The sequence below is a fragment of the Kogia breviceps genome, chromosome 10 (genome assembly GCF_026419965.1).
Source record: "Kogia breviceps isolate mKogBre1 chromosome 10, mKogBre1 haplotype 1, whole genome shotgun sequence".
Taxonomy (NCBI): Eukaryota; Metazoa; Chordata; class Mammalia; order Artiodactyla; family Physeteridae; genus Kogia; species Kogia breviceps.
The window spans coordinates 76,141,156-76,416,567 of NC_081319.1; the positions used below are offsets into that span (position 1 = coordinate 76,141,156).

The window sequence follows — 275,412 nt, forward strand, 5'->3', positions numbered from 1 at the left end:
TCGAAGCCACACCCCCTGCACTGGAAAGTGAAGTCTTAACCACTGGACCGCCAAGGAAGTCCCTATAAGGTTTTTCTATTCCCTAGAGAGACAAGAAAATAGTTTTTAAATGTTTGATTATATTTCCTAGTCCTAAACCTGAAATTGCCCAGTTCTACATCTTTAAAACAGCTTTCAAGGGCTTCCCTGGTGGCGCAGTGGTTGAGAATCCGCCTGCCGATGCAAGGGACACGGGTTCGTGCCCTGGTCCGGGAAGATCCCACATGCTGCGGAGCAACTAAGCCCGTGAGCTATGGCCGCTAGGCCTGCGTGTCCGGAGCCTGTGCTCCGCAACAGGAGAGGCCACAACAGTGAGAGGCCCGCATACCAAAAAAAAAAAAAAAAAAAACAGCTTTCAAGAGTGTACTAGTGGAACTTCCCTGGTGGTCCAGTAGCTAAGACTCCATGCTCCCAATGCAGGGGGCCCGGGTTCGATCCCTGGTTGGGAAAATATATCCCACATGCTGCAACTAAGAGTTCACATGCTAGTTCACATGCCACAGCTAGAGATCCTGCATGCGGCAACGAAGATCCTGTGTGCCACAACTAAGACCTGGCACAGCCAGATAAATAAATATTAAAAACAAAAAAAGACGGACTTCCCTGGTGGTGCAGTAGTTAAGAATCTGCCTGCCAATGCAGGGGACACAGGTTTGAGCCCTGGTCCGGGAAGTTCCCACATGCCGCAGAGCAACTAAGCCCGTGCACCACAACTACTGAGACTGCACTCTAGAACCCCTGCTCTGCAACAAGAGAAGCCACCGCAATGAGAAGTCCGAGCACCGCAATGAAGGTAGTCCTCACTCACTGCAACTAGAGGAAGCCTGCGTGCAGCAATGAAGACCCAACACAGCCAAAAAAAAAAGAAAAAGAAAGAATGTACTAGGTACCTGAATTCACAAGGATGAAGTTCCCATTTGATAGTTCTAAATTATTATGTGGCTATGTCCCTTGCCTCTCAGAGGAACCAAGGACTGGGAGGATGGTGGGGTGAGTCCAAAGAGGATATGCCTCCTTTACACAGTAGCAGGCAAGCTCCAGGCCTCAGGGCTATCGTGCTCCTTGAGGTCTTGGGAATGGGTAAATACATCTGGTATCCTGCCTGGGTCAGCATCCATACAGACACAAATATCCATGCACAAATAAACGTGCTTTCCTCCTAGGATTTTCCCCCCAGCAAATAATGGTTGGCATGCTGTCCACTCTGCATTACCTTGAAATCGTCATTTGTCATTGAATGCCAAATATTACTTCTGTAAGATAGCCAGGAGCCTAGATTTGTTGCCTTTACTTCCATACCTCTTGCTCACTCTTCAACCTGCTATAACATTCCTTCCATTCTTCTGAAACTTTCCTGCAAAGATCATCTGTAACCTCTTAACTGCAGAATATTGGTGAGGTTGTTTGATCTTTTTTTTTTTTTGACAAAAAAATGTATTTGTTTATTTGAAATTTAAATTTCACTGGTTTTCCTATATTTTATCTGGCTTCCATGCCAGGAGCATCCTATTTTACAATGAAATCATGCCTAAAAGGAAGACAATCAGCAGCAGCCTAAGTTTCATGATGAAGTACTTAAAACCACTACAACATGCATTGTCGAAAGAAGAACACAAACAAAAACTTATTTTAAAAAACATAGGCTATACTAAAGTAGAAAACAAAATCCAAAGGGAAAGATAAGTCGTCACTCAAAGATCCTTTTAATACACGTGGATGGAACCCCATTGGGTTCCAGTATCCTCCTAAGTTCTTCACATGTCATCCATCCTTTGTATCACGGAGGTGACAAATCATCCTGAATTCCCTTCTTAGAGCAGAAGGGACTTGGACCTGAGTGTGGGGTCCTGGGAAACTCATTTGGAATGTGTTTTCTGGTGGCGTTTGAAAGTCCCCAGCTGACAGAAGGCACTGTGACACTAGGGACACAAGTAGGGTTTGAGCACAGAGTGAGTGTGTCAGTGAATGTTGAGGTTCCCGCTGTGGCTAAAGACTTTGTCACAGTGCTCACATCGGAAAGGTTTCTCCTTGGTGTGGATCCTCTTGTGAGCATGCCGCATGGAGTCGTGGGTGAACTCCTTGGGGCAGAGATCACAGCAGTATGGCTTCTCTCCTGTGTGGATTCGCTGGTAAACCTGCAGGTCCGAAGGCTGCACAAACCCTTTGGAACAGATATTTCATTTAAACGGTGTCTCTCCCATGTGTGTCCTCTCGTGAAGGGTAAGCTGAGATGGATAAGGAAATCTCTTCTTGCATACCATATTCATAGGGTGCCCATCCCCAGGCTTCTTTTCCCTCGGGAAGACTGGTTGGTCCCACTGTGCTAGGTGAATCAACAGAATGGGACCCAAGTTGTCCTGAGAATTCTCCTTTGTCCAGAGATGTGGCTTCTTCCTGATGCACTTCTTGGGAAGTGGGACTGTTGGCCTGTTTCCATTTGAAACATCTTACACTCCTCGGAGAACCTCTTCTGTATCCACTCTTAGTGGAAACTTCTCCCTCAGGACCCTTGAGAATTTCAGGCTCTTGAGATGCTGTTTGATCTTGATCTTACTCAACCTTTCTCTGGAATCTGACACTATTGACCAATTCTTATACTTCCTTTGCCATTATGACAACAATTTACCTCCTACATCTCTGATGGCTTCCAGAATTCATCCTCAACTCCTCCCTTTCCCTTACCATCCTCCCCACAATCCTGTGAATCAATAAATCCTGAACAACCACAGGCTTATTCTTAAGCCTTCTCCAGTAGTCAACCTGCTACTGGAGTTGACTTTCTGAAACATATTCCTCCAGCCACCTCTAGGTTTGTGTAATTTATTACATTGTATCTTTTAAAAAATAAATTTGTTTTATTTATTTTTGTTTGTGTTGGGTCTTTGTTGCTGCTGGCGGGCTTTCGGAGAGCAGGGGCTACTCTTCGTTGCAGTGCGCGGGCTTCTCATTGCTGTGGCTTCTCTTGCTGCAGAGCATGGGCTCTAGAGCGGAGCCTCAGTAGTTGTGGCCCATGGGTTTAGCTGCTCCGCGGCACGTGGAATCTAACTGGACCAGAGCTCTAACCCGTGTCCCCTGCATTGGCAGGTGGATTCTTAACCACTGCGCCACCAGGGAAGCCCTACTACATTGTTTCTTTTTTTTTTTGGCGGTACGCGGGCCTCTCACTGCTGTGGCCTCTCGCGTTGCGGAGCACAGGCTCCGGACGCGCAGGCTCATTGGTCATAGCTCAAGGGCCCAGCCGCTCCGCGGCATGTGGGACCTTCCCGGACCGGGCACGAACCCGTGTCCCCTACATCGGCAGGCTGACTCTCAACCACTGTGCCACCAGGGAAACCCTACTACATTGTTTCTTTTCTTTTTTTAAAAAACATCTTTATTAGAGTATAATTGCTTTACAATGGTGTGTTAGTTTCTGCTTTACAACAACTTGAATCAGTTATACATATACATATGTTCCCATATCTCTTCCCTCTTGCGTCTCCCTCCCTCCCACCCTCCTACATTGTTTCTTAATCATCTATTTATACACGGCTGTTAACTTCACCAGACTCTGAACTCGAGGGCATGAACTGATCTTATCCATTAGGACACTGGCTTTGGCAGGGTGGGGAGTAAGGGATGTATTTCTGAGACACTCAAAAATGAGGTAGCATTTCCACTGCGTTCCCAAGTGCTCAGGTCTAGCCGGTTCGCCAACCCTAGGGCATATGCAGTAGGAACGGGGATCCTCTTCCCAAAGTTGCAACAAACCCTAGATTCTCATCTCATTTCACCCCGGTTCCGCCTGCCAGGCTTCCCCTTTAATCTTCCTCAAGCCTTGTCTTGGAAAGGATGCCCTCGAGGGCTCCTGACAGCTCTCTCCACCAATTTTGCGTAGGCAATTAGTGTTACGTTACCCTGACGAAGAAAGGCACCCTTCATTTTAGGGCTTCTTTCCTTCAATTCGGACTGGGCGGAGTCGCAGTGGGGAAAGAGTGAGAACCACTTTAGAACTGAACGGGCCGCGAAGAACGGCCGAGGCTGAGGCTCACCAGATGCCGAAGTGCAGCACTGGGTGCAAAGCCCGGGCATCCCCTGACCCGCGCCTCTCACGCTAAGCTCGACCCCCTTTAGGGCGGGACCTCCCACTTCAGCCAATTCTGGGAGCCGAACCCTGGCGGTTTGTACTCTTCCTTTCCAATGAGAAAAAAAGGAAGCCGCTTGGTTCCAATGACCAATCGGAGAAGGCGGCGCCTGGTTGTCAGGCAGGTTTGTAAGAGTTCGGGCCAATTGGAGGCACAGACACCGCTCGACCCGGGCGCAGCGCGCAGGCGGTGGCGAAGAGAAGCCGAGCGGGCCGAGTGCGGCCGAGCAAAGCCGGAGCCGGAGCGGGGCCGCAAGAGCCGGACCGGGTCCGGACGGGCCGAGATGCCCTATAAACTGAAGAAGGAGAAGGTGAGCGTGGCCCTTGTCCCCGCGCCTCCGCCTCGGGGCCTGCGCGGAGCTCTGGGAGGGGCCCGAGCCAGGCCCGGGACAGCCCCAGACTGACCCTCCCGTCCGGCCCCCGCAGGACTCCCGGGGCCGGCCCTCCGCCCCGGCTGCTGGTCGCACCCCCAGCCTGTGCCGCAGCTGAGAAAGCTCCTTTCCTTATCCGGGGTAGAGTCCCCCAACATGCACCTCCCTCCACTGACCCCCGGCCCAGGGTAACCTCCTCCTTCCAGATCCTGCCCCACTCCCAGGTTACTGCCCTGCCTTTTCTGCCCCCATCCCCTCCCCATCCCATCCCCCACCCGTTTGCCGTTTGGGACAGCCGCTTATCTGAGACTGCACCTCCCTCCAGAACTAAGCCCCCTCTCCAACCCCGCACAGCCCCTTCTCTTCCCTCCTCTTCCCACCCGCCTGGGCCTGGGCCTGGGCCTGCCTTCTCCACCGTCCCCTACAGCCCCTTCTCCCTCCCTGCCAGGCTCCTTGACCTAGAACGGCTCTGCTCCTCTCTCCTCCACCGAATCTGGCCTAGGCCCCTCCCTCTAGTTCTTCCTTCACACACAAACTTGTAAACCAGGACTGAGCCCTTCCTTCTGCCGATGGAACCTCAGAACGTCAGGGTGTCTGAGTGCATTCATTGCAATCCCTAGTGATACAGATGAGGAGACTGAGGCCCCGACAGGGGGACAGGGGAAGGGACTTGGCCAAGGTCACACAACCTGCTGGAGGCCCAGCTGTAATATCAGGTCTCCTGACTTAAAGGCCTCCTCTGTTCCAAAGCCCCTCTAACAGGCATCAACTCACTCCCAGCTTCATCCTCAACCAGTCACCTTTCCTAATCCGGGCAGGCTACTCCCCTTATTCCTAATTGAAGATATAACCTTTGCATTTTTCCTTTTTTGTACCAGTGCTGGGTTTCTGTCTTTCCTGGGCCACACTGTCCTCAAATTGGGAATCAGCCCTCACTATCAGATTAGCTATCCTTCTTACTCCACAGGGCAGCCACCCCTGGACACCCTTGCCTTTGTCTTGGTGTCTTGACACAGGCCGTTTCTTGATGCTGCCTTTTTTCACCTTCCTCTTCTACCTCCGAACTGCCTTCCCCTCTTCTTCATCCTTGTCTTTCCCTACCCTCTGTTTACTGCTGTTGCTGATGTCTGACTCAGAGGTGTGGTTCCTTTGAGGTACAGACTCACACAGAGGATGCTAGGATACCAGTTCCAGCCTCCCCCAGCTTCTTCTTTCCCGGGGCTGGTCCTTCATGGTGAGTGCTAGCTCTGTCCTGGTGTTCTGCTCACCCACTTTATGACCCCAGAGGTGTCTTGCTTTCATTTGCCCTCTGATTGGCTGGGTTGCTGGGCTGCCATCTCTGACCTTATCAGTTAAACTCCCTATCCTGAGGCTGTTGGAGATTTGCCAGGCAGCTCTAATTCTGGATTGTCCCCATAACCTCTCAGGGCCTGAGATTCTGAGTGTTGAGTTGGTGATGGTATAGCAGGCATTGAACCTCCTTGGGTGCTGAGCTGGGCAGGTTTGGGTGCCCCACCCAGGCCCTGTGTCCTTGGGGAGCAGGCATGCTGAGGTGGTTTGGACAGCTTAGCTGTAGGTGATGCACACAAAAGTCAGCCACACCAGGGGCTGAAGGGCTCCTACAAGGAGTGTGGAGAGCAATGCAATTCAGGGGAAGCTGGTGAGGTCCTCACTGATCTGTAGTTGTTAGTCTGATGGAACAGATACTGTCCCATCCACAGAAAGCCTTAATCTACTAGAGGATTGAGAAGAAGAAGAAAAATTCTTAAGACTTGCTAGGACCACAGGTGTTAAGTGTTTGGTTGGGAAAGAGTATGGGAAGGATTGGTGTGCATGGGGCCAGGCATCTCTGATCCCCTTTAAGGTTTAACTTTCCACTTTTGATTTCTAGTTGCATTTGGCCTCCTTCAGTGGTTGACAAGTCCTGACGATGTCACTGGGGTTTGCCTAAAAGAGGTGGGGGCAGAGAGGAGGGGGGGATGGAGGGTCTGTATTGCTCATCCATCACCTCTCCCCTTTCTCCTTCATCTCTGCTGGTCCCATGCCTGGCCTAACCTCATGGCCTCCTCCCTGAAGCCCATCCTGAACCCTTAGTTGGGGGTGAGCTCTCCCTCCTCCCCTGGATTTGCAGAGTACTCAGTAGGTCACTTATGGCCCTTTTGTGTTCCCTTAGACTGGAATTAATTGTAGATAAGTCTTTTCTTCCCCCTTGAGGTAATAACTAAGTTACATTTTGGTTTGGCATCTCCTTGTACACAGTAGGTGCTCAATGGATGAGTGCTGAGTCAATCCGTGGGGAGATTTGCATCCTTCCTCTTCCCTCATGTTCTGATCTAGGACTTCTCTCTTTTAGGTTCCTGGGTGGTGGCGTGCCTCTGCTCCCTCCCACTTTTTTTGTTCATAATAATAGTAATAACATTGACTAACATGTCATTTTTCATGTGCCAGACACTGTGCTAAAGGGAATTAGGGATACTTCCCTGGCAGTCCAGTCGTCCTGTGCTTCCACTGCAGGGGGCAGGGTTTGATCCCTGGTCGGGGAACTAAGATTCCGCATGCTGTGCGGCACAGACAAAAGAGAAAAAAATAAAAATTAAAAAATTAAAAAAGAAATGAAAGGAATTAGGTACTTTGATTGTCAGCACTTAATAGGTGAGGAAACAGGCTCAGCGAGGCTAGTTAACTTGCCCATGATTGTATAGCCAGTAAGAGCTGGGCCTGGAACACAGGGCTGGCTCTAAACCACATTGCCATGCAGGACTGGACAGCTGGGCTAGGCTGAAGTGTGTGCATTTCACCTGCTCTGCGGGAGCCAGAGAGCAAGGGTGGTGGCCTGGTTCCCATGCCCACCCCCCAACACCACCCCCCAGGCAGCCGGGATCTTTCTTCCGCACATTGCCTGAGAGATATGTCTGAGTGCTGCAGGGTGGGTGGAGGGGTACAAAAAGGAACAAGGAGCTCACGATCAAGGAGAGAGGTGAGACGTGGGTGCAGATGTGCCAGCTTTGTCCAAGAGGCCCACGTCTGGGGTGTGTGCAGACGGTCACCTCAGTGTTGCGTCCTGCCTGCACCCCCCTCATCCTTTTCCTCTCCACCCCACACTCTGCACCACTCGCTGGCCCCTCGGCAAGGGGTGAGTGTGCCCCGCGTGGTCAGTGGGCACTGGGAGGGCGCCTAGCACCCAGAGCACAGGGTTCCTTCCCACTGCTCTGACTGCCTGGAGCTGCTCCACACCTGGGAACGGCTTCCTGCCTCCCCACCTCCACGAAGCCTTCCCCCCCACCTCCACGAAGCCTTCCCCCTGCTCCAGCCTACGAGGAGCTCTCTTCTCCCTGAAATCCTTTTGCCCCCGTGGGCACAATCACTGGATTTAACACTTCTCACTGAAGGGGCTCAGGTGCTATCAAGTCGCAGAATCCCAGAGCTAGAAGTGATTTCCAAGGTCCTCCAATCCGATCTGCATTTAAGGCTCGGGACCCTTTTGCATCATGCCTTGGAGGAGGCATGAATGCACCTCTCCTTGAATGCTCTTGGGTTGGGGAGATTACAGCCTCACTAGGCAGCTGGTTTCTGTGCAGCTGCTCCAGGAGAAAAGTCTTCCTTGTTTGGAGCCTCAGCCTGTCTTCCTGCCACTTCTGCCCGTGGCTCTTGGGCCTCTGGATCCACATAGAACAAGTTGCATCTTTAGTCCACATGGCAGCCCTTCATTTATTCGTAAAGATCCCTCTTGCTCCCCCACCCGCCATGACTCCTCCCTTCCATTGTTAACTATCCCAGTTCCTGCAGCTGTTGCTCTCAGGACCTGCTTTTGAATCTACTCCCTGTATGGGTTGTATTTTCCCCGAAGAAAACCTAGCATTTGTCTTTGTCCCTCCCAAAGTGTGATGCCCTCGACTGAACCAGATCCTCCAGAATGGCCCCATCAGTGCCAAGGATGGGGCGCTTCCACGTCCCCTGGTGCCAGGCACTCTGCACAGGTCTGTTAACTGGATGGCAGGTCACATGAGCTGCCGTGACAGCCACAGCACATGGATGATTTGTGTTGCGCTTGCAGTCAGACCTAAATCCCCAAGTCTTTTTCACGTTTTCCTCATCCTCTCCCTGGGCAGTTGCTTTTTTTTGGCCCAAAGCATAGGAAGAGGTGCTGGGCAGGCCAGGGCTCTGAGCCAGCAGCTAGGTTCCCAAGGGAGACTTCGGGACTAGTGCTCATTCTTTATAGCAATTCTGGGCCTTATCCCCATCCCTGTCCTTGTGCTTGTCTACCGAGCCGTTCTTGGGACGATTCCTATACCTGTTAGCATCCCTGGGCCCCACTGATTATGCTAGTAGCAGTTTCTAGTCTGGGTGCTGTTTCTGATATCCAAAAAAGGCTTCCAGGTCTTTCCAGATGGCCTCGGGAGGAGAGTGGTGATTCCCTTCCCTGCAGCATGAGTGCCTCAGGCCCCCTCTGCCCGCTTTAGTCAGAAGCCAGTCTGAGCCGCTTCTTCCATGTTGCTTTTTCTTGAGCCTCATCACCCTGGTTCTTACTTGACAGAGGCCCTAACTCATATAACAGCCTTGTGAGGTGAAGGAGCATGGTCGTGCTGAATTATTGTGTGTGAGAGTTGTCTTCCTAACCAGATTCTGAACTCGTTGGGTGCCTTTGAGGGACTGAATCTCCCTTTGTGTACCCCAGCCTGCCACCCCACTGCCCCGGGTTTAAGGTAGGTGCTCAGTGGTGCTGATTGACAGTGGTGCTGATTGACTGATTGATTCAACTGGACAGAGGAGAATTACAACAGAGACCTGAGGGATGAGGATGAGGCCTCTCCCTTCCTTGGCATCTGTTAACTCTACCCCCGTCTTCTCCCTTCAGGAGCCCCCCAAGCTTGCCAAAGGCGCGGCCAAGCCCAGCAGCTCAAGCAAGGATGGTGGAGGCGAGAGCTCTGAGGAGGTAATGAACGTGGGCACAGCCCTAGTTATGGTGCAGGCACCAGTTCCATCTGCTTGATGGCTGGTGGGGTGAGGGATCTCAGGGGGCCGGAGGTTATTGGGAAAGAAGGGAAGGAGACTTTCATAGCCAGGGAGGGGCCTGGACAGCCCATCCAGACTGCCCTCAGGCAGGCTTTCCCTTTGGCGGCTATGGACCAAATAAGCCCTCCAGTTTTTCCGATTCTGCAGGGATTCCTGTGGAAGTCAGTTCTCTGTCTACCAAAGTGTTGAGAATTCCTTTTCTCTTAGGGCAAAAAGCTAGGGGTACTGAGTCCTGGGGAGGAGGGAAAAGTACATGGGTGCACATGGGTGCTCAGTGGGGTGACTTCAGTGTAGCTCTGGGTGGGGCCGGGGTGGGGAGTGGCTGATGTCCCTGAGTCGGGCAGGGCTGGACCCACCTCTCTTGGTCCCGATCTGATGGGAGTTGCTGAAGGACAGGCATGAGCAGAGGTCAGTGCAGCTTGGCAATCTAGGGCTGTAAAGCAATAAATGGCAAGCAGAGAGCACACAGGAGGGTGGAGGGACTTAAGGAAGTCCAGAGTGTGTCCATGGACGTTTGGGAGTGTGCTCAGTGGGATGCTTGGATGCTGAACGGTCCTGGGAGCACGCTGAGCAGGCGCCTGTGTTACCCGGAAGCTGGTGATCCTTGGTTTCTGTGCTTCCTCCCTCCTGTGCTAAACTGTTCAGAGCGATGGAGGCGAACAGGAAATGGAGCTGTCTAATTCTGGGCAGGTCTTGTGGCTTGGGGGCGGGTCATGGAGAGGAGATCGATGAAAAAGTGTTTGGTTAGGGGCTTCCCTGGTGGCGCAGTGGTTGAGAGTCCGCCCACCGATGCGGGGGACGCGGGTTCGTGCCCCGGTCTGGGAAGATACCACGTGCCGCGGAGCGGATGGGCCCCTGAGCCGTGGCCGCTGGGCCTGCGCGTCCGGAGCCTGTGCTCCGCAACGGGAGAGGCCACAACAGTGAGAGGCCCGCGTACCACAAAAAAAAAAAAAAAAAAAAAAAAAGTGTTTGGTTGGGGTTAACTCTGGATTTGGATTTTTCTGGATACTTCTGGTTTCGATCACCTCCAAAGAGAGCCAAGCACTTTTCACACCTGCAACCATCATTTTACTCTCACTTGAGTGATGGGAGGAAGCAGGGTAGGTTTTCTCCATCTTACAGACATGCGAGTTGAGGACCACAGAAGAGAAATTCCTCCTTCCTCTGCACATACACTGGCATCTGAACATGTCTCTAGGCCAGTCCTTGTCACTCAATGCTGGCACTGTTGGTTCCCGGATGTGTTTCTCCCCACCAGACTGTGAACTCTGAGGGAAGGAGCTTGCTTCTTCCCCACACCTGTGTGTTGACACCCTTGGTGCACAGGAGGTCACCAGGAGATGCTTCTGGAGGGCACACCCTCTGGGCTCAGTCTCCCCTTCAGGAGCCGTGACATGTGTGGGACCCACAGGGAAGGTGGTCGGGAGCCCACAACTGATACTCAAAGCAGCAAGAGACTTAGAAACAGGATTTAAAGGGACAGAAAGGAATAGCTTGGGGGGCCACTCCTGCCTTCTGCCTGACTCTCTCCTGCTCACTCAGTTACTAGACAGATTGGCTGTCATTTCTTGGAAGCAGCCCTCCTTGACCACCTGCCCCCATCCCCATGCCCAGGACGCGGTCAGGGCCCCTGGTACTCAGCATCACCACGGCAGTGCTTAACCACAGCTGTAATGAAACAATTCCTTGGGAATTCATTGTGTGTCAGTTGTCTCCTGTGTTAACACTTAGCTCCTGAGAGGCTCTTGCTCACACCGAAGGGCTTGGCCACCGGAAGCACCAGCATGTGAATGCATTAGTGAATGGATGAGCAAACAAACCAACTTCAAATTAGACCTGGAAGGAACCCTCTCCTTTCATAGGTAGGAAAACGAAGGCTCAAGCAGCTTAAGAAATAAGCTGAGACCAGCTGCTGTGATTTCTCCACCGCCCTCTGGAAAAGGAGAGTGTCACATTCACCTTGGGCTCTGTTTTATGAAATGCCGCTCAGGGCTCACCTGTCTGAGGCAGCTGCAGGAATTCTGCTCCATGATTTTGCAGAAATGCACCCAAGTGGCCCCAGACAGTGGGACATGGAATAGTTGGGGTCCAGGCTGTGAGGCCCAGATCATCAAAAGCTGTTTGTCACAGTCCTTCTCTTGCCCTTTTTCTTTCTTTCTTTTTTTTTGATGTGGACCATTTTTAAAGTCTTTATTGAATTTGTTACAATATTGCTTCTGTTTTATGTTTTTTTGGTTTTTTTTTTTTGGCTGCGAAGCATGTGGGAATCTTAGCTCCCAACCAGGGATCGAACTCGCACCCCCTGCATTGGAAGGCAAAGTCTTAACCACTGGACCGCCAAGGAAATCCCTCCCTTGCCCTTTTTCTAGTCCAGAATTTTGGGTTCTTACAGCCAAACTTACCCCATGTCAAGCATTTGCCAGTCTTTCCAACTGATCTTAGTAATTTATAGCAGCCAGCATTTATTTTATTGAGCAGTTACTTGTGTATTAGTTTCCTAGGACAACCATAACCAATTACCATGACTTGGGTGGCTTAAAATACCAGAAATTTATTCTCTCATAGCTGTGGAGGTCAGAAGTCTGAAATCAAGGTGTCAGCAGGCCATGTTCCTCTGAGGTTCTAGGGAAGAATCTCTTCCACGCCTCTCTCCCGGCTTCGGTGGCTTTCTGTGATCTGCTTCTTGGCTTGTAGAAGCATCGTTCCAATCTCTGCCTCCGTCTTCACTCAGTGTTCTCCCCTGTGCCTCTGTCTCTGTGTCCAAATTTCCCTCTTCTTATAAGAACACCAGTCATGTTGGATTTAGGGCCCACCCTAATCCAGTATGACCTCATTTTAACTTGATTACATCTGCAAAGACCCTGTTTCCAAATACGATCACATTCATAGATGTTGGGTTGATGTGAATTTTGGAGGGACACTGTCCAACCCAGTACACTTTGTCCCAAGCACTGTGCTAAGTACTTCGCATGCATTTAATCTTATAATCTTCTCATTTAATCTCTACATCAGTCCCTGAGGTCATCTTTTATCATCATCAGCCCCATTTTACAGAGGAAACTGAGGCTTCGTGATGTTAAGTAGCTTTTACTCGGCAGTAAAACAGCAGAGCTGGAATTCAGCCCAGGTCTGTGGCCAGTCCTCTCGTGTTCTTAATGGCTGGTTCTAAGATTCTAGAAGAGTCTTAGAATGGAAAGGAGCCTTGAGAGATTAGGTCAGACTCTGCTGCAAGGCAGGGGTCTTTCCTGGCCTGTCTTTGGAAAAAGCATTTCAGTGCTGTGGGCTTTTCTATGTGCTGTGCCCTGTCCTGAGTTCTGGGAGCAGGGACAGAGGGAGGAAGAAACGACCCTGGTCTCCCCCACTTCAGTCTGACATCACTGTAGCCAGAGTTGTTACCCTAAAAACATTTTTGGTCCTATTAGTCCTTTACTTAAAAGCCCCTGTTGGCATCTCATTGCTTACAAATTCAAATACGCAGCCTCAGGCCTCCTGGGCTGGCCCCGCCCTGTTCTTCCAGCCCCTCTGGACTTTCCATCTTCCAGCCAGACAAGCCTTTTGTGGCTCAGGGCTCTTATTGGTGTCATCCCATTGACCTGGACTGCTTTATCTCTCTCCATTCTTTGCCTAAACCCGTGTTTATCCTTTAAGAGCCAAACCAAAAGTCACCTCTTCAGGGAGGGCTTCCCTAATTCTTCAGACAGAGTTTGTCAGTCAGCCCTCTGAGTTCCTGAATCCTTTGCAGCGCTCTGGTTTTGCATTGCCCTGTACTAATGGCCGCTTTCGTGTCTGTCTTGCCCACTGGACTGTGAGCTCTTTGAGGGCAAAGGCCATGTCTTATTCACCTTTTAATCTCTAGTGTGTAGCATGATGTTTATTGAATAAATGAATTAAGAATGGGTATGGGGTTGGCCAAAAAGTTCGTTTGGGTTTTTTGTAAGCTGTCACGAAAAACCCAGACAAACTCTGGCCAACCCAACAGCGCTCTAGGTGTCAATACAGGAGAGAATGCCTCTCTGATTTTCAGGGTTTGAAACTAAAATGATCTTCACTCAGCTAGTTAATTCATTATGCAAAAGCTATAACATTAATCTTTGCATTTTTCACTGATAATTTTATCTTTCATCTTTCTACTACAGTACCTTCTATAGTGCTTAAATTATATTTCTACGTCCTACTTTATGTTTAAATATATGGGTTTAATGGTTACCGGTGTCTGTGTTAGGGTCAGGTTGGAGTGGAATTGGTTCAGAGTGGGCAAGTATAGTTGCAGTCTCCTGAGTGTGAGGGTGGTGTATAAATTCAAAGCCCCACTGGAGGGGCTTCCCTGGTGGCGCAGTGGTTGAGAATCCGCCGGCCAGTGCAGGGCACACGGGTTCGAGCCCTGGTCCGGGAAGATCCCACATGTGGCGGAGCAACTAAGCCCGTGCGCCACAATTACAGAGCTTGCGCTCTAGAGCCCACGGGCCACAACGAAGAGTAGCCCCCACTCACTGCAACTAGAGAAAAGCCTGCATGCAGCAGCTAAGACCCAATGCAGCCAAAAATAAATAAATAAATTTATATTTTTAAAAAAAGCCCCACTGGGTTGCAGGAGGCCTGAATCTAAGAGGGCTTCTTGGAGTTTGGATACTGTTGCAAGTTTAGAAGTGGGAGGAGACGGTTGTTCAGGCCGAGGAGACAGCCACTGTGGAGTCTCAGAAGTGGGAGCAGGCAGGTCACCAGCTTGCCTTTGGCCCGTGTCCACCCGTGCTCTGATGGCTGCAGGATGTTCTCCTGGGGATGCAGCTGCCTCTCATCTCCAGCCCAGGTCAATAAAGGAGAAGCTGGAAGCTAGAGCTTTTAGGAGAAAGGGTTGAACGTGAAGTGAGTTGCTGGCACACACCTATACTCCCTTCTGACAAGTATGTTTCCAGGGCTTTGCTGGCCGGCCCAGCTGTCTCTCAGCTGCTCCTTGTATCTGGGGCCTGGGAGCCAATGGTCCTTATAAAACCAGGGTGGCCCAGTGGGCTGGGGGCGGGGCAGCCTAAGCCAGCTCAGCTGCTCTCCGGCCACCCCAGCCTTCAATAATGCCATCCTGAAGGGGAAGGGACCTTAGGCATCAACTCATTGGGTGGCTTTTTAAACTATGCTTTTCAGCTATGCAATCTCTGTTTTCTTAAAACCTTACTTGGAGAGTGTTTGGACTACTGATCTAGTCCAACCCTCTGCTCGTTAGCAGAGAAAATTGAGGTCTTGCTTTTCCCTTTTTGGGAAGAAGGCCTCCTTTCTCTGGATGTCCCCTCAGTGCGAGGTTCATGGAGATGCAGGGTTCCTGCATCTCATCTGAGAGGATGGAGAGAGACATATTCTTCCTGAGTCTTGTTCCTCAGTTGCCTCTGAGTCCCTCAGCCTAGTATCTCTGATGTTTCTCCTTCCCACTCTGCTCCCACCACTGTGCAGGGCTTTGTTCTGAAGCTCCCCAGTCAGGACAGGAGGGACCTATGGAGATGGGCCTGGGCTTGGCGTCCTCTGCCCGCCCCCCCCCCCAACCCAGTCAATCAAATAACCAGTCATTCGCTGAATGCCTGTTAGGTGCCAGTGCCAGTGCTGAGGAGACCCAGAGGGGCACAAACCTGGGTCCTGGCTTTAAAGGGACTCGCTTTCTAGTGGGGAGGTGACACATGAGCAAAGTGATCAAGAGGTGTCACTGGGGATGATCCCAGAGCCAATGGAACAGACAAGCAGTATCAGAAGGTTGAGGCTGGGGGGTAGACATGCAAGTCCTGGAGTGATTGGAGAAGGCTTTTTGGAAGAATGTGGGTCTTGAAAGATGCAATGCCTTCTTGGGTTCTCCCATTTTATTTTATTATTTTTTTGGCCACGCCACTTGGCTCGCGAGATCTTAGTTCCCCACCCAGGGATTGAACCCGGGCCCACAGCGGTGAAAGCACGGAGTCCTAACCACTGGACTGCCAGGGAATTCCCTGGGTTCCCCCATTTTAAAACAAGAAGGATAATGAACTCTAAGGAACATTTGAGGTGTGCTAGTTTCAGGAATTTCCAGGCTGTATTCCTAAAATCCAGGGATGGGAAATAATAATAATAAGAAGAACAATAGTAGAAGATACTGCTTATAAGACACTTCTGTGTGCCATATACTGTTCATTTAAATCCTTATTACAACCCTGTGAGGTAGTACTATTGCCATCCCCACTTTACAAATGAGGCACAGAGAGGCTATAATGACCTCCTGGAGGTTACTCAGCTAATAAATGGCAGAGCCAGTAGTCAAACCCAGGCAGTCAGGCTCAAGTCTGTGCCCTTGACTCTTAAGCTCCACAGACAAGGATTGGGTTGTTCCTGCGACAGGGAAATGGGGAGAGTCTGATGCACACCAGGCCCTGGCCCCCTGGCCTTTTGCCTCTCTCCTTCATCCGCTACCAAGGTGTGATCCATCCTCCGTATACAGGAAGAGAGACCCCAGACTTCAGGGTGCCTTGCACTGTCTAACCAAACAAATCACACTGGTTGAGTATAGTCATGGCAAGGGAGGTGTGTGATGACTGCTCTTGCCCCACTTCTTTGCATTCCCCTAGTCAAATTGGTGTCTGGGGCTCATTTCAGGAGGAGGAGAGGGCCAGATGGCCAAAGCGGTAATGAGCTACACTGGACCCAAGGCCTGCCCTGGGCTGGATCCAGCGCTCCTCTCCTGCCTCTGACCCCCAGATAGGTCACAAGCTTGACATAATTGTTTCTATAAAAAATTCAAGAGCATACAAAGCATAACATTTGTCTTCCTCCTTGCCCCTTATCCCAGAGAGTTTCATATTCTCCCATTCTTATTTTATGAAGTAAGAGTTTATGGAGGGGGCTGGAGAGGAGGCGGGGATGGCAGGTGTGAGCACAGGAGGACAGTTTTCCTGTGGTGTGGGGACCCAGCTGGACGTGACCTCACTCCTCTGGTCCTGCTGCAGTCTCTTCTCTGGTTGGGGGGAAGGGCTGTCCTGTGGCTCAGCCTCTCCCTTCTCCCAGCAGGGGGTTACCTGGACAGTACCTGTGAGTGGACAGCCCTGCAAACACCTGTTTGTGTGCTTCTGAAAATGGGCTTCGTGGGGCTCTGACACCCGTGTCTGGGAGGAAGTAAAGAAATAACTTTTGGAAATTAGCTGTATTTCTCCATTATATTGTCCTGTTTTTTTTTTTTTTTTTTTTTTTTTTTGGCTGTGCTGCATGGCTTGCAGGATCTTAGTTCTCTGACCAGGGATTGAACCCAGGCCCTGTGCAGTGGAAGCACAGAGTCCTAACCACGGGACTGCCAGGGCATTCCCTATTTCTCTATTATAAAAGCAGTGTCAGCTTGTAAAAAATTTAGGAAAATAGGAAAAAGTCATGTCTCATTCTGTCATTACAGGAGATAGTCATGAACACAATGTACTTGTTCTTTTTCTTAACTGGATTTTGGGTTCTGTTTTAATGTGGGTGAGCTCATTTTGTATATACAGGTTTGTATTATCCTTATTTAACTTAGCATATAGGAAGCAATTTTCTCTCATTCCATAGTTTTAGGCTTTTTGTTTTGTTTTTAATTTTTATCAGCGTGGTAATAGGTGCATTGTTCAGAAGGTCAGATAATACTCTCAGGCTTGTAATGAGCAGGGCAGCTCCTGTCACCGGCCCCTCTTCTCCTGTTGTTTCGTGGCAACCACATTCAACTCCTAACTCTTTCCTTGAAGATTGACTTTTATACCTCCAAATAAGATCCTTTTACTGCTTTTTTTTTCCCCTTTAATTTGTGAGCTTTAGATATCTCTTGAGTTCCTAATGTGGAAAATTAAGGCCCCAGTGTCTTAAACCTCTGTGCAGACTTTTCCCCTCCTCTCAGAATACTTATCACCCGTTTTGGGTAAATTACTATGACTGTGTAAACATTTTTCCCAGCTGAACCACGTATGATTACATTTAGTACATAGTTTTCATAAACATAATTTTAACTCCATGATTTCCATGTATTTATATTTTTGCCATTATAAATAAGACCATAAAAAGTGTTTTTGCATAAAGCCTTTTTTTATATTTAGGATTTTGCTTAATCTATATTTCTAGTAGTTAAACTGCTGAGATAAGGGAAGGAGTTTCTTTAACTGAAGACTGTCACACGTTCAGTAAATGATAAAATAATCTTCGGTGTACTGGTCGATGCATTTTTACATATGTTTATGCTGTGAACCACCTCCCAGACCCAGTCAAGATACGGAATGTTTCCATTAGAAGGGTCCTCGTGCCCCTTCTCAGTCACCACCCACATCTCCCCAACCCACACCGCTGCCACCCCCTCGCCGGCAGGAGAGCCACTTGTCTGACTTCTGTCACTGTCAGTCCATCAATTAGCTTTGCCTGTTCAGGAACGGGAGTGAGTGTTTTGAAGGCTCTTGATGCACAGGCAGCAGGCATCACTTTGGGAGACACGCCTTCTAGACCGCTCCCTTCCAGGGCCACATCCCGAAGTTATGTCCGACCCTGGTCTTGGCTCCTTCAGGGCAGGAGGCAGCTGCTTGCTGCCCAGGCCCACAGAGGCATAAACGGACCCGGGGCTGGGCGGTGGGCCAGGCCTGGGGTGGGAAGTGTAGCTTGGCGAGTGCACTCCAGTGACTTGCTCGTTTGATCAGGCCCAGCCCCAGCCCCAGCCGCAGCCTCCACCGCAGCCTCCACCGCAGCCGCCATCATCCAACAAGCGTCCCAGCAACAGCACGCCACCCCCCACACAGCTCAGCAAAATCAAGTACTCAGGGGGGCCCCAGATTGTCAAGAAGGAGCGACGGCAAAGCTCCTCCCGCTTCAACCTCAGCAAGAACCGGGAGCTGCAGAAGCTTCCTGCCCTGAAAGGTACTTGGGAAAGGTCAAGGGGGCTGGGGCATCAGACCTAGGGTACAGTGGGTGTTGGTGGAATGGAGGTTTGGGGGTGTTTGGGGGAGGGTGGAAGCTCTAGAGAATGTGAGGGGGATTTGCGCTGGGGCTGGGGGTGGGCGTCAGGGGAGCAGGATGGTGGCAGGAAGGGATCGGGGAATGCCCTGCGAGGTGAGCCAGGGCATAGCAGTGAAGGACCACAGAGGAGACCTGACCATGGCCCATCTGCCCCTAGACTCACCAACCCAGGAGCGGGAGGAGCTGTTTATCCAGAAGCTACGCCAGTGCTGCGTCCTCTTTGACTTTGTGTCAGACCCACTCAGTGACCTCAAATTCAAGGAGGTGAAGCGGGCGGGGCTCAACGAAATGGTGGAGTACATCACCCACAGCCGTGATGTTGTCACCGAGGCCATTTACCCTGAGGCCGTCACTATGGTAGGCACAGGGAAAGGGGAAAGCGGGCAGGGACGGGGGCCCCACAAAAACCCAGACCTGCCCAGAGAAGTCTCACCTGGGCCCTCCCTACCCCTCAGTTTTCAGTGAACCTCTTCCGGACGCTGCCACCTTCATCAAATCCCACTGGGGCCGAGTTTGACCCCGAGGAAGATGAGCCCACCCTGGAGGCCGCCTGGCCGCATCTCCAGGTACCAGAGCAAAGGGGGCAGGGGCCTGGCTGTGGGCAGTGGGGCACTCTGAGCCCTGCAGCAAGGGGGCTCTCCCAGTCCTTGGGGAATGCCTCTAAGTGATGCTCCTTTCCCCCCGCAGCTCGTGTACGAGTTTTTCTTACGTTTCCTTGAGTCTCCCGATTTCCAGCCAAACATAGCCAAGAAGTACATTGACCAGAAGTTTGTCCTTGCTGTGAGTTCCAGCCTTCCCCTCCTTCCAGTCCATGAACTCTAGCCCCACGTCCCCTGACTCCATTCCAAGCTGTTCTTTTTGCTTCTGCTGAATATAGGTACTGTATTGGGTTTCAGCTGTGTCTGGTGCAAATTGACCATGGGGGTTAAACAAACCTACTCTGTCCATAAGAAGCTTCCAGCATAATGGAAGGAAACAAAAAAGTAACACTGTTACCCTCCCTCCCCACCCCCTCACCCCAATGGGGAATGCAGCATGTATTCCCAGACATCACCTGGGGTAGAGCAGTACAATAGAATCACTCTTCCCAGAGACTCGTCTCCACGCACCCTCTTCAGAGGGCTTCCTCTGGCCAGGAGCCAAGTCACCCCAGCCCTGGCCTTCCCCAGCTCCTGCCTCACTGCCGCCTCTCCTCCCGCTTGCTCCCAGCTCCTGGACCTGTTTGACAGTGAGGACCCTCGAGAGCGGGACTTCCTCAAGACCATCTTGCATCGCATCTATGGCAAGTTTTTGGGGCTCCGGGCTTATATCCGTAGGCAGATCAACCACATCTTCTACAGGTGAGGCCAGGAGCCTGGGCTCAGGAGCAAAGCAAGCCCCTCACTAAGGTGGGGTGGGAGAAGGGTGGTAGACGGGACTTCACAGAATGCTGGAGGGGCATCAGGGGTTATCAAGAGAGTCTTTGTTCTTCCCTCAGGTTCATCTATGAGACAGAGCATCACAATGGGATTGCCGAGCTCCTGGAGATCCTGGGCAGGTGAGAGGTGGGGGAGGGGCACACGTGCCTAGAAAAGGTCGGGAGGATTGGTGCATTGAGCTTGGACCTGGCCCTTTGGTCCTGACAACCCTCCCTTAACTCCCAGCATCATCAATGGCTTTGCCTTGCCCCTGAAAGAAGAGCACAAGATGTTCCTCATCCGTGTCCTGCTTCCCCTTCACAAGGTCAAGTCTCTGAGTGTCTACCACCCTCAGGTGAGCTGCCTTCCTCCTGATGATCCCTGGCCCTGGCTGCAGAGAAGAGAGGGAAGGGGAAGCATTCCAGCCGTGATGGGGTGGAATTCCTCTCTACGCCTCCCCTTCTGTTCTGGGGTCTGGTTTCTGTCACCGACCTCTCTGCGACCTTCTGAGCCCTGCACCTCACCTCCTTTCTTTCTCAACCTTCTGCAGCTGGCGTACTGCGTGGTACAGTTCCTGGAGAAGGAAAGCAGCCTCACTGAGCCGGTAACTCCCCTGCCGGGCCCCAGGGTCCGCCTCTCCGTCAGCAGCACTTGCCAGTTGGTACCTATCGAGCAGTGCCGTAAGCACTCGGGGGGATGTAACCCGACGGGTGACATGGTTTCCTCTCTAAAGGAGAAGTAAAACCTTTGTACACCTAGGAAGCATCCAAGCCAGAGAAACATGAGCACTTACTTAGCTGAGGCCACCCAAGCTGTGCCTACCAGGGTTGGGGGGAAAGGGCAGGATGGCTTCCTGGAGACCGACAGGGGTTGAGTGAGAATTTTATTCCTGTGTCCTCCTCTTCTCGCAGGTGATCGTGGGCCTTCTCAAGTTCTGGCCCAAGACCCACAGCCCCAAGGAGGTGATGTTCCTGAATGAGCTAGAGGAGATTCTGGATGTCATTGAACCTTCAGAGTTCAGCAAAGTGATGGAACCACTCTTCCGCCAGCTTGCCAAGTGTGTCTCCAGCCCCCATTTCCAGGTGAGACCCAGACCCAGAACATCCCAGCCCCTGCCTCCCAGAAAACTGAGGGGGTTCTTCAGCATAGTGAGCCATATCCCCACTGAGTGTCGCCTGTCTCCACCAGGTGGCAGAGCGTGCCCTCTATTACTGGAACAATGAGTACATCATGAGCCTGATAAGTGACAATGCTGCCCGAGTCCTTCCCATCATGTTCCCTGCACTCTACAGGAACTCCAAGAGTCACTGGAACAAGTAGGGAACTGGGGTGGCACTGGGCACTGAGGATGTGGTTTTGGAATGTGGGAGGGTGTGGATGGACTCGAGCCAGTGGTCTCATCTGGTCCCTCAGCAAGCCGGGCTGGTGCCCACTGCATATTAATAGGGCCTTGAGGGACTGACCGGGGAGAAAAGATACCCATGTGAGATCTGTGCTACCCAGCAGCGGAGCAGTGGCCTCTGTCGCATCTCTTCTTGAGGTCAGATATTCTGCAGCTTTGGAGATGTAATTCCATGTTGTGAGAAGCTGATGTGATCCTCTTAGTGTGTATTAAATCCCAGCATTGTAAAAAGGCTTTCCTGCTTAAAGCAAGTGTGCTGGGAGGCCATTAGTGTGGGCTAGAAGAGTAGGAAGTAGTGGGGAAAAGGGAGCTCTTGGAACACAGGGTGCGGGAAGGATGGACAGGCAGACTCATATTTGTAAAGGGTTTGAACTGCCAATCTCAAGTCACATGATTTGGCCAGAGCGATGAGCTTACACTGTACAGAGGCTGGTGGGATGGGAGTAGTACATGAGAAAGCTCTTAGCAGAGACACCTTGTGGGAGAGAGCAAATTGAGGTCCCGGCATTGAGGGCAGGCTCTGGCCTCTTATACCTCGTCTTTCTTCCTGGTGGCAGGACAATCCACGGCCTGATCTACAATGCCCTGAAGCTGTTTATGGAGATGAATCAGAAGCTGTTTGACGACTGTACACAACAATACAAGGCAGAGAAGCAGAAGTGAGTCTCTCTCTCCTTGGGGGTGTTTCTCTTCCACACCAGCCCCCTGTGCTTCTCTCCCAAGCCCACCCCAATCCTGTCTTTGCTCCCTCAGGGGCCGGTTCCGAATGAAGGAGAGAGAAGAGATGTGGCAAAGGATTGAGGAGCTGGCTCGCCTTAACCCCCAGGTGAGGCGCTTCTGCCTTTGCCCTGAACTGAGGGGTCCAGCCTGGGTGGGGGGAAGGTTTGTCTGAGGAGGGGCAGGAAGCAAACAGGGTCCCCAGACTTCCCAAGTGGCTCTTGCCACTTGTCTGCCTCCTTTCCCCTCAGTATCCCATGTTCCGAGCGCCTCCACCACTGCCTCCCGTGTACTCGATGGAGACGGAGACCCCCACAGCAGAGGACATCCAGCTTCTGAAGAGGACGGTGGAGACAGAGGCTGTGCAGGTGGGAGGGCACGGGGAGCAGAAAGACAAGACAGCCCTGGGAGGGAGAGGAGACAGGAGCTGCAGAGCCAAGGAATCAGGGCAGGAAACAGTGGGATTTCTCGGGACTTGGTCACCATTCCTCACCTTCTGCACATCCCCACACAGATGCTAAAGGACATCAAGAAGGAGAAAGTGCTGCTTCGGCGGAAGTCAGAGCTGCCTCAGGACGTGTACACCATCAAGGCACTGGAGGCGCACAAGCGGGCGGAAGAGTTTCTAACTGCCAGCCAGGAGGCGCTCTGACCTCCTCATCCTCCCACCACAGGGCCACAGCCCACCCAGCCCTGGGACACTGCCCCAGCCCTCCACCTTCTGCTCTCCACTGGCTGACTTGGGGCAAGGCAGGGCCTCTCCGCTCTAGGGAGGGGGATGAGGCACTTGAAGTGGGGACACCCCCAGAGTGGTCCCTCTTCTCCCCCCAAATGTGTTCATGCCTCCCTGCGGCTAGTACAGACAGGCTGAGCACTCAGACAATTTGGGGATGCCTGGCCCCCTCCTTCTCCGTATCCCACAGCTACCTGAGGCTGCTCTGAGAAATACACACGGGAATAATATGCTCCTCTTCTCTCCCCTTCAGCCCCATTTGAACTCCAGGTGTCTCCTCCTTGTCTCCCTTCCCTGCAGGCATACAGGGAGCAGCAGGAGATGATTCTCACCAAAGTAATGTCAAACCCCATTGGCCCCTGGAGTGAATTAGCTGGAGGGGAGCCAACCCCCAACAGCACAAATAGGCCCTCAGCCCCAATAGTGTGCAGGCTGATGGGGTTGCATTATTTCCTCTTACCCCTGCCTGATCAAGACAACATGGGAGAGCAAAAGGAGAAAAGCATAGGCTTTGGACAGTAGGTGATGAATATAGGGCCCAGATGGACCAAGAGAAGGGGATGAACAAACACCCTACCCTGTGCCCCCTCTTTGGTGAGCAGCAGCCCTGGGATCACTGACATGGAAGGGACCATCCTGGGGCTGACTGCTTTCCTGTGCTGTTGGTTGGTCCCCAAAGCTAGGAACAAGGAAGCAGGGGGCAGTGCCCTAAGCATGGCTCCCCCCAACACCTATTTATTTCCCTGTTTGTGCTGATGCTGGGCAGGCTCTCACTTGTCCCTTTCAGGAACCTTGGAGGGGCTCGGGACTCGGGGGGGCCAGACCCGGGTTCCAGGGGCACAGGCAGTGCAGCTTTTGGCTGTGTACATAGGGTGCTTTATTCCCCACAGAGTGATACATGCTAAGGTGGGTTGGGCTTGGACCATTGTCCCCATATGTACAGAACTGAATAAAGTGGGTCTCTGAGAAGAAGTCTGATTTGCCTTGACGTGGAAGGGAGATGGGGAGGATGGAGATGGACATTACAACCAGGATGTTTTCAGTCCTGTGCTGGTTCTGGCCTGGAATGCAGGGAGATAAGGCACCTCTCAGGGTGATCACTTCCAGGAAGGGGCAGCCTGCCGGGCTTGGAGGGCCTTCTGTACCACATCTTCCCACTGGGCATCTGATATCTCCCGAGCCCAGGCAGGAACCCCTGGCGCAGGCAGGCTTACACCAGCCATCGTCCTTTTCACCAGCTCCACATGTTCTGAAATCACAGGCAGACCAGTTAGGGGGTAGAAACAATAAGACTAGCTCCCCTCCCCGTTCGTTGAATTAACCCAGAGCTTTTGGGCTAGAGAGGTCACTGAATCTGTCCTGTTATTCCTAGGCAAGCCTGCCCATCCCCCCCAGCCTAGAAGAATAGCATTTCACCTGGATTCTGAAGTCTGCAAAATCTTGGACTACAAACTTGTTTTAGGAACAGGGTGTTCCTCTGACTTCCCTCTACTGGCACTAACCAGTTCCCTTCCTCCATTATTATTCCAGAATAAAAGAATGATCTCTTTTACCTGGGTCCATGGGAATAGAGCTGTGGTTGCTCGATGCTGTAGCTCCCTCCTCATCTTCATCCTCGCTTTCTAATGGTGGGTCTGGCAAATGAAGCCCCAGGGCCTGCAGAGCCAGAGACGACAGTTCAGGGCCAGTCCTTCAAGGACTCCAGCTTCACCTGCTCAGGAACAATGCCTCCTCCACCATACCTGGATCCGATCCTGGATATCAGCAACTACATCTTCTCCATCCCCCACTGGTGCCAGCTCCACCTCCTCTTGTTCAGGATCTTGGTTCAGGGGCTGGTAGGAGTAGCCAGCTGGTCCTGCCTCCGTTTCCTCTTGCTCTTCCTCTGGTTCCTCACTGCTCCAATCCCCAGTGCCTTCTGTAGGGCCCTGGTGTGGCCCGAGTTCCTCAGTCTGATTGGGGAAGATACGTTCAGGACCCATGGTGTCTCCCCCTAGAACTACTGCTGCCATCGGGCAGGGGCTGCAAGAACAGGGCGGCAGGAGAATAGTGATCGGATAAAATTAAGTCCACCTTCAGCCTCTCGTCCAGCTCCTTGTGGTCTCCTCCTACGTCACGAAACATTTAAACGCCCCAAGTTTCCCGCCCCATTCCCCACCATCCAGCCTCTCCTGGGCCCTTCATCTCTTAAGCCGACTTATCTCCAACGGAGGCCCACCCGCCTTACTCCGCCAATTCTTAACAGCCCAGCCAGAGGCCATGCCACCGCCCAAAAGACACCCCTTCGAGAACGCCCCTCCCCCCCAGTCCACTTAGGAACTCCGGGTCGCCAAATAAGCTCCCCTAGACAAGGCGTACCCGCCCCCTTCTCTCCTCTCCAAGGGGTTCCCCTCTGTACCGCCTGACGAACGCCCTTCGGGTCCCAGAGGCTTCCTTCAAATGGCCCCAGGTGCGGCGTCCCCAGCCGCCCCACCGATTCTCGGCGCTGGCGTTTCCGCGCGCCTTACCCGCTCACAGCCCGCTGCCAAACTCGCACCTTCACTTCCGGCGCGGCAGGACGTGCCGGGGTGCCTAGTCCTCCAACCCTGCCGCGCGCTCATGATTGACGCGAGCGAGGACGAAGAGCCCGCCCCTTGCCCCGCCTCCACCGTCTTCTTCCCGGACAACCAAGGACTACATTACCCAGTAACTCCCGCGATTTTTGACACGTATCTGCACATGCCCAGAATCTCCAGGCTCCTGCCCCCCCTCTTCAGCCCCTGACGTCCCTCCGGAACCCCGTGAACTACAAGTCCCGGTAGGTTTCGAGCACTTAGCTCTGACTGCTTGTGCGCAGACGGTTGCCCGCCGGAAGGACAGAGCCTGGTTGTGTTTATCTCGTTGGGGACCGAGTCGTCGGTTGGCGTGTAAGGCGTTCTAGGCTGCAGGCAGCGCGAGGACCCGCGGCCCCGCCCCGGCCCGGCCTGGCAGGTAGCCCGGGGTGGGTTGAGGGACAAAGAGAATTATAGGGGCTGGGGACGCCCATGCTTAGCGCTGGAGTCGTGGGGGAGGGGCCTGAGAGTGAAGAGGTGGGGGTGGGGAGGGAGCTAGGGGGATGATGGGAAAGGAAAGTGTTAATGGGGAAAGAAGGGCTCCGGGAGGATGGAGAGGAAACCAGTGGGATAGACCTGGTAGCCGGAGGAGGCACTAAAGGAAATTGGAAAGAAGATCGGGTTATGGGGAGAACAGGGAAGCTGAGGATAATGGAAAAAAAGGGCGGGGGTGTCTGGAGTTGTGCGGGAGGGGAGGTTGGGATGACTGGGAGACGACAGGGGTAGCGTTATATACAGGGAGGAATATCTCTGGCGGAAAGGGGTCAATGGATATTAGCTTTTTTCCCCTTAGTGGAAGAGGGAAAATGGAGGGCTGTCGGGGTGGAGCTTGGAGTTGTGGGAGAAGGAAGAAGGAGAAAACGGCAAAGATCTCAGGAGATCAAGAAGGGCCAGAAACGGGGAGTGAAAATTGCAAGAGAATAGGAAGTGGGGTAGGTACATGAGGGGAATTGAAGCTTGAGAATGCGGCAGTGATGGAGGATGGGAGAGACCCAGGGATAAGAGGAGCCTCTGAGACCCTGGGGGCTTGTTCTCCACGAGCTTGAGGTTTTTTGTTTTTTTTTTTGGAGGAGAAGCTGAGGCTTTTTTCTCCACCTTTGGATGGAATTGCTTCTCTCTTGTCCTCTGAATTTTTTGCCTTACCTTGATATAGCTGAAGTGGGGAGTGGAAGCTATGAGGGAAGATGGACTCCGGTTCTTAAGCTCTTCAACCTCCTTCCTATCTGTCCTTAAAAGCCCAGATCCAAGAGCTTTTGGATTGAGGACAGTAATGAAGTGAGAGTGGTTTCCTGAGGGGCTATTTCAGGTTTGGCAGAGTGGCTATTTAAAGCATGGGGTTGGGGGTTGAGGGAGGTTGAGCAGGGGCAGGAGGGCTGGAAGCCAGCTGAAACCTGTGTGTCTTTCTTGCGAGGGGCCTCCCTTACTTGAGCTTTTTCTTTGCCTGAGATTCTGCCTGGCTCTTCCCTCCCAGGGCTTCTTTTTTTTTCCCATTCTGCCAGGGCTTCTTGAACAGGGAGCAGATGATCTACCCAAACCCAGCAGGTGCCTGCCAGAGCAGGCAATGCCAGCTGCAGGATTTGCCTGACAGAGCCTTCAGATGTACCCATTATCACTAGGTTAGCGGGTTGTCTTTAAGAGACCATGATCTCTCATGCCTGGGTCTTTTTCTTGTCCTGCCCAAGGGCATTTTGCTTTCCTTTCCCTTTCCAGTGCACACCCCCACCCCTGTCCCCTTTCAGAACCCAAGTGGGAGAAGAGCTGCTGGAAATAGCTTGTTCTCTACCACAATGGCTAGGTTGGGCAAATGGCAAGAGGAGAAAACCCTACCCCCTCAATCCCCAGCACACACATACCTTTCTGGCTTAAGTTCTTGGCAGCATGCCAGGCATAGCTGTCAAAGGAACTCCTCATGCCTGTGAGGGGCCCTGGGTAACCCCGATGCAACAGCTCTGCTTGACAAGACCCCCCTATGAGGGGCTAATCATCCATGGAGGTCCCTGTCCGGGATCAATCCCACCCCATCTTGGATAGAGGAACTGTTCCATTCTAAAAGCCTAAAAGCTTTTCTGCTTGGAGGCACTCATGCCAGCTTTCAGTGGACTGTCTGGGGTTGGCTGGGCTATTAATAGTTCTGAGTATTTTGAGATCCCTCTCCCCACCTCAAAGAGCACGGAGATTCTTAGAGAGGTGGCAGTAGGCAGAGCAGAGCCAGAAAGACAGGAGAACTCACTGACCTTTGAAGGGGGCTTGGAGCTTGGGTCAGGCCAGTGACAGGGTGCAGCCGCCGTGAGTAGGGGACGACCACGTTGAACCCTTGATCAGCAGTCTGAGCTGGCAGTCAGGTCAGAGTGGCCCCACCCTTTGCTGTTGGAGAACACAGGGCCAGAGCTAGCTTCAGCCCTGACCTCAGCAGCTCCCCTGGAGCAGAGCCAGCCACCTGAGCTGTGGAGGGGTGGTGTGGGAGGGCCACCAGAGTGACACTTAGAGGCAAGGCTAGTCCTGGGCAGAGTCACGGTGAGCCAGGCAAAGGCTTTGCCTGAGGAGTCCGTGGCCCTAACTTGTGTGCAGGTAGCAGAGGCAGCAGGCCGTGCCGGGGGGGCATGTTGCTGTAACCAGTGGCCCAGGGGATGTTACGGTGGACGGTGCACCTGGAGGGCGGGCCCCGCAGGGTGAACCATGCTGCAGTGGCTGTTGGGCACCGGGTGTACTCCTTCGGGGGTTACTGCTCTGGTGAAGACTATGAGACGCTGCGTCAGATTGATGTGCATATTTTCAACGCAGGTAAGCTAACTCGGGCACCATCCCTGGGTGCCCACATCAGGGAGGGCAGTGGGTGGCTGATTGAGGTTTGATGGTGGCCCCCATGGCCAGAGGGGGTGGGGGAAACTAACATGTGGTTTGGGAAAATGTGGACGGCCTGAAGAGAGGTTCCCAGGGCTGAGCAGAGCTGTGCCCACAGTGTCCTTGCGTTGGACAAAGCTGCCCCCAGTGAGGCCCGCCACCCGCGGGCAGGCTCCTGTGGTACCCTACATGCGGTATGGACACTCCACCGTCCTCATCGATGACACAGTCTTCCTTTGGGGCGGGCGGAATGACACCGAAGGGGCCTGCAATGTGCTCTATGCCTTTGACGTCAGTGAGTATGAGTCTCTGGAGGCTGTGTTCTGCCAAATGGTGCCTCGCAGGGCCGGGGAAGGTGTGGGCTGAGGGGGGCTGGGAATAAGGCGTCCCAGAGTCGAGGAGGGAGCGCCAGCTTGCTTACTGGGCCCACCCTCTCCCCTTCTTCAGATACTCACAAATGGTCCACACCCCGAGTGGCAGGAACAGTTCCTGGGGCCCGGGATGGGCATTCAGCTTGTGTCCTGGGCAAGACCATGTACATTTTCGGGGGCTACGAGCAGCTGGTAGGTTTGCGAAGAAACTAGAGGTTTCCCTAGGGTGGGAATGAGAAGGAGGAAGGGGAATTGAAAGTAGTGGAATGGGAGGCTTTGGTTTGCTTGCAGGTTCTGAGGTGGGAAGGACGGAGGGTCGGAGAGTGACCCCTGCTCCTCTCTTTTATTCCTTCCTTCACTTCCTTTCTCTTCCTTGTCAGGCGGACTGCTTTTCCAATGACATTCACAAGCTGGATACCAGCACCATGACATGGACCCTGATCTGTACAAAGGTTGGCCCTTCTTCCTCTCTCCCAGATCCCCACCCTCAATTTAAAGAACCATTGGGAGCTCAAACAGTGAAAGCTGACCCCTCCACCTCCCATCTCTGCTCCTGCCCAGGGCAACCCTGCACGCTGGAGGGACTTCCACTCGGCCACAATGCTGGGCAGTCACATGTATGTCTTTGGGGGCCGTGCAGACCGTTTTGGGCCATTCCATTCCAACAATGAGATTTACTGCAACCGCATCCGTGTCTTTGACACGAGGACTGAGGCCTGGCTGGACTGTCCACCCACCCCAGTGCTGCCCGAGGGGCGCCGGAGCCACTCAGCCTGTGAGTGTCCGTTAGGTCCCTGCCGAGTCCCGGTCCCCCCATTGCCACTACATTCTTGACATTCCTCTCTCCTTCCAGTTGGCTACAATGGGGAGCTGTACATTTTTGGTGGCTATAATGCAAGGCTGAACCGGCACTTCCATGACCTCTGGAAGTTTAACCCTGGTAAAGAGCACTGCCTTTAAGGGAGGAACAGGGAGCAATTGAGGGGGCGTGGAAAGAAAAGAATAATCCTGAGTGGGTGAGGGGCAGGGGTGGAGAGGATCTGGGCTAGACAGGTGTTGAACCTCCATTTAAACTTCTCTTTAGTGTCGTTTACCTGGAAAAAGATTGAACCGAAGGGGAAGGGGCCATGTCCCCGCCGGCGCCAGTGCTGCTGTATTGTTGGTGACAAGATTGTCCTCTTTGGGGGTACCAGGTTAGGAGGAGAGAGGGGAGGGCTCCAGGAAGGGCCTAAGCCTGTGACTAATATGGGAGACATTTAAGCAAGAGGGTCTCGTGGGTAGTCTTCACTCTTCCCTTCATCTCTCTTTTGATCCCTATAGTCCGTCTCCTGAGGAAGGCCTGGGAGATGAATTTGACCTCATAGATCATTCTGACTTACACATTTTGGACTTTAGTAAGTACACGTATTCCCTAAGTGCTTTTGCCATCAGGGTCCCTGTCTTTGGGTGGTGATATCCAGGACTGGACCCTTTCCTCGGCTTTGACCATCTCCCTCTCCCCCACTCCTCCTTTAAAGGCCCTAGTCTGAAGACTCTGTGCAAACTGGCTGTGATTCAGTATAACCTGGACCAGTCCTGTTTGCCCCATGACATCAGGTACAGTGAATGGTTGGAAAGGAGGGACTGGTTGAGGGTGAGTGGGCAGCACAGGCATGACCTGATGGGCTTGGTCTCAGTGTGCAGGAGAGAGAAGACTTCGTTCTGTAATGTGCTTGTGGAGAGGGAGCTAGAAGGAAATATAGAACTGTCAGCTGGGTAAGTTTTATGGAAAAAATGTCCAGTTTTCAAACCAAGCTCAGAGGCATCACTTCTTAATTCCTGAGCTTCTACAGTTATTTTTGTTAATATGCTGAGAAAGTTTGATTAAATCTTAGAACCTAGCTGCAGAGAAAAAACAAGTTTAGGAGCCTCTGGGTCACATTAATTCCAGAATTAAGGCAGGTCCTTCCTAGCTCCTTCCCTTTGAATTCCATTCTTAGGTCTGAATCAAGCACTGAAAGTTATCTTGTGTATAATTGTGCCCTTCTGGGTCATTCTGCGACACTTTCCTCTCCTTGATTCAGTTCAGCTTAATTCTTACTTGCTGAGGGTCTGTATGTTCAGTATTTGGTGATAGAGTATACAAGACTGAACAGATGGACCCCAGGGTGGCCCAAGATGAACACATGTGCAAGTGCCTAGTACCAAGTAGAGTAGAGCCTTGGCATAAGGAGGTACTTTGTAGAGTGACAGTTGTCAAAATAATTTTAATATGGTGGGATGGCTGGGGAAGGCCTCAGGGAGGATAGGAGAGCTGAATCAGGGCCTTAAAAGGATGGGAGCTGAGAGCAAAAACCGACATTCCTGGTGGGGGGAGGGGCATCCTGGTTGGATCTGAGCAGAGGAGGAAAGGTAGGTTGGGAAGTTTATTGAGATGTATACACAGATGTTTTTCTCCAGGTGTTGGGCACTAGAATATCAATATGTAAACATAAACAGGAAGTCCACATGAGCTCGCACGTGGACTAGTGGGTGGTAGTGGATTTGGTGGTGGGTGGAGACCTGATTGTTAACCCTCATAGGGCTGTAAGGAAGAGGTGGCGGTGGGTGGTTGAGCTTTAGGAAGTTGAAGGCACTGGTGTGTTCATTGCTTTGTTTGAGCAATTCTGGACTTGGGGGCGGAGGCTCCCCCTTCTGTCCTTTCTGCCTGTCATTTTTGGCCTTCCAGGTGGGAGCTGAATGCCATGACCACCAACAGCAATATCAGTCGCCCCATTGTCTCCTCCCATGGGTAGGAGGACGTTTCTGCCGCCTCCCTTCCTGAGCCTGCTGGTGTCTTCACTGCCCTTGCCCATCTCTCCCCCGCCTGCCCCTTTGGACCCTGGACTTGGTATACCTCCACATGGAGTTGTTGGACTAGAGGTGTTTTCTGTGCTGTGAACTTAGTGGGGAGCTGCAGGGGGGAGGGCTAGGTCCCTTCCTCCTTGGGCCGAGGGCCCCTTCCCCTTGGTGCTCTGTCCCATTCACCTCCCTCCAACTGCTCCTGGGCCTCTGCTCTGCCCCAGGTCAGCCATGCTCTACTGGGAAGCGAAGGGAATGGGGAGGAGGGAGAAGCAAGCAGTGTCAGCCTCAGGAGCTTCCCCTCCCCACCCCTCTTTCCACCTCTTCCCACTGCTTGAGCCCTGAGCATTGATTGGGAGCTGAGAGGAGTTGTAGCTGTTGGCATGAAATCTCCTTCTCCCTGACCTGGGGAGGGGAGGACCAGCAGATAATCCTACCCTTCCTTGAGCTGTTGCTGTATCCTGACGCTCTCAGCCAGCTCAGATTTTATAAAAATGAATTGAAAGTCTCCAAACGTGTGATCTCTTTTGTGTGGAATAGGCAAGGGACGTCAGGAGTTTGCAGTGGGGCCAGGGTGCTGAGGTTCTGGCTTCTCAACCAAGAAGCATTAGGAAACCAAATACCACCACGGCCTGGCCGGAGTTTCTCTTCGGCGCCGAGTGCAGCGCCAAGCGACAAAAGGGAGGGGGCAACGTTATTTACAGTGGGCACCCTTTTCCGCCCAGGGTGGGCTCCCCAGCCGCCCACCAGCGGCCCGCCCGGCGGTGGGCGGGATCCGCTCCATTGTCACCAAGCCTCGCGGACTCGGCCTGCCTGAGATGCCGGAAGGGGCGGGGCGGTGGCCGCCGGAGCGGAAGTAGCGCCATTAGTCTTCGGCGCGCCGAGCAAGCAGATGCGGAGTGCAAACTCCCGGGAATGGGCGGCTTACGGGTCTCCTCGCGGGGCGCGGGACGACGGGGGCCTGGGGCCCGAGGACCTGCAGAAGGGTGAGGGGACGGCGCCGGGCCGAGAGGCAGCCGCGGAGGTGGGGTGAGGGGCTAGTGGCGCGGCGTGTGGTGCGGGCTCGGAACCTGGAGACTCCGTGACCGTGAGACGAAGTTCTCTGAAAGATGCAAACACCGGGAGCGCCCCCCAACGCACTGGAAAGTGGGGAGTGAGAGAGGATGATTCCTGGATTAGGACATCCTGAGCAGTTTTTTAAAGGGCGAAGAGGGTTTTTCGCAGGGAGGAAACGTTATGTTCAAAAGCAGAGTCAGGAAAGGGGATGGATTGTCGAGGAAGGCTTAGTAGGTGAGGATTCTTAAACAAATTTTGCCAACATTATTGAGCATCTGTTGTGTGCAGGCACAGTTCTAGACGCTGGAGATACAGTAGTAAATAAAGCAGCACAACACTGTCCTCATGAAGCTTACCTTTTAGGGGTTAAAAAAACAAGCAAATTAATGAAAGACAATAAAACACGGAATTTCAGATTTTTAAAGGATAAATTTTTTGAAAAAGGTGATAAGAGCTTTGAAGAGAAAGCAGGGGAGGAGTTACCGTTTTAAGTAATCACAGAAGGCCTCACTGGGTAAGGTGACATTTGAGAAACCGTTTGAAGGAGGTGAGGGAGCAAGCAGTACAGCTGGAGGAAGTGTTCCAAGCAAAGTCAGGTGCAAAGGAACTGAGGTGGGAAGCATACCTTCCTGCTTAGGAACTGCTTGGAGGCTAGTTGACTGGAGAGGAGTAGGAAGGAGGAGATGGTAGGAGATGAGATTAGAGCCAAAACCCGGGCTCTAGGTCACATGGGGTCTTCAGGCTATTACAAAGCCTAGAGCTTTTCCTCTGAGCAAGATGGAAGCCATTGGGGAGTTTTGAGTTCTGAAGTGACATGATGTGTAGGATATGTATGTGGAAATGAGGTGGGAGTGATAAGATCAGATTTACCTTTTGCCTTTATTTTGGAAAGAAAGTTATTAAAGAACTTAAAGTGAAAACTTCAGGTCTGAAGTAGTTTCCTTTTTTAAAAAAATTTTTATTGGAGTATGGTTGATTTACAATGTGTTAGTTTCAGTTGTACAGCAAAGTGAATCAGTTATACATATACATATATCCACTCTTATTTTTTAATTTTATATTATTTTTGGCTGTGTTGGGTCTTCGTTGCAGTACGTGGGCTTTTCTCTAGTTGCGGTGAGTGGGGGCTACTCTTCGTTGCGGTGCGCGGGCTTCTCATTGTGGTGGCTTCTCTTGTTGCGGAGCACGGGCTCCAGGCGCGGGCTTCAGTAGTTATGGCACACGGCCTTAGTTGCTCCGCAGCCTGTGGGATCTTCCCAGACCAGGATCAAACCCGTGTTCCCTGCATTGGCAGGCGGATTCTTTTTTTTTTTTTTTTTTTTTTGCGGTACGCGGGCGTCTCACTGTTGTGGCCTCTCCCGTTGCGGAGCACAGGCTCCGGATGTACAGGCTGAGCGGCCATGGCTCACGGGCCTAGCTGCTCCGCGGCATGTGGGATCCTCCCGGACCAGGGCACAAACCTGTGTCCCCTGCATAGGCAGGCAGACTCTCAAGCAACTGCGCCACCAGGGAAGCCCCAAGACAGGTGGATTCTTAACCACTGTACCACCAGGGAAGTCCTATCCGCTCTTTTTTAGATTCTTTTCCCATATAGGTCATTATAGAGTATTGAGTAGAGTTCCCTGTGCTACAGTAGGTCCTTATTAGTTATCTGTTTTATATATATCAATAGTAGTGTTTATATGTCAATCCCAATCTCCCAATTTACCCCCTACCCAGGTTTTGCTTTTTAGATGCCTCTCCCAGGCTGAAGGGGGGAGCATTGCTTTGAGAGGAGTGAGACTAGAGGTTGGGAGAGCAGTGAGGAGGCTAGAGTACTGATTGAGGTGAGAAGTGCCGAGCGTATCCTGAACCAGAATAATGGCTTTGGTAGCTGAGCAAGGGAGACAGAGGTCCTTATGGGGAAACCTGTGAAGGAGTGATTTAAAAGAGCCTTACAGGATTTCCCTGGTGGCACAGTGGTTAAGAATCTGCCTGGCAATGCAGGGGACATGGGTTTGAGCCCTGGTCCGGGAAGATCCCACATGCCGCAGAGAAACTAAGCTCGCGAGCCACAACTACTGAAGCCTGTGCGCCTAGAGCCCGTGCTCCACAACAAGAGAAGCCACCACAATGAGAAGCCCACACACACACTACAACGAAGCGTATTCCCCACTCGCCACAACTAGAGAAAGCCTTCACGGAGCAATGAAGACCCAATGCAGCCACAAATAAATAAATAATAAATAAATAAATTTATTTTTTTTTTAAAAAAGAGGCTTACATATACACCTCCTTTAGCAAGGTGAGGCCCCAGGTACCTGGAACTGATGGGGAGTTAGGTGTCAGTGTAGTGCCATTACAACCTGTGCTGCTCAGGACCTGCAGTGATTGGTCTGAAGGGGATGTTGGAAAGGATCAGTTACCTAAGGAATGAAGATGGGATGGTGTCTTTGCAGCAGTGGCAGATGCTGAGCTGAGTTGTGGTTCCCTCCCACCCCCACCTACCTTTCACAGGCACATCTCACATGTCATTTGAGGAGCTGTTAGAATTGCAGAGCCAAGTGGGGACTAAGACGTACAAACAATTGGTAACTAGAAACAGCACTAAGAAGCAAAGTTCCAGACCACCTGTCCAAAAAGCATGTGTTGCAGATAAACACAGGTGAGGAGCAAGGCCTGCCCCAGGAGTTGGAGGATAGCTGGGACCTTGAGTAGGTGTCTGCTTTCTTGGGTGGCAGGTGGGAGGCCTTTGACAAGACTGGAGTTCCCCTGACCTGTTTAATTTCTCCATAGGCCTCTGGAAATGTCAGCCAAGGTCCGGGTGCCATTTTTGCGTCAAGTTGTTCCCATCAGTAAGAAGGTGAGGAGGCAGTAAGCTCTTTCTCAGTGAAAGGAGACTGAACAGTTCTTTTATATTCTCTCTGTTCGCTCCAAAGGTAGCCCGGGACCCCCGCTTTGACGATCTGTCAGGGGAATATAATCCTGAGGTGTTTGATAAAACGTATCGATTCCTAAATGACATCCGAGCCAGAGAGAAAGATGTGAGTAACATGAGATTGGTCTGTGGGGATTCCGAGTGGTGAGACTAGAGCACAGGTCAGAGAGTCGGGCAGAGGGGAGCAGGGCGCGTCAATTTACTAGCTGTGTGATCATTGACAATTTACTTAATCTCTTTTTGCTTCAGTTTCCTTATCACAGAAAGATAATAATTCCTACCTCACAGTGTTTATGTGAGTTAACATATGCAAACCTCTTAGAATAATGCTTGGCACAGAGTTTCACCTAACATTTACAGAATGCTAACTGTCATACTTATTTTCCAATGTGGAGCTTGTGAAAAAGCAGCTGAAGAAGCGCCGTTCAGGGGAGGAGCGTGAGAAACTGCAGCAGCTGCTTCAGCAAATGGTGAGTAAGTCAGAATATGGGGGAGGGAGGTGAGAGCAGGTCGAGGCAGGAGGTGATTCACAGTCCCTGCTATTCACCTGTCTCACCGATCTCATCTTTGCTCCTCAGGAGCAGCAAGAAATGGCACAGCAGGAACGGAAGCGGCAGCAGGAGTTGCACCTGGCCCTGAAGCAGGAACGGCGGGCTCAGGCCCAGCAGGGCCATCGGCCATACTTCCTGAAGAAATGTGAGTGGGGCACAGCTATGACAGGCTAGTTAAAGGAACAGGGGTTAGGTGGCTATAGAGGCAGGACACTGTGTTGGGGGTCCATGAGCTCCCTAAGGGAGGCATGAAGGCTGGATCCCATGGTAAGTTGGGAGGAAAGTAGAAATAGTAGGGAGTTGTTGTTTGTAACCATTCTTGTATCCCTAATGACTATGGGTAGGGAGTGTCGTTTTTATCTCTGTCCCATCCCCACATATGTGGGTAGGGCACAGAGAAGGAGCTTATAGTTGGTTGAATTGAGAAAGAGTAGAATCATAGAAGTCATCTTGCTTACACACACCGGTGAACTCCAGATGAGTCACATATCCCTGCATACTGGTTGAGAATTACTGACCTGGGGAAAGGGAAAGAGGCGGGCTTCCTCCTTTGCTTACCGGCTTTCTTTCTCCTTGTCCTCTAGCTGAGCAGCGCCAGTTGGTCCTAGCTGAGAAGTTCAAGGAGCTGAAACGAAGCAAGAAGCTAGAGAGCTTCTTGAGTCGAAAGAGGCGCCGAAATGCAGGCAAGGACAGAAGACATCTCCCTTTGAGCAAAGAGTAGTAAGGAGCTGTCCTCAGCTCTGCCACTGCCCCAGTGAGAAATGCATCTGTGGGGACACATTTGGGCTTGGCCCGTTCTGGTCTTTCCCATTTAAGGGCAAGGGTCACAGCTGCCTGGGAACCCAGCTCGCTCAGAGATGACTCGAGGGCTCTTGGATTGCCTGAGGGCTGGACAAGAAGAGCAGCGCAGCCTTCTGCCATTCCATACTTCTTCTGCTTGGATCTGGGTCATCATGTCCTCAAGTCCTTCCCATTCTTGCCTTAGGGTAATGATTCTGGTATAGAAGGAAAAGGACTGGTGAGGGACCTTGAGGCCAGTTGAAGGCCATAGAGTCTGTGAGTGGCTCCCGGGACTGGGACTTTATGTAGGAGCCAGTTCATAAACACTCATGTCACTCATCTTTTTATTCTGCTTCTTTTGTGGGTGGCCTAGAATTACCATTCCAGGGGCCACGTGTTGGGTGGGCAATATATCTAATGCTCCTACAAAGTGGGAAGTCAGATCAGAGACCCTTCCTATTTAAACTGAACAGATGACACGATCATTCAAAGAGGGAACCAATCCCACAACTCATCTACTTAGCTTTGGTCTTGGATGCAAGGGGAGGTAGAAGGTGGGGACAAAAATATGATAATACGTAAGCACAGCTGGCTCTCGGTACTGTTTGGGTGGAGAATTCATATTGCCCATGTGGACTGGAAAAAATCCTCAAGCTGACAATTCAGTTTAAAGTGATTTCAGGTTGATAGTGCCTTCAGGCGCCTGGCAGAAGCAAATGCATTCCTCTCTTGAGGATTGTACTTTAAACCCAGGCCTCAAGGAATTCCTTCAGATAAAATTTCAAGGAATCTACGCTTACAGTGAAAACAAAGCAAACAAGGAAAAAAAAAAAAAAATCCATAAGCAAGAGTCATTAGGAACAACAGGCAAGAGAATCAGACCAGCAAAGACTGAGATGTTAGAAGTATAAAATACAAAATATAAAATGTCTTACTTATGTTTAAAGAAAAGCTATGGCTGATGAAAAGAATATCAAAAAGGACCAGATTGATTAACAAAAATTTTTAATGAAAAATATACTATTTGAAATTAGAAACTTTATGGTTAAGCTGCAGATAAGACACACCTAGAAGGAGAATGAACTGGAAGTAGATGTGAAGAAGTTACACAGATGGAGCCCAGGGATAGAGAGAAATGGAAACTGAGGAAAAGAGGTTAAACAACACGGAGGATAGAGTGAGGAGATGTGAGACAAATCAGAGTTCCAGAAGGAGAGAGTATGGTAAAGGGGATGAGAATTATAATTGATAATTTATAAACCCTAAGGATCAGGAACACCAGTTAATCACAGACACTGGGGTTGGGGACCTAGATAAATCACAAAAACTACAGAACATTAGATTAACATCTAAAAAGCAGCTATAGGGAATTCCCTGGCAGTCCAATGTTTAGGACCCAGCCTCCACTGCAGGGGGCCCCCTGGTCGGGGAACTAAAATCCTGTGTGCCGTGTGGCGCAGCCAAAAAAATAATAATTTAAAAAATAAAACGCTGTAAAGGAAAGGAAGAGGTAGAATTAGAAGCTAAGACATCTGTTATTGCTTGATGCTTCTGGGATGGGGGAAAAGATGTAGTTCTGATGACAGAAATGCATAAAATGTGCTTCTCCCAATGATTGTAAGATGAGGGCTCTAGCTACCAGTATAGTTCGCCTGTCCCACGGGGAGTGAGGGAGCCAGTGCTACAGGGTCCCCAGTGTCATGTGTGTCAATCCTAGTTTAAAGCCAAAAGACCGATTCTGGCTGATAAAAGCAGAAATAGACTATTGAACTACTGGGCTCATAGAAACACTAAGAAGGCTGGAGAAAAGCTCCAAAAAAGGAGTGGGGGATAAAGTCAGAGCAGTTAAAAGCACTGTAAGTCCTACCTGGGAACCAGTGTTGACGTGAGGATGTCAGTGCTGACACCAGAGGTGCTCCACTTCCCCCTGCTCTGCTCTAGACTGAGGCATTCCTGGCAGAGGCATCGAGTCACCTGGCTGCAAAGGCGATGCTGGGAAAGCCAAATGTCTGGTCTTTCATATGGTGGGAGGTGGGCTCTACCTTCTCCCTAGGTTTGTGGTAGGGAGTTTCTAAGCACAAGAAGGGGGTTCAGGTGAGGGGCAGTCAAGAAACCATAATGTATGTCCACCACACGGCTGTATTGGTCCCCAAGCCTCCAAACTGCTACTTTTCCCCTTCAACGGGGAGCCAGAGATGGAGAGCTCTGAGCTTCAGCTGTGGGTTGGTCTGGTTGGTTTTGGTTTTTATTTACAGCTTTGTTGAGATATCATTCACATACCATACAATGTATCCATTTAAAGTGTACAATTCAGTGGTTTTTCATATATTCACAGAATTGTGTGACCATCACAATTTTGTAACATTTGTGACACCCCAAAAAGAAACCCCGTACCTTCTAACAGTCACTTCTCACTTCTTACCAGTTCCCCCAACTCTAGGCAACCACTAAACCACATTCCGTCTCTAGATTTGCCGATTTGGGGGCATTTCATATAAATGGGATCATTATGTCCTTGGTGTGCAGACCAGCTAAAGGGATATAAGGAATTGAGGCTGTGAGGATGGTCTCACAAGGAGATCAGGGAAGCAAACTTTCATCCCCTGAGTCAGCCAGGAAGTGTTTGCCCTGTGGAGATGGAAAGTTCTGAGGGCAGGGAAGGAGGCTCAGATCTTTACTGGTGCTGGTGAGAGAAGGGCAATCAGGACTGCTCACCTGGGTGGCTGGATTTGGGTACCAGATCAGGCAGATCAAAGTGGGGTTAGACTGTGTGTGGAGGACAGTGGGCAATGTAGGAGCTGGACTGCAGATGGAAATGTGCAGGGTTTGGGCGTCATGGCTGGTGTACTCTTCCTTTAAGGACTGTTGGAGGTTTGTCCATTGCAGATGAGCAGGTGGGTACCCTGTGGGAGACTTCGGGGCAGAGTGACTGGGTGGGACGAATAAGGGGTTGAGCGCCGTGGATGAGACTAGTGGCCTGGAGCTCAGCCCACACCAGAGCCCATGGGGGCAGCAGCAGCGCAGGAGGTGGCAGTGGGAAAGTCCCGTCTGGTCCCCGCATGTGGTGCATGCTGGCCTGGCTACTAGAGCCCGGGGGCTCTCTGGGTTTCTGTGGGAAAGGATAGGCTCATAAAGAGCATGAGAACCCAGAGGCAAAAGGCGCTGGCCCTGCACCGCTGGCTCAAAAAGGAGGACATGGCCTGGGCCCATGAAAGAGAGACAGGCCATGATCTCTGGCACAAAGGTGGAAGAGCAACCAAGTGACAAAGTGCAGCAACTCCCTAGCAGTGTGCCCACTGCTGCCCCAGCCTGCTCTGCCTGTCTGTATGCTGCCTCAGAATAGCACGGACCAACAGGACGGTTCTGCTGTGAGAACCACCAACGGCACCACAGGGCCACCACACTGCAAAGCAAGCAGGGGCCCTGTGTGTCCACACTTTGCTTTGTTGCCTCATCCTGGGCATCCTGACTCCCAAGCCCTGGCTGATTCTTCCCTTACGGACTCTATTCTAAATGTCAGTCCTGGGAGGCACCCAGTTCCCTCCGGCCAATGTGCCCTCTCCCACCACCTGACTCTTTCGTAGCTTTCTCCTAGTCACCTAGTCATGGATTCAGGACACCTGGGTCACTCCTTCCCTCCTGCGCTAAGGGCCCTGCCCAGACACAGAGCTCCACCCCCTGGCACCGGGTCCCCTAGCCCGACCTGCCCTGCCTCAGTGTGGGTGGGGCCAGGGGGGCCAATCAGCAGCACAGAGCAACAGGCCTGCCTCTGGAGCTAGCTGGGGTCCAGCTCTGGCGACAGTGTGCAGCTCTGCACAGCCAGAGGGTGGGGGCAGAGGCAGGGGAGTAGAGAGGGGCAAAGAGGAAGAGGCCGTGGGAGCTGCAGATCCTTCTAGGTCAGCTTCTAACCCAGACCCAAGAGCGTCCGTGGGGAACACATTAAGGTTCTGGGTGCCTGTAGTGGCCGCAAGGGTCCTTTACCTCACCGTCCCCTTGTCAGCCTTACCTCGGGACGGCGCTGTGCACCACACTGCTGAGCGTGGTGGCCAGAAGAGGGACTTGGTGGCAAAGCCTTCACCGTGTCAAAGGCTCCCACACGTCAGAGTCCCACAGTGACTGTCCAATTCCACAGTCCACAAACAAGTGAAATGGAGCCCTGCTGGATGATCTGCCGAAGTTGCAAGCCATCCAGCGCATGGCAAGATGGGCTTGAATCGCCACCCTGCCAAGGTGAAAGCACTTCTGACCACATACCCTCTGAGAAGACCCATCCCCGGAGTCCACTTAATCCCCCGGCCAGGAGGGGGATGCTCAGTCACACCCGACTCCCTCTCCCCCTCTGCCCAGCCTGCCAACCTCACCCGGAGACTCCTGGCACAGCACAAGACTGCCTCAGAGCGGAGGGCTCATCTCCCCTTTCAGCCAGGAAAGCCCCTGTCCCTGTCAGCTCCCTAGCAGTCACCACACAGGCCAAGTAATCAAACTGCTGCATTTTATTCTGTAGAAAGCGCAGCCCTACATAACCCTGAGCCCATCTCCAGGGCTACCGGAAGGTAGAGAAGCTCTGGGTGCTCGTGCAGGAGGCATAGGGCACGCCCCGGGAGCGAATCTGCAGGGTGTGGAAGGTGAGGGGTGGGTTTGGGCCCGAGGAGCCGGGGTTCAGGGACTCGGTGTGAGGCTCCATCACAGTCACGGGGACTGCATAGGACAGCATCTGGGGTCGGTCATCCTGGCGTCTCACTGTGCCCTTGCCCAGGAGGTGCAAGACACAAGAGAGGACATCAGCACTGCTGCAGGTGGACCCCCTGCCAAGGCTGCTGACCAAGCCCCTAGGAGGACACGGGCCCTTCTGCCAAGCCTCCAGCACCTGGTATGGAGCGGGGAGGGGAAACGATACGTCAGAGATGCCCAGCTTACCGCACCTCTAGCTCCCAGCCCTAGGACAGCGAGGCCATGAGGGGTACCCCAACCCCACTCCTCACCCTCTACAGGCTCTACAGTGAGCCAGAGACTTCAAATGTGGATCCATCTCCTCCTGTGGACTGCTCCCTGCCCCCGGCAAAGCCCCCTCATCCAACGCCCACCCCCGCCTACCCGGCAGACAAGCTGGTCAATGTGCAGGCCCTCGTCCCCGTGGGCCTTGAGGATTCGGACAATGAGGCAGCTGAGAAGGTTCCGTCTCTTCTCCAAGTTCCGGCCCTCTTCGTCCTCAGCTTTCAGGTATGTCTGAGCTGGGATGAGCCACACGTTGCCCCTCCGAGGCCTGGGTTCCTCGCTACTATCTCGAATCTTGAGCACCCCTGAAATAAGTGCTGGTCACTTGGTGGGAGGGCCCTCGAGGAGGCTGGCCCCAGCCCAGGGCAGAGGCCCCGGGGCCCTAAGTACAGACCTCCTGGGGCATCCTTTGTCTCGTGAAGATCCAGGGGGCCCCTTGAAGAGGTAAGAGGCCCAACTGCCTGATTCAGCATGTCTGGAGAAAGCCCTGAGAGCGCCAGTAGACTCTCCACGGAGACCGCCTTAGGAAGAGGAGGGAAGTGTCAGGGCCTCCGCAGGAGGTGGAGCAGAGAGGGTGGAGGAAAGGAAAATGAGGGACAGGTGGGAGAGAGCAGGGAGGCGTGAGGGGCTGGGCCACCTTCAGCTCATTGAGATGCAGGAGCAGCCACATCTGCACGGTGGACACATGCAGCGTCTGGTCCCCAAACTGCAGTTCAGCCCGGCCCAGCCATGTCCACTGCAGTCGCCTCTGTGGAGTCTGCTCTAGGGCAGGGTAGCTCTGACCTGAGTGTCAGGGAGGAGGAGGGAGTCAGGGGGGCTGGTGAGGATGCACCATCGGTGGAGCTTTGTCCCCGTTAATCTCTGCAGAGTCTGGGGCCCAGTGTTTCTGGACACTGTGGTTCCTGGTCTGAGCTTCCAGAGCTCGGCCCTCTCTGTGTCTGCCTCCTGGGTAAGGGGAGCCCACCCTGTGCCAGGCAGGCTGTGATCAGTGCCTTTGAGGAGTTCCCCAATTTTTAAGGGAGACAAAACCACTAAATGAGGAAGGACTGGGGCTCTTATCAAACTGGAAATGTCTCCCCCAGTAGTGTAGGAGCTCCCTGAGGGCAGGGTCTAAGTCCCAGCCCCGCTCCTTTGTCACTGCCCAGCCCAGGATCAGCCCCCACTGGGGACCTTAGGTTATGACGACTGACCAGGAATGAGACACCCACCACTCTCTGGTGGTCTCAGGTGCCTCCTGCCTCCATCCTCCCCAACACCCACAAAGGGAGTCCTGGGTCTTATTTTAAAGACAGAAAAGAAAACAGGCTGGGGATCTGGTGCCTGTAGCCCCATCCCAAACCTCAGCTCCTGCCCTTTTCCTCAAATCTACCCCGTGAAGGCTGCCAGCTCCAGGGGCCACCCCCAAGCCCAGGTTCTTTCCCGGTGTCCCAGCCCCCAGTTCTCTCGGCCAGCTGCTCACTCTTGTTGTAGAAGTTGGAGTATCGGTTCAAGGTGCCCCTCAGGTAGGCAGGCAGGCAGGTTCTGGGGTTGAGCGTGTGGCAGATGGAGGCAGTGGGCCAGCAGCGTGGTGACAGGACGAGCACAGACACTTCTGGCATCGCCCCTTCATAGTAAAGGTCCTCGTTCTCATCCTCTTCCGCCGCCGCCTCCTCTCCCGCTCCGCCAGCCGCCGATGCTGCCCCAGCTTCCAGCTCAGCTTCCTCTCCGGTTCCTCTCTCGTGCCCCCTGCCACTGGCCTCGTGGCTCACCTGAAGACGACGGAACACAGGGCGCCCCAAAGCCAGCGGCTCGTCTGGTCTGCCCCGTGCCTCTCTCTGTGCCTCCCACCCTCCCACTTGCTGCTTCCCTTCCCCAGCGCCCACCTGTATTTTCTTCTCTGTGTCCTCCAGCTTCAGGAGTTCCTGATCAAGCCGCTGGAGCTGGTACACGTGGAACTGGCGCTGCAGCTCCTCCGAGGTGCTCAGGCTCAGCAACATCTGCTGGGGGAGGCGGTTGGGGAAGCAGGGGCCGATCTGCTCCAGCACGGCCCCCTCCAGCCAGCTCGAGCCCACGCTCAGGAGACGGTCTGCCATGTAGTGCCTGCAGCGTGCACAGCCCAGGCCGAGCCTCAGTGTGGGGGCTCGTCATGGCCCCCCTGCTCCGGGACTCCAGCCTGCCGGGACCCCGGCCTCCCAGCCCCGAGGGCTGGCCCTGCCCGTCATCCTGCCTCCCCCCACCTCCCACTCCCTTGGTCCACACTCACTGGTAGTAATGCTCGAAAGTGGTGGCTATCTCCAGGCCAGAGAAGATCAGGACGGTTTCCAGGCATCGCTGCAGTTGGGCCAGCATCTCCATCCCCCGGGCCCCACCGATCCGGCTGCCCTGGATCCGCTGGTCGATGTGCCGTGCAAACTGCTCGCTTACCTGGGCAGTGGGGAGAGCACAGGAAAACTATGAAGGAGAGAATGGAGGAGGTGAGTGGGAACAGTGGGAGGGTCTGAGGAAGGAGATATGAATGGCCAGGTTCATCAACTGGTCAGCGATTTTATAAAACTCTTATAAAATCATTAACAACTGTGTACATTAACAATACTAAAATGATGAAAACTGTTTTTTTCACATTTAGCATGTCTAAAATCAAACTAACAAAGTAACTCAATGCAAAGAGACACAAGCACACCTCAGAGATATGGCGGGTTTGCCACCACAATAAAGCCAGTCACGCAAATTTTCTGGTTTCCCAGCGCATACAAAAGGATGTTTACATTATACCATAGTGTATTAAGTGTGCAATAGCATTATGCCTAAAAAACAGTGTACATACCTTAATTAAACAATACTTTATTGCTAAGAAATGCTGACCATCACCTGACAACACAGGGTTGCCACAAACCTTCAATTTGCAAAAAAATGCATTATTTGCAAAGCACAATAAAGCGAAGAGCAGTAAGAGGGGGTATTTCCTGTAAGTTATGTGCACAAAGATGGTCACATCATGTTGTTACAGCCATGCTTCTGGCCCCCACTTGGCTGTTCTCTACTTACCAGGGCACTCTCCTTAACTGTGCATCTTCTCTAGGAGACTGTAAACTTTGAGGGAAGGGATTTCGTCTATCTTCAGCTCTTACCTCAGTGCCTGACACATTTTAAGTGCCTATTAAATATTTGTGGAATGACAGGAATGGTGGAGTAAATTATAGTATCGATACATCTATTGGATGGAATTTATACAAAAATTTGAAGACAAACAGCAGCACTGAAAATGGCTTTTCATGTAAGGGTCAAAAGAAAACAGGATAAAGCATTTTGGCTACTTGTGAGTAAACTATGTGAAATCAAGCACACAAGTAGAAGAAAGTATGCCGAGATGTATCAGGATGGTACAAAGCAGGTCATTTCTTCCTTTTATCTTCCTTTTTTTTTGGGGGGGTGGGGGGGTTGTGGGCACGGCTTATGGGATCTTAGTTCCCCGACCAGGGATGGAACCTGGGCCCACAGCAGTGAAAGCACAGAGTCCTAACCACTGGACCACCAGGGTACTCCTGTTTTTTTGAATTTTTGATAACATGGTTCTATATTAGTATTGTACATGCTCCTTGTTGACTGGGAATGGAAGGGTGGGCCATTCTGAGGAGGGCAAGGGAGAGTTTAGGGGGAGAGGCCCCAGGGGAGGGGAGGATGTGAGGCTTACGTGGGCAGCTCTGAGGAAAGGGAGCTTCAGCAGGGCACCAGCACAGCCGTTCTGCAGCGCCAGCAAGAAGGCTGCCCGTGGCCCAAACAGCTCGGAGCTTGACTTCTGCAGATTACTAAAGTGTTCGCAGTAGCGGGGCACAAAGTCATCATCCCGCCAGTGTGAGGTCAGAAAACTGTTGACCTGGAGGGTGGGAAGGGGCGGCAGTGTGAAGGGCAACCCAACAAACCAAGGGCACAGTGCCGCCCTCCCTCCCCGCGCCCCCTCCACCGCTCCTGCCCACCTGCTCCTCCACCACTGCCCGCCAGCAGCGGGTCAGGTTTCTCATGATGCTGCTAGGAAGCCCCCGGGTGGCCAGGGAGCTCCAGTCATGGCTTCTGTTTCTGCCCTCTGTGGAGACAGGGGAAGGGGCAGAGGCAAGGCAGTGGCAGCCCTCAGCTCCTGGGTCCCCATTCGAGGTTGAGCCTGGGGTTCTTCCCTGACATTCTGCCACCCAAAATGATGCTCCCAGGTGGGGGTGACACAAACCAGAAGATGAACAGGCTGAGCAGGCAGGGAGGGGAGGGTGAGGAGGGACAGATGCCTGTAGTATGTGAGTTGGGGGAGGGAAGGCCCCCAACCGAGCTCCCGCCCGAGCCCCCAGCACTCACTGGGCCGAGGAGCGGCCACCACTGGAGGCATTGCCTCGCAGGGCTCCACGTGCACCAGCAGGTGGGTGAGGCGGCGCACCCGTGAGGAGAAAGCTGCTGCGCGGCTCTGCGGGTTGTGGGCAGCTTCCCGACACTCCAGGTACTGGTCCAGCAACCAGCCCAGGGGGCTGACACCATCCTCATCTGGAGGCGGGGGAACAACAAGCCAAGGCAGGGCATGTCTCCAGGGCAGTGGGGAAGCTGGGCTGGACAGGAGTGCCAAGAAAGAGCAGCAGGACAGAACGATATGGCAAGGGAGGTAGCAACGTCCCTTCTGACCACGTGATGTCAGCTGGCAGCCCCTGGGCTGTGAAAAGGGGGGCTTGGGGGTACTGAGTGAACACAGGTATCCAAAGGGCCAAGAGCATAACCTGGCTCTAGGCCAGGGCAAGAAGGGGCTGATGAGCAGGACCAAGCAATGGGATAGTAAAGGGGCCAGGGGCAGGGACAGTTACCGGGGGAGGTAATGTTCTGCACCAGAGGGCTGACCAGGGCCTCCCAGCAGGTCTTGCCCAGTGCTCGGGCAGCTTCACTGTCTGGGAGGAAGCGATCGGCAAAATTCTGCTCCTGACGTAGAGCCCCGTTGAGTCTGGGGAGAAGAGTGGGGAGGAAGGTGTTGGGGGCTGGAGGCCTAAGTGACTCCCGTGTCCACCAGCCTAAGATCGCCAGCTACCCCTCTCATGCACACAGGTACACACGCACTCACACACACCTAGAGCTCAGGTGCAGGAGGCTCCTGCGGTCCTCCGCGATGTCCTGGCTCCAAGCCTGAGCCCTGACCATGTAGAAGAGGCGTGTGTGGCGACACAGCTGCTCCCGGAACACCGGCCAGAACGTGGGCTTGGGGCCCAGGACCTCTAATCCCCGAATGCGCGTGTCAATGCCGCCCTGCAACGTGCAAAGGACCATTTCCAGCGGCCCCATACCCTCCTCAGGAGGGCCTGGAGAGGTGGCCCAAGATCTGCAACAGTTACAGGCTGCAGAGCCTTGTGCCCACGGCTGCCTCCCTCCCCCGGCCCCACCTGCTGGCAGCGCTTTATGCGGATCTGGATGACTGGCCAGGAGCGGTTCAGGTTCTCCAGGAGGACCACCCGGCTGGCAGAGGGCATCACGTTCACCTGGTGGCAAGGGGGCGGCAGGCAGAGAGCGCTGTCACGCGTGTGGATGGGAGTGCTGAGAGAACCCCAGTCTGCTCCCATTGCCTGCTGTGTCCCTCCCTCCCCCAGCCCTGGGGTGGGCGGGGTCCTGACCAAGGGGTCCTAATGCCACCCTCACTGCTCAGGGCCTGACGCTGTCACAAGGGCACAGGGATGGACTTCATCTACTATGGGGCTCAAAGCAGGGAGGAATGTAGGCATTTAGGGGTCTGGGCAGGAGAGTGGATCCCTTGAGGGGTGGGCTAATGGCACAGGGGTCCCTACCGAGTTGAGTTCCGTGTTAAGGGAGGTGGCGCTGTCGCCCCCGAACACCACCACCCTGGCCGGCATGTAGCTCGAGTCCTCACCAGCCACCAGCAGAGCCAGCTGCCTGGGAGCGGGGCAGAGGGACCAGTCGGAACCGGATCCAGTCGTGTCCTCACAGACACAGCCGAGGGAGTTCTGGTCACTTTCAGGGGGCTGTGGGTGCTTCCCCAAGACAAACGGCAGGGAAGTCACGGGACAGCGTGGGCGTGTGTCTAGGCACAGGCATGGAGCGCGTTACCTGACGAGGACCCCCTGGTGCATGTGTAGGGTGATGTAGTGGGAGCCGGCGCTGCCGCTGGACTCCCAGTAGGTCTTGGGGTTGCGGTCCGTCAGCTTGCTGGCCCGGTGCGGGTTGGAGGACACCTCCACCTTCTCCCAGCACTTGTCCTCCTTCACCTCCACGCTGGAGCCTGCGGGCAAAGCGGGAAGGGGTGGCGGTCACAGCCCTGGCAGGTGTGGAGGGAAAACACACGGAGGTGTGGGGACACGGGGTGACGGGGGGATAGGCACGAACCCTGGCACAGGTATCTGAGGAACACGTCAAAGAAGGGGATGTTGATGGGGCGGTGCGTTCGTCTGTGGTCTTCGATCTGGCCCAGCACCATCTGCAGCCCGGACATCAGAGAGAAGGGGTGCGGGGAGGGGGCAGGGACATGGAAACACATGTGGAGGAAAAACCCCAGCAGCAGCGGGACTAACTCTGTAACACTGGCAGAGCAGGGCCAGCTGGGAAAGCGGGGCCAGGAACAAACACCCCCGGGTTCACTAGATCCACCTGCCTTCCAACTTCAGGAACACACCCCCTTCCCCTGCCACTGCTTGGGTTTCATACTCTCACCCAGCTGTGAACCCACAGGCTTCCTCCTGACCTGGATACAGCCTCCCAGGATGTTGGTGGTGAGTTTCCGGTAGAGGTGGGCATGCTTCTCACACTTGAACACCATGTCCCGCAGCTCCTGAGCCAGCTCCAGCTTTCCCAGGTGCTTTTCCAGGGCTTTGGAGATGGCATCTCGGGCTCCCAGCTGATTCAGCACCACGGCATAGTCCCTGCTCACCGAGGCCAGGTGGTGCAGGAAGAGGATCAGCTCCTGGAGCACCTGGGAAGGAGGCAGGGGGAGGTGAATAAAGGGGACAGATCACAAGCGTCTTCAGCAGTACTGACTACACACCTACTGTGTGCTGGGTGCCAGGGCTACTGCAGTTAACAGAGTGAGGAAGTAAAAAGACAAGGATGAGGAGACATGAGAGCTCGGTGGAATTAGAGAACCAAACAAACTGCAATGGAAAAGCCAAGAGGTGCCCTGGACCCTGGGGTTCTTGACTACTGATTACACTGGCAATAGGTGCAGGGGGCATCCCCGGTTGTTTCTTTTGAGGCCCAGCTGTCCTAAGAACCAGCTGTGGGGCTGTGTTATGAGATGCTCAGCCCCCAAGCACAGACACCTGACAGCAAAGAGGGGGCCGAGAGGGACCAGATGTATGTGTGGACACTCAGTAAGCCCACCACAGAGCTAAAATCTGGGTAGCTGCCAAAGGTGTGTGCTGCAGACACCCGCTGCCTCCATGACCCTAGTTCTCTGACTGCTTCCCAAGCCTTCTGTACCCAGGAGCGCTCTGTGGCAGGGGACTCTGGGATGTGATGGTCCCCTCTGTCTCCTTCACCCCCCTTTCCTTCATAGGCCCAGCCAAACAGAAGCCACTGAGGCTCTTAATGTAATATAGATATCATCCTTTATGTAACAAAGAAGATGGCAAATAAGATCACACATTTGGGTTATACTTGCATAATGAAATACAAAAAAGATACATAAGCTAGTACAAATGATTACCAATAAGGGGCATGTGGGTGGCATTGGGAGGACAGGGACTCAGGTGGAAGTGAGAATTTTGTTTCTACCTTGTTATATTGTTTTGATTTGTGAACTGTGTGAACATACGACCTATTTTTAAAAATACAATTCAATTTTAAAAACGAAACCCAAACCAAGAGCACAAAGGATCCATGGTGCCCTCTCGAGCCCCGCCCAGGGCATCTGCCTTGCCAGAAGCTGCCTGGCGTCCTCCCCCTCTCAGCATCTCCCCAGGGCAGGGCAAGGGTACCTCTCGGTCAGTGTCTGGGGACCGCAGGCAGGCCATGCAGGCGTCCATGGCCTCATGCCAGGGGAGCAGCAATGCCTCAGGAAAGTCCACCAGCCGCGTCAGGATTCTGGGGAGCAGGGGGCAGAAGGAGAGAGATGTGCAGCCAGCCTCAGAGACCCCTCTGCCCAGCCCCGCCCCTCACCACCCCCTCACCTCAGAACAGCCAGGTGCAGGGCCTTGTTGGCCACGGGAGTGTCGAGGCTCCGCATCAGCGCGAGGAAGGGCTGGGGCTGCCGCTGCAGTTGCAGCAGGAGTGGCTTGACCTCGCTCTCCCGGGGCCCCTCTGAGCTGAAAGCTTGCTCCAGATCCAGGAAGATTTTGCCAGCCAGACCGTAACCCTCCACCAGATGCTGCAGGGGAGTGTTGGGGCACTGAGTCAGGGCTTCTTTTGCTACAGGAAAGGGTAAGTCACAAGAGTTGGCCATTGTTAGTGACGTGAAGGATTATAAAAGGAGAGACATTTGCAACTCTCAACTCTTGCTTCCTCATTTCTCCTAAAAATATTTTTAATTTTTTTCCCCCTAAACGCTAGGTTTTGGGGATCTCATAGCATCTCTTAATGTCCTTTTAAGACAGCTTCATGACTAACTTTTTATTTTGTATTCTTAAAATAGCAAAGAAGCTTCCTATCTGCAAATAGCAGAGCACTTCCCTACATCTGGAAGCATGCAATAATCTGTTTCTCTCTACAATAAAAAAATTCAATGTGAGGGCTTGGCTTTCAAGGCTTCATATTTCTTGCAGTGTTCTAACTTGACACTCTCCTTCATACTGTGGAGGGAGGACAATGTCTGCTTCTCCATTCACTGCTTATCTCGAAATTTCAGATTCTTCCTAAAGTGCCATCTCTTCCAGAGAGGATTGCACAAAATCCAGCACAGACATCTCTCCTGGGCTAATGCCCTCCCAGAGGCCAGTGTGCAGAGCTGCTGTCTGTTTGGCACCTCACCTTCCACTCTGGCTGCGTCCGCTGATTCCTGAGGCTGGGCCTGGGCTTCCAGCAGGGATGGGTAGGCCAGCTGCCCTGCCAGGGCCTCAGGCCCATATTTCCTGTAGACATGGCAGTTGAGCAGGTCCCTGAGAGCACTGTCATCGAGTCGCTGTGGCAGAGCCAGCAGCAGGTCCTGGGCCAACTCCATGGGCATGGCCAGCTCAGCCAGGATCTCGTCATCCAGAATCTGTCATCGGGGAGAAGCTCTCACTTCAGGCAGCTCTGCCGGCACAGAGGCTCCAGAGGCACTTGCCAGGGGAAAGGAGTTCCGCATACGCCTTCTCTATCCCAAATCTCTCATGGGGGCTCCTCCCAAACAGCTCGCCAACATCTCCAAACACACTAGACCCCTCCCCTGCAGCCCTTATGCTATCACCCTCCACTTCCCATCCCGAGCCTTCCAAATGCTCTGTCACAGTCCAGCCCTCCAACCTCTGTGTGTCTCTGGGCGGCTCTACCTCCCCATCCAGGTTCTCCTGGAGGATCTGGAGAACCTCCTGATGGTCGGGTCCATCCAGCTTCTTGATGAAGAAGAGGAGCTCCCACCACTCGGCCTGGCTCAGGTGCTCACTCTCCTCAGCGTCCTCATCCTCAGGCAGCACGCAGGGCACGGCGTAGAGCTCTGCCATGGGCTTCCACCGCCAGGAGGGCAGGGCTATGGAAATGAGAGGGGCACAGGGACGCCACTGCCCGCCCAGCCAGACCACCGCTCCTCTGCACAGAGTTGATCCCTGCTTCCCCTCTGGGCTCACCTACACCCACAGCTCCACTGACCGCTGCCCCCTGGTACTCATCAGCCTCAACCACGTCTTCGATGTCTTCTTCAAAGCCCAGAATCTCCAGCATGTGCCAGTGTACCCAATAGGTGCGGCCTGTTGACTCCCACAACACCTGGGGGATATGGGAAAAAAGAGAGGAAAGGGGAAGAGAGCTCACCTAATGACCGGCTGTGGCCCGATGATGATGACACACAGCCCTCACAGCCCTTAGGGTGACCACCTGGCCAGGTTTGGAAAAACCTCTAAAGAGCAAAACCTATGGTATGTGGAGAACACGTACACGCACGCAAAGGATGCCTTTCCCAAATGGGAACAGGCTCTCTCCCTTCACCTATCCTTGGTGGCTTATACCCCACACTTCCTCCTGGACTTAACCATACTGTCTTCCTGAACTTGACCTTTGGGATGGTCTTGCTGTATCAGTCTTCTTCCTGGGAGTGAGTCCTCCTGACCTCAGAGTCTCCTAAGGGCAGATTTTCTCAGCCCTCCAAATGGCTCCCCTCTCAATTGCTGACCCCCTTTTACCATACCCAGCTTACTGAGGGTTTTCGCTTTGAGTGGCCTGCCAGAGGCCCCAGCTCGAAGCCCCAGCTATGCCCCACCCAAGACAGACCCCCAACGGTGGCCCGCCACCGCGCTCTTGCTCACCTGCACAGGGGGCACGCCATTGTTGCTCTGCCGGAACTCGCCCTCGTCCCCGGCACTGATCTCCTCGTAATCGTCCAGCATCCGCACTCGCATGCCCGGCTGCAGCGCGTCCCGCACGTACAAAGCATAGGTATTGCCACTTGCGAACTCAGAGCGAGGGCGAAACCGCCTTGACCTCCTAAGGGAGGGCAGGGCCTGGGCGGGTGGGTGCCCTGGGCCTGCATCTGCCAGCTGGGGCTGAAAGATGGAACAGGAGGGCCGTGCCGAGGGACCCTGTCTACTCGAGGCCCAGTCCCAGCGCATGGCCTGTACCAGCTCCGAGATCAGGGTGCCCATGGCCATGCTGAACTCCAGCTCCAGCCGACCCCTCTCCCCACTCAACTCCTCGGGAGTGGCGCTCTGGGCTCCTGGTTCCACAGCACTGTCATTCAACTGATCCAGAAGGGAGGTGACGTGCAAATAGCGCTTCACCAGGGAGAAGAGCAGCCTTCCTGGGACCTGTAGGACACAATATTTGGCCTATGTCCTCCTTGCTCCAGCTTTAGTGCCTCTCTCCACACTGTCCTCTGTGGACAGGTGCAAAGGCCTGATCCCCAGATTTTGTCCACAGCTCCCTCCCAACACTCCCCACAGAATACCTGTGGCAGCTGAATGCCCTCGAAAGACATGGGATGTTCAGAGAGCGTGGCCTGTGCAAACAGTGCCAGCAGAGCACAGCGGCTATCAAAATCCAGGTGTTTCTCAATGGCCTCCTGCTGGCTCAGTGACAGAAGAATCTGGGTCCGGGTCCCTGTAACCCACACCCCAATCAGTAATGGCTCCCTAACCTTGCCCTTCCCAGGCATCTCTCTTAGATGCTCTACTCTCTCACTCCTTTCGCTGCCACACACTAAGATTGACATGATTTGCTGATTTGCTTTAAAAGCCAAAACTTACTATCTTATCGTATCCTATTACTCTCTCACATGCAATAGTCTAATAGTCTAAACTCTTCCTCTGCGTAGAAAGACAGTTAATAGGAAGTTCTTGAGGATTCAGTCTCCCCTTTCTGCCGAGATGCCCACACTCACCTTCCCACCTCCTTTTCTTCCAGTCCTAAGACAAGGGCAACAGAATCATTTACGTACTGATGAGATCAGAAGCTTCTGTCACAGGGACCTGTGAGACGCTAAGCTGACCCAGTCCCGCTCCTGCTCCCCTTTCCCCCCACCACTGCCCCTCACCAGCATCATGGGAAGCCAGGGCTTGTATCATCCGGCCTGCGCTCCAGCGAATTTGATAATCGGGACTACTGAGCATGTGCATGAGCAAGTCCAGGACCCTTGGGTCTTTGAAGACCCCCGTGAGGGGCTCAATGCTGGCGTAGGCGCTGAGCACATGGACAGTGTGAAGCAGAGGGGCGGGAGGAATGGTGCCCTCACACTCCTCCAGCTGCCGAAGGGCCCTCTGAATCAGAGACTTCACATCGGTTTCCATCTCCCCCAGCACAGATTTGTCCAGGGCTCCAGCCTCCCCTGCTGTCTCCTGGGAGGGCCCAATGACCTGGCCATCTTCACCCAGCATCTTGTGGCAGTTGGCATAGATCTCGTCATTAGACATCCATAGCAGGATGTGCTCAGCCTTGCAGTCCACTTGGTTAGAACCGCCTTCCCCGTCATCCCCACGCCGGAGGATGAGCCAGCGGATCTGGTACTCAGGATGCCCGTCATGGCCCACTCGCTGGCGTATCAGCTCATCAGGATAGGCATGCAAGCCGGGCCCCAGCGGCACCCTGAATTCCCTGTAGCGGAGTTCCCCCACCATCCTGGCACCTGGCAACACAAGGAAAAGAAAATAGGCAAGCTAGAGTGAGAGGGGAGGTCAGAAAATCAAGGACACCCAGAAGTTGGGACAGCAAATGTGGCAACAGCTGTCGGGCTGGGTGGGGTGAAGCAGGGCCCAGGAGTTGCCTGCTGCAGGCTGGGTGGGGCCAGGCCTAAGCAGAGGAACACTGGGGTGTTTGTTCTGAAAGAACTCAAAATTTGGGGGCTAAAAGGAGGGTCCAAGGCCCTGCATGCAGCATGGAGCGAGTTGGTTTGGAGCAGAGGAAAGGGGACGGTGGAGGCAGAGCAGCCTTAGAATTAAAGTGAATCCCAGGGCCCTGGGACAGGCGGCAGCAGACCTGAGAAGGGGGTATACGAAGCCCAGAGGAGTGTGTTTTGGGGAGTTGGGTATCGAGACCCCGAGTGAGTATGGGAAGGGGTGCTAGCTCCAATGACTGAAGCATCGGAGAGTGAGTCTGCAGGGGCCAAAGACCCAGAGACCTGGTGGTGGAGTGAGGGCGCACGGCGCGACGGGCTGGGAGAAAGGGCTGGTAGGCTGGAGGCGCCCAAGATTGGAGGCGCTTAAGCAGCAAGGCCAGTGGGGGCGACGTGAGGCCCCGAACAGGGTGCACAGGAGACCCGATGGGTGAGGGGCGCGAGGCTTGTGGGACCGGGGTCGAAGACCGGAGAAACCAGGGGCGCGCGGCAAGGTGCGGGGGAGGGGGCTAGGCCGGATAAACAAGAATCCCGAGGCGCGGCGGAATCGGGGGCGCGAGGCCCGGTGGGCGAGTGGGCGGAGGAAAACCCGGGCTCGGGGCGGGGGGCCGCGGCGGGGCTGTGGCCACCTCAGAAGTCGACGGGGGTCCCGGCGTGAGGCCTGTCCTTCGCCGAGCTAAGGACGCAGCGCAGACTATGGCGACGGCGCTGGCGGAGATTTGGGCCCCGCCTGGGCCCCCCGAAGGGGTCGAGGCGGAGAGGCGGGAGGGGGCGTGTTTCCGCAGGACAGGCGGCCGTAGGGGGCGTGGCGCGCGGGATCGAACGCCCTGGGGGCGTGGCGCTGTCAGTTCCCGGCCTGCGCGCAGGTCTGCGGCCTCCGGAGCCTGGCAGGGCGGAGCCTGTCCCCGACCAGCGGCGCCGCCCGCCTAGCTCTGGGGGCCCGTCGCCCGACCGCCCGGAGCCGCCGCTCATTTCCGCCAGGCCCAGCGGAAAGCTAGGGGCCCTGGAAGAGCGCCGGGGCGGAGCCGCCGGTGCCACCTCGGCGACGCGCGGCACCTCTTCCTCCGCCCTTTCCTCTTCCTCTTCGTCCCCCTCCTCCTGTCACCGGAAGCGCTTTCCCCGCTTCCCAAAGTCAGAATTGGAAAAGACTTCGGAGGTCATTTATTCCCCCCTCCTCCATTATATGTAAAGGCACGGAGCAAAGCGGAGGGGGGGGGCGGCTGGAAATGAGAGGGGAACTGCCCGTTTTTGCCCCATACTTTTCTTTCCTTTCTCCTCCCGCCAACAGTTGTTTGCTTCTGTCCCCGCGCCCCCCCCCCGCATCCAGTATGTACCTCTTCCCTCCCAAAAAATCCAGAAACAGATAAAAATGGGGGCCATTTTATTAGAATCCAGGGATATCAGCTTTGGGCAGCAGCTGAGGGCAGCTTCACGTAACTCTTCATGGGGGGCAGTGGCCGGATCTTTCGGCCAGCCCAGCCCCCCTTGCGGTGCCATCGCCCACTGTTGGGCCTCTTTCCCAGCCAGCGGTTCCGCCCGGCCTTGCCGATGACCCGTTTGTTATGATCAACGTTGGATACTCGGCCCACTGTTGCTATGCACGTTTCCAGCACCTGACAGAGAAAGCAGATGGAGGGGAATGCACCATAGGGGGAAAGAGCCTGACATTGTTGAGAGCATGGACTCTTGGGAGACTTCTTACACTCAAGGAGAGAAGGGAGAGGAGGGGGGAAAGCACAACATAATTGAACCTGAGTGCAGGTCCTACAGTAGTTGAAAACAAAAAAGGCACTGTTCCCTACTCAATCATGGTGCCAGCCTGACAAGGTATGGCTAGTCACACGGCAAAAAAGGACAGACCCAGCTCGAGGCAGTTCTCAACATAAAACACCTGGGAGCTATCCTGGACAGGTTAGGTACATTCCAAAAATTCCTCCCTCGCTGATCCCTCGCACCTGCACCCCACACACCTGCATCTGCCTCTTAGAGGGCAGCTGGATGATGGCTGTCCCATTCACCTTCCGTAGCAGCACACCACAGGTCCCTGGGAAAGGGAGAAACAGCTTTGCGACCCTCCACAGAGCAGGAGGTGGGGGGCAGATTTCCAAGGGGCCACACCCCACACACTTTGAGGAGGAGAAACACTGAAGCAGGATGCATATAAGGTTTTAGGTCAAAACACAAGCACCTCTTCAGCCTTGTTTTTCCTTCTTTTTCTCTGACAGTGGACCAGATGTGGGCCCATGGGTTCATTGCAACCTCAGGTACCCCTTGGCCTTCCAAACTGTAAGATCCCAAGCAGCTCCTTTCTTCATACCTGCAGCTCGGATATACTGGGCCCCCCGGCCTGGCTCACTCTCCACATTGTTGATGAGGGTCCCCACTGGCAAGGCCCCAAGAGGGTGTGCATCCCCTTCCCGGGCAGCAACTAAAAGACAGAATTTCATCAGCACCAGAACCCTTGCAGCCTCCCAGCCCATACACATCTGGCGGCCATCTTTCACCTGCCATTCGGCCTATGTGGTCAGAGTTCAGAATTGTATCTCCAGCTTGCATGTTTTCTGTGGCAATGATCCAGCGTTTCCGGTTGCCCCCCGCAACCAGAGCTATGTCTGCTGACCTGTTCAGAGTGAGGCACAGGTAAGCAGACCATCTAGGCAGCCTCACATCTCCTGAAAAGCCACAGAGCAGTCATTCAGCCACACCACCACCTCACATCCCAAACTTGCCTACAGGGATCATAGCGGACAGTGATGACCTTCTCCTCAAAGGGTCCTGGCTTGGATTCCTGCTCGGGCCGGAACCGCAGAAAGTCAATCATTCGATAACGTTGCTTGTGGCCCCCACCAATACCGTGCACTTGGATTCGGCCTGTGGTCAGGACAGTGCAGGGACATGACCCCGGTCAGAAGAGTCAGTTCCCAGCATTGGGAACAGACCCATCCTAGGCAGAGAACAGCGCTCCCCAACGTTATGACCCAAACAGAAAATGATACAAATTTGCACAGCACAATGGAGTGAGGGTGAACACCTACATGGAGCTTGGTAAAAACATAATTATGATATTGAAATTGTATAAAACATCCAGATAAAATCTCTACAAATTACTGAATTCAGTAAGTTTACTGAGAGCCATGTAACTCGTGTTCAATTTCAACTATTGTCAATTTTTGAAGAGTGTGAAATGTCATATAACTTCCTGAGTATGTCCAGTTTTCTTCAACTGCCTAGATTATCTTTAGGAGCATAGACCACTTGTTTGTTGCTTTGTATTCTACTCTCTCACTCTTACACACATACTACATGCAGAAGGAGTCCAATAAATGCTTTTTAATTTCTCTGCCTGTATCAAAATACAGGCCTAGGATCCTACCATGTTTTTGCCCTTTACTGCTGAAATCTTCTTGTCCTTGCTCCCACCTGTGTGGTTTCGGCCCCCAGACTTCCTCATCTTCACTGGCATAACGGTATACTTGGTACGACTCTTCCAGGACACAAACTTAGCACTAAGGGCCACAGAGGTAAGGACTGGGCGGCAGGGAAGCAACATCGAGGGAGAGGGCAGCGGAAGGAGGACATTGTTTGTCACCTAGAGAGAAACAGAAATCTCTTTCACTTAAAAGCTAATTGAAGGAAAAGCTTCAGAGAACCAAGGGAGAGAGCACAAAGTTTAGCTTGTAGCCTCCTTCCTCCTGGAAGTCCCAGACCAGCTATCCAAAAACTCCACCCATCACAGCTTGCACAAATACCAGTTCGGAATGTTTATCTAGGTGTATGTGTGTTGATTACCTCTTCTCATCTGATCCTCTCACCTCTGAAGTATTTCTTCAATGGAATGTTCTCCCCTTCTTCCAAATTTGGCTCAAACTCTCCTTCTCCAAGAAACTTTTCCTTCCCTAAACAACTCTCTTCTCCAGGGCTGGTAACTTCCATACACCCATGTACCACCATTGGCATCAATGCCTTCTGCCCATTTTGCTGCATGTTTCTGAGAGTTTTTCAGATATGAACGGAGGGGAGAGATCATTTATGTCTTGTTCCCTGCTGAATTCCCAGCCCTTCACAAAGTAGGCTGGTTTGGTTTTGAATTTTAAGTATGCATCTGCCAAACTCTACCATAAGTCTGAAAGGTCCAGGGGAGGTAAGACTTAACTTTTCTTTTCTGTAACTCACCAGTCGCCCACTAGGAACCTTGAGATATCTTCATGTTAGGCTCCTATTCTGGGTATCTTGCCCTGAATTCTCTAATCTCGGTAGTAACTCATCCTTAATGGTTATAATAATGGTTAAGAGCCCAGGCTTTGAAGCCAGATTACCTAGCTCCAATGGTTGGTGTATGACCTTCGACTACTTATGTTTTCTCATATGTAAAATGGGAATATAATAACTATAAAGTGATTGAAAGCAATTAATTTATTTAGAACGTCTATTACTTATGCTTGGCTTATAAGAGACAATAAATGTTAGTTATTACTGAAACATGTACATTTGTCTGTAAAGCACTTTCACCTCCAGTATCTTGTCTGAGGAATACAGGGACCCTGTGAGATAGCAACACTTACAGAGGAGAAAGCTGAGGCTGAGAGTGACTTATCCAAGGTCACAGGCCGGCGTGACTCCTAACCAGACTCGCATCCCCCACCTCGCTTCTCCTGGAGCCCCCTCTCCGGCTGCCCGAACGGAAACAGCCACATTCCCGGGTAAGGTGGATTACCTGGGCGGCCAGGAACAGGCTTGGGCCGGGGAAGGCGGCAATCCGGGGCGTCAGGCTCAGAGAGCCAAGAGCGCGGGTCAGTGCCCTCAGGGCCATGAGTTGGGCCAGGCTCGGCTGGGCTCAGCACGCCACCATTACCTTTAGGCAGGCCGCCTGGTGCTACTGGATGACGCTAACAGGTCCCAGTTCCGTCGCTCCTTCATGACGTAAAAAGAGGCGGTCAGAGAACCCGAGACAAAGCTGGACACACACCTCTTATGCTCCCTGCTCGTGGTAGAGCCAATCCCCGGGTGGCTCTTAGGTCGCGTGACTGTGGAACAGGCCCCGCCCCTTGGAGCCGTCAAAACAATTGCCTCGAGCGGCAGCCATGATGGATTTAAAGGCGCAGTACCGGCAAGAGCGGCAGCCAGACCGACGGACTGAGGGTGAGTCTTTGAGGGTACCTCTGGGGCTGAGAGTTGAAGTCCCGCTACCTCTTTCCTGCACACCCAGACAAATGAACAAATGAGCCCCTCCGACCGAACTTACACAACTCCAGTCAGCCTTAAAAACTCCGCCCCCCCCGCGATTCTTCCCGCCCCTCTGCGTCCAGACAGAGGGACTGACGGCCTGCCCCGCCCCCTGCGCTACAGACTGACTCAGTGACCTCCGGATTGTCAGGCCCGGGTCCGAGTCACGCCGTCCACCCGCACCACCTCCCGTCACCCCTGCCCATCTCACTCTATCCCCACCCTGGGCCTCAGGGCAGGTCGACAACCTGGGACACTTCACCGCATTCCCAGGCCCGGGAGACCAGCTCCCAGCGCCGCGTTTCCCTGTGATCCCGCAGCCGCTCAGCAGACTTGCCATTCTTCCCTGCATCATCGGGCGTCTGGGAGGTACCCTAAGGTGACTCCTCTCAGAGCCTGTTAGTATGTGATCATGATAGACACAAAACCATAGAAATGACTGGGCTAGGAGTGACCAGGTCTTCCTCCTCACCCTTTCCCAGACACACCCCTTGCCGCAGGTCTCAGATCAAATCTCACTCCCTTCTTGGGAGAAAATAGCTCTCCAGGCTCGGGGTGGGAGGTTGGCTTGGGGAAGGAGGAGGGACATTGGTCGTCTTTGAAGACCTGTAGGCAGGGGAGGGAGGGCGTTTGTCCTGGGTGGGGCTCCATGCCAGGTCCTCTGGGTGGCTGTGAAGTGGTGAGAGAAGGGGTGGGAACTCTGGGCTTCTGGACTTTGGGCAGGGCAGATCCTTCTGAGTTCCTGGCTGTTTGAACAGAGTTTCTTCTGAGCTCCTGCCTGAACACCACAACCAAGGGCTATATACAGGTAAGAAAACTTCAAAGATGAGAAACAAGGCCCTTTTGAGGAAGTAGGAAGACAGCCTGAGACCTGGGGTTTCAGGCTAGTGGGGAAAGAGGCAGAGCTGACCAGGTTTGGAGATGCTGGCCTTAGCCCCGTGGGTGACGCAACCTGAAGACTTTGAGTCTCTAGGCCCTTCTCATCTGGGTCTTGTGATGAAGGCTCCTCTCTTTTTCTTCTCCCTCTCTTTCTTGGTTTAACTTTGAAACCTATTCCTTCCCCTATTTTGAAAACTGCACTATTTTCTGCATACCTCTGGTCTGCTTTAACTCCATTCCCTTTGTAGCTCTCTCGGACACCCTCTGTGTTCCCTATAGTGCTATCTTTCCGCTCCTGATTCCTTTTCCTAACCCAAGCTCTCTCTCCAGCTCCTTTTCTATTGTGTTCCTTAGTTCTAAATCCCTCTGCTACTTCTCAGCACCTTTGTTCTTTCTACCGTTTTTCGTTCAAGTCAATTTGTCTCCCTCTCTCTTTCCCACGACCTTAGCTTTGTGTCTAGTGTCATCACAGGCTGCCTCCCCACTGGTCACTCTCTCTCTCCAGTTAAACCACAGGGTCCCCCCCTACTGGTTCTCGTCCCTTCATTTGGATCTCTCCCACCCAAGGCACTCAGCCACTCTTTCCAATCTTTACCCCGCCTGAGCTCTGTTGTTTTTCTGTAGCCCAGGCAAGGTCCCCCAGCCAGGATGTCGGGCCTGGTATTGGGACAGCGGGATGAGCCTGCAGGGCACCGGCTCAGCCAGGAGGAGATCCTGGGGAGCACTCGTCTGGTGAGCCAAGGGTTGGAGGCCCTCCACAGTGAACACCAGGCTGTGCTGCAAAGCCTCTCCCAAACCATCGAGTGTCTGCAGCAGGGAGGCCATGAAGAAGGGCTGGTTCATGAGAAGGCCCGGCAGCTGCGCCGTTCCATGGAAAACATCGAGCTGGGGCTGAGTGAGGCCCAGGTGAGGGGGAGGAGATGGTGCCAAGTGGCCCAGGGTAGATGGAGGAGCAGTTGTCTGATTAGGGCTTTGAGGTCACTCGGGATCCCCTTGTCCTAATTGCTTGCATTCATTCACCCAGTAAATATGTATTAAGCTTCTACCATGTGCTAGGCACTACTCTCCTGGACACTAGAGACACATTACTGAACAAGAACAGCCATAAACCTTTGCCCTCTTGGAGCTTACGTTCTAGCTGGGGGAGGCAGACAATACACGAATAAATAAGTGATTCAGTATGCCACAATGATAACTGTTAAGGATAAAAGGATAAAAATAAAGCAAGGAAGGGGACTGGGGCATATGGGGAGAGGATACAGTTTGAGATAGGGTGGTCAATAAAAGCCTCGTTGAAAAGGCGCCATTTGAGCAAAGATTTGAAGATGATGGAATGAGTCACACAGTAAACAGGGGAAGAGCATCCTAAACAGAGTGGACAGCAAGTGCAAAGGCCCCGACCTGGAGCCTTCCCGATGAGTTCACTGAGGGGCCAGTGTGGCTGCAGGACAGTGAATGAGGGCAAGCAAAATAGAAAATGAAGTTGGAGAGGTGGTGGAGGCAGGGTACAGATCCTGTGGAACTGTAGGCCATTGTAAGGACTTGGCTTCTACTTTGAGTGAGATAGAAGCTATTGGAATGTTTTGAGTAGAGAAGTGATATGGTTTAACCTTTTAAAAGGATCATTTGGCTGCAGGGTTGAGACCAGACTCTAGGGGAACAAGGGCAGAAACAGGGAGGCCAGTGAGGAGGCAATTCTCATAATCCAGGTGGGACTTGATGGTGGCCTGGCCCAGGGCGGTAGCTCTGGAGGTGGTGAGAGATTGGATTCAGGGTATGTTTTGAAGGTAGAGTCATCACTACCCAACCCTTCCTCCTGGCCCCTGCCAGTCTTGGCGGCTTCTCTCCCGCCTATCCCTCAACACTCCTATCCAGAGCCCGGCACTCACAGGATTGCCCACCTAGGTGATGCTGGCTTTGGCCAACCACCTGAGCACAGTGGAGTCGGAGAAACAGAAGCTGCGGGCTCAGGTCCGGCGGCTGTGCCAGGAGAACCAGTGGCTCCGGGACGAGCTAGCAGGCACCCAGCAGCGGCTGCAGCGCAGCGAACAGGCCGTGGCTCAGCTGGAGGAGGAAAAGAAGCACCTAGAGTTCCTGGGACAGCTGCGTCAGTATGACGAGGATGGGCACACCGCGGTGAGCATGTGCAGGCGAGGCTGGCTGGGGGGTGGACAGCTGGGAGTCACCACAGATATGGGGGCAATTGTTTCATCATCCACAAGGGCCAGCAGCCCTGCCCAGCCGGCCCCCACCTGGCAGATTTCAGGTCCTGACACCAACTCCAGAAGACAGCAAGGGAGAAACAAGAGTCACTCATTCAGTCAACATTTGATCAAATGACTACTGTATGTCAGGCGCAATGCACTCTGCTGGGGATGCAAAGTAAACAAGGCAGAGTTCCTGCTCTGACAATAATAGGTTTTTCTGGGGGGGACAGATAGGCATTTGGACAATTCCAGTTCAGAATCCTGAGCTCTGCAATTAGGGAAAGCACAGCCCAGTTGAGCAAGTCCTAAAATTTGCTCTCAAAATGTGTGGAATTTAACCCTCACTCAACAGGCATTTATACATCTCTGCGCCTTAGGCAATGCAAGAAGATGTGTGGCAGGTAGATGTAAAGAACTACAAAAGAGAGTTTCTGCCTTCTTGAGCTTATAGTGTAGCTGTAGGAACAAGGCTTACATGTGAGAACACGTATGTGACAACACAAACAGCAAGTGCCCAGTGCTGGAGGAGTGGTTCAGGCGGTGTGGGAGGGATCCCAGGGAGATAGGTTCCCGGGGGCTGGAATGGTCTGAAAGATCCACAGAGGAGGCAGGGAACAGGGATGGGCAAGATTTAGGTTGGAGCTTTAAAATTTTATTTTATTTATTTTTTAATTTGGTTTAGGAATTGGGATGGATTTTGGTCGTCTGTGAGGGAGAGGGAGGAGCTTTCTAGACTGGGGTGTGTGTGTGTGTGTGTGTGTGTGTGTGTGTGTGTGTGTGTGTGAGATAGATTCATAGATAAGGCACCAGGGCTGGAAAGGTGGTCTGACCCAGGGAAGGTGGGATGATTTGTTTGGGACACACTGGTGAATCTGGGCAGGGGATTTGAAAGTGTTTGTACAAGGCTGCAGTGCCTGGTGGGGTGAAGCATTTTTGCCTGGTGTGAAAGTAGGTTATTCAGTGAGGATTGGGCACTACATACAGCGTGAGTGGTGGCAGATGAAGGGTGTCAGGCTGAGCTAGACACTTTGGGTACGTGTCAATAAGATAGGACACACCCCTGCCCTCAGGAGAGACAGGACAGACATGTAATCAGTGTAAACACACAGGGATCAACACGGGACTATAATTACAAGAGTTGAGGGGGAGAGAGGTGGAGGATGAGGGTGCTTAGGAAGGAAGGAAGCTCTCTGGATGTGAAGGAAGGGAAAGTCATGAGATTTTGGCTGAAGCATCTCTTGTTTTTGTTTTGTTGCTGTTATTTTTTGTCTTTTGGGCCGTGCCGTGCGGCATGCGGCATCTTAGTTCTCGGACCAGGGATCGAACCCGTGCCCCCTGCAGTGGAAGCACGGCGTCTTAAACACTGGACTGCCAGGGAAGTCCCCATCTCTCATTTTTTATGAACAAGAGAGGCCTAAGCTTGGTGGGACAGATGCTGGCCTTCCTAGGGGCAGGGACATGAACAAGGGACTTGTCCTAGGCCCCACCTGTCAATGATTTCATGGTTTAGAGGGGGCTTGAAGAGGCTACTGAGGCTATCTTGGCCCAGACAATGCTGCTTCTTCCCTTCCAGGAGGAGAAGGAAGGTGATGCCTCCAAGGATTCCCTGGATGACCTCTTCCCCAATGAGGAGGAAGAGGACCCCAGCAATGGCTGTGAGTCTGCCTCTGGAGTTGGAGGGTGAAGGGGGGGCATCAGGAGGCTGGTCGCAGCTGTGACCCACCCTGAACACAGGATTCTCACCAGCCAGGAATAGGTTTTCCACTTCCTCTGGAGATGGGCCAGGGACCAGTACTTTGATTTCCTCAGCTTCCCCCTTATTCATCAACATGTATTAAGCACTTAGCCCGTGTCAGGCACTGTGCTGGGCACCAGGGAGACGACACAGGTCTCGCCAGTAAGGAGCTCACAGTCGAGTGGAAGAGTGACCCTGGAGGGGAAGAGCATGAGCTCCTCAAGGGAAAGGACCAGGTGTTTCTTATCTTTGTATCCCTGGCACAGCCTGTGCCTCATGCTTATTGAGTAGTTTGTTGAATGAATGACTGACTGGGTGAACAAATGGGATTGTGATGGGCACGGGGCAAGGGAATGGGCAAAAGAGTAGCAGTTGAGGCAGGTCTATGCAGGGAGCCTGGTGGGGGGGGTAGGCACAGGCATGGAACAAGTCTTGGAGTGGGGTGGGGAGGGCAGACAGCAAAGGGAGAGGCAGCGTCATCTGAGGCAGTCTCCTGTCTTTTTCTGCAATGGTGTAGTGTCCCGTGGCCCTGGTGCCCAGCACAGTGGCTATGAGATCCCAGCGAGGTTGCGGACGCTGCACAACTTGGTGATCCAGTATGCAGCCCAGGGTCGCTATGAGGTAGCTGTGCCACTCTGCAAGCAGGCACTGGAGGACCTGGAGCGCACGTCTGGCCGCGGCCACCCCGACGTGGCCACTATGCTCAACATCCTGGCTCTGGTGTATCGGTGAGTACGGCCTCCTCCTCCCACGAACCTGCCTCCACGTTCTCGCCTTGATCCGCCTTTGGCTCTCGTTCTTCCTCTCCACAGGGAACCTCTTCTCCCTCCCACCTGGGGGCTTTCTTCTATACCAGACTTATTCTTTCATACCTGAGCCCTTGACCTCAGAGAATACTCATCCCTCAGGTTTTTTGCTTCTCTTGTCTCTCCTCTGGGGAGGGTCTCCTTCTCTGTTTCTGTCTCTTGCATCTTATGCCTTATGGCCTTCTCTGGGCATGGCAACTCTCAGCGTGTGTCAGTGAACCCCTCTCACTGCTCCCACCAGGCTTCCTGTCTCCTCATGGGGGGGGGGGCAATCCCTAAATGTACCTCAGTTGTCCCAAAGGGAAGGAAGTAAGGAGATGGCTTAGGGCCGGAGTTCGGGCTAACCCCTTGCCACTTTTGTCCTCTTACAGGGACCAGAATAAGTATAAGGAAGCTGCCCTCCTGCTGAATGATGCCCTCAGCATCCGGGAGAGCACCTTGGGCCGGGACCACCCTGCTGTCAGTATTCCTTGCCCTCCTTCCGCTGTGCTCTCTCAGCTTGTTCATCTGCTTCCCCCAGCACACTCCCTGGGGGTTCTCAGGAGGGAGGCATGAAGACTTATTTCTCCCAGGCACTGTCTGCTGATCCTAGTGGTTCTCAACTCTCTGAGACCCAATGACTCCTTCTTATAATGAATATTTTCCTAAAACTTAACTCGTAGATAATGTAACCAACCTACCCGTATAATTTCCTCAAAAGTTGAATGATACCCAATATAAAAGAGAAACAAGGAAAGTAATTTATGATAAAATAATACGTATAATACATTACAGAAAAATGAAAATGCAAAACAATAACAGTTGTGTTGAGTACAACAATGCTAGAAGACATAATATAGTAGTCTGATATATAATGACTGAATAACTTTAGATTTAGAAGTAAAACCAGTAAGTCATTCTACATAAAAGTACATATTAGAAAAATGACAGAGCAGAAGAATTGGCACATGCAAGATTAAAATCCAGTGTTAGAATAAGTAATAATGGACCAGATTTATTTGTCTGTGATAAGAGAGAGAGAGAGATAACCTTAAGTAGGGATAGCATGCCAAGACAAATGCTAGACTTGTCAAAGTGGAGACAATGAGAAATAAGATATTTTTGAAAATAAGCTGACTGTGGAAAAAGAATTCCCTGTGTTATTATGACACATGATAGGCAGGGATGATGTATCTCAGAAAACATAACTCCTGTCTTGATATCCCACCAAGCATCAAAGCTTATATTCAGCGTTTGAAAGTCTGGCAGGACATTCAAAAGATGCCTGAGCTGACTTTGGGAAAAGAATTCCCTGTGTTATGACACGTGATAGGCAGGGATGATGTATCTCAGAAAACATAACTCCTGTCTTGATATCCCACCAAGCATCAAAGCTTATATTCAGTGTTTGAAAGTCTGGCAGGACATTGAAAAGTTGCCTGAGCTGTCCCACACAGGCAGTACATCTGTAGCATCCTTGCCTCCCCAAAGGGCCCCAATATTTATGGCAACCAAAAAAAACCCCTGCCTCCAGAAATGTCTAAAAATCTATTTAGAGGGTGATACCACCCCCATGGAGAACCTCAGAGCCACGGGGGTCAGTACTTTCCCCTCTGCCGCCTCTGGTTCGGGTGGCAGAGTCCATTTGTCTGGGCGTTGTGCAGCGTGGGGCCCTGCTGTTCAAGGACCTTTGCAGCACCAGTTCCTGATGGGGCCAGGCCTGTCTTCCTAGGTGGCTGCCACACTCAATAATCTGGCTGTGCTCTATGGCAAGAGGGGCAAATACAAGGAGGCGGAGCCGCTGTGCCAGCGGGCCCTGGAGATTCGAGAAAAGGTGACTGTGCCCTCTGCCTGTCCTTCCCTGTTGCGGTGACCCCTCCTCCACCATCTCTCTTCTGATATACCCTTGCCCCTCACTTCTTTTCGTCTCACCCCCCCCATCTCTGCCTTATTCCCTGTTCCATCATTCCGTTCCCCCTGCTCCCTGCATGGGCACGTGCACGCGCACACACGTGCACACGCACACACACACACACACAAGCACACACATAATCACAGCCATCTGTCTGTCCTTTGTACTCCTCCAGGTCCTGGGCACCAACCACCCAGATGTGGCAAAGCAGCTGAACAACCTGGCCCTGTTGTGCCAAAACCAGGGCAAGTATGAGGCTGTGGAGCGCTATTACCGGCGGGCGCTGGCCATCTATGAGGGGCAGCTGGGGCCGGACAACCCTAATGTAGCCCGGACCAAGAACAACCTGGTGAGGGCAAAGGTGGTGGGAGGTGGGGAGGGGAAGCACCATAGTCTGGTACACGGACCTCATCGCCTTTGTGCCCAGCTCTGGGGCTGCCGTTGGGGCTGAGGGGTCTGCTTCCTTCCCGTGGGAAGGCAGAAGTTCCATAGGCTCTTGGGAGTGGAGTGGACCGGGAACACCCTGGACCCTGCAGCTAGACAAAGAGGTGTGAGGTGGATCTCTGGGGAAAGTCATAAAGAGACCAAGAAGTGGAAATCCCAGGCCTGGCGGAGACCTTATCTCTACCTCTTGCTCCTGTGTTTTTGCCTTCCTGCCCCCAGGCTTCCTGTTACCTGAAACAAGGGAAGTATGCTGAGGCTGAGACACTCTACAAAGAGATCCTGACCCGTGCTCATGTGCAGGAGTTCGGGTCTGTGGATGGTGAGTGGTGAGGGCCTGGGCAGGGAGCTGCAGGGAGGAAAGGAAATGCAGACCAAAGGTTGGGAGGTTGACCACAGTGGTTCCCAAGGGGGAGCCAGACCCCTTTAGTCCAGCCCTGTCGGCCTCTGGGTCCTGGCCCCCCCTGTACTGTCCAGCTCCATTCTCTAACCTTGCCACCCCATCCCATGTATCACCCCCAGACGACCACAAGCCCATCTGGATGCATGCAGAGGAGCGGGAGGAAATGAGCAAAGTGAGTGGGGGGCCCAGCCTGGGGAGCCCGAGGCTACCAGGGCTTCTGACTTACTCCTGCCCCAGCCCAGCTCCTCATTCCCCATCCAAGCACCAGCCCCAGGTGCATGGTGCCTTCCCCAGCCCAGCCTGCACCCCAGCCCTGCGCCAGCTTGTACCCCAGCGTCTCAGTACTCTCATCTCTGGCCTCACCTCCCCCTTTGTCCTCCTGCAGAGCCGGCACCGTGAGGGCAGCACGCCCTACGCCGAGTATGGAGGCTGGTACAAGGCCTGCAAAGTGAGCAGGTGAGCTGCGGGTGAGCAGCCGGCTTGGCCTCCGATGCCCTCCATCCAAGCCTGGCTTCCGGCTTCCTGGACCTTCCCCTTCTTCCCTTGGACCTTCCCTCGGCCTTAGCTCTGCTCCCTCTCTCTCCTGCTTGTTTTCTGAGTCCATCTTCTTTTCCTTCCCTGGTCTCCCCTGTCACAGCCCCACAGTAAACACGACCCTGAGAAACCTCGGAGCTCTGTACAGGCGCCAGGGAAAGCTGGAGGCAGCTGAGACCCTGGAGGAATGTGCCCTGCGTTCCCGGAAACAGGTCAGAGACCAAGAGGGGAAGGAGGTTTGCAAGGTAGGGCCCTGGGGACAGGATGGAGGACCACTGAGGCTGCTTGTGACTCTCTGAAGGGTAAGAGGAGAGGCTGAGGAGGAAGACAGGAGAGGCAGGTAAGACTCTTTTGTGACTGTGGTTGTTTTTTAAGTGTGTTCTTACCCCCTACCTGCCCTTTGTGGTCAGGACTCCAAGTTCAGGGTTCACTTCACTAAATGGAACTGTTATGGGAAGACCTGCCTTTTGATAACGTGAAGAATCTTCTGAGGCGGGGCACGGGCAGTGTGGCTGAGAGGGTTGTGGTTGAGGGGAGCCCTGAACCGGAGTTTCTCAAATTGAGGGTCTTGACTCAGTGGGTCCTGAAATCAATTCAGTGTGGGCCTCGGCTAAAGATCGATGTGTATCTTTATGTAGGAACGCATTGCAAATAGAAAAGGTGAGTGTTTCCTTTCCAGTATGTGTGTACTGGGAAGTCTCAAAGAAAAATGTTTTCTTTGTTGCGGCTGATGGTGAGAAAAAGTTTGGAAGCCCCATCCTGAGGAGTTCAGAAGTGGGAAGTCCCAGCTCCTTCCTTTTCCTTCCAGGGCACTGACCCTATCAGCCAGACCAAGGTGGCTGAGCTGCTTGGGGAGGGTGACAGTGGAAGGACCTCCCAGGAGGGCCTTGGGGGCAGTGTGAAATTCGAGGGAGGTGAAGATGCCTCAGTGGCTGTGGAGTGGTCGGGGGTAAGTCTGATCGTCGCCCCTTGATCTCTCCTGCCTCTCCTGCTGGTGGTGGTGAGAGGCTCTGAGCGTGTAGGATGCGTGCAGGATGTGCGTGTCGGAGGGGACGTTGTCCCCATCCCGGTTCAGTTAGCCCATCCCTCTCAGGGGTCTCTCTGCAAGCCCGCTGTTGACCAGGCTCTTGTTTTCAGTCGCTGGGCTTTTGGGGGGAGGGGGAGGTGTGCAGAATAAATGGCAGGAGTTGACTCAGAGGCCAGTCTGCCTGAGATCCCCTTAGCTTCTGTTCCCCATCCCTCTCTGCCAGGATGGCAGTGGGGCCCTGCAGAGGAGCGGCTCTCTGGGCAAGATCCGAGATGTGCTTCGTAGAAGCAGCGAACTCCTGGTGAGGAAGCTCCAGGGGACCGAGCCCCGGCCCTCCAGGTACACACTAAGACTGAGATATGGCAGAGTAGGCAGGTGAGCCCTGGCCTCCAACTCCGCTTGGCCCCTCATCTCTGGAGGAGAAGAATCTTGGAGAGAAACGTGGAGGAGGTCACTGGGGTGGCCGTGGAGAGAGAGTGTGGGAAAAATGGGTGCCCCAGTGCAGGGACAACAGTACCTGAGCAGATGCTGGTGACTGATGAAGACAAGAGAGTGCGTGTATGTGTGCAGGGGGTGGGGTCAGATGGTGGGGAGACAATTATCTTGAGTGTGCGTGGTGGTGCCCAAGAGTCCCAAGCGTTAGGGCCACCCATGGGAAGAGAAGAGGCCTCGATTCTTTCTTTTCCATTTTAGCGGCAACATGAAGCGGGCGGCCTCCTTGAACTATCTGAACCAACCCAGTGCAGCACCCCTCCAGGTGAGAGCAGTGCTCGTGAGTGTATTGGTGGGTGAGGAAGAAAGGATAAGCCCAGTGGGGAGAGGGGGAGAGTCATCTGGGATGAAGGCTTTGCCAGGGAATTGGAGGTGGGCAGACAGGAATCAAGCAGCTTGTTGGGGGTGGTGACCGCCAAGGGACAGTTTCGGGCCAGAGATAGTAGCAAATAAATTAATCAGGAGGGGAACAGGAATGAATGTTCTCTAAATGGGTACTTTGGAATTATGAATAATTCAGGAATGATTTGGGGATACTAATTGCTCTGCCCCTATAGCCACCATACTCCTCACCTTGGGGACTCAGCAGTAGATGAGAAGGGAAAAAGAAAAAAAAAAGCATTAACTCATCTCCATTTGAGAAAACAGCAATGACTTTTTTTTTTTTTTTGGAGAACTGTTCTCTGCTTTATTTCATTAGTGATGTCAGTGAGAAATTTTGCAAAGGCTGTATTGATGAGAATTAGTCTCTATAAGGTTACCCCGAAGCACTTTTACATCATGATATTGTAGAGATCGTATAAAGACTGTACAAGTTATATAACAAGAAGTGAGTGTCTGTTAAAGAAGTAGCAATGACATTTTAATGGGAAACGACCACCTGTATCAACACATTCAGAGTATATGCCAATATTCATGTGGTTCTTCCAGGTATTTTCTCCACCAGATTGTGGCCTTCTGGGAAATCATAGCAAAGACTAAACAAAGCCCAGAGCTTGGGGTTGAGGTTACAGGCTCCATCCTAGGTCCAGAGAGAGACTGCAGCTGTGAGATGAATAAGACTCCAGGGGACAGTCTTTGGGAGGCTGAGGTCCCTGGGCTGATGGCATGCTATTGTCTATTTCAGGTCTCCCGAGGCCTCAGTGCCAGCAGTATGGACCTCTCTTCAAGCAGCTGACATTCAACCCACTCCCCCCCCAGGTCTGCTGGGTCCCCCACACAGCCCTCACAGCATTCCCTATTGCTCCTGGCTCTTCCAGCCCCAAGGTGGGACAGTGAAGGGGGAGCCGTTAACCAGAAGATTGCTGCTGCCCTTAGGGTCTCAGCTCCCTCCTCAGGAATCCCCCTCAGGAAGGACCCTCAGGACATCCTCTCCCCACCCTGTGGTCCTCTAGAGTAGCTAGCTCTACTACTAGGGGACCCAGAGTGGGTAAGGAGCAGGTATGCACCTCAGAGATGCTGCCTGCTGCTGGCTTTTCTGTCAGAGGGTTTGGGTCTGGCCAGCCAACCTGCCTTGCCCTGGCCTCTCTTGTTCCCTCTGCTGCCTCACTTCAGGTCCATGTATTTCACTTTATCTAAATAAAAGAATCAGGTAACCATGCAGCCACTTGAGTCCTAACTGAAGAGGGTAGGAAGCAAGGGTGGTGTTGGGGCCGCTCACAGAAGGGTGAGGGGCAGTGACGGATGGGGCAATAGGAGGAATGTTGCTTCTTGGATCTCCTCTCTTCCTTCCCCTGTTCATATCCTCTCCAGCAGGGCCTGCAGGAAGGCGTCTGGGGGATGGGGGGAGGCCCACAACCCAAGGAGAAGGTGCTGTGGACTGCGTTGTCAGGGACATGTGGCGGCCATGTGGCAGGACCCTGGAGTCCTGGCGCCACTGCTCCTGGCCTGTGAGGCCCTCTGTGGTGGCCCCTCCTCCTCCCAGCTGCTTGGGGGAAGGGAGGTCTAAGCAGGCCTGGGGGGCCCTCTGGAGCCAGAGGGGGATGAGGCACTTACTATCCATACCCTCTCGGCATATCCTGGAGGCCCAGCAGCAGCTGGGGCCCATCTTCCAAAGCTTGACTCCTCCTGACCCGCCTCCTACACCCCTTGCTGCTTTCACAACAAAGAAAGAATGTGGGGGTGGTGGCGCTGGGGGTGGGGGGCGCCTGGAACAAGGGCTGTACTGGGCCTCCCCACAGCTGGAGACTTGGCCATGCCCTGACACAGCCCAGACTGCCTGGAGATGGACTTGGGATGAATTTGTCAGTTTAACAGCCTTCAGCCTGGTGTTCAGAGAGCCCAGTCTCTCTCTATCTTTGGGTTCAGATTGGTCCAGAGCCAAACCAGACCCTAGCCATGCACTGGTCCTCCTCTTCTCCAGGCTACTTCTCTCCTGGGGCTCCACAGTATCTCCAGTTTACCTTGCTTGAGGACACCAAGGACACCCTTCTGTTCTGGATCTCCCTCCGGATTTCAGGTTGCTGAGAAGTGAGGCAGAGCCCACCCTTTCCCCTCCCACCCGGAGAATTTGGGGGAACTGTTGTTGGTCACAGCCCTCAGGAAAGCCCAGAAACCACGATCTTCCCCAGGAGCCACGGAATCACAAAAGTCACTTTAGGTCCCCTGAGTCCCTGCACACTAGGTGGTAGGCACAGCATCCGCTCCCCTATCTCGCTCAGGTCCCCACACTCCCCCGGGGCCTCCTTCTCTCTGTCCCCCATCCGTCTCCAGACCCCTCCCCCAACTAGGAGCTCCTCCCCACAACGGCGGGGAGGGGGGCGTCGAGGGGGCGTCGCGGGGCGGGGCTTGGCGGCGGCGGCGGCGGTGGCGCGCGACGGCTCGGAGGTACCGGGCGCGCGCGGCTCCTGCTCGGGACGCCTCGGGCTCTGACTCCGGCTGCGGCTGCTGCAGCGGCACCCGCGCTCCGGTGCGCTCGGCCTCCTGGGCCCGCCGGGGAGCGCTGACCGCGAGCCCGCCGTGCGCCCGCCGCCCCCTTCCCCGGGCCCGCCGGGATGGGAGCCGCGCGCGGAACCCCGAGCAGCCCTCGCCGGCTGCCTCTGCTCAGCGTCCTGCTGCTGCCGCTGCTGGGCGGTGAGTCCCGGCGAGCTGGGGGAGCGCGGGAGCCCCTAGGACCAAAGGGGGCGCCGTGGAGGTGGGCTTGGACAACTGGAGCGGGGCAGACACCCGAGCGTAGGGCAGGGGCTCGCTGGGCGGGGGACGAGGTCCCGGCGGCCGGGAGATGGCGAAGCCCCCGCTTACTCGGCCGGGCCCCTCTCGCCCCCGCGCCCGCGAGGACGCGTTTCCAGCCTCCCCGGAGTTTTCCCGGCCCGAGCCGAGAGTTTGCTCGGGAACTGCCGGGAGTTGCCGGCTCCCGGGCTCCAGTGGGGCGTTTCTTTGCGGGGGAGAAACGGCGCCCCCCCCGACTTAGGGGTTGCAGCGCGGTGGCTGAGGGTGGGGGAGATGGAGTCCCCCCGGCAGGCTCAGCCTAGGTGAGGGAGGCCGGCCTGTGGCCGAATGTGGGACCGACCGGCGCGCGGGGCGCGGAGCTTTGTTACCTATGCCGGCCCGACGCTCCCGGCTTCCCTCCTCCAAGTTCCTGGGCCAGGCTGGGACCCAGACGGCCCTGCTGGTGAGGGCGGAAGAAGGGAAAGAAGAGTGAGGGTCCGTCCCATCTCTTCCAGCTCCCAGCCCGAGCCCTGAGCCCACTCCCTCCCAGGGTCAGATCTGGGAGCTGAGAGTCCCAGGCTGTCTCGGTGACTCATGTGTGAAGGCCGCTGCCAAAATCGGGCATGGCCGGCCTGCAAAGGTGCGGACGGGGTTGGTTCTGCTCCTTCCTGGATTTCCATCCTCTCTCTCCCCAGCAAGGAAAGAAAATCTCTCTTTCGACGGGCAGAAAGGCAAAAAGAGTTAATTCTGTCTTCTTGGAGGGCCTCAGCATTTTGATGAGGGTGTGGCCCCTATCTCTAGGGCAGACTGGACCCGAACCCTCCCCTCGCTTTATTTCGTGGCTTGATTACACCTGAGAGTCACCACCGAGGTGTTGAAGTGCTTTAGAGGAAAGCGCCAAGCTACCCGCACACCCCAAACACTCTGGACTGGAAGTATGCCCCTCGCACCCCGTGCCCCCTTCCAAAACCCACGATCTTTGGTGATGATCCTGGCAGCAGCCCTCTCTGGGGGAACTCTGCCCAAGAGATCTGGTCCGAGCTTATCACTTTCCTCCTCTTTTGAAGAGTGCCCATGGGGAGGGTGGGGGTAGAGAATTGCCTTTTCTGACATCTCCCTGGCTTGCCAGCTGTTGAGGGCTTTGGTGCTGATGGAGTGGAACATCTCCCACACCCCTAGTTGTAAAAGGAGAGGTAATTGTAACCCAGGACCGAGAGGTAAGAACAAGTTCCCGGGACTCGGAGGAGGTGTTTCTGGAGCTGTGTGTTCCTTCTGATGTGTGGGGTGGCAATGCTCACGGCAGAACCCACATCTGCTCCCGGAGGAAGTATGGAAGTTTTTTGCACAGCCAGCATAGGGGGCCCAGCCATATGGGCCGGTAGGCCAAGCCCACAGGCTTCCTAGGTCTGCAGGCTGTTTGGGTTTTGGTGTGTGGGGTGGCAGATATGGCTGCCTTCACTGCTGATGTTTAGAGTTCTGGGGAAGATTCTGGTGGAGACGGGGGCTCTTGTTCAACAAATGCTAAATTCCTAAATTCCTTCCATGGGAAGACGACTCTGATGTTAAGCGATGTTAATCCGGTGACTGGTGTTTAGCGAAGGGGTGGGTTCTGGTGGGGGGAGTTAGGGCAGGCTGAGGGCTGGGGACTGGAGGTCTGGAATCTCCTCTGGGGGTGGGGAGATGTCTTGTGCTCAACAAAGGAACATTTTAATGAGAGCCTTAAATAAGTTCCATCAAATGTGTCTTAGTGTGGAACCTGCCCATGCGCTGTAAACAGTTTCAGTCGAGGCTGAGGCGCCTGCTGTGTCTTCTGGTGAAATCCGGGGGCTCAACCCACCCCTGGATGGCATGACTTCAGGGGGCAATGATTTTTCAATAGATGGCAGTAGATTTTTCCGTCTCATTGTGTGATTAGCTGGATTTGTAGTGAGACCCCACTGCTAATAAGGCAGGAGTAGGGGACCTAGGCTGGCTAGGTTTGTGGATTAGGCCATTTTGAAGTTTGGGTAATTATGCTGTAAATGGCTGAGGAACTTTCCGAACTTTGAGATCCCCGTTGTGATAAACATGGTGGAGGAGGAGGAGAGGGCTTGACGTTTGAAACCTGGGATTCTTCGCCTCACCGCTGGCATGGTTGGTTGGGGTCACTACCCACCCCTCTTCCCACCCCATCTCTGGGTTCTTTCCTCCAGGATCTTGTTTCTTTGGGGAAATTGAATTATCACGTCCTGAGATGGCTTCTAAAGCCTGTAATTCAGCCCTTTTATCAGTGATGGGCTTTCTCAGATGTTGGGAAGTATGGCGGGAGGGCTAGAGTAATTTCTGCTCAACTCTTGCCAAAGGATCTAGTCAGACTCCTGGCGTTCAGAGCAGGGCTGAGTGGTGGAGAGAGCCCAGGCCATCGGAATGAAGTGTTTGCGAAAACAGCAACTCAAGGTTCTTTGACAGGCCCTGTGGCCCTGGCAGATTTCTTCACCTCACAGTTTGCCTCCCTTGTAAAGGGACTTACTTCCTGGAGTTGTGCTGAGGATTAAATGTAATGAAGTATATAAAGGGCCCCTTTCTTGTTCTTCCCTCTCTGGTGGTGTGCTGCCAGCATACCTTTCCAGCTTTACAGTCACCCCCAACAATTAACATGTTCCACTCCCTGGAACCCTCCATTCCAGCCCAACTAGTCTCTTTCCCATCCCCTAAAACATACAAGGTTTTGCAGACCTTTCTTTTCTCTCTGGCCGGGTCTCCTGGTATGTGCTGCCTTCCCCATCTCTTTTGCCCAGCCCCGCCTCCACTTCCTTCCTGAAGCTGTCCCATCTCTCCTACCAGAAGGTGGATACCTGGAGAACCTCTGGACTCTTAGGCCATCTTCCCTATTTTTGCCCCACTTGGGTTTTAACTTACTGAAGGGATTTAACTTACTGTAGAATTCATTATGGTGGTATCTTATTTATAGTGGATCCTTATCTAGGTTCATTAAAAAGTGAATGAAGCATTTGGGTACAGGTCAGATGACCAATGGCAAAGGTAAACAGCCCCTTTGCCTGCTAGGCAGTGGGGGGGTCTTTTGTGCCCTTTCCCACTTCTCTGGGTTGGGGTTGCCTGTCCCCTCTCCTTGTACCTGTTCTACTGTGACCCAGTCAAGGGACCACATCTTCTTTCCCTGTCTCTGGGCTGTCTGTTCTCTGTGGCGGTTTTCTGAGTTTTGATGTGGCAGGGCTTCTGGCTTTCTCTAAGAGTGCTGGGCATGGGCATCCACCTCTGCATATGGAGCTGACCTGCCTGGAAAGGCCACAGCTTAACCACCATGAGCTATATAGGGGCCTAGATTATCTACAACTTTGCCACTCAGAACAAGGGCCGGGGACTTCCCTGGTGGCGCAGTGGTTAAGAATCCGCCTGCCAATGCAGGAGACACAGGTTTGAGCCCTGCTCCGGGAAGATCCCATACGCCGCGGAGCAACTAAGCCCGTGTGCCACAACTACTGAGCCTGTGCTCTAGAGCCCGCAGCCACAACTACTGAGCCTGCGTGCTTAGAGCCCGTGCTCTGCGACAAGAGAAACCACTGCAATGAGAAGCCCGCACACTGCGACGAAGAGGAGCTGCCCGCTCACCGCAACTAGAGAAAGCCTGCACAGCAACGAAGACCCAATGCAGCCAAAAATAAATATAAAATAAATAAATAAATTTATTAAACAACAACAACAACAAAAAAAAAACCAAGGGCCAAAGACCAGCATCATCAGCATTCCCTGAGAGCATGAATCAGAATTCCAGACTGCATTTAAACAAGCTCCCAGGTGACTGCACCCAAGGTTCCAGAAGTCCTGCTCTAAGCATCCTTCCTTATATAGAAACTCGAGGTACAGAGCTTTCCCGTTGCAACAGTACGAATCAGGAGCCCTAGATCTTGCATAGTATTTGAAGACTTGGCTTAAATAACTTTTAGTTCACGGGAACACGCTCTGGTGTGATATTTATACACTTAAAAATGACCTCACTTTGGGTTGAATGTGAATTAGATTTTGTCAGGAAACTTGTCCATTAAAGGTGTGACTCCAGAGGATTTGCAACACTAAGGGTGGAGCTCTGTTCCTCTGGGAGCCTTAGCTTTTCCTAGAGGAGCGTGTGTCTCAATTTATAAAGAGAGCCAGTGGAGAAATTGGATTTGTTAGGAAGAAGTTTGGTCTGTGGATGACTTTTCAGGAATACGTTGGGTTCATAAATGGAGGCAATGTCTCCACTGGGCTGCAACAGTTGTAGTTGTTAAAGTTTTGGAGGATTTCGTATTTTGGAGTGGGGCGGGTTTGGGTGAGTTGTGTGTGTTTAAGCCAGTACAGCTTCTGTGAGACTCATCTGGGAGGGAGGGTGGCCAGTTCAGACTCTAATATTTGAGCCAAGAGCAGTGTGGGACCAGGGATTCAGTCTTTGGTGTGTTCCTGATGGAGGAAAGGGTCATTAAACCGGGCTGGGTATCCTTGGCCTGCATCCCTTAGCCTCTCTTGGCTCTCCCTAACCTCAGTACATGCCTCTCTGCTCTGTTGCCCGGCAGAGCCACGTGGTGCGACCACGGTTGCTGGCATGGGCTCTGGCCTTGCCCGCAGGCTGCCGGCCTGCCTCTCTCCTTGAGTCCTGCTCTGCCCCCCACCCCCCAGCCATCTGGTCCTTTGTCCCGAGGGTATGGGGGTTCTCCCCTGTGGCTGGGGTAGAATCCCGCCTTGGGGTTCTTGGCGTTCACTGCTCAGTGCACATTCAGCCCCGCCAAGCCCCCTGGTGCCTTGGTGGAGCTGGCGCAGGAGCTGCTACAACTAATCAGTGGTTTGAGGAAGCCCTCTGTAGTCTGTCACTTTTTCCATCCTCTTTTCTTCTCTGAGTTCAGGCCACTTCCCTCCCAGTAATGCTACACAGCAGCAGTGGAGCAGGGAGGAAGCTGTGCTGGAAGGGCTGACCTATGCGGGTGTCTTCCCCCTCTCGCAGCTTGGTTTGGGGTCCCGGAGCTCTTGTGTCCCTGTGTGCATTAACTCTTGAGTGAATGCACAGGTGAGTGGAATGCAATCTACCGGCTGTCCTGCAGATCCTACATTCCCTGCCAGAAACTTAGACCCTGATGTGCAGCACGTGAACTGGCTGGCTTAGGTGTGTATGTAACTTCTGATAAATGGGTCCTGAGTCTTTGGGGTAGGGTTTGTGAGTCACACGTTAAGAAGACGTGGATTTGTGTTTCTCAGATACGTGGTCCAGAGACCATTGGGGAATATAGTGGGAGGGCAGGTAGCCAGAGGTACTGGTTAAAATTTGAGTCGCCTGAGCCTTAACTGCAGGCTTGCCCATCAGAATTGTTGGGGGAGGAGCCAGAACATGTAGTTTATTTTCCTATTTGTTAGATTACATTGTATTGTTTGAATAGCCAATCCTGTCACATAGTTCAAGTCTCAAAAGGAAACTGCATTTTAAAAGAGCTTCCCAGGAGATTCCTATCTACTCTCAAGTTTGAGAACCACTGTGTAGCCATAAGGAGAATTTGTCTGTCTAAAGTGGCGGTGTGGTGATGAGAAAGAGGTATTAATGCTGAGGGGTTTAGGATGGGCTCAATTCAAAGCTTTTGGGTGTCTTCTTTGGGTGAAGCTGTTTCAGGTGGCGCAGGAGGCAGGGAGACAAGATGATGAGAATCAGATGAAGTATAATGGGAGGCAACACTTGGTAAAGTGCTGAATAGATGGAATAACATTCCAGAATGTGTAGGAAGGTGAGTCCATGATGCAGGAGCAACTGGGGGCAGTGGGAGGGCTTCAGAGAGGAGAAAGGATTGACTTTGCTAGTAGCTGTAGTCTGTGGTGACTGATCAGAATGATGGAAAGGCATTGGATCAAGAGTCTGAAAACTTGGGTGGTTCTCTGCTGATACCACACATGATGAAGAGAAGTGACATCTGTTGGCTCACTGCTCCTGGTCACATGACCCTGAACTGGTTAATTAACCTTTCCGAGCCTCAGTTTCCTCATCTGCAAAATGCAAATGATGCTGACCCCTGCCTTGCCCGCCTCCGGGAAGTTAGGGTGTAGCAGTCGCAGCTGTGAAGGTGGTTGACCCGGGGAAGCACCCCCTCTGGCCAGCCCTGCTGTCTCTTCCCAGAGACGGTCCTGACCTTCTGTCTCTCTTTAAGGTGTCAGCCTTTCGTTCCAGTCCCGTCTCTCTAGAATGGTCTGCGAGGGCTCAACCTGGTCACTCTTGACCGATAGCTTTAGAAAAGTTTTTCTCATTCTAAAGCACAGATTTTCTAAACGGGTCTCAGTATTCCAACAGCAGCTCGGAAATGTGGGCACAGCCACTTCGTGTTTCCTGGTAGGAACTCTTCCTCCCTGTATCCTGGTGGCAGATTCTCCCCAGGGTGATGAATGCTGGTTCAGGGCCACCTCCCTTGGCCTGCTGAGGTTCTTCCAGGGAGTGAGTAGGAAAGTGTGCTTCTTGCAGCTGAGGCGGACTTTTATAATACCCAAGGGAGGGTGTTTATCATCACAGGATGGCTGTGGGGGTCTCCCCCATCAGTTACTCTGTATAACTTGCAAGAACTCCTCCTATGAGAACCATGGGGAGGTTCCTGAGGTGCGGTGTGGTCTCCCTATGAGGGGGTTACAGTGGCCAGAGTGGGCGCTGGCATGCACCACTTCTCCTCCAGGAGACACACTGACTCTTTTGTCCCCTTCTTGGGTTGGTGGTGGTGGTGGTGGTGGTAGTGGGGCAACGAGGAGAATGCTTGTCTGCTCTTGGGACTTCTGGGATGTCCTAGCAGCTAGCTCATAAGGTGCCTTTGTGCAAATTAGAAATAGGCACCCTTCCTCCAAGTGACTGCAGCCCTGCACCAGGACACAGGGCTTTGGCTAGTAGAGCACAGGCAGTATTTCAGTTATTACCCCCTTGGCCGGGCATTTGAGCAGTGCACAACCTGTACAGTCGTACATGGCTGTGCCATTGGAATGAGAGCCTTGCACCTAGTTGCTCTTTGCTTCCCAGTTGGTAGGCCAAGATGATTTTGGCAACCTCTATTCTAATAATATGTTTCATAGGAGCCCTTTTCACTACTGTTCTCCTGCCTCCCGTGGTGGGGGCGTGGGGCACTACTGCTCATAACATACACTAGGAGAAGCCTGGGAGGCTGGGCCCCCAGTGCTGTACCCATTCCACTGTATATATCTGTGGCTGCTGAGGTCTCGGCCTGTTTTGGGGCTCCTTTCTCCGCCAGAGGATTTTGCTGCCTTGCAGATTCAGGCTTCTAGCCTGATGTGATCACTGATGTAGAAGGCTGGCTGTCTTCAGGGAAGAAATGCTGCTCAGAGTTTATTTCCCATTTCATTAAGGAGCTTCCTGCTTACCTCTCTCCTGTGTCCTCTCTCTCTTGGGACCCCGGGGCCTCCCACAGCCCCAGGTAAAGTGTGTGGGCATTCCTGATTCAGAGGAATTCATGCAGTAGAAGTGGTGTCACTTCAGTGGAAAGGATGGGTCCTAGGTCCTGCTGGACTTTAGTTCTGGGTACCCTACGTGTGTTCCTCCCTCTTAGCCTGAGGAGACATTGTGAGGAGCACCAGGTTGGGACTTGGGAGGTGTGGCCCCTGCTTCCACATTTGCCCCAGATTGCTCGTGTGACCTTGGGCAAATCCCACCTACCTCTCGGGCCTCAACTTGAGAAGCCCTTGGAGGACCTTGCCTGTGGTGACCGTTGAGGCCAGCGCAGCCTTACCATCCACAACCCCGAGCTGTGCTTCTGCCACACCTTGTAAGGCTGTCCTCCTCGCCCTCAGTGTTGGGAGAGCACTTGCATCTGAGGACTGCGTTTTATTCTGGAGTGTCTAGTGCACGGGCACAGATGTGTCTGGACTAGATCAGCTGGAATTAGGGTGTCATTCCCTGGGTGCCAAAGGGAATGAAAGGTTTGGAGAGTTTGGGGAGGGAGTTCTTATGAGACATAAAAAAAACAGGAGAGTTTTTATCTGAGTATGGGAAAGCAACAATCTTTACCTGGTTCGTTTCAGTCTCAGTATTTGAGGAACCAGTGTCCGGGTGGGGAACCCCTTTTCTTCTTTTGCACAGAAGGGAGGACAACTGGAGGGAGGCTTGGAGTTGGGAAGAGGGGTTAGGTGTGCTTTGGGAGAGCCTCCTCCGTGATAACCGACAGCTGTACTCAGCTCTGCAGTTTACAGAATGCTTTCACTCGCACTGACTTTCCATCCTATCAAGAAGCCACGGAGGCAGGATGAGGGTGGTTGGGTTTTGTTTGTTTGTTTGTTTCTGGAGGAGTGGGGGTGGGAGGCATTTGACAGGTAAAAAAACTGAGGCTCAAAATACGATCCGCTCAGGACTGCAGAGCTGGTAAGTAATAGAGTTGTTTCCGTGCTCTCATATGTCCTTGTATGTATGTCATCATGAAATGTTGCACACACGCCTTGGAACCAGGTAAATATTGGGGAGTGGATTTTGCAGCCGAGATAACTCTCTGGGTGGGCTTAGAGGCAATGCTGCTAGAGTCAGAGGGAGCGTGTCCATAACTTAAACCTGGAGAGCTCTTTTGGAACACAGCATTCAGGATTGCTCATTTCTCTCTCCCCGCCCTTTTTGGTTACAACAGTCAGGTTAAAGTTTTCAGTGGCCCATTCAGAGGTTTGTATACGTCTGAAAGTTTTTAGTGTTATGATCAGACTGTATGTAATCGAGAAGTCCAGAACACTGTGCCTGCATCCCCAAGACGTGAGCTTTTCTCATGAACCCATGAGTCCCGAGTCTCTTCCGCCTGGTGCTTCTGGAAGGTCATGGGCAGTTACAGGCCCCGGCTTGCAGGTGTGCTGCCACATTCCAGACCGGTGTGCCTGCTGAGAGTTGCATACTGGGTTATGCTGCGGTGGAGACCACGTAGGTGGTAACAGAATCATCTCTGCTCTCAGTTTACCGCCTCTAACGTCTTTTGTACAGATAGATGTGCCCGTGCCCTGGCACATAGTAGGGGCATGATGGATGTAGGTTTCCTTGCATTTCTGACTTTGGAGGCAAGTCTTAATTCTCAAGAGGTTTCGGAAGAGGTTGAATAATGACCTCGACATCCTGAGAGACGTAAGTTCTTTGGTGCCAGGTGTATCTCCCTTTGGCTCAGCCATTGACCGCGCTTGGCAGTCCTGCTAAGTTTGTTCTTCCGCTTCTGCAGTTCTCAGGTTGCAACACGGGAACTCACGCTCTATCGTGGAGGGTGCAAAGCGACACTTCAGTGTTCTGATTCTTTTGTAGCTCATCTGTTAAAAAAACCACAAAGATGAGCTGTTTCCCAGCTGGGAGAAGAAAGAGTAGGCTCCTTCAGGCTGGCAGTTCCATTGAGAGGTGGTGTGCTAGGATGGCATTTGTGATCCCAAGTTCACTTCCAGCCACCTGAATAACAAAACAAATCACAGACAAAGAAAACGGTTGTCTTACTGTCTTGGGGGGCGGGGCGGGGAAAGGAAATGCTGTTGGTCTTGGAGCTGCAGCTACAAAGAGCAAATCATTCTGTTTGGTTAATTTAGCAGATTAAACCAATTGTTAAACTGACCAATTTAAAAAATGCCCAACTTGCCAGCAGTTTTGCAGCCTGTGATCTGGGCTCCTCCTCTACCCTAGGGGTTCGGGCCTCCTGCAGGAGGAGCTTGGAGGGGAGGGGGGAATGCTGTGCCTTGGAACAGCCCTGGGGGCCTGGAGGAGGATCTCTGTCTTTTCTTTACCCCCCCCAAAAAAAAACCCCTCCTTAAAACAAAAGGCTTTTATCTAGTAAACACCCAGCATGGCACCCAGCCCAATGCAGTGTCCTGAGTTGCTTGGTGCCGCAAGGGGGATGGGTGGGGAGTTTGCCTCTTTATTTCTGTGTAAGAGGTTGGGGTGTTGTCAGCTGCTTCCCAGCCTCGGTGCCTTCCCTTACTCTCTTTGCCTTTGTTTCGAGGGCCTTTTGAAGATGGTCCGAGAGGTCTGCTGAGCTGGCCTGCTCTGTCTCCGGTGAGTCTCTACTTGAGCCTCCCCATGAGACTTACTTTCCCAGGCCCCCCGAATCCGCCACTGGTGACCCAGAAATGGGGCAGGAGAGCCTGGGCCCAACCGGGCCTGGGCTTGGGTGGCACCTCCCTCGGTCCCTTTCCCACCCGGCCGGGATCAAAGCAGCCTCCTCAGGGAGCAGGGAAATGCCTCTCCCAATAGCCCCACCAGTGAGTAAACAGCCAGGGCCTCTTGCAGCTTTTGAAGCGCAGTGCTTCGGCCCAGAGGAATGCAGAACATTTCATTTTAGGAGTGGACTTAGGTTTCCAGCGCTCTTGGTATTTGCAAATTTGAAACAAATGCCCTCATTTAGCAGCAGGCAGGCTGGGCAGTAAACGGGGGCTGTTTAAGGGCGTTTATGACGGTCACAGGTATTTGTGGGAAGAGGAACCCCAGCAGGTTTGGGAGAGGACAGAGGGTTTATGGTTAGGTGGGTTGTACAAAGGCCCCAGCCAGGTCTCCGGTGGAGGGTTGTTGTTAGGTGGGCTTTGCCATAAAAAGCATTGCTGCCTCCTGTCCCCCAGGAAGTATCTCCTTCTGGCAGACAAAGGGGTTTGGGATGGTGTTTAACCCACAGGGTTGATGCTCAGGGCCTTGCCCCTCTCACTTGGCTGCCAAAGTATCAGATTTCCAATGAACCCTTCCTTCTCCCACTCCCAGAGCTTGAAAGGCTCATTAAATGTGCTTTATGTATAACAAGTTGGCTGAGAGCTTCCAGCCAGTTTTGTGAGGAAGGAGCTAGGGAAACCTGTTTTTCTTTTGTTGTTTTGGGGAGTAGGATCTGTGAAGGTGCAATTGCAAAAAGACCCTAATTTCAGGAATCAGCAAGGAAGTGTTGTTTGCCCTTGAAGGGGCGCGGCAGCTTAACCAAGGCTGGTCTGTCTGAGGCCTGGCTGCCCTGCGCTGGCCCCCATGCCCCCCCAACCCCGGAAATTCAGAAATCTGTTCAGGAACTGAGTTCTGGCTTTGCAGCTTGCTCCCCGAGAGACCTTAGTTCACTTCGCCTCTCTGAGCCTCAGTTTCTTCTTTCGTAAGATGGGGATGGTAATACCCATCCCATTAGACGTCTCGTGAGAATTAAATGAGCTAGTACTGTATTTCACGAACTCTAAGATGCTCTCTCTCCCTTTCCCCAGTTTCACTTCTTTGGTTGTGAGATAATTATGTAATGTTGTGTCTTAGTTTAACTGGTACCATTTCCTTTTGGTGGAACATAAATAATGGTGCATCTTAAAATCAGTGACAGCTTTGAAATTCAGTGTATGCAAAGGACTTTGTCCTATTGTGAATACTTGATAAAAAGGTGGTTAGAATGTGATTTAGTTACAGACCTGTTTTTGCTTCCTATCTATTAGTAACTTCCAATAGAAACTGTCTTCCTTTTAGTCTGGCACATAAATAACAAAGGATGTTCAAGGCAGAAGGCCTCATGCTAGGTAATGTGGGAGGGGAGGTCGGGGAACTTCTAAATCCTTAAAAAGCAAGTGATATCCAGAAGAGGAGGTAGCTGTCCTTAAGAAGGCAAACAGTCTCTTGTGGAAAGAAAATACCTCTCTTATGGTGGAGTCTCCGGGTATTTATTTATTTATTTAGCCACACCACCTGGCATACGAGATCCCAGTTCCCCAACCAGGGATGGAACCTGGGCCCCCGTGGGGAATTCCCCTAGAGTCTCCATTTAAAAAGGCTAAGTTGAGGGACTTCCCTGGTGGTCCAGTGGGTAAGACTCCGTGCTCCCAGTGCAGGGGGCCCGGGTTCCATCCCTGGTTGAGGAATAGATCCCGCATGCATGCTGCCTGCTGCAGCTAAGACCCAGCACAGCCAAATAAATAAATAAATAAAATATTTAAAAAAAAATACAAAGGCTGAGCGGGGAATTCCCTGGCGGTCCAGTGGTTAGGACTTGCTGCTTTTACTGCTGGCGCCAGGGTTTGATCCCTGGTCAGGGAACTAAGATTCCCACAAGCCATGCGGCCAAAAACAAAGACATAAAAAGGCTGAGCTATTCCAGGGGGAGACTGGAGACTCACTCCAGGAATGGATTGTCTGGTAGGCAAACTGAGACAGAACCAGAAGAGGGTAATGAACAAGGCAAGGACACAGAGAAGCACCAAAGAGGGGGGACACAGTAAATGCCAGGTGCTCAGAGGATGAAGACCTGAGGGGGGCATGCGGGAGACCCACAGGGGGTGGTAGCATGGGCTTCCGCTCATAGCAGCAACTAGCAGCACAGTTGCGTGGGGTTGATCTAAGCTTTGTGGAGACAGCTGGTGCTAATCATTCTGCTTGGTGCTACCTGAGCATTGGCTGGGTGGTACTGTTCCCCCTCAGGACACAAGTGGCCCAAAGGCTGGGGAGTTCTTAATTTGCTTGAGTTTTGGTTCATCTGATGGTGGAATGGATTGGCTGTCAGGTTGGGATTTGGATGGCACATGAAAAGACAAAAATATGGCCCTTTTGTATGTGTTAGTGGATATCGAGAGCAAAGCTTTTCTTCTTTTTTAGTAGATTGCTGTGTAGATATGTGTTTTAGGCACCTCACCTTACAGGAGTTTCAGAATGCATTCTTTCTGTGTGGTTGCCCAAAACTTTAACCCTTGGTAGGTGTGCCCAGCTAGGAAAGGGGCTGATTAAGGGCTCGCCTGGAGGGCAAGAACTCAGAAGTCCCAGGGTCTAGACACCCAGCCCCTCCACAGAGTCAGTGCTCATCTTTACTTCCTTTGGGAATGTTTTGAAGGAGAATAAAGTGTTGCAGATGACGTGCCTTCAACAATCAGGAAGAAGGGCATTGAGGTTAAGAAAATTCCAGTGCTCTTTTCAGGGAGTTTCTGATGATATAAAAATGTATTTTGATAAAACTCTGAAACTTCTGGGGAAGCTGATCTTCCCATCGTCTGTCCTGGGAGGCAGGGGGTTCTTTTCAAACCAGGTCAACAAATTATTTGAAGCCCTTTTTTTTTTTTTTTTTTTTTTTTAATTTATTTATTTACTTTTGGCTGTGTTGGGTCTTCGTTTCTGTGCGAGGGCTTTCTCCAGTTGCGGCGAGCGGGGGCCGCTCTTCATCGCGGTGCGCGGGCCTCTCCCTTTGTGGAGCACAGGCCCCAGATGCGCAGGCTCAGTAGTTGTGGCTCACGGGCTTAGTTGCTCCGCGGCATGTGGGATCTTCCCAGACCAGGGCTCGAACCCATGTCCCCTGCATTGGCAGGCAGATTCTTAACCACTGCGCCACCAGGGAAGCCCTGAAGCCCTTTTTGTATCTCAAGCACCCAGAGCACTACCCGCGGGCCCTCCATTGTCCTAAGTGTAACTAGTCCAGTTTGAGAAGCCTTGAGAGGACTTGCCTGGACCTCCGTGGGGCTCTTGCCAGCTGCTGGTCTTGAGGGTGACGGCTGTGGCAGCTGAATTAACAGCCATCTGTTCTGGGCCAGGCCGCTGCGTCAGCCTTGGGGAGAGGTGTTGATCAGGCTGATGGGGCAACAAATCCCCCTGAGCCCCAGGTTGAAAGTACATTAGTTAAACGTTGCTCTTAGACTCCTGACAAATTGCTTTCAGTTTTTGCTGCCAAAAGAGAAACTCTGAAAACAGGGTGCAAATTGGGTTATTGACACTGTCTCTGTTTTTGTTGCTTCCATGAGGTTGGTGGAGGAGGGCGCCCGCCAGTCCAGGGGAGCTTTTCAGGTTCCTCTGGTACCTGACATCAGGTGAAGAGGACGAGGGGGTGGGCATGTGGGGTGAAGTGCCCTTGAATGCAGGAAGTGTGGTGACTGGACAGGCCTTTGAGGTGCCTGGGACCAGCCTCTTTCATTAGATCAAAGAAATACCTTTTGTTTTTCTGCTCACACTTTCCTCTGCCCTGGAGCCAGAGTCGTAAAGAGGTGGAGTTGTGAGGGTCTGCACCTGGTAGTTGGGGTGGTAGGTGGCGGCGGGGTGGGGGGAGGTGTCTTCCTTCCCGCTGTGCGCTTCCTGCATCCTGCTCCCACTGTCCTGGTGTGCGGGGGTCTGCCTGGGCTAGCCTGGGCACGCCTGGGCACCGCGGGTTCTGCTGGGCTGCCCTCCCGGTAGGGCCCCGCCTGAGCTGGGCTATAAGCTGGAGAAACCAGGCGCACAGAGATGGATTTCACTGCAGGCTAAGTGTTTTGTTGCTGAATCATTTGCATTCATTAAAAGTGGTGAAGGGTGAGTGATATTTAAGGCAACACCATGGGTTTGCTGGAGGCTGCTGCCTTAGAGCCTCATTAAGAACTCTTGGGGCCGGGGAAAGGATGGGCGTAGCTCATTCAAAGCTTACTTAACTTCTGACTGCCTTGGGTATAGGCCAGCTGCTAAAATATGAAAAGTGTCTGCCCAGAAGCCCCCAGAGCTTGGCCAGACTGCCCTGGCCAAAGAAAACTTACACTTACAATTCATTATTTAGCCTCCTCCTGCGAGTTTCCGCGTGTCTCTTCCTCCCCTGGGACCTTGCTGAGTTGGGGGCACAAGTGGTGGCAGGAAGGCTCCTACATATTTTAAGGGGAAGCTTAGCCTAAAGCAAGTGCTGTCTACATTCACACACACACCCCCCGCCCCCGTTCCCTACTGATGGACTTTAGGCTGTCTCTGAGGGTTTGCTTTTGTAAACAATGCCACCACAAATATCCCTGTATCTATCTGTACCCTTGTGCTTGTGTACCTGAAGGGTAAATTCCCAGAAGTGGAGCTGCTCTAGCAAAGGATAGGAATATATCACAACTGGGTACAACATTCTGTATTTATGTTATTTCTCTGGGGAGGGTGTTTATAGCTTTCATCAAATTTCTGAATCCCTGCTGCACAGTGGGCCTGTGAAAATCACACGGGTTAAAGTGTGAAAACTAGTAAGCATGATTCAAATGTGAGACATTGCTGGGGTGACTGGAGAATTTATCATCCAACCTGGGGCATTGTTAATAATTATGCCAAGATAACCAGCATAAGCCAGGGTTGTTCCAGGTAACTTGGGAGGATGGTAGCCCAGTGCCCACCAAGATCTTTTCCCCTGATCTCTGGGACCATGTATGTTCTCTCTTCTACACCATGGAGCTCTGAATTACCTGCTTCATTCTCTTTTCCATTCTAGCAGCTGTGTTCTTTTTGTTGCTCCCAACTTGATGATGAGCTTGGTAGGGTGGGTCCAGTTCCTGACCTTTTCCCAGATGCTCAGTGGTTGTTCAAGTTGTTCTTGGATTCCCAAGACCAGAATTTGAGTCCTGGAAGCACTGTAACTTCTGAATTCCATTTTTCTTCTTTTCTTTTTAAAAAAAATACTTATGTATTTATTTGGTTGTACCGGGTCTTAGTTGCAGCAGGCAGGCTCCTTAGTTGCGGCATGCATGTGGGATCTAGTTCCCTGACCAGGGATCGAACCCAGGGCCCCTGCATTGGGAGCGTGGAGTCTTAGCCACTGTGCCACCAGGGAAGTCCCTGAATTCCATTTCTTAATCTGCAGAATGACAATGATAATATCCACCTCATAGAGCTATGGTGAGGGTCTAATGAAGGAACATTTGTGCAGGGGTGTTGCGGCGTGGCCTTTGTGGGAGGCAGGCTTCAGGGACACGCATATTGACACGTGCTGTCACTCCTTATTGACATAGACTTGGGAGCCCTTGAACATCGCTGGCTCTAGATTTGTGTTTTCCACTTCTCCAGTTATTACCATCCCTTTAATTGCTCTCGTATCTGTTCCCTCCCCTTTTATCCTATTGTCTGTGGCTTTGCCATTTCTCCCTTGGAATACTGCTGGAAAAAAGAAGTGAATTTTTGAAGGCAGCATCTTTTTTTCCCTCTCAAAAATGTCAAGAAGACATGTACTTCATGAAACCTAAGATAAAAACATCCGGTGAGTCGCAACAGACTGAGATAAAAAAGAAGCTGACCGAGAAGGGTGAAGAAGTAGTAAGAGGACTGGCTGAAATAGTGCAGGAGTATGAGGAGACAAAAAATGCAATAGCAGAATTCAGTTTCCAGTATTCACTTTAAGGAGCTGAATCAGCACTGCAGTTAATCTAATCAATGTCATGCAGTTGAGGAGCTCTCAGAATCCAGAGGAAAATGTACAGTGAGATGAAAATGATGAAAAAATGTGATAATTAGAGAAATAGATTCAAGATTTTAAAAAGGAATAAACAAAGGATATACAAGTAGAATTAAAAAGCAGATCCTAAGAGGCAAATAAAACAACAATACATATAACAAAGGAAGAATTGTAGTATTAAACTAGATAAAAGCAGAGATAAATATAGCAGTTAGTGTGATAAACGTCAGGGGAATATGTCTACCACAGAGGTAAGACAAAATTAAGATTGAGTTAGAAAAGTTTCATGTTCTTTACATGAGACAAACCTAAAATACAGAGTTCATTTTATTCTTTTTTTAACTTTAGACCAATAGCTTAATTTATTTCACTTCTTATTTAGGAAAGAATTTTAAGCTTATTAATTTTCTTCTGAGTATAGCTTTGAAATTAATAAATTTGAAATGAAAAAATATAGAATTGGTAAGTTCCACTGCTTCAAAAAAAAACAAAAGAAACAAAACTTTGGCAAATGCAGTCAAGAAAAGGAGAGAAATGGTCAGTAAGCAAAGCAAGAAAGGAAAAAGAAGCTTTAACCTCATTCCTGGCCTCACAACAATTTCTTGAGGCCAATTTCAACATACTAGGTACCTGGTAGATTCTGGGGACTTAGAGCAGGTAATGAGATGGAGCTTACCATTTAGTGGGGAGGGCTTATGAAAATGTGTGCTAATAATTACAGTTGTGGTAATTGCCACGGAAAAGATTTTGTAAGTTACAGAGGGTTACCATGTTCAGTGCTGTGCTGAGAAATCGATGCTAGGAGAGTATAAATTATTGAAATGTAATGAGCCATTAGGATGACTAACTAGACCAGTAACTATTAAAAACAATTGAAAGATAGTGAGAAAACAAACAAAACACCCCCCACCAAACTGTTGTATCAGAGGGCCTTGAGGGGAAATTTTGAAAAATGTAGAAAATAGGGCCTTGTAGTGCTTTATAGGCAGTCACAGAGCCAAGAAACAGATGGATGGCCACCCCGTGCATGTCACAAAGTTGATATGACCTTGATCCCAAATGCTGACTGACGTTGCGGAAGAGGAAAATACACTACTTAGAAATATTGGTATGAAAGTCTAAAGAAAATACTGGCAAATACTATGTTAAAGATAATGTACCATAGGGCTTCCCTGGTGGCGCAGTGATTGAGAGTCCGCCTGCCGATGCAGGGGACACGGGTTCGTGCCCCGGTCCGGGAAGATCCCACATGCCGCGGAGCTGCTGGGCCGGTGAGCCATGGCCCCTGAGCCTGCGCGTCCGGAGCCTGTGCTCTGCAACGGGAGAGGCCACGACAGTGAGAGGCCCACATACCGCAAAGAAAAGAAAAAAAAAAAAAGAATTGGAGAAAAATAAAGCTAATGAAAATGTACATAATTTAAAAAAAAAAAAGAAAATACAATGGAAAGGTTTATCGCATTCACAAAATCAACAACAATAAGAAAACCCATAAAATACGCAGGCGTAAAGCAATAGAATGGAAACTGTACGTTGAAGGAGTCAGTAAATAACACCCTTATTTCCTCTGAATTTTAAACCGGTGGATGCAGGGAGGAAAGGAAGACAGACAGGAATTAGACAGATGGAAATTAGTGTATCACCTTTATTACAGATAAAGGCTAGGTTGAGGAACAAGGTTGTAATCATCCCTGAATTGTGTGTGTGTGTGTGTGTGTGTGTGTGTGTGTGTGTGTAGGGTGTGTGTGTAGGGTGTGTGTGTGTGTGTGTGTGTCTGCAGGGGGTATATTCCCCCTGAATTAGGGTGTGTGTCTGTGTCTGCAGGGGGTATATTCCCCCTCCCCCAAGTGGGCAGGAGAGGAAGGCTCAGAGCCAAACATACTCAGTGAGACATCATGCCTCCCTGGAACTTCTGGGAGGAGGTGGAATGAGACTCCAATGGTACCCCCTCCACTGAAATGGGGAAGAGTTATTCCTCCTTAAAACTTCCTTTGCTCTCTGAGCTCACTGGGGCTTAATTGTTGAAGGTCCTGGACTTCTAGGGGGTGTGGGTGCCTGGGGTGTGGCTCTTCCTTTCAAGGAAAGGGCACAGCTGTTAGCTATTCCTGCTTCCACCTTCACTAACCACACTGCTCCTTTGTGGGTGCTTCCAGGACACCTGGAGAACAGAGTAGATTTCCTCCTAAAAGGCTCTCAAAGCAAAACAGGACAGTATTTATAAGATTTTTAAATAATTTTTATTTATTTATTTTTATTTTTGGCCGTGTTGGGTCTTCGTTTCTGTGCGAGGGCTTTCTCTAGTTGCGGCAAGTGGGGGCCGCTCTTCATTGCGGTGCGCGGGCCTCTTAGTGTCGTGGCCTCTCGTTGCAAAACACAGGCTCCAGACGCGCAGGCTCAGTAGTTGCGGCACATGGGCTCAGTTGCTCCGCGGCATGTGGGATCCTCCCAGACCAGGGCACGAACCCGTGTCCCCTGCATTGGCAGGCAGACTCTCAACCACTGTGCCACCAGGGAAGCCCCTAAAACAGGACAGTATTTAAATGAATTCCAAGACAGCTTTGCACCCAAGGGTGAAAATTCACTTCCTATCTATTTCCAAGCCCAAGTCATGTGCAAACACATTTTCTTCTGAGTAGTTAAGTAACATTTGAGAACAGGAACCCTCACTGCCCTGTTCACTGCTGTATTCCCAACACTTAGAACAATGCCTGGCACTTTGTAGGCATTCAGTAACTTAATGACCATTCTCAGGGGGGAAAAGTGTGACATGTAATGCAGAAAAGGCCTTATATTAGTGATCTTATTGATTACAAGTTAATAAGAAAAAGATAACAGTAAAAATAAACAAGGAAAAAGGTAGACAAGGAAGTTGAATAGAAAATTCAGCTAACCAGTGAACATACAAAAGATGGCTTTATGTTGTTAAGAACAGGCTAAATGTCTTAAATGAGTTGCTGAATAAAACAAAGTATTATTTTACGTCTCTCAAATTGGCAAAGGTTAATAAGTATCAGTGTTGGTAAGGAAGCATAAATTGGTACAGCCTTTTATTTATTTATTTATTTTTCTGTGCTAGGCGGGCCTCTCACTGTTGTGGCCTCTCCCGTTGCGGAGCACAGGCTCCGGACGCGCAGGCTCAGCGGCCGTGGCTCACGGGCCCAGCCGCTCCGCGGCATGTGGGATCTTCCTGGACTGGGGCATAAACCCGTGTCCCCTGCATCGGCAGGCGGACTCTCAACCACTGCGCCACCAGGGAGGCCCGGTACAGCCTTTTTAAAGAGCAATTTGTCAGGGCTTCCCTGGTATAGACCAGGTATGACATTATCCCATAATCATGCCTTCTGTGAATGTACCGTGACAAAGAGCTTCTTCAATCCATTTTCTAACCTAACAGCCACCTCCTTGGAAACAGGGACTCACTGTATTGGTGATTTTTTTTTTGTCCGGGGACAGCCTAAGCAGGGTAAACTTGGATTTCACCTCCTTTGCCTGCTCCACCCCTCACAAGCCAGTGTCCTAGTGGCCTTTTGCTGTGTTCCCCCTCATCATCCCTTAAACTCTGAGCATCCGGAATCACCCTGAGTTCACGTTTTGTTTTTGTGCTTCTTTTTCTATTTTCCAAGCCCTGTTCCTTTTTAAAATTTATTTAATTTTTTTTATTTTTTGGCCACGCTGTGTGGCATGTGGGATATTAGTTCCTTGACCAGGGATTGAACCCGTGCTGCCTGCATTGTAATTGCAGAATCTTAACCACTGGACCGCCAAGGAAGTCCCCAAGCCCCGTTCCTTCTTAAAATCTTGTTTTGAAGAGCCTTCTTCCAGGATGCTTCTCTGCCCCCTTATACCCTCACTCTGAGTTAAAAGCCTGCCTTGTGCACTCACCCATCGTACACCCACCCATCATGCTGTGTGATAATGTGGTAAAGCCTAGTGATTATGATAGGTTTTCCTTTGGAGCCAGATGACCGGAGATATGAGTCCTGCATTTGTCACTTATTAGCTGTGTTACCTTGAGCCAGTGACTTTACCTTTCTGTGCCTCAGTTTCCTCATCTGCATAACAGGGGTCATAGTACCTACCTCACTGGGTGGTTGTAAGCACTAACAATGGGGTTAAAGCTCTCGCAATAGTGGCTGGCACGCAGTAAGCGGTCAGTAAAGCCTTCGCTATTGTAATTAATATGTTTACTTGTCTGACTCCCCCACTAAACAGAGATACTTAAAGGCAGTAGTTGTATTTTTCTCTCTCCATCCCCAGTGTCTTGCAGAGTACTTGGCACATGGTAGGCATTAAATAACTGTTTGTTGAATTAATAATGATAATTAATGTAATTGCCGACCAAGATCCCATATTGGGCTCAACTCTGTTTGGATCCACATCATGCAGGGGCCACTGAACTCACCACAGATCAGCTGGTATTTCCCAAGCTCCTCCAATGGGCAAGGCGTCCACAGTGGAGGGGATGGAAGAGTGGACATCCAGCCCCTGACCTCAGGGAGCTGAGAATCTGGTGGAGAAGATGGTGAAAGCACATGAAACGTTAACAACAATATTAGGTCTTAACCGTTTGTGGGAGCAACAGAAGAATGCATTCACAGTTAACTATTTCAGCCCTTGTTTTCCAGATTCCTTCTAGAGAGCTTCTTTTTTAAAAAATAAATTTATTTATTTATTTTTGGCTATCTTGGGTCTTCGTTGCTGTGGGGGGGCTTTCTCCAGTTGGGGCGAGTGGGGGCTACTCTTCGTTGTGGTGTGTGGTCTTCTTATTGCAGTGGCGTCCCTTGTTGCGGAGCGTGGGCTCTAGCCACGTGGGCTTCAGTAGTTGTGGCACATGGGCTCGGTAGTTGTGGTGCACGGGCTTAGTTGCTCCGTGACGTGGGATCTTCCCGGAGCAGGGCTTGAACCCTTGTCCCCTGCATTAGCAGGCGGATTCTTAGCCACTGCGCCACCAGGGAAGTCCCATTGAGAGCTTCTTTTTAATAATGAAACATAGATCTGGAGGCTTCGTCAGGGTCAGATTTGACTTTTTTTTTTGTTTTTCCAGGTATATTTTATCATAGGTAGGCACATAACATCTGGTTGTCTCTCTGGAATTAGCAGCCGTCAATAATCATTGCTAGATCCAGTATTTCATTAGGGGCTATAAAATGGTGATATTCTGTTTATCAGCTGGAGACGTCTATAAGGATATACCGCCCCTTATTAACCGTTTGGTTACCCTGAGGTGTAGCTGTTCACGGAAGGGAAAGTAAATGCTTCTTGACCAGTTTTTAAAATAATGAGCCTCTCGCCAGGTGTCCTCGAGTGAGTGACATCGTCTTTAAACCTTGCGTGGCAATCCCTGATGCACCGCCGTGATGCCCAGGGAAGACAGGGCAACCTGGAAGTCCAACTACTTCCTTAAGATCATCCAACTTCTGAATGATTATCTGAAATGCTTCATTGTGGGAGCAGACAAGGTGGGCTCCAAGCAGATGCAGCAGATCCGCATGTCCCTCCATGGGAAGGCTGTGGTGCTGAAGGGCAAGAACACCATGATGCACAAGGTGATCCGAGGGCATCTGGGAAACAACCCAGCTTTGGAGAAACCGCTGCCTCACATCCGGGGGAACGTGGGCTTTGTGTTCACCAAGGAAGACCTCACTGAGATCAGAGACATGCTGCTGGCCAATGACGTGCCAGCTGCTGCCCTGCAAAGTCACTCTGCTGGTCCAGAACACTGGTCTGGGCCCTGAAAAGACCTCCTTCTTCCATACTTTAGGCGATACACTAAAATCTCCAGGGGCACCATCGAAATACTGAGTGATGTGCAGCTGATTAAGACTGGAGACAAATTGGGAGCCAGTGAAGCCACGTTGCTGAACATCTCCCCCTTCTCCTTTGGGCTGGTCATCCAGCAGGTGTTTGACAATGGCAGCATCTGTAACCTTGAAGTGCTTGACATCACAGAGGAAACTCTGCATTCTCGCTTCCTGGAGGGTGTCTGCAATGTTGCCAGCGTATGTCTGCAGATTGGTTACCCAACTGTTGCATCTGTACCCCATTCTATCATCAGTGGGTACAAGTGGGTCCTGGCTTTGTCTGTGGAGACTGATTACACCTTCCCACTTGCTGAAAAGGTCAAGGCCTTCTTGGCTGATCCATCTGCATTTGTGGCTGCTGCCACCACTGTTGTTCCTGCTGCTGCAGCCCCAGCCAAGGTTGAAGCAAAGGAAGAGTCGGAGGAGTCGGACGAGTATATGGGATTTGGTCTCTTTGACTAATCGCCAAAAAGCAGCCAACTCAGCAGGCTTTATTTGTGAAACAAGGAAATAAAGGCTTACGTCACTTACCAAAAAATAAAATAAAATAATGAGTTGGTTTTCTAGCATCCTTCAGAGGTGACCAATGGGACTTCCCTGGTGGCGCAGTGGTTGAGAGTCCGCCTGCCGATGCAGGGGACACGGGTTCGTGCCTCGGGCTGGGACGATCCCATGTGCCGCGGAGCGGCTGGGCCCGTGAGCCGTGGCTGCTGAGCCTGCACGTCCAGAGCCTGTGCTCCGCAACGGGAGAGGCCACAACAGTGAGAGGCCCGCGTACTGCAAAAAAAAAAAAAAAAAAAAAAAAAAGGTGACCAATGGAGGACTTTGGGCTCTTTTTTTTTTAAATTTTAAAAACATTTTTTTAATTTTTAATTTTTAAAATCTTATGATTTGGCATTACTGGTGTCTTTTTAAAAATTTTTTATTGGAGTATAGTTGATTTACAATGTTGTGTTAGTTTTAGGAGTACAGCGAAGTGAATCAGTTATACATATATCCACTCTTTTTTTGGATTCTTTTCCCATGTAGGCTATTATGCAGTACTGAGTAGACTTCTCTGTGCTATACAATAGGTTCTCATTAGTTATCTGTTTTATATGTAATAGTGTGTATATGTCAATCCCAATCTCCCAGTTTATCCCTCCCCTCTGGACCCTTTTTTTTTAAACATCATTGTGAACTCACAGATTTTAAACTTACCAGTGTGTTAAGGCCATGTGGTTCGTACCCTTACGAAGCTTAAAAGGTCCCTTCTTGGCCTCGCGGGAGCCTCTGCAAGCTGGCCCTGAACCTTTTGATGCGGCCCTGCTTGTCTTTGCTCATTTCCTTGTATGATGAAATGTTCCAGGTTCATCCGGCACATTTCCTGCCCAGACCTGGAATCAGGTACTTCTCCAAGGAAGAAGGGCATGAATTTTTTAGGATATTGGTATAATATTACCAAACCACTTTCCAGAAGGACATTATTATCATTTACACTCCCATCTGCAAGGCATGAGGACCATTTTCTCCATATACTCAACCAGTGTTGAGTGATATTTTAAAAACTTGGCATTCATTTGATAGGGCAAAATGATTTGCATTTCTTATTTGCATTTATGTTCCAGTTTGCATTCATTAGGTTACTGGTACATTGGAATGTTTTCTCTTTTTTTTTGCGGTACGCGGGCCTCTCACTGTTGTGGCCTCTCCCGTTGCGGAGCACAGGCTCCGGACGCGCGGGCTCAGCGGCCATGGCTCACGGGCCTAGCCGCTCCGCGGCACGTGGGATCTTCCCGGACCGGGGCACGAACCCGTGTCCCCTGTATCGGCCGAGGCGGACTCTCAACCACTGCGCTACCAGGGAAGCCCGGAATGTTTTCTTATATTTATTAATCATTTATATTTGTTTTGAGAAGACATGCTGTTTTGACCATGTTACTATTAGAATTTTAGTAGTTATTATGAATGGTTAGTAACTGTGTATCAAGGCCAGCAGCCCTTTTTCTGTCAATTGCTAGAAACCATTTTCCTAATTGGTTGTTTGCCATTGAGAGTTGTTTACAACTTCTATTTTATGTAGTCAGATATTTTCCTTTATAAAGGAAAGAATTTTCCAGTCCTCTCTCATTGGGGACTTACGGGATCAGAAAGCTGAACCCTAAGAGTTATCTCCAGGCATGAGTTGGCACCCAAACGTTCACTGTGCTGTCCTCACCTAACTACCGTTGGGTCCCTTGAGGCCAGAGGCCTGCCTCATTCCAACATGGTCTGGATCCATTTTCACCCAGACAGACTCGCTCTGACTCTTCTTCATATTGAAGGTCGGGGAGTGACTGAAATGATGAGCAACTGCTGATCTGGGCACTGCCTGGAGGTTCCCGGGGCAGTGGGCCAGAGAGCGCAGAGGTCCCAGCAGTCAGCTGCTTCCCTGTGGAGCCCCACTTAAGTGACCCGCCGGCTCCAAGGCTCCGTGGGGCAGCTGTGGGACAAAGTTTTGGACCCCAGGGTCTGCTCAGAACCTGTACACCCACACGGCAGAGATTGAGTGGATGGCGAGTCAGACAGGGCAGTCGGCAGCTCCAAATGGTCTGCGTGAGAGAGGGATCCCGACCAAGGCCTACGCTGGGTAAGAGGCGGTTTTCATGGGATGGAGGCCCTTAAAAGATTAAAAAGAAAAAATCTCGAACATAATAATGACAAGCAAGAATGGCTAAGAGCCCAAACTATATGATACTTAATACGTGCCAGGCATTGTTCCAAACACGCTACATTGGTTAACATGTGAATTTACTTTTCGCAAGCCTAGGAGGTAGATACTGTTATTAGCACCATTTTATAGCTACAGAAACGGAGACACCGAGAGGATAAACAGCTTGCCCAAGGTCATATGCTCGGTAAGTGGGAGAGGAGAATTGAAGTGCAGACAGTCTGACTCCAGACTCTGAGCTCTTGTCACATCTCCGTCCTGCCTGTACACTGTGAGCCAGGGCCTTAAAGTGGTGCAGCTCTTCAGACTTCCCAGGGGGCATTTCGTCCCTGCAGGATAAGGAGCAGCTGGCTTTACAGATGGGGAAACTGAGGCCTGAAGGACAGAGTGATTTGCCCAGAGCCATCTGTGCAAGTCAGATGCAGGTCTTTCTGTAGGTGACACTCATTTGGTATCAAAGTCAAACTCTTTGAACCTCCTAGGAACAGAATTGCTCTTAGACAGGTACAGACAGTGGTTGCCTTTTCCCTTTGAGAGGGCTGACCCCTCCGGGGTCTGGTGAACAGTGGGGGTCTTACTTAGGACTTTCCTGGGCTCCTCAGGGCTGTGGAGGCGGGCCTGCTCTCGGGATCTCATGGTCTGAGCCCAGGCTGGCTGTTTCTGGAAGTTGACTTCTTTGCCCTTGTGTGAGGAGCCACAGAGTGTGTTCCAAGAGCACCAGGACTGCTGGGTCAGGGGTTCTGGAAAAGTTGGGTAGAAAGTGCCCTGCTGTCTTCTTGCTCCTGGCCTAATGGCTCAGACCATTTTTAGATGTCAGGAAGTGTAACAATATGGTACATTTATCTTGGTGAATAATGGATGAGCCCAGGGAAGGTACTGTATTTTTCCTGGTGAATTATTTACCAGGAGCCTCTAATTTGAGGCTCTCCACTATGAGTGGTCTGACTCAGGTGTATCTAGAGTCCCTCCTGACTCCCCTCACTCCCCCGGTCTCCCAGCTACAGGTTTGCTGTAACCTTCCATGTCTAGTGTTATACTGGGCAGCCCCATGGCCTGTAGCCAGGGACTCTCTGAGTTTGGAGTCCCTGTGGCCCCTGGGTTGGGTGGCAGGAGGGAGTGGGGAGGACCCTCCCTACTAGAGATGTAGGGAAAGCCCTGTGGGGGGTTTACTTGGCAGGGGCAGGGGCGGGGGAAGCAGGGGTCAATGTGGGGCTGGGGGCTACTCTACAGTCATGGGGAGCATTTTGTGTGCTTATGTGTGTGTGTGCACATATGTGTGCTCTGGGTCTTTGTTTTTCTTGTCCCTTTCTCTGGGTCTCTCTAGGACTGTATGTTACTCTCTTGTCTCTCAGTTTGTCCGTGTCTCTCTGTTGATCTGGGTCTCTCTGTCCCCATCCCTACCCCCTCCCTCCCTCCCTTCCCCCGCCCACACCATCAATCTCCCTCCAGCCCCCTTTTTCTCATCTTCCTGTCTCCCTCTGTCTTTCTCCATCAGTGTCTGCTTCTCTCTCTCTCTCTTTCTCTCTGCGTGACTTTAGAGGCCTGTAAGAGGCACCTCCTGGGATGGAGGGACAGCCAGTTCCAGACTTAAGTGAAGCCAGATCTTGGTACCTTCCAGACCCTGACTTCAAGATCGACAGAGTAGGCATAAAATAAACTTTAGGTCTTTGTCATTTTTTTTGCTATTCAGTTATTGCATCAGCCACTCTTAGGGGCTTTTTTTTTCGTTAGCTATTTGTGTGTGCTTTATGTTTTATAACACCACCCCACCCCCTGGCCCCCAAAAGTCAGTTATCCCTAGGCTTTAAGCATCTGGTAATATGTTGCAAGTTTTTGGTGCTTTTAAAAATAACTTACAAGGAATTGTTTCTGTCTGTTATTCATCAGATTGTATTTTTTTCATCTGTTGTTACTGATTTGGAGATTGAAATACATATTTTGCCATCTTTAGCCAGAATGCTTTTTCAGAACAGCTGATTTTTCAAAAACAACTCTTTTTTGGTTATTTTCTTTTAAAAAATAAAGGAGCAAATCATCAGTGATGCAGTTAAGAAATAAAAGAGTAAAATTGGTTTTGTCTTACTAGAGAGTTTGTATTTTAAGCTGTAAAGTGAAGTTTATAAGGAGTCTAGGAAATGTCTGATGCTTTGACTCTAATTAAGCAGCTGGCCTGCCTTCCCTTCCCCCTCTCTGTCCCCCGACTACGCCCTCCCCCAACTGGGCAAGCATCAGTTACATCTGAGTGATGTTGGAGCAGTGACCATGGCCACAATAGTCGATCCCCACCTCCAGATAGCTTCCCTCTCCGATATTTTTCCAGCCACATGTGGTAGCAGAGGTGGCTGAGGGGAGGGCCTTTGATGGCAGCAGCAGGTCTACCTTCAGAAGAAAGCAGTGGGTACTGTACAAAATCCTGCCCCCCACACCCAGCCCCAGCAGCCTAGAGGCGAGGAGGGCACCCTTGCCTCTTGAAGACACTGGCTCTTCCAAACCGCCTCCTTCAGTCCGGATTCTTCTGTTTGTGTTTCAGATTGAGGTTTAAAGCCTGGAGCAACCCTTTCCCAGGAGAGAAGGGTTGGCTTCCAGAAGCAGCTGTTGGTCAGACAGGTGGAGAAGGAAAGAAAGGAAGGCTGGGAGAGGGGCACTTGGGAGGATGGTGTCCGGCTCTGACTCCTGGGCCCTGCCTTGTGCCCTGGCCCCGAGGGGATGGCCAGGCTGCCGAGGGCCGCGTTCATCTCCTGCACATGTGTTCGGCATCTCTGCGTGTCATCGGGTGTGTGGTACATGCAGCCCATTGCTGCAGGCCCTGGGTGGCTCGTGCTTTCCACATCACACATAGCAAAGCGATGTCCTCACATTCCCCGCTCTTGTCTGCTCCAGGAAGTGGTTTGCAGAGCACTTCTAAATATAAAAGTATGAGACTGCCTCTTTCTCTTATGCCTTTGGAACCAGCTGAGGGCCAACCTCTTTAGTCACTTTTGGGGTTTGGTGGGAGGAGGAAGGGGCACGGGAGAAGCTGGGGGGGGGGTGTGCCCGCATGCGTGTTTCCCGAGGCTCTGCTGATACCCATGTGCGTGGGGGGCACAGCGTGAGGCTAGGTGCAGTGCTGGAGGCCCGGGCAGGGTGCTGGGGCAGACAGAGAGGAGGGTGCAGGCTCAAAGACTGATTTTCAAACTCTGGGCAGCTATGTTCAGCCACTTAACTTGTTTTCAAAAATCCATTTTCTTCTTGCTCCCCCAGACCCAACAGTATGTTCTTCTACTGGGAAAAACAGCAGGATGTAGGTGACGACCACAGGGAAGGCACTTCAAAACATAGTGCTAAATGGAATAAAGTGAGAGGCATAATGAGTGATAATGCAAGACCATCTACATGGGTTAAAAGTAGCCGCACGCGAAACAACAATCACATTTGACCAGAGCACATACAAAGAGAGGATCTACCGTAAACAGGACAATGGATAAAAGGGAATAAAGTGAAAGAAATGAAGAGCAGCCAGCATGGCAGCGTGGAAACAACACAGATGTGGGAGCCAGACAGACCCAGGGGCAGTTCCCGACCCTGCCATTGTTGGGATAGCCTTGACCCCAGTTTCCTCCTCTGTGAAATGCGGCTGGTCTGTGTGGAGGGTTCTTTGGATGAGAAATAACGCGTCCACGTAATAAGGGCCAGCAAGAAGCAGACGGTCAGAGTAGCTAAGGCAGCGCTGACTGATGGAACTTTTTGTGGGGACAGAACTGTTCTACATCGGCGCTGTTCAGTACGGTGGCCGCTAGCCACATGCGGCTCCCGAGCACTAAAAATATGGCTAGTGGAACAGAGGCAATGAGTTTTCAGTTTTGTTTCATTTTAATTAAGTTCCATTTGAATAGCTCCATGTGGCTAGTGGCTGCCATATTGGACAGAACAGGCCGAAGGGATATTTTACCGTCTTTAGGAGCCAGGGAGGAGTTTCCCTCATTGAGTGGAGTTGAGGCCACTCGACCTAAAGGGCAGGGCATCATGTTATCCCTGCATGGGGAGTTTAGGGTGTGTGCCTCAGCGATGAGTAAAAAGAGCTCAGAAAACGGTGTCTCCCAGAGTTTTCTGAGCCTGTCTTGAAAATTAATAGATGAAGTCAGGTCCAACCAGTCCCCAGACTGTCATTTAGTTTGCCCTCTGCTTGCACAAGAAAGACCGTGGGAAGCTCACCCCCAGGCTCACCCTGGCACTGTTCTTGCTGTGGCGTCCCTGGGCCACTCGCCACTGCACCTGGGAGGAAGACCTGGTTGGGGCCTGGGTCTGGGCCCCCCTAATGAATGGCTGTGGAACCTGCAGCGAGTCCCTTTCCATCTTCTCTGGATGATGAGGGGCGGACTCTTTGACCCCTCTGGGGTCCCTGAGCACACCAGCTGAGCATCCCCAAAAGTCTTTCTGGGCCTGAGCTCCTGGCTCGTTTCCCAGTCTTGTGGTCCAGCATCCCCGTCGCCTTCCCCGCGGTGTAGATTATTTCTGCAGGTCCACTCACTGGCGTCTTCAGGAGACAGCTGGCTGCTGCCTCTCTCTCTCCTTGGATGTTGAGAATGGACATAGAAGGTGCCCATTCAAGCTCACCTTGAGCTTGCAGTCTAGCTTGGAAGATATGGCTCTTGGTCACAGCACAGGCGGGCATATCAGGGGTGTCACGGGCAGTGAGCTGTCAGTGCAAGTGTGTGGCCGAGGCAGAGGCGGGATCTCCTGGGGAGGCAGGATGCAAGTTGAGCCACAGGAATGGGAGTCAGCTCATCAGCAGTGATGCTGGGTCCCCGTGTGCAACTCCCAGCTGCCTCTAACTGCACACCTGCCATCTACAGCATCACTTTTAATCCCTCCCGGGCGGGGCCGGCCCTACATGTGGTGCGTGGGCTTTAGGGGCCGGCTGTGCAGCTGGAGGCTGGGGGGCAGGAAGGGGACTCTGGGGAGTGAGCCCTTTGTTTCTGTAACTGCCTCTCAGGCTCAGTGCCAGCGAATCCAGGACTAGGTCTTGGTGACTGTCCAGTCACATCCTTTCAGTTCTCTAATTTTACATATAATAAAACTACCTGGTGGCGGGCGGTGGTCGGTCAGGGTCACCCTACTTGTGAGGGATTGTATCAGGACTAGAACCCAGGTCTCTCTACCCCGTGTTCCTTCTGCCTGGTCACACCACCTCACTCTGGCTGAGCTTTTAATTTATGGCCGCTTCCTTGGAGACATCGCAGCCATCTGAGGGTTACTAAGGGCGAGGGGTGTGTCCTAGGTATGGCCCTCTGAGCCCCAGCAGAAGACAGGCTGGTGCGAGGATCAGGTGGTGTGGCTGCTGGCTGAGGAGCTTCTTGGTTTTTTTTTTTTTTTTTTTTTTTTGCGGTATGCGGGCCTCTCACTGTTGTGGCCTCTCCCGTTGTGGAGCACAGGCTCCGGACGCGCAGGCCTAGCGGCCATGGCTCACGGGCTTAGTTGCTCCGCGGCATGTGGGATCTTCCCGGACCAGGGCACGAACCCGTGTCTCCTGCATTGGCAGGCGGATTCTCAACCACTGCGCCACCAGGGAAGCCCTGAGGAGCTTCTTAAAGCACATCTCCCAACCGGTGTATCTGCCCCTCTGGGCTCGGATGCCGCAGGATACTGGACGCGAGGACCCGCTTCTGCCATCAGAGGTTGATCTTCGCCCTCCAGGGCCTCCCAGGAGTGGGCAGGGCAGGGCTGAATTGTGGTTTTCATCTAAGGTAGAAGAGCTGGCCCGCTAGGTTGTTTCTGTGCTAATCCCTGGTGATTTTGTTCTGTTTCTCTAATACGGATGTGGGAGTCTCTCCAGATATTTACAGTTAAACCCCAGGACAGGAAAACTCAGCTGGGTCCCTGGCTCTGCTCCCTCCCGCATGGCTCCAAGTGAGGGCTGTGATGGCTTGTGGAGGGCCGTGGGGCTGCTGTCAGCGAACCTGGGGCCTTCTGTAGGCACTCGGGAGATGGGGCCGAGGCGGGGGTGGGGGGCAGCTAGAACTTTGTGCTCTGCCTCTGGGTCTCTGAGTCAGCTGTGGTGGCTTTTCAGCAACCCTCTGAACCCTGATTTTCTGGGGCTTATCATCATACAGGGTTGTTGGTGCTAAAACCACATGTGGTATATTGGTGGTGGACTGGTGGTGGTGGAGGGGGACATTCCAGATCTCCAGATTCACAAACCCCACTGCAGCATTTTGTGTTCCTGCAGGCCCAGGTGAACTGGGGAGATGACTGGGCTTGCTGTTCACGCAAACGACTTGTTCTTACAGAGACTGAGATTTGTTCCTCAAAAAAAATGACGCATGCCTATGAACCGTGGACTCTTGGAGCGTCCCAGGGCAGCTGAAAGTGCACCAGTTAGACCCCGAAGGCCAAAGTCCTGTGGTGCATTGGCCCCTTGGGGAGGAGAAGTGGGGCAGGGACCCTGGTACCCCTGGGGCCTCTCATTTGGTGTCCTTAGAGTTTCCACATGGAGGGAACCAGTGAGCAGGGCCATCCTCATGTGGGTGAGGAGGCCTGGGGCTGCTCTCTTTCCTGGAACAGAGCATTTGTGCCTCTCGGGTTGAGGGCTGTCTCTCCCGGCCTGTGTCCTGATGCTGTCGCCCCAGATGGGGCACAGGAAGTTGGCAAACCTCTCCCTCAGGGGACCATATGGCCAATAGGAGCTGCCTTGGCCTGTGCTCTCGAGGTCATCCGTGGGGCAGGATGTCCCCACAGGGACGTGGGTCCTGGAACCAGTGACTGAGTCTTGGGTATGGAGGAGTCAGCTTCCTGCCTGTGGCTGGTTGGCCTCGTGCGTGAGAAAGGTCACAGTCGCTCGTAATTACGCAATCCATGCAGGATGCCCATGCCAGGGCCACCCAGGGTCATCTTGGTACCTCTGCCTGGTCCCAAGGCAGCTGTCCGAAGGATGGAATTTCTGTAGTAGGAGGGAGAGAAGGTAGATGGAATCAACTGGTCAGGTTTGGCAGGTTCTGGGACCTGTACTGATTCGGGGGTTGTCTTTCCAAGACCAAGAGGACTGGTCTCTGGGAGACAGGTAGTTGAGTGGCCCAGATGGTTACTTGGACCGAAGTAGCTGAAATGATCAAAGCAGAAAAACTTCCTGCTGCTCTCCATAAAATCATGTTTACACATGTGTGTGTGCACATGCACACGTATATACACGTGGGTCGACTGGGCCTGGAGCCCAGAGAGCATCAAGGAAAGGCGGGCACCAGACCAGACGCTTGCTGGGGAGTGGGGAGCGGGAGTTGGGCCGCTGCCCACACAGCCCTTTCGCGGGGCTGGGGCCAGGGCGCAGGCAGAGTGAGTGTCTACATGTAGATGGCCGTTGAGGAGCCAAGGAAATGGCTTGGAAAATGTCCTTATTGGGTATTTGCAGCACCAGCTCTCTTGGGGTCGTGCCTGATGTAGGTAGATGACTCTGCCTGCTGGTCATGGTGCCAGTGCTTCTTGAGCCCACCATGCCCTCTGTGTGCTCCGGGCTGTGCTATGGGCTTTGCATTTATGAACCCACTTAGCCTCACACAGCCCCTGAGTGGTGGGCTTGGGGTCCTCATTTCATGTCAAGGGAGAGGCCAGTGGAGGTGGCATTGCTAGGGAGCGGCAGGGCCACTGGCTGCTGCTATGCTGAGCAGCTTCCTTGAGGGGCATGTGGGCCAGGTGTTCCGTGCGGGCCTGGGTGTAGCAGGTGTGATGCACGGAGGACCGGACTCTGAAAGGGGGGCGGCTTTGGGAAGCCCAGGACCGGTGTGCTTCCAGAGCAGGCCTTCCCTGGACCACAGCCCTGGGGGCATCCTCAAGTCAGGTGGTGCAGGGACAGGGATGTGCTGGGGACTGTGCCACCTCGAGGCAGGTACCATCTCTATCCCCAGAGCCTTCCTCCTTCTCCATCATTCAGCCGAAGCTTCTGAAGAGTCCCTCACTTCCCAGCCCCGCCCCGTCTGGAGTCTGGCATATCTGCCAGGGGCTCCTCGGTCTGCCCATTTCCCCTCAAACAAAACAACAGACCAGCCTCTCCTGCAGACCATGCAGACGGCCAGACTGGGCACAGTAAACGTGGGTGCCATAGCACTGGGCCAGGCTCCTGCGTGAGAAGCCTGGTGGCCAGGGGTGTGGGCTCAGAGCAGGGGCCGGGGTCTTAGAGGAGGCCTGGTGGCTGCCCTCCCTGCCTTCTGTAACATCTAAAGTCTGCCCCAGCCAAGCACTAACCAGGACCTGCTGTGAGCTGACGTCAGGACAGAGGGCCCCGCGGGGCCGGCTTTGATGTTTCCCAGGCCCTCTCTTGGGGGTGCGGAGGGGGCTCTGAGTGGCAGTCTGGGAATGCAGTGTCTCACCACAGATCCTGCAGCTCCAGCCCCGGGACAGGACAGGATGCTGGAGGCTGAGCTGGGGTCCCTCTGAGTCATGCCATCTCTTCTCCCAGCTCAGGTTTCTGTGGCAAGTGGTCTGTGGTTCCTGCAACCCCACAGCCCCGTTTCCTCCATCCTACCCCCCACCTGATTACCCCTTCCCATCTGGGGTCTGAGATCGTGCTGGGCCTTGCATGGAGGGAGCTTTCTAATATCCCTAAAACTCGAGTCCTTGGGCCGGATGGGTGATAGAGGTAAGGACCACGGTAGCCGCCTGCCGAGCGAGCTCATCCAAGGCACTTCGCATGTGTTACTGCGTTTTCGAGTCACAACAGCCTCGTGGGAGAGGCAGAGGAAGCTGGGGCACGGTCTGTGTTCCTTACCCAAGGTCAGGCACACCGAGTGTGATGGGCAGGATGAAGTTGGACTTGACTGCAAACGCTTAACTGACGCTCCTGTGTGTGGAGGAGACTCCTGGCCCCCACTGTGTCTGGAGAAGCTGAGCTGGGAAGTGGGGAGTCATCTACACTTTGAGGCGGATGATCTCTCTCTGGGCTTTGATGAGCATCTTTCGTTCTGGGTCGAGAGTCCCAAGATTTGGGTGAGTCACGTTTGCAGAGGCCCGCTGAGGCCTCGGTGCGAGGCTGCCCATCTGTGTCAGGAGTGGGGGTCGGGAAGTGTTCCGGTCGCCCCTGTGTCCGCCAGCTCTTGCCCCACACTTCCTCTGAGGTCACCTCAGTTCAGCTAGTGTTCGCTGAGTGCCTTTGTGAGCCTGGCGTTGTCTGCAGGAGGTGTGTCTATGTCTCTACCTGGCTGCGGGGAGTGAGACCCATTCTGAGATCAGACACCTCCAGGATTGCTTTTGAGTTCCTGGGCGGGGCTGGGAAGAGCGTGGGGTATGGAGTTGGCTTCTTTGGGTCATGGTCCTGCCCCTGCCACAAATTAGCTGTTTGTTCTCGGGCAAATCCCTTCATCTCTCTGGACCTCAGTTGACCCACCCATCTGTACTACACAGGGGTTGTACCACGTTGCTCAGCGGGGGCAGGACCACACTCCTGTGCAGAGATTGGAAGTGAGCGGGGGGTGTTTGGGTTGTTAGGGTGACTGGGTGCAGATTTGCTAACTTGCACAGTGGGTGGGGTAGCCCATCGAGGTGGAGAATTGTCCCATCCAGAGAGCCAGCAGGAGCCCAATGATAAGTAATGCGGGAGCTCCCAGCCCCTTTCGGCTCTGTGTGCCTTGCGGGCCGGCCCCTCCGGAATGCTGGGAAGCGGACCAACATCGGGTCAGCCCTTCCTCTGGACCCAGCCCTGGGGGATCCTGAACTTGTCTTGAAACTGACTTTATGAGGAGACAGGTTCTTGTGCCCTAAAGAAACAAACCCCCTCCCCCCACTCCGCCCAGGGACTTGGAAGGGTGCTCTTTGGGCCAAGATCAGTCTCCAGTGGTTTGGGATGGGATGGGCAGGACCCCATTAGCCTCTTCCTTCCTGCCCTTGCTGGGCCCAGTTTGGCCAGAGACAGAGCCTGCTTCTTCACGTAGCAGCCCCAGGTGGCCTGTTCCTTCTTCCTGGAGGGGCAGCACATCCTCCTCTGTGCCATCACCGGCACCCCCCCCGCCCACCAAAACTCCCCAGGTGGCTGGTGTCCCGGGCTCCGCAGCTCCGGGCCTCTGCAGGGCGCCCACGTGGACCAGGAACAAAGCCCAGTGTATAATTCCTGCTTGGTAACTATGCCACCTGCCCGGCCCTGCCCTCCGCCTCCCCAGCCCATCTGCCACTCTGCACAGGCTCTTCACTCTCCCCTTTGTGTGGCTACAGTTCCACCTTTGACTCAGGGCCCCTTCCTCCAAGGGTGCCCCCCTGACCCCCGCCAGAGCTGAACTGTAGCCATGCAGGAGGGGGAGTGGCTTCAGGTGAAAACCTGGGACCACTTAGCTCACCTCTCACCTAGCACAGAAGAGCCAGCCTTGGCCACAGACAGATCCTGAAGGATGGAGAGAGGGACGTGGGGGTGGCCCTGGCATGTCTTTGGGAATAATGCCAGTTCAAGAGAATATTGGCTTCTCCTGTGATGGGATGGGTTCTCCCAAAGACGCCCCTGGGGAATGCTGGGCTGCAGAGCAGTCTGTGGATGGGATTCAAAGCCGCCCCCCTGACCTGTGGCCACCTCTGATGCTGGACGCTCAGCGGGTATGTGAGTGCCAGTAATCCTTCCAAGAAGCTCTTTGGATCATGATTTAACTTTGCTCAGTGTCCTGCATTCTGAAGATGGTGGGAGGGTTGCTTGCTAATGTTCCCCACTCCTTGGTCTGGCATTTCCTATGCTCTGGTCCCGCAGCTCCAAGGCCCTCTTCCTCTAGGGAGTGTCCCATGTGGCATTAATCCCCTCCTTCCCCTAGCCCTTGGGGCTCCCTCCCTCTTCGGTGTTCTAGAGACACCGACTGCCCACATCGTTCATTTGGCACGAACTTTGCCTTATCCTGTGTCCGCCTCCAGACTAGCGTCCCGGAGGGTACCGCATCTTTGTATCCTGCGGAGCGCCCAGCACCGTGTAAACGTTCCTCGGTGGACACTTGGCAATTGTGGTCTCATGATCCTTCTCGCTTGCACTTATTGGACGTCTCCTGTGCACAGGACAGTGGGTGACCTGTGTTAGAACAGTGGCTGCAGCTCCCCCTGACCCTGCCTCTCCCGTGTTCCCCATCTGCAGGTGCCCAGGCAACCATTGTCTTCATCAAGGAGCCATCCTCCCAGGATGCGCTGCAGGGGCGCCGGGCACTGCTCCGCTGTGAGGTCGAGGCCCCAGGCCCAGTGCACGTGTACTGGCTGCTGGATGGGGCCCCTGTCCAGGACACCGAGCGGCGCTTCGCCCAGGGCAGCAGCCTGAGCTTCGCAGCTGTGGACCGGCTGCAGGACTCGGGAGCCTTCCAGTGCGTGGCTCGGGATGATGCCACCGGAGAGGAGGCCCGCAGTGCCAATGCCTCCTTCAACATCAAATGTGAGATCCGGGGGCTGTGCCTGCCCCCTCCCTCTAGACTCTCAACTCCTGAGCCCTGCGGGACTCCTCCTTGGCCTCAGCTTCTCCCATTTCCAGTTGAATGGGGCAGGGAGAATGCAGTTGGGGTCAGCTCTCTGCTTGTGTGGATAAGAGGAAGTTAAAAAGTTTTAATTTTTCCAGAATTTATTTGTTTTCCCCTTCAAGTCTTGAACCCATTGATCTGCCAGATACTTTTGCAAATGGCAGGAGCAGTGAGGCAGTGTGCCCCAGTGTCTCTTGGCTCCAGAGCCTCCAGGTTCCATCGTTTCCTGCTTGTCCTCCTTCTCCTCTGCTTTCTCACCCTTGCTCTGCCCCGCCCCTCCCTCTGCAACCATGGCCTCTGCTCCAGGGATTGAGTCCGGTCCTGTGGTCCTGAAGCATCCAGCCTCGGAAGCCGAGATCCAGCCGCAGACCCAGGTCATGTTGCGTTGTCACGTTGATGGGCACCCTCGGTAAGGAGACGCTGAGGGTGGGGAGGGAAAGGGTTCTTCTGGACTGACAGAGCTGCCTCCTCAGACGGTGGATTCTGCCACCGCCCCTGCCCCGTGTTGCTCCACACTGGGCCCTGGTCACCAGAGAAGGGGCTGCACTGTGCTGTGGAGCGATCCCGGATTCTGGGAGCTGGGAAATCTAGAATCTCAGCCAGATTCTGCCCCAGAACTGTGTGCCTTTGTGCAAGTCACGGTCCCTCTCCAGGCCTCAGTTTCCCCATTTGTAAATTGAGGGGTCTAGCCCTGACCCTCTGATTCTGGCTCTCCCTACCGGCCACCTGAGAACCCCCTGCCCCCCTGCTGCTGACCCCCTCGGCCCCTCAGGCCCACCTACCAGTGGTTCCAAGATGGGAGCGCCCTGTCTGATGGTCAGAGCAACCACACGGTCAGCATTAAGGAGAAGAACCTGACCCTCCGGCCAGCCGGCCCTGAGCACAGTGGCATCTACTCCTGCTGTGCCCACAATGCCTTTGGCCAGGCCTGCAGCAGCCAGAACTTCACCTTGAGCATTGCTGGTGAGCCTGGGGCGGGGATGGAGAAGGTGAGTTGCGGTTGGGGGAGGGGCCTCCCCACCTTGCCTGCTCATGTGTCTGTGCCTCCCTCACCCCAGATGAGAGCTTTCCCAGGGTGGTACTGGCTCCCCAGGACGTGGTAGTGGCAAGGAATGAGGAGGCCATGTTCCACTGTCAGTTCTCAGCCCACCCGCCCCCGAGCCTGCAGTGGGTCTTCGAGGATGAGACTCCCATCACTAACCGCAGCCGGTAAGGCATCTGGCAGCAGCTCTCCAGTATGGTGATAAAAGTTGTGTATGGTTTTCTAAAAGGGAATGAAGTTCTTATTACAGATATCATAGATCTATACATGTACTACTTCGACTTTCCAGCAGATGGCAGTAGAATGTCTTCCTGTTACGAAATGAGTCCAACAAAGGGAAGGGTCTCCAGGAAGGGCATCTTTTTCCAGTTCCCACAGACACACTGTGAGCCAGCGATGGCTCTGCTACTTTCTCCCCTCCCCTTCTGCCCACATGGGTCTTCTAGGATGGGGGGGTAGAGACCAAGGATGGAGGGACACAGGGGACCTGGGGGATCACAGTCTGCACAGGGAGGTCCCAGAGGGCAAGGATACCTTACTTACACACATGCACGCACACACACTTTTTTTGGAAGAAGCAAACATTACCAGAAGGTGCTGAGAGGTGTCAGGCCCTCTATAGGGACTTCTGTCCTCATCCAGGCCCTATGAGAGCAGAGACCACACCACCTGTGTGGTGCCAGGTGTGGCCATGGTCCTTTGGAGGTGTGGCTCCCTAGGCTGTGGGCTGGGATCCCGCCTGGCTGCAGCCCTGAGGACATCATCAGTAGTCCATCTGGTGCGTCTGAGGGACTTCTGGTGCTGGAGCTGCTGCTTTACCAGCAGGTGTATCTTGATTCAGCGGGAAGGTGGCCCCTCTGTCTCCACATTGATTGCTTGCTGCCTCCCACTTGCACTGCTGCTCTCCTGGCTGCCCCAAAGCTGTGTCTCTTGTAATTAGAATACACACCTCCACATACACACGAACAAGCGCGTGCACACACAGGCACACAGGCACACACCAGCGTGGCGTGTTGGCTTCCTTCTCTCTGCCCTGTTCCTGGTTGATTCCTTCCTGCATATCTGACCTGTGCAGGACGGGGTTCCACTGGCTGCTCTCCAGAAGGAGGCCTGTGGGCCACTCCTTTCAAAGAGCACTCTCTCCCCTCCACAGCCCCCCGCACGTCCGCAGAGCCACGGTGTTTGCCAACGGGTCCCTGCTGCTGACCCAGGTCCGGCCGCGCAACGCAGGGGTCTACCGCTGCGTGGGCCAGGGCCAGAGGGGCCCTCCTGTCATCCTAGAGGCCACTCTCCACCTGGCAGGTGGGTCCCTGGGTCTGGGATGCCGAGGTGGGAGCCGCCTTCAACGTTGTGGGCGTGTAGAGATTTAGGTTCTTGTTTCCACTCAGAGCAGCTTGGAGAGCAGAGGGAGAAAGAGGAGATGCCGAAGGTCACGGGGAGGGCTCGTGCTGGAAAGGGCAAGGCTTGCTGCGGGAGAACATCAGGTGCCCTGGGCCCCACAGTAACCAGGCTGTTTGCTCCCATCCCTGCAGAGATTGAAGATATGCCACCATTTGAGCCACGGGTGTTCACGGTTGGCAGCGAGGAGCGTGTGGCCTGCCCGCCCCCGCAGGGTCTGCCGGAGCCCAGTGTGTGGTGGGAGCACGCGGGAGCCCGTCTGCCTGCCCATGGCAGAGTCTACCAGCAGGGCCCTGAGCTGGTGTTTGCCAGCACTGCCGAGAGCGATGCTGGTGTCTATACCTGCCACGCGGCCAACCTGGCTGGTTGGCGGAGACAGGATGTCAACATCACCGTGGCCAGTGAGCACCATTGCCCTGAAGGGCGGGGCGAGGAGGGGAGCTCAGGTCCCAGGAGGTCTTGGGCTCTGGGCGTGATGGATAGAGGCTTCCCTGGTGTTCACCTGAGGCCCCGCCTCAGCTCTGAGCCCTGCCGGCTTGGGAACCAGTCAGCCGCTGGGAGGTGATATTGGAGTGGACAGTGGCGAGCCAGACACAGAGGTTGCGGTGCCAGAAAAGTGGTCCTCTGGCTGCAGAGGACAAAGCAACGGAGTGGGAGTCTTGAGACCCAGGTCCCACTCTGTCCCCAGTGCATGGAATGACCATGGGTAGAAAGTCACCTGCCTTGCCAGGGGTCAGTTTCCTCATCCCATAAAATAGGGCTTAATAACTCACTACCTTCCCTACTAGATGGCCAGAAAGATCAGTGAAGTAGATAAAAAAGATTTTTCCTTTTCTTTTTGCGGAAGATGATGTGTCAAGAGTTATAGGTAGTAATTATTTTATTTGTTGTTATACTTTCCAAATTTCTACAGTGAACATATGACTTGTGAAATAAATGATAAAGACCTATATACCCTTGCTACAGGCATAGAGATTTACTTATTTACACCATGCCTGTGTCAAATGTTTGTGATAATTTAAAAGGACATCCGAGACAAATTCACACACACACACATACCATTTTGCAACCTGCTTCTTCCATTTAACCTCTACATCTTTCCAAGTAGGTAAACTGCAAAAATTCAAAAAGATTTCAAACATGAAAAGAGCTTTGTACACTTGTAAGTTATGATGGTATTATTCCCATTAAGGTACTAAAACCTAGGAGACATGCACTTTCGTGCTCAGGTACCTGGTTCAGGTGGGAAGCTGCAGCACCCAGGTAACGTGCGCTCAGGACACTTCCACAGCGACATGCAGACAAATGCAGGCAGCCATGATCAGCCTTTCTCCAGTTGGGGTCTGTTGTTCCTATTTCATTGGGGATGCTTTTATTTTTTTATTATTATTTTTTAATTTTGCATTTTATTTATTTATTTTTGGCTGCGTTGGATCTTTGTTACTTCGTTACTGTGTGCGGGCTTTCTCTAGCTGCAGAGAGCAGGGGCTACTCTTCATTGTGGTGTGCAGGCTTCTCATTGTGGTGACTTCTCTTGTTGCAGAGCACGGGCTCTAGGCATGCAGGCTTCAGTAGTGTGGCATGTGGGCTCAGTAGCTGTGGCTCATGGGCTCTAGAGCACAGGCTCTGTAGTTGTGGCGCACGGGCTTAGCTGTTCTGCGGCATGTGGGATCTTCCCAGTCCAGGATCGAACCCCTGTCCCCTGCATTGGTAGGCAGATTCTTAACCACTGCGCCACCAGGCAAGTCCCGGGGATGCTTTTAAAAATGCAGAATCTGGGACCACACTCCACATCTCCTGCCCCCAGCCTCTCTGGGGGTGGGCCCAGACAAAGAGTGTTCAGCAGATGTTCCAAGTGAGGCATATGCGTGCTGGAGGTGGGAGTGCTGGCTTTGATCAGTCTTTTGACAGGCACCAACAGTGCCCTGTGCCTGCACTGCCCCCTGAGAAGAAGACCTGTGGAGTTAGAGAGAGTGCATGACGCACGCAGGGCTGGACTGGTGCGAAGGGGTAGTGGGTACAGTCTGGAGGAGAGAGGACTCCATCCCTGCATTCCATCAACAGATTTATCGAGCGCCTTCTTTGTGCTAGGCACTGCTCCCAGTACTGGGAATGCAGCAATGAACAAAGCAGACAAAAATCCTTCCCCTTATGGAGTTTGTAGTCTAATAGGAGCAACAAAGCAAGCAAGGAAAACGAATGAACAAATATATGATTTTAGGTGGCAGCAGAGCCATGAAGAAAATTAAAATAGGGTAAGTGACAGAGAGATGGCATGAGGGCCAGGGGGAGTTTAGAGAAGACTTCTTTAGAAGGTGGTGTTTGAGCTGATGCGTAAATTAAAGAGGGAACCACGTGGACGGGCCCTGAGCAAGAAATGGGCTTGTAAATTGAAGGGACAGCAGTAGCCTGTGTGGCTTGTGTTGAATAAGTGATGGTGAGTGTGGTTGAGGTTGTCTGAGAGGCAGAGATTAGATCATATGAAGCTTTGTAAGATCATGGAAAGGAATTTGGTTGGTAATACAAGTGTACCAGTTATCTACTGCTGTGTAACAAACCAGTCCAAAACTTGAAACAATAGCCACTGATTCGCTCACGATTGATTCTGTGGGTATGGTTCAGCTCCATGTGCTGTTGGCGACAGCTGATATGTCAGCTGGTGGCTGGCTGTTCCCTGATGTCCTCCCTCAGGTGCCTCTTTCAGTCTGGCAGTTGAGGGGAGGACATTGACCAGGGTGCCTTGGTTCCCTTCCGCACAGCCACTCCCAACAGACTAGCTCAGGCTTCTCGCCTGGAGGCTGGGTTCCAAGAGTGCAAAAGTGGATGCTGCAAGCCTTCTCAAGGCATTAGCTTAGACATTGTCCACTATATTCTATTGGACAGGACAAGTCACAGGCCACCCAGATTCCAGGCAGTAGAGAAATAGACCCTGCCTCTTGATGGGAAAGTGGCAACGTCACATTACAAAGAGAAGCAAGAGATGGGAGGACTGTTTAAAGCCATCTTTGCAGAGTCTGCCCCACCAAGTCAGAGGATGAGAAGTGCTTGCAGGGATTGAGTGTGAGAGTGAAATTTTCAAAAGATGACTCTGGCTATCCTGAGAAGACTAGACTGTTAGGGGCAAGAGTCTAAACAGGAAACCAGTTAATAGATGACTGTAATCATCTAGGGGAGGTATTTAAGGGGCTTGAACAGAGGTGGTAGCGGTGGAGGTGGGAGGTGGTGAAATTTAGGATACATTTTAGAGCTGAGGTAGATGAGGTTTGTATAGAATGAATGGGATGGTGGGGGGAGCCGTAGAGGGAAAAGTCAATTAAGTTTTTGGCTTATACAGTTGGCTGGATAGTGGTGCTGTTTACTGAGATAGAGAAAACTGTGATGAGCAGGTTTGGGGAGAAATTGAGCACTCTCTTTTGCACGTATAAAGCCTGAAGTGCCTATTAGATATCCAATTGGAAATGCCGGTAGGATTTTCAGGTCTGAAGTTCATTGGGGGGAGGTTAGGAGTCAGGCTGTGTATTTGGGACTCATCCACTTGGATAGTACTGAAGGCCGTGGACTGGATGAGATCATTCAGGGGATGAGCATGGCTAAAACGGAACAGAGATGCAGGGACCGAGCCTTGGAATGTTATGGTGTAATAAAGAAAGCAAGGATTTTGGAGTCCTGCAGACCAGAGTTTTCAATCCTCTCTCTATCATGGATTAATAAATCACCATTACTTCTTTGAACCTCTGTTGTCTTATCTATAAAATGGGTATAAAAATAAATACCTTGGGGGTATATTGTGATCATTAACTAGGATAATATTCAAAAGGTGCCGGCACATGGGCCTTCACTAAGGGGTAATGGCTGCAGTTATCACCGGAGCAGACAAGGGTTTCTAAACTCAGGGCCGGTGTTGGGGGGGAGGGTATTAGAATTTCTTGGGATTGGAACTGTTGGTTTTGTAGATGTGTTGGTCAACCTTCTGTTTCCTCCCTGTCCCTCTAAGCTGTGCCCACGTGGCTGGAGAAGCCCCAAGACAGCCAGCTGGAGGAGGGCAAGCCAGGCTATTTGCATTGCCTGACCCAGGCCACACCCAAACCCACAGTCTCCTGGTATAGAAACCAGATGCTCATCTTGGAGGTGAGAACGGGGCTTGCTGCTGGCGGGGGCGGGGACACAGAGTCCTCTGTGCTCACCTCCAAGGCCCGCCTCCCCCCACCCCGAGGCTGCCCCCAGGGAGATGATGGTGGGGGGCAGGCCGAGACCTGCTCTCAGGCACGTCTCCTGTGCTGCAGGACTCGCGGTTCGAGGTCTTCAAGAACGGGACCTTGCGCATCAACAGCGTGGAGGTGTACGACGGGACGTGGTACCGCTGCGTGAGCAGCACCCCGGCTGGCAGCATCGAGGCCCAGGCCCGTGTCCAAGTGCTGGGTGAGCTGGCGCCTGGCCTCCTGGGCAGGAGAGGACCAGGGAGGGAGCAGCAGGGTCCAGAATCTAAAGGCCTGCCTCCTCAATTCCTCCCCTTTTCTGCTACTGAAACAGAAAAGCTCAAGTTCACACCACCGCCCCGGCCGCAGCAGTGCATGGAGTTTGACAAGGAGGCCACGGTTCCCTGCTCAGCCACAGGCCGAGAGAAGCCCACTATTAAGTGGGTCCGGGCAGGTGGGTACTGTGTGAGCATGGGGTGGGGGCAGCAGGCAGTCCACTGGTCAGATGTATGCCTGTCTGAGGACCAGCTGAGTGCCCGAAACTTTGGGATAGACAAGAAATGTAGGGGCCGATTTATGGTCCAGTTAGAAAAAAAAAAGCCAGACACAAAAGAGGTCAGGTTATATAGCATTAGACAACATGTAAGACGACTTAAGGCAACAAATGATTGGATTGGTCCAGACAGGGCCGTAAAGTCCTTCTCCCCCACCCCACCCCCCTTTTTTTTTTTGCGCGGTACGCGGGCGTCTCACTGTTGTGGCCTCTCCAGTTGCGGAGCACAGGCTCCGGACGCGCAGGCTCAGCGGCCATGGCTCACGGGCCCAGCCGCTCCGCGGCATGTGGGATCCTCCCGGACCGGGGCACGAACCCGCGTCCCCTGCATTGGCAGGCGGACTCTCAATCACTGCACCACCAGGGAAGCCCTCTTTCCCCCTTTACAAAATAGTCATTCTTTCCAATGTAAAAGTAATCCTCTAGAAAATTTTGGCAGAAAATAATGCATAATCCCCCCATCAGTCATCTTTGGGTGTGTACCTTTTTCTGTGTACATCTTTTTGTTTTTACATAGCAGTTTTACTGTACATATAATTTTCACTTATTATACTTCCATGAGTAAGTCTTGCTTACTATAGAAATGGAAGATGCAAATAACTGTATGTAATTTTATCTTTTTTTACTTAACATTATCAAGCATTTCCCCATGATTTTGTACATAAACATTGGTTTTGATGATTGCAATAATATTCCAATGATTGGATTCACTGTAATTTACTTAAATATCCCCTAAATGTTGGACATTTGGGTTGTTAACCACCCTCCCTTCCTCCCTCCCTTTCCCTCTCTCTCGTCTTTTTATTGCTGCAGTAAACATCTTGAGGCAGAGTTTTTTTTGGACTTGGGTTTATTTCCTTTGGGAAAGATTCCCAGAAATGGAATAATTATGTATAAAAGGGTATGCACATTTTTACAACCCTTGATGCGAATGGCCAAATAGTTTTTTAAAAGTTTTTACATTCGCATTAACAGTGAGAGAGAGTGGGGTTGTAGATTCTGAGTAGCAAGTGGACTGTCTCTGCTCAATTGTCTGGGGGAGCTCTCTTTGGGGGGTGGGACGATGGCAAAGAGCAGGAATGGGTTCTAGGAGTGGAGAGTGACAGGCAGTGAGGGTGAGAGCAAGGCAAATTCCAAGCCCAACCAGAAGGCCAGTTTGGTGGAAGTGGAACATTACACAGGGCAGTAGAAGGACGTGAGACTGAAAAATTAGAAAAGGAGTCAGTAATAGGGACTCCCAATGCCTGGCTCAGGCGTTTGGATCCTGTCTGTGAAAAGCCAGGAGCGATGGGGTGTTTTTCAGTAGAGGTGAGTGACTGAGGGCATTGCTGGCCACCCGTGGGACTCCGGTCCATCCCGTCATTCCCCAATGTTGCCCCTGTAGATGGGAGCAGCCTTCCAGAGTGGGTGACAGACAACGCCGGGACCTTGCACTTCTCCAGGGTGACCCGCGATGATGCTGGCAACTACACTTGCATAGCCTCCAATGGGCTGCAGGGCCAGATCCGCGCCCACGTCCAGCTCACTGTGGCAGGTGCGACCGTGCAGAGTGCTGGGGCTGGGGCTGGCGGGCCCTGTGGGGCAGCTGCCTGCACCCCGCCAGCCCCTTTGCTCAGTGCTCCCTGCCCCTCACCGGGCTCTTCCCATCCAGTGTTCATCACCTTCAAGGTGGAGCCGGAGCGCACGACCGTGTACCAGGGCCACACGGCCCTGCTGCGGTGCGAGGCCCAGGGGGACCCCAAGCCACTCATTCAGTGGAAGGGCAAAGACCGTATCCTGGACCCGACCAAGCTGGGACCCCGGTAGGCTGTCTCCTTCCCACACCCACCCTGCCTCTCCTGCAGCCCAGTCTCCCTGGAGCTGGCCTGGTGGGCAATGCTGTGACTTCTCTCCTGGCAGGATGCACATCTTCCAGAACGGCTCCCTGGTGATCCACGATGTTGCCCCCGAGGACTCGGGCCGCTATACCTGCATCGCGGGCAACAGCTGCAACATCAAGCACACGGAGGCCCCCCTCTATGTCGTGGGTATGGGACCCGGAGGGGTGTCCTGCACAGGAAGTGGGGGCGCCTCACTTCTTTCTCATCCTTGTACTCGTCAGCCCCTGTACACAGAAGGCACGAAACCATTTTTGTGATGGGCAAGGGCATTCAGCTGTGTCCCCTCCACCAGGCCACCTCACAGTCAGTCTCAGGTTCCTTGCCTGGACCTGGGCTCTCCCTTAAACATTCCACAGCTAGTGGGTGTGTGCCTGTTCCGGAGGAGTCAGGGGGATGGTGCCCTTGTCCTAAAATGCTTCCTCCCAGGTCTCCCTATAGGTCCCTGGGTGGGTGGGGAGGGGATCAGGCCAGGATGCAGCAGCACAAGTTTCTTTTACTGTGGAGGCCCAGAGAGGATGATGTGTCAGGTGAAACACCCGGTCTAGGGTCAGGGACTTGGGGTTTGGGTCTGGCCTCTCTTGCTAACCACTTCTGTGCGCTTGCAGGTGTTATTTCCTCCCCAGGGGCTTTTTTCTCTGTTTGTAAGGTGGGAGTGGTTTAAGTGAGAGGTTTCAAACTTTTTTTGGTTTAGCAGCAGAATTGGTTTTCTAGGCAAAGTTTTATGTGGAACTTTAAATGGGTGAGGTGAAGTGACAGCCTCCTTGGTTGAAGCCACTGGGTGTGTGTGAGAGTTGGGGGATCCTGCATGGCCTCCTGCTTGGGCCTCTCTCCCTCCTGGTGCCTCTTTCTCCATGGGACCTGAGGCCACTGAAAGCCCCTAGACTAGAAGATCCCTTCTGCAAATACATTTCTCTTTTTTTAAATTTTTTTTTTTTTTTTTTTTTATGGCCGTGCCGCACATGAAATATCTTAGTTCCCTGACCAGGGATTGAACCCATGTCCCCTGCAGTGGAAGCACAGAGCCCTAACCACTGGACCGCCAGGGAAGTCCCCACCAATACATTTCTTGAAGAACCACTCTGTGCTGGGTGATGGCTGGGATTCTAAACCAAAAGTTCCCAGATGCAGCTCTTCAGAGCCTGACTCATGATGTCAAGTCACTAAGGAAGCTTGTTAACAAACAGTGTGGGGTTGTGGTGGGGCTGACAGGTGTGCTTCTTAGTTGTGTCCCTGGCCTCGTGTCCAGATGCAGAGCCAGCTTGGGAATCACTGTCCTCAACTCCTGCAGAACTCCCTCTGGCCTTGGTGGGGCCCTGAGGACCTGGCCCTTGTTGACGCCATTGCTGGTGGTGACCCTCCCTGGGTCGCTCTGGCTTGGTCAGGCCAAGTGTCTGGGAGGTTGTCTTATGTGTGCAGTAGGGAGTGGCCAGTAGAGAAGTAGGGCTGGGCTTGCTTCAGCGGCCCCTGCTCACACCTATCTTTATGTCTCTCAGACAAGCCGGTGCTGGAGGAGTCGGAGGGCCTGGGCAGCCCTCCACCTTACAAGATGATCCAGACTATTGGGCTGTCGGTGGGCGCCGCCGTGGCCTACATCATTGCCGTGCTGGGCCTCATGTTCTACTGCAAGAAGCGCTGCAAGGCCAAGCGGCTTCAGAAGCAGCCGGAGGGCGAGGAGCCAGAGATGGAGTGCCTCAATGGTGAGGGGCCCTGGAGGAGGGAGGCCCAGGAAGAGGGAGGCGGTACTGTGCGCAGGTGCTGAGCGCCCCCCCGTGGCCACGGAGGACAGCGCTGTGGCGCTGGACGGACAGCTGGAGCCAGAGCAGAGCCGCACCACCCCCCGCCATCCCCTTCCCCTCCCCACCACCGCCGCCACCCCCCCTGCCCCAATCCCAGCTGGAAGCCTGGAGTTGGCCTGTTCCCTGGGCCTTGGCTTCTGCGCAACCTGGCTTACATTTTGCTCATTGGAGCCTCTTGGGCCAGCCTCCTACGTTTCCCTGCCTTCTCCCTGCAGTTCGAAACCACAGACATAATTTAAGTATATGTGTTCATGTTTCTTTGCACACCTTGTCTCCCCCCATTAGTCTTTGAGTTTCCCCAGGGACGATCTGTCTGCCTGTTTCCCTCCTCCTGCCATTCTCTCCTACGACTGGGAGCCCCCTGGGGACATTGCTGGGTCTCCCCTCTCAGTTTAGGAGTTCAGGAGCAGGGCCTGGGTTTCCCTTGTTTTGATTTTCCCTTTGTGCCTGTAGGAGACCCTATGAAAGCAAAAACCCTTGTGTCACCATGCTGTCCAGGGACCAGTGACTCAGATGAGACTTGTGCAGTTTGTTCCATTTCAAAAGTTGTAATTGGCTGTGTCAATAAGTGGTCATACCCTAAGGGGGGATGCCTGTCTCCCTCGCCCCAGCCCCATCAGTTCATCGTTTGGATTGTGTGTGGATTTTGTGTGGGACCCTAGGATTGGACCCCTTTGGTGGAAGTGGGAGATTGTGGAAAAGAACTGCAGTCCCCATGGTGGCCAGAGTGTCAGGTGTTATCCTGACACCCTCCCTAACCCCTTCTTCCCAGGTGGGCCTCTGCAGAACGGACAGCCCTCAGCAGAGATCCAAGAGGAAGTGGCCTTGACCAGCTTGGGCTCCGGCTCTGCGACCACCAACAAACGCCACAGCACAAGTGACAAGATGCACTTCCCTCGGGCCAGCCTGCAGCCCATCACCACACTGGGTGTGTTGCCTTGGCCATCATCACCCCTGCTTAACTACAGGCTCTGGTCTGTCTTGGGGCTGTGCTAGGGCTGGTGGCTCTGGAGTCCCAGAGGCCCAGAACATCAGAAGTGGAGGGAGCTTTGGGGAGGCCCGGTCCAGTGTGTCCCCCACCTGTTGTCCACACCCCACCTCCACAGATTTTGTCATTCCTGTGTATTATTCACTTGATGTTTTCTTTAGATTGACTCTCCCTCACCTTTAGAAAAAATCTAACTAAAGTTAGCTTTGTTTTAGGAAGACCTGTGAGAAGTTACGGATCTGTGCTAGTTAAATGGTTTCTGAGCATAGGTTAGAATGTAGAACTAAGATCTGTTTATGGTGAACGACCTAAAATTCTCATACAGACCACCCTCTGAAAATACTATTAATCTGACCCCTTTATTTCACTGTTAGCGACTGCCAAGCCCAGGGCAGAAGGGGAAGTGGTTTGCTCAGGGTCACCCACACAGCTGGGGCCACCGCCCGGTCCAGGTGGGTGGAGCAGAGAGACTCCCTGCTGTGTGACACGGGCCAGGTGCCTCCCAAGTCAGGGGCTTTCTCTGCTCGGAGGGAAGGCTGCTGGCCGACTCAGACGTGTACCCGCAGGGAAGAGCGAGTTTGGGGAGGTGTTCCTGGCAAAGGCGCAGGGCTTGGAGGAGGGGGTGCCAGAGACCCTGGTGCTTGTGAAGAGCCTGCAGAGCCGGGACGAACAGCAGCAGCTGGACTTCCGGAGGGAGTTCGAGATGTTCGGGAAGCTGAACCACGCCAACGTGGTGAGGCTGCTGGGGCTGTGCCGGGAGGCCGAGCCCCACTACATGGTGCTGGAGTATGTGGACCTGGTATGCTGCTGGCCGGGGCCCTGCTTGTCTCGGGCTGGGCAGTGGTCTGACCTGGGGGGGGTGGGGGGCCCCGTGGGAACCTGCTTTCACCACCTTGGGATGCTCAGCCGCCTGTCCCCCCAGCTCTCCGACACCCACCTTTCGTTGACCCGCACCCCGTCTGCCAGCCCCAGGCTGTGGTGGGGCCCAGGTTCTCCCGGCTTCTCCCTCTGCCTGCTGCCTGAATGCGTTCCAGGTCCTCTTCTCTGACTCTTGTTTTCTTTGGTTTGTCTTCTTTTTTTTTTTTTTTTCCCTCCCCAGGGCTTGTCAGCCCTTGAGAATAAACATGTCAGAAACTGGCTTTCCTTCTTTCCCTGCAGCCCGTACCCCTTGAGGGACAGTGTTAACCCAGCCACTAGCCTTCTCTTTCCACTCTGCTTGTCACGCCCAGCTCCACCCCTCCCTCTTCATTCCCTGGCCTGTCTAGGCCTGATCCCCTTGGTCCTCAAAATGCTGCCTGTCAAACTCCCCAGCTCGGGGGCAGGAAGGGGGCCGAGGGACCCTCGTCTTTCCGTTAGTGAGTGCTGACGAGCACTTTGTGCATGTTTTTGCCGCTGGTGGCCCCTCTTTGTTATGTCTGGAGGACACAGCCTTCCTGTCTGGGGTCCGTGAAGACCCTGTGAAGACAGAGGGTTGGGGGCTGTGGGGTTTTCCTCTCTTGGCTCCCTCAGGGCAGGGGCTTCCTCACCTGCCCATCTGGGGCCTCCCCCGAGGGTCACAATGACGGTCCTCCTCCCTTTCTGATGGAGAGCTTCTAGGAGGCACTTCCTATAGTTTTTAATTCCCACTGGACTCTCCCCATGGGAGTGAGTCTGGGCTGGGGATTGGGCATTCAGGTCGGGGCTCCTCACCACCACCCCCGCGTCCCCCCCAGGGCGGGTACCTTGTGAGCACCTGCTGGGTTGGATGTTTTGGAGATACCGGCTGGACTCTGACTTGACAGAGACTCTTGGCTTTTCCTCAGGGAGACCTCAAACAGTTCCTGAGGATTTCCAAGAGCAAGGATGAAAAGTTGAAGTCGCAGCCCCTCAGCACGAAGCAGAAGGTGAGCACGGGGGTGGGTCGAGGCCCCCAAGGTGGGCCAGGACCCGGGGCAGCTACCTAACAGAAGTGCACTGGTTGAATGCAGCCTGTGGGCCAGGCCCCCGCTTACCTCACTGATCACGGTGATCCTCTGCGATACATGTCGCTATCCGAGTTGTGGGTGAAGATGCCAAGGTTTAGAGAGATTAGGTGACTTGTCCCAGTCATGGAGCCTGTGAGTGGCTTTGTGTGGCCACGTTGCCTTCAGAGAGAAGAGCTGCCCTTCACCTTGGCCGCTGGAGTGGGACGTCTGTCGCTTGCCTTGGACGCTGAGCTGGAGGAGCAGCAGGCAGCCTGGGCGTCTAGGGGGGCCTTCGGGGCTGGGCGTGGCCCTGAGCGTGTTTCTTCATCCTCCGCGTGTGAACTGGCCTCCTGACATGGTGCCCCTGCCTCCATCTCCGAGAATCCACAGGATTGTCTGCTATGGCTGTATGTGGAAAGCCACAGGACAGGACGTGCTTCTCCAGCTGGGTGGGATGTCAGGACCCCAGAGCTCACAAATCAGGACACGCGTGGAGCCAGTGAATCTGGCATCATGGGCCCTTGGGGATGCAAAATTGAGGCTGCCGCACGTCCTTGGGGCACTTAGGATCTAGTGGGAGAGCTTGGGTAAGTGAGTATGGTGTGTGCCTTACAGACTTCAGGTAAGACACAGAAAGCAAGTGAGAGGGCTTCCCTGGTGGCGCAGTGGTTGAGAGTCCGCCTGCCGATGTAGGGGACACAGGTTCGTGCCCTGGTCCGGGAAGATCCCACATGCCGCGGAGCAGCTAGGCCTGTGAGCCATGGCCGCTGAGCCTGCGCATCCGGAGCCTGTGCTCCGCAACGGGAGAGGCCACAGCAGTGAGAGGCCCACGTAATGCAAAAAAAAAAAAAAAAAAGGAAAAAAGAAAGCAAGTGAGAGACATAGAATAAGAGACGTTGAAGACGTCCACGTCCTTTAGGTGGACAGACAGTGTGGTTAACAAAGAAGGTCTCCTGGTAGAGAAAGCCATTCGAGTTCAAGTCTCAAGGACAAGAAGTAGGTGAGGGCTTCCCAGGTGGTGCAGTGGTTAAGAATCCGCCTGACAATGCAGTGAACACAGGTTTGAGCCCCGATCCGGGAAGATCCCATATGCCATGGAGCAACTAAGCCCGTGCGCCACAACTACTGAGCCTGTGCTCTAGATCCCGTGAGCCACAGCTACGGAGCCTGCGAGCCACAACTACTGAAGCCCGTGCACCTAGAGCCCACGCTCCGCAGCAAGAGAAGCCACCACAATGAGAAGCCCATGCACCGCGATGAAGAGTAGCCCCTGCTCACCGCAACCAGAGAAAGCCCGTGTGCAGCAACGAATACCCAACACAGCCAAAAATAAATAAATACATTTATTTAAAAAAAAAACAGTAGGTGAATGGTGGGAAGAAGAGGAGTTTAGGTATGTTGCTTTGGTTGGGACAGGGGCGTAGGCAGGTGGCAGGAAGTTATTTCCATCACGTGACCCAAGGGACTCTCTTTGGCTGAGAGTCGTCACCACTGTTGCTGAAGATCTCTCCACACTTTTTTGCCCAAGTGTCTTGAACTTGACGGGGATAATTCAGTAAGTTGGGTTTCATACTCTCCAAGGACGATATTCTGCATTGGATGGTGGGGGAAGGGCATTATTTTTTAAAAAATTGTAGATTTATGGACCGTACCTCAGACTTAGGGCGGACTCTGTGAGAGTGGGGTCTGAGGATCCACATTTTTAAAACAAGCTCTCCAGCTGTTTCTTAAGCTCATTAAGGTTCAAGGAGCCCAGGAGTAGGATAGTGGCTTTGTAATGGTTTTGGTTAAAGTTCCCTATAAGAAATGCATTTTAGGACTTCCCTGGTAGCTCAGTGGTTAAGAATCCTCCTGCCAATGCAGGGGACATGGGTTTGTGCCCTGGTCCGGGAAGATCCCACATACCACAGAGCAGCAAAGCTCTGTGTACCACAACTGCTGAGCCTGGGCTCTAGAGCCCGCGAGCCACAACTACTGAAGCCCGTGTACCTAGAGCCCGTGCTCCGCAACCAGAGAAGCCACCGCAATGAGAAGCCTGCGCATCGCAATGAACAGTGGCCCCTGCTCGCTGCAACTAGAGAAAGCCCGCATGTAGCAACGAAGACTCCAATGCAGCCAAAAATAATAAATAAATAAAATAAATAAATTTATTTTAAAAAATGCATTTTACATCATGGCCCAGCAAACACACACACACACACACACACACACACACACACGCGCACGCACGCACGCAACTAAAATTAATCTTTCACAACCCTATATTTGATGCACTTAATATTTCCTATCTTTTTTTTTTTTAACCCACTAAATTGTTTTTGAGACCCATATGGGTCTCGATCAGTAGTTTGAAAAACATTTCTTTTGGGGGATTCCATGAAAATGAAAATTCTTAGGAAAGCTATATTAAAATTTGTAGATGCTTTCTTGTGCTAATAATTTAGTGAGCTGCTGTGCCACTTTATATTCCTAGGGTCCTGGGGGAATAGAAGGAGAAAACGTTCAGTTTTTAAAGGGAGGTAGAGTGATAAGCAGGCTGCTCCCTGGCCAGCTAGAGCTGGAATGAGGGTACCATGCCTGGACTGGGAGGAGCCTCAGGAGGATTCCAGGATAGCTGTGGGATCGTGATAGCAATCAAAGACACAGGCCCTGGGTGGTGGCATAATTGTAGGTGATGCTTGTTAGAGTAGCTGATAAGATAATGGAGATTTTGAAGTTTGAGCCCTGTAACCTGTGATTTCTCCGTGGATCACCTGCAGGCTAATGATGGGACCAGGAGCAGGGGCAGCTTAGCATACCTGGTGGACAGCGCTTTGCTTTAAGCAGTCAGACGCCGGATAGGAAGCAGCAGCCTGTTTGGGAAGAGCAGGGAAGTGTCACGGTGGCTTAGCCAGAACTCGGGCGAGCCCCCGGGGTGTTAAAGTTGGAAAGGAGGGGTGGATCTGGTCTTCACCAAAGTGCAGGTGTTTATAACAGCATTTGAAAATTAATCCCGTGGCCATCTGATGGCAGCTTGCCCAACAGTAAGGAAACACTTAACTGGCGTGGGTTAACAGAATTCCCTTTTACTGTCCTCGCTTAGCCAGTATTTCCAGAAGCACTGCTTCTCTAGAAAGATAGCAAGTTAGTCACTGGGCCAAGACCTCTGTCTTCTGTTCCCATGACTAGCAGCAGATTGTTTAGCTTGTGAGCCAGAGCAGAGAGGGCAGGCTGAGGGGAAAGCCAAGTCTGATGAGAGCTTGTTACAAAAGGCTTTGTCTGCCCCTTACAGACAACCGGGCAAGGTTGGACAGTGCCCTGGCGTTTTGAAGCCTGAAGTAAGAGTGTGTCCATTTATAATGCCTTTTACCAACCAGTGCCACTTGGGGCTTCCTGAGGATGGCAGCCTGGGAGCTCTTTTGGGAGCATGACCTCTACTTTTTCTTGGAGATCCAGTGCCCGGCTCTGCACCCAGGGACGGCTCAGTAATCCTGGTGGACCTGTTCACCTGACCTCATTGGCTCATGCAGTTGGTTGGAAGCTCTCTGCAGATTTTGTGGCTTCACTTTTGATAAAGAAAATGCACCAAGAAGATGAGATTTCCCCTAACCCTTGGTAGTGGCCCACGTTCAGCCCATCTGCACATGCAGTGTCAGTCGATATATTGGATATGTAAGGGGTCCAGACTGGTCGTGCTTGGGATCAGTGCTGTCTGATAGAACTTCCCAAGGTGGTGGAAGCATCTGCACCTGTGCTGTCCAGTGCAGTGGTCACCAGCCCCATGTGGCTACTGAGTACTTAGCATGTGGCTAGAGAGACGGAGGAGCTGAATTTTTTATTTTATTAAGTTTTAGTTAACTTAAGTAGCTACACAGGGCTAGGGGGCTACTGTTTTGGACAGCACAGGTATAGACCATTGTTTTTAAACTTTTTGACTGAGACCCACAATTGCGAAAAAAAAACACCACATTTTACATCACAGTGCAACACAGACGTGCATATTTATTTATTTATTTTAAATATTCTAAAGTGTCACTTTTTAAAAATTAATTAATTAATTAATTTTTGGCTGCGTTGGGTCTTTGTTGCTGCGTGCGGGCTCTCTCTAGTTGTGACGATTGGTGGCTGCTCTTCATTGCGGTGCACGGGCTTCTCATTGCAGTGGCTTCTCTAGTTGCGGAGCACAGGCTCTAGGCGCACGGGCTCCAGTAGTTGTGGCGCGTGGGCTCAGTAGTTGTGGCTCGCGGGCTCTAGAGCGCAGGCTCAGTAGTTGTGGCACACAGGCTTAGTTGCTCCTCGGCATGTGGGATCTTCCCGGAGCAGGGCTTGAACCGTTGTCCCCTGCATTAGCAGGCAGATTCTTAACCACTGCGCCACCAGGGAAGTCCCAGATGTGTATATTTAAAAAATGAAAAAAGTTCCATGAATGATAGTTATCCTTACCACGTATGATACACTCTGATATTTTCTATTCCTTTAAAAAAATTCTGGTTAAGATTCACTAAATGGGTTTTATGCCATACTAGTAGGTCGTGAACACAATTAGCAACTCTCCAGTGGAGGCAGTGGGGCCTGCAGGGATCTCACTGGTCAGAGCACACAGACTGAGAAGACCTGTCTTTGGAGTGACCCCTCTCCCAGTGTTTGGACTCAGCTCTTCTCCTGGCCTTTCTGTGACGCTGGGAGCCAGGCTGGTGAAGCTGCTTGGAGCCAGCCAGGGATGCCAAAGGGTCAGTCCACAGCCAGCACCCCACCCCTGGGGTCACTGATGGCAGACAGCCCTTCCTGTGCCCCCATCCATAGTGAGGTGATCCAGGAAAGGCGGCTGCAGTGTTGAGGAAAGAGCCAGGCTTTGGCATTTGGCTGGGACTGTGGGCAAGGCTGAGGAGGAGCCCACCTCACAGAGAGCAAGCAGGGGAGCAGCTAGCTTGGCTCAGGGCCCGGGCACACAGTAGGTGCACAATAAGTGTTCACACCCCCTTCTCTCTGACTGGGTGGTCTCCTTCTTGCCCTGGGTAATGTGGGAGCAGCCCTTCTACCACTCACATTCACCTTTGTTCCTTTTTGAACTTCAGGGACATAGAATCAGATAAACCACAATCTTGGTTAATCTGTGACATACTCTCATTGGTCCACACACAGCCTGCTTTTACTTAGTTATTATTATTTTTAAAATGTGTTGATTGGCGTGTGTATGTATGTGTGTATGTTTCGTTTTGATATTTCAAACTTAAAAGCTGTAAGAATGGTTCAAGGAGCTCCTACAAACCCTTTATCCAGATCCAATTGTTTACATTTTGCCCCATTTGCTTTATTATTCTCTGTCTGTATATTATTATTTGTGTGCATCTTTCTGAACCATTGGAGGTAAGTTAGAGGCCGACTTCTGACCTTTTGCAGTCAATAGGCAAATGATACCTTGTCGGGTCTTGATTAGTATTTTCTTGATCACCCATGATACCAGTCATCGGCCACATTTGTCTCTCCGTGATTTAGTATGTGGTGGGTGGTTTCTCCTTTATGGATCCTGAAAGTGAGTCTCTGTGCTGGAAGAAATACACAGCTGGCCAGTAACTTGTTAAATAACCTTCCACGTGGACCTCTTTGCATTTCTGTTTGCCTTGTTTTTATACACAAGGAAATGCTACATGTCCTGTGTCCCTTGGTGTTGCTCCCAAGGATCGGATAAGGTGACAGAGGCATAGGGACCATTGGTCTTTACAAGCACTCGGCTGGTGCTCTGATTTTACCTCTGTTTGGCATGAGTCACCTTCCCCCAATTGGTGGCACCCTTCTGCAGGTACAATTCTTACCTCCCTTTTAGACTGCCCTCTCACCAGGAGCCCAGTCTTGCCATCCCTGTTATATTCCATCAGCACCCAGTTGTGTGTGGTGTATAGTAGATGCTCAATTGATATTCATTCAGTGCATTGGTGTATATTTTTTAAATGTTAATATTTCTTAATTATAATTGCATTTAATATGTTATATAATGTATTATATGTAATACATTCACATGGCTCAAAAACTTTTAAAAGGTATCAGTGAAAAATCTCCCCAACTCTCTTACACTTTGGAAAATAGTTTTTCATTATTTTGTAATGCTAGAGCTACTCCCAGTCCTTAACCCCACACGAGGTATCTTAGAGAAACTCATGCATGTATACACTCATAAGAACATTCATAACAGCACTGTTTTTTCTTTTTAAGGAGGGAGGGAGGGAGAAGGGGAGGAAGGAAGGGAGGGAGGAAGAGAGAGGTCATGCTCTTATTTATTTGGTTGTGCCGGGTCATAGTTGTGGCCAGTGGACTCCTTAATTGTGGCTTGTGGGCTCCTTAGTTGTGGCATGCAAACTCTTAGTTGCGGCATGCATGTAGGATCTAGTTCCCTGACCAGGGATCGAACCCGGGCCCCCTGTATTGGAAGCTCGGAGTCTCATCACTGTGCCACCAGGGAAGTACCCAGCACTGTTCCTTTTTTTTTTTTTTTTTTTTTTTAATTTTGGCTGCGTTGGGTCTTCATTGCTGCACGCGGGCTTTTCTCTGGTTGTGGCGAGCAGAGGCTACTCTTATTTGCGGTGCATGGGCTTCTCACTGTGGTGGGTTCTCTTGTTGTGGAGCACGGGCTCTAGGCACGCGGGCTTCAGTAGTTGTGGTACGTGGGCTCAGTAGCTGCCCAGCACTGTTCTTAATAGCGAAAATCTGGCGGGGGGAGGAAACAAATTTCCACCAACATTAGAAGGAATAAATTATGATGTGTTTATGATGAAAAAGAACTCAGTACAATGATATCCCAAAAAAAGGATGAACCTTGCAATGTTAAGTGAAAGAATCAAGGCACAAAGGAATATACGTATTTGTATGCTTGCAGCCTTATCTGGTTCTAAAACAGGCAAAATGGAATTGTATTGTTTGTTTAGGAACATATGCATAAGCGGTAAAACTGTAAAGAACAGACACATTATTTTCATAAAAGTCAGGATAGTGATTACCTCTTGAGAGAGGAGAATTTGTGATGGGGAAGAAGCCAGTGGGGGGCTTCTGGGGGCCTATCATTGTTTTTTTTTTTTTAACTTGGTGACTGTTACCTGGGTGTGGGTGTTATAGTTATTCATGAAAGTAGACATATACTTTATGAATTTTTCTATATGTAGTTCACACCAAAATATAAACCAAAAGTTTCCCTACCTTTTTTCTGTGGCCTCCAGCTACCCTTCTAGAGGCAACCAGTGTCTCTGTGTGTGTGTGTGTGTGTGTGTATCTGTCTACCTTCGCTCACACATATATTTTATATATAGATATATATGATTGTTTATTTTGTTTTTAATGAAATGCAACTAATAGAAAATATGTAACTTTGAAGTAAAAAAAAAAAAAGAGGAACAACCCATAAAGATGTGAGCTATACTTACTGCCCAGTTATTTTTCACTCAGCAGGTGGTCACTATGTGTTCTCCCCACCCCACCTGTCACTCGCTTAATCTAGCACCTGCTGTGCATGGGAGTGGGGCTGAAAACTTCATTTCATTCAATTCAGTTCTCCAACAACCCGGGAGGCAGGTCCTGTTATTCCCATTTTACAGAGAAGGGAACAGGCTGTTGTGCCTTTGTTTTGGGGCTTCCTTCAGCATCACATTAATGGTGCTGAGACCCCGGCAAGAGCTGTGTCAAGAGCGATCCGCCAATACCCCAGTCCTGATCTGCTCTGACAGCCCCCTTTCTCGTTCCAGGTGGCTCTGTGTACCCAGGTGGCCCTGGGAATGGAGCATCTGTCCAACAACCGCTTTGTGCACAAGGACCTGGCCGCTCGAAACTGCCTGGTCAGCGCTCAGAGACAGGTGAAGGTGTCGGCCCTGGGGCTCAGCAAGGACGTGTACAACAGGTAGGGGGCACAGGTGGGGTGGGCGAGGGGCAGAGGGCAGACACAGCTGGCGGGGGGGGGGAAAGGGCTTAGTCCAAAGCTGGAGGCCCCAGGAGGGGCAGAACCTTCCCACCCTCTCCCAAGGGTGCAGTAGGCTTTCCCAGCCAGTGGACCACAACTCCCTGATCTTACACATTTTCTCTAGTGATAAAAAAAATTATAAACCTTTTTCAAAAGTGACTAGTCACACTTTATATAGTTTTATATAGAATTTAACCATTCATATGGTTCCCTCTGTAACTTCCTGAATTCAGTAATTATTATTTTTAAGGCTAAGACTTAAAGCTCAGCACCTGCAGCCAGAGATTGCTCTGGAATATACATTACCTAGTGCTTCCGGGAACGTCCCCTCAAGTCATCCCAGTTCTGACTCACCCTGGTTTGTCTGACTGTTGCTTTAGTCATGATTGGGTGATTGGGTTATCACTAGTAAAGCTCTTTAAGATTTCTTTTCATTTAACGTGTTCATTTTTCACACTTTTAAACTAATATAGAAAGTATGCATGATTATTAGCTTATAAATATTGACATTAGGCAAAGTCTGATTCTTAGGGAATTTTTTAACCATCAGACCCCATGTAGATGCCTCCAGATTTCATCCAGTATACAACCCCCCCACCCCACCCCTTGCTAATCAAAAATGTTTCCAATTTCCCTGAATGCCTTGATACAGAAAATCTGGGCTGTAGCTTGGGTATGAGACCCAGACCTGGGATGAGGTTGGGATCCCAGGCTGTGCCCCTCACTCCCCCACCCCCACGCCTGTGTGTCCTCTTGTCCTGCAGTGAGTACTACCACTTCCGCCAGGCCTGGGTGCCGCTTCGCTGGATGTCCCCTGAGGCCATCCTGGAGGGCGACTTCTCCACCAAGTCTGATGTCTGGGCCTTCGGCGTGCTGATGTGGGAAGTGTTCACTCATGGGGAAATGCCCCATGGTGGGCAGGCAGACGATGAAGTGCTGGCAGGTAGGCAGCTCTGTTTCCGCGAGACAATTCCAGATGTTCTCTAGGTGGAGAGCTTGCTCAGGGTCTCGGGGCCAGTTCAGCAGCCCCCTCCCCTCTCAGGGCTGGTATCACGGATATGGCACACGGATATGGCACTATAATCTGATCCACTTGTTAGATTACCGAAATACCTTCATACTGGTTGGTAAATAGCCCTTGTCCCCAGCGTTCACTGTAGCTACTCTGGTGCCTGCTTATTGACCCCGCTTCAGCCCCTGTGCATTGGCTGCTTCTTGTGCTGCTTGGACCCTGCCACCGCCAGCCAGAGAGAGCTGGGACCAGGGGAGTCCTCCCCTTTGCTTGCAAGATGCTTTCTATAAACTCCTTGAATCCTTGCTCATTCACACTGGCCAGCGTCCCTCAGAGTCTCCCTCACGTGGCTGCCTGTGGGAACTGCAGGCTCCACAGGGTACTGGACAGGTGGTTAAATATTTTGACTAACCCTCTTCCCACCGTCTTTCTGCAGACTTGCAGGCTGGGAAGGCCAGACTCCCGCAACCTGAGGGCTGCCCTTCCAAGCTCTACCGGCTGATGCAGCGCTGCTGGGCCCTCAGCCCCAAGGACCGGCCCTCCTTCAGCGAGATCGCCAACACCCTGGGAGACAGCCCCGCGGATAACAAGCCGTGAGGAGGGAGCCCAGGCAGGCTGTGCCTCAGGATGGCGTGGGCAGGGGAGGACCTCCTGCGGGGTGCCCACAGCATGATGGGCAAGATCCTGGTCCTCTTGGGCCCTAGGGGCCCTGCCCAGGCACCAAAGGCACTGCTGAGGTCAGGCAGGGCCTGGGCTTTCTTCCTCTTCCTCACCCTCAGCCCTTGGGGAGGCTGATTTGGACCCAGACTGGTTGACTGGGGCTTTGGGCTGGGCAGCTTTCTCTGCCACCCCTTCCCCCATCAGGGACAGTGTGGGTGCCTCAGGTAACCCCAATTTCTGGCCTGGGTCTCCTCCCCTCCACCAGGTCCAGTCCTGCCACTCACCTGCCAACTTCATCAGGGGAGGGCTAGGCTGGAGGTGAGCTGGCATCAAGGGGAGTTCCTTAATATACTCGAGTCCTGGATTGTTCTGGCCCCTGGGGACCACTTTGGGGTCGGCACTAGGATCATGGAGGACCCAGCCAGCGAGTCCCCCCCACCCCCCGCCATGGACATGTGCACGCTGACCCAGACCTGCGCCTCCTCCCCACCCTTCTCTCCTTTTCTCATCCTAAGTGCCTGGCAGATGAAGGAGTTTTCAGGAGCTTTTGACACTATATAACCCGCCCTTTTTGTATGCACCGTGGGCGGCTTTTGTATGTAATTGCAGCGTGGGGTGGGAGGGCATGGGACGGAGGGGTGGGTCCTGGAGGAGATGGGACAGTGGGCCACCCCTGCCTCACAACCTTTATTGTTGTTGTTGTTGTTTGTTTGTTTGTTTTGGTTTTTTTTTTTTTTTTTTTACACTCGCTGCTCTCAATAAAGGAGCCTTTTTTACAACCTGCTTCTGATGCTCATTCCCTACTCTTTGCCCATAAATGAGGTGCCTTCTTCCCTCGCTTATCAGAAGGGGCCATGTGCCCTCCCGGAGTCTTGGGGGGGGGTGCTTGGGCAGGGATAACTGGCAGACACTGGTCCTTCTCTCTGGTTTGTGGAGCAGTTGAATACTTTTTTTTTTTTGGCCACACTACGTGGCTTGCGGGGTCTTAGTTCCCCAATCAGGGATTGAATCCGGGCCACGGCAGTGAAAACACGGAGTCCTAACCACTGGACTGCCAGGGAATTTCCTCCTGGGGCAGTTGAGAATGTGGGCTCAGAGGAGGTGAGGCCGCCTCTTGTTCATGTGACCCTGTGTTGAACTTTGATGCCAACTAATTATTCTCTGCTGGCTGGCCTGGTACTCACACTCAGGTATTGAGTGTAGAAGTGTGAGGAGGGAACTATTAGAGTGGGATTGGAGAAGGAGTTAGTGACAGATTCAGGTCTCTGAATTCCTTTAAGACTCTAGGAAGGTGATGGAGGAGATAGGACTGAGCAGAGATGTGCTTAATGCCTCATTGCTCCAGGGCTTTCAGCCCTCAGCTTGTTTGATTCCTGCCTCTTCATTACCTAGACCTTGTGTCATCAGTTACAATCTACCATATCGTAACTTCAGCATGGTTCCCCATCCTAAAGAGATAAGTCCTGACCTCTGGAATTGCTCTGGTTCCTTCTGTTCCTCACCAAATTTCTCCGTAATGAAAAGAACAGCTAATATTTATTAAATACTTGCTCTGTACCAGTCACTTTGCTAAGCAGTTAACATACATTATCTTATTGAACTTCTGTGACCACTCTGTTAGCCAGATATTATTGTTCCCATTTCACAGATTAGGAAACCAATGCTCAGGGAGGTCAGGTAGTTTCCCTAAGGTTGCACAAACGGTAAGTGAGCCACTGTTGTAGATACACAGTGTGGTACATTCCTCAGGTGTGTTGGAGTGTAAAAAAACAAAAACAAAAAAACCCCCATAAGAACAATTTCTCTAGAGCAATGCTTTTCAAATTGTGGGTTGTAACCATCATCTAAAAAATATGAAACAATAAAAAACTATCTGAGTATATTGTATACCTTATGGGTAAGTATTGTTTTACAAAATTGTCTTCATTATATTTGATAATGTGTTTGGGTATGTTAGCTTATGTCAGCTATGGGGGTGGTGCTGCAGCATAAAACCCCCAAATCTCACAACAACAATTAATTTTTCTCACAGATCTGCAAGTTGGTGAGGTTTGGCTGAACTTGGCTGGACTTAGCTGAGTTCAGGCAGGCTTGGCACCAGGTGGTAGGTCTGGTTTGGGTCTACTCTGCTGGCCCCCAGAGCATGCTCTCATGCAGTAGCAGGAGCACAAGAAGTCCCGCCAGATCATGCCAGCACATTTAAAAGCTTCGGTCTATTAACATTTTATCAGCCAAAGCAAGTCACATGTCAAAACCCAACATCAGCACTAGTAGGATGTGACTGCAAAGGATGTAGATATCTTATTCCAACACAGGGTGTGAAAATGGGTTACAATAATTGAATTCACTCCATGTTGTGATGTAAAAATTATTTCCTCCTGTGGGATGCACTCAGAAGTACTGGGAAGGCAGTACTGTAGAAGGTCATTTATCACTAAGCCTCTTCTTAGAGGCTTCAAGGAAGATGCCTGGTCTTCCTTGACTGCTGTGCAGTGGCTAACACTGCTGGCCACATCTGCCTTTTCAAATTCTCCTCTCTTCCCTTTGGTGATGGTACGTCGTATCCACCTTCTCTGACGAGGCCTTCTCCAGCTCTGGTTGTGGCTTCCTTCTTCTGCCTGCCCCAGAGATGGCTGTTCTCCTGGCTTCTGTCCTTGGTCTACCTCTCTCTACATTCTCACCCTCAGGAATCTCATCTAACCTCATGTGACTTTAACTGGCCCTTCAGTGTGGACAGTTCCCAAAGCATTAGCTCCAGTTCCAGCCTCTACCTCAAGCTTCAGACTCACACTCCCCTTTTTCTACAGGACATTTCTCTCTACCTGTTTCCCTGGGCCCAAACTGAACTTACCTCTCTCCCAAACCTGTTCTTTAAGCCAAGTTCCCTGTTTCCATTATTGATGGAGAATAGTCACCCTTACTTAGAATCTCAACCCATCATGAGCCCTCTTCTCTGTGCACCCCCTTCCCATGCAGGCCATCACCAAGATCCATTTATTCTACCTCTGCCCTGTTTCTATCTTTGCTTAATTTTAAGGGAAAAATTTTTGCATAGAAGTAATACTGATCATGGAAGAAGTCAAGTGGTACAGACTTGCATAAAGCAAAAAATACATTCCTCTAGAAGGAACACACCCAAGCTCATTCTACAAGGCCACTATCACCCTGATACCAAAACCAGACAAAGATATCACAAAAAAAGAAAATCATAGGCCAACATCACTGGTGAACATAGACACAAAAATCCTCAACAAAATACTAGCAAACAGAATCCAGCAACACATTAAAAGGATCATAGACCATGATCAAGTGGGATTTATCCAAGGGATGCAAGGATTCTTCAATATATGCAAATCAATCAATGTGATACACCATATTAACAAATTGAGGAATAAAAACCATATGATCATCTCAATAGATGCAGAAAAAGCTTTTGACAAAATTTAACACCGTTTTATGATTAAAAACTCCAGATAGTGGACACACAGGGAACCTACCTCAACACAATAAAGACCATATATGACAAACCCACAGCAAACGTCATTCTCAAAGGTGAAAAACTGAAAGCATTTCCTCTAAGATCAGGAAAAAGACAAGAATGTCCACTGTCACCACTATTATTCCACATAGTTTTGGAAGTCCTAGCCATGGCAATCAGAGAAGAAAAAGAAATAAAAGGAATCCAAAAAAAATGAACTTATTTGCAAAGCAGAAATAGAGACACAGATGTAGAGAACAAACTCATGGATACTAAGGGCGGAAGAGGGGGGTGGGATGAACTGGGAGATTGGGATTGACATATATACACTACTATGTATAAAATAGATAACTAATGAGAACCTATTGTATAGCACAGGGAACTCTACTCGATGCTCTCTGGTAACCTAAATGGGAAAGAACTCTTAAAAAAGAAGGGATATATTTTTACGTATAACTGACTCACATTACTGTACAGCAGAAACTAACACGACATTGTAAAGCAACTATACGCCAGTAAAAATTAAAAACACCCATTCCTCTTGTCTGATGGAAAGCACGATGAGTGTTTGCAGCGTGGCTTTTCCTGATATTTCCTGGGCGCACTGACTCATGACCTTTCCATTCCCCCTAATGCTGCCATCACCACTGAGACCTCTTTTCTTCTATGTGAAGTTAAGAATCCCTGTGTAGAATTCTGCTCAATCTTATGGGGCAGCCTGGATGGGAGGGAAGTCTGGGGGAGAATGGATATGTGTATATGTATGGCTGAGTCGCTTTGCTGTGCACCTGAAACTATCACAACGTTGTTAATTGGTTATTTCCCAATGAAAACAGTTTTAGAGTGTTACTAATTTTTTTTTTTTTTTTTTTTTTTTGGTGATAGCAATTTTTTAAAAAGCAGTCTTGGACTTCCCTGGTGTCGCAGTGGTTAAGAATCCGCCTGCCAATGCAGGGGACACGGGTTCGAGCCCTGGTCCGGGAAGATTCCACATGCCGCCGTGCACCACAGCTACTGAGCCTGCACTCTAGAGCCCGAGAGCCACAACTACTGAAGCCCGCACGCCTAGAGCCCGTGCTCCACAACAAAAGAAGCCACCGCAATGAGAAGCCTGCGCACTGCAACGAAGATTAGCCCCCGCTTGCTGCAACTAGAGAAAGCCCGCATGCAGCAACAAAGACCCAACACAGCCATAAAATAAATAAATTAATTTTTAAAAAAAGTAATAGTAATAAATTTTTGTTCCGATTTTACTTGGGTGATAAAAATCAGGAGAAAGAAAGTTCAGGGTGGGAATGGTGTAGAATGAGGGGATCTGGCTGAAATTCTCATGCCCTTCTGGAGGTCCTTCATGGTCTGGACAGGGGGCTACTGCGATTGAGGCCTTATCGGAGAAGCACCAAACTCACATTCCAGGGAGGCCAGGCAGGGGACTTATCTGAGTTCAGTGGGCTGTGCAGAGTCTATAGTGAACCTGGGAGCAGATGCCTCGTCTCTGGCCACCATTCAACTCTGCTCCAGGATATTGTGATCCTGCAGGCGTGTAGGACCGGGGTTGCTAAAAATTCCAATTTTTTGAGAGAGGCCAGATAATCAGATTTCTATGTAAAATCTCCTGATTTTAAAATATTCTATGGTCCAAAGAAGACACACCTATGAGCCAGTTTTTGATTGTAACTTTATCCACATCAGCAGTTTTGTTTCCTGAACCTGCTGTAATGTGGTGTGGGTGGAGTGGTGCCCCCCTTCCCCCACCGGTGATAAAGGGCTGTGAAGGAGCTGTGGCACTAATGCTGCTGTGCAATTGCCCTGGGGTTCGGTGAAATGGGAGAGATGGCAGCCTCTGTGAAGGGAAGCTGTGTACTGTTGTCATCCTGGACCCCATTCCCTGTGGACGTGGCAGACGGCCGTCGTTCTCTGCTGAGTGGGGTGCCACCGCTTAAGGCTGTCCACCCTGCGTGTCTATAGTAGGTTTTTCAAATGGAAAAGTCGTTAGAAGCCAGGCAAGAATGAACCCCAACGGCTGTGATTTTAAGACTGTGCGGCTTAGACAAATCCCAAGCAAACATTTGTGGCCCCTGAAGACCGTCTGGAACCTATTTATCTATTTGACCTGTTCTTCCTCTTGAGCTAACACATTCCATATGTTTAACTACCTGTTGTGCAGAGTAAATTAGGAAAAGAGAAAAAAAAAAACTCTTTAAAAAACTATTGGGAAAGGGGGGAGAGGAGGGCTCTTAATTCCTGTATTTAGGGGTTTGATGAACAAGCCATGTTTTTACTATGTACGTGTATATGTATGTATATATACACACATGATATCTCACAAATCACTTGAACATACTTTATTTCAGTATTTTTCAGTCTTTGGATTGCGATTCACAGTAAGAAATGCAGTTGACGTTGTCATCCAGTACACACACATTGAATCATATGAAACTGACAGTATACTACCCTCTCGACCTATAAAATGGCAGTTTTTTATGGTTCGAACTAAAAATAATGCAAAGAAAAGTTTTATGCAACAATATTTACTCGTCTCTTTTTTTGTGAGACCCATTACTTTATTAATTTAAATGCTGGTTGCAGTATACTAAATTGATTTCACTATCACTACCACTTTATTCACAACTGATTGCTTTATTTAATCTTCATAACAATTTTTAAGGCAGGAATCATCACCCTATGCCATCCCCTTAAACACAAGAGGCTGTTTATCCTAGGGACAAGGTGATTAACTCCCTAACCACTTACTTAGACCACCACTGCAGTTTAATCTATATCTCTTCTAATCTTTTTAAGGACCTCGTACCGACAATGAGTAATGTGGAGTTTGGAGAGGTCAAAAACTTGTTTCCAGGCACAAGGCTAGGAAGAGGCAGCTTCCAGATTTTAATAATTTCTGTAATAGTAAAGGTCAAGCTATTTTCACTGCCTTGGAGCTAAGAACCAGACCCAGACCCTGAACCTGGGTTTTGCAGCACTCCACTCTTTTTTTTCCTCCTGTGGGCTTTTCTTGGCTTTCAAGAGAAGGGCGTGCGTGGTGTGTGTGTGTGTGTGTGGTGTGCGTGGTGTGTATGTGTGTGTGTGTGACGCATGCACTTGCTTGCTTGCTTAAACTTTCTGTCTGGCTATACTTTTTCCCAGGCCTTTGCACTGGTTGAGGGGTGGGCTTTATCCCCGCAACCACCCCCTCCCCCAGCCCAGGCCGCAGCTGGAAGTCTTTACAGATCATCATTTCTCCTCCCTGCCCCCATTGGGGACCGGGAGGCCGACTGTCTCCCCCAGTCTTTTCCAGTTGTACGTCTGCCAAAGATCCCCGCCCCCCCAAAAAAAACCAGTATAGAGAATGATGAATGAGGACCGGGGAGCCGGCCTGGTGGGAAAGTGTCGTCACCTTGAAAAGAGAGGGAAAGGGAAAGGAAGTGGTGGGGGGGAGGGGAAGTAGTGGAGCCGAGAGGCCGCAGGGCGAAGAGTGTAGACAGCGGGGACACAAGCCCCCTTTGCTCCGCCAGTAACGTTGACTCCCTCGGGAAGGCGTGGGGAAATGCTCTAATCCCTGCAGTCCCTGGGAATTTGGGCTGCATATCATTTACTGCAATCCGCACAATCCACTCAGGGACTATCCCAGTGTTAGCTTCCAGCCCTTCCAGCACCGGGTTCCCAGTACCGCTTCCTCTCCTCCGCAAGACTGCGCTCCAGTGCTCTTCCAGGCTTCCTCTACCGCAGGTTCCTCCCAATTCTCTCCACCATTCTCTGGTCAGTGGGGCGGAGTCGTACCTCCTCTCCTGTTCCTTTAAGAGGCGTCGGCTCCTCCCTTTTCGGAGTTGCCGTCTGACGCGTGATGACAGCAGCGAGTTCGGTATGTCTATGCAAATAAGCGCTCCCTGTGGGCCAATGGGGAGCGGAGGTGCTGGAACCGCGGACCAATGGGGCGGGGGTGCAGGGGCTCACCATATAAGGAGCGGCCTCGCCATAAAAGGAAACATTGTATCTCTTTATATGGGGGGAAGGGTCGGGGGATCCCTCGCCACCAGCGCGTGGTCCCGGCCCCCTCCACCCGCAGTCTCGGCCGCGGCCAGCAGCCCCTGCCCCCCGGGGGACGCTGACGGCCGCCGGGCGCGCCGCCCTAGCGTACGGACAGGGGGCGCTCCGCGCGGCCTGGGGCAACCCGGGCCACAGGGGCAGGAAAGTGAGGGCCCAGGTCAGCCCGGGCGTGCAGGGGCCCCGGGTTCGCAGCGGCAGCGGCGGCAGCGACAGCGGCACTAAGCAGCAGCGGGAGCGCCGGGTTGAGCCGGGAAGCCGATGGCGGCGGCGGCGGCTCCGATTCCTCGCTGACTGCCCGTCCGCCCTCCTACTTTGAGCGCCATGTTACCGAGCCAAGCTGGGGCCGCGGCGGCGCTGGGCCGGGGCTCGGCCCTGGGGGGCAGCCTGAACCGGACCCCGACGGGGCGGCCAGGCGGTGGAGGCGGCGGCGGGACTCGAGGGGCTAACGGGGGCCGGGTCCCCGGGAACGGCGCGGGGCTCGGCCCGGGCCGCCTTGAGCGGGAGGCTGCAGCAGCAGCGACAACCACCCCGGCGCCCACCGCGGGGGCCCTCTACAGCGGCAGCGAGGGTGACTCGGAGTCGGGCGAGGAGGAGGAGCTGGGCGCGGAGCGGCGCGGCCTGAAGCGGAGCCTGAGCGAGATGGAGCTCGGCGTGGTGGTCGGTGGGCCCGAGGCGGCGGCGGCGGCCACAGGGGGCTACGGGCCGGTGAGCGGCGCAGTGAGCGGGGCCAAGCCGGGTAAGAAGACTCGGGGCCGCGTGAAGATCAAGATGGAGTTCATCGACAACAAGCTGCGGCGCTACACGACCTTCAGCAAGAGGAAGACGGGCATCATGAAGAAGGTACCGGGCCGGGAGGCTGGCCGGCCACGGGAGACCGGGAGGGTGGGGACGCGCAAGGGGAGCCCGGGAAGGAGGCAGAGCCGAGGCGGAGGTGAGAGGCGGCGAGTCCGCAGGAGGTGTGTGGGAGGGGATGGCTGTTGCCCCAGGAGGGTGAAAGGGGAGGGGCCGCCAGGGAAATTGGGGAGAGGGGAGATGCCAGGAACGTCCGGAAAAGAGAGGAAAGAAGCCGAGGTGGGAGTGACGGGCGCCAGAGAGGAACGGGGCCCTCGTAGAGCGGAGGAGTGAGGAGTGGTAATGGGAGGCTGCGGGGCTGCCCGGGAGGTGGTTAATGAGACCTGGGGGTCAGTAGGTTCAGTGCGCTCTGGTGTTGGGGGGAAGGCGCCGGAAAAGCAGGGAGAAGAGGAGGTTGGAGCTGCATAACAACAATGAGCGAACATGTGTGGGAGGAAGGTGGGCATCACTAGAGTAGTGCTGGCTGGAAGGATGGGCAGGGCTGATGACCAAATGGGGCTCAAGAGCCCCAGGTAAGGGAGTATGGCCATGTGTCTTCCGTGCATCCACTGGAAGCCGGCACACTCCCTGCAGGACAGGCTTCAGAACCATTTGCCCTTGGAACAAGTGGGATTTCCAGCCCTAGGGAAAAATCTGTGCACGGAGTTTGGGGAGAAGGTTTGCAGAGGTACCTAGAAATGCCTCCTCTTCTAGCTGATTATCCAGTGAAAAGGATGAGGAAAGGAGTTGTCTTGGGGTATAGAAGATATGGGAAGGGATGAAAGCAGAGGAACTGGGAAACAAGAAGCTAGAACTCTGGGAACATTGGCCGGTGTTTATATTTATTCCATATAGAAACCAAGGCTGCTTCCAGTGGGTTGTGGAACTTTGTTGGGAGTGAGGATGCTACCTATGGGGCCATCCTTGAAGGTCTGTGAAGGTCCCCTTCCTGGGTTTATGGCAGGGTAGTAGCTGCTAATCTAGCTGCCATCTCCCCTCACTCCAGACACTGTTGAATCAAGACAAAGAAAGAGAAAAGGGGGAGCAGAGTATTATAGAGAAGGACAAAATGGCAACAGGTTAGTGCCTGTGCAGTTTCTGGGAAGAAACATGGGACATTTTAGAGCTTAGGTGGCCCCTTCTCCCTAATATCTATGTGACTTCCAGTGTAGTAGCAACTTCATCCTGGTCCCTGTGACGGTGAGGAGGTAGTGGGAGCCATCTCTTCCTGAGGCTCTGGGCACCAAGCTGTAGTGAGGAGCAGCTACCTGGGCCCCTTCGTGTCTGCTGAGGTGTTATATGTTCTGTCACCGGGAGCTGTGGCTATTTGCTTGGGGTATCTGCAGGTCAGTGAGGCTGTTCCTCAAAAGAGAAGCATGGGGTTTTTCTACTCTCCAGCTCACCTTCAGATATCCTTCAGATAAGACCCCTATAGAGTCACTGGAGAGGAAGGTAATTATGGGAGTGGGGGCTTGAGATCACTGTGTACTTCCCTCTCTTTCCCACTACCCAAGGAAGGTAGAGATTAAAAGTTTTGCTGACCTACCCATCTCCCCCCCTACCCCCAGGCCTATGAGCTGTCCACGCTGACAGGGACACAGGTGCTGTTGCTGGTGGCCAGTGAGACAGGCCATGTGTATACCTTTGCCACCCGCAAACTGCAGCCCATGATCACCAGTGAGACTGGCAAGGCACTGATTCAGACCTGCCTCAACTCGCCAGACTCTCCACCCCGCTCAGACCCCACCACAGACCAGAGAATGAGTGCCACGGGCTTTGAAGAAACAGATCTCACCTACCAGGTGTCGGAGTCCGACAGCAGTGGGGAGACCAAGGTGTGTTTGGGTCCCCTGTCTGAGGGGAAGGAAGGGGAGGGACTTGACCGGCAGATAGGGGAAGGGGTCTCTCTCCCTCGCCCAGGACAGGTGGATAGGTGCCTACTGATGTGGAGTGGAGCCGGGTTAGTGCCCCGCATCTTAGGGTACAGGTGTCCATCCTCTCTATCCTGACAGGAGGCCGGCCCCCTAGATAAGCGGGCGGCCTCCGTGCCCATATAAGGCCGGCTCCGGCTCCACGCCGGCCTCCCGCCTGCAGCCCGCCTGCCTGGCAGGGCCCTTGCATTCCTCCCGCCAGCTGTCTCCCTGCTGGGGGCGGGGGCGTCGCTTAGCCCTGCCCTCCTGGCCGGCTGGGTGGCCGGAGAGTAGGAAGGGAGTGCTCATGGGTTCCAGGGTCCTGGGAAGCCAGCACTGTCAGCAGGCAGGCTGGCTGACTAGGCTGGAGACTACCTTACTAGCCAGCCGCCTGCCTCTTCAGGATGTCCGGGTCTGCGCACGTTAGGAAGTGTACTCGCCCGGCTGCTAGGGATGCCGGCCGGGGTTACGCCTCCCCCTTCCTTTTCCCGGTAAGGAGAGGGGGCGGAGCTTCCTCCCTTGCTGCTCTGGAGAGCTCCGCCTTCTGGGTGGCCCTTCACTAACTGGCCAATCGGAGGAAGCGGCACTGTTTGCCTTAGCAACGCCTCCGCCAATCAGCTTCGAGCTCCACTGCTTAGCAAACATCCCGCGCTGACCCAGCTCCAGTATCGGAGCCCCCTCAGTTCTCTGGGCTTGGTTCTCAGCTCGTGGCTTCCTCTTTCCTCTTCTAAGAACAAAGCCTCCCTGAGGGGAGAGTCAGTGCTCTAGGCTCCCCACTCTTTTAGCAGTAGGGCTAATTTATTCCCATGAAATTTTGCTGAATGAATAAATTCTTTTGGTGCTTCATTGCCAACCCCCCAGGATCATTCTCAAACCCTAAATTCCCTGAAAAACTGTCGGTCCCTATCTCAGAAGCCTGGCAATTCAGAGCTGGAAGGACCCTTTTAAGGATGACATAGTAGTCCAGCCGCCTCATCTTTACAGAAGAAGAAAACTGAGGCTCAGAAAGAAGAGGTTTTCCAAGGGTCCACACAGGTTATCATTGCCAGAGCTGGGAACAGACCTCAGGTGATCATTGTCATCATTATAAAAGCAACAAATACTTATTGTTTTTTTTATGAGCCAGGCACTATTCTAAGTGTTTTACATATGTTAACCTATTTAATCTTCACAACACCTATGGGGTAGGTATTATCCTTCTTTTACAGACAGAAGACTAAAGAAAAATGCTCAGCAGCTCAATAACTTGTCTAAGAGTCGGGCTGCAGGTAAATGGTGGACTTGGGATTTGAACACAAGCACACTGGTTCCATTCTGGGCTGTCAATCCACACAGTTTCTTGAAGGGGCAGGGTCTGGTAGAGGCTCACCACTGCATCTTTACTCTGGGTGTAGGATACACTGAAACCGGCCTTTACTGTCACCAACCTGCCGGGTACCACCTCCACCATCCAGACAGCACCCAGCACCTCTACCACCATGCAAGTCAGCAGCGGCCCCTCCTTTCCCATCACCAACTACCTGGCACCAGTGTCTGCTAGCGTCAGCCCCAGTGCTGTCAGCAGTGCCAACGGGACTGTGCTGAAGAGTACAGGCAGTGGCCCTGTTTCCTCTGGGGGCCTCATGCAGCTGCCTACCAGCTTCACCCTGATGCCTGGTGAGTCACAAGGGGCAAACTGAGCATGCTAAGAGTGGGTTTAGGGCTGGCACAAGGAGAATGACTTTCCTTACTCAGAAGGAGGGTGAACAGGGGCCAGAGCCTGAGAGAAGCCTCTTATGTCCCATTGGTAGGCACTGGGTCCCTCCCCACTGGGACTTGAACTATCCTTGTCAGTAAGTTTCAACCATATGCTCTGGCCTTGTCTAGCAAGCCCAGCCCTGTGCCTCCATTGCCACAAGGACAGCAGACATTCTACCACTTCCCTACCTTGACTGGAAGGCAGATCATGTCCTTGATGGGTCAGTGCCTGCTCCTGTGTCAGCCGAAGAGGGTAGAGTCAAGGCCTAGGGCAGGAGGAGGAGGGAAGGGCAAGAGCAGAGTGTGGAAGCCCCTGGAGACAAGATTTTGGTCATGAAGGGCCTCTTTGGCTCCCAGGAAAGATAGTGATGGGAGTCGGGGATAGAATGCCAGACCTTGGGCCTGGGGGTGTTTGAGGGTGCTTGGTGCAGGTGGTGGCTGGGTAGGACAGAGCACGAGTAAGTCTCTGTGTCTCATAGGTGGGGCAGTGGCCCAGCAGGTCCCAGTGCAGGCCATTCAGGTGCACCAGGCCCCACAGCAAGCGTCTCCCTCTCGCGACAGCAGCACAGACCTCACGCAGACCTCCTCCAGCGGGACAGGTATAGCTCGAAGCTCTGTCACCTCCCTGCTCTGCCTCCTTCATGAGGCCTAGCAGCAGGTGCCCAGCAGTATCCATCCCATAACTAAGGTCAGAGAATTTCTTAATGTGGAGACTGAGGCTTTTGGGTTAACCCTTACCCTAATCCTTATGAGAAAGTCAGGTGAGGATGGTTGGGTTTTGACTCCTGCCCTGCAGTAGGGCTGTGGATTTCATGAAGAAATTAGGGACCATTGAAGCTACATTCCTTACTTAGGTGAGAAGCCTGAGGCCCAGAAAGTAGAAGTTACTTGCCCAAAGACACACTGTTTGCTCAATTACCAGGAAGGACTTATAGAGTAGTTGTTTCCTTGTGGGAGGGTATCCTAGGTTTTGAGTAACCATAATTCCCTTCTGTGTCTCTAGTCATTTCAGAAATGACGAGACACTTTCAAAATAAAAGTACTTTTAAGTACTTTAAGTTATTTGCCACCTTGTTACACGAAGTTTGGTCTGTGGAAGGAGGACCAGTATCACAGCATCACCTGGGAGCTTGATAGAAATGCAGACTCTTTAGCCTTACCCTAAACTTACTGAATCAGAATCCACATTTTTAACAAGTTCCCCCGGTGACTGTATGCACATTAACATTGGAGAAGTGCTTATTTAAAAGCTGAATCTGTTAGCCACATGATGAGGAAGAGGGAAGAGGAGTGAGAGCAAGTGAAAAATGGGATGAGGGAGCTCTCTAAAAGAAGAGTATCTGAGTTTCCTTGGGTGGGGTCAGTCATTGTAATCTTTGCTTTCCCCAGGGCCTTGGGGTCTTGGAACAGAGCAGATAGATAATGGAATAGAACGATGTGATAGGATACACTTAAAGGTTGGTGTGGTTGTGTTCAAGAAAAAATAAGGGTATTCTTAGTTGATGACAGGGAACCGAGGAATGAGTTTTATCTAGCTTTTGACCTGGGAAATGGCAAGAGGGCTCCAGAGGCCTGGAGTTCCTGGGGGTGGGATGCGGGATGTTAATATGGACCAGTGCCGACCTCCCTGACGTGTGTCTGTGTTTGCCAGTGACGTTGCCCGCCACCATCATGACGTCATCCGTGCCCACAACTGTGGGAGGCCACATGATGTACCCCAGCCCCCATGCAGTGATGTATGCACCCACCTCGGGCCTGGCTGATGGCAGCCTCACCGTGCTCAATGCCTTCTCCCAGGCACCATCCACCATGCAGGTGTCCCACAGCCAGGTCCAGGAGCAAGGTTAGTTTGGGGGGGGGGCAGGGCTGCCAAAAGGAGGGTCATTTCCTCCCTTACACACACACACACACACACACACACACACACATTCAAATGCCTCCCCCAACCCAGATGCTAACACATACCCAAACCAGGTGCTCACACATATACCTACACATTTACACACACATACAGATGCTTGCACACACACTCCAGCACCCAGGCTGTCCACTTGGACACTCATGCACACTTGAACACCCACACCCACATACATACTTAGACACATTTGGACACTTACCTTTGGGCACTTACATCTGAGACTCACCCAGTCACTTGTGCATTTATCACCACGCCTCCAAGATCTGGAAGTTTCTCTTGAGCAGGTGATTTGAGTTTCTCCTGTGGTTTTTTAATGCAGGTGGCGTCCCCCAGGTGTTCCTGACAGCGCCATCTGGGACAGTGCAGATCCCTGTTTCTGCAGTTCAGCTTCACCAGGTAGGTGGGGGCACCTTTCACCCCAGTCAGCCAGCCCCTTCTTTATCTTGACCTCAGGGATTCCATTACTGGGTGGTCCAAGCCAAGATCCTTAGCTGAGAGGCCTATCCATTTTCCTGGTCAGGCTTGTGTGGTGGGCAGGCAGGCAGGTGAGCAGGGGGCAGCCTGAGCTGGTTGGTCAGTTCCAGCTCCCTACCTCCTCCTGACACACCCCCTTCCCTCCAGATGGCTGTGATAGGGCAGCAGGCCGGGAGCAGCAGCAACCTTACCGAATTACAGGTGGTGAACCTGGATGCCGCCCACAGCACCAAGAGTGACTGATCCGCCCTGCCGCCCTGGACAGATGGCCCAAGGGACGGCACCACTTATTTATTGTTGCCTTTTCACGTTTTCTTTACACACATGTTGACGGGCCGCAGGAGGGAGGCGGGGAGGAGCAGTGGGCAGCCACAGGACTGAGCCCTCTCACTCCAGCCAAAGAAATGGGCCAGCCTGCCCTCCACCCCATCCTCCCTCACCCTCCCCTCCTTCTAGCTCCACCTCTCATCTCTGTTGATGGTGGGGCTGTCCTGCCTCCTCAGACTCCCCTTGCCAGCTTGGCTCCGTGTTTGCCATGAGTATTAGCTTACCCAATGGGACCGTGCTCCCCCTCCCACACACAGGTCTCTGTGGGACGAGGCACTGTGTCCCCCTGAGGAAGCAGTCGGGGTCCTCTCCCCAGCCTCCTTGCTGACCCCATGTCAGCTCTGCGTCTGCCACAGGCTGGGTCAAAAGAGCCCTAACCCTGCCCCTCAAGGAGCCAGCTGGGGAGATGGGCTTCTTCCCTCAAGACTTGCCCGTGCTGGTGGCCCCTGCAGCTCCTGAGTAGTGGGGCCTGTGCACGGAGCAGATTCCTGGGGTGACCTGCCCTGCCCTGCCGCTCCCCTCGGAACTCCGGAGGATACTGGGTTGGAGGGAACCACCGGTGTTCCCTCTCCCCTTGTCTTCCCCCCTCCTCCCAGCTGCTTTACTTAAAGTTGATTTTGAACTTTTTATTTGAGGAGACGAAGTGAAAACAAATCTATAAATATATATTTTTAAAATATTTAACTTTTTTTTATGGCGTTTTTCTCATCCCCCTCCCTGCCCAAGCTCCCCTTCCCTGGGGAGCCCTGGGGCTCCCTGGAGCTGGCTGGGCTTCTGGGGACAGAGCCGCCCCTTGAGCTCGGGGCCCGCCAGTGTGTGGGGGAGATGCTGGGATTGCCCGGTCCTGGGTTGTTTCCAGGAGAAAACCGGGGGAGGGGCCCTCAGGCCATGCCCCAACGGGGTGGGGAGGGTGACCCACAGCTCTGGGCCTCTTTTTGTCCTTCAGGGCTGTTGCTAGGGAGAGGGAAAAGGGAGACCAAATGTGGGGATGGGGGTGGGAGGGCGTCAGAGGCAACTGACTTCATTTGTGCCACACGCATGGGCATTGCAGCCTTGTGTGCCCCCAGGCCTGCAGCTGCCTGGGGCCCAAGTTGCAGTGAGCAGGGTGGGGTCTGGGAGGGGGTGGAAGGCAGGAATGGGGGGGCAGAAGAAATGGGAGCAGCTCTTGGGCTGAGTGTGGGGATAGGGGAGCCAGAAATGGCAGCTCTCCCAGGGAGTGAGCAGCTACTGTAACTTTTTAAAATTAAGACAAAAAGCCTTGAAGAAAATGACTTTATTTTTCTAAGTGTAACCTCAGTATTTATGTAATTTGTACAGGGGCCGTGCCCCACCCCCTCTACCTGCTTTGGGGTAGACCTTGAGGGTGGGCCAACATAGGGGGAGGGTCTTTTACCCTGTGTCAGAGCCTACCTTTACCACCTGTATCCAGAGAGGGAGCTTTTTCAGAACAGGGCAGCGGTGGAGTGGAGTTTTATTAACCCCTTAGGACTGCCTTCAGTAGGAACAAGCCTGCTTCTGTGATTAGGTGAAGGGGTGGGGGAAATTTTTACGCACAGCCTAGTTATCAAGGGGATGATTTGCCGACATGTTTGAGAACCTCCGAACCTCTAACCCCCGTTGCTGTCTTGCCCCAGTTTGGGGTGCCAAGATGGAAGTCATCTTTCTGGCTTTCTCCTGGAGGTAGCTGGGGGCTTATGGGTGGCTTACAAGATTGGGGCATGGCAAATCAGGGGCTAGAGAGTGGGGGAGCTTGGGACTCAGGTCTGTAACTGCCCAGCCCCTTTTCTCTGCTCTTGTTTTCACTCCACCATCACTCACTCACTCCCCCCTCTCACCCAGGGGAGGAGACCTTGATGAATTCCTCCTCTCCTTCCCACAAAAGACAGACCCAGTGAGTGAATCAGGCAAAGTGCTTATAATGTGTGTTGTGTGAGCGTGGCCTTGGGAGAACATGTGTGCGTCAGGGATGAGGTGGCATTTATATGTGCAGCGACCCTTGGTGTTTCCCTTCCTTGGTGGCTCTGGGGTGTGTGTGTGTGTGCCTGAGTGAATGTGTGTGTGTGAATGTGGGGTGTGTATGTTAGTGGTTTCTACTTCCCTGGGATGCTGACCCAGGAATAGTGGACATGGTCACAGTCCTATGTACAGAGCTTTCTTTTGTATTAAGAAAAAATACTCTTTCAATAAATGTATCATTTTTGTGCACAGACTGTGGGGTCTTTGCCTTTGTTTTCCCATATTGGAGGGAGGGAGGTGTGAACATGAATCAAACCCCAAAAGTTGCTGCTCTGAGAAGCAAACCTGGCTGTTTGGTGAAATGCTAAGGGGTGCTTTCGGCTGTTGAAATTCTAGGATTATACTTGAGGAACATTTCCGGGGGGGCTCGGGCCTTTATCTTTCGCCCCAGCTGTGCTAGGTGCTTAGGTCAACACAGGGGCAATTTTAATTAATAGGAAAAGTGCCGCAACCAATCGAAAGCATCGGGTTTGGGAAACTCACGTGATAAGAGGAAAGCCCTAGGGTGGGAGTGTGAGTTTCAGTGGGGGATGAGGAAGGCAGACCTAGTGAAGGGGAGGGAGGGTTTCAAAGTTGATATTGGATGGAAAGGGCTGCCTATGGCTACCGAGAAAGGAGCAACGTGACCACTACCCCGGGCTCCGCGGGCAGCCCCTCACTCACCCCTTCCCGGGCAGCTCTCCCCCAGCGCAGCAGCCCCCAAGTACTACGCATGCTCCGCTTGCACACGGCGCCGCTGCCGCGCTCGGCTGTGGGCCGCGGTGGGACCCGTAGCCGCCCGGCCGTGCGTGCACTCGCGACGTGACCCGGAAGGGAGCTGCTGAGGAGGCGGGGCCAGGACGGCCGGGCCAGGACGGCGGGGTCAGGACGGCGGGACCAGGACGGCGGGACCAGCGCTGTGTCCCAGCGAGGGTCGAGCCGGGCGGTGGGAGGTGAGAGGTGAGAGGAGAGTTCTGCGCCGACCCGGTACCTGCCTCGTTCCCTCCCCGTCCCTTGCCCACTTGCCGTGGGGCTGACGACAGGAGCCAGGTCTTGCTGAGATTCGCTCGGACCAGTCAGCCTCCTCCGACCGCGCCTCTCTATCCTCACCCCGCCCCCCAAGCCCGTTCCTGTGGCGATGCGGGCGTCCTCTACGGCTCCTGCTGGCCTGCAAGCTCGGGCCTGATCTTGCCACCTACGCCTACCTGCTGTCTCATCCCCGCATCCAGACCTTGCCTCCACACCTCAGTTTATTGCTCCTGTTCTCGGCCCTCCTTCTCCCCCCATTTAGGCCTTTCCGATGGTGTTGCTTCACCCTGCTCATCAGTTGTCCATCGCACATCTCTCGTTACCTCCCTGTCCTGCCCCCCATGCTAACTGGACGCCTACCCCCATCGAGGTCCACATCCCATGTTTCCCCTTCTCTTCACGCCTTTCTTCTATTCTCATCTTCTATCCCTGTACCCCAACATGACCCCTGCCCTGATCACCATTTCTTCATCTTGGTTTGTCCTCCGTTCTTATCCTCATCATTCCCTGTGTCCCCACACTGCTTCATAGTGTTTCCTGACCACTAGCATAGCCATCACCCCACATGTATTTATAATCCTTTCTGGCTTAATAGCGTTCCGTTTATCTGAGGACTGATCCTACCTTCTCCTTCTCTAAGAATAATAATATTAGATTCTGTTTACTAAGCGCTCACTGTATGTTAGAGGCTGTTCTAAATGCTTTATATAGTGATCTTAGTTTTTACAACAACTTCGTGAGTTGGGTATGAATATTATTACCATCTTGCAGAGGAGGAAACTGAGGTGTAGAAGTTAAGTAACCTCCAAAAGCATGCACACAGTAAGTGAAAGAGCCAGAATTCAGAGTCCCATTTATCTGACTCTGAATCTGTACTATTGATATATTGCCTCTCTAGAACTCTACTGTCTCCTGACCTCATTCCCTAGCCTTCAACTCCATGATTACTATGTCTGTCTATAACTACCTGACTTAGAGCCTCACCGTACCTACTGCATAAGTGCCAGGTGGGACCTGGTTTTTTTCTCCCATGATTTTACTTGGCCCCCTAGTCCCCTCCCCCTTTCCCAATATTCTCATACCCCTTTCCCATCCAGCCATCTGCACGTGGGGGCCTCCTTTCATCTCTGTTCTCTGTATCTACTGTGGCCTACCCTTTTATATCCACAGTCCAGTTTTACCCTGTCATTTATACTCCTTGTCCCGCCACTTCCCCATCCTGACTTTCCTGGCTTGTTCTGGCGCCACTGTCTCACAGGCTGCTGTCCTACCTGCTCACCCGTGTCATCCTTCTAAGTCCTGATCTGTACCCCTCAGCCGCCCTACTGTTCTGCCCAAATTGTCCTGATTAACTGTCAACTCTTCTTGTTACCTTGCCATTTATTCTTCTCATCCTCTTTTGTAATTTCTTCTATTTCTTAAATCTTTTCATTTCCTTCTATTGCTGTTTTTCACTCCAGTCTCCTTCTCTTATAAATCCCAAAGTATGTTCAAGTTATTCATTCCATCCTATTCTTGGCCTTTTCTCTTTGGCCTCTAAATTCCATGCAACCTACCAATCACCACCCACCCTGTCTACGCCTCAAGATTCCACCCCCTTCATGTAGCCTTTTCCCTTTCCAACACAGCCTCTGTCTTTCTCCTTGTGCGTCCCAGGAAGTCAGGATGGTGGGGGAACGGCGCCCTGGGGACCTCATGGTGCCCTTGGGGCCCCGGCTGCAGGCATATCCTGAAGAACTTCTTCGACAGCGGCCTGGGCATGATGGGCGTCCTGAATACCTGATCCGATGGAGTGTCCTGAAGTGTGGAGAAGTGGGCAGAGTGGGTGTGGAAGAGGGCAAGGCAGAGCACATCCTCATGTGGCTGTCAGCCCCCGAGGTCTACGCCAACTGCCCCATGTTGTTAGGTGAGCGGGCATTATCTAAGGGACCTCAGCATGAAACAGCTGGGGGTTCCGGAAGCTTTCCCCAAGATCCAGGAGGCCTGGATGATGTGGCAATGGGAGAGATGGAGGCTGATGTGCGGGCGCTGGTGCACAGGGCTGCCAGGCAGCTGGCAGAAGGTGGGACCTCGAGCCTCACGGCTGCTGTGCTCCACACCATCCACGTGCTCAGCGCCTACGCCAGCATCGGGCCCCTCACTGGTGTCTTCAGGGAGACAGGCGCCCTAGACCTGCTCATGCACATGTTGTGCAACCCTGAGCCTCAGATCCGTCGGAGTGCGGGCAAGATGCTGCAGGCTCTGGCAGCCCACGATGCTGGTAAGAGACAGCCAGGGGAAGAGGGTAAACACTGGGGAGAATGAGGCTACAGGAGTAAGAACAGGAAGAGGAGGGCTTTCCCAGCTCTGTGAGAATACCTAGTATTTGGTGGACATCAGTTTCATTGCACAGAGAAAAATATAAAATAAGCTATCACAGGTGCATAAACAGGATAAAATGATAGCACCTGGTTTATCTGTCCATTCTCAGTGCAGTGGCAGAGAAGAGAAGGGAATAAGTTTATATTTTTAAACTGGTTTGAGGTTTCTTAGTTGGTTTTGAAATCAGTTTGGTGGGTTATAACCAACATTTAAAAAAATGTAAAATATCAGTACATGGCACTTAGTAATGTAGGTTTGTAACCTGAAGTACATGTTTCAGTTTCATATGTGTGCACTTGTATTAGGTTACCATGTAAAATGTGTGTTCCTGTGAGTCTCAGTCACAGAGAAGTTTGAAAGCCTCTGGGGGTAGGGGATAGAGAGTCTGGGGGAAGGCAGCGGGTAAGTAGTGGGGATTGAGGAGAAGATACAGATTGGCTGTGGATTACAGGGAGTCGGGCTCACGTCCTTCTGTCACTGAGCCAGCAAGATGGCATCGAGCAGCACATGGATTTTGACAGCCGCTATACTTTGCTGGAGCTGTTTGCAGAGACCACGTCTTCTGAGGAGCACTGCATGGCCTTTGAGGGCATTCATCTGCCTCAGGTACCCTGGCAGCTGTGGGGGAAATGCTGTGTACAAGGCCTAGGGCATCATTTCTGAAAATGTGGTTCAGGACTGCGTCAGCCTGGGGAGCTTATTAAAATGAAGGTTCGTGCTACCCTCCCCACTCAGAATCTCTGAGACGAGAATCAGGAATCTCTGTTTTAGGGCACTCCTTGTGTGTTTCTTCTATAAATCACAGTTTGAGAACGACAGGTATGGGGATGAGGCCTTTATCTTTTTCTGGAGAGGATGATATTGAGGGGAAAAGAGAGGGGCTAAAGCCGGGAGAAGAGGAGCCTACACCATGGACTGTGTCCTCCAGATCCCAGGAAAGCTGCTCTTCTCCCTGGTGAAACGCTACCTATGTGTCACTTCCCTGCTGGATCAGCTGAATAACAGTCCAGAGCCAGGGACTGGAGACCGAGGCTCCCAATCCTCAAGGGAGGATTTTGGCCGGAAGAAAAGCCGGGGGCAGCGGGAGCTGGAGTTCAGTATGGCTGTGGGCAACCTCATCTCAGAGCTCGTGCGGAGCATGGGCTGGGCCCGGAACTTCAGTGAACAGGCTGCATCGCCACCCCGGCCAACCCGGTCCATCTTTCAGCCCGGCATTTCAGGCCCCAGCCTTTTACTCCCCACCAACGTTGCCACCCCCAGGAGGCAAGGGCGGGCCTTTCGCCAGCGCGCTGAATTCTCTAGCCGTAGTGGCTACGGCGAGTACATGCAGCAGACCCTGCAGCCGGGCATGCGAGTGCGGATGCTGGACGATTACGAGGAGATCAGTGCCGGGGACGAGGGCGAGTTCCGGCAGAGCAACAATGGCGTGCCCCCTGTGCAGGTGAGCAAGAGCGCGGTGGCGGGCCACCGTTGGGGGTCTGTCTTGGGTGGGGCATAGCTGGGGCATCCACACAGGGGACTCCTGCAGGCCACCCAAGGAGAAAACCCCAAGAAAATTGGAATGGTTTAAAGGGGGTCAGTGATGGAGAGGGAGGCTGTTTGGAGGGCTGAGAAAATCTGGCAGGAGTGGGTGGGCTGTGAGGTCAAGGAAACAGTTATTCCTTCCCACCCAGGAAGCAGAACTGACATGTTCAGACACCCTGACCCCCACCAGTGGAGCTGGCTAGGAGGGAGTGTGGGCGCGGAGGCCATCCGGATTAGGAAGAGATGAGAGGCAGGGCCTACCTGCTACGGGAAGGGAGCCTTTTGCTGAACGGAGGTTTCCCAAGCCTAGCCAGGTGTGCCCCTGAGGACTGTGTGTCCAGGTCTGGGTCCAGCCACGTCCTCTCCAGCCTGCACAGGTCAGGGTTCACAGGGTGGAGCCCTCTGTCTTCTTCTCTCTTTCTTCCTCCCTCCGTACTAGGTCTTTTGGCAGTCGACGGGCCGTACCTACTGGGTGCACTGGCACATGCTGGAGATCCTGGGCCCCGAGGAAACTGCTGAGGATATGGCTTCAGCAGCTGTGGAGAAGGGGGCGGGGGCCACTGTGTTGGGCACAGGTGAGCCATGGAGGGGACATGGACGTCGTGTCTCTGAACGGAGGAGGAGTGGCTGGAATGAAGCCCTTCCCGACCAGGAACTCCCCTACAGATTCAGAAATTCAATCTGTTCCTGGAGGAGCTGAGGCCGCTTATGCCTGTCTCCTCAGCACTTCCCTCCTGGGACTGGAAGCCGGTGGATGGGCTCTACTCTTTGCCGTACCTCCAGCCCGAGCCTCAGAAGAACCAGGAACTGGGATACCTGACCCAGGCTGAGTGGTGGGAGCTCCTCTTCTTCATCAAGAAATTGGATGTATGTGAGCAGCAGCCAATTTTACAGAATCTTCGGGAGAACCTGGATGAGGTATTACAGGCCTGAGATACCTGGGGGGTTTGGAATGGCATTGGAGGCGGGATCCTCTAAGGTAGTTCGCCATATGGGACTGCCTAGGGGAAGGCTGAAGCGAGAGGTTAGAGAGCCCGAGGGGTCCTGCTGGGGGAGGAGGGAAATGCGTGGAGGGTCTAGTATGTAGCAGGTGTGCAAGGCACGGTGGGAGGTGGCCACCCTTCTATTCCTGTCCCCGGGGCCTTTGCGTTTGCTCCTTCCTAAAAAATACATACCATTCTGTTGCCAGACCCTGGATGAGAAGGCCCTAGGTGAAATCTCCGTGCCCATAGCGATGGCTGAGGATCTGCTGCAGGTTCTCAGTAATCGGTTTGAGGGCAGCGCCCTCAGCGACCTGCTCAACTCCCAGATCTACACCAAGTACGGGCTGCCACCCAAGGCACTGAGCAGCTCGTCTTCTTCACGAAGTCACTCCAGTTCCCCAGATCTGGAAGAGGAGTCCAAGTCAGAGGCCAACTTCTCAGAGGAAGAGGCTGAGTCCCCCAAAGCAAAGCCCCTTAAGTTAGAGGCAGAGCCTGCCAGGGGAAAAACTGAGCCCCCCATGGCACAGAGTGATTCACAGCTGTTTAACCAGCTTCTGGTGACTGAGGGGATGGCTCTGCCTGCCGAGATGAAGGAGGCAGCCAGTGGTGAGTCAGGTGCTGGGAGGGGAGGCCAGAGAGGTTGGAGCAAGTCCCGGGTGGTCCCAGAGAAGTGGGTAGTCAGGGCAGAGGGCAAGCCGTGGAGGGAGGTCACTTTTGTATGGGAATATGCTTTGGAAGCGTGCATCCATTTTCCTTCATTCGACCTTGATTATCTGTAATTGATCACTGCTCCCTTTCTTCAGTATCCCTGGAAAAGGAGGGTCCGTATTCCAGAGGATCGTCATCTTCATTGCTTGACTATTAAATCCCTCACACTGAATTGGGAAAGTTCTAGGTGCAAGCTACAGTAGTGAACAGTGTGTTAAAATGTCAGTAGGATAACTGGACTTGACCTTTAAAGATTTCCAACGTGAAGGTGCCACAGTTTTTTTAAGGCATTGTCTTTCCCTCACCGCTTTCAGAAATGGCTAGAGCCTTGCGGGGTCCTGGGCCACGCAGTTCCCTGGATCAGCATGTGGCAGCGGTCGTGGCCACTGTGCAGATATCCAGCTTGGACACAAATCTGCAGCTTTCGGGACTCTATGCCCTCTCTCAGGCCGTGGAGGAAGTCACTGAACGGGACCACCCTCTGGTCAGTCCCGACAGATCCCTAAGGTTAGAACCGTGGAGAGGTGGAGGGGGTTATGGTTTAAGCTGTCAGTGGGGGAGGATGGTGGGGAAGGGAAGGAGCTATGAGATCAAGAGTTAGAAAGGCTAGGAGGAAAGAAGGGTCAGCCTGAGGAGTAGCTGAGCAGGAGGGTGGAATATTAACGATGGTTAATATTCTTGGAGCATTTGTTCTGTGCCAGGCCTTGTGCTTAAAATTTTATAAGCATTCTCTCATTAAATCCTCCTATCTCCAGAGGAGAACTTGATGCTGTTCTTATCCATTGTGTGGGTCAGGAGCTGAGGCTTAGAGAATTTAAGTAACTTGCCCAGTTTGACAGATAACAGAGCCAGGATTCAAATCTAGGTCCTTTTGGCTTTTGAGCTTGAGTTTTCTTTTCTTTTTTCTCCCCTCTTTTTCCTCCCTCCCTACTTTCTATCTATTAAAAAAATTTTAAGTGCTTCTTATACAAATAATACACAACTGCATTCTTATTTTAAAAGATCTAAAGAGTATGAAAGAATAGAGAATGAAAAGCCAAGGTCCGTTTTTAACCACTGTTGTCATATCCCAGCATATATCTTTCAGACCTTATAGAGATTGACATTTGTTAGTGTGTTTTCTGAGTTTGTATTTTCATATATGTGATCACACTCTGCCTGTTTCTGCAGCTTTCCCCCTGCATGCAGTATGTCTATACTCAGTATGTCAGTCTGCATGGCGCTGCCCCATTCTTCACTACTGCCTCGGACTCTGCAGTATGATTATATCCAAGTTCAAATATAGCGTTCTTTTTCAAAATTTTATTTTACTGAAGTATAGTTGATTTACAATGTTGTGTTAATTTCTGCTGTACAGCAAAATGATTCAGTTATGCATATATACTTTTTCATATTCTTTTCTCTTATGGTTTATTACAGGATATTGAATATAGTTCCCTGTGCTATACAGTAGAACCTTGTTGTTTATCCATTCTATATATAATAGTTTGCCTCTGTTAATCCCAAACTCCCAATCCTTCCCTCCCCCATTCTCCTCCTCCTCTTGGCAACCACAAGTCTGTTCTCTCAAATAGTGTTCTAATCGATCTGTTTTTCCTCATGTCTGCCAGCACTGGATATTAATCATTTAAAAAAATCTATCAGGTTGGCAAAATTTGAAGTGATTGGTATCTCCTTGTTTTAATTTCTTAGTTCTAGAGAAGTTAGGCATATTTGCACGCATTGTATTTCTTCTGCTATAAATATTCTTATCCTTTGCCCACTTTCTTATTGGGTCTTATAGTCTTTTTTTTAATGTATATTTCTTAATTAGTTAATTTATTTTTGGCTGCGTTATGTCTTCGTTGCTGCTTGTGGGCTTTCTCTAGTTGCGGCGAGTGGGGGCTAGTCTTTGTTGCGGTGCATGGGCTTCTTATTGCCGTAGCTTCTCTTGTTGCGGAGCACGGGCTCTAGGCGCATGGGCTTCAGTAGTTGTGGTGCGCAGGCTTAGTAGTTGTGGTGCACGGGCTTAGTTGCTCCACGGTATTTGGGACCTTCCCGGACCAGGGATCGAACCTGTGTCCCCTGCATTGGCAGGCGGATTCCTAACCACTGCGCCACCAGGGAAGTCCTTGGTCTTAGCCTTTTTAAAAAATTTGCAGACATTCTGGATATTAATCCATTACTTCTGTTTCAAATATTTTGCTTGTCTTTTTCTTTCAAAATCATATTAACTTAATTTTCTGAATATAAAATACATGCTCACTGTAAGAAAAATAGAAAATTGTGAGGATAACAATCGTCTGAAAACCCTTTATGCAGAGATAGTCACTGTTAACATTTTAGTAAACATCCTTACTTATATTTATTTATTCATATTCATATGCATTCATATGTATGTTAACTTGTTTGTAGTAAATCGTGGCTGCAGAGAGGGATATTTATTTAAAGCACGTTCGATTCATGTTGTAGTTATCATAAATCTCATGAGAGAAGACAGAAAGCGTCTCTACATGGGGAGGGGCTGTTAGCACTCTGGCCGCTGGTCCCCATTGGCACCTGGTCGAGTTAGGGCTCTATGGACCCCAGGACCTCTGGACCTCGAGTCCCCAGTGCGACGACAACAAAAAAGACAGAGATAAACACAGAACTTTCTCAGTGCTTTTATTTGCCTTATTTCCCAGAATTTCTCTTTTTGTCCCCCTTTCCTTCCTATTTCCCAGGCCACCTCCTCAATATGCATCTCTGTCACTGTGGAGAAAAATGTCAGTTCCAGCCTTTTTCCTCTTGTGATGCTCACTGTGATCTAGGAACTCTGGAGACACTTCTTCCTTCCCTTCAGATCAGCATTTCCACTGGACCCTTTCTCTAGCTTATGTGGCTGGGCTCTTAATTTTGTGGATAGTATCTTTCATTGTGCTGAAGTTTCACATTTTCATGTTGCTATATTTTCAACTTTTAAAAAATGGCTTCTGGGTTTCAAGAGGGTCTGTTCCATTCTAGGATTATAAAAATATTTCCTTATACTTTCTAAAAATATTTATGATTTTACTTTTCACGTTTATTTTAAAATCTGTTCGTGGTTTATTTTTGCAAATGGAGTGAAGCAGAGCTCCAGCCTTCATTTTTTCACGTAGATAGCCACATGTCTCTGCCTCACGTTTTGTATGGTCCTTCCTGTCCTCACTGTCTGAGATGCTATCCTTATCTCTCTTCTCATCTATTCATCTGTTTGGCTACCCTGTATTGTTTCCAGAGTTCTAATTATTGTAAGTTTATATTTTGATAAGTAGTAGGCAAGTCTACAATTATTTCTTTCCAAACATTTCTTGACAATTCTTGCATTTTTCTCTTCCTATACCTAAACCTGCCTGTCATTTTTTTTTTTAAACCTTTTGGGCATTTTGATTAGCATTATACTAAATTTATAGATTTATTTGGAAAGATGAACCAGAGATCATAACGTGTTTGCAGTACTCCCTACTTGATGAGGTGAAGAGCCTGAGACAGACTGCAGAGGAGAGGGCAGCAGGACTGGGACTGAGGCAGGGAGAGTAGGTTGGAGTGGGGTGGGGGGTGATGGACTGGATCTTGGTGGACAGGGTTGGGCGGGCAGTCAGACATGACTCTTGGGGTGGGGAACCCCGATGTCTCTTCTCTCTCAGAGAGAAGCTAGTGAAGACGCTGGTGGAGCTGCTGACCAACCAGGTGGGAGAGAAGATGGTGGTGGTGCTGGCCCTGCGCCTCCTCTACCTGCTCATGACCAAGCACGAGTGGCGCCCACTCTTCGCCAGGGAGGGTGGCATCTACGCTGTGCTGGTTTGCATGCAAGAATATAAGACTTCTGTCCTGGTGCAGCAGGCAGGGCTGGCGGTGAGTGGACCGGGCCTGGAGGTAGAGAGTGATGGGCAGGGTGGGCGGGTTGGGAGTGTGGCTGATCTCGAGGAGGTTCTCTGGTGATTCGGACAAGGAGGAGACATTGGGATGGAAAGATGGAGGTGGATGGAAGAGATCCAGCTGGACAGTCTTGGAGATTGAATGTGTATTTGGAGGAAGGGAGAAGGATGTTTGTGAGAATGACTCCCAGGTTGAAAATTGAGCAGCAGGGGTGGATGAGGTGGTCATTTGCCAAGGGGGAGAATGTTGGAGGAGGAAGAGGTGTGGAGAGAAGGTCAGGTTGAATTTCTAGGTATACTGACTTTCCCATGGCTTTTTAGTTACAACTAGGTGTCTGATTAAAGACTAAATTTATAGATGTGACAGAGTATTTTTTAACCCTTTTGTCTGAGTGGTACCAGTACACAGAAAATACCTCCTCACCAGATGTGGGTAAAGCCCAGCCAGCATTGCCATTGCCTTGCCTGCCCCCGGGCCCAGAGAATGGTGAAAGGAGGCCCTCGTTCAGGCAGGAAGAATTGGCTTCCTGAGTACTCCAGACAGAAGGGCTGGCTGGTAGGGAGGTATGGGCAGGGGACAGGTAGGCCTCGTCCAGAGCAGTTCTGAGAATGGATTCCGGCAGTGTAACGGCAGCAGCATGGACTGGAGCACAGGTGCTCTTAGGGCAGGCTTCCCAGGGAGAGGCCGGGAGGCTCATCCTTTATGGGGCCAGCCTGGTGCTGCTCCTCCCAAGAGCAGCCAAGCATTCCTAGTTGAGGCCGTGTCTGCTCAAAAAATTCCCGGATCCTTTCGAACCGCATGACCAAAATACGACATTTGCCTCTAAATTTGAACTCTTGCCCTATAACAGAATTGCATCTTTTTGTATATAACTTAAGGTCTACAGAATTCAGCTTGGGGGAGGGGGAGGTAGCCAAAGGGAAAAAGCCTCATTATGAGGTAGCATTTGCTTGAAGGGTCCAGCCCTCGCAAGGGCGATCGTCCTGAGAATTATTTCTAGTTTACTTCATCCTTAGAAGGTTTCTTCTCAAGAGTCAACCCTCTCACTAGCCAAGACATTCTCCACCCTGATGGTTTAGTGTTCATCCTAATTTAAGATTCTCTTTAGTACCAGCAAACAAGTTGGCCTATTACCAGTAATTTTTCCTATAATTCCAGCTGCTCTGCCTGTGAGTCAACCCAAGTAACCTCGTCCAGGCAGGCTGGATACTGCCTTTGGAGGCCAGGGGACATAGGGGTGGGAGTGTTGGCACACAGGTGCTAGCGGCAGTTGGGGGAATGGCCGAGGTGGCGTGGGAAGTGGGTGCGGAGATCGAGGAGAAGGGGGACAAGGAACTTCCGTATTTGGGACCCGGCAGCAGAGAAACTCCAGAGAGGTAGGACGACCAGGAGGACAAGAAGTTATGGAACTCAAGGGAAGAGTGGTTTTTCAAAGGGAGGAGTGGCCAAGCGAGATGGAAGACAACTTAAAGGAAAGCCTTGAAGGCAAGTAGAGGCTGTGAAAGGGCTCTGTCCTGAGGGGAAGCTGCGGAGGGGCGGCCACCCCAGCACTCAGCGAGCCTCAGTGCTGGCAGAGAGAAGTTACAGGCTCACATTACCATGGAGCCTTAGGTTTTTTTTGTTGGCTTTCTTTTCTTTTCTTTCTTTTTGATGTCCCATCACTACCTCTTTCATTTCTGTTTGCAAACAGCTCAGCTGCCCCAAAGTTTGAGGCCTAGAATGACGACCCGGCTCTCCCCTCCTCTGCATGGTGGCGTTGCCCACTCCTGACTCTGCCTTCACATCCCCTCGCAGGCACTGAAGATGCTGGCCATTGCCAGCTCCTCGGAGATCCCCACTCTTGTTGCCGGCCGAGATTCTATCCACCCTTTGTTTGATGCCCAGATGACCAGGGAGATCTTTGCCAGCATTGACTCGGCCACACGCCCAGGCGCTGAGAGCCTGCTCCTCGCCGTCCCTGCTGCCGTGATCCTGATGCTGAACACGGAGGGGTCAGGACCTCCCCTTCCAAACTCCAAACTCCTGCTAAGCCCCAAGCCCTGCTGCTCCCCTGCCCAGGTCTCATGCATTCCACAGAAATTCCCCTCACATCGTTGCCTCTGGATGAAAAGTGGTGACCCTCTCTGGCTGTTGTTAGAAGAGTGGCCAGTAGTTGAGGGTAGGGAGATTCCAGAGAGATCAGAGACACCTGCTCTTCCTTCCTGGAGTTGGGAGGAGTGACCTGAGGTCAAGAGGCCAGATGTCTGTCCTCAGGGGGTCCCCCGGAGCCCCACCCTCCCCAGCTGCAGGGCTTCTCCCTCCAGGAAGTTGGCTTCCTGCTTCCATTGCATTCACTCTCTTTCAACTTCTTCCTGGGTCACCTTCCTCCTCCCAGGTGCTCCTCCGCGGTGAGAAACGGCCTGCTTCTCCTCAACCTGCTTTTGTGTAACCACCACACTCTGGGAGACCAGATCATAACCCGAGAGCTGAGAGACACCTTGTTTAGACACTCAGGGATAGCACCGGGGACAGAAGCCATGCCCACCACACGCACCATCCTCATGATGCTTCTCAATCGCTACTCGGAGCCACCGGGCAGTCCCGAGTGTGCAGGTACCATCAGGGAGGCGGTGGTTGTGCTGAGGAATTGGTCCCCGCCCGTGGCCAGGAGGGCTCAGGTTTACATCCTAGTACCGTGCTGTAAAGACACGATGAACCTTCAGGAAATGAATGAGGGTTTTGGTGCTCAAGTTAGGTCTCAAGTAGAACTTCCTGACCAAGAGGAGAGGGGGACTGTAGAATAGGTACAAGGAAATTGTCTTCTCTGAATGGCTTTAAACATAAAAGGGTTCCCATCTGTCTGGGCTGGGTTTGGTCCGCTCTTATTGGACACTGGAAGGTTGGTTGAAATGACTTCTAGAGAGGCCTTCTGTAGAGGAATTGTAGCTTATGGTACAGAAAGTTGGTGACTAGAATGTGAAATACTGATGCCATAGGGAAGAAACCTTTTGTATTTAACAAACAAGTGAAACCTGGAAGTATAAGGGCAAATCAGAATAAGCACTGTGTGTCTTTTAGTCGGTACATCTGAAGCCACCATGCTAGGTAGTGTAGGGAAGTGACTGTAGTAGCTAATAGTTACTGACTTGTGTAATAGCAAAGCTGACAGTTAATAATAAAAGGTAGTTGTGTGACTATGAGATTAAAACTGTGCTGTTTAGACAGTTTTTGTCATACTAATTTTTTTTACAGATGTAGTTAGGTATATGTTTGGTGCCAGAAAAGAAAATCCCCCACAGTTGAGTAGAAATTTCAGACATCCTCACAACGGGAGGAAAATTGGGGCGCAGCGGTTATTTTCTGCATCTGCCAGTTTCTCAGTTTGACCAATTTGTATGACTCTCCTTCCTACCCTTTTTTGCCTCCTGTGTGTCTGAGCAGCAGCACTGGAGACACCTGGCACCCAGGGCCAGGATGGGTCCCCTGAGCTACTGATCCGATCCCTGGTGGGGGGCCCGTCTGCAGAGCTCCTCCTGGACTTGGAGCGTGTGCTATGCCGAGAGGGCAGCCCAGGGGGTGCCGTGAGACCCCTCCTCAAGCGCCTCCAGCAGGAGAGCCAGCCCTTCCTCCTGTTTCTGCGGACCCTGGACGCCCCCGGGCCCAACAAAACTCTGCTGCTGACGGCGCTGAGGTGAGAGGCCAGCTCAGGGGCACCCGTGCGTTGGGGGCAAGGGCAGCTGGCAGACTGCAAGGACTTCACCTGTTTCCATCCCTTGCCAGGGTCATGACCCGGCTTCTGGATCACCCGGAGGCCGTGGTCCTTCCCTGGCACGAGGTCTTGGAGCCCTGCCTCAACTGTCTGAGTGGCCCTAGCAGTGACTTTGAGGTACCAGAGCCCTGGCAAGGGTGGGGGAGGGAAAGGCAGCCTCTGGACACCAGCTGCCTAGTGAGGTTCTGGAGGGCACAGCACAGCCTTCCTGGATGAGTCTGGAACCTGGGAGGGGTGTGTAGGAAGGAGACCAGCGTCATCTGAGCGTCTCCAGAACTGAGGCCTTCTGGCTGCACCTGAATTTTAAGATTCTGGGTTTAGGAGAAGCCCACGTTCACCAGTCCACACAGCCCTTGCTCTCCGCCTTTGGGGTTTGTGCCTTGTGGAGCAAGGCTCAGACACCGAGGTTGGCTCCTGAGATAGCTTGGTCCTGGCAGGAAGAAGCCCGGGGAGCTACGCTCGAGCTCTGCCCCCGCCAACTCACTCTGGAGTCCCGGCACCCCAGTGTTCTGTGCCAGCCCGGCTTTGCTACTCTGCTTTCAAGTTCTCCAAAATCTCAGCCACCACATCCCCATTTCTAAACCCACCCCTCAGCCTGTACAGCCTGCCCTTTGTTTCCCTACGTTAATCTCTGTGGCTCTGGGCCAGATTGTTCAGGAGCTGCTCTGCTTCCTGTATCGCCTGGCTTCCATGCACAAAGACTATGCAGTGGTGCTCTGCTGCCTGGGAGCCAAAGATGCCCTCGCCAAAGTCCTGGACAAGCACTCGGCTCAGCTGCTGCTGGCCTGTGAGCTGCGGGACCTGGTGACAGAGTGTGAGAAACACGCCCAGCTCTATAGTAACCTCACCTCCAGCATCCTGGCTGGCTGCATTCAGGTGAGGAGGTGTGTGGGTCCGGAGCTGAGAAGTAGGCCAGAAGCAGGGGAAGGTGGTTCAGTGCATGTCCCTGTTTGGCATAAGTAGTAGCAGATCTAGGGCACTTGTTCCCCAGCCTTTACCCCACATGGTTCTGTTCTGCCAAAATTTGGGAAGAAAGGTGTTGAGTGTTCTGTTGCCCCTTGATTCTTTCTCCACATGTGTTTCCGTGTCTCTGCCCCCTCCCCACACCCCTTCTCTCCGATGTCCGGGCTGCAGATGGTGCTGGGCCAGATCGAAGACCACAGACGAACCTACCGCCCCATCAACATCCCCTTCTTTGACGTGTTCCTCAGGCATCTTTGCCAGGGTTCGTGCCCCCATCTACTTTCTCCTGCTGCCACCCCAGCATCTGTTCCTCCCTTCCCTTCCTGCTCCCTAGTCCCCTTCCTTTCTTCTCTATCAACTAACCAGGCTTCTTGCTTGCCTGCAGGCTCCAGCGTGGAGGTGAAGGAGGACAAGTGCTGGGAGAAGGTGGAGGTGTCCTCCAACCCGCACCGGGCCAGCAAGCTGACGGATCGCAACCCCAAGACCTACTGGGAGTCCAACGGCAGCACCGGCTCCCACTACATCACCCTGCACATGCACCGCGGTGTTCTTGTTAGGTGTGAGCGTGCCCATGTCCATGTGTGCCCTCACACGTGCATGTGCACACACACGAATATTCTGATATGCCCCAGTACACATCCTCAGAGGATTGCCCACATACACACAACCCCGACTGAACCCCTATGCCTGAGGGACACGCTGAAACCCATTTTGTGCAGTGAACATAGACACGTTGGCCTAATCTCCCTGAGCTAAGTGTAGACCTCCCCTCACTCCCCAAGCCTGAGCCGTGCTCCCCCTACAGGTCACATGTCACTGCCCTGTGGTTTTGGTCGAGGGAGAGCAGTGACTCACTTATCCACACCTCCCGTGGGCATTTGTTTATTGTGTACTCTGAGCCAGGCACCCTGCATGGGTCTGGAGCTGCACGGACAGTAAGATAAGGGGCCCGTCTTCAGGGAACTTACAGTCTTGTTGGGGAGCCAGGCTGGAAAATCAGTAAGAAATAGAGTAAGAAAAAAGTTACGGTTGATGTGTGCACTGGATCCTGACGCCAACTGAGAGCTCAGAGGAGGCTGCCGGAAGGAGGGGCTGACTGGGTTAAGTTTGCAGTAGAAATTGACGAGGTAAATAGAGGGCAACGAATACTCCAGGCCGAGGGACAGCGTATGTGCAAAATGGAAGCAAGAAACAATGATGTATTGGGGGGAACTTTAAGTAATTGTGTTTGGCTGGAACGAAGGGTGTGTGTAGTGAAGTGGCAGGAGAGGAAGCCAGAGGCAGAGCCGGACCACAGAGTTGTGTGATCTGACAACTTTGAGCTTTATTCTGAAACTTGAGGAGCCACTGAAGGATTTTAAGAGGGAAAGAGACGAAAGTAGGCTTTTTAATTTAGAGAACGCTGGCAGTTTTGCGAGTTTGGGTGGCAGGCTGGGGGAGAGTTGGAAGGCTTACTGAGTGATGAACGTTCAGTGAGGCGGAGGGGACGGAAATAGATGGTGAGGAGGTGGTGGACTGGGAGAGCTTGAGAGGTGGCGTCTACAGCGCCTGCCGCTGACTGGATGAGGGCGGCCGCGAGGGAGAAGTCATGTGTTCTAGTTGGAGAACTAGGTGGATGGCAGTTTTCTTTCCCAGGAGAGAGAAATAGGAAGAGGAGCAGGTTTCTGCAGACAAGACGACCGGTCCGTGTGGGCATGTAGGCTTGGAGGTGCCTGTGGGCGCGACATAGAAATGTCTGTTGGGTGCATGGCGTGAAAGCTCAGGAGAGCGATCTAGGGTAGAGATGTGGATTTGGAGTCATTAGGGTGTGAACTTTCAGCTGAAACTATGGGTATAAATGAAGCCACTTTGGGAGAGGATAAAGGGAAGAGCGGGGGTCTGGGGAAAACTGACGCTTAAGCAGAGGACAGGAGTCTGAAGAGGAAGTGGTGGGCTGAAGTTCTGAACCAAGACCAGGGCCCTGGTTCTCACTGATTCCTTTTTCCTCTGCCAGGCAGCTGACTCTGCTGGTGGCCAGCGAGGACTCAAGTTACATGCCGGCCAGGGTGGTGGTGTTTGGGGGTGACAGTGTCAGCTGCATCAGCACGGAGCTCAACACGGTGGGGACCCTGTGCCCCGCTTCCCCTTACTCTCCATTCTTCTGTTGGTCCCGAGGCCTTATCAGAAGGACCCAGTCTGTGGGGAGCTCCCACATCCCTTCCTCCCAGGCAGGCACTGCCTCGTAAGCAGCGAGACTAGAATTAGAGCCGTGGGGGCGTGTAGATCCACGGGCGCAGGGCGGGAGAGGTGAAGGGCACACACTGTCACAGACTTGGTTGCTGTCAACAGTCCTTCCCATTCCGCTTCTGCAGGTGACAGCTCTCTCTCTCTACCTCTTCTCCCCTGCCCCACCAGGTGAACGTGATGCCCTCCGCCAGCCGGGTGGTCCTCCTGGAGAACCTGAACCGTTTCTGGCCTGTCATCCAGATCCGCATAAAGCGCTGCCAGCAGGTGGGGCGAGGGCAAAGGCTGGGGGCTGGGGACCAGGAGGAAGCACAGGGTCTCCGCAGTGCCTGGATTCTCCAGCATTCAGGCCAGGCTCAGGCCAAGGGTCCTCCTTGGTCTGCTTGTGGATGGCCCAGGAACCTGTTGAGTTCCAGAGATGTGGGAATGTCTCCAGGGAGCCGAGGGTGTGAGGCCTGTGCACATTGCAGGGCGGCATCGACACCCGGGTTCGGGGCGTGGAGGTCCTGGGCCCCAAGCCCACTTTCTGGCCGCTATTCCGAGAGCAGCTGTGTCGCCGTACATGTCTCTTCTACACAATTCGGGCACAAGCCTGGAGCCGGGACATTGCGGAGGACCGCAAGCGCCTCCTCCAGCTCTGCCCCAGGTGAGTGGGCAGGAGGCAGGCAGGGAGGAGAGGGGATGGTTAAGGGAGCAGGAGATGTGCTTCAGGGGAGTCTGAAGGGTAAAGCGGCAGCTGGGATCGGGGACAGAGCAGAGATGAGAAGTGTGTGCTGAGGCGGGGAGCAGGGGGAGCTGGGTAAGGGACTGGCTCGGCGCGGGGTGATTGGGAGTTGAGCGTGCTTGAGTGGAGGCCTCAGGGAAGTCTTTAATCCTTGACCAGACACTCTTTGTTCCCAGACTGAACAGGGTTTTGCGCCACGAGCAGAATTTTGCCGATCGATTCCTCCCTGACGACGAGGCCGCCCAAGCACTGGGCAAGACCTGCTGGGAGGCCCTGGTCAGCCCCCTGGTGCAGAACATCACCTCCCCCGGTAACCGTCCCCACCCCTGGCCCAACTAACCCGCTCCTCGTAATTATTCCCAGGGCTGACCTGAGTTAATGCTCTTGGGTTCTTTTGGTTCCTGTCTTTATCCCTGAAGGCTTGTCACCTCAGTGTTCCTCTCCTTCCTGCCCCAGGGACTGCTCCCTGAGACTCTGGTATTTGAATTCTCCCCCCGCACAACCTGTTCCCATGTCCCCAGACTCCAGCTGAAGCAAACCTTGGTGAGGGGAGGACGAAGGCCCCGCTGCCCCCAAATCCTTTTTGTACAGTCACTCCTCCTCTGTCCTTCTCCTGGGCTCTCCCTTCCCCATCACCCATGGAGACCTGTTCCTGACCCATCTTCTTTTAGATGTGGAAGGTGTGAGCTCCCTGGGGTGGCTGCTGGATCAGTACTTAGAGCAAAGAGAGAGCTCTCGGAACCCCCTGAGTCGAGCAGCAGCCTTTGCCTCTCGAGTCCGTCGCCTTTGCCACTTGCTGGTGCACGTGGAGCCTCCTCCTGGGCCTTCTCCTGAGCCTTCCACTCGGCCCTGTGAGTCCCAGTCATGGCCAGTTGAACTAAGAATCTGGGCAGCGGTGATATCTGACTCCTCTCTCTCCTGGGTTTTACTCATCCTTTCTGCTTTGCCATGGGCCTTCCAAGGGGTCAGTTCCCAGGACGCTGGGACTCGCCCAGGGGCTGAGGTGAACCCCGTCCTTTGACCTCTGTGTCCACAGTCAGCAAGAACAATAAGGGTCAGGACCGGAGCCCTGGGCCTTCACCAGTTCTTCCAAGCAGCAGCCTGAGGAACATAACCCAGTGCTGGCTGAGTGTGGTGCAGGAGCAGGTGGGCAGAGGGAGCTGAGGTCGGGCGGGAGTGAGGCTGCTGGGCTGCCCCTTGGATGCAGTGTCCCCTCTCTCCTCAGGTCAGCAGGTTCCTGGCTGCGGCCTGGAGGGCGCCAGACTTCGTGCCCCGCTACTGTAAACTCTACGGGCGCTTGCAGAGAGCAGGCTCCGAGCTCTTCGGGCCCCGAGCAGCCTTCATGCTGGCCCTGCGCAGCGGCTTCTCGGGCGCCTTGCTACAGCAATCCTTCCTCACCGCTGCTCACGTGAGTGCTGGGAACCGCCGGCTTCCCAGTCCGTTTCTGCTCTGCCTTTTCACCTCCTTCCACCCGCCACCCTTCTACTCCACTCCCTCTTCATGGTTTGCTGCTGCCCTTCCCATTGCCCCCAGATGAGTGAGCAGTTCGCCAGGCACATCGACCAGCAGATCCAGGGTGGCCTGATGGGTGGAACCCCTGGAGTGGAAATGCTGGGGCGGCTCCAGTGGCACCTGGAGCCCATCATGGTCCTCTCTGGCCTGGAGCTGGCCACGACTTTTGAGCACTTCTACCAGTGAGTGCAGGGCTGGAGAAGTAGGGCATGGGAGGCATAGAGTCTAGAGACGGGGGAGACTTGAGTCTTAGAGGGAAGGTGAGGGAGGAGCAGTGGGGAGGAGAGATTAAGATGCAGAGATGGCCGTGGCACTGGTGGGAAGGACGAGGTGAGGGATGGCCTGTGACACAGGCAGGCTACAACAGAGGTACCTACGTTCTGGAGCAGGGGGCCATGCTGAGCACCCACACTGAGGCTCGGCCTGGGCTGTGCGCGCTGCAGGCACTACATGGCGGACCGTCTCCTGAGCGTGGGCTCGAGCTGGCTGGAGGGGGCCGTGCTGGAGCAGATCGGCCCCTGCTTCCCCAACCGCCTCCCCCAGCAGATGTTGCTGAGCCTGAGCACCTCGGAGGAGCTGCAGCGCCAGTTCCACGTGTACCAGCTTCAGCAGCTGGACAAGCTGCTCTTGGAGCAGGAGGATGAGGAGGAACAGGGCCTGGAAGAAGACGAGGTGAGAGCAAGGGAAAGAGTGGGAGAGCAGGAGAAGACTGGACCAAAGAAGGGAACCCAAGAGCCCTTGAAATCCTTCTGTCTCTCAGGAGGAAGAGGAGGAAGAGGAGGCTGAGAAAGAACTATTTATCGAAGATCCAAGTCCAACAGTTTCTGTACTGGTCCTGTCACCACGCTGCTGGCCGGTCTCTCCACTCTGCTACCTGCACCATCCCAGAAAGTGCCTTCCCACAGAATTCTGTGATGCCCTTGACCGCTTCTCCAATTTCTACAACCAGAGTGAGGAGATAGGGACAGGCAGTTGGAGATTGGGGTGAGATTTGGGGTGGCATCTCAGAGAGGAAGAGAAGAGGATCTTTGGACAGGAATGTGTAGATATGAAGAAAAATAGTCTCTAGAGAGAACCATCTCCTAAGGAAGGGTGGAAAAGTGTGGGTTACATCTTCATTAATTTCTCTCATTTTCTTCAACTTTGTATGAATTTGTTCTATTTTTCTTTTTATAACTTCAAGTTGCATGCTTACTTAAGTTTTAGTCCTTTCAGACTTCTGATTTTCAAATGAAACTATTTAAGCTATTCATTTCCCTCTCAACATTACTTTTGGCTGCATTCAGTAAGTTTTTTGGTTTTATTTATTTTTTTTTAGTTTTTTTGGACGTATCATTAGTATTCAATGAAGTGCACAAATCTTAATTATAGCTTAATGAATTTAACGTCCATATGCCCTCCCATAAGCACTCCCCAGATCAAGATGCAGAACATTTCCAGTACCCCAAAAGGCTTCCTCCTTCATGTCCCCTTTCTAGTCAGCATCTTCTTCCAAGAGAAATTATTCTTTTTCCGTTTATCATAGATTTTTGCCTTTAAGCATCAGGTAAGTGGAATCATAGAGTGTGTATTCTGCTGTGTCTGATATCTTTCACACAACGTCTGTGGGAGTTATTCAAGCTGTCAGTTATGTCATTACTTTGTTCTTTTGCATTGCTTACTCATATTCCACTGCATGAATGGTGGACATTTGGGATGTTGCATAAGTTTTTATCATGTAGTATTTTATTATTGTTTAGTTCTAAGAGTTTTCTAATTTCCATTTTATTTCTTTGACTTACTAGTTTTTTTGAAGTATATTTAAAAATATTTATTTATTTGGCTGTGTTGGGTCTTAGTTGCGGCATACGGGATCTTTCCTTGAGGCACGTGGGCTTTTCTTTAGTTGTGGTGCACGGGCTCAGTAGTTGCAGTGTGTGGGATCTCTAGTTGTGGCATGCAGGCTCCAGAGTGGGTGGACTCTGTAGTTGCAGCACGTGGGCTCTTTAGTTGTGGTGCGTGGGCTTAGTTGCCCTGTGGCATGTGGGATCTTAGTTCCCCGACAAGGGATTGAACCTGTGTCCCCTGCATTGGAAGGCGGATTCTCAACCACTGGACCACCAGGGAAGTCCCGGAAGTATATTTTTAAATTTCCAAACTTTTATTTTGCTTAGTTATCTTTCTGGTTTAGACTTTAACCTTCATTCCCTTGTGGCCAAAGAACATGATTTCTATGATTCTGAATCTTTGCAATTTATTGAGACTTCCTTTACGGCCCAGTAGATGGTCAGATTTTATAAGTGTTCTATGTATGATTAAGAAGAATGTGTATTCTTCAACTGTTGGATATAGATTTCTGTATATTCCACTAAATTGACCTTGTGTTGTTCAAATCTGTAACCTTACTCATTTTTGTCTGTTTGCTCTATTACTTAAAGAAGTATGCTAAAATCTACCATTATGATAGTGAATTTTTAAACTTCTAATCATGTCAGTTTTGCTTTATATATTTTTTGACTGTATTAGCAGATACAAGCTTAAAATCATTTAACAGTGCTGTCCAATAGAGCTTTCTGCAATGATAGAAAAGTTCTTTTCTGTGCTGTTCAATATGACAGCCATTTGTGTCTGTTGAGCTCTTGAAACGGGACTAGTGTGACTGAGGAGATCGATATTTAATTTTATGTACTTTAACCAGTTTAAAGTTAAATAGCCACATACGACTAGTGGCTACCGTAATGGACTATGCAGGTTTAGAATCTTCATGGTCAGTTAAGCCTCATTATTGTGAAATGACCATCTTTCTTTCTAGTAAAGTTTTTTCTCTTAAGGTCTATTTTTATCTGGTATTAATAGTATACCAGCTTTCTTTTTTAAAAAAATTCTTTTGGGCACGCCACACGGCATGCAGGATCTTAGTTCACCGACCAGGGATGGAACCCGTGGCCCCTGCAGTGGAAACGTGGAGTCTTAACCCCTGGACCACCAGGGAAGTCCATATACCAGCTTTCTTTGATTAGTATCTTTCTAGTATATCTTTTTCTATCCTTTTACTTTTTTTTTTTTTTGGATTCATCCTTCTTTTAGGTCTCTTTTATTGTGGTAAAATATGAATAGCAAAGTTTGCCATTTTAACCATTTTAAAAAAGTATAAAATTCAGTTGTTCCTTGAAAAATTTTTTATTTGGAAATAATTCAAATTTACAGAAAAATTGTAAGAATAATATAAAGAGCACTCATATATTCTTTATCCAAGTTTACTTTTTGTTACCTTTTCACTCCATTTGCTTTTATCATTTGTTCTTTGTGTACATATACATATCTATAAATGTGTATATGTATGTATATGTGGCATGTGTATACTTTTTTCTCATGAACTGCTGCATATATGCTGGCTCTTTGCCCCTAGATAATACACATTTCCTCAGAATAAAATCTTCTCTTATAAAACCGCAGTACATTTATTACTTTCAAATATTTAACATTCATATAATACTTTTAATCTATTTTCCATATTCTAATTTTGTCAATTACTCCATAATCTCTTTTTTTTTTCCAGTCCAGGAGAGGATCCAGTCTAGGATCACCCGTTATGTTTAGTTGTCATGTCTCTAGTCTCCTTTAGTCTGGAACAATTCCTCGACCTTTCTTTGTCTTTTACAATGTTGACATTTTGGGAGAATATAGTCCTTTAAAATTTTCTAAGTAGTTCCTATCTTAAGTTGGTATATTTCCTCATGATTAGATTCAAGTTATGCATTCCTGGCCAGAGTACTAACTGATATTAATACTTCTCAGGGTATTACATCTGGAAGCACAGGATTACCATCTGTCCCTTGTTTGTGATGTTAATTTTGACAACCTGGTCAAGAGGTTGTTTGATTTCTCCACTATATAGTTAATATTTTTTCCCTTGCTACTATTAATAAGCAATCTGAAGGTCCTGCTGTATAGCACAGGGAACTCTGCTTAATGGTATGTGGCAGCCTGGATGGGAGAGGAGTTTGGCGGAGAATGGATACATGTGTATGTATGGCCGAGTCCCTTTGCTGTGCACCTGAAACAATTCACAACATTGTTAATTGGCTATACTCCAGTATAAAATAAAAAGGTTAAAAAAAGTAAGCAATCTGTTGGCAGCAGTATACTTTAAAACATGCCAATATTCTACTCTCATCAGAATTTCCCCCAGTAGCATTTTACTTTTTTTTCTTTTTTTTTTTTGGCAGCCTCTGTGACTAGCGGATCTTAGTTCCCCAACCAGGGATTGAACCCGGACCCCCGCACTGAGAGCGTGGAGTTCACCCTTCTTACTAATTTTAAATTTTAGTAATTTCATATACACAAAAGAGTATATAAAATGTACAGGTTGGGCTTCTCTGGTGGCTCAGTGGTTGAGAATCCGCCTGCCGATGCAGGGGACACGGGTTCGTGCCCCGGTCCGGGAAGATCCCACATGCCGCAGAGCGGCTGGGCCCGTGAGCCATGGCCGCTGATCCTGCGCGTCCGGAGCCTGTGCTCCGCAACCGGAGAGGCCACAACAGTGAGAGGCCCACGTACCACAAAAAAAAAAAAAAAAAAAAAAAAAATGTACAGGTAAAGCCAAAAAAAAAAACAACCAAGGAACACCTTTATAGATGTGATTCTGCCCTGAGGTTTTATGCATTTTATTATTTTGGATTTTAAAAATTCCTTTTTTGTCTCTATCAGTTTTGGAAGTTATGCATTCTATTTCTATAGTTGATTGCCCTTATTTTATTTTTTGTTTTGTGGTACGCAGGCCTCTCACTGTTGTGGCCTCTCCCGTTGCAGAGCACAGGTTCCGGACGCTCAAGCTCAGCGGCCATGGCTCACGGGCCCAGCCGCTCTGCGGCATGTGGGATCTTCCCGGACCGGGGCACGAACCCGTGTCCCCTGCATAGGCAGGTGGACTTTCAACCACTGCGCCACCAGGGAAGCCCTGCCCTTATATTTTTAATGTAAACTTAACTTGTTACTATCACTTCCCATCTTCCTGAACAATAAAAGGACCATAGAAAATCTTAATTCCAGCTCTAACTCCCATCTTGTATCTTTTTTTACCTCCCATCTAGTCATCATTATTATTGTTTTATTCAGTTTGGATTTACCATCATACCAATTGCTTTAGTCACCATTCCTCTTGCATTAAAAAAATATATTTTATTTATTTTTTTGGCTACGTCAGGTCTTATTTACAGCATGCAGGATTTTTTTTTGTGGCATGCAGGCTCTTCATTGTGGTGCATGGGCTTTTCTCTAGTCGTGGCGTGAGGGCTCCGTAGTTGTGGCACACAGCCTCTGTAGTTGTGGTGCACAGGCTCCAGAGTGCGTGGACTCTGTAGTTTGCAGCACGTGGACTTTCTCATTGAGGCATGCGAGCTCGGTAGTTGTGGTGCACTGGCTTAGTTGCCCTGCGGTGTGTGGGATCTTAGTTCCCCAACCAGGGATTGAACCCACGTCCCCTGCATTGGAAAGCAGGTTCTTTACCACTGGACCACCAGAGAAGTCCCTCCTTTTGCATCTTGATCCTTCTTTCTGAGTTCAATTTTCTTCCTAAAGTACATCCTTTAGAAGTTTTTTTAAAAATTTTTATTGGAGTATAGTTGATTTACAGTGTTGTGTTACTTTCTGCTGTACAGCACATGAATCAGTTATACGTACACATATATCCACTCTTTTTTAGATTCTTTTCCCATATAGATCATAACAGAGTATTGAGTAGAGTTCTCTGTGCTGTATAGTAGGTCCTTGTTATCTATTTTATATATAAGGACTATGTAAATGTCAATCCCAATCTCCCAATTTATCCCTACCCCCCTTCCTTCCTGGTAACCATAAGTTTGTTTTCTACATCTGTGACTATTTCTGTTTTGTAAGGAAGTTCATTTGTACCATTTTTTTAGATTCCACATATAAGTGATATTATACAGTATTTGTCCTCTGTGTGACTTATTTACTTCACTCAGTATGACAGTCTCTAGGTCTATTCATGTTGCTGCAAATGGCATTATTTTGTTCTTTTTTATGGCTGAGTAATATTCCATTGTATATATGTACCACGTCTTCTTTATCCATTCCTCTGTCAGCAGACATTTAGGTTGCTTCCATGTTCTGGCTATTGTAAATAATGTTGCAGCGAACACTGGGGTGCATGTATCTTTTTGAATTATGGATTTCTCTGGGTATATACACAGGAGTGGGATTGCTGGATCATATGGTAGCTCTGTTTTTAGATTTTTAAGGAACCTCCGTGCTGTTCTCCATAGTGGCAGTACCAATTTACATTTCCACCAACATTTTAGAAGGGGTTCCCTTTTCTCCACACTCTCTCCAGCATTTATTGTTTGTAGATTTAAAAAAATTATTTATTTTTATTTTATTTTTGGCTGCGTTAGGTCTTCATTGCCACGTGTGGGCTTTCTCTAGTTGCAGCAGGCGGGGGCTACTCTTCGTTGCGGTTTGCAGGCTTCTCATCGCAGTGGCTTTTCTTGTTGCAGAGCACAGGCTCTAAGCGCGTGGGCTTCAGTAGTTGTGGCTCGTGGGCTCTAGAGTGCAGGCTCGGTAGTTGTGGTGCACAGGCTTAGTTGTTCCATGGCATGTGGGATCTTCCCGAACCAGGGCTTGAACCCGTGACCCCGGCATTGGCAGGAGGATTCTTAAACACTGTGCAACCAGGAAAGCCCTGTTTGTAGATTTTTTGATGATGGCCATTCTGACCGGTGTGAGGTGATACCTCATTGTAGTTTTGATTTGCATTTCTGTAATAATTAGTGATGAGCATCTTTTCATGTGCTTTTTGGCCATCTGTATGTCTTCTTTGGAGAAAGGTCTATTTAGATCTTCCACTCATTTTTAAAAATTTAATAATTATTTATTATTTACGGTTATGAGAAACAAATTTTAAACAAATTTGCATACATGTTTTGTTGCTGTGATATATGAGAGACTGATCAGTAAAAGGTTGTCAAGCATAAAAATATCAATGTATTGCATCAGGATAAAATTCTGTGGGGGAAGTGAAATGGAAATATAATTTCAAGGAGTAAAAGGAATGATGTAAAATGTTTGATTGTTACAGAGCTTGTCTTGTACTTTTTAAATGGAAGATGGTGGCTGTCACATCATAATGATTTTTTTTTCAACACCTTTATTGGAATATAATTGCTCTACAACGGTGCGTTAGCTTCTGCCGTATAACAAAGTAAATCAGCCATACATATCCCCATATCCCCTCCCTCTCGCGTCCCTCTCCCACCCTCCCTATCGCACCCTTCTAAGTGGTCACAAAGCATCGTTCTGCTCATTTTTTGTATATTTTGGAGATTAATCTTTTGTTGCTTCATTTACAAAGAAGTCTCTTAATTGATGGAATATTGTTGGAAAACTTTTATCAGTTTTTATTTCAGAATGGCTTATTTTCACCGTCATTTAAAAAATCATTTTATTATGAGAAATTTTATTTAATTAATTAATTTCTTTTTGGCTGCATTGGGTCTTCGTTGCTGCACGCGGACTTTCTCTAGTTGCGGCAAGAGGGGGCTACTCTTTGTGGTGGTGTGTGGGCTTCTCATTCTGGTGGCTTCTCTTGTTGTGGAGCATGGGCTCTAGGTGCAAGGGCCTCAGTAGTTGTGGCTCGCGGGCTCTAGGGCTCAAGCTTAGTAGTTGTGGTACACAGGCTCAGTTGCTCCGCGGCATGTGGGATCTTCCTGGACCAGGGCTTGAACCTGTGATCCCTGCCTTGGCAGGCGGATTCTTAACCACTGCACCACCAGGGAAGCCCTATGAGAAACTTTAGACATACACAAAAGTAGACAGAATAGATAAACTTCAGTATACCAACATGTATCAATTCATGGCCAATTTTGCTTCATTTGTACCCCACCCGTTTTCCCTAGCCCTCAAATTTAAGGTAAGGACTCTCTTTTTAAAAGCAAGGACACTACAATTATCAAACTTACAGAAATTAGTAACAGTTCCTAATATTATCAAATATACAGTCAATATACATATTTCCCTAATTATCTCGAGCTTTTAAAATTAGGGTGTTTTTTTTTTTTTGCCTATTGAGGATCCAAACAAAGCCCACACATTACATTTGATGAGTTATATCTCCTGTCTCCCTTAAGGTATAGGTTCCTGCCTCTGTTCTCTTCCCCCTTTTGCAGTTGTTTGTAGAGTAAACTGGGTAGTTGCCCAAATAGAGTTGTCCACTGGCTGAATTTTGCTGACTGTGTCTACACGGTGCCCTCTAGGCACCGTACTCTGCCTGCTTTCCCGAAGACTGATATTTAGATGTATGAGCTTGTTCAGATTCAGGGTTGATTTCTCGGGCAAGGGCACTTCTTAGGTAGTATCGTGTACTTCCTCCTGGAGGTTGTCTCTCTCTGTGATGTTAAAGTCGATCAGTGGATTTCACTGTTGTCTGTCCAGTTTATACACTATATATAATTTCCCATTAGCTGTTCGCTAGATGCTCATTCATTCTCATTGCCATTAGGGTTAGGAACTAGTGACATTCTACTTTTGTCATTCCCTCTCCATGTGTTAGCCAGAATGCTTCCTCTATAAAGAGAAACTTCCTCTCATCAGCTTTTTGGTTACCCAGAAGTACCATTTATACAGGAAAGGCTTGATTCTCTTCTCCTCCCCTTTATTTTTAACCAGTTTTCAAAATAATGTGTTGGTTCTCTAGCTTCCTCCAAAGATGACTGGTGAGGTCTTTTAAAAAAAATATATCATTTTGAACTCATGGCTTTTAAAACATTTCATGTGTTTCAATTCATCACAGGTGTTATTTTTTTTTTTGATCTTCACATTGTCCCATCTTTGGCCAGAGAGCACCTCTCAGGCTGGCTCCTTTTGATTCCCTCTCCCTTTGACAGCATCCTTGTTTTCTAGCCTGAGCAAACAGCCCAGGCTCACAGGAGAAGGAAGAGACCCAGCTCAGTGGGTCTTTAAAACTGTCAGCTCCCTGGGAGCAAAACCCAGCTCTCCTCTCTGGTGTTTCTGCTGTGGAGCTCGCCTGGTGCAGGGCTAGGCTCAGGGTGGGCTCCCAGGTCCCTGTGGCAGACACAGAGGAGGCTGAGCTCTGGATGCTGGACGAGGCACCTCTGTGTCTGTGAATGCTGAGCCCTGCTCCCCACAGAGACTAGCAAAGTTTGGCGAATGGTGCACCCTCACCTCAACGCTGACCCCTTGTTTCCCTTACCCTATCTCCACATTTTCCCTCAACACTTTTGCAGGTCAGAACCATCCAGTCCTGGACATGGGACCACATCGGCGACTGCAGTGGACGTGGCTGGGCCGGGCTGAGCTGCAGTTTGGGGACCAGACTCTCCATGTGTCCACCGTGCAGATGTGGCTGCTGTTGAATTTCAATCAGACAGAGGTGCCGCAGCTCCTTGGCCTCTCGCTGTCTTCTCTGCTTTGTCTTTCACTGTTCTTCTCAAGTCTCTCCTTCCTTCTGTCCTCCCTCTTATTTTCCTTTCCCTTGACTGTCTTCTCCTGACTGGCCCTGTTTCTTCTGACCAGGAGGTGTCGGTAGAGGCTTTGCTGAAGAATTCTGACCTCAGCCCCAAGCTGCTGCTCCAGGCCCTCCTGCCCCTCACCGCTGACAGCGGCCCTTTGACCCTGCAGGAGGGTCAGGACTTCCCACGTGGGGGTAGGTCCGAGGGGGGCTGGGCTGAGCCTCTGCTCCGAGGGGGCGGGGCTCTCCGGGTGGGGGTGGGGCTCTCCGGGTGAGGGTGGTGTAGGGAATGAAAATGGGGTCCCCTTTGCCCCCACTCCTCTGTCCCTTCCCCTCGTCGGGCACTGACTGGGAGCGGGTTCCAGGTGTGCTGCAGCTCCGTGAGCCTGGGCTCTGGCCCCGTGGGGAGGCCCTGTGGCTGCTACCTCCCCAGACGTACCTGAACGTAGAGAAGGATGAGGGCCGAACCCTGGAGCAGAAGAGGAACCTCTTGAGCTGTCTTCTTGTCCGTATTCTCAAAGCCCACGGAGAGAAGGGCCTCCACATCGACCAGCTGGTTTGTCTGGTAGGCAAAGGAGACCACGATGGTGGCGGGAGAGGGAGGGAGTCGTGCTTGGGGGTGGGGTTGGAGGCAGGGGTCATCACAGGGAAGGTGAATTGTCTCATCCCTAGACCTGGTAGGGTGACATTTCCATTTGGGTTTTCTATTCCCGACGGGCAGTTAGACAGACGGTAGAGACCAGACGTGAGTGCTGACCATGTGCCAGGCTCTATTCTAAGAGTTTACGTGATTAAGTCATTTAATCCACACAAAAATACTATGAGATAGGTGGTGGTGGAGTTATTATTATTATTACTATTATTATTATTGTTCTCATTTGACAGATAAGAAAAATGAGGCATGAGATAGTAACTGATCCATAGTCACACAGCTAGTGAGGGCAGAGCCGGGCATTGAACCCAGGCGAGCTGGCTTCTCTGGGTAAAAGCGTCCCGCCTGTTTCCTCTCCTCCTGTCCAGGTGCTGGAAGCCTGGCAGAAGGGTCCAAATCCCCCTGGAAGCCTGGGCCACGCTCTTGCTGGGGGCGTGGCCTGTACCAGCACCGATGTCCTCTCTTGCATCCTGCACCTCCTGGGCCAGGGCTACGTGGAACGACGGGATGACCGCCCCCAGGTCCTGATGTATGCCAGCCCGGAGCCCATGGGCCCCTGCCGAGGTCAGGCAGAGGTCCCCTTATGTGGCAGCCAGACCTCCGAGACCTCCAAGCCTAGGTAGCCACCCCTAGCTCTGTCCCCCTACTGCCACCCAGGACGGACAGCACTGCAGTGACACAGGAGGGGTCGTAGCGCCAAAGTCACGCTCCCAGTGGAAAACTATTTCATTTCTTTCTGTGTCTAACCCCATTTTCCCTGTCCCTGTTATCTCCCCCATTTTGCTAGTCTTCATTCCCCCTCCCAGCACCGTCATCCCCTTCTTTGCCTCCTTCCCAAGCAGGGGCCTTGCTCCCCTCAGCCTCCTAAAGCCAGCCCTGAGGCAAGGGACCCAGACATGTAAACTCCTTTCTGGGTGTCTTTCATTCTAAGCAAAATTGAAATATTATGCAGATATGTATTGAGTACTACCCATGCACTTTGCTCAGTGAAATACAAATTCTAGCTTTCAGGAAGTCTGTTCTACAGAGGAATTTGCCGTAGGATTCCCCTAAGTAGCTGGCACCCCTAAAGCTTTTTACATCAGCTCCAGTTCACCAGGAGTTGTTACGGCTCTGTTTTTATGCCTGCTGTTCACACTGTGTGTAAAGCGAGTTCTCTAGAGTAACCTTTCTCCAACTTTTCGCATGCACACACATTCAAATTCAATTGAGCTCCCGGTGACACTTAGGCTGCTGGTCCACAGACCGCACTTTGAGGTGTAAAGCTGTAGATTGTTTCTCACCAGACACCCTGGTAGTATTTTGGGCGGGACCTGCAGTAGGATTGTCCCATCCACTGTAGGTCAGTTAGCATCGTGACCCCTGCCCACTAGATTCCTGTAGTGCCCCCAGTCATTGCAACTGCCAGCTCCCCACTCTTACAAATGCTCCTGTGGAGGCTGTGCTCTGACGGTTGGATGGTTATCCTCAGGTTGGTTAAGCACATGTGGATGGAGATGTGCAAGCGGGGACTGAGGGACCAGGGTGGGGTTCAGCTAGCAGGTTGGATAAGCAGGGCAGCGAGACTGACCGCTGACTCTTCTCTCCCTCAAGCCCGGAAGTTGTGGCTGCCCTAGCATCCCTACAGCTGCCTGCGGGCCGCACCATGAGCCCCCAGGAGGTGGAAGGGTTGATGGAGCACACGGTGCGGCAGGTGCAGGAGACGCTGAACCTAGAGCTAGACGTGGCTCAGCACCTTCTGGCTCATTTCCATTGGGGCGCCGAACAGCTGCTGCAGCGCTACAGCGATAACCCCGAGCCACTGCTGCTGGCGGCCGGGCTGTGCGTCCCCCAAGCCCAGGCTGCCCCTGCACGCCCGGACCACTGCCCTGTGTGTGTCAGCCCCCTGGAGCCCGATGACGACTTGCCCTCCCTGTGCTGCATGCACTACTGCTGTAAGGTAAGGCCCTGCCAGCTGCTCTCCTGCCCCGGCTCTCGCCCGACAACACAGCTCCTTGGGAACTTCTGGGCTTCAGCCCCAGCACTGCCATTTCTCATCCTGGACAATGTTGAACGAGTCTCTTAGTCTCCCTTAAACTGGTTTTGTCATCGTAAGTGGTGCCTTGACACTCTGCAGGTTGTTAGGATCTGGCGGTACGTGTCAATGGTTCTCAAATTTTGCTGCACATTGTAATCACTGGGAGCTTTGAAAAATCCCGATGCTCAGACTCTGCCGCAGACCGATTAGAATCTCTCAAGGTGAAAGCCAGGCATCTGGAGTTTTAAAAGCTCCTCAGGTGATTCCAGTGTTCAGCCAAATTTGAGAACTATAGGTAGATAGGTAGGTAGGTAGGTAGATACATACATACACACACATATACAGAATCAAGGTACTTTCTAAATGAAAAGTGTTATGAAATTCGTGATGACTGTAGTTTATGGTTTCCTTGTCACCATTCAAGGCTCTTTATCCCAGAACATCATCACTTATTTTTACCATATATACTCTCATTTAATATAAAAATAAGAAGGAATGGTTTAAACCAAAAAAATAGCACAAAAGCAGAGGGAAGCATGAGAAGTCAGGCTGCTGTAAAGCTGAGGCAGAGAAGGCTGTAGTTGGAGAGGGAGTAGTCCTCAGAGGGGGAGGGTCTGAGGCAGGAAGCCAGGTACTGAGTGCCTCATCTTCCCTGCCTCACAGCTTGTGGGACCGGTGCCCAAACCCATCTACTTAGCAGGATGAGCTCCCTTGTTGCCCTGAATTCTAGTCGCCTCTCTCAGCAGCGCTGCCCCAGTCAGTGGTGGGTGACCGGGGCTGTGTGCGTTTGCATGCGTGTGTACTTGTACTTTTTTCTCCTTCCCTTTTGCTCGGCTTCAGGTTACTCTTCTCACATAGTTGCCTCTGCTCCCTTTTTCCAGGTTCTTAATTATTTCCTTTACACTTTCACTTTTTCATTCAACTAATACTTGTCATGGACTTACTACGTGCACAGCTCTGGGTGCTGTGTGAGGGAGTGGGGAAACCCCGACTGGCAAGGACTCGAGAGCTAATACTAACTACAGCTAATATTTATGGGGGACTCACTCTGGGCCATTGTGCTGTTTTACACACATCATCTTGCTTAATTCCCAGAATAGTTCTGTGAGGTAGGTGAGCAAACTGGTGGGACAGCGGACGGAGAGGCGATTTGGGAGGTGGACAGGGGCCCAGATGGGTTGGGTTGGTGGACCGTGGCCTTTAGTTTATGGGAAGCCCTGGTGGGTTTTAAGCAGGGAGATGATATGATCTGATTTCCATTTTTGAAAAGATCACTTTTTGTGGAGAAAAGACTTGGACGGAACAAGAGTGGAAGTAGGGACACTGGTTTGGAGACTGTTGTACAAAGAGGCAAGAGTTGGTGGCAGCTGGGCCTAGGGACAGTGAAGAGGGGAGTGGACGGATTGGGACACATTTGGAGATAGAGCTGACAGGTTTTGGTGACTTAGGACAAGGGAATCAAGGCAGTTCCTGGTGTGTTTTTTTTTTTTTTTTTTTTTTTTTTTTTGCGGTACGTGGGCCTCTCACTGTTGTGGCCTCTCCCGTTGTGGAGCACAGGCTCCAGACACGCAGGCTCAGCGGCCACGGCTCACGGGCCCAGCCGCTCTGCGGCATGTGGGATCTTCCCGGACCGGGGCACGAACCCGTGTCCCCTGCATCGGCAGGCGGACTCTCAACCACTGTGCCACCAGGGAAGCCCCCAGTTCCTGGGTTTTTGACCTGAGCATCTGGGAAGAGGGGATGTGTCATCTTTTACTGAGTTAGGGAAAATGTTTGGGCTGAAGGGCAGATTTTTGAGGGGAAATTCAATCTGTTTTGGCCAAGTGAAGTTTGAGCTGCTTTTGCTTTGTTGGACACCTGTGTGGGACTGGCAAGTGGACAGTGGATTTTTGAATTTGGAATTAAGTGGAGAGGCCTGGCTGGCAACACCCAGGGAGAGAAGAGCAAGCCCAAGCTGTACCCCGACCCTGTAGAGGTGAAGAGACGGGGAGCCAGAAAGTGGGACTGAGGAAAAGCAGGCTGATGGCAGAGGTCCCAGCCAAAGGGGAGCCAGTGGCAATGCAGGAGCGATCAGACAGGAAATCCTGGGGTCTGGAGCAGTCGGAGGTGGTTTCCCAGGGTGAGGCTTGAGTGGCAGAGGGCGGGAGGGGGAGTCCAGGCTGGAGACCGGATTCCACTTGGCTGGGCAGCAAGAGCCAAGGGCACACCCAAAGCAGCGGGGCTCCTTGTGGGAGTGGAGTAGGCTCTGAACTGAGATGCTGGCCTTCGTCCTACAGGGTAGGGCTCCCACCCCGTGGTGGTGAGGGGCCCTCATGGCCTGTGTGCTTACAAGCGTGGGGGTCTGAATTTGGAGAAATTTACCCTGGATGATCTCACAAATGCAAGGATTTTGCATTCAACTTCCCAGTTTATCTGGGCTTGTTTCACTATAGAAGGGGTTGGTTTTGTTTAGCACTTTGAGTGAAAATAGTCCGGTGAAGTGCTTCTTATTTATCCTGGAGCTTTGAAACCACCTGGGGGAACTCTCCAGGGGTTGGATGCATCAGTTGGGGAAGCTCGGGTGGGTCGTTAATGGAGTCTAATGGAGTCGTTTGGAGGCTCGGGAGCTCATGGTGTCAGGAGCTATGGGGGGAGGAAGCGCACTGACGGGACCGGCTCCCGCGGCAGGTGAGGGGTGAGGGGATGATGGCCTGGGTTGGCGGGGGCAGTGACATGGAAGCAAGAAAAGGATGCAAGAGTTGTGAGGGCTCCAGCACTGGGGACTAGGGGAGCGGTGGGGTGGCTGATTAGGATTTGGGGGCACAGCTGGCAAGGCTGCTTTGTGGAGGAGGCTGAGTCTGGGGAAGCGGGAGCATCGAGACAGGCACTGAGGTGAGCAGTGGAGCGGGAGGCAAGGCTGCAGCTGCGGCGCGGTGACCCTGGCCAGCCCCCCAGGCCTCCTTTCTCTCTGACCTTCTTGCTGTCTCCAAATCTTTCTTAGAACTTGAATCTTCTCCTTTTTCTTGATTCTCTTTTCCCATTCCCTTCACATCCATCCCAACAATAATTATAATTACATTACCACGGCCCGCACATCCTCAGAGGGAACTGTAATCTGGGCCAATCTCAGGAGGACTCATGGAGGCCGGAAAGCTTAGGGTCAGTTTCGGGGTTGATGTAGACGCAGGCTTGTCTCTGGCCTTGTGCACCGTCAGGGAGGGGTGCTAGGTGTCACACTTGTGCTGCTCCTGTGCTGCCCCTGAGCGGCTGCTCCTGTGTCCCTCCTAGTCTTGCTGGAATGAGTACCTGACAACTCGAATTGAGCAGAACCTTGTGCTGAACTGCACCTGCCCCATTGCCGACTGCCCCGCCCAGCCCACCGGGGCCTTCATCCGCACCATCATCTCCTCGCCAGAGGTCATCTCCAAGGTACCCCCTCCTCGGAGAGGCTCCAGTGCACAGCCCCAGGGAGTGGGCTGACACGCGGCATGCAGGGGGCCCGGAGGTGTGACATCTGGAGAGCCAGGCCCTCACCTCGTGGCGCCTGCATCCCCACAGTACGAGAAGGCCCTCCTGCGTGGCTACGTGGAGAGCTGTGCCAACCTGACCTGGTGCACCAACCCCCAGGGCTGCGACCGCATCCTGTGTCGCCAGGGCCTGGGCTGTGGGACCACCTGCTCCAAGTGTGGCTGGGCCTCCTGCTTCAACTGTAGCTTCCCTGAGGTGGGTGCCCACCCTGGCTCTGCCCTGGAGCCAGGATCCACACCTCTCCCTGCCACCCACAAGGACTCTTCCCTGTCCTCCCCACACTGCCGTCCTCCAGACCTGACCTCCCCCTCCCTCCCCACAGTAAGGGCTGGGCTGCATCCTCACTGCCCCTCCTGCTCTAGGCACACTACCCTGCCAGCTGTGGCCACATGTCTCAGTGGGTGGACGATGGCGGCTACTACGATGGCATGAGCGTGGAGGCCCAGAGCAAGCATCTGGCCAAGCTCATCTCCAAGCGCTGTCCCAGCTGTCAGGCTCCCATCGAGAAGAACGAGGGGTGTCTGCAGTAAGAAGGGGGTACTGTGGGCACCGGCAGGGTCAGGGGGCATGGGAGAGGGTGGGAGGCCTGGCGGAAGGAAGGGGCAGTGGGCCTACCCGAAAGCTCAGCAAACAAGGGCAGTTACTCAGCCACCTTCGCTGCACCCTCCAGAGTGATTCCTGGATCTGAGTGTTCCTTCTCCCACTTTTAAGTCTACGCTGTATAGGGGAATTCAGAAGCCAGGGTGTGGTCAGTGAGGATAGGTAAGGTTAAGGAGACTAAGAGGGCATGAGAGGGACCAGGGCATCGTCAGTGGTGTGTCCAGGCCCTGGGCATTCCTGGCGTGGCCCTGGCCAGAGGCAGGAGCCCTCTGACCAGGCAGCTTCCTCCACAGCATGACTTGTGCCAAATGCAACCATGGATTCTGCTGGCGCTGCCTCAAGTCCTGGAAGCCAAATCACAAAGACTATTACAACTGCTCTGCCATGGTAAGGGGCCGGCGCCGGAGGGAGGGGGCAGAGGCCCAAGGGCAGTGAGGATGAGATGCTGCTGCAGGGCCTGGGCACAGACGTCTCTGTGTCCCAAGCAGCCGAACAGCTGTTGGGGCGAAGGCTCAGTGGGGAGAAGACAGAAGCCACCTGGGCCTGCAGGTGCTGAGAGTTCTATCTTGGGAGGTCTGTGCATGAAGACCTTCAGCTTGGGAGTCAGACTTCTCACACCGAGGTGGCTCCGGAGAGGCCGGGGCGGGCTGGGCACTCCCAGGAAGCACCAGCGCAGAGCAGAGCAAGGACTCTGAGTCACAGCCTGGCTCCGCTGTGTGCTCGGCTAACCTGTCCAGGCCTCAGCGCCCTTATCTGTAAACGGGGATGATAGTCTGACCTACCTCACAGTTATGAGAATTGAATGAGAAAACCTGGGTAAAGCATCAGAAGGCCTCCATGAATGGTAGTTGGTCTGATTATTAACCTCATCCTGTCCTGCCAAGCACCCGACAGCCCTCTCGACCTGTCTTTACCAGGTAAGCAAAGCAGCTCGCCAGGAGAAGCGGTTCCAGGACTATAATGAGAGGTGTACTTTCCATCACCAGGCCCGGGTGAGCAGCAGGGGGAGACGGCTGGGTCGGTGAGGAGGTCAGAGGGCTGGGCCGGAAGGCCGGGTAGAGGCTAGAGGTCCCAACGGGACGAGTGCTCTTCTGACTGGGTGGGGATGCGCGCGCTGGCACTGACTGCCTTCCCTGTGCAGGACTTTGCTGTGAACTTGCAGAACCGCGTGTCTGCCATCCACGAGGTGCCCCCGCCCAGATCCTTCACCTTCCTCAGCGACGCCTGCCGGGGTCTCGAGCAGGCTCGAAAGGTGTGGGGCGGGGCATGGGGGCGATGTGCCCAGGGGTCTGGTGGGCTGGGAGAGGGAGGGAGGGAGGGAGGAAGAAGCTGGCGGGAGGCGGCCTCAGCGGGAGCGGTGGCCTGGGCTCCGCAGGTGCTGGCCTACGCCTGCGTGTACAGCTTCTACAACCAGGACACGGAGCACATGGACGTGGTGGAGCAGCAGACTGAGGCCCTGGAGCTGCACACCAACGCCCTGCAGATCCTCCTGGGTGAGCCCCCTGTCCACTCAGTGCTCTCTCCTGCCCCCTCTCCCCCAGCACCCACCCCCGACACACAAACGGGTGGGTGACCAGAGCCAGCTGCCCGCCTTCATTCTGTCCCCTTCCTGTCCTTCATAGCCTTATCACCGTTATAAAGTTCCGGTCCTCAGGTACACAGTACACAGCCCTTCACCCGGCCTTTGCTTTGGTTACGACCTGTCCCCACCTCTAGGCGCTAGGCCCCGGTAGATGTGGGTGGCACATAGTGGGCGTCCAGTATGCATCTGTGGAAGGACGGGAAGAAGGGAGGGAGCCCCTGTACCCTGCCCCCTCTGCAGAAGAGACCCTGCTGCGCTGCAGAGACCTGGGCTCCTCGCTGCGCCTCCTGCGGGCGGAGCACCTCAGCACGGGCCTGGAGCTGCTGCGGCGGATCCAGGAGCGGCTGCTGGCCATCCTGCAGCACTCCACCCAGGTAGCTGCCCACCCAGCCCAGCCGCCCTGGGGGATCCTGAAGGAAAGGCGTCAAGGGCAAATGGACCTGGCGTGCATCCCAGCTCCCAGGCCTGCCCCTTAGCCACCTGGCATTTCCTGCAAAATGGAGTTGGTTATCCCAGATCAAGGGTATTTGGCCAGTTGCTTGCTCCCCAGAATCACTTGGGGAGCTTTCTCAGATTCTTCACAGATGTGGATTTAGAATCCTAGAACTGGGGGCAAAGGACTGGCATCCACCAGAATAGGGGATCTGAGGTTCTTTCTGGCTCTGATACTCTGATGTCGAGTCTAAAGTAGGAATCCCACCCTCAGGGAGCTTACGGACTGGTAGTAACTTGGGCAGAAAAGGCGTGAACATACATGGGAAGTGGGGGTGGTGCCTCACCACAGTATCCTGGGTCCCTGGAGCCCACCTCCGAGTCATGTTATACAGAGGCAGTGGCTTGTGAAGGGCGGTGCTGAGCGGGGGGCATTCCTGGCAGGGGCCGGGCCCCCCTCGGCCCTCAGAGGACGCTGGGTGAAGCGAGGCTGGGCACAGAGGCCCCGTGTCCTCTACTCTCCTGCTCCCCGCATCCTCCCGTCTCCTTTCCAGGATTTCCGGGTTGGTCTCCAGAGCCCATCATCAGAGGCCCGGGAGGCGAAAGGATCCAACGTGCCCGGCAGTCAGTGAGTGGAGGGGGCAGAGCCACGGAGGGGGCGTGGGAGGCGCTAGGCTTCCTCTGGGGCTGAGCATGGCGCTCTCCCAGGCCCCAGGGCTCCTCGGGGCTGCAGGTGGAGGAGGAGGAGGAGGACGACGACGACGACGAGGACGATGTGCCTGAGTGGCAGCAGGACGAGTTTGAAGAGGAGCTGGACAACGACAGCTTCTCCTATGACGAGGAGTCTGAGAACCTGGACCGAGAGACTTTCTTCTTTGGTGACGAGGAGGAAGACGACGAGGGCTACGATTGAGGGGTAGGATGCAGGGAGCACTGGAGCCGCCGGAGTCCTGGGGCCGCGGGCTCAGGAGTACCCCCTTCCCCCTGTCGTGAGGGTAGGCGGTTACCAGTGTCTGTGGCACCGTCTTCTGTTCACTGAATAAACTTCTTTTTTTCGTATACTTCTCTGGAAGCAGACCAGACAGCTTCCTCAGTGGGCCACTTCAGCTTCCCCCTCCATCGCACACACCCAACCCTCCTCCTCCTTTACTGTTTTCTTTAGGGTCCAGACTTCCATCCTCAGAGAAAGCCCACGGCAGACCTGTGTGACTTACACCGATAAAAGGAAATAAAGGTCCACGTGATACAGGGCCAGGTACAGGCTGGCCCACTTGCCCCAGCCCCAGCCCTGCATCAGAGACAGAGAGGAATGGCCACTCCCACGATCGATCAGCTTCCTCCACACTCCTGAGTGTTCCTGGGGGGAGCTTGAGGGTGTTAGGAAGTATCCTCGTCTTGGGGGCCTGTGGACCTTTAAAGGGTCTCTACATCTTGAAGTGGGATGTTAAGAGGATATTTTGGGGGACCTGCCCCCACTCTCACACAGACGGAAAGTTAGAATTGTAAACATGCCATGAATCTGGTACTGGGGCTAAGGGGTAGGAATGGTACTAGAGCAGGTCTGGGGTCAGGAGAATTTAATAAGCTGGGGTGAAGTCAAGTGGTGGGGTCAGGGGAGCAGCCACCGCTCAGGAGGATCCGTCGCAAAGTACCCATCCAGCACGGCCGCTGCCTCTGCCGCCTTGTAGCCCCACACCTGGACCTGCGAGCCGTCGGCTGCTCCCCGGATTGTGGCTGAGAGCACTGGGAAGGAGGAGGGAGGTGAAGGTGGCTCCCTCCCACACCCCCCCTCCGCTCCCTTTCCTGTCCCTTTTTGGGTGGGCACTGTGTTCAGACCCCCTGCAAGGAAAGAGCGGAGGGTGGGGTCCTCAGCTGGGGAGGGAGGCAGGGGCGGCTGTCCAGAGCTGGGGGTGCTCACCTCGGCCAGACTGCGGGTGCAACAGACACAGGACTGGTTTATTGCGGGCCACGGCCCGGCCCAGCTCGTAGCCTATACCCAGAGGGGGCTGGGCCACTTCTACACAACCACTGGGAAGACAGAGGAGACCACGGCTCACTCGGGCTTGTAAGGGAGACATGACAGAGTCTGGCTGTAGTGGGGAGGGAGCTCTAGAAAGTCCTTTCTAGGTGGGGAGTCCAGGTGTGTCCAGGGGATCTAAGACCCCCGGGGAGTTTGCAGGCAGGGTGAGCGCCACTCACCCTTTGCCTGCTGCAGCCAGGCCAGGTCCTGCTCATGGATGAGCCTGTCGCCCCCAGCAGCCTTTTCCCCTGTGGTTGAGGGAAAGCTGGTCAAGGGCCCACCCTGGTCCTCAGTTCCTCTCCTCTGCTGCCAACCCCCGCAAGGGCCCACCCAACACTAAGATTCCATGAAAATGAGTGAGGAAATGAAACAGCCCGAAAGATAAGTTTACTCCTGTGCAAGGGGATGTGTGATTAGGACCAGAGGAGTGATACAGATGAGATGAAGGGAAGGAAGAACTAATTCACCGTGGGTCAGTGCTCGGGGTGGAGAGAAGGAGGAGTCACATCCCAGGTGGGGGAAAGGCAGGCAGTAGCAAGAGGCTGGCCCCGTGCAGGGGAACTAGGGCCTCATAGGCTCTCAAACTGTGGTGGGTATGAGAACCACCCGAGAACTTGATCGATCTACAAAGGCCCAGGTGTCAATGAACCCAGGCCGATCTCCAGGTGATTCTCATAGCCAGGTAAGTTTGAGAACCAGTGCCAGAATGCAGAGTATAACCAGTAGGGGTGTTGGCAAGGAAGGCAGGAGAGGCGCTGGGGTCACAGGGCGAGGAGCCCAGCTTTCCAGCTTGATTAAAGTCCACTAGGAGCACGAGGCTCACAGCCCCCCAAATCAGAGCACAATAACTGGAGAACTTGTTAAAAATAGACTCTAAGGCTTTATCCCAGAATCTGCATTTTCAACGTGCTCCCGCAGATGATTGTTGAGCACAGTGAAGTTGGAGAGCCACCAGGCAGCGGGGCACAGACCCTAAAACCAAAAAGACTTAAGCTTCAGGGTCCCTGGCTTGCACAGGCCCTTCCCAAAGCCCCAGCAATTGTGATTGGTAGTTTCGTCTTTTTAAAGAGGTTGCCCAGAATTGCATTGGGTCCCTCAGATCCTGGATCTGCCCCTGATGGGGAAAAGGGAAAACACTTAAGGTTTTCTGAGAAGTACAAGAGTTCTGGCACCGGGCTTCTCTGGTGGCACAGTGGTTAAGAATCCGCCTGCCAATGCAGCGGGCATGGGTTCGAGCCCTGGTCCGGGAAGATCCCACATGCCACGGAGCAACTAAGCCCGTGCGCTACAACTACTGAGCCTGCGCTCTAGAGCCTGCGAGCCACAACTACTGAGCCCACCTGCCACAACTAATTAAGCCCACATACCTAGAGCCCGTGTTCCACAACAAGAGAAGCCACCACAATGAGAAGCCCGCGCACCGCAATGAAGAGTAGCCCCCGCTCGCAGCAGAGAAAGCCTGCGCGCAGCAATGAAGACCCAACGCAGCCAAAAATAAATAAATAAATTGATTAAAAAAAAAAAAAAAAGTTCTGGCACCAGTTCCCAAGTAGAAAGTCAGCCAGATTCCGGGCCAATCACGCCGCAGGGGCAGCACATACTGGTAACAGTCTGATCAGAAGGCCTGAGAGAGACGGTGGTCGCAGGAGCTGGGGTCTGTCGGGTCTGAGGGAGGGCTGATACCTCGGCCCAAAGAGGGGTAGCAGGAGGGAGAGCTTTAGTCCTAGATGGGAGGGAAGATGCCAGCGGGTGAGGCATCTCTCTGAAGCAGCCCGGCCCACTCCTCTCTACAAACGCCTCCGGAAAGAGCCCGACAAAAGTTTTCCAAGGACCCAAATGTCAATACTGTAACTGAATGCGGAGAGTGGGCTCACAGGTCGGACGCACGCGGGCCGCCATTCTTTATCGGGCAGGGGCCCTGCCGGGAGCTTCCCCGCAAGAGAGCGGGCCTGGGTCGAGGGGCCGGACCTACCCTCGCCCTCCCGGCCGTCCGCGCCCCGCTCCCCGGCGGCCTCACCGCGCGCGCCCCGATCGGTGGCCTCCACGTGCTCGGTGAGCTCCGCCCCAAAGCGCCGCAGCCGCGACACGATCCGCCCGTACAGCTCCCGGTCCTCGCGTCCGCCGGGGATGCTCCCGCCTAAGTACAAGGAGGCGCGGCCCGGCTCCCCGCGCTCCCGCCGCCGCCGCCGCACTTCCCTCCCCGCGCCAGGGGGCGCCCGCCTACGGCACGTGACCCGGCCAGCCAGCGGGGCAACGGTGCAGGAGTGTCCACACTTGAGAAATGGAGACGTCAACCGTACCCACGGGAATCCACCGCCTCCCGGACTTCTTTAACTCGTCCAGGTAGAACGCGGGGTCCTCCCGATCTTATACTCTGCTCCCCGCCGCCCCCAGGCCACCGCATCTCTGCCAAAGGCAACTTCATCCTCTCAGCTCCTCAGCTCCCAAAGCTTGGAGTCAGTTTTGACTCTTCTCTTTCCATCAAACCCTACCTCCAATCAATCGGCCACCCCTACGGGTGGCTTCTCCTTTCCAAATAAATACAGACTCTGACGCCCACCTGTTGGGGAACCAACCTTGTGTCAGCGCCCCCCCATCCCCCAGTAAAGCCTCTCTGCAGACACCTGGTTGTGGTGAAGGAAAGGGCAGTGATTACTGCAGGGCTCCAAGCAAGGAGTTCAGGACAGGAGTGCTCAAAAAACCCAAACTCCCCTTTGGGGTTCAGGAAAGCATTTTTAAAGGCCAGGCGAGGGAGGGGAGTCCCAGGGTAGGAGATTAACTCGAGCACAATTCTCTGATTGGTTGATGGTGAGGTAACGGGCCGTGTCACAGGGGTGAACATTATCAATCCTCAGGTTCCCTTAGGTCTGGGGGCTACGAGCTCATGGTCATCAGGTAGTTAATTTCTTCCATTTGGTGGTGGTTGAGCATCTGCCAAACAACTCAGAAAATGTGCAGATACTGTTATCTAGGTACTTCAGAGAGCAGCTAAAGCAGAGGATATGGGAGAGGGGTCTGTCCCGGGAAGGCCCCATAAGGTCCTGCTTGGTTACACCTCCACCACCTCTCTCAACAGCACTGTCACCTCTCTTCCCTGCTACACAGTCTAGTCTCCAGCGGGGGAACCCTGTGAACACATTCGTTGGGTCATGTCCTCCTCAGCCAAACCCTCCAATGGCTCCCACCTCATGCTGCCTTTCTGGCTCTTCCTCAAGCAAGCTGGACATGCTCTTGCCTCCAATCCTTTGCATTTGCTGTTCTCTGGAGCCCTTTTCTCCCAGAGAGCTCTCTGGTCACTCCTTTACCTCCTCCAAGTCTGTTCAGGTCACCTTCACTGACCACCCTCTTCAATATGGCAGCCTCCCATCCCTATCACCCTCCTGCGCCTTGTCTTTTCTCCTCTCATTACCATATAACTGATTTATTTTGTTGTATGTCTTTCTACACTCAGTAGAATGTAAGTCCCCAGAAAGGCAGGTATTTTTCTCTGTTTTTTTATCCCTAGCTTCTAAAACTGTGCCTGGCACATAGGAAACATTTATCAAATATTTTTTGAATGAATTAGTGGATTAAATGAGCAGCTGCATTTGATAGCACTTTGTGATCTGCTCAGCCCTAGACTAAGCTAATAGAAGCAGAGTCTGCAGGGAGCCAGGCAAACACACCATGGCTCACTGGTAATAACAATGATTTCTCCCTCATTTTATTTTGAAAATTACACAAATATAGGACAAAAACTTCAAGTGGAATGAGAGAGTACACAGTGGAAAGGGAGTCCTGAGACCCCAATCCCATTCCTCAGAGGAGTGCATCATCGGAGGTTTCTTCTGAATTCTTCCTGATTAACTATAAAATACCAAAGCATGGGGTGACAGAGCAGACACAATAACCATTTTTTTAAAAAATGCAAAGACACAAAGAGAAGGCAAAGACATCTTAGGCTATCTCTGTCCTCTGATGCGCCCAGCTCCAAAGATACATGAACCATGGGGCAAACATGTGTGCATAGCTGTGCACTAGTGCTCTCAGCACCTTTGCACACACAGCCACAGGTGCATACTTAGGAGGCTGGCCTCAGGTGCCAGAGGCCTTGAGGGGCAAGCTCCTTCACTCTCCCTACCCTTGGTCATGCCGTCCTCTGGTTCTCGCCACAGGTGAGGAACACACGTGCACATATAGACACAGAGCATCTTGTTTCTGCCTCGGTGTCTTCAAGAAAATAAGCCAGCCTCCGTCCCCTTAGCTCCCACACTTCTGATGTGCCTAACATCCCCACCTCAGGCTGAAGGAGAAAGAGGAGAGAGAGATTTTGTCTGTTTGTCTAAATGCGATATAAAGCCCTGCGATTGGTTCTGTGTCCACAGTTGAGTTGGGTGAGGATGCAGAGCCAGCCACGGCTGGCAGCTCAGATCCTCGGCTCAATGCAGAGAGGCCTGAGTCGGAGGGACAGGGCACTAAGTGATGGGTTGGGGGATCAAGGGTGGTGGGCAGGTCAGTGTATCCAACTTGTATAACAGTAAAGGGAGCAGCAGAAGACTATCTATTGCATGATTGTATTTAAGTGAAGCGTCCAGGGCTTCCCTGGTGGCGCAGTGGTTGAGAGTCCGCCTGCCGACGCAGGGGACGCGAGTTCGCGCCCCCGTCCGGGAAGATCCCACGTGCCGCGGAGCGGCTGGGCCCGTGAGCCATGGCCGCTGAGCCTGCGCGTCCGGAGCCTGTGCTCCGCAACGGAAGAGGCCACAACAATGAGAGGCCCGCGTACTGCAAATAAATAAATAAATAAGTGAAATGTCCAGAAAGGGTATATTTAGAGATACAGAAAGCAGAGCAGTGGAGGGCTGGGGTGGGAGTGGGAACTGACTGCAGGGTAGTGCCCAAGGAAATCTTTTGGGGTGATGGAGATGTTCGAAAACTGGACTGTAGTGAAGATTGCACAACTCTATAAATTTACAAAATATTAAATTGTACACTTACAAACAGCAAATTTTATTGACATGTAAGTTATTCCTCATAAAGCTGTTTTTATTTATTTATTTATTTTTATAAATTTATTTTATTTTTGGCTGCGTTGGGTCTTCATTGCTGCATGCGGGCTTTTCTCTGGTTGTGGCGAGTGGGGGCTACTCTTCATTGCGGTGCTCGGGCTTCTCATTGCGGTGGCCTCTCTAGTTGTGGAGCACAGGCTCTAGGCGTGAAGGCTTCTGTAGTTGTGGCACATGGGCTCAGTAGTGGCTCACGGGCTCTAAACCGCAGGCTCAGTAGTCGTGGCGCACGGGCTTAGTTGTTCCATGGCATGTGGGATCTTCCCGGATCAGGGCTCGAACCTGTGTCCCCTGCATTGGCCGGCAGATTCCCAACTACTGTGCCACCGGGGAAGCCCTAACACTGTTTTTAAAAAGGTAAAAATAAACTACTGAAAATAGCAAGTAGTATCAATATAATGCGATTCAACAATTATCAGTTTATGACCAATTTATGATCTTGTTTCACCTAACATGCGTATTCAAATTCCTCGCTGTCCTATTGTGATGCAAATTGGCTACGTGTTTAACACTGTCTCCATTCCCTCTGATAATGTTTTCAAGTACTTTTTTGTTACATTTAAAAATCTGTATGGCTTGACAACTTCTAAAGGGGAAGATAAGATTTCTTTCTACTAAGTGTGATACTGTGATACTTTAGGCGTTAAAGCACAGCTAGTTCTTCTTTTCTAGTTTCATATTGGCATTTTAACAGATGGAATTTTATTTTAACAGACGGAAGTAGCGTTTGTTGTAACGTGTATGTAACCTATGTTAACTTCGTGGTCTGAAGTGTCTAGCTATCAAGCAGATTCTTTAGTAGACCAAATCTTTTGTCACTGAAGTGTTCTGAAGCATAGACCTTGATGTTTAAAAGAAAAATATTCGTTGAAGCAACTTTTCACCTTCTGGGATCTGCTTTTTAAAACTTCCATCCCCCGTAGTTATCAACTGCATGTGCCAGGTCTCTAGAAATTAGTATGTTAAACTGAACCAACTTGATGGGAGTCACTATCCATACATGGGGCTTGTTTTCCAAAGAAAAGTATTGTTTAGAGTAGTAAGATTATAAGCCTACCTAGGCATGTTGTAAAGCCGTTTGAAAAGTAACTGAGAGCAAGTTTTGTGAATGGAAATGTAGTGCTCAAGTCACATCCTCCTTTAAAAGTTGTAACAAATACAGATGAATTAAAAAGAAGTTATGTGAGGGCTTCCCTGGTGGCGCAGTGGTTGAGAGTCCGCCTGCCGATGCAGGGGACACGGGTTCGTGCCCCGGTCCCGGAAGATCCCACATGCCGCGGAGCGGCTGGGCCCATGAGCCATGGCCTCTGAGCCTGCGCGTCCGGAGCCTGTGCTCCACAACGGGAGAGGCCACAACAGTGAGAGGCCCGCGTACCGCAAAGAAAAGAAACAACAAGAAGTTATGTGAGAAAAAGTAAATTGAAGATCATATTAATTCATTTGTAAATTTTTTTTGCTGCATCGGGTCTTCGTTGCTGCGTGCGGCTTTTTTCTCTGGTTGTGGCGAGCAGGAGCTACTCTTCCTTGCAGTGTGCAGGCTTCTCATTGCAGTGGCTTCTCTTGTTTCGGAGCACGGGCTCTAGACACGCAGGCTTCAGTAGTTTTGGCACACAGGCTCAGTAGTTATAACTCGTGGGCTCTAAAGCGCAGGCTCAGTCAGTAGTTGTGGTGCACGGGCCTAGTTGCTCCGCGGCACGTGGGATCTTCCCGGGCCAGGGCTCAAACCCGTGTCCCCTGCACTGGCAGGCGGATTCTTAACCACTGTGCCACCAGGAAAGCCCTGTAAATATTTTAATGTGTCTCTAAAAGATACTCTTTTTTCTTTAAAAAATATAACGATAATACTATTATCAGAGCTGAAAAATTTAGTAAGATTTTCTTACTGTCATCAAATATTTTATCAGTGTTCAAATTTGAATTGTCTGTTTTTATTGGTATATCCAATTATGTTATAAATGTTTGTTTACAATTTATGTGTTTAAAATCAGGAGCCACGGGACCTTCCTGGTGGAGCAGTGGTTAAGAATCTGCCTGCCAGTGCAGGGGACACGGGTTTGAGCCCTGGTCCGGGACGATCCCACATGTCGCAGAGCAACTAAGCCCGTGCACCACACATACTGAGCCTGCGAGCCACAACTACTGAAGCCGACGCTTCTAGACCCTGTGCTCTGCAACAAGAAAAGCCACCACAACTAGAAGCTCACGCACCACAACAAAAAGAAACCCCCGCTCTCCGCAACTAGAGAAAGCCCATGCGCAGCAATGAAGACCCAACGCAGCCAAATAAATAAATAAATAACTTGATTACAACCTATGAGAGACACACCTTGATTCCGGACTCACAGAAACACAGATAACAATATGAAAAATAAATAAATAAATAATAAAAATAAAATCAGGAGCCACATCAAGTACACATATTGTGATTGACTGACATGCCTTTTAAGTCTATTTTAATCAACACGTTCCCCTTGTATATCTTCTCTCCTCCCCTCATCTGTCCTGCAGAGGTTCTTACAATCTGGAGTTGACTGATGATATACCTGTAGTGCCATTTAAAGTGTTCCTTTGTGCTATAAATTGGAGTTGGATCTAGAGGCGTGACCAGATTCAGGTTCAATCTGGGGCAAGACTACATCACAGGTGGTGGTGTGTGCTCCCATCACAGGGCACAGAATGTCTGGATGTCTCTCTTGTTTGATGTTAGCAACCATGGATGCTCAATGCCCAGACCCATTCGTTCATTCATTCATTGGATATACCAATAAAAATGTCTTAATATTAAAATAAAACTCACCAGCAGTAAACCACCTTAAGGCAAATGAAGTATAATAAAATACTCTTATAACCACCACTCATGCATGGCAAGAAATAGAGCTTCTCCCACTCAGAAGTTTCCATGTGCCCAATCCCAATCTCGGCCTCCTCATTCCCTCCAAAAGTAACCACTGCCCTTACTTTTATGGTAAGGACAAAAATAGACTTCCTTATGTTTCTTTATGGTTTTATCACCCAATGTGCATCCCTCGTCATATACTTTAACCTTCTTCATTTTTTATAGGCCTTTTAAATCTCTTTTAATCTATAGCTTTGGGGATACATTTTTTAAAGCATGTGTTTTGTGTGAGACACTCAGTGGGCACTCAAAGAACTAAAAAAAAAAGGAGTGAAGAGGAGTCTGAGACTTGAGACTCTGTTTGGCTTGGAGAAGGGCCAGAGTTAGCTCAAGAGTCGAAATCAAATCAATGTCATGTAGGGATGTGCGAGGAGTGGAGAGATTCAAAGAAAGTAGAAATCAAGCATGGGGGGTATCCCTTCTGGTTTATCCTTGCACTCCAGACATTAACACCCAGATCAAATATCACTTCCAGCCAAGAAGGAGTAAGTAGCAGGGGGCAGATTTACCCCCCCCTTATATTTTGTTTCTTTGTTTTTCAAATGTGACTTTCCTCTCTCAGAATGTTGTAGAGAGAGCAGGGCTGAGATTTTCTGCCCTAATATATACTATACCCACTTACTCAGGTACATTCTTAGTTTGATTTCCTCCGCATCCCAGCGTCTAGGCTGTTTTCTTGCTGGTGACGTCATTTATGAGGACAATTTTGTGAAAGTGGGGAACATCTGGGGTCCTAGGCCTCGTCTTTCCTGGGTCGGGAATCTATAGAGGCCAAAACAGGAGACTCAGCCTTTGTGCTCAGTTTTGTATTTTCTTGTGAATAATTATGAATTTTAAAATTTATTAGAATATTTAGCAAGTATGAGAAAAGAATGAAGAATAGTATATCAAATATCCTTGTATCCACTACCCAGTTTCATCAAATCTTAAAATTTTGTTGTATCTATTTCAGATCCATATATATTAAATTATAATATAAATATTATAAATATACATATATTACACTATTGTGTATATAATAGATATGTATGTATATAGTATTGATATCTATGTATAAAAATAACCTAATACCTAAAATAGATAATATAGTAGATAATATATTATTTATATATATGATAGTCTATACACACATATACCTTAGATCATGCTTGTTAGTTATAGTTTTATTTTCAAATCTTCTATATCCTTACAATTTTTTTTCTTTATTTGATTTATCAATTACTGAGGTAATTTTGTTAAAATCTCCCTTTGACAGTGGATTTTGAATTTTTTTCTTGTAATTTTAACTATTTTTACTTTGTATTCTGAGACTAGTAGGTGACTACAAGTTCAGAATTGTTATATGTTCTTGGTGGTATGCATTTTGTCCTTATGAAGTGACCCACATTTTTTCCTAATAAATTCTTTTGGACTCATACATTTTTACACCTTCTGTTTCAACCTTTCTGTATTCCAAGTGTGTCTTTAGTAAGCAGCTTATATCTGCATTTTAAAAAAGCTGATGTTCTATTAATCAATGAACTTCGTCAATTTATATTTATTGTGATTACTTATATGTTTGGAAGTTTTTCCTATTATCCTGTTTCATCCTTTATATTTACTATGCTTTTTCCTCGTTTCTTTTTGTTTGTTTGTCATGCTTTCTCCTATGTGGACTTTTTAAAGTTGAGATATAATTGACATATAACATTATATTAGTTTTAGGTATACAATATAATAATATGATACACATATGTATTTTGAAATGATCACCACAATAAGTTTAATTAACGTCCATCACCACACATAGTCACAGATTGTTTTCTTGTGTTGAGAACTTTAAGATCTACTCTCTTAGCAACTTTCAAATATACAATACAGTATTGTTAACTATAGTCACCATCCCCAGGGCTTTATTATCTTATTACTGGAAGTCTGTACTTTTTGACCACGTCAACCTATTTCACCTACCCCCACACTCCACTCTGGCAACTATCAGTCTGTTCTCTGTATCTATGAGGTCATTTTTCTTCAGATTTCACATATAAGTGATATGATACAGTATCTGTGTTTTTCTGTCTGACTTATTTCACTTAGCTTAATGTCCTCAGGGTCCATCCATGTTGTTGTGACTGGCTGGATTTCCTTTTTTATGGCTGAATAATATTCCATTGCATATATATATATATATATATATATATATATATATATATATATACATACACACACATCTCCACTGAAAGGGCACAAGTGTTCCCTTTTCTCCACATTCTCACCAACACTTGTTATTTGTCATTTATTTATTTATTGGCCACACAGTGCGGCCTGCTGGATCTTAGTTCCCTGTCCAGGGATTGAACCTGGGTCCACGGCAATGAAAGTGCAGAGTCCTAGCCACTGGACCACCAGGGCACTCCCTCTTGTCTTTTTGATAATACCCATCCTGACAAGTGTGAGGTGGTATCTCATTGTGTTTTTTATTAATTAATTAATTAATTTTTGGCTGCATTGGGTCTTCATTGCTGCGCACGGGCTTTCTCTAGTTGTGGCGAGCGGGGGCTACTCTTCATTTCAGTGTGCGGGCTTCTCATTGAGGTGGTTTCTCTTGTTGTGGAGCATGGGCTCTAGGTGCGCTGGCTTCAGTAGTTGCGGTGTGCGGGCTTAGTTGCCCCTCGGCACGTGGGGTCTTCCTGGACTAGGGCTCAAACCCGTGTCCCCTGCATTGGCAGGTGGATTCCTAACCACTGCACCACCAGGGGAGTCCTCATTGTGGTTTTGATTTACATTTTCCTGATGATAAATGATGTTAAGCACCTTCTCACGTATCTGTTGGTCATTTGTGCGTCTTCTTTGGAAAAATGTCTATTCAGATCCTCTACCCATTTTAAAATCAGATTTTTTCGAGTTGTATGAATTCTTTATATTTTTTAGATATTAGCTGCTCATCAGATATATGATTTTTAATATTTTCTCCCACTTTGTAGGCTGCCTTTTCATCTTGTTGATGGTTTCCTTTGCTGTATACCTTCCCATGTTTAACAGAAAAAAAACCTGGGAGGACACATGAAACAATGACGTTTCAACATTGGTCATCAGGCGGCCTAAGACAGTGACTTCTGAAAGACGAAACAAGCCAGGTGAGAGTATTGTTTGCAGGGTTTCTAGGCTGCAGGCAGGAGGGATCCAGGCTGAGCCTGGCTGTTTCCTTGAGCTGAGGAGATGGAAGGGGAGGCCAAGGCAGCTAGTTTGCAGGACAGAGCACAGGATAGGAGAGAGAGCTCTGGAATCTTCAGAGGGTTCCTGGGAGAGTCAGCTGAGGACTGATCAGCACATATGTGTGAGGAAAGTATCTGAGGTGGGAAAAGAACCATCTGAAATGAACAGAGAGAACAATCTTTGGAGCTCACACAAGATGGAAATCATGCCTTTCCCTCCAGCTGAAGGGGTAAAACCTCATAATTCTTGGGGCATTAGGTAAATGATACTAAAGGGTTTGCCTCAGTGGTGGGGAAAATTAGGCCCAGACTAGATGCTTCTCAGTTCCCTCCTAACGAAGACTTAAAAAGTAAGCCTTGAAAGGATCAAACTGTTTCTAAGTAAATTAATTGCATCCCAGAACAAAGCTCAAGAGTATTTACTGAAGCACAAAAATATCCAGGATACCACAAGGTAAAATGAACAATATTTGGCATCCAATTAAAAAAATTACAGTATGGAAAGGAGCAGAAATGTATGACCTACAGTGCAAAGATAAACCAACTGAAATGGTTTCAGAAATGATTCCAATAATAAAATTAGTAGACAGTTCATTAAAAGAATTATTACTATTCCATGTGTTTAAGAAGTTAGAAGGAAAATTAAAAATGGAAGATTTTTTAAAGACCCAGGTCAAACTTCTAGAAATGTAAAGTACAATAAAAAAAATACATTGAGTGGGATTCATACCAGATTACATGCTGCAAAAGCAAAGATGAATAAACTTGAATAAATAGCAGTAGAAACTATCCAAAATGAAACACGGTGAGAGAAAAGACTGGGAAAAAAAATGAACAAATCTCAGTGAGCTGCAGGACAACTTCAAGCAGCCTGGTAGACAGAGTATTTGGAGTCCCTGAAGGAAAGAGAAGAGCAGAAAAAATATTTGAGTAAATCGTGGCCAAAAGTTTTCCGAACTTGATGAAAACTATAAATCCACAGATACAAGATGCTCAACAAACCCCAAGCACAAGAAACATGCATACAGGGACTTCCCTGGTGGGCCAGTGGTTAAGAATCCACCTTCCAATGCAGGGGACTCGGGTTCGATCCCTGGTTGGGGAACTAAGATCCCACATGCCATGCCACAACTAGAGGCAACTAAGCCCGCATGCCACAACTAGAGAGAAGCTCGTGTATGGCAACAAAGCCCGAGCACTGCAATGAAAGATCCCATGTGCTACAACTAAGACCAGACGCAGCCAAATAAATAAATAAATATTTTTTTAAAAATTAAAAAAAAGAAACATGCATACAACTACTCCAAGGCACATAATAATCAAGTAGCTTAAAAACAGTAATAAAGAGAAAATCGTAAAAGTAGCCAGAGGAGTAGAAAACATGACATACAGAGAAAGCAAAGATAAGGATAACTGCAGATTTTTCATCAGAAGCAATGAAAGCTAGAAGACAGTACAGAAACGTTTCTAAAATACTGAAAAAGAAAAAAGTCAACCTAGAAGTCTAACCTAATACTCAGATCAGACTGTCTTATCTCTGCTCAAAGTTCTTCAGTGATTTCCTGTCTAAAAGTCTGAGTCCTCTGTACATTGACTCTGCGACAGAGATGCTCATGCAGTAGGCTTATTGGGATGTGCTCTGAGGGTCAATATCTGGGGAGGACTGAAGGAAGCAGCACTGGGCAGAGTATATGCTGAGTTTTGACGCAGATTCAACAGAAACCTTGGCTCACCCTATCAGGGGTTCGCAAATGGGATGTTCCTTCAGAGCGGCCTTGAGTTGGGGTGATGGTGCCAGGCCTTTGTACTCACGGGTCTATCATCGATTGGCTATGGGATGCCCCAGGAAGGGCACATGATCTTGGGGATGGCAGCTCCCTTGGTCAAGGACAATTCCAGACAGAGAGTGAGCTGAGAGAGCCAGTCTTCAGCACCCCAGGCAGCCAAGGAAATGAGTCTCTGGATTCTGAAGAAGGATCTGGATGGCTCACCACATTGTCCACTATGCTTCCAAAAACTAAATGGAGAGAATCTAATCTCCTTAGCACAGCACACAAGGCCCATCATTCATTATCTTGCACAAGGTCACCCCCAGCTCACCACACACTGTCTTCTCAGCCTGGAAGTCTGTCCCACCCTCTGCCCTGGGCCCACTCATCTGTTGAAAAACTCCTACTAATCCTTCAAATTACAGTCGAGTGCACCTCTTCCAAGAAGTCTCTTCTGGCTACTTTTGCAGATTCAATGATCCTTCTTGCCAGCATAGAGGTTAGAAGCATGCACCCTGGGGCCAGGGTTTGAATCCCAGCTCTGCCACTTGTTAGTTGTGTACGTAACTTAAGGCAAATTATTCAGCCTCTCTGCATCTCAGTTTCCTCATCTATACAATGGGTATAACACTAATACGCTACCTCAAAGGGTTGTTATGAGGGTTAAATGAGTTAATATGTGAAAGGTCAGAACAGTGTCTGGCAGAAGTACATCGTTACTGCTATTATTATTGTTGTTGTCGTTGTGGTTGTTGTTGAAGTTACTCAGTGTGCATTTGTTGAAGACACGAAGGATGGAAGGAAGGGACCTGAGAGAGACAAACTGCAAAAGTATGCTCAGGGAATGTTGAGTAATCCAATCTGTCAGAAGGGTAGTAATAGCCTATCTGGGCCCATATTGGGAAGAATGTTTCATGTCACAGTAAAGAGTGTGCATCTAATTTGCTAAGATAAACAAGAGTTTGTCAACAGATGGGAGAAAGGACCAAAGAAAGAAAGGGCCAGGTTGAGCCAGGAGGTAAGGTGTATATATATATATATATATATATATATGGCGAGGTGAGAGTTACAGGTGAGGGATGGTGTTAGAAGAAATGGGGGGGGGGCGCTTATGAGAGGATATAGATGAGGGGAAATGAATTTAGAGGAAAGTAATATGAAAGTATGGAAGATTATGTGGGAAAATCAGTTGAGGCTGATGGGAACAGGTGAGGAGTAATAGAGACATGCTGGGAGTGGAGAAGATAAAGCAGGATGGAGACAGGTGTGGTTTGTGGGGACAGTTAAAGAGTGACAGGGCCCTGCTGGAGGATGGGGGTCAAGCGAATGGCAGAGACCAGTGAAGAGAATCTATGAGCAGAAACAGGTCCATACGAGAGAGAATCCTAGGGCCGCAGGAGTGGAGAAAGGAGCATAGTAGACTGTGATGTCAGAGCAAGGGCGGTGATGTAAGAGCCGGGGCGGTGAGGAGGTGATGTCAGGGCTGGTGCTGATGCTGGCGGCGCAGTGCATTGTGGGCAGCTCCCCGCTCTGCCGCTGCCGCCGCCGTCGCCGTCGCCCGAGAAGGATCCGGGCCGGGCCGGGCCGGGATGGTCCCGGTCGGGAGGCCGCCGCCACCGCCGCCGGAGGGAGCGGGCCGCCCATCACCGTACTGAGCCGCCCCCGCCCCCGCCCCCTCTCCGCCCCGGCCCCGGGGGATGCGCCGCCCGGAGCCGCTGCCTCCGCCGCCGCAGCCGCAGCCGCAGCGGGCTCAGAGCAGGTGAGGCGAGGCGAGCCGAGGCGAGGCGGGGCGGGGCCGGCCGGCCGGGCAGGGGTCGGGGAGGGGTCTCCTTCCGTGAACCCATCGGGCCTCCGGCCTGGCTCACCTCCCAGCGCAGCCTTCTCCAGTTCCCCCTCCCTGTGCCGTCTCCGTCTCCGCCCGAGGTGGGACGCTGGCCTACACAGCCTGGGCCGCATCCCGAGGCCTGGATCGGCGCCCTGCCCCCCAGCACACCCACCCTCTCCAGCCTGTCCTCCAGGGGTTTTGCTCCTCGCTTCTCACCTCTGTCCCCGTCCCTATGGCTTCACTCTCCTGGCATCCCTGACAGTCGTTCCCTGCTGTCTCCATAACCTCTCTCCCTGTCCTCCCACCAGCCTCCTTGCCTACTTCCTCATCCCTTCAACTGTGCCCAGAAGCCCCTCTCATGGTCCTGTCCCCCCTCTTCACCTGTCATGATTATCCCTCACCTGTCTCTGTCTTATGCAACCCCCTCCTCTGATCCTGTCACCCCTGTCCCTTGAATTCCCTGAGCCCCCTTCCACACCTCTCTTCACCTGTTCCCATTACCCCTCACTGATCTCCCTCACCTCTCCTTACCTGGGCTCCTGGATTCCCACACACACCTGGCTTACACCTTGCATAGGTGCACACCAACACTTATATGCACATGCCATGATGAGCTCGCAACCACCTAGATATACACCCCCAACACACACACCTGCACGCACACACACACACATCATCGGTCCCACACTCTCATACATACACACTTGCTGACAGATATAAAACCTCCTCCACAAACCCTCTCTCTCCACACACCCATCCCTCCACACACAAAAGGGTCCTGAGGGGGTGGTCATGGGGCAGCCAGGTTCCTTGTGTCTGTGTCATCCAATGCTAGCCTGGGCTGAGTTCAGTCCTCTGAGGCAGAGAGTGGGAAGGATGCTGGGCAGGGAGAGGCAGGGAACCCTCATTTACCCTCTTGCCTCCACTCCCCCTTTTCTCACCTCACCTGTTCCTCTATGCTTGCCCATCTATAGAGTGGGAGCAGGACTCACATCTTCCTCATCAATCTATAGAATCCACCATCACAGAACTGGAAGGCCCACCAGAGGTCACCCTGTTTAACTCCTTAAGGCTCCCTCCCGACTGGTTCAATTGCTTCTTCAATCTTGTCCTCAACCTGTCTCTCCACCTTTATTCCAGAACCCCCCCATCCCTCCCTCTCCCTTCATCCTGCCATTGCTCTCACTGCCCTCTGAATTCCTGATGCCCCATTTGCCACTTGGCAGAAGGAAGGCAGAGGCCTATGTAATATCCTCACAGTCCTGATACTCTGAAGTTGTGTGGATTAGAGGAAACAGTCAGCTGAGTCATTTGGCAGAATAAGAGTGGCAGTGTCCCTCTCCCTGAAGATCCCTCACGGCACACCATGACCTGTGGAAGGTTGTTTCCACACCTTCGCTATCCCACGCTGCCCCTGTACCAGGATGGTCAGACACAGGAGCCCTGGGGAATGAGTCCATCCCAAGTAAAGACAGGCTCATGGAGTTCCCACCCCATCCATTGGTATCTTAGGCACTTTCCTCCTCTCCACCTCCCCCACCATACCCAGCCTGAGGAGCTTCCTTCCATCTGTGACTGTCCAGGGTCACTGGGAGGCCAGAGCTGTGTACTTATAAAAAGTGTAGGGGGAAAGGAGAGAGGAAAAGATCCATTCCTGTACCGGGGTGGCAGAGATCTCAAAGAGCCACATCTCTTCTGGCCCCTGCCCACACACAGGCACATCACACACCAACAGACACAAAACCACATATAAGCACATGTGGACACAGATGTACAGACACAGAGACACAGACACATAGATAGACACACACAAAAAGACACACAAAGACATACACACTCACACAGAGGGTACATGCACAGACACACACATGTGCACACTGACATTTCCCTGGGTAACACTGGCTGGCTTTCCCAGCCCTCACACTTGGGACACTCCCCCTGATATCCAACTTCTACCTATCCGAATGCGACAAGAGCTGTGTTTCTTCCTTAGCAGACACAGAAAAGTGTGAGCAGAGGCTCTCTCACCCACTGGCCATCCACACCCACTGCCCCCTGGCACATCTGCCTTCTCTTAGGCCGCTTCCACATCCCAGCTGTCCTCACCACCCCCCCAGTTCAGCCTGCCTCTCTCCCTCTGAGTGGCCACAGGGCTGCCATACCTCTAAAATCCACGTCTTGAATCCATTGCCTTATGTTCACCCCATCACTCACATCCTTGCTTCTCACCCCCGTGGCCGTGTCAGGGGTTTGGGCTCAGCTCTAAGTTCCGTTGCAGCCTCCTCACTCAGCACCATCCTCAAAGGGCTGTTGGATAGCTCCTCACTTTCAGATAATCACATCTCCCATGGTTGATTGGAGGTCTCTGCCACTCTGGTGTGTGTCTTCCCTAGGTCACCCTTTGGTTCAGCAGGTCTCCCCTTTCAATAAGCCTCAGATACACAGTTCCTTGGGAATGGTGTGGCACCGGAAATGTGTGGGTTTGGGGGCCACAGATAGAATCCCCAGACTGGTCCTTCTCAGCTCAGGTCTCCCCTGCCTAAGCACTGATTCCAGTCTGGGGCGCCCCTCGGTCAGCAAGTCTTCCCCACATTAGTTAGCATATGTCTCTTTGGGAAACCCTTTCCCCACAGCCTGTTCACACATCATTTTCCTCTCCTTTTTCTATCACATGTGTGTGCCCGTCGCTGGTTTTCACGTCTCCAGTTTGTAATTTGTATCTCCCTTCCTGTGAATGGCATTTCTGTCTTCTCCTCTGACCTCCACTTGGTTTTTACACAATGCTTCTCCCACTGACCCCTGGAGCATCCACCCAGTGGGCCAGGGAAGGATGCCTGCCAGGAGAATGGAACTCCCCTCCTCCACATCTGCAAGTGGGTCCCGGGTCCTAGCCTGCCCCCCTCACAGTCCCTCCCCACTCCCCCAGGTAGATGGCCCCCTCAGGGCAGGCCCTGCGGACACCCCTCCCTCCGGCTGGCGGATGCAGTGCCTAGCGGCCGCTCTTAAGGAAGAAACCAACATGAGTGGGGGAGGGGAGCAGGCCGACATCCTGCCGGCCAACTACGTGGTCAAGGATCGCTGGAAGGTGGTGAGTGAGTGACCCAGCAGGGCAGAGGGAGGGGTGGGGAAGGATGGGAGGAGAGGATCTGGAGGCCTGTTAAAACAGGTGCCCTTGGCGCCCCTACCCTAAGAGGGAGGTGCCCCTAAGCTCATTTGCATATGGCTTGCAGGTCATTATTTTGCCTACACTTGAGGACAGTCGCTTTCTCCCAGTGCCCTCTCTCCAACCCCGCCGTCTCTCACCCCTTTCCCCGCTAGGTCACGTTGGTCGGGCCCAGCCTGCAATAACTCCTGGTTGGATGTCGGAGCAGGAGCTGCAGAGCTCATTGAGGGGAGGAGGGCGGGGGCGGGGGAGGGGGCCGTTTCTCTGCTGGACCTTGGAGAAGGGCAATGAGTGAGCCCCTCCTCTTCCGTAGAGGACAGAAAAGCTTGGGTTCGGGGAAAGAGGCCCTGAAGGCGGCTCCCACCGCATCCGCACTCCATCTTCTCTATCCACCCTCCTCCCTTCACTGCTTCCTGCGGCAGGTGCAACATGCCGAGACTCCATCTCCCAGAGTGCCTTGCTCCTCCAGCCCAGGACTTCGGGCTGCTCGGTCTGCTGGGAGTTGTAGTCCGAGCCTCTTCAGGGCTTTGCCTCTCGGATGGGAGGGCGACACATGAGGGTCGAGGCAAAGGCAGTGTAGTGTATGTTGAGCGGAACCTATGGTGAATCAATCCCTGTCCCACCGTCCCCTCCTTTCTTTCCGATGCTTGAGGGCACTCTGATGTCCTGTTTTTATGGGGGCAGGATGATGTGGGGCAGAATTTGGGGTGACTATGTGAGCTTGTGGGTCTGCATAGGGTGGGTGCTCAGCTCACCAGAGGTGCAGGGTTGAGAGGAGAGTGGGGCCTGGCTGCGGGCAGGTCTCCATGGCAATAACTACCCAGTGGGCAGGTCTCCTAGTGGCCAGGGAGAGGGGCAAAGGTGGCAACGTTGTTAGAGATGTCTCTGGGACTGCAGGAGGTGAGGGAGGGTGCTGGAGGAGCCAGAGAGCTGAGGGAAAGGGCTGTCTATGTCCCAGAGGCGGACTTCCTGGGGGGGAGAGGAAGGGGACAGAAACTGGGAGAGGAGGAGCCAGGGCAGTAATCAAAGGCATGAGGGTCTGGCAAAGTGAGGAGTGTTCCTCCAAGACCCCACCCTCACCCCCTCCGGGTCCTGTTCAGGGCGTAGTTTCTGGCAGATTGGAGGCAGGAGGACCTTTGCATTGAAGAGGTGAGAAAAAGAGGGTATTCCCGCACATACTGAAATTGGGTTAGAAATTTCCTGTGTTTTTGAGGGAGGGGGTGAGAGATGAGTGGGGAGAGAAGTGGCAGGGGTGGAGGGGAAAGGGGTAAGCCCTCAGTTTTTGCCAGGTGACCTTGCTTTCCCCTCCCTCCCAGGACCCTGGAGAAATAGAGAGGGTGGGGTGCCAGATGCCTCCCCTCAGCCAGTCTCCGCGAGGGACGGACAGAGAGTGAGGCACAGCTCAGGAACCAAGAAAACTGCCCAGATGGGCTGTGCCAGGAGAAAATGAGGGTCCATGGCACTTGGTGGAGTATTTAAAAATAATAGCAATTTTTTCTTCTTGAGGGGTGCCCCTTAGAATCAGAATGTCAAACTATAATAACAATAAAAACTTAGCCTTTATTTGGAGCACTTACTGTGGCCGAGTGCTATGCAAAATGCCTTACATGCATTATCTCAACAACCTATGGAGTAGATACTGTTATTATCCCCGTTTCACAGTTGTGGAAACTGAGGCACAGAGATTAGCTAACTTGCTAGGTTCCCATGAGTAGTCAGTGGAACCAGGTTTGTCTGACTGCTGGGGCAACAGTCACTGAACTATGTTGCTTCCTAAGAATTAGCCCATCTGAGAATCAGGATCAGAGAGCCGAGGGAGAGTTGTGACATATATTCTAGTCCAACTCTCATTTTACAGAAAGGGAAAAGCGGAAACTCACCCCAGTTCACCCAGAGCTGGGCCAAGAAACCTGGTTTCCTTTTTCCTAAGTGAATGCTAGTCCTATTGTGTTGTGTTTCTTGAGGTCCTTCGGCAGGGGAGAGGGTTCAGAAAAAATTTAGGAGGGGAGGAATAGGGTCTGGTGCAAGGAGGTTGAGAGAACATTCCTGTCACTGGGTTGTGGACAAAGCTGTTTTGTGACTTTCGTGGGCCTTGGGCACTTTTGCCCTTACCGGCCCCTTCCAACATAATAAAGTACTAAAGATTGCAATTGTATGACTGCATTGCTATAATGAGGAATGAATTAATACTATATAAGAAAAGTTTTTGATCTAAAAGTTCATTTTCCCCTTCTGATTGTAAAAGAAATGAAAACATTTTCATGGCCTCCTAAAAGTATTATTAGGGTGCCTGCTGTACTCCCCTGCCCCCAGAGGTTCTGTAATGGGTGGGTGGGGGGTGAGGGAGGAACTAAGGAAAGAGAAATAGACTCTGTTTGGAAGTGGAGGTGGTAGAGAAATACCCTTTGGCATCCTGGGGAATTGGAGAGTAGGTGTCAGAAATGTCCTGGGTGCCCCGAGCCCTCCTTACCATCTCCAGCAAGGATTTTGGAGCCTGGCGGATCTGGCCTTGAATCTCAGCACTCACGCTGTTAATCACAGTATAGTCAACGGTTCCTACATTATTTCAGTTAAGACTGTGGGTTCTGCATCAGATTCCCTGGGTTTAAGTGAAACCCGGCTTTGCAACTTAGTAGCAGTGTGAACTGGGGCAAGGTACGTAACTCTCTGTGCCTTAGTTTTCCTTTTGTGCAAAATGACAACTCCTGTGACCTTCCTTACCTGTGTTGCTGGGAGCCTTTGGGGATGAGCTGAGATGATGTCTCTGAGTCTGGAGCACAGAAAATGAGGTGTTTCCTCCATGTTCCCACAAAGAAAACCGTAAAGGAATCTAGAAGATACTAGAATCTCCCCTGAGTTTCATGTTCCCAGAGGAAGACATGCCATTGCTTCCCTTGAGTCTGCATCTGTCTCCACCTGTTCTGAAATTCTTCTAGAAGTCTGACCTTAACTTTCATCTCAAGTAGAGAGGGACCCTGGTTTCTCACTGTTCTTCCTCCCTCCTCTTTCCTGGGCACAAGAACCCAACCAGCCTTCCACTTGTCTTCTAAATCTTCCCTTCATCCTTCTCTCTTTTTCTAGAGTGTTTACAACTGTAACCTGCTGGGAACTGCCAGTCCTCAGCTCTGCCCTGCCCCCTTTCTCTCACCATTCCCATGTTTCAACCACCATTAAACATTTATTGGGCATCCGGGTGCTGAATAAATGCCAAGGGGAGGGCTCAGATGCAGGAGGCTTAGAGTCAGGAGTTTACAGATGCTCAGAGCAGCCTCCACCCAATCATGAGCAAGCCCAGCTGCGGCTGGCACGTTACAAGCCAACAGGACACAAGTGAGGACTCTGGAAGAGGGCAGGCCACCCATGGGTGGGGGGTTCCCTGGGAAGGTGAGAATTGAACTGTATAGCTTTTTTTTTTTTTCTGTTGAGGCATTTTCTTTGCACAGATGTGTTACATCCCTAGAAAAAGAATGCCAGGATTTTCCCTCCTGTGTTTTTTCATCTTGCTTCCTCACAGTTCATGATGCCAGCTGAGGTTATCAGTACAATGAAACCACACTGACGGGACGGAAGCAGATTATTCTGCCATTTTTCTAGATCTTTGAGCTGCACATCAAATCTGGGGCTGATCACTCTACACTTGTTTAGCCTGCCTGTGAGGTTCACAATAATTTTCCCAGCTCTGTGAGCATCACTGATTTCAAACTCGCCAATGTAACCATGCTTCAGCATCCCACTTAGAAACTGGACGGTGACTTTGGAGCGCAGCCTAATAAGAACCTGGCATTTGCCTCACTTTGTTGATGCTCTTGAGAGCATCAGCCAGGACCTTAGTGTGCACCATTATGACGACACGGAAAGATGGAAGGAAGAGGTGTACATCTTTCTTAAACAGAATGAGTCCTAACTTAGAACTCAGCACCGTCTCCCCTGTCCCCTCATCATTACCAGCAGCACCCTCACTCTCCAAGACCCCTGGGCCCCTGACTTAATCCCGCCCCATAACTCAGCTTTGCTCATCTCCCCTGGCCAATTCTTCCTCTATCACAGTTCTCCCCTCTGCCTTTTCTCACTGCCTGCCCAGGGATGCTGGGAGAGGTGGGGGGGGCCCAGAACATCAGAGCTCCACTGCAATGCTCCCTGGGAACACACAGATTCTCTTCAAACCTCCATCCCCACCATGTTCCCCGGGACAGGAGGCTCACCCTGGTTTTGGGCATCTGACCTGGGGCCTCGGGAGTGATGTGAGCTTCAGCAGGGGGCCTGGGCAGAGAATACCCTTTGCTGAGTCCCCTCCCCCGAACACTCCCCTCTAAATGCTCTCTGCCCCTGGTGTCATCTTTCATGAGACTGCCAACCCCAGGAAGGGCTGGCCCCCCTTGGGGAGCGACCCACCTGACGCTGCAAGGTTCTGGAAATTAGTTTTGCTTCTGGATGGAGGCTGCTCCGTCTAGGTGGGGGATGGGGGGAGCGTGATATTTATTGTCCCTTAAAAGGCTCACGAAGGCCCATTATCTCTTCAGAATCCTGCATCGGCTTGTCTCCTTGTCTCTGTGGAGTCTCAGGTCTCATAACTTTCTCACTGCCCACTCTGACATCTAGCCCCATGCATGTGTGTGTGTGTGTGTGTGTGTGTGTGTGTCTGTGTCTGTGTCTGTGTGTCTGTGTGTGTGTCTGTGGATAGTTGTACACCCATGGACTGAGCTCCTGTCTCCAGCACTAGGAGAGAAGGTGTGAGCACGGGTGGGTGGGGTGAAGAAGGGAGCCATGGGGTCCTCCCCTTCAAGGACGGCCCCTGCCCGCATCCCTGAAGGATGTGACCCGGTAATGGGTGGGGTGCGGAGCTGTTCAGCCTGATCCCTGTGTCCCCTGTTCCCCTTTCACCCGTCTCTGTAGCTCAAAAAGATCGGGGGCGGGGGCTTTGGTGAGATCTACGAGGCCATGGACTTGCTGACCAGGGAGAATGTGGCCCTGAAGGTGGAGTCGGCCCAGCAGCCCAAGCAGGTCCTCAAGATGGAGGTGGCTGTGCTCAAAAAGCTGCAAGGTGCGGGTCCAGGGCCAGATGGGAGGGAAGAGGTGATGGAGCCAGGGGCTGAGAGGTGATGGGCCAGGGGATATGGGAACGGAGTCCAAGAGCGATGATGGGCCTAAGGGCAGGGGGAGGTGGGAGAAGTGGCCGTGGGGCCAAGGCTGGGGGAACCAGGAATCGAGAGTGCACGGGAAGCGCACCTTAGGGCTGGGAGTGAGGAAGAAGGAGTAGGAGCTGGGAGACCCCTGTCTGTATCCCTCAGGGAAAGACCACGTGTGCAGGTTCATTGGCTGTGGCCGCAACGAGAAGTTTAACTATGTAGTGATGCAGCTCCAGGTGAGTGCCCGTGGCCCATCCTGCCTTCACCCTCCCCCAGGAGCTCTGGGGGTGACTCCTGGGGTGGGATGGAGACTGTGGCCCTGGGAGGAACGGGGAGTGGGCGCAAGCCTTTGTGGCGAGGCTGGGAAGGGTGTCGTGGCGGTGGTGGTCGGATGGCAGCTGAGCTGGGCCTGTCCCCACCCCCACCCCCACCCCAGGGCCGGAACCTGGCTGACCTGCGACGCAGCCAGCCCCGAGGCACCTTCACGCTGAGCACCACTCTGCGGCTGGGCAAGCAGATCCTGGAGTCCATCGAGGCCATCCACTCCGTGGGCTTCCTGCACCGCGACATCAAGCCGGTGAGGGCTGCCCCCTCCTCTGAAGCACACACCCCACCTCCTCTCCCTCCCTGGGGCCCCTGGTTTCTTCTCCAGAACAGTGGTTGGGTGGGGACAGCCTCTTCTACCTGCTCTCCATCCCAAGCTCCATCTCCTCCTCTCCTTGCCTCTCAGGAGCACCCCTGCCTGCCCCTTGGGCGTGCTGGTGTCCTCCCCTCTTTTCTCTTCTCTTCCTTTTTCTCACCCCTGACCTGAATAGTCCTTGAACCTGGAAAGGTGAAGGGGTTGGGGAAGGGTGGAAGGATTGAAGAAGGAAGGGGGACGAGGGGCTGGGGCTTGGTAAGAGATTCCAAGTAGCTGATTTTGTAACATCTTGGATCTTGGTGCTTGGACCCAATTTAAAATGGTGAAAACTGAGGCTCAGAAAGGTTGGTTGAATGGCCCAAGGTCACACAGCAAGAACAATGCTGGTCTCCTGATGCCTCAGAGCAGGACAGTTACACTAAGCCACACAGCCCTGCTGGAAGCCACACAGCCCTGCTGGGAGTTCCAAGGATTCGGAGCCAGGAGGACCTTGGCTGGGTCACCTCTTGCTGTGTGATCTTGGAGGAGCCTGCAGTTTGCCCTCAGTTTCCTCCTATATCTAAAACGAGCATAATCACGCCTGCCCCTCAGATAAGGTCGGTGACCTGCTGTACATATTGATGTTTTACTCTCCCGTGAGTGTATGTGGGGTGGAAGGCCTCTCACCGGAGCTATTTCTTGGTGTCCCCTGAGGTGGGCCTGGAGCCCCAAGACTCACAGCTACTGTCTTTCCCCAGTCAAACTTTGCCATGGGCAGGCTGCCCTCCACCTACAGAAAGTGCTACATGTTGGATTTTGGGCTGGCCCGGCAGTACACCAACACCACGGGGGACGTTCGGCCCGTGAGTACCGCCGCTCGCGGGAATCCTGGCATCCTCGCCCCGCCCCCTGATCTGGGGACCCTTCACCAGTTTTCCCTGCAGCTGCCTAGACAGGCCCGGCCTTGTGTTCAGTGTCACCCAGTGCTGGGTCCACACTCGGCCTGTCCCCCTCTCCCCCTTGGCCTGGGTGGATGCCACTTCCACGCCCTGTGGTCTGCCTGGTCAAGCGCGGATGCAGGGGCAGTGAGTAGGGTCAAGAGACGGGTTCAGGACTGGGCTTGATGTGTCAGGTTGCTCCTGACCAGGTTGACTCGGGAGTGCGGGGTGTGTGGGGGGGTGATGGGGGAGGAGGCAGTCGGGGCTAAAGTGGGCAGAATTAGGTGGCTTGGTAAGCAGGGTTGAGATGCGGCCGAGGTCAGGGACAGTGGGTGACGTTCCGGGTGGTGTTCTCCCCTCTGCAGCCTCGGAATGTGGCTGGGTTTCGCGGGACTGTTCGCTATGCCTCGGTCAACGCTCACAAGAACCGGGTGAGTGGCAGGGCGGGACTGAGGGATGTGGGGACAGTAAGGGCAGAGGTCAGGAGCAGAGTATGCTGCTGAGGAAGAGGGCAGGGCAGGCAGCTGTGATGGGAGGTGGGGAGGGGAGTGCAGGGCAGGGGCTGGAAGATGCCCCCCCAGAGACCCTGATTGGAAGAAGGCTCAGCGGGCACCTCCCCTTGACGTCACCTTCTTCCTTGTTTTGGGGATCCCCTCCTCTCTGTCCCCACCACAAATCTCTGTGGATGCGAAAGCACACACGGAACTTTTGACTGTGGGATTCTGTGTGTTGGCGGGTCAGGAATGGAGCCGTGGCTTCAGGGAGACCCCAGCTCTGCCCATAGGCACCCTGACTGGTGTCCCTCAGTGAAGGGTCAACCTCCACTCCCAGGGAAGGACCTGAGAGCCATGGGTGACCCCCTCCCTGCTCCCACCCCCAGGAGATGGGCCGCCACGATGACCTGTGGTCCCTCTTCTACATGCTTGTGGAGTTTGCAGTGGGACAGCTGCCATGGAGGAAGATCAAGGACAAGGTGAGAGCAGGACAGCTGGGTCTGAGGGCAGGGAGGGGGTGTGGGGCAGCTGGGGCTCCATCTCCCAGCGCCCTCTTGTCTCCAGGAGCAGGTAGGGATGATCAAGGAGAAGTACGAGCACCGGATGCTGCTGAAGCACATGCCCTCCGAGTTCCACCTTTTCCTGGACCACATCGCCAGCCTCGACTATTTCACCAAGCCCGATTACCAGGTGGGAGCCTGCCTGCCTGCTCCTGCACCCCCGACGCCTCTCTGTGGGTGACTGTCTCCAGCGCCACCCATCCTGCCGAGGCCCTGCGCCCCTGCCGGCTTGGCCCTGAGCACCTCCCCTGGTCTTCCAACCGCACGAAAGAAACTGTTCTGTGCTCTTGTAAACAGTAGTCACAGCTAAGATTTATCAAGAGCTCACCCTGTTCTCAGTACTTTTCCTGCATTAACTCATTTAAGCTTTAAAACAAGCCTTTGGTGATATTGCGTGTTCTTTATGTTATTATTCCAGCACTTAACAATTAATGAAGCCAAGTGCTTTCAAGGACTTTACACTGAAACTCTGCAGGAGGCCAAGTGGGATGATTATCCCCATTTCATAGATGAGGAAACTGAGGCCTGACAGCCTGGTTAGGAGCAGGGCAGGGCTCAGGCACATCTGACTCCAAGTCCAGTGCTCTTTCCAAGGCGCCATCACTACACTCCCAGGGGACCCACTGATCAGAGAATGTTCTGCCAGGATGCACTGTGTGCCAGGCACGGCTACACACCACAGGGAGCACAGATAGGGTCAGGCACACGGTGGGCTCGCAGTGAAGGGGGTCTTGCTAGCAGATAGAACCCTCTGGAGAGAGCTAATTCAGAAGTGGAAAGGTCTGTGGGGCTGCCACCTCCTGAACCCAGGGACCCGGTTGTTGGCAGAGATCCCTTACTCGGGCAGTGGGAGGCCAAGCCCCTCAGGCCTAGCTCAGCCTCATGGGTTCCCCCAGACCACACAGCTTCGACCACACCCTGTGCTGGGCCCTGGGCTGGCTGCTAGAAATGTAGAGGTGGCAGATAGGCCTGTGAACAATTCAAACCGCTGCTCTGTGCCTAATCGTGTGGGCGGGGGATTCAGGGAAAGCTTCAGAGTGGAGAGGACAGTGGGAAAGGCACTGCAGGCAGAGGAAGCAGCCTGTGCAGAGGCATGACCCCAGGTGGTGGGTTTGGGAAACTACTGGGGCTGCTTCTGCTGAGATGGTGGAGATGGCAGAGGAGGCTGGGGCTGGTAATCAGGGGACAGATCTCCAAGGGCTTGTGTCCAGCCAGTGGAGCTTAAGTCAAGATGATAATCTGCATGCTGATTTGCATACTTTGTGCATGTTTTCATTTAAAATCAATGTGCCCTTCTTTCGATGCCCCTTCGTGGCCCATCCCTGTCCCGGAAGGCCCCTCTCTTCCCCCTGCAATCCCAGCAACTGCCCTCTCCTCCTGGCTAGCCCCTGGGTCACCTCTCTGTCCTCCCGCCACCCCCATCCCTGCAGCTGATCATGTCAGTGTTTGAGAACAGCATGAAGGAGCGGGGCATCGCCGAGAACGAGGCCTTTGACTGGGAGAAGGCGGGCAATGACGCCCTCCTGTCCACGAGCACCTCCACCCCACCCCAGCAGAACACCCGGCAGACGGCAGCCATGTTTGGGTGAGTCTTGGGAGGGGCGACGGGGGGCAGATGACCCCTGCCCGAGGTGTCACCTGAGAAGCCAGCCCTCTCCTCCTCTTCCTACCTGGACACACCTGGCTGTCTCTCCTGTTCTTGGTGCTCAAAAGCAGGCTTCTTGAATCCCAGGAAGTTCTGCCACACCTCTACCTTCAATCTGGAGATGGAGGGGGCATCCTTATTTGGAGTTCTTGTTTGTTTTTTTTTGTTTGTTTGTTTGTTTTTTGTGGTATGCGGGCCTCTCACTGTTGTGGCCTCTCCCGTTGTGGAGCACAGGCTCCGGACGCGCAGGCTCAGCGGCCATGGCTCACGGGCCCAGCCGCTCCGCGGCATGTGGGATCTTCCCGGACCGGGGCACGAACCCGTGTCCCCTGCATCGGCAGGCGGATTCTCAACCACTGCGCCACCAGGGAAGCCCCTTATTTGGAGTTCTTGACCTTACTGGGGAGCAGGGAGCCCTGAGTGAGATTCCCCCAGCACCACAGTCTGTCTGTTTCTTGGTGGTCACACGCATCCATTCAGGCAACAGGTCTTGAGCCCCGGCACCAGGCCCTGTGGGGGCTCAGAGAAGAGATGTGCAGCCCCTGCCCTCCAGGCGCTCTCAGTTGAGTCTGGGATGTTTGTAATCGATGGGTCAGCGATTTCAGATCTAACTGAAAAACACGAAGATAGAGTGGCCCAGGAAGGGGCCAGAGTGAGAAGGGTTCCCCACCCAGCCCCAGGGGTGAGCCAGGGGACACACTGCAGAGACTCCACAGGACTTGCCAGCACATGAGGTGCCGGGTCTGCAAAGACATTGGTCCAGGAACTCCAAAGTGATTCTTTCTTTAGACCCATTTCCTAGTCTCAAGGAAGCCAGCCAGAGAGATGCAGTGGGGAGCTGGCAGGGCCAGAGAGCATCGAGATCTCCTAAATAAACAGAGCCAGGTGGTGCCGTAATTGCCCTTCAGCCTCTGACCACCTGAGCCACCTGAGGGTGGTCTGGTTCCAGAGGGTTTGCAAGCCAGGGATGGAGATGGGCCTACGGACGCCCTGACCCTGCCGGACCTTGCCTGTCCCACTCTCATGGGTGGCGGGTGGTCTCCAGGGCCTGTGCTAGAGGAGAGGGCACCCCTGCCAGCCTTGCCCACGGCCCCCTCCTGGCCTCCACAGGGTGGTCAACGTGACGCCGGTGCCCGGCGACCTGCTCCGGGAAAACACTGAGGATGTGCTTCAGGGCGAGCACCTGAGTGACCAGGAGAATGCACCTCCAATCCTGCCGGGGCGGCCCCCCGAGGGGCTGGGCTCCAGCCCCCACCTCGCCCCCCACCCTGGGGGTCCCGAGGCTGAAGTCTGGGAGGAGACAGATGTCAACCGGAACAAACTCCGGATCAACATTGGCAAAGTAACTGCAGCTGCGGAGGGGGACGAGGGTGGCCTTCCCCCTCCCACCTTGCTCCCCACCCGCGGGGCCCTCTCCCCAGCCGCCTGCCTGCTCGCCCTGCCTCCCTGGCCCGGCCCCATCCCAGGATCACCAGCATCCCAGTGCTCGGACCTCCCTCTCTCTCCTTCACCCCAGAAAACCACCTGCCCACAGCTGCCCCGTCAGCCCCACTCATGGAGCTCCCCTGTCCTGCAGACCCCCTGTGTGGTGGAGGAGGAGCAGAGCCGAGTTGCGGGGGTCCCCAGCTCCCCGGTGCGTGCCCCTCCAGACTCACCGACAACCCCAGTCCGTTCTCTGCACTACCGGAGGGTCAACAGCCCTGAGTCGGAGAGGCTGTCCACGGCGGATGGGCGGGTGGAACTGCATGAGAGGAGGTGGGTCTGGAGCCAGGGGGATGGTCAGGGGCCCCTGGTCCTCTCCACCTTCACACGGCTGGTCTGGAGGAAAGTTCAGATTCCAGGCAGAGGTGGGGGGACCCTGGAAGCGTTAAGAGGGTTCTACTTGGGCCTGGGGTCAGACTCAGTTAGAATCAGTGACCAGCCTGGAGAGGGGGTGGGGGATGCAGAGGGCCCAGCTCAGACCACAGAGGGGTGTGGGGCTGGAGGAAGGTGTAGGAGGAGGTGAGAGCTGAGGTGGTAGGTGGGCGTGCTTCCAGAACCTCTTTCCCTGGTGACTAATTACAGATGCCTCAGAGCAGTTGGTGAGGCTCCCTTCAGCTCTGGGGGAGGGGCCTGGAGAAGGATTGGGGAGTGGCTGAGGAGAAGACAGACCAAGTTTTGAGGGTCAGGCCTCAGGGATCTAAATGTCAGGGAGGGACCTGGTTGGTGGGTGGGAGTGTTGGAGAGTTTAGAGTCAAGGTGAGCCTTTAGGATGGGGGATGAGAGGGCGGCTGGTTGACCTTGCGTGGCTGATGGTCGCTAGGGACCAGGGCCCCATCCTCATCTTAGATCTGATGCGTGGGACAACCTCAGGTGGGAGACATGACCCCACCTCCCTTGGCTCTGGGTGGGGCTTTACCTCACAGCAAGGCTGGGGCCTTCTCTGCACCGGGAGAGACGTCTCTTCCTGGGGCCCAGCCCTGGGGTAGGAGGTCCCTGCCTCCTCAGGCCCCAACTCGGCCAGGAACCCCCCCTTTGGACTCTGCCCCGAACTGCACGCCCCCTCTGGGGTGGGCACAGTGCCCGTCTGGGGTGTGGAGATGCCCAAGTCAGGGCAGCCCTGTGCCAATCCCTGTGGTGACCCCGGGACAAAGAGACGCAGGCCCTGTCCCGAGGGAGCCGACAGCCCTCACACACACACACTCACATCCACACACACTCCCACACTCATACTCACATCCACACCCACACACTCATACACACTCACTTTCACACGCCCACCGCACTCACGCACTCACACACACACACACCCTCACCACACTCGCACTCTCACAGGTTGAACTACCCGGGACAGAAGACCACATTTTCATCCATGGTCGCCCAGAGGGTTCAGGAAACAGGGAGCAGTGAGGAGGGGCAGTTTGGAAGGGATACAAGTGGAGAAGGGAGGTGGGAAATGCCCTGAGCAAAGACAGTCCTGAGGAGCACATTGGTTTGGCTCAGACTGAACCCTTGTTTCAGGGATGCTGGGGAGAGGAGAGGGCTGAGGAGAGATTTTCTGGAAGGTTCAGGATCTCAGGCAGGGCAAAAGGGTTTAGGGTGCTCCGGGGCACTTGAGAGCAGGAGAACATATGAAGCTGGTGAGATCAGGGTGTCCTACCTCCCTGCTTTCTTCAATTCCCACTCCCTCCACAATCTTCGGCCCCTCTCTTCCTCTGGCTTCCTTTCTCCTTCACATCTATTTAAACAAACCATGCTCTTGGGAAAGGAAGTGACATTAGCCACTTACACGGGAGTATGAGTGTAAGATCCGGGTACCTCCCTCCGGGGGTTTTAATTTAAGCCTTATGAACAAATTGATAAAAATGTTGTGCAGATTGGAGTTGGCAGGTCCCACACAGGCCGGGGCAGGAGGATGTTGAGAAAGCCCCACAGGAGGCTTTGATCTTGCACCCCTCCTCTCACAGGCTCGATGCAGGGAGGAGGATGGCAGTCCACCCCCTGTCCACAGCCTGAGTGTGAGTGAGGCCTCCGTAGTTCTCAGGGGGGCGCCCTGGGCATTTGGGAGAGGACAATTCCTCCTTGTATAGCATCCTACAACCAGGAATACCCTCACCTTGGGGCTGGTACTCCCCAGTTGAGAACCTCTGCAAGTAACGCGAGATTCACAGCACAGATTAAGATAACGATGAAAGAGATGTCCCCAGGTAGGATCAGGGTCCCAGAAGCAAAAGTCAGAAGGGACCCAGCCCCTGCCTGGCAGGACTCGCAGTCTCCTGGGGGGGCAGATTCGTAAATATACACATGCTCCTCTCTGTGACGAGAGGGAACACAGGCAGCGCTGGGAAGACAAACTAACGCCCATCAATGCAGGAGGGAACAGCTCCCTGCAGGAGGTGACATTGAGCTGGGCTGGACAGCAGAGGGTGGGAGGACAGGCTGTGTGTGGGGAGCGGCATTCGTAAAAGGCACAGAGGTGTGAGCAATTTGGGGAAAAGCAAGTGAATTTGAGATGGGTCTGGCTAGGGGAAGGGGGAAATGGGGCCTTTGGCTGGCCGTCAGGGGCCTTGAATGCCAAACTAAGGCATGTGGACTTTGTCCCGGGATGGGAGTCACTGGAGTTTGTCGGAGGTGGTGAAACCAGCCAGGTAGGCTTGAAGGGTGGTGGTAAAAGAGGCTAGAAAACCATCAGCAAACTCGAGGGCCAGGTGGGTGTGTTTGCCCTGGGTGCAGCGGGAGAGAGCCCGCGTGGGGTGGGAGCCCTGGCTGGGCAAGCATCAAGTTGCCTTTAGGACCATCAGAAGATCCAGTTTCCTGGGTGTGGTTTGGAGGACAGTGTTCCTTGGGCACAGGAACCAGATTTTACTTTTTGCCTGTTTAGATTCCTGGAACACAGTAGGCATTCAAAAATGCCTATGAAAATGCCATTCAAAAATGAATGAATGAGATCTTTGCAGGGACTGAGGTTGGAGGGTGGCAACCCAGGACGTGGCTGAGCCTGGCCCAAGGTGGGAGAAGTACAGTGGTCAGGGGGTCTCAGGCATCAGGCTCCACCTTGCCACCTCCTTGGGATCCTTGGGGGTCCCGAGAGGCTGGGCACTGAGCCCCACGTTGGGTGGCTTTGCAGGTCACGAATGGATCTGCCCGGCTCACCCTCGCGCCAGGCCTGTTCCTCGCAGCCGGCCCAGATGCTGTCAGTGGACACAGGCCACGCCGACCGGCAGGCTAGCGGCCGCATGGACGTGTCAGCCTCCGTGGAACAGGAGGCCCTGAGCAATGCCTTCCGCTCGGTGCCGCTGGCCGAGGAGGAGGACTTCGACAGCAAGGAGTGGGTCATCATTGACAAGGAGACAGAGCTGAAGGACTTCCCCCCGGGGGCTGAGCCTAGTACGTCGGGCACCACGGACGAGGAGCCCGAGGAGCTGCGGCCGCTGCCCGAGGAGGGCGAGGAGCGTCGGCGGCCAGGGCCGGAGCCCGCCGTCCGGCCCCGGGGACGCGGCATGCACACACTGGCCGAGGAGGACCTGCGGCTGACGCCAGCTCAGCCCCTGCCACCCCAGCTGAACCAGGCCGATGGCCGGTCAGAGACATCACAGCCCCCCACGCCCGGCAGCCCTTCCCACTCACCCCTGCACTCCGGACCCCGCCCTCGACGGAGAGAGTCGGATCCCACGGGCCCGCAGAGACAGGTAAGGTTGGGCTTGCACCCCACTCCCCGCCCCCGACGCCCACAGTCCTGGCACGTAGCCGGGAGTGCTCCTGTGTGCTCCCTGGGGGCTGCCGACTAGCACCCGACTGTTGCAGCTCTGATGAAGGGAGACAGGCTTAAGGGTCTGAAACCAAGCTTATGGGGGCAGCAAGGCTTCCCAGAGGAAGTACCCTCCCAGGTCTGAGTTGAGTCTTGCATTCTGGGTGGTGTCAGCCAGGTGACAAAGCAGGAGAAAGACCTCCCAGGCCAAGGGGACAGGGTGTGCAAAGGCCCAGAGGTGGCAATCAGAAAGCACTGCTCTGCTTGCACTTTGCAGCACATGAGGCTGCGAGGTGTGTTCTGGTGCCCTGTCTGGGAGGGCCTTGGGGTTGGGGCTGGATTCTGAAGGCTTGGTGAGCCACCGCAGGCTTTTAAACAGGGGTGCGACATGATGACATTGGTACTTTTGAAAGATCCCTCTGGCTGCTGTGTGGAAAATGGATTGAAGGGGCACAAAACTATCAGCAGGAAGGCCACATGGCAGGCGCCAGCGGGAGAGTGCCCTGGTGGCTTGGACCAGGGTGGGGACTTTGGATTCGGGGCAAGGTGGATGGAGCCGAGAGGTGTTGGGTGAGGACTGAGGGAGCTGTGACGGAGCAGAGGGGTTCTCCACTGATGCCCGGTGTTCTGGGTGGGTGGCGGTGCCGTCACTGAGAGGTTTTAAAAGGAGTATCAACTCAGATTTGGATGCAGTGACCTCGTGGTACCTGTGGGATGTCCACTGTGGAGGCATCAGTGCTCAGGAGAGAGATCTCGGCAGGAGATATGGATTTGTGGGTCTTGTAGCCCACAGGAGTGGATGATGTCACCCAAGAGGACACCCAAGAGGGTGGGGAGAGCCAAGGCTGAAGGCAGAGCTGGGAGGGGAGGGGTGAAGGGAAAGGGAGTCCTTGAAAAAGAGTGAGATGAAGGGGCCAGAGCGTGGAACACCTGGGGAGAGGGCTCCTGGAAGTCAGCGCAGGAGCTGCTGAAAGGGGGTGAAGGTAGCAGGGGATGTCCTGTGGTCAGGGCAGGCTCCATGCGGGGGTGAGCCCTGAGGACCAGGATGCTCAGACAGTGATGGGGAGAAAAGGAGCCAGGGCAGCAGGGACCCTAAACTGGGCACAGGGGCGGGCATGTTGGGGGTCCTGGGTGGACCCGGTCAGGCTGCCATGGCACCTTCTTGTGTGGGAGGACTGGGGGACAAGGCAGGATGGGCAGGGAGGGGCCAGATGGTGGTTGCATCATAAATGCCAGGGTGAGGGTCCGCAGCACGTCTCATGGTATTTTGGTTATTTTCTTCTGGCAAACATGGGGTGTCAGAATAGGCAGAAGGCCACTAGCCTGGCCTGGCTTCTCTGTGTGGGGTAGAGGCTGACCTCTGATCCAGGAAGTGGATCCAACACTCACCCTGGGTGTTGAATGGGGTCTGTGCTCCCTCAGAGGACTGGGGAGAGCCAAGGAGGTGATGCCAGAGGGCTCAGGGGCTGTGCCGCGTTCCACTGGACTGTCCCACGTCGGGGGCATGCACGCAGAAGGCTCTGGGAGATGCCAGGTGCAGGGCTGGGGCCAGTTCCGCTGTGTGCTCAGAATCGGGAGGTCTGGCTGGGAGATCACAGGTGCTCTGGAGAAGGCAGCTCCAAGAAGGGCTGTCTTTAGGCTCCATCCCTGTGTGTAGAAGGGACAACCTCTGAGCCAAGATCCTGAGGAGTGTTCGTCCTGGCCTTGCCCTGGACACTGGAAAGTTGGGGGCTCAAAAAGTGGGGACCATGAGCCTCCATTCAGAGAGGTCCTAGCCAGCCTGAGTTGGAGGCTCAGCCGGGGCAGGATGTGGGCAGCATGGCTGTGTTGCTGACCTGGACGCTGTGCCCACCAGCACCAGCACTGGGAAGCAGGAGAAGGAGTAAGATCTGTTTGGGCTTCCTTGCTCCCCTCTCATTCATTTGTGCATTCATTCATCACCTAGTCATTCCCTACTTACTGCGCATCTACTCTGTGCCGGGGACCGGAGGCATCAGAGATCAGACACAATAGGTCGTGCTCTTGGGAGGTGCGGAGTGGAGGAAAGGAGAGAGGGGGTGGTGGTGTGGGGTGGAGAGAAAGCCCAGAATTAAAATCAGGAGGCTGAGTTCTGGACCTGGGCTCTTCCAGTCCCTTCCTGGTGACTGTAGGCCAAGTGGGTCTCAGAGTCGGGGTACTGAGCTATCTGGCAGGTTTTTCTTGCCTTCAGATGCACCCCCCCACCTTGTCCTAGGAGTCAGCCTCCCACTGGGAAATTCCAGCCAAGGGGGTGAGGAGAGATTTGGGGGAGCAGACTCAGGCCTGTTGTACAGTCAATCTTGGGCTCAGGTCCTCCTCGTGACAAGGGCGGGCATTGCCTGTCTCAGCGAGCGATGAGCTGATGAGTCGTGTGAGTCTGGAGGGGATGTTAGGTGTGTGCGAGCCTTGGTCTCTCCACGGTGTACAGAAGGGAGTTTGGTCAGCTTTCTATGGCCGCGCGTGTGCCATAGAATGTCATTGTCAGCTTATCCAAGAGTGTGCAGTGGTGTGTGGGTGTGTCCACGTGTGTACACACGCATGTGGGTGCACATGTCAGAGTGTCTGTGTAGAGCGCGTAGTGGGTCTGCAAGTGTGTGGAGATCCATGGAAGCCTAGAACGTCACAGCTGGCAGGGTAACCATCACAGTGGTAGTTCTAATGAGGATATGATAGCTGGCACTACTCCCGAAATTCCATATTCTACATGTATATCCTTCACAACAATACTGTGCAGAGGCCATCCCCACTTACAAGGTAAGGAAACTGAGGCTCAGAGTAGCTAAGTCTTTAGCCCAGGGTCACCAACTGCTAAGTAGTAGAAGCAGGATTTGAATCCAGGCAGCTGGCTCCAGGACTGTGCCCGGAGCCACACAGTCTGAGGCCTGTGTGTTTAAGAGAGGAGCAAACATAGGCCAGAGAGAGCAGATGACTTGTGCAGGATCAGAAAGAGCCTTTGTGGGGTGCGTGTGTGTGTGTGTGTGTTGCATGCACGCATGTGTGTGCGCCTGCTGGCTGGACTGTGGCAGCAGGTGTGCCTGTGGGCGTGTCACTGTGTGTGGTGCAGTCTCTGTGTGTGTCTGGGTGTGAGCACATGGGGCAGGACATGTCTTGGAGTATTTCAGTACAGCAGGGTGAAGCTGACTCCTTCCTTCACCAAGGGCAGGGGAAGAGGGAGGGATGCACTGGCACATTTTTTCCTTCTTTTGGTCTGGAAAGAGTCCTGAGCCCAGCCTGGGTGGGGGATCCAAAGCTGGCTGCACACTGGAATCACAGTTTGTGGAACTCCCCCCATCCTGTAATGTAGCTAGATTAAGTGGCTCAGGGCAGGCAGGAAGTCTCTATAGGGACCCCACCCTGCCGCCTTTCTGCAAGGAAGCCCCTCCTAGTCTCAGCTCCTTCTGCTTGGTGTCTGATGTGTGAACTTCCTCCTAACAGCTCCTAAGATAGGAGCACCTGCAACTCTGTCACCTACCCCCGTGGGGAGCAGGGACAAGGATAATGTGGAACCAGGCAGTTTTAGAGCATCTATGGTTCTTTGGTGTGCATAGCATGGTACTTTAATTTTTTTCTTACACACACCTTGTTTTCTTCTCTCCGGAATTTACGGTGCAAATTAGAAGTGACCGGGAAAGCCAGGGCAGAGGAGAGAGCAGCGGACAGAGTGTATGATTTGGGGGAGGGATGTTTACCCTCCTTCCCGGTTGTCTCTGGCTGATAACCCAGCGGGTCAACATTCCCTGAGTACATGGACATTTGTTTGGCAGCCCCTAGAGCATTTCCCTGCCACGTGTGCGAGGGGCTGGGGGACAAAGATGAATCGGAGCTCACAGTCAAGGGGGTCGGGTGGGGATGCAAAGGTGGAGACATGATGTTTACAGTCAAGGGACACAGGGAGATAACAGAGAACTTTCCTCTGCTAGGAACAGGGAGCCAGCCTGCCTGGGAAGCTGGGGTGGCCTCAGAGACATGACACTTCAGTGGGGCACTGAGGACAGGGAGGTGGCCACAAGGAGTACCTGGCCTGAAAGGGCAGGAGCACACTGGGATTAAGTCCCTCTGGCAGCTGAACAAACTCTGGCTGAGATGCTGAACTTGAGCCTCCCGCATGTGCTGTGAGAGGGACTGTGGGCAACTGTGGGTACCCCTGGCCCTCAAGTATCCCCAGATGGGCCTTGGACCCCTAACCCTCAGTGCAGACAGGACTGGTTCAGAAGGATCCTAGACTTGGCCACAAAGCAGCTGGAAGGGAAAGCAGAGTGAGGGCAAACACAATCCTACAGAATATTCTGTCTCCTGGCCTTTCTGCTGGAGGTTCCATGCTGGGTCCCTGGACCCCCATTCAATGGCCTCAGGGCCCCCCTCCTCCTCAGCCCTCTAGCAGCTGGCCCAGCCAGTCCTCACTGGCCCCGCCTAACGCTGTGTAAACTGGCCTCAGTCCCAGGAAGAGCTAGGGGTCAGGATGGGAAACATCTGATGACAGCCAAGTCACCATTTCCATCCCCATAAGCCTGGGACACTGAGCCCCACTTTCCCTTTTCCCTTTGAGGGCACGAGGGCAGCAGGGCACAGGCGGGATTCTTCCCGACAGTGGCCAAGTGAGGTGGCCACAACTGGCCATGTGGCTCGACCTTGCAGAGCACAGGGTAAAAGCCGAGAAATGATTTCAATCGACTCCTCCACCCCCCAGTCCTCTATCCCTTTCTTCATTCTCAAGAGTGATTTAAAGGGTAATAAAACAGTTCACATGACACAGCATTTACACCATGGCCAGCACTGTTCTAAGGGCTTTGCATATTATAACATCTGATCCTTATAAAGGTCCTATGATGTGGGAACCATAGTTACCCCCATTTTACAGACGAGGAAGCTGAGGCATGAAGAAATAAAGTAACTTGCTTGAGGTCACTCAGGTAGTAAGTGGTGTCGTTGGGATTCAAACATAAGTGGTCAGACCTCAGAGTCCTACCCTCTGCTACATTGTCCCTGAGACCCTGACTGCCCCTGTCATGGGGGCAGGAGTGCCACCCCAGAGGACGTGTAGCTGCTGTTCTCTAGACCTCATTAAGGGCATGGAGTCCAGCCAGGAACAAATGGTGCACAGATGCTAATACATTTTAGAGCGGCCTTCCTTGGGGGAAGGATTTCCCCAGCCCAGAGGGAACCCCGAACTATGTAGAGCTAAGCCAGGAAGGCATCCCGGAGAAAGCGAGTGACCAAGGTCTCTGCAAGGAGACCATGGTGTGAGGAGGAGGCCGGGAAAGGGCATTGGAGGCCGGAGCCTAGATTGTGAGGCAGGAAAGTACTACAGTCTGCACCCCTCTCTACCCTGCCGGACCCTGCCGACCTGCCCGGGACGCCGGTGCCGCAGGGGCTGTCAGCGGTGGGGTGGCCCCCCGAGACGGAGCTGTCGAGTCTGTGCCTGACGCCTCTTTTCCCTCCACTCTCTTGGTCTCTTTCAGTTGGAGGAGGACAGACTCTCGGGGCACTCCCTCCCGCGGTACAGCCCCCTGCGACGACTGGCGTCCTCCGTTTTCTCCTCCTCCACGCTGGAGACCGAGCATTACCCTCACCCTGGCGGCGGCGGCTCCTCCGGTTCCCTCATTCAGCGCAGCCGCTCGGCGGAGAGCAGCCCCGTGCGGGCGCCCCACCGGCGCCACGCGCCCCTGGCCGCCGGCAACCACAGACTCGTGCCCTCGGTGCTCCGCATCTCGCGGTCACAGCTGCAGCAGGTGTGGGCCCGCTTCACGCACAAGACCTAGGCTGGGCCCCCCCACCTCCTGGAGGGGGCAGGTGGGGGGGGTGGGGAGCAGGCAGAGACCGTGGTTCCTTCCCAGGACGCAATAATCACACACTCATACACCCTGTCCCTCCCCATCATGCAATACAGCCCCCTATAACGTTGGCCCAAGGTACTGTAACGCCCCGCCCCTCACCCCCCATCGTCTCCCTTTGCTTGGTGCCAGCCAAATGGTGCAGGGAGGGATGGGGCTGTTGGTGCAGTTTCTGGGACAGGACAGGGGCCCTGGGCTGGAGCCACCAGTGAGTCCAGAGTCCAGTGGAAACCAAGGTGTCAGGGAGAGGCATGCTGGGTCAGAGTCAGTCTGGAATGGGGCTTATTCTTTTTAATCTGTGATCTCTTGGCATAGTTGGGCCTGGTCCACCCTTGAGGGGAGTGCCAGGAGACTGGGTCCCTCCTGGTGTGCTGTGTGTCTGTCTGTCCGCATGGGGCAAGGCGTGTGGCCCTGTGTGTGAGACGGGGACCTGGCCAGCCATATTTGGGGCTTGGTGGGAAAGTGCCTCTACACTCAGTGGTATGGGAGGAAGCAGCCCTGTAACCCAGTGAGCACTTCCCATGCCATTGTCACAGAGGACAGAGTCCTTGCCCTCCCACATCTCAACCCAGGAGGCCTGGAGCTCAATCCACTGTCGGCTGCCCCTCCCCCAAGGCATATGTGCCATCATCCACTGGTGGGATTGGTTGCCTGGCTCAGCTCCTAAGGAGCTGAGCAAGTATGAACAGGGGCCTGGGATCTGCCTCTCAAAGCGAGCTGGAGCCTTGGGGTGAAAGGACCCCGTCTAGTAGCAGTGGCAGAGAGGGTGGTTGTAAAGGATGAGGTAGGACCTGTGAGCTCAGGACAAATTCCAGACACAGCAGTCCCACCACTGCCCCGCTCAGAGGGTGACTCCTTCCTGTGGGTGCTCAGCCAATCTTTTTTGCCCCCCAGGGGTGGTGGTGAAGACAGAGCAACAGAGCACCTGGTAGGCTGAACAGATGGGGATCTGGAGATGGGTGGGGGATCAGGATGCCAGATTGCTTATGCTCTTTCTGCCTGTTTCTCAGCACCCAACCTGTCACTGCAGGGACCCCCAAGGTTCTCTTTCTTCGTTCCTGCCCGTGTCAGCCAGCACCTCTGTTCCCCTGGGGAATGCGGCAGTGGTGAAGATGGCTCCAAGAAGGGGAGTACCTGTATAGGGAGGGAAGGAGGGGAGGAGGCCTGAAGGTTTGCAAAATGTTCATTGCAGTAAGTTTGCGTCTGTGTGTGTGCTTGTGTGCGTGCAGGTACACTTACGAGTATGAGTGTGCTTATGTATGAGCACTTGTGCACGTGGCACGGTTGTCACAGATAGATGCTCAGGCTGTGTGCTGCCATTTACATAGACCCTAATGTGAATGGCATCCACTGAAGTTGCACAGTGCTGCAGTCCTGTGGGGGGGGGTGTGTATGAGTGTGCATGTGTGTGTGTGTTAGGGAGTCAGAAAGATGTTTGTGCAGTCCTTGGTAGTTTCCTATGTACCTACTATCATCCTGGCTCCTCTTTCTCCCTCCTTCCCCTCTTGATGTCTGCTTCCCTCCCAACTCATCTCCCTTCAGCTCCTGTCTCTGGTTGCGGTAGAGGCCTCAGGGCCCCTGCCCCAGCCTAGGGATGCCGTAGTGGGTGGGCAGTGCCCTGAACCAAACTGTTCTCATGGATGGCTCATCCATGTGAGCTAAGCCTGCACCCACCACTCTCCTTTCTCCAAAATCTGTTTCTTTTTGAGGATATCTGAGCCAAGAGCACCCTCTCCATCTAGGAGTGAAAGCCAGACTCGGGCCCACCCCCATCCTGACTGCTCATTTTTGAACCTCCCCAAGTCCAAGCCTCTGTTGCCCTCCGGGATGTTTTGTGTGGCTCTGCATCCTGCAGTGGCAGAAAGTAGAGGAGGGTCAGGGTAGACCCTCAAGAAAAGAGGGAAAAACACAAAGCACAAAGGTGAGGGGGTGGGATGGACAGTAGCCCTACTCCCCGCCTTCTGGCACTGCCCCCCTCTCTCCCTGCTACCCTCTGGCCCTCTTTCCATCCTCTCCAGCTAGTGGCAGGGGCTGAAATGAAGGGGAGTCTGTCCACCAGCCACTCTAAAAGTCAGCAGCAGTGGGAGCAGGGCCCCTGTTATCTGGGACTAGATGAAACCAAGCACTCCGTTATCCGGCATTTCCTTCTAGAGGGTTCCACTACCCGACCCTGAGCACAGCTCCCACTCAGTGACCAGCACCCTGAGGTACTCTAAGATCCCAAAGTGCCTTGTGACATATCAAAGATGATGGCACTAGCTTCAGCCTCGTTTTAGCATTAAACACATATTTCTGTTTCCAAAGCTTTTGGAGGTGGGGAATCCTGTTTAGCAACCCCAAAGTGGCTGAATTTTCAAACACACAAACACACACACACACACACACACACACACACACACACACACACACATACACACACCAGAACTGATAACTGTGGGAGAGGGTGTGTCCTTTAAAGTAAGATCATGATTCAAAACATTTTGTCCTTTGGGGGACATCCTTATACGTGTTCTCCGTAGTGGAGGAGATACTGTCTTATAAGCCATAAAGCTCTGAACTAACAGGAAGTGATCTTGATAATATTAAGATTATCTCAGGGCCCCTGCCCCAGCCTAGGGATGCTGTAGTGGGTGGGCAGTTCCCTGAGTCAAACTGTTCTCATGGATGGCTCATCCATATGAGCTAAGCCTGTACCCACCACTCTCCTTTCTCCAAAATCTGTTTCTTTTTGAGGATATCTGGGCCAAGAGCACCCTTTCCATCTAGGAATGATTACCTTTTGAAGGTAGTTTTGACTTTTGGAACGTCTAAGGCCATTTGAAGCCACGTGTGTTGGAGCAAGTTCATGTGAAGCTCAGCAGAGCCCTGCATGGTTTGGAGTTGGGGTGCCTGTCTCTAGGTCCCAGGCTGGGTACGGATGTGCAGTGTTGTCAGGCTCCTTTGGGTTTCCCAAAGAAGAGGTCAGAGTGTTTCAAGAAATGATACCCTGCTTGGGGAAAGCACATAGCCTCCCCAAGGTCGGCTTTGAAAAGAAGCAGCACTCTTTGTTGTATTGGAAAATGATATTTTCATACTTTAAAGTCACACCCTGCATGTAGTGGTGGCTTCCAATTATTAATTAATTTATTTTATTTAACAGTCACTGGCACACGGAGCTTATTATGTGCCAGGCAGTGATCTAAGCACTTTACAAAAATAACTTGTTTAATCCTCATAATAGCCTAGGAAGTAGATCCCAGTATTATCTGCATTAAATGGATTAATCAGAATATCTAATTTACAAAAGCATATTAAAAACCCCACCAATGCCGAATAACTGAGGTCTTGTTTGATGGGAGTTTTAAAGCGTTTTAGTCTGTGTATTGGTCTATTTACTATTTACTGTCCTTTCTGGTTGGCCCCTCCTCGCTCTATCTAGGAAGAAGGAAGTTGTCTATGAGTCAGACTCTCCTTCCTTCTCCATCCCAGAGTCCAGGTGGGGGTCACTCCAGAGTACTGGGGTTGGTTGAGATGGCTGGACCCTGTCTCTCCAGAGACCCCAACCTCTCAATCCCACATGGCTCCAAGCATCCCATAGCAGCTCTGGGGATTAGATGGGCGGAGTAAGAGTTCCGGTGAGAAAGCAGGTGCTCAAAAGCCTGTCCTCAGTGGTATTGGTGGAATCCTTGGGGTCAGGCTCACAGGCAGGGCAGGTACTAGCATTGGTGACCACTGATCATGGAGATGTGATATGTCACCAACTCACATGTCAAAAGGAGCCAAGCAGTGTCAGGGAGAGGGCACTTGTGGGGATTGTGGTAAACAGAGGACCACCACCAATCCTCAGCTCAGCCAATTGTTGCCAGTATCTTTCACTTTTTAAGTGAAATCTCACAATTTTAAATTAGTGGCATCTAACTTTTTTAAAAGCAACAACTTTTTAAAGAAAAATCACTGTGTGAGCTAAACAAAACCGGTTTACAGGCAGAGACCCTGAACTCAGTTTGAACCTCTCTGAGCCTGAGGACTCACCCCCCCCCCAAATCTATCCAAGGCTGTAGCATGCAAATGGGGGCAGTGTTCTGCCCCAGGAACTCAAACTGGGTGGGCTTCTTAAGAGAAGGCAGTTCGTGGCCAGGGGCGCTGTGTGCTGTGTGCTGTGTGTACATGTCAGTGAGCTCATGGTGTGTGTGCCTAAGTGTGTGTGTGGGCCGGTGGATTCGTTCATGGCAAGTGAGGTCCTCCTTAGAGGACCAGTATTTTCTCTGTGGGACAGGAACCTGAGTCAGTGAAAAACACTCTAGTAAATTCTCAGTAATGAATAGACACCCTCCACCCACTTAAGGCAGCTTGGGTCACAGCAATAACCATTCAACACTCACCCCCGCGGCTAGCATCCCGAACCCAGCAATCTCCTTTGCGTTTCCAGTTGTGGGGAAAAGGGGAATAGCCCTGCCCAGCACATGGGGGAATAGTGGAAACTCTGAGCCATGCTGGTACCTTAACCCTTGCTCCCCCAGCCAAGAGGGGCAGGCCCCTCCAATCCCAGGAAAAGCCAGGGTTCCCCTCTGTGGAGGGGCCCAGGACCCTCCTTTGCTATTTCTCTCCTCTGCCCTGCTTAGATCTCCTTTTCTGGGGCGGGGTGGTGCTGTCTGCCCAGGCAGTGGTTGGGGGGGCCTGGGCTACTGGGGTGGGCAGGAAGAGCTGTGGCAATGTGTCTATATTGGGTGGCCAGGGGAGGGAACCATGCTTAGGGAGGATATGGGGGCCCTGGCTGTGGGAGCATAATGCTGTATCCCCTGCTGTCCTTGGGTTGATTTGGTACCTGAGGATGGAAGAATAGACCTCTAAGGAGGGCCCGAACACCACCCCACCCCACCCCAAATCTCCACTGAGATTCCAGCCCATAGGGCAGGAATCAGCCCACCCCCATGGGCAGTCCTTGGTAACAAGGAGTGTGGCAAATCACTCTTCTTAAGTTGGGGGGCATGTCCCCAAAGTTTGCATTATTCCCATTAGGGACAGAGGTGCCCTCTGGGACTGGTGGGGTCAGCCTCTGAAAATTTTAAAGCATCCTTCTCCCTAAGGGAGAGGCTCCCAGCCTGAGGACCACATCCCTCAAATATCCCAAATGGTTTCTCACACCACCCAGTGGGCTTCCCAGCTTAGGGAGCCCCTGGGCTTGAATGGCCCCAGCCCCCCAATTGAGTAGTTAAGAAGCAGTGGGGGAAGAGGGGCAATGAAGCCCAAAGGACTATGGGAACATTTCTAGACCTCCGCTTCCACTTGGTTCCGCCGTGCGTCTCACCACGTACCCTCCCTTCTATCTGCACAGGCTCTGAGGGTTGGGGGGCTGGGGTTCACCTTGCCACGACTAACAGCCCCCCCCCCCTCACACACACACAGCTGCAGGCACACTTCATGCACTCTCCGGACAGCAAACTAGCGGCCCCCCCACCCCCGAGAGCACGAGGATCGTGTTTCCGGGCCCCTCTCACAGGTTTATCACTGTATCAGGACCCCCATCTACCACATTCCCCTTTGTCCCCGACCCCTGGACCCGCCCCCGCGGCCGTCGCACCACGAATGTACGTTCAGTCTTTTTAACTAGCTGCTAAGCGGCGTGATCAGGGTACCGCCAGGCCTCCGAGCCCCCGGCTCGAGACCCGCCCCTCACTCACGTCGCCAGAGCTTCCCTCCCGGGCGCCCCGACGTGTGCGACCCGAGGGGAGGTCAGCCTCTGCGCCCCGCCCCCGCCGAGCTGCCTGCTGCTAAAGTCCTCCCCCGGTTATCGCCCCCAGCCGCCCGCCGCCCCCGCCCCGCGCTGTGATTGTGTTAGCTTCCCCTCCGCGGGCTCTCGGTCGCAGGGTCCCTGGCGGGGCGGGGCTGGAGTGGTAGCTCGCCCCTCAGGGCTTCAGGGCAGGACGCTGACGAGGGCTGGGAGGGAAGCTGGCCAATTCTCCGGGCTCGAAGAGGCCCTGTCGCCCACCCCTGAGTCCAGTTACCTCACCGCCTACAGAGCTGCCCCCTCCCCCCCCAAATAACTGGCCTTGCAATTGGATGCCAAAGAGCCCAGAGTTGAGGGGGACCCAAGCTTTGAGCCTAGGTCTCTCAGAGCCACCCAACACCCCCTTTTGGCCCAAGCCCCTGCGTCCGTGTCTCCTGCCCCACCCCACTTACACCACTGAGGGCCCTGGGGGTCCCCAAACATGCCCCCGCTTCCAGCTCTTCTCTCTTCCCACCCCCGAAAATAAAACTCAGGGACCAACATCTGCTTCCTTTGCACTTGCTCCGTCGACCCCTGCCCCCCCACTTGGAGGGGCTTCCGAGGGTGAAGAGGCGGGGTTCGGGGCCCTTGTGACTGACAGTATTGAGCGAGGAGAGGGCTGGCCCCTGCCCCCTAAGAGGTGAGACTGGTGGGATGGGGGAAGCTCAGCCCTGGGGCCCACCTGAGCCCTTTCCCTCCAGGGACCCAAGGAGCCCCCTAGCATTGTTGGGAGACACTTCCTGATCGAGATGGGGAGGGGAGCGAGGGATAGGAAGGGGGTTGGCGAGAGGACCTCCCTCCCGGAGGTCCCGAATCCCAGCCTGTTTATTCCTGGGCTTCCCCATCCCATCATACCCGCCCCCATTTTGTACTGCAATAATACTGTATTATAAGCTTGCACTATTTCCCGACCCCGGCCAGCATAAGCATGCACGAAAAACTCAAAACCACACACACACAGGAAGATGGGACGCTTTTTTTTTTCTTTCTCTCTCTCTCCGGGGTGCGTCCTCAGTGTACAGAGCGGCGTCGGGGGGGCCCCGGGCCCGGGTAGAAGAGCATGCACTGAGACCCCGCCCCTAGACTGCGAGTACTGTACAAATCCAACACTTGAAACTGACACGCACACGCGCGGCGCCGCCGGGGAGCGGGGTGGGACACGGACACGCACCCCCACGCACACGGCCACGCGCAGGTGGGGGTGGGGGGCGCCCCGCCGTCACGCGTCGCTGTGCGAGGGATCTTGTGCCTTTTAAAGTCCCTGTATGTTAATGCAGACAATCCGGAGAGCTTGTGTACTACCAAATCCTGATTAAAGACGCCTTCCAGGAACCTGCACTTCGCCTGCTTTCTTTCACCCTCCTCCTTCCTAACCCACCATTCGATGCAGAACCAATTCTGGGGTCGCCGGGCTGGGCAGAAAGCAGGGTCTAGTCTTTTGCTGACTCACGGATGGGGTGGGGGGCAAACTCCAGATCATGGATCCAGCCCCGCTCCTACCTCCGCTAAGACAGGCTAGATCGGGAGGGGACCAGAGGTTTCAGCCTAGTTGGACTTGAGAGACCCTCACGAGGCAGCTGGCTGTCTCCTTTCATCCGCAGGAGGGCTTTGGGGGTGGACTCTGGTCTTTGGGGCTGACTCCAAATCGCCAACTTGCTGGAGGGGGGATGCGGAGTAGGGAGGTGGGTGCACTAATCAGTTTTCTATGGATCAGACAGTTGAGGCCAAGTGTGTGCTGGGGGTGGGAAGCCAGAATGCCAGAGAGCCCTGTGGGAGGGAAGGGCACGGGAGCCTTCCCCCACCCCCTGTTTTAATGGAAGGTCTGAAGTAGTCCTGGCTTGGGGGAGAATGGTCTGTTGAGGGGGATCAGTGAGAGAGTGGATTGTGCAGAGCCAAGGGAATGCAGGGATAGAATGTGGGTTGAGGGAGAACTAGGACAAGGAGCGGGTGGGACACAAAGAAGGAGAGGATCGCAGAGACTTTGGAGACGGCAGAGAGAGAGGGTGAAAGTGGAGGGGGGCTCACCCTCTCTCTGTCCCCCACCCCACCCCTGCAAACCTGCAGCCACAGCACCAAAAGAGGAAGATACTTTTCTCGGGGCCTAAAGCAAGTGTGTGGGTAGAAGGGCAAGCTACAGCTGCATTTCTTGACCCGCAGAGCATTTAGAATGTCCCCATGCTGTCAGATCCTTGCCCTGGGGCAGTCAGGGAGGGGTTGGGGACACTGAGATCTGAGGGTCAAGTATGGAGGATCTGTAGAGACCTAGGGTAGGCAGCTGCCTTCCCAGGTCATCTTACCCCTTCCACCCAGATGACTGTCATAGGCCAGTGTGCCCAGGGTGGGTGGCACCCCTGGGTGTGGGGTGGAGGAGCATAGGGAGGGCTCTTGGCTTGGCAGATGTTGTTTGAGAATAGAGACCCAGACAGACAGATGAAGAATCTGGGAAAGTCAGAGGTGGGCAGAGGAAGCTACCCTGTTGACTTCTCATCTCCAATTTTCAGTCTGGGAAATTATGGCAATTGTGGGGGGGGGTCCCCTGGGGAGGAGGGGAAATGGGAGGTATGCACTGGGCAGCTGCTGAGGGAGGAGATGGGGCACTGCTGTGAGAGGCACAAAGCCCTCCCCGCTCTACAGTGAGGGAGGGGCGGGGTGTCAGAGTTCACACTCCTCTTGTCCGTCGGCAACCCCCCTTCTTTGACCTTGGGACTGTGGGCTGATGTGCAGTGCACGATGTCTGGGACTGGCTAGGGTCCAGGCAGGAGAGTTGCTCAATGCACGCTGTGTGGGGATGGGGGTATGTGGAGTAACCTGTCTCCAGCATCAGTAACAGAGAAGTCAAGGCTGAGGAGAGCCCAGTTTTGTTGGTGGCAGGGGCAGTTGGGAGTCTGGTCCGTCTACCTCTGTTCACTTTTCCGGCTGATTGGAGTAAACATGGGCTTGGGCTGAGTTCTGAAGCTGGTGAGGCCACATGCCGCTGCTCTGGGCTCAGTGGAGGCAGGGGGAGGGCTGAGGCTTTCATTCTCTCTGTCTCAGCTCCAAAGGCCTGCCTCTCCTCCTCCCACACTATTCAACCTCACCACATCTGCCTTTGGCCAAACTCCATCAGTTCACTAGGGAGCTTTTTTTTTTTTTTTTTTGCAGTACACGGGCCCCTCACTGTTGCGGCCTCTCCCGTTGCGGAGCACAGGCTCCGGACGCGCAGGCTCAGCGGCCATGGCTCACGGGCCCAGCCGCTCCGCGGCACGTGGGATCGTCCCAGACTGGGGCACGAACCCGCGTCCCCTGCATTGGCAGGTGGACTCTCAACCACTGCGTCACCAGGGAAGCCCCACCAGGGAGCTTTGAAACAGATTTCTGGGCCTCATCTCTGACCTACAGAATCTAGGGAGTAGGACTCAGGGCTCTGTGGTTTTTAAAGAGCACCCCCGAGTAATGCTGTGCCAACATGCTGGAGTACCACAATGAGCAGACTGGAATCATAAAGGGCCACTGCCCTGGGAAGGGAGCAGGAAGGTGTGAGCTTCCGCAGACCCTGACTTCCGCTTGGTGACACCCAGCACTGTTTCTTCCCCCTGAGATAGACTGGGAGAGTGTCACTGCTGTCCCCCTCCCATGGTGTCCTCAGGCCTATAGGGCCAAGCACACAGAGGCTATCCAGTGACCGTTGGCTGACTGAATGAGCACAGGATCACATGGGCAAATGGATGAATACTCATTGGGCAAAGGCATCCAGGGGAGGCCAGAAAGAGTGTGGGAGGACTTCCCGCTCTCTGAGGAGGGAGGAACTTGAGCCAGCCCTGGTCCTCCCCAACATGGAGCCAGACGGGGAGGGGCTTTGAAATAGAAAACCCAGCATGCCCAGGCCAGGGTGGGCTTGGCAGTGATCCTTAGGGCAAACCTGTCCCTACTCTGAGGTTCACAGCTCTGCTAAAGGGCAGAGGGTCCTGAGTTTCTCCACGTGGGAGGATGGGAGGCCAGTGAGGCAGTGGAAAGAATTCTGAGTTCTGGGCTACCCTGGGTGGTGTGCTTTGTGACTTGGGCATGTTGATGCGTGTCTCCAAGCCTCAGTTTCCCAGTCTGATATTATCAGTGATGCCTGATTTCCAGTTCTAATCCCTCATCCCTCCCATGTAATGGAAGGGGAGGGCTTTAAGATGAAAGGAGAGAGGGTTCCAGCTATGATCATCTAATGTGGGTGCTGTGAGCAGAGGATCCATCCTATGGATGGGGCTTTTCCTGAGAGATCCAAGAACTGGCCTGATGGCAGGGGAAAAGGTGGTTCTAACAGGGATGCCCAAAGTGTCTGAGATGGGACAGGGAAAATAGGCAGAGGTTCTGCTGAGAAAGAATGGCTTGGTGGGGTTGAAGGATATCCCTGCTGGGTAGGATGTATCTAGTGCTGGGTGGGTGAGTTCTGAGCCAGACAGGATAAAAACATAATCAGAACACACCCCAGCATGTGCTGGGGTCCTCTCCCGTGTCTGATGCTATTTTGTCTTGCATCACTCCTCCCCACTCCATCAAGGCCTCACTGATGGTCTGATTGTGAGGAAGATTACAGCAGTTAAGGAGGGAAGAAGTCACAGCCTTGAGCAAATCTTGGCCTTGGGGATTCCTTCCCCTCCATCAGCCTTTGGGCTGACTGCACAGAGACCTCAGCTGGGAGAGCCACTTCTTTCCCCGCCCACCGCCCCCCACCCACAGGTGTGGCATCCAGGAGTTTCTGGGGTTGAGCAAGGAATCAATGATCTTCAAACCAGAGTGAGCAGGGTGGGGGTAGGAGGTGGGGGGCAGGGTGGGGAGGGAACTAACATTTATCAATCAACAGCTATAAGCCAGACCCATTGCTAACATGACCTCATTTATGGTCACAGCCTTGGTGGAGAATGCATTATCCCCATTTAATTTCCTAATCTAAAGATTTCACACTCCATGCAAACAAGGACCCAGATCTGTCTTGCTGATCCACAAATTCACAGCCTCTAACACAGCGGCCAAGGCAATAGACATTCAAGGACTTCTTACTTCTTGAATGAATGAATGAATGAATGAAAAACCCTTAAGAGGCTCGGTGTTTATCAAGAAAGAGAGCCATGTAAACACGTGCTTGTGAAATAGAGGGTGGAAGGTTCTGTAATGGAAGGATGTGGGAAAACAAGTAGAGTGATGAAGTCTGCTTGGTGGGTGGACAAGAAGCTTTTGGGGAAATGAGCTGTTTTAGCTGGTCCTGGAGGAAGAATAGGAATTTGTCATGTCAATAGAGAGAGTGAGAGGAACCCCTGGGCAAAGGAAACTGCCTAGGGAAAGACTCAGAAGTGTGAGATGCATGAGGCATTTAGAGAACTGCTGGAATATAAGTGGGGGACCAGAGGGTGCTGCTCAAAGTAAGGTTGGAGCACAAGGTAGGAGTCAGATCATGGGGTGGGGTGGGGACAAGTGGGGGAGTGGGGATGCTCATGTGCCAAGCCAAAGATTGAACCTGTCTCCTGAGGACTGTGGGGCCCACCATAGTTTTCTGCAGGTTTGAAGCCAGAGAAATGGAATCAGATTTAAGTTTCAGGAAGATCACTTGGGCAGCTGTAGGAAGAACGGATGGGCAATGCAGAATGGAAAAAACAGGCTGATGGCTGGGGAACCACCAGGCAGGACAGGGCTGTGCCCATGGGCATAGGGCAGCAGACACAGATGTTCAAGAGGAATGCCTGGCAGGACTCCCTGATAGTCTGGATGGCACCTGAAGGTGTTGGAGCCCCTCCAGGGCTTCTGGTCTGCATGGGCTGTGTTTAGGAAAACAGAGGCCCTGTGTGTTCAAAAGTCTAACAAAGTGCTGGATACCATCAGTACCATCCCACCAGGAACAAAGCCATGTCAGCCCTAATGGGGCCTGGTGCATTGTGGGTGCCTGGGGATGTGTGTGATTGACAAGGGCGGAGCTAGAGAAGACACAGCAGCTGAGGTCCTGGTGAGATGGTCAGGCCTTTTGAGTCTGGAAGGAAGGGGGCTAAAGGGAAATGTGGCAAGAATCTAGAAAACCAAGGACATGCCATCACATTGCCAAGAACTCTGCATGAAGCTTCAAAGGGTAAAACTTAATCAAGTGTAAAGAAACTGCCTTTCATAGGCTGGGTGTGAGTTTTTGGAGGAAGTGTGGACTCAAAACATACCTACAGAGGACTGGAAAATTACTGGCTGACAGGCAGGTGGGAAGGGGGCTGGAGCTCTAGGGGCCCAGCCTGCACTTCAAGGGGTGGAGGACAGCCTGAACTTTGCCCTTGTCTGACAGGTTCTGGTGGCCCTGGTGGCCAGCTCCCTGGCTGCAGAGGAACTGTGCCCTGTGAGGAAGCAGTGAGGGCTGACCCAGACACTTGCTGCCTCTCTCTGGACCTGGTTTCCTACATGGTGGCTATGATGGCTTGCAGTTGTCATTTTCTTCTGTTGATTGAACTAGAGTTGCCTCTGGGTTTCAAGATACACATAGGATACAGAAGAGTGGGGGTAAAGGGAAGACTGGTAGACAGAAAAGCCACCAGGATCAAGGCCTGGGACCTCAGGGGACCTGGAGCACGAACACAGTTATTCATCAGAGATTTACTGAGCACTTACTAGGTGCCAGGGACCATTCTATGCCCTGGGGACAGAGCGATGAGCAAAACAGCCCCAGCATGTGCTCTAGTGGAATTCACACTCTCATGGGCCTCCTAGCCTGGGAGTGCAGTCAGGCCTTCTCCGGCCCAGGATGGGGGGGGTGACCTCAGTGGGTCCCTGTGTGTGCCCCTTGCAGGTATTCTCCGTGGCGCCCCCGTTTGAGGTGAATGGTCTCCCGCGAGCTGTGCCCCTGAGCCTGCCCTACCAGGACTACAAGAAGGATCTCTCTGATTACCGCGAACGGGCTCGGCTGCTCAACAGGGTCCGGAGGGTGGACTTCTCGCACATGCTACTTGCCACCCCGCAGGTCCCGCTGGCTCCTGTTCAGCCTCAAACGAATGGGAAGGAGGAAGAGGAGGAGGAGGAGGAGGAAGAGGAGGAGGAAGAAGAAGAGGAGGAAGAAGAAGAGGAGGACGAGGAGGAAGAGGAGGAAGAAGAGGAGGAAGAAGAGGAGGAGGAGGAGGCAGTGGCCCTGGGGGAGGTGCTGGGGCCACACAGTGGCTCCAGCAGTGAGGGCAGCGAGAGGAGCACGGACCGGAGCCAGGAGGGCGCCCCGTCCACGCTGCTGGCCGATGATCAGAAAGAGTCCAGGGGCCGAGCCTCCATGGCTGATGGGGACCTGGAGCCTGAGGAGGGCTCCAAAACGCTGGTGCTCGTCTCCCCTGGCGACATGAAGAAGTCGCCTGTCACTGCCGACCTGGCCCCCGAACCTGACCTGGGCACTCTGGCTGCCCTCACTCCTCAGCACGAACGGCCCCAGCCCACTGGCAGCCAGCTGGACGTGTCTGAGCCAGGCACCCTGTCCTCTGTCCTCAAGTCTGAGCCCAAGCCCCCTGGGACCGGGACAGGGCTGGGGGCTGGGGCAGTGACCACAGGGGCAGGGGGAGTGGCAGTCACCTCCTCGCCCTTCACCAAAGTCGAGAGGACCTTTGTGCACATTGCAGAGAAAACTCACCTCAATGTCATGTCTTCTGGCGGACAAGCCTCCCGGTCTGAGGAGCTCAGCTCTGGTGGCGAGCTGGGCCTGGAGGTGCCCTCTGATGGAAGGGCTGCGGAGGAGGGGGCCTCCGTGTACCTGGAGAACGGCATTGCCCTATCAGAGCTGGTGAGCTGTGTCCTGTCCGCTCCCCCTGGGAGCAGCCCCTTGGAGGTGACCACAGACTCACTGCCCAATGGCCCAGCCCTTGCCGATGGACCAGCCCCGGCGTCCCTGCTGGAGCCGGGTCCCGAGAAACTGGTCACCATCTCCCCCAGTAGCCATGCCATGCCAGGCCCTCGCCCCAGGAGCCGAATCCCTGTCCTGCTGTCTGAGGAGGACACAGGTTCGGAGCCCTCAGGCTCACTGTCCGCCAAAGAGCGGTGGGGCAAGAGGGCCCGGCCACAGCAGGACCTGGCGCGGCTGGTGATGGAGAAGAGGCAGGGCCGCCTGCTGTTGCGCCTGGCCTCTGGGGCCTCATCCTCTTCCAGTGAGGAGCAGCGCCGTGCCTCTGAAACGCTCTCAGGCACAGGCTCCGAGGAGGACACGCCTGCCTCTGAGCCCGCGGTGCCCAGGAAAGCCGGGCGGGCAGCTGCCACCCGGAGCCGGATCCCCCGTCCCATCAGCATCCGCATGCCCACGCCTGCCGCAGCCCAGCAGCCCCCTGACAGGCCCCAAGGCGCAGCCCCAGCATCTGACACAGCCATCACCAGCAGGTGAGAAACTGCTGCTAGTCCCAGGGCAGGCAGAGGGTGACTACAGAAGGCCTCCATCAGCAGAGGCTTCCCTGGAGCCAGAGGCTATTGATAATTCAGGAAGGACCCTCAGCCACACCCCCTGTCCACCACCTCCCCAACTAAGTCTCTCTTCTGACTCAGGTCCCAGCCCTGTCACTGGGCTCAAGGGAGTGGCTGCAGAGAGTGTGTCTGGAGGGGTTCCAAGGAGACCAGGCTTGGGAAAAGGTTGATGGGGGCCAGTGGGGTCCACACACAGCCTCTGGTGTGCCATGGGGCATTTGAGGCCAAAGGATAAAGGCCAGAATAGTTGGGAGAAAACATTATTCATATTAATATAAACATGGGTATATAATAGAGTAGAATGTAAAATCCATGTGAATTTTAAAGATAAAACAGAGACATCAAAGAAAGCCTGGAGCAAGCTCTTTTGGTAGCAGCCTGGGAGTGTGTGGCCCTTAGAGGTCCCGTTCTGGAGGATGGGGCACCATGCCTCAGTTTATCCATCTGTGCCAAGGTCTCCTCAGTTTCATCCAGCTCTGAGGATGCAGGACTCTGGAGCTCAGTGACCAGGGAGATTCTGAAAATGTCTTTTTGTTTCTTTGCCCTCCTCTTGTCTCTTGCCTTCTGCCCTCCGCACCACCTCCCGCAGGCTCCAGCTGCAGAAGCCCCCAGGGACGGCCATTACTGCTGACCTCCGTCCCAAACAGCCCACCGGCCGTGGCCCGGGCCCAGGGCGAGCCCAAGCCGGCACCAGGCCACGAGCCCCGCGCAGTCCTGGCCTCCCCGCCTCCTCCGCGCACTATCCCAGCGCCTCCCCCCGGAGCCGGTCCCTGTCCCGCAAAGAGAGCCCCTCTCCCTCGCACCAGGCCCGGCCCGGGGCCCCCCCACCCCGGGGCGCCCCGCAGGCCCGGGCCCAGCCTGAAGGCACCCCCTCCCCGGGGGCCCCCAAGAAAGGACCCAGAGGGAAACTCCAGACTCAGCGCGCAACCAAAGGCCGGGCGGGGGTTGCGGAGGGTCGGGCTGGGGCCAGATAATGACGCGCGCGGCGCTCCGTGGCCCCTCACCCTCACCCCGGCCCCCCACCTGCAGCCGGCCACACTGGAACAGCTCCCAGCACAGCCTTACGCGCCTGACGCGCGCCACCCGCGGCCCCAGCTTCCTGCCTGCACCCGCGAGGACGCGCGCCAGCACACGCCGCGCCCACCCGCCGGCCCCGCGGAAGGGGACGCGGCGCCGCGGCAAAAAAGTGTCCGCCTCCCCATCCTTCCCCGTCTCCGCCCCTCCCCCTGCTGCCCTTCAGGTGGGGCAGGCTCACCTTACGCCCCGGGGAAGGCTCAGCGACTCTTCACCAAGAACTTCACGAATGGGGACGCCCTGCTCACCACCAGGCCTCTGCTGCTCTCCAAGTCCCCCCAGGGAACTCTGCTTACACACCCTGCGGCGCCTTTCCCTTCGCCTGACCCTCTTCCAGCCAAAGCTACACGCCCCAACCCTTTCGGAAAGGCAGCCTCAAATTCCAGAAGTGGAGGCTTCAGCCTCCCACTAGGGGTTAATCTCACGTCTCCTGGGAGCTGTGGTGGTTGGAAAGGGCTCTTCTCAGCTGCCAGACGGGGGTTGGGGAGGTGAGACCTAGGAGCCATTGGTCTACTGTGGTGTGAGGGGGCAGGTCTGACCTGCCCCAAAGTCAGCACCATCCTGGACACCCCTGTAGGAGGCAGTGGACAGGTGATGGGGGAAGGGTGCTCCCTTGCGCCTCTAGGGTGCAAAGACCCCCTCCCCCTTAGTTTGTGTGGGACCTCAGTGGGAACCATCAAGTGTGTGTGGCCTGCCTTCCTGGGCAAGTGTTTCCCAATGGGAAGTTGGAGGGGGGCTTTACAAAAGGTTTCACCCCTTCCCTTTGTCCCCGGATCTAGTGCTCAGGACCCCTCACCATCAGGAATTCCTTCTTGCCATCTAACCTCAATCTTGCCTACTGCAGTTTCAGCCAACTTCTCTCTCTCCTGAATTCAGTGGAGGTGGAGAATGGCTGGTTATCATCTTCTCTGCACTGGCCCTTTGGAGATTCAGGGACTCAGTTCTAGCTGGGTCACCCTCCCTGTCCTCCTGCCTGTGGGGAGTAGGCTGGATCAGACCATCATCTCCTCCAGTGGGAGAGAGAGCAGAAATAGGCAGACAGACAGACAGCTGGCCCCTGGACTCAAGGCAGAAAGGCCCTTTTAACTTCCAGATTGTATGCTTGTGTGATAGGTCCAGCCCCAGTCCCCTCCGCCTCCAGCTCACCCTTCAGCCTGTCCCCTCTTGTCCTAATCCCAACCCATGCGGCTGAGCAGTCCCTGCAGTGGGTGAGGCCTCTGCTGCTCCATGAATGGATATGGGGCCTCCTCCTGGGTCTGGCTTCTGCATAATTCATCCCAGCTCATCATCAGCCTCAACTGCCTACATCTGGGCCGAGGGGCTGCAGAAAGGATAGCCAACCCTGCCTATCTGGGACAGGTCCCCCTGCAGGCCTTCTCCATCCTCAGCACACACAGCCTCTGCCCCCTGGCCTGGCCCCTCTGTTCTTCCCTGGGTCACAGAGAGCAAGGCAAGACAACCAAGGGAAGAGGAAGAAAGGTCCCAGCCTGCCCTAGTGATCTGGCAGCATCCAGCCACCATCACTTAGAAGGATGCCCATGAGGAAATTTGCCCCGAGAGAAGCCTCGTGGTGCCAGCTGAAGCCCCTGATGGAGAGTCGGCAGCTTGGGCAGCTGCTTCTATGCCAAGGTGGTGGTTTCTCTGCAGACCAGCCCAGGGGAGGACTCCAGGGTGGATGGCCTTCGAGGTTCACCCTATGCTGACGCAGAAGCTCCCAGAACACTCAGGAAACCTCTCCGGACAGAGCCCTCTTTGTCAACCCGAGACCCTCCCAAGGCCTCTGCTGCCCTCTGGATCCAGCAGAGGGGGTGGAGGAAGGGCCACTCCCTCCCACCTAGAGCTTCTCCGAATGACAATCAGCTCGTGCCAGGTGGGGACCAGGGCATGACCCCTGGTGCCCAGGTCCTGGGCCTGCTCCTTGCCACCAACCGAACTGTGAATGTAGGGCCCCCAGTCTCACCCCTGCCCCAGGACCAACAACACCCTGGTTTGGTGTTGGGAGGGAAAAGGGGGCGGTCTGAGAGAGCCCCAGGCCCATCCCACCCTCTAGCTTCACCCAGCACTGGAGCTGGGCAGAGACACAAAACCCTGTCTGCCTTTGGGATTCCGGACCTCCCTAGGGCTCCCAACTGACCTCAGGCCTCCGCGTCATTGAATGTCACTGAGGTGGGGGGAGGAGAGGAAGGGGCGAGTGTGCGAGTGGGCTAGGGGACTGACTCTGCTCTTCTCCCTCAGAAGGATCCAGGGCAGAGGAAACCACACCTTCCAGTGCCCCCACCCCCAGCTGCAGCTTCTTCCCCCTTGGGCACCCATTCCCTGCCACCAAGCCTTCCCAGTCCTGAGCGCCTTCTCTATAAAAGAGTGTCACACCACCACCACCACACCCCTCCAGCATTTCCTCATCACCACAGCCTGTGTCACTGGCTCGGATGCAGGTCTGCTCACCCCAAAACATGCCTCCCCTCCCCAGCCGCACTGTGCACGAAGAAGGTGCAGGCGAGGAGCCGGGCCCCAAACACGTGGGCTGACCCCTTCCCAGATCCTCGCAGGGGCCTGGCTTGCTCAGTCTTCTCAGCTCCGGGGACCAGCCCTGGTGGCCATGGGGTAGGGGGCAGAGAGTTGCCCTTGCCCTCCCCCTGGGGAAGCCACTGAAGAATGTTTACATGCCAAAAAGAATGTAACACCCTCCCCCATCCCTCCTAGTCACTGCATGGCCTCTGCCCACCTTGCACCTGTCCACCCCCCACCCGTACCCCCTGGAAGCCCCTGTCATGATTAGATCGGGTCTCGGAAGGGAAGTAGCCATCACACCATTAAAAAGCCTGTGGACCTTTCTTTCTGTTGGCCTGGACTCTTTTTCCTTTGGGAGAGAGGGCAAATCCCAGGCCCTGGGGTTGGGGGTAGACAGGAGAGAAGAGAGCAGGTTGGTGGGAAAGTGGGGAGGGACTGTCATGGAGGCAGATGGTCTACAGAAAAGGATATGGAAGCTCAGGATGGATACCGGAAATTTGCTCAGGGTTACACTGGTGGAAGGGTCTGGTCCTGCTGTCTCTGACAGCAAAGCTCAGGCTCTCTTGGCTCCCCTGGCTCCCAGAGACTCTAAGTCTAGCTTTGTGCAGAGAGGGAGGGAGGAAGAATTTTCATTGCCCCCAAAATTAACAGACAAAAGTACAAGTGTTTGGAAAACCATAAAGTACAGCAGCTTACAGGCAAGGAAGATAAATGGTCATTATTCTAACAAAATCTATGAAAATCAACGAAGGAACAGAGCCTCCACTCCTAGAAATGTATCGTATGGATATACCTGTAAACTTGCAAAATTACATGTGTCCCAAGTTATTCATGGCAGCATTCTTTGAACTCCGCAAAGCCTCATCTGCAATTCTGAAAGCCAAAAAGTTCTGAAACTTGGGAGTCTTCCCATTAGATTGGCATAAACTCATTTGGTATCAAAACCTGCTAAGACCGTTTATAGTCTTTATTAATTCCATTTATCATACATGTTTGCGGTGGAAATATTAATGTGTTTGATTGCACGGTGCTGCCTTAGATCCTACTAGGGTGTTTCATAATATATGGAATATGCACTGAATTGCCTTTCTAAAGATAAATATATTCTGGATTCTAAAAGACTTTCAGTGGTTTGGGTAAAAGACTGTAGACCTGTAAAAGCAAGCGCTCAGAAGCCATCTAAATGTCCGTTAATTGGGGCCTGTTAGTAGAACATGGCCACCCATGTGGCATCGTGGGGTACTGTGAAGCTCTACAATGAAGGAGGTGGCTTTTTGTATACAGTAAAAGAACTGTGTGTGTAATGTCCAACTGTGTAGATGAGTTAGAGGCCTCTGGCTGCTTTGCGATGTGACCTGGGGGAAGGGAGGCTGCAGTATAGTGTACTTGCTGTACTTTTTGCATTCTGGACCCTAAGTTCACTATGTGTGAATCTTTCACCTAGGCAATACATAAACAATTTCTGTCCCAGGGTAGGCTCCCAGCCGTGTCTGAGATCAGAGGGAGAAGGGCCCAGGCTTTGATGTCCTGCTCTCCCTCCAAGAAGACCACTCCACCACAGCTCTGACATTCCAGAACCTGTGTAACCATCTCCTGTTTCCCTCCGTGACTTTCTGGGCCCCCATTTCTTTCGACATGATGCAAGGGGGCTCTAGGGTCTGATTCACTAGGTTTCAGTGGGGACCCCACATGCTTTTACCTTCCTTCTTGTTCAAAAATGTCAAAAGCAGGTCATATTTGTAGTAAAAAGGCAAGTGCTAAAAGCATATAGAATAAAATGTGAAAGCCTGCCATCCACAAATGTGACCATCTACAGGTAACCCCTGTGAACCACTTGGTGTATACCATCTCAGACCTTCTTTTATGTTTATAATAATAGCACTCTCTCCATATATATTTCTTATAAATAGAGGAGCATATTATACCTACTATTCTGAAACATGATTTTTACACCCAACAATGTCTTAAAATACAGATCTTCCTTGTTTTTAGTATATCATAGAGTTGTACAAGCAATCATCACAATCAATTTTAGAACATTTCCCTCAACTCCGAAAGAAACTCCATACCTATAGCAGTCACTCCCATTTCCCCCCCAACCCCTCCAGCCCTAGGCAATCACTAATCTACTTTCTGGCTCTATATAGATTTGCCTATTTTGGACATTTCGTATCACTGGAATCACACAATATGTGGCTCTTTGTGACTGCCTTCTTTACACAGCATGTTTCCAAGGTTCATCAAATTTAGTTTTTATCAGTACTTCATTCCTTTTTAGGGCTGAATGATATTCTGTTGTATGGATAGACAACATTTTGTTTATCCATTCATCAACTGATGGACTTTGGGTTGCTTCTACCTTTCGGCTATTATGGATAATGCTGCTATGAACATTCATTTACGAGTGTTTGTGTGAGCATATGTTTTCATGTCTCTTGGGTGTATATTCTAAGTACATAGGTAGAATATAGAAGTAGAATTGCTGGGTCATATGGTAACTCTATGTTTAATATGTTGAGGAATTACCAAACTTTTCCACAAGGGTTATACCATTTTACTTTCCCACCAGCAATGTAGGAGGATCCTCGTGTTCTTTTTAATGGCTACGTAATAGTCCATGGCATGAATGTTCTATCATCTATCTAACCAGCTCCACGTTGTGCTTGCATTAGAGTCTTTTCAACTTCTCACTATTTCAAATAGTGCCAAAATCAACATCTTGGCTCCTATCTTTGCTTATATCTACAAGTCTAATTCTAGGAGAAATCCCCAGAATAATCAAGTAGATGAAAAATGATATATTGTTCTATTAAAAAATTTTTTTTATTATTATGAATGAATGAAAGAATGCCAAGGACAATTCATTCATTGTTGTTTAGAATTCCTTCAATCATTCATTCGTTCAACTAATTCTGAGCCCCACATGTACCAGAGGCTATGCCAGACATGGGACACCATCCAGGAACTGAGACAAGGCAGAGTGTGCCCTCTAGAAGGTGGCTGTAAATTAACTTTCACTTTACACGAGATTCTATGTGTGCTGATACATGAGACTCAGGTAGGGCCTCCCAGGCCAGACTGCAAACTTGAAGGAAGGCCCTCCAATGAATATGACTCTTAGACTGAATTTTGAAGGAGAAACAGGAGTTGGTCACATAAAGAGCAGCCGGGGCAAGGTGTGGAGGTGTGAGGACTATGTGTGGTTCAGTGTGGTGGTCACTAGTGTGATTCGGGGAGTAGAGAGAGGAGTGAGGGAGGGCAGGACCAAGCCTGTGGCAGGGGTGGGCTGTGCCAAGGAGGACAGATTTAGAGGGTTACAGAGAACCCCTGCCCGCCCTTCTCCCCCAGGAGCCTGAGACCTGCGAGGCACACTCACTTCCCTCACAGCTTGGCTCCACAGGTGAGGACCTGCCCAGCCCCCTGCTGACCTTCTCTCCACTCTCTCAGAAAGACTATCTTTTCTGTTCTAGGGCCAAGAGAGCTCTGAGGACAGCAGCACAGAGAAATGAGTGGCTTGAGCAAGGTTCCTCAATCAGGGGCTTGATAGGGGCCAAAAGACCCAGGACACTGGAGGGGCCTTTGTTAGTAAAGAGAGGTCCTTGGGGGACACTCTGGAAAAAAGAGACCAGAGTGGGAATGTGGAGGGTGTCATGTCTCTGACTGTCATACACTGGGGCCTACTGAGATTTTCCCATTGTCTACTCAGGAGTCAAGGCCAGGATAAGAGCTGAGACCAAGCCAAGGCTGAAGGGTGGTCAAGATGAACTTCTAAGTCCTCAGCTGATGCAGGAGCCTAGTCTTGCCCATGGTGATGTGGTGATGGGGGAGGAGAATCTGCATGGTCAATGGAATTTGGCCATTAGTCAGAGGGAAATATGAGACAAGCCCATTTTCATCCATTCCAGGTGGCATCTTCTGCATTCCTCTCCATCCCATGTACAATTAAGCCCAAAGTAGTGTAACATCACCCATTGCCACCACAAACAATTTTACCACAATCACCACCTCTATCTCCATTATCTACTTCTAACTCTATTACCCACCACTACCAGCACCCTTATCACTCAAATCACAGATACCCTTCTCCATCACCTGCAGTCACCACCACCATCACCATCACCACCACTAGGCTCTGATGACACGATTAACAAGAGAGACAAGGGCTTCCCTGATGGCGCAGTGGTTGAGAATCTGCCTGCCGATGCAGGGGACATGGGTTCGTGCCCCGGTCCGGGAAGATCCCACATGCCGAGGAGCGGCTGGGCCCGTGAGCCATGGCCACTGAGCCTGCGCGTCCGGAGCCTGTGCTCCGCAACGGGAGAGGCCACAACAGTGAGAGGCCCGCGTACCACAAAAAAAAAAAAAAAAAAAGAAGCCGCCTGCCCTGATCCGGGAAGATCCCACATGCCGCGGAGTAACTAAGCCCGTGTGCCACAACTACAGAGCCTGCGCTCTAGAGCCCGTGAGCCACAACTACTGAGCCTGAGAGCCACAACTACTGAAGCCTGCATGCCTAGAGCCCCTGCTCTGCAACAAGAGAAGCCACCGCAATGAGAAGCCTGCGCACCGCAACAAAGAGTAGCCCCCACTCGCTGCAACTAGAGAAAGCCTGCACACAGCAACAAAGACCCAACACAGCCAAAAATAAATAAATAAATAAAAGAATATACTCCATCAAAAAAAAAGACAAAAAAACAAAAACAAGAGAGACAAAATTCTTGTTCTCCAGGAGCTTATATGTCTTCAACATGACCACCACCGCCATTTTCACCATCACCACCACAACCACCACCACCATCAGTATCATCTACCACATAATCCTCATCACCACCACTGCCCTCATAACCACATCACTATTACCACTATCCCTATAGGCCCATACCCTTCACCCCTAGTCCAATCACCATCATTTCTGCCATCAGTATTCCCACTCCGTCACTGGTATACCATCCATCCCATCACCATATTTCCCACTACAATGGGTTCTGTCATTACCACCATCATCAATGTAGGAAATGATTACCCGGATTGTAGCAATGATTAATGGTCAGTGAAGCCCCAAGTAAGATAGGGAGGTCACTCAGTGGAGAGAGAGGCAAAAGAGTAAGAAACACTAAAGTGTAAGAAGTCTCTACTGCAGGCAATCCCAGATATGGAATTGTTTACCCCAGGAACTTATTCTTTCCCAAACTCTCCAACAGTTCTAGTGTAATTTCAAGTAAGGAGTTGTTGTTTTTCCAGGGCACAAGGCTACTTCTCATCTAGTCTCGTATGGGTCTCCTTCTATCTTGGCCTCTGAGCCCAAGTTTGGATCCCCAGGTTGGAGGAGCATGGGGATGGTTTAAAAATTTAATCAAAACCAGCTCTTGACTGGTGATTCAGAGCTGATCAGTACCCTGGTTAGACTCCTGGTATTTCCTACCTTGCTTGTCCTTGCTTTTCCAGCCTCCAAACATCATGGTCATTGTCACCACCATTCCTTGATGACATCAGAGAGGAGAGCTGCCATATGCGGTGGAGGCAGGGAATAAGATGAAGCCAGGGGTACAGTTAACGTCAAATTGCTCTCTGTAGAAAGGGGCTTCAGATTTAGATCTGAGTTGCCTAGAAGCCAATGCAAAGAGGGAGAGGTGACTATTAGCTACGTCTCATGTTAAGGCAGGAGAGAACCCTCAACTGTGAAAACGAAGGCACCACAGCCAATGCCCAGGGTTGGCCTCATTGGCTGCTCTCTCTGGCTGTGGAAAAACCTCAGAGCATTCCCCTGTGGAGTCGCTGGAGGGACCATGGTGATGAGATGGCTGTAAAACTTCTCTCTCAGGAACCGCAAACAGTTATGGTATTTTATATTTTTATAGAAATGATTACATAGTGTCAAATGAGGGAGGAACCCACAATGTAGGGGTTGCATATGGGTGAGAGCAAGAGGGAAGGAGTTTCTCACTCTTGAGCTGGTCTCCAGAGTGGCTGAGGCATGCACCAGGTGAATAGGAGGGAGGCCAGGGCTGCCCTCAGGACCGCACCCAGGGTACTGGAGGGAATGGGGCATGGTGGGGAGGGGTCAGAGACAGGCTTGGGGAGAGGAGTCATATGGAGGGTCATATGGGCCAAGCTAGGGAGCTGGATTTCACCCTCCAGCAGAGGGAGCTGGTGAGGGGTTTTTTGTTTGTTTGCTTTTGATGTGTACCATTTACATAGTCTTTATTGAATTTGTTACAATATTGCTTCTCTTTTATGTTTTGGTTTTTTGGCCGTGAGGCATGTGGTATCCTAGCTCCCTGACCAGGGCTTGAACCTGCACCCCCTTCATTGGAGGGCAGAGTCTTAATCACTGGACCATCAGGGAAGTACCATGGTGAAGGGTTTTAAACAGAGATATTACGCTGTCAGATTTGTGTTTTAAAATGTTCATTGTGGTGGGTGTGTTGAGAGGGGTGAGACTGGAGGTGTGTGGGGGGGTGGTTGTATCACTTGTTTTAACCCTCTCGCCAGACTGCACGCTCACTGGGGGCAGGGACTGTGGCCGAGGCATCTTTGTACCTTACAGAATGCTGAGGTTGCACTAGAGACTCAATATCTTTTACTATTATCACCTCCTGTCACCACAACCAAATCACTGCCCTCACTCCCAAGCCTATTAGCATCACCATTAATACACACCATGTCAACAACTTAGCTCTTTTCCCAGAGCTTTCTCAGGGAGCCCAGCCTAGGGCAGACTGGAACATCTCCAGCTCAGCAGCTTGGGTCAAAGGCCTGGGCAAGAGTCAGGGGTCCTGGTCCTCCCTCCAGCTCTGCTGCTGAGTCACTGTGTGAACCCAGCAAGCCGTGTTCCCAGCCTCCCAAACAGTTTCTCTTAACTCTTCAAAGTGGGGGCTAGATTAAATAAGAGGTTTTCAAATATGTTTGTAGCTTGGGCTCTTTAGAAGCTTATTTGCCAACCTGGTGTTTGGAGAATCAGATCAGAACAAATTTGACATTGCTGGCTTTCCCTGTGCTTTCACGGCAGGGGGACATGAATGAGAACTGAGTGGGGAGTCAGACAAATTCTGAGTCTTAGGCATTCATTGCAGGCAACTATGCCAGGACATTGGCAAACCCTTTCCTTCCCTACCACCACCCCCCAGACACCACGGGGTAATCTAGGAAGCTCCTGAAATAGGGGCAGAGGGCAGGCAGAAGGGACTGTGTATGTGAGAAGAGCCCCTGAGTGAAGAAGTGAGAGGGTGATAGGTCTCGGACCCCCAGATCAGCCAGGCTGTCCAGTGTGGTTCCAGGTGTGTCTCAGGCCAGGGCATAAGCTCCAGGTAGGGGTGCAGGGAGGGCTTGTGGCTCAGCAGGAAGAATCCTTCACCTGGTTAGGGCCTGGCTGTCAGTCTTGCATCCTGAGCTGCCGGTCAGGCTGTGGCTGCAAATAGACAAAGCTGAACTAAGGCTTCACAGGACAAAGGGCATCCAGGGGGAGCTGGAACTATGCTCCAGGGGACCTCCCCTTTTAGGCACCCTTGGAAGCTCTGCTGACCAAGGGGCTAGGGCCTCACCTCCTACATACCCAGCTACCCCATCATGGCAGCCCAAGGTTGCCCCACTTGGTCCTTGAGCACCAACATGTAAGTCCCAGAGCCACGGAGTCAGTGACTACCTCTGAATGGATGGCAGCCCCTCCCCCCAGGCACTGGGCCAGACAGGCAGGGATCCCTGGAGACCTGGGTGGCCTGGGAGGGCCCAATCCTGGGCCAGCCCCTGAGGGCTGGATTCTGGCTGCAGGCTCTCTGCTCATCAGTCAGTCTACTCCCGCCTCCAGAGTCCAAGGGTCCAAGTGGTGGGCAGTTTGAGCTGTGCTGGGCACTACAGAGGGAGTCCGTGCTGGAGAAGGTTGGTGGGTGGGCAGCATGGGATTCGAGGAGCTGCTACACAAGGTGGGAGGCTTTGGGCCCTTCCAGCTGCGGAACGTGGCACTGCTGGCCCTGCCCCGTGTGCTGCTGCCTATGCACTTCCTCCTGCCCATCTTCCTGGCTGCTGTGCCAGCCCACCGCTGTGCCCTGCCTGGAGTCCCTGCCAACTTCAGTCACCAGGACGAGTGGCTGGAGGCCCACCTGCCCCGGGAGCCTGATGGCAGGCTCAGCTCCTGCCTCCTCTTCACCCATCTCCAGGCCCTCCCCAACACCACGCTGTGGGGAGGGGGGCAGAGCCCTGGGGAGCAGCTGGAGGGTGAGCCCTCCACAGTGCCCTGCCCTCAGGGCTGGGAGTACGACCACTCGGAATTCTCCTCCACCATTGCAACCGAGGTACCCGAGCTGGGAGGTTGGGGGACATGCGAGTGGATGGGCCTGCCATTGCCTTGGGTGATTACCATGTGGGCATTAGACACATTACTGTACCATTTAGAGTCTCAGTTTACCAATCTGTAGATGGGATCTATAAATTCAAAGCACTGAGCTTCGTTCCTGGCTTGTAGTAAAGCCCCTATGTGAGAGCTGTTATTATTAACTGGGAGGTGGTGATTAGGGCAGGTGAGGGCTAAGATGGCTCTAGGGAGCTAGGGCAGAGATTTGAGAAGGGTGTTTTTGTAGTAAGAGGTGGAGAAACAATAGAGGACTCCTCTCTCTTCCTTTTTTCTGGGCCCCAGGTCTAGGATTTGCATAATCCATCTAGAGGAGTGCAGGTCGGGGCAGTCTCTCTGGGAAGGAGCAGAACTCCTGTTGTCACGGTCAAGGCCTTCTATGGGAAGACACTGAGGCTGCAGAATTGGGGAGGGGCAAAGTTTTCCACCCCCCAAGCTGGGGTGAATAGACAGGGGCCTATCTGACATGGAGGTACCAGGATGGCACAGTTGACCTCAGAAGAACCTGGGATCTAGGAGAAGAGGGATTGGTACCAGCTGGAGAGGGCCCTGTGCCCATAGGAGGCCCCTCCCTGCCTGTCCCTGCAGTGGGACCTGGTGTGTGAGCAGAAAGGCCTGAACAGAGCCACTTCCACCTTCTTCTTCGCCGGTGTGCTGGTGGGGGCCGTGGCCTTCGGATACCTGTCTGACAGGTGGGGTGAGGTAGGGGGGCCAATAAGGGTGTGGGGTGGGGAACCCTTCCCACTAGCTGGGGTATGGGCCTAGTATACCTCTGTCTTGGGACTTCCCTTCTACAGGGCGCTGACCCTGCATGACCCCTGTGCAGGTTTGGGCGGCGCCGTCTGCTGCTTGTGGCCTATGTGAGTTCCCTGGTGCTGGGCCTGGCATCTGCAGCCTCAGTCAGCTATACCATGTTTGCCATCACTCGCACCCTCACTGGCACGGCTCTGGCTGGCTTCACCATCATCGTGATGCCACTGGGTGAGGCAGGCAAAGGACGGGTAGGGCCTAGAAGACTGCAGGGAGGCAGTTGTCAAGGGTGAGACTGAGCCCATCTGGCCCTTGCTAACTGTCTTCCTGTCTCCAACCGCGCCCTGGGTCCAGAGCTGGAGTGGCTGGACGTGGAACACCGTACTGTGGCAGGTGTCCTGAGCAGCACCTTCTGGACAGGGGGTGTGATGCTGTTGGCACTGGTCGGTTACCTGATACGGGACTGGCGATGGCTTCTGCTGGCTGTCACCCTGCCTTGTGCCCCAGGCATCCTCAGCATCTGGTGAGACCTGGGGGGTAGCTGGGGAGTGGGAGATACAGGAGGCCAGAGACAGAATTAATCAGAGGCTGAGATTCGAAGACAGACTGAGAGAAACTGTCAGTGACCAACAGAGAGAAAGAGAGACAGAGATCAATACAAAGAAAATGGCACCAGGCATGTGAAGCAGAGAAACAGGGAACAAAATATAGAGAGATAGAGATGGAATGACAGAGAGAGAACCACTGAGAGACAGTGAGAGACCAGGACCGAAAGACAGACTCAGAGGCACAGATAGAGATGAACACATGAGTGACAGAAGAGACAGAGCCAAGCACAGACAGGCTGGCGCCCTGGAGGGGTGGGGGTGGTGGCAAAGCCAGCACAGGGGTAGGGAATCCAAGCAGGAGGGTGGGGGGCTGGGTGAGGTGGGCATTTCATTGCCTCCCCCAAATGAACTGGTTTTGGATGATCCCTGTGGGTATGTCTGTATGTCTGTCTCTCTTTCATCCTATGCCCTCCTGTCACCTGTGGGTGAAGTGGGTAGCTGGTCCTGGGGGCTGAGGTTTTGGGAGCAAGACCAATTCAGCTGAGTAGAGAAGGGACTCCCAGGCTGTGGAGGACCTAGGCCAGGGCAAGGAAGAGTGGGAAGAGGTGGCTTTGAAATTGGGCCTTAAGGGATGAATAATAGTTCATCAGGTGAGGAGGGCTTGGGAAGAGAACACATTCCAGGCTGAGGGGACTGTGTGGGGAAGAGCCTGGAAGCTGACAGCCTGTGGTGTGCCCAGGAGGGAGATGTGGCTTAGGGTGCTCTGACTGAAGGGCCTCCTCCTGACCCCCAGGTGGGTGCCTGAGTCTGCACGCTGGCTTCTGACCCAGGGCCGTGTGGAAGAGGCCCACAGGTACCTGCTTCGCTGTGCCAGGCTCAATGGGCGGCCTCTGGGTGAGGACGGCCTGAGCCAGGAGGTGAGAGTGAATGTATGTGTTGAGTGCATGCAAGTACGTGTGTGTGTCCACTCTGTGTGCAAGAAAAGCTCCTGGCCCCCAGTGGAGTGTTCCAGATTCTTCAGGATGTCCTACTGGCCCTAGTGGGCCACACCCTTGACTCAGGGCCCACCCTACTCAGCTCCCACGTGCATCCCCTCCCCCACTACTGCAGAAGAGAAGGATGGAGACCCAGGGAGAACAAAGTGTCTTGCTCAGGCCACACAGCCAACTCCGATGTCACAAACTCTCCTCTTTCCCCACCAGGCTCTGAGCAAAGTGGCTGCTGTGGAGCGGGTGGTCCGAAGACCCTCATACCTAGACCTGTTCCGGACACCAAGGCTGCGACACATCTCATTGTGCTGCATGGTGGTGTGGTAAGGGGGCTGACCTGGGCCTGGTGGGGTGGGGGAGGGGCACACTCCACTGGTACTGAGTGTGAGAGGACAAGGGACAAGTGAAACTGTAACTGCGGATGGCAGGAGTATCCACCTCTAGGGAGGAAGGGGCTCTGGGAGGTCAGGATGGAGCAGGCACCAGAGACACGTGGGGTTAAATTCAGGCTCTGCCACCTCCTTACTGTGAGCCCTTTGACAGGTCACTTAACACTCTGAGTCTCAGTGCCTCTTCTGTACAACCGGACGCTGTTAGTTCCTATCTCACAGTGTTACTGTGAAGATTAGGTAAAGGTGCTTGGGCTACTGGCATATGCTGCACACTCAGAAGGGATTATGGGGACACGGAAGACCGTGGGCAGCGGGCTCCGAAGGTGGGGGAGACGGTCCCTCTAAAAGGCCAAGGCTCCTGAGAAGAGAGGACAAGGGGGTGCGAAGGAGGACCCCTGACGGGCATCGCGACCTCCCTCAGGTTTGGAGTGAACTTTTCCTATTACGGAGTGAGCCTGGATGTGTCGGGACTGGGGCTGAACGTGTTCCAGACGCAGCTGCTCTTCGGGGCCGTGGAGCTGCCCTCCAAGCTGCTGGTCTACCTGTCGGTGCGCCACGCCGGACGCCGCCTCACGCTGGCAGGAACGCTGCTCGGCGCCGCCCTCGCCTTGGGCTTCAGGCTGCTGGTGTCCTCCGGTGAGCCCCGCCCCAAGCCCCCGCCCATTCCCGTAGGCCCCGCCTCCTGGATGAGAACCACCCCTCCCCCACCCCGCCCCGCCACTCCGCCCTTTCCCGGAAGCCCCGACTCAAGGCCTGTTAAGTCCGCCCCTCTCCGGAGGCTCCACCTCCTATCCTGGGAGAACCTCTGTTCTCCTGCAAGGCCTCCTCACCGCCTGAATCCCTTTTCCTCAAGAGGTGAAGTCCTGGAGCACCGCCCTGGCAGTGATGGGGAAAGGTTTTTCTGAAGCTGCCTTCACCACTGCCTACCTGTTCACATCGGAGTTGTACCCTACCGTGCTCAGGTGAGGGATCCCAGGCAAGCCACCTGGAGGGAGGGCTTGTTAGTCACAACTCTTATCAACACGCCTACATACACACACTGCACCCCAGTCCCTGTCGCCCATTCCTTACAGAGCTAATCAGAGCTGTCTGTGTTTGCCTAAGTCTGGGAGGAGGTGGGGCATTTAATCTTCTTTACTAAGTGACCTTGCTCAAGGTCAGACAACTTTTCTGGGCTTCCTTTAAAAGAAAACAGTCGCAAAAGGCCCCATCTGTCCATCCCATCCTACTCAACACAGCCCAAGCAGAACTGCCCTTGGGGGTTGTCTCTGGACATAAGGCCCTGGCCCTTTCAGGTAGCTATTGACAGGTGGGGAGGAGATGGGTAGGCAGCTGGGCATGTTTAGAAAGCCTTGTGTCTCCTCTAACATGGCAGGGTCTGTTCCAGCTGCTGACCCCTTCCTTTCACGCAACCCTTTCCTCATCCTCTTTCTGATGACTTTTTTTTTTCCTTCAGCAATACCTGATTGGTACTATCAGAATGGGGGCCCATCCTCTGGTGGCTGCTGGTTTGGGGGCCCCTGGCCTGGGGGTGGGTGGGAAGACCACCTGAAAGAAGACTCAGCTTTCTTAGCTGTCTGGGGAGAAGGGGGCACCAGGCCCTGCCAGCCCAGAAAGGGAGCCCCGTGAGGCATGACCGCAAGTAGGTGTGAGCACCAACCCCCTCCATCCTTTCTCTCTGAGCAGACAGACAGGGATGGGGCTGACTGCACTGGTGGGCCGACTGGGGGGCTCTTTGGCCCCACTGGCAGCCTTGCTGGATGGAGTATGGCTGTCACTGCCCAAGCTCGCTTATGGGGGCATCGCCCTGCTGGCTGCCTGCACTGCCCTCCTGCTACCAGAGACAAAGCAGGCACAACTACCAGAGACCATCCAAGACGTGGAGAGGAAGAGGTGTGTGCATAGGACTATGTCTGTGTGAGCACATGCATGTGGGTATGGGTGCTCAGGTACCTGACACCTTAGGTAAGATTCAGAGAGGAAGACATGTCTGCACATGTGTGTCTGGTGCATGTATGTGAGTGTGTGGGGGTGTGTGATCTGAGGTGTGTAAATTGCATGTATAGAAGTGTACATGAGTCCATACCTGTGTATGTGTCCAGGAAGAAGAGGATGTGTACACACACTCAGGTATGCCTACATGTCAGGGATGTCAAGCATGTGTGGGAGTCACTTGTGGGAGTACATGTGTTTGTATATCAAGAGCTGGGGGGAGCCCTAGGCCAGCCTTATGGGGCAGGCTGGGGTGGTAGGCTGGGAGCATAATCCCCACCATTGCTCATGACTCCTTCCTCCTTAGTGCCCCATCCAACCCTCAGGAGGAAGAGATGCCCATGAAGCAGGTCCAGGACTGAATGGAATCAGGGGCAGGCCCTCCATGGAAGTTCTGCAGCAGGGGCTGGGAGAACAGAAGGGCAGGCCCTCTGACCGGGGCTGGGGGCAGTGAGGCCCCTGCCTAGGGCTGGAGTTGCCCCCTCTCTGTGCTCATCCAGCCTTGACTATTTGGCCTCCAGCAACAGAGCAACTTCCCAGAATGCAGTGGGCTGCTGAGAATTCTGGCACCCCTCTCATGGCTGGGGGGATTCTGTAAATAAAGGTGCCCCTTGGGTTAGGGCAACAGTGAGGAGCTGTGGGATGAGCCCTGGATGGGAGGCCACTGAGTCTGGCCCTGGGTTCTGGTCCCAGCTTTGTCACTGATTTCTGGGTGACCATGGGCATGTGGCTTTCCCTCTATGGGTCTGTCTGGTCATCTCTCAAATGGATAATGAAGCCTCTTAGCAGACCTCGCCACAGGATCTATCTGTTCTCATGCTCAAATGAGATGCTGAATAAGGTGCTTCCTCTAGAGATGGTGCTAAAGAAAGAACTGTCCTATGACGACTTCTGGTACCAACAGGGCTGGTGGGCATGCTGTCCACTGTGTGGTGCTGGGAGCTTCCCAGTGCCAGAGCCAGGGGACCAAGAGAACAGAGCTCTTTGTTCCCATGGCTGGCTTTGCTACCTCCCAGTCACTTTGCAGGGTACTGCATCCCCACACCCCTACACTCCCCACCTCCAACCCACTGTCTAGGCCTCATGCCCAAAGAAGAGTTGAAGGCATGGGAGCCAACATTTTATTGGAGAAGCCAAAATAAACACAAGTTTTATGAGTACCTTGAAGTTACAGAATTTGCTGGGTCAAGGGATTGGGAAGACCAAGACACTAACCTTCAAATGGGGTGGCCTATGTCCCCTGACCAGATAGGAATGGGAAAGGGAGGAGTTGGCAGAGAAAGTCTAGACTCTGGTCTACCAAGGAGCCTAGGCCCAGGCCGCCAGAATCCCACCTTCTCCCACCCTCATGGGACTAGAGAATTCTGTAGCTTCCATTGGACCATGGAGAGGATGATGGGAGGCCTGAGTTAGGATGACCTCTGCTATCAGCATCTCATTTGATCTCCACGGGGTCATAGATGTAGCAGCCCACATCACCAATGTTCACACCTGAGAGAGAGAGCCCCATCACCAAGGGCCTTGGGGCTGGGGAGGGTGCTGGGCTGAAGGCTGGAGGGAATTGGGAGGGGTCTGGGGTGTGTTTGACCACAGGGGAAGTTGTCCACACATACCCACAGACCCACATGCCATACTTTAGGCCCATTGTCTGGGGTGGGGCTGCCCACCTTTGGGGCCAAACAGGTAGCCATAGCAGGGGATGTGGCAGTAGGGGACGCCGTCATGCTGGGACACAGAGAGAAAGAGAGACGTCTCAGCTTGGCTCTTTTCCCATCTCCAGCCTCCCCCATCCCAACATAATCACCCACCCCCGCCCTGCTCACCTCAGCGTGACTCCCAGCAGTCAGGGTCTTCCGGCACCGCTGGCACCTCAGACAGGGTCGGTGCCAATTTCTGCCCAAAGACATCACCTTCTCAGCTGGTGGGGGAGAGATGGTAGTTCAAGGGGCAGGGCAGGGAGACCCACTTGCCTTGTACCACCTCCCTACCCTTTGATGCCCATCCTGCACCCCTCTCTCCTAGCTTTCTGTTGTCACTTACCGAAATAGACGGGTTCCTTACAGCCAGGGCACAGCGAGGTCTCCCCAGTGAACGTCTTCATGTGGGGAGGGCCTTTAAGGGGAAGAGGCCCCCGCCAGGGCTGAGGTGGAGGCCAGGCCTAAACAGGGCCCATCAGCCCCGCCCTGCATATGGCACTGTCCTCTTCCAAAAGCCAGGCTCATCCTAGAGCCTCCCACCCACATGGCATGAGCCTGCCTTCCTCAGGCAGAGCTGAGTCCCCTCTGACTCCACTTCCTGCCCCATCCCTACATGCAGGAGGGACCACCTGCTTCCTTCTCATCCTCCCAGGGGCTCAGGTGCCCACCAGCCCAACCCTGTCAGCAACTCAATCCTCAGGAAACCTGAGCTGATATAGGAGCTGGCCAGGGCAGGGGTGTCAGGTGTTGGGGAGCACAATGTCACTGCCCACTCCAGGGGATGGAGGAAGGAACAGAGAGAGGGGAGAAGTGGAAGAATGTGAGGGGCTGGCCCATCTCAATGACCCTTTACTCTAGGTCATTCCTTCCATGGCCCTGGCCTGGGAGGGGCCTGAGTTCCAGGCCAGCTTTGCCTCTGACTAGCTGTGTGACTACACAAGGTCATTTGCCCTCTATGGACCTCAGTTTTCTCAACCGTAAAATGGGGGTGATAATGCTACCTGCCCGATTTACCTCTTACTCAGCAGCTGACACGAGGAAACATCAAAGAAGGGAAGAAGAGAAGCCTTTGCCATGAACAAAGTTGTAGGAATGTGAAGCAAAGGACTAAGTGGGATACTGCCACTGTGTCCCCATCCCCTGTTCCATCCTGGGGAAGGGTCAGGAGGAGGAGTAGCTGGGGCTCAATCTCACTTACTTTTCTTGACCTGGGGGAGGCCAGTCCTGGGCCTGGGGGGGCTGAAACTGCTGGGGCTAAGGGGAGTAGCGCTGGCAGGGGTGGGAGTGCGGGGTTTGTAGAGGTAGGAGCCCACACCACCAATGTTCACCCCTGCAGAGAGAAGAGGGGAGGTCAGGCTTGAGCCTCCAGCTCCCAGCGACACAGAAGGTTCTGCTGTCCCCTGGCCCATTCCAGGCTGGTACTTACCCCTGGGTCCAAAGAGAGCCCCATAGCATGGCTTGTGGCAATACGGCCTTCCGTTGTGCTAGGCACAAGCAGAGGGAAGAGGACTGCTTAGGCCCCAAAGGGGCTCTCCTGTGCCCCACCGGCTTTTTTCCCCAGGACAGGCTGCCAGGTGTGTCTGTCTACTGGCCTGGGCTGCGGGGGCTGGGAGCAGTGAGGGGTGGGCTGGCATGCCAGAACTGCCATTGTGGTCAGGGAGAAAGGGAAAGAGCAGGTCAGGAAGCAGTGCTACTTCCCTCCCCCACCTGACGAAAGGCATGGGATCCACCAGCACAATTCAGGCTCCCCACATGCTAGCTGGTGTGGTGCCTATTGGGTAGGTGATCTTGGGAATTGGCTGCTGAGGTTGCCTTTGGTGGGCCAATGGGGCTGAAACCGGGGGCTGGTGTCTCGGCGACAGTGACAGACACAAGGCTGTGCACCCTAGCCCGGCCTCACCTCTGCATGCCCTCCTGGGGACAGGACGCTGTGGCAGTGCTCACATTTCAGACAGAATGGGTGCCAGTTCTTGCCCAGGGAGCTCACCTTCTCTGCTGTGGGGGACAAGGTGCAACTGGGCAGAGCCAGGCCAAGCACAAGGCGCCCTCCTTTCCCCCCTGTTCCCCCCCACCGTGATTCCTAGAGACGATGTGATGTGTCTCCGGGAGGCCAGTTCCATCCCGCCCGAGTGCTGTGCGCCCCACAGGTGGAAAAGGGGGCTGGGACCACACCGTCACCAGCTCCTTGCGTCCTCATGGAGCCCAAAGGCTCTCACTCGCCCCGTCTTCTCCCCTTCCTCCACCCAGACCTCACCAAAGAAAACGGGTTGCTGGCAACGCGGGCAGGTCCAGCTCATGGCTCCGCTCTGAGCAGCCGGCGCCGCACACTGTAGTCAAGTCCGCCGGGGTTCAGTTCCCGCCCCCTTCGCTGGCCCCTCCCATGGCTCAGCCTTGAGCCTCTTTGGGCTGAATCCGCTGCTCCTCGGTTCCCACTGACCGCCAGAAATTTAGAACCACTCCACCTGGGGAACGCAGGCAACTTTGCGGTTACTTCCAAACAATGAAGTCTTGGACCGGTGGACAGGAGAGAAGATCCTGAAGCTAGACTGGGAGGGGAGGGAGTAATGAAGACGCCTGGAAGGGTGGCACTAGTTCCTGGCTTGGTACAGAGAGGAAAACTGTTCAGAGTGTAGACGCCATGAAAATACTATTATTTCCCCAAAGCGAGGAGTTAGGCATTCTTTGAAATGGTTTCATTCCGCCTTCTCCGTGGCAGATGTTAAGAGTAACGGAATCTGGAGCCCATCTCTGTTACTTACTCATTCTTTGGCTTCAGGCAAATTACTTAACCCCCGCTCTGCCTCCGTTTTCTTATCTGTACAATGAGTAAAGCAATACGTTTCTCCCTCATAGGACTGTGGTGAGAATTAGATAAGTTAATACTGGCAAAGTGCCCAAACAGCACGTGGCACCAAAATGCTATAAAAGCGGTAACTATCGTTATGATGGATGCCATAGTGAACCTACGACTCAGTTTGGAAGCCCCAAAACGGGGTCTGCATACTATAATTTGCTCATAAAATTATAATGCTTATTAAATTTAAAAGTATAATTCAGACACCAATTACATATTCCTAATTTGGTTTAAGATGTTTTAATATGTTAAAAGTAGCTCAGCAATGCTTCAAAGGACACTTCAAGAAACATAAACCCACAGAATGAAAGAAAATGTTTGCAAACATATATCTGATAAGGGTCTAGTAATCAGAATATATAAAGGATTTTTACAACTCAACAATAAAAAGCAACCCAATTAAAAAATGGGAAAAGAATTTGAATATTTTTCCAAAGAAGATATACAAAGGTCAACAAACATGAAAAGATGCTCAGCATCAATTTGTCATTAGGGAAATGAAAATCAGTAACATAATGAGGTAATATTATACACCTACTAGAATGGCTATAATAAAAAAAGATGAGTGTTAGTGAGGATGTGGCAAAATTGGACCCCTCATACAATGCTGATGGGAATGTAAAATGTGCAGCCCTTCGAAAAATAGTCTGGCAATTCCTCAAAAAGTTAAAACTTAGAGTTACCATATGACCAAGCAGTTGCACTCCTAGGTGCAACTGTCTACACACACACACACAAAAAGCATATGTCCACACAAAAACTTGAACATGAATGTTCATAGTATTGCTATTCACAACAGCCAAAAGTTGGAAAAACCCAAAGCCCATCAACTGATGAATGGATAAACAAAATGTGGTCTATCTATGATAACATTATTTGGCCATAAAAAGGAATGAAGTACTGATGCATGCCACAACATGAATGGACCATAAAAACATTACATTAAGTGAAAGAAGCCAGACACATAACACCACATATTGTATGATTCCATTTATATGAAAGGTCCAAAAAAGGGAAATCCATAATGACAGAAAGTAGATTAGTGGTTGCTAGGGATTTAGGGGAGGGACAATTGGGAGTATCTACTAATGAGGACCAAGTTTCCTTACAGGAGAAATGAAAATGATCTGGCATTAGTGGTGATATTTGCACAACCTTGTGAATATACTAAAAATCATAGATTTGTACACTTTAAAAGGGTGAAATTTATGGTCTGTGGATAATGTCTTAATAATTATACCTGAAGGGAACTACTTTTTTTAAAAAAAGGTAGCTCAGTGGACTTCCCTGGTGGTCCAGTGGTTAAGACTCCGCACTTGCAATGCAGGGGCCATCGGTTCGATCCCTGGTCAGGGAAGTTCCTCATGCTGTGAGGTGTGGCCCCCCCGCCCCCCAAAATAAAAAAAACGACAACAAAAACTGGTAGCTCAGCAAATGAGGGGCAGAAGAGAGGCCTGATTACTTTGTGCCAGGGCCCCAGCAGAGGAGACAATCCCTCGATGAAGTATCATGGTGAAATGAAGAGTTTTCTGGGAATAAGTTCCTGTGTTTTGTCAAGTCAGTTCAGAAATGGCTGAATGGGGTGTGTGTACTAAACCCATCACTGGGTTGCAGAGCTGTGCCCTGCTAGGTGAAAGGAGTCCTATTTGTGTCTTAGGAGTTGGAGACCCTCTCTGGACTTCAATCCCCTCAGATGGGCAGTGGGGATGGGACTGGTGTCTCTGAACTTCTGCTTAACACTCCTGTTTCCTCACTTGTCTCCATGAGTACTTCTTGCTTCTAACAACACTTGCTTTATCCTCCTTGATGACTTCTGAAGGTGGAAGGCTTGCACATTATGAAATGAACTTTTCTACACTTTCTCATTATTTGTTTCTTGTTTTGGGGAACATTTCAAGATCCTTAGTTTTATAACTGTTTCTGGAAGGGAATCTTCTCTAACAAACTGGAAAAGTACTAGTTTTAGTCTCCACTGATATTTTACTCTCGTGTTTCTGCCTCTCATGTGTCTCTTCTTCAAGAAGGCAGCTTAAGTTTCACTGCCTTTTGCTCTCTAAGGCTCACATGAAGAAGGTCCACATTAGAAGGTTGGGAGGACTTCATTGTTGTATTTATTCTTGGACATGCTGCCTCCTTTAGGAAGGCTAACTTCATCTGTCCAAGGATCTATCCTCAGAATTTCCAGGCCACATCAAATAATCCTTTTCTAAGGTTCCCCACCTCTTTCTGCATTCGATTGCCTCGTGCCCACGCCTCAGCCTCTTAGTTGGGTCATCTTTACCCTGGCAGGCAGCACAGGGCCCCATATAAAGAAACAAGCACCAAAGTGCTTTACTCCTCTCCGTCTTCTGTGGCCTTCTGATATTGTATGGCCACAACAGACACAGTATGCCTCATCTTTTCTATTTCAGTGCTTATGAAAGACTAGTTGAGGCTCCTCCTTTTCAAATATTTGCCATCCATTTACAGGTACAACAAATCACAGTATTCCACTCTTCTTCCTTGCCTGGCTTCCATTATTCTGACTCTAACCCAAGAGGTCTTTGTGAAGAATGTTAACAGGGAGAATTAACATCTCTTGTAGGAATGTGTTTGCAGTCACTAACAGTGGCTGTTTTGAATACTTTGTGTGACTAAAACCTCTAAAATGATGTTTTAACAAATAACACAAATGGATAAGTCCAGTTGAGTGTAAGTATTGCCTACTCAGTTGAGAGGGTGTAATTTATATTATCTCTTATAAGAGGCAGAACCCTCTTTCATAAAGATAACTATTCCCTTGGTGCCCCGCCCCACTTTTTCCCTGCACAGACCTCTGTCACAGTATCTGTAATGTTGTGTTACACTTATTTACCTTTCTAACTTTCTTCAGTTGACAGGATTGATTGAGACTTACTTATCTGTGTATCTATAGTATCAAGTATAGTGGGGGTGCTCAGTAAACGATAGTTACTATTATTACTACTACTATTATTAAAATCTTCCACTAACACTCTTCATGTTTTTATTGTCAGGTACATATATGTTTTAGATTGTTGTATTTTCTTGATGAATTGACCCTTTCATTGTTGTTGTTAGGCTGAAGAAACAAGCTTTTCAACTCTAGGTGAGTGGTAGTGGGAGATAATGGCCTTAAACACCTGGAGGACTGTCACATGGAAGAGGCATTAGGGGTACTACCGAGACCCCTGGATAGAAGTCATAGGGAAGCAGATTTGGATTCAGTCCACAAAAAGAACCTTCTAATAGAGCCAAATATGCAGTGACTGCTTCAGAAAGTAGTAAGCTTCCCGTCTCTGCATGTTATAAGTAATGCTGGAGAACAAACCAACTAATTGTCATTGTTGCAGAAGGAATGCAAGCATCATATACAGACAGATCGTTAAGGTTTCTTCACAATTTGACGATGTATTATTTTGTGAATCCATTCCCCAAGAGTTTGAAATCTGTGTTAGCAAGAGAGCATTGCTAAAATAGTGACAGCTACCACTTATGGAATGCCAGTCGTAGGCGTTATACTTATTATTTCTGATTCTACAAAACCTGATGAGGGATTTAAACATTACATCACCAACTGTATAGAAAAGGAAAGTGGCTTGGAGAGGTTAAGAAATGGTTCAACACCATACAGACCCTCATGCGTTGTGACTCTTGAACTCATACTTTTTCTACTTGATGCTCCTAAGCATGGTTTCTGCTAAGCTACCCATGTGTTTCAGTCTGAAAGGATACTACTCTTGTCTGTACAGTATCTCTGTACTAACCTATCCAGGTAAATAATGGGTTGAGATACAAGAGGCAGGGAAATGTCATTAAAACTTTTCCATGGCTTATCGGTACCCTCAAGATAAAGTTTTTAACTTGGCTCTAGGACCCTCCACCTTTGCAGTCTTCTAAGCCATTTCTCCTGTTGCCTCAACCTCTGTAATTACAGTAAATGAGCTTCTTAAATCTGCCAAGTTCTTTCCTGCCTCGGGGCCTTTGCAAAAGCAATCTTTTTTTCTGGGAACTTGCTTCTCCATATCTTCACCTCACTAATTCTGCTCCCTCCCCTCACCTATTCAATACCAAGCTATTGGCCCCAGGCACTCCCTCCTATAGCATCTTGTGCTGGGGGTAAAGGGGGTACAATCTATGACAGCTGTGTTTTCCCTGCCTGAGTGCCGAACCAAATGAGGGGAAAAGTCAAATGGAGAACCCATGATAAAAGCTGAGTTTGTAGCTTAGTGGGAGGGTAAAATAGGTCTACCAACTTCCCACCCACCTGCCCCGCCACATTCTAGGCTTTGTCTACCTCATTACTCTGTGAGCCCTATGAGGGCAGGGACCAGGACTGTTCTGCCAACCACTGCATATGCTTCCAATGCTTTGCTCAATCTCTAGCACATGGTGCTCAATAAAAATTTGTTGGTGAATGAATGTTAAATGTTGCACACAAGTCTCCCTCAAGTATGAGTAGATGGAGGACCAGTGAGAGAGATGTGTGATTACGAGTGGACTGGTAGGGGTTGAGAGTTTTGTTATAACAAAAGCCCTGGAGCAAGGGGAGCTCAGTTGTCTAGGAGGAGACTCAGAAGTTTGTTTCTTAATATACATGAGGATCAGCATGTATGATGCAAAATGGAATACGATTTAAACTGATCCTGATTATAAATACTAGGAGACTAATACAGTAAAAACTGAAAATTTGCTTCCGCAGCAAATCAGTCCCACTAATTACAGTCATTCACAAGAACTTACTAATTAAGCCTAATTAGCATGTAGCACAATTATGCCTATCATTAAATATATGGCAAAAGAGAGAATGAGGGAAAAGTGTTGTGTAAACTGTAAAGCACCTTACAAATATGGCTGCTATCATGGGTCAGGTTGGCACTGCAGTGAGTTCTGATTATAACTATAAATTCCACTCATTTTATACCTTTGTAGGCTTGTTCAAGTATATGGCCATATGCTTGTCACTTTAAGGCATTATCAAAATTTGTTATCTACCGCTGACTCTTAAAAGGTTTCACTCAGTTCTGTATGTTAATGAAAAATCAGTCTTACCTCCTTATCGTTGTGTTTCTCAACCTTTATTACCCATACCCTTGTGCTTTCTCACTCCATGTTTTGTTTGAATATCCCCTACAACTAGTAAGTTTTACTTTCTATAGTTTATGAACAAAAAATAAAAACAAAAAATAAAAATAGAAACATACACACAAAACAAAAACAGACTGAAATGCTTTCTTAAAATACACTAATCCTCCCACCTGTAGATAATTGCTGTTGTATAATCACACATTATTTATGGCTCTTGCAAGAGTCTGTCCAATTTTTCCCTTGTTTCCCAGCATCAACTTGCCATCATATGAACCTGTTGAGAGCACTCTGTATTAGCTACTTGTGGTTAGCTGCTTAGGGCTATTGAGTGAGCTACATTTTGTGATTCAGTGGTATCAGTTGGACTAATTCAGAATCAAGACTGGCTGGAAAGGACTTCTTGACCCTTCACTATGTGTGCCTTCAACCTATGCTTGTGAAGAAATCAACAACAGCTTTAAATGATGGTTTTCCATGCAAAGATGGATTTGGCCTCCCAAGTATCACTTGGGAATGTGTATTTCGTCTGAAAGTATATTTTAGAAAATGACCTCCAAATAATTTGCAGCATGAAAAATGTATCCATATTCTGGAAACTGAGAGAAGAATAAGAGTGAAACTTGGTGGTCAGCTTACTTATAAATCTGATAGATGGTGACAGTGCTCCTTGGTGGAAACTACCAGCAACTTCCTCATCTTCTTACTAAGGTCTGGGGGGTAATTTTTTTTACAATATACAAGAATAGTCCTTCCATGTCACAAGACTATATAATAAGACTAAAACAGTTTAATCTTATGAATTCAGACAAATGCAACTGCTTACCTTTTTATAGAGGAGTGTTTCAGTTCCTCTATGAAGCTCAAAGTCACAGAATCAGGAGCCATGTTCTAGCATCTTCCCAACTCCAAAATGACTGGGCTTTTTCTCTTCTTCTCCTGAGCTTTTGGAACAGGTAGAACTGTAAGATCTTTATTTCTAATCTCTTACTACCCCATACCCTCACTACCAAAAAAAGGGCAGCAATTACTAGTACCTTAGTAGGGATAAGAGCCTGAGCACCATCTTTTGATAAAAAGCCACAAAGAGGGAAGGCTACAAACAAAGAAGGCACTGAATCTTCACAGCTTTATAGAGGACATTTTATTTTCTACTTAGAAGCATTTCCTTTGGAGAACTTCATCTACCCCCACTGCTTATTAATTCAACTTAGTCTAGATTCCTCATTAGGGTAGACCCTGTCTTCCCAGGGTGAGCTTATGACCAGGGCCTGGTCTGGATACTTTATCTACCTGGCCACAGTAATTGTTCAGAGATAGAAATGTGGCCCAAGTCACACTAATCAACATCCTCCCTGAGATTTTTTTGGTGCTATAAGGAAAGATACACCTCATTTTCTAGACAGAGCCCTATAAGAACCATGGCAGCTTGAGACTGCAGGGGCTAACTTGCACCTGAGTGGAGAGAAAATAAGAAGTTAAGCAGAGCTGAGGAAATGGGGAACAAAGAGTCCTGATGACATCTCTGACCTCCTGGATCTAATTCTGACTTGGTTTCCCAATTACCAAACCACAAATTACCACCTATTCATTTTTTTCTTAAGCTTGTGTGAGTTTAGTTTCTGTTACAACCAAGAGTCCTAATTAATACAATATGTACCTTTATACAGAGAGAAGTGCTTCTTCTTGTGTTTAAGAATTACATCATGTTGTGTAAAGTTCTGAAACTGTAGATAGTTTTATACACACATTTTCTTAATGCATGATTTTCAGGATAACCTTGTAAGAAAAAGACTAGAATATGTAAGAAATGGATCTTAGACAAGTAATCCAATTAAAAATAGACAAAGGATTTGGACAGTTCTCCAAACAAGATATACAAATGGCCAATAAGCACATGAAGAGATGCTTGACATCATTAGTCATTAAAGAAATGCAAATCAAAACCATAAGGAGATACCACTTCATACCCACTAGGATGGCTATAATTAAAAAAGAAAAACAGAAAATAACAAGTGTTGGAAAGATGTTGAAAAAATGAAACCCTCACATTTCTGGTAGGAATATAAAGTGGTACAGCTGCTGTGGAAAACAGTTTGTTTGACAGTTCCTCAAAAAGTAACATATTGTAATGTCACAGAAATGGCACAGCAGAGATCTCCAAGAATCAGTTCCTCCACTGAAGCTATCATTAAGCTGGCAAAAACTGACAGAATCAACTTTTTCAGAACTCTGGAATCTAATAAAAAACTTACAATGGAGTCCAACCAGTGGTGTGCTTAATGAAAAAAGCAGCTACAAAATTTCAGTAACAAAGCATTGTAGCATTTTTGCTTACCCATCTAACATCCTCCATTCCGCAGCTTGGAGGTGGCCATTGGGACAGCAGCCCATATTCCTGGTGTGGCTTGCGGGTGCCAGGGGAAAATAATATGCACCTTGTTCTCAAAAGATTGTAGCTGTGAATCTTGCCCTATCTAGCGGTTCCCCGAGGAATCTGTGCTGAGGCTGACCTTGTTTTGCCCCCCTCAAGCTGGAGCAGCTTTCAAAGCATCCATTGAAAGCATTTAAAGACATATACTACCAGTGGCTGCATAGAGAAGGAAACAGCGAATGAAACAAGCAGCAGACAGATCTAAAAGTCTGGAATGGAGGAGTCTGAGGAGGAAGATACATGGGGAAATAAGAACTCTGAAGAGCTACCATGTGTATGGGGAAATCCAGCATGTAAAGTATATGCCCAGAGACAGATAAGAGTTCAGAAAAGAGCTGAGAGGACCCTAGGCTTACACCTTTGGCTGAACTTTGGGTTCCATGCAGCCAGTGAAGGCCAAGGCAGAGTTTTAGGCAGATTGGCTTATTAGCATTGAAGTGGTGCCCCAGGTCAGTGTCTGCAAAGACCAAGAGAACTGGGTTTTTTGTCTGTTTGTTTTTGTTCATTTTTTCACGCCAGGCATTTAAGGAAATCTCTGTCAGGTCACTGACTGCTGAGATACTGGAACAGAGATTTAAGGACCAAACACAAGCATACAGTCTTAGCAAAAATAGTTTGGAAAAGTCAGTAAACAAATGATGACTACAGACTTCAATAATCAACAACAGCAAAACTTGGGAGGGGGATCTGACTCCCAGATTTACACATCATAATATTCAAAATGTCCAGTTTTAAACAAAAAATCACAAGGTATAAAAAGAATAAAGTATGGTTCATTCACAGGAAAAAAGAAGTTTACAGACACCATCACCAAGGAAGCCCAGACTCTGGACTTATTAGACAAATATTTAAAATCAAATATTGACATAATTGAAGGGGAAATAGACAGTTCTACAATAACAGTTGGAGATTCCTGTACTCCAACAATGAATAGAACATCTAGACAGAAGTTCACTAAGGAAATAGACAACCTGAACAATTCTAAATAAACTAGATCTAACAGACATACAGAATACTTTATCCCAAAACAGCAGAATACACAATCTTCTTAAGCTCACATAAAACATTCTCCAGGATAGATCATATGTTAGGCCACAAAGCAAGTCTTAATACATTTAAAAAGATTAAAATCATACAAAGGATTGTCTCCAACCACAATGGAATAAAGCTAAAAATCAATAACAGGAGGGGGCTTCCCTGGTGGTGCAGTGGTTGAGAGTCCGCCTGCTGACGTAGGGGACACGGGTTTGTGCCCTGGTCCGAGAAAATCCCACATGCCGTGGAGCGGCTAGGCCCATGAGCCATGGCCACTGAGCCTGCACGTTTGGAGCCTGTGCTCCACAATTGCAGAGGCCACAACAGTGAGAGGCCCGTGTACCGCAAAAAAAAAAAAAAAAAAAAAAGATTCAAAAGAGAAATTATTAAAAAATTATAAAATACTTTGAGATGCATGAAAATAAAAACACAACATATCAAAATGCATGGGGTGCAGTGAAAACAGTGTTCAAAGGGAAACTATAGCTGTAAACATTTTTAAAAAGAAGAACTCAGTTAAGTATCTGCCTGCCGATGCAGCGGACACGGAGTCGAGCCCTGGTCCGGGAAGATCCCACATGCTGTGGAACAACTAAGCCCGTGTGCCACAACTACTGAGCGTGTGCTCTAGAGCCTGCAAGCCACAATTACTGAGCCTGTGTGCCACAGCTACTGAGCCTGTGCTCTACAGCCTGTGCTCCACAACAAGAGAAGCCACTGCAATGAGAAGCCTGCCAAAATAAATAAATTTATTTTAAAAAAAAGATCTCAAATCAACAACCTAACTTTTACACCTTGAGGAACTGGAACCAAAAGGAGCCAACAAAAGCCAAGTGAAAATACAACCTACAGAATGGGAGAAAATATTTGAAAATATCTGGTAAAGATCTAGTATTCAGAATATATAAAGAATTCTTATAATTCTATAACAAAAAGGCAAACAACCCAATTAAAAAATGGAAAAGGACTTCACTAGACATTTTTCCAAAAAAGATATAAAATGGCCAAAAAGCACATGAAGAGATGCTCAATATCATTAGTCATCAGAAAAATGTAAATCAAAACCACAATGGTTATAATATATGAAAAAGGAAATTAAGTGTTATGAATATGGAGAAACTGGAACCATCATACATTTTACTGGAAGGGATGTCAAATGATTCTGGTGCTGTGGAATACAGTTTGGTGGTTCCTCAAAATGTTAAACACAGAATAACCATATGACCCAGAAATTCCACTTCCAGGTATATACTGAAAAGAACTAAAAACAAGTACTCAAACAAATACTTATGCATGAATGTTCATAGCACACTATGCACAATAGCCAAAAGGTGGAAACAACCCAAATGTCTATCAATGAATTAATGGATAAATAAATTGTGGTATACACAGACAATGGAATATTATTTAGCCATAAAAAGTAATGGAATACCTATACTTGCTATAGCATGGATGAACCTCAGAAACATTCTTCTAAGTGAAAGAAGATAGAAAAGGTCACTGATTGTATGACTCCATTTATATGAAATATCCAGAATATGAAATCCATAGAGACAGAAGGAAGATTGGTGATTGCCAGGGCCTGTGGGGAGGTAGGAATGGGAACTAACTGCTTAAGGGACACAGGGTTTTATCTTGTGGTGGTGAAAATGTTCTAGAACTAGACAAAGGCTTCAGTGGCACAACACTGTGAATGTACTAAATGCCACTGAATTGTTCACTTTAAAGTGGATAACTTTATGTTATGTGAATTTCAGCTACATAAAACAAAAAGCATCTGAGATAGCAGTTATATTTCAGGAAAGTAGTGACTGCAAGAGAATAGGAGAGGGGCTTCAGGGGTGTTGGTCACATTCCATTTTTTGATTTGGGTGTTGGTTACCTGAAGTGTTACACAAACTGTTCACTTTGTGAAAAGTATTGAGCTTAACACTTGTGTGTGCTTTTGTTTTGTCATATGTACCTTATACTTTAATACAAAATTATATTTTTTAAAAAGTTAAGAGTTGTCATGACCCAGTACATACCCAAGAGAATTGAAAAGTATGTCCACATAAATACTTGTACACAAATGTTCACAGCAGCATAATAGCAAAAAAGTGGAAATAATCCAAATGTTTACCAACCAATGAATAAACAAAATGTGTTTATATCTATACAGTGGAATATTATTCAACTATAAACAGTGAAGTATTGATACACGGTACAACATGGATGAATCTTGAAAATGTTAAGAAGCCAAACACAAAAGACCACATATTATATGACTCCAGAATTGTCCAGAATAGGTAAATTCATAGAGACAGAAAGCAGACTGATGATTGCCGGTGGCTTTGGGGTAATTGGGAATGTCTGCTAATTGGTATGTGGTTTTTAAGTGGGGTGATGGAAATATTCTGGAATTAGATAACAGTGATTGTTGCACAATCTTCAACACACAATCTTCTTGTACACACTTTAAAATGATGAATCTTATGTGAAATTTAATGTTATATGAATTATATTTCAATAAAAAAGTAGATTTTAAATATTTAATCATTCATAATGTATGTGAACTCTAGTGTATCAAATTTTTTTTTTTCCGGTATGTGGGCCTCTCACTGCTGTGGCGTCTCCCGTTGTGGAGCACAGGCTCCAGACGCGCAGGCTCAGCAGCCATGGCTCACAGGCCCAGCCACTCCGTGGCATGTGGGATCTTCTCAGACCAGGGCACGAACCTGTGTCCCCTGCATCGGCAGGCGGACTCTCAACCACTGCGCCACCAGGGAAGCCCTAGCATATCAAATTTTAAAAGTACAAAGGGAAAAATATTATTCTAAAAAATGTTTCCTTTCCCTCTGCCCATGCCCTAGATCAGCATATCTCAAAGGTGCACTCCAGAGATTACTGTAGAAGGGAGGTGTAAGCAGCAAACCAGGGGTTGGTAGGTAGGTGAGTCACATTTAGGAATAAAAGCTGTGACCAACACCCTTGATTGTCCCTGAACAGAGGAATGTGGTAGCTGATGAGAAACAGATCTTGGACTGGAGCAAGGGAGAGAAAGTAGTGGTGACAAAGTGTTGGCAGCCCTGGCACCAGGCTGCTTTCCATTGCTTCATCCACAGGGTCATGCCTAAGGAATGAGTAGTCATTAACTGATATAAGCTCAGCAAAAAGAGGCCCTGAGATACTTTTTACCCCTTTCTTCCTTCTTATTCTATCGATGGCTTTGGCTGTATATTATGCAGTTCTTTATATTTATAGTGTTATGAGTAGTCCCAAAAGTTACCCAAACCACAGATTTAGTTGGGCAGTAAAGCAGACCTCCAGGACTCTAAAAGTGCCAGCATTTACAAATCAGAAATAAAACTAGGTTAACAGTTTTAAGGGTAAATTTGGAGTTGGGGCAGCTCAGATTTAAATAAATCTCAGAGTTTAAAGGACTTAAAGGTCAGGTTCTCATCCTCACTGTGTTCCTGAGCCCAGTTCCAAAGCACAAAAGGGCATAAAAGAAGCACCTACTGGCTTTTTAGATGAACAGATATTAACGTGTTTCCTTAGTATTTTGAAATGCTTGCCTGTTTCAGTGTACCAAAAGTTCTACTGTGTGTAGAAGAGGTAGTAAGACTGAATGGAAACTGCAAGACAGCTGTCTTGAAGTCTGAAATCCCAGGATTTTTCAAACACATCCTTTGTGATTGTCCCCCCTTCATTGAGACTCCTTTGTCTATTTATACCCCACTCCTCTAAGGACATACCCAATTTTTACCCTGATTCTTGTATGGACCAGGAAGGAAGGCTAAAGCCAAGATAGGAGATGTTCTACTTGCTGGGAGCATTGGGCCCAGAAGGGATGAGAAGATCTGAATTCCACAGTTTTAACGTAAATGAGATGGAAGTTAGGAGATAATTTGAAATGAGGAGTGGAAAGTTTAAAATATACACCCTTCTATGCCTATCCTCATCTTGTTCCTCCTCTACCAGTATAAAGATATAGACATACATAAATAACATATTCGCTCACCCAACTCACCATTTCCTGGCAGCTAAAATAACAGGGCCTTCTCCATAACCCATTCCTGCCCCAGCAACCATACCCACCTTCTGGAAGTCAGACCCTAGAGGTGAATGCCCATTGGCCCCAAGGGCGCTCATCATTTCTGTGCCTTCTATCCCTGCCTCCCTGGGGCAAAAATGTCTTCTGCAGTCCTTCCTTCTAGAAATATGAAGACTTCTGCAATTGCTCCTGAAAAGAAAGGAAGATAGGTGGGTTAGAGTTGGTAAATGTCATCATAATCATCCTTATGTAGGTATACCGGC

The 275,412-nt window shown here is 52.0% G+C and overlaps 14 protein-coding genes and 3 pseudogenes across 29 annotated transcripts in view; 9 read left to right on the top strand and 8 right to left on the bottom strand.

Annotated features, from left to right (window-relative positions):
• Positions 1-1,895: 1,895 nt before the first annotated feature.
• Positions 1,896-2,697, bottom strand: LOC131764189 (zinc finger and SCAN domain-containing protein 5B-like; annotated as a pseudogene).
• A 1,594-nt stretch (positions 2,698-4,291) lies between these two features.
• Positions 4,292-23,728, top strand: PPP2R5D (protein phosphatase 2 regulatory subunit B'delta). The gene is made up of 16 exons (XM_059075660.2): positions 4,292-4,473; positions 9,389-9,466; positions 18,192-18,408; positions 18,665-18,864; positions 18,963-19,073; positions 19,195-19,287; positions 19,717-19,847; positions 19,985-20,044; positions 20,151-20,259; positions 20,455-20,508; positions 20,816-20,986; positions 21,093-21,220; positions 21,864-21,965; positions 22,060-22,132; positions 22,275-22,391; positions 22,538-23,728. Exons 1-16 carry the CDS (start codon positions 4,447-4,449, stop codon positions 22,673-22,675), a joined length of 1,809 nt encoding a protein of 602 aa, XP_058931643.1. The 5' UTR covers positions 4,292-4,446; the 3' UTR covers positions 22,676-23,728.
• On the bottom strand, positions 23,610-27,269 carry MEA1 (male-enhanced antigen 1). Of its 4 annotated transcripts, none has more exons than XM_067006237.1 (4): positions 27,201-27,269; positions 24,499-24,778; positions 24,310-24,412; positions 23,610-24,005 (listed from the first exon to the last, which is right to left on the bottom strand). In XM_067006237.1, exons 2-4 carry the CDS (start codon positions 24,766-24,768, stop codon positions 23,854-23,856), a joined length of 525 nt encoding a protein of 174 aa, XP_066862338.1. In that variant the 5' UTR covers positions 24,769-24,778; positions 27,201-27,269; the 3' UTR covers positions 23,610-23,853. The 4 variants fall into 4 exon arrangements, with proteins under 4 accessions (XP_066862338.1, XP_058931688.1, XP_058931687.1 ...); XM_059075705.2 differs by lacking the exon at positions 27,201-27,269 and adding an exon at positions 25,264-25,334; XM_059075704.2 differs by lacking the exon at positions 27,201-27,269 and adding an exon at positions 25,155-25,307.
• Positions 25,481-37,022, top strand: LOC131763470 (kelch domain-containing protein 3). Of its 2 annotated transcripts, XM_059075681.2 has the most exons (15): positions 25,582-25,726; positions 27,916-28,128; positions 28,307-28,483; positions 28,636-28,751; positions 28,940-29,011; positions 29,121-29,334; positions 29,413-29,499; positions 29,644-29,752; positions 29,880-29,953; positions 34,932-35,079; positions 35,211-35,277; positions 35,354-35,458; positions 35,748-35,822; positions 35,931-36,048; positions 36,488-37,022. In XM_059075681.2, the coding sequence occupies exons 2-15, from the start codon at positions 27,975-27,977 to the stop codon at positions 36,622-36,624; spliced, it is 1,653 nt and encodes a 550-aa protein (XP_058931664.1). In that variant the 5' UTR covers positions 25,582-25,726; positions 27,916-27,974; the 3' UTR covers positions 36,625-37,022. The 2 variants fall into 2 exon arrangements, with proteins under 2 accessions (XP_058931663.1, XP_058931664.1); XM_059075680.2 differs by lacking the exons at positions 34,932-35,079; positions 35,211-35,277; positions 35,354-35,458; ... (1 more) ...; positions 35,931-36,048; positions 36,488-37,022 and adding exons at positions 30,077-30,155; positions 31,267-31,887 and having other exon boundaries at positions 25,481-25,726.
• Positions 37,023-41,158: 4,136 nt separating this feature from the next.
• Positions 41,159-55,158, bottom strand: CUL7 (cullin 7). Its single transcript, XM_059075633.2, has 26 exons — positions 54,705-55,158; positions 53,281-53,868; positions 52,696-52,847; positions 52,058-52,555; positions 51,383-51,521; positions 51,089-51,285; positions 50,589-50,817; positions 49,793-50,030; positions 49,601-49,706; positions 48,370-48,597; positions 48,015-48,105; positions 47,739-47,910; positions 47,459-47,564; positions 47,060-47,155; positions 46,750-46,925; positions 46,493-46,626; positions 45,999-46,181; positions 45,632-45,738; positions 45,349-45,531; positions 43,921-44,081; positions 43,541-43,757; positions 43,138-43,426; positions 42,316-42,461; positions 42,073-42,199; positions 41,778-41,983; positions 41,159-41,550 (listed from the first exon to the last, which is right to left on the bottom strand). Exons 2-26 carry the CDS (start codon positions 53,858-53,860, stop codon positions 41,227-41,229), a joined length of 5,085 nt encoding a protein of 1,694 aa, XP_058931616.1. The 5' UTR covers positions 53,861-53,868; positions 54,705-55,158; the 3' UTR covers positions 41,159-41,226.
• A 281-nt stretch (positions 55,159-55,439) lies between these two features.
• On the bottom strand, positions 55,440-59,734 carry MRPL2 (mitochondrial ribosomal protein L2). The gene is made up of 8 exons (XM_059078212.2): positions 59,547-59,734; positions 58,790-58,986; positions 57,496-57,664; positions 56,805-56,946; positions 56,580-56,695; positions 56,393-56,503; positions 56,046-56,119; positions 55,440-55,688 (listed from the first exon to the last, which is right to left on the bottom strand). The coding sequence occupies exons 2-8, from the start codon at positions 58,883-58,885 to the stop codon at positions 55,476-55,478; spliced, it is 921 nt and encodes a 306-aa protein (XP_058934195.1). The 5' UTR covers positions 58,886-58,986; positions 59,547-59,734; the 3' UTR covers positions 55,440-55,475.
• KLC4 (kinesin light chain 4) lies at positions 58,938-71,315 on the top strand. 5 transcript variants are annotated; one of them, XM_067006239.1, is made up of 17 exons: positions 58,938-59,214; positions 60,022-60,106; positions 60,802-61,083; positions 62,083-62,313; positions 63,958-64,039; positions 64,637-64,847; positions 65,297-65,384; positions 66,637-66,738; positions 66,992-67,165; positions 67,480-67,579; positions 67,780-67,832; positions 68,046-68,116; positions 68,298-68,406; positions 69,003-69,143; positions 69,445-69,560; positions 69,915-69,978; positions 70,840-71,315. In XM_067006239.1, exons 3-17 carry the CDS (start codon positions 60,826-60,828, stop codon positions 70,888-70,890), a joined length of 1,851 nt encoding a protein of 616 aa, XP_066862340.1. In that variant the 5' UTR covers positions 58,938-59,214; positions 60,022-60,106; positions 60,802-60,825; the 3' UTR covers positions 70,891-71,315. The 5 variants fall into 5 exon arrangements, with proteins under 5 accessions (XP_066862340.1, XP_066862339.1, XP_058934187.1 ...); XM_067006238.1 differs by having other exon boundaries at positions 59,105-59,214; positions 60,057-60,106; XM_059078202.2 differs by lacking the exon at positions 58,938-59,214 and adding an exon at positions 59,393-59,677.
• Positions 71,316-72,511: 1,196 nt separating this feature from the next.
• Positions 72,512-133,039, top strand: PTK7 (protein tyrosine kinase 7 (inactive)). The gene is made up of 20 exons (XM_059078200.2): positions 72,512-72,785; positions 108,498-108,785; positions 109,174-109,276; positions 109,640-109,830; positions 109,926-110,076; positions 111,063-111,211; positions 111,442-111,708; positions 115,302-115,435; positions 115,591-115,726; positions 115,838-115,957; positions 117,441-117,590; positions 117,708-117,858; positions 117,956-118,083; positions 119,430-119,633; positions 120,505-120,660; positions 121,287-121,519; positions 122,523-122,603; positions 130,373-130,524; positions 131,349-131,527; positions 132,033-133,039. Exons 1-20 carry the CDS (start codon positions 72,707-72,709, stop codon positions 132,191-132,193), a joined length of 3,213 nt encoding a protein of 1,070 aa, XP_058934183.1. The 5' UTR covers positions 72,512-72,706; the 3' UTR covers positions 132,194-133,039.
• On the top strand, positions 94,247-95,261 carry LOC131764676 (large ribosomal subunit protein uL10 pseudogene; annotated as a pseudogene).
• A 6,696-nt stretch (positions 133,040-139,735) lies between the features above and the next one.
• On the top strand, positions 139,736-147,662 carry SRF (serum response factor). 3 transcript variants are annotated; one of them, XM_059078210.2, is made up of 8 exons: positions 139,737-140,621; positions 141,468-141,542; positions 142,181-142,447; positions 143,917-144,178; positions 144,739-144,858; positions 145,911-146,102; positions 146,497-146,573; positions 146,799-147,662. In XM_059078210.2, exons 1-8 carry the CDS (start codon positions 140,103-140,105, stop codon positions 146,892-146,894), a joined length of 1,608 nt encoding a protein of 535 aa, XP_058934193.1. In that variant the 5' UTR covers positions 139,737-140,102; the 3' UTR covers positions 146,895-147,662. The 3 variants fall into 3 exon arrangements, with proteins under 3 accessions (XP_066862342.1, XP_058934193.1, XP_058934194.1); XM_067006241.1 differs by lacking the exon at positions 144,739-144,858 and having other exon boundaries at positions 139,736-140,621; XM_059078211.2 differs by lacking the exon at positions 141,468-141,542 and having other exon boundaries at positions 139,738-140,621.
• Positions 147,663-149,795: 2,133 nt separating this feature from the next.
• Positions 149,796-187,941, top strand: CUL9 (cullin 9). Its single transcript, XM_067006243.1, has 41 exons — positions 149,796-149,933; positions 151,659-152,262; positions 152,815-152,969; positions 153,292-153,804; positions 154,327-154,462; positions 154,612-154,805; positions 155,077-155,476; positions 155,893-156,085; positions 159,223-159,430; positions 161,249-161,445; positions 161,829-162,046; positions 162,875-163,124; positions 163,214-163,319; positions 163,851-164,078; positions 164,337-164,427; positions 164,551-164,722; positions 166,159-166,264; positions 166,560-166,655; positions 166,859-167,034; positions 167,289-167,422; positions 167,784-167,963; positions 168,149-168,258; positions 168,338-168,520; positions 168,646-168,806; positions 169,068-169,296; positions 169,385-169,574; positions 177,867-178,012; positions 178,156-178,285; positions 178,456-178,655; positions 179,111-179,361; positions 180,336-180,681; positions 184,027-184,167; positions 184,297-184,461; positions 184,629-184,792; positions 185,160-185,253; positions 185,784-185,858; positions 186,008-186,118; positions 186,242-186,359; positions 186,689-186,822; positions 187,435-187,508; positions 187,589-187,941. Exons 2-41 carry the CDS (start codon positions 151,668-151,670, stop codon positions 187,791-187,793), a joined length of 7,575 nt encoding a protein of 2,524 aa, XP_066862344.1. The 5' UTR covers positions 149,796-149,933; positions 151,659-151,667; the 3' UTR covers positions 187,794-187,941.
• A 548-nt stretch (positions 187,942-188,489) lies between these two features.
• DNPH1 (2'-deoxynucleoside 5'-phosphate N-hydrolase 1) lies at positions 188,490-192,127 on the bottom strand. The gene is made up of 5 exons (XM_059077170.1): positions 192,086-192,127; positions 190,918-191,173; positions 189,080-189,148; positions 188,799-188,897; positions 188,490-188,623 (listed from the first exon to the last, which is right to left on the bottom strand). The coding sequence occupies exons 1-5, from the start codon at positions 192,125-192,127 to the stop codon at positions 188,490-188,492; spliced, it is 600 nt and encodes a 199-aa protein (XP_058933153.1).
• Positions 192,128-203,323: 11,196 nt separating this feature from the next.
• On the top strand, positions 203,324-245,320 carry TTBK1 (tau tubulin kinase 1). Of its 5 annotated transcripts, XR_010835106.1 has the most exons (17): positions 203,324-203,560; positions 206,553-206,714; positions 211,683-211,830; positions 212,078-212,151; positions 212,352-212,492; positions 213,293-213,397; positions 213,838-213,903; positions 214,353-214,445; positions 214,531-214,656; positions 215,957-216,111; positions 217,282-217,513; positions 217,748-217,926; positions 220,778-221,339; positions 226,876-227,145; positions 239,775-241,330; positions 242,001-244,355; positions 244,721-245,320. XR_010835106.1 is itself a non-coding variant. In XM_067006244.1 (16 exons), exons 2-16 carry the CDS (start codon positions 206,607-206,609, stop codon positions 242,383-242,385), a joined length of 4,200 nt encoding a protein of 1,399 aa, XP_066862345.1. In that variant the 5' UTR covers positions 203,324-203,560; positions 206,553-206,606; the 3' UTR covers positions 242,386-245,320. The 5 variants fall into 5 exon arrangements, 4 of the variants coding, with proteins under 4 accessions (XP_066862345.1, XP_066862346.1, XP_058931550.1 ...); XM_067006244.1 differs by having other exon boundaries at positions 242,001-245,320; XM_067006245.1 differs by having other exon boundaries at positions 206,557-206,714; positions 242,001-245,320.
• Positions 210,246-210,630, bottom strand: LOC131763423 (small ribosomal subunit protein uS8-like; annotated as a pseudogene).
• A 7,568-nt stretch (positions 245,321-252,888) lies between the features above and the next one.
• SLC22A7 (solute carrier family 22 member 7) lies at positions 252,889-258,643 on the top strand. Of its 2 annotated transcripts, none has more exons than XM_067006247.1 (10): positions 252,889-253,284; positions 253,905-254,032; positions 254,167-254,321; positions 254,445-254,613; positions 255,432-255,555; positions 255,841-255,950; positions 256,441-256,655; positions 256,873-256,981; positions 257,706-257,912; positions 258,319-258,643. In XM_067006247.1, the coding sequence occupies exons 1-10, from the start codon at positions 252,889-252,891 to the stop codon at positions 258,371-258,373; spliced, it is 1,668 nt and encodes a 555-aa protein (XP_066862348.1). In that variant the 3' UTR covers positions 258,374-258,643. The 2 variants fall into 2 exon arrangements, with proteins under 2 accessions (XP_066862348.1, XP_058931794.1); XM_059075811.2 differs by having other exon boundaries at positions 253,929-254,032.
• A 535-nt stretch (positions 258,644-259,178) lies between these two features.
• On the bottom strand, positions 259,179-268,622 carry CRIP3 (cysteine rich protein 3). Its single transcript, XM_059075814.2, is given in 10 exon segments — positions 259,179-259,502; positions 259,679-259,736; positions 259,835-259,929; positions 260,052-260,123; positions 260,907-261,038; positions 261,135-261,192; positions 261,609-261,703; positions 261,963-262,040; positions 262,043-262,170; positions 268,471-268,622. Coding segments are annotated over 10 exon segments (834 nt in total). The 5' UTR covers positions 268,533-268,622; the 3' UTR covers positions 259,179-259,446.
• A 5,535-nt stretch (positions 268,623-274,157) lies between these two features.
• Positions 274,158-275,412, bottom strand: part of ZNF318 (zinc finger protein 318) — a 31,470-nt gene continuing 30,215 nt past the window's right edge. The window contains exons 11-12 of the transcript XR_010835107.1: positions 275,194-275,338; positions 274,158-274,225 (exon numbers count right to left, since the gene is read on the bottom strand). The gene's annotated coding sequence lies outside the window, so the exon portion shown is untranslated. The remainder of the gene's footprint in view (positions 274,226-275,193; positions 275,339-275,412) is intronic.

Bases quoted from the DNA above. Each gene is read 5' to 3' on its own strand.
- PPP2R5D (XM_059075660.2), top strand. From the start codon at position 4,447: ATGCCCTATAAACTGAAGAAGGAGAAG. The intron at 19,074-19,194 runs GTACCAGAGCAA...TTCCCCCCGCAG, and splicing joins CCGCCTGGCCGCATCTCCAG to CTCGTGTACGAGTTTTTCTT. The intron at 22,392-22,537 runs GTGGGAGGGCAC...ATCCCCACACAG, and splicing joins TGGAGACAGAGGCTGTGCAG to ATGCTAAAGGACATCAAGAA.
- MEA1 (XM_067006237.1), bottom strand. From the start codon at position 24,768: ATGGCAGCAGTAGTTCTAGGGGGAGACACCATGGGTCCTGAACGTATC. The intron at 24,413-24,498 runs GTATGGTGGAGG...CTGGCTCTGCAG, and splicing joins ATATCCAGGATCGGATCCAG to GCCCTGGGGCTTCATTTGCC. The intron at 24,006-24,309 runs GTAAAAGAGATC...CTGTGATTTCAG, and splicing joins CTCTATTCCCATGGACCCAG to AACATGTGGAGCTGGTGAAA.
- LOC131763470 (XM_059075681.2), top strand. From the start codon at position 27,975: ATGTTACGGTGGACGGTGCACCTGGAGGGCGGGCCCCGCAGGGTGAAC. The intron at 28,484-28,635 runs GTGAGTATGAGT...CCCCTTCTTCAG, and splicing joins GCTCTATGCCTTTGACGTCA to ATACTCACAAATGGTCCACA. The intron at 36,049-36,487 runs GTGAGTGGGGCA...CTTGTCCTCTAG, and splicing joins GCCATACTTCCTGAAGAAAT to CTGAGCAGCGCCAGTTGGTC.
- CUL7 (XM_059075633.2), bottom strand. From the start codon at position 53,860: ATGGTGGGGGAACTCCGCTACAGGGAATTCAGGGTGCCGCTGGGGCCC. The intron at 48,598-49,600 runs GTACCCTTGCCC...CCTCCTTCCCAG, and splicing joins CCCCAGACACTGACCGAGAG to GTGCTCCAGGAGCTGATCCT. The intron at 43,427-43,540 runs GTGGGCGCTGGG...CGTCGTCTTCAG, and splicing joins ACACAGAGAAGAAAATACAG to GTGAGCCACGAGGCCAGTGG.
- MRPL2 (XM_059078212.2), bottom strand. From the start codon at position 58,885: ATGGCCCTGAGGGCACTGACCCGCGCTCTTGGCTCTCTGAGCCTGACG. The intron at 57,665-58,789 runs GTAATCCACCTT...GTTTCTCTCTAG, and splicing joins GCCTGTTCCTGGCCGCCCAG to GTGACAAACAATGTCCTCCT. The intron at 56,504-56,579 runs GTGAAAGATGGC...TCTGTCTTTTAG, and splicing joins CCACATAGGCCGAATGGCAG to TTGCTGCCCGGGAAGGGGAT.
- KLC4 (XM_067006238.1), top strand. From the start codon at position 59,157: ATGATGGATTTAAAGGCGCAGTACCGGCAAGAGCGGCAGCCAGACCGA. The intron at 66,739-66,991 runs GTGACTGTGCCC...GTACTCCTCCAG, and splicing joins CCCTGGAGATTCGAGAAAAG to GTCCTGGGCACCAACCACCC. The intron at 67,166-67,479 runs GTGAGGGCAAAG...TCCTGCCCCCAG, and splicing joins CCCGGACCAAGAACAACCTG to GCTTCCTGTTACCTGAAACA.
- PTK7 (XM_059078200.2), top strand. From the start codon at position 72,707: ATGGGAGCCGCGCGCGGAACCCCGAGCAGCCCTCGCCGGCTGCCTCTG. The intron at 115,958-117,440 runs GTGGGTACTGTG...TTGCCCCTGTAG, and splicing joins TATTAAGTGGGTCCGGGCAG to ATGGGAGCAGCCTTCCAGAG. The intron at 120,661-121,286 runs GTGTGTTGCCTT...GTGTACCCGCAG, and splicing joins GCAGCCCATCACCACACTGG to GGAAGAGCGAGTTTGGGGAG.
- SRF (XM_059078210.2), top strand. From the start codon at position 140,103: ATGTTACCGAGCCAAGCTGGGGCCGCGGCGGCGCTGGGCCGGGGCTCG. The intron at 144,179-144,738 runs GTGAGTCACAAG...TGTGTCTCATAG, and splicing joins CAGCTTCACCCTGATGCCTG to GTGGGGCAGTGGCCCAGCAG. The intron at 146,103-146,496 runs GTTAGTTTGGGG...TTTTTAATGCAG, and splicing joins CAGCCAGGTCCAGGAGCAAG to GTGGCGTCCCCCAGGTGTTC.
- CUL9 (XM_067006243.1), top strand. From the start codon at position 151,668: ATGGTGGGGGAACGGCGCCCTGGGGACCTCATGGTGCCCTTGGGGCCC. The intron at 185,859-186,007 runs GTGAGCAGCAGG...TTCCCTGTGCAG, and splicing joins CTTTCCATCACCAGGCCCGG to GACTTTGCTGTGAACTTGCA. The intron at 186,823-187,434 runs GTAGCTGCCCAC...TCTCCTTTCCAG, and splicing joins TCCTGCAGCACTCCACCCAG to GATTTCCGGGTTGGTCTCCA.
- DNPH1 (XM_059077170.1), bottom strand. From the start codon at position 192,127: ATGTCCAGCTTGCTTGAGGAAGAGCCAGAAAGGCAGCATGAG. The intron at 189,149-190,917 runs GTGAGGCCGCCG...CCTCAACCACAG, and splicing joins CACCGATCGGGGCGCGCGCG to GGGAAAAGGCTGCTGGGGGC. The intron at 188,898-189,079 runs GTGAGTGGCGCT...GTGGTTGTGTAG, and splicing joins CTGGCTGCAGCAGGCAAAGG to AAGTGGCCCAGCCCCCTCTG.
- TTBK1 (XM_067006244.1), top strand. From the start codon at position 206,607: ATGCAGTGCCTAGCGGCCGCTCTTAAGGAAGAAACCAACATGAGTGGG. The intron at 211,831-212,077 runs GTGCGGGTCCAG...TGTATCCCTCAG, and splicing joins TGTGCTCAAAAAGCTGCAAG to GGAAAGACCACGTGTGCAGG. The intron at 241,331-242,000 runs GTGAGAAACTGC...CACCTCCCGCAG, and splicing joins GACACAGCCATCACCAGCAG to GCTCCAGCTGCAGAAGCCCC.
- SLC22A7 (XM_067006247.1), top strand. From the start codon at position 252,889: ATGGGATTCGAGGAGCTGCTACACAAGGTGGGAGGCTTTGGGCCCTTC. The intron at 256,656-256,872 runs GTGAGCCCCGCC...CTTTTCCTCAAG, and splicing joins CAGGCTGCTGGTGTCCTCCG to AGGTGAAGTCCTGGAGCACC. The intron at 257,913-258,318 runs GTGTGTGCATAG...CTTCCTCCTTAG, and splicing joins CAAGACGTGGAGAGGAAGAG to TGCCCCATCCAACCCTCAGG.